The sequence below is a fragment of the Aedes albopictus genome, chromosome 1 (assembly GCF_035046485.1).
Source record: "Aedes albopictus strain Foshan chromosome 1, AalbF5, whole genome shotgun sequence".
In the NCBI taxonomy this organism is placed as follows: Eukaryota; Metazoa; Arthropoda; class Insecta; order Diptera; family Culicidae; genus Aedes; species Aedes albopictus.
In genome coordinates, this window is record NC_085136.1 from 148,703,346 (window position 1) to 148,907,080 (window position 203,735).

At 41.8% G+C, this 203,735-nt stretch overlaps 2 protein-coding genes across 2 annotated transcripts; one reads left to right on the forward strand and one right to left on the reverse strand.

Annotated features, from left to right (window-relative positions):
* Window positions 1-28,125: 28,125 nt before the first annotated feature.
* LOC134289632 (uncharacterized) lies at window positions 28,126-30,813 on the reverse strand. Its single transcript, XM_062855783.1, has one exon. It carries the CDS (start codon window positions 30,811-30,813, stop codon window positions 28,126-28,128), a length of 2,688 nt encoding a protein of 895 aa, XP_062711767.1.
* A 27,215-nt stretch (window positions 30,814-58,028) lies between these two features.
* LOC109421880 (protein lozenge) lies at window positions 58,029-189,135 on the forward strand. The gene is made up of 7 exons (XM_029861755.2): window positions 58,029-58,536; window positions 77,551-78,149; window positions 89,193-89,432; window positions 124,996-125,109; window positions 153,495-153,710; window positions 187,973-188,128; window positions 188,195-189,135. Exons 2-7 carry the CDS (start codon window positions 77,909-77,911, stop codon window positions 188,776-188,778), a joined length of 1,551 nt encoding a protein of 516 aa, XP_029717615.2. The 5' UTR covers window positions 58,029-58,536; window positions 77,551-77,908; the 3' UTR covers window positions 188,779-189,135.
* The last annotated feature ends 14,600 nt before the right edge of the window (window positions 189,136-203,735 follow it).

Below are 203,735 nucleotides of genomic sequence, written 5' to 3' on the forward strand. Positions count from 1 at the left end.
AGAGTTCCTGGAGGAGTTGCAGGAAGAATTCCTGGACGAATCTATTGAAGCATTCTTGGAGGAATCTCTGGAAGAATTCCTGGAAGAATCTCTGGAAAAATTCTTGGTATAATCTCTGGAAAAATTCCTGGATGAACCTCTGGAGGAATTCCTGGAGCAATCTCTGGAAGAACTTATGGAAGAATTCTTGGAGGAATCTCTGGAAGAATTCCTGGAGGAATCTCTGGAAGAATTCTTGGAGGAATCAGGCCAAACATTTCAATAGGTCCTATCTGCATTTGAGAGGCTCTCTTTGTTCACTTTCTCTTTCAATTATCGTAATGTAATGGAACACTTTCCAACTATTTTTGCAGTACATATCAAAAGACGATTGTTTTGACCATCGTTCAATGCAAGGAGACAATCATAATACAATTAAACAGCTGAGATACTAACGAAAGAGAGCAAAACCAAAGAGAGCATCTCTTCTGCAGATAGGACCTTTAGACATGTTAGGCCTGGAATCTCTGGAAGAATTCCTGGATGAATCTATTGAAGCATTCTTGGAGGAATCTCTGGAAGAAATCTTGGAGGAATCCCTGGAAGAATTCCTAGAAAAATCTCTTAAAGAATTCTTGGAATTATCCCTGGAGGAAATCCTATAAAAATGCTTGAAGGAATTCATGGATAAATCCCTGGAGGAATTCCTGGATAAATCTTTGGAGGAATTGCTGGAAAAATTCCTTGAGGAATCTATGGAAGAATTCTTGGAGGAATCTCTGGAAGAATTCCTGGAGGAATCTCTGGAAGAATTTTTGGGAGAATCCCTGGAAGAAATCCTTTAATAATCCCTGGAGGAAATTCTGAAAAAAAAATTCCTTGAATGAATTCATGGAAAAATCCCTGGAGGAATTCCTGGATAAATCTTTGGAGGAATTGCTGGAAGAATCCCTGTTGGAATTCCTGGAGGAATCTCCGGAAAAATTCTTGGAGGAATCTCTGGAAGAAATCTTGGAGGAATCCCTGGAAGAATTCCTAGAAAAACCTCTTAAAGAATTCTTGGAATTATCCCTGGAGGAAATCCTATAAAAATGCTTGAAGGAATTCATGGATAAATCCCTGGAGGAATTCCTGGAAGAATCCCTGTTGGAATTCCTGAAAGGATCTCCGGAGGAATCCCTGGGGGGAGTTCCCGGAGGAATCCCTGGAGCAGTCTGTGGAGGAATCCCTGGAGAAATCTCTGGAATAATTCCTGGAGGAATCTCCAGAAGAAATCCAGGACGATTCTCCAGAAGAATTTCTGGAGGAATTCCTTGAAGAATCCCTGGAGAAACTCCTGGAAGAATCCCTGGAGGAATTCATGGAAGAATCCTTGGAGGATTCCTGGAGGAATTCCTGGAAGAATTTCAAGAGATATTCCTAGAGGAATCCCTGGAGAAATTCCTGGAAGAATAAATAAAAGAATTCCTGCATGAATTCCTGGAAGATTCCTTGGATAAAATCCTGGAAGAACCCCTGGAGGAATCCCTGTAGTAGTCTCTGGAGGAATCCATGGAAGAATCTCTGGAGGAATCTCAGGAATAATTTCTGGATTAGTCCCTAGAAGAATTCCTGGAAGAATCTTTAGAAGAATTCCTGGACAAATCTGTAGAAGAATTCCTGCAGAAATCCCTGAAGAAATTATTGGAAGAATCCCTGGAGGAATTCCTGGAAAAATCCCTGGAAAAATTAAAGAAGAATCCTTGAAGCAATTCGTGAAAGAATTCCTGAAGGAATTCATGGAAGAATCCCTGAAGGAATTCATGGAAGAATTCCTAAAGTAATTCATGGAAGATTCCCTGGAGGAATTCCTGGAAGAATCCCTGGAGAAATCCCTTTAAAAATCCCTGAAGGAATTGCTGGAAGAATTCCCGGAAGGAAATTCGGGAGGAATTCCTGGAGTTATCCCAAGAGTAATCTCTGGTGGAATTTCTGGAAGAATCTCCAAAACAATTCCTGAAGGAATCTCTGGAAGAATCCCTGGAGAATTTCCTGTAAGAATCCCTGAATAAATTCCTGGAAGAATCCCTGGAGGAATTCCAGAAAGTATCCCTGGAAGAACTGCCAGAACAATCCCTGGGGGAAATCCTGGTGGAATCCCTGATTAAATTCCTGGAGGAAATCCTGGAGGTATTCCTAGAGGAATCTTTGGCGGAATTCCTGGAAGAATTCCTGGGGGAATCTCTGGAAGAATTCCTGGAACAATCCTTGGAGAAATTCCTTTAAGTATCCTTGGAGAAATTCCTGGAGGAAATCCTTGAAGAAATTCCTGGAAGAATTCCTGGAGATATTCCTAGACGAATCCCTGGAAGAATCTCTGGAGAAATTCATGGAGGAATTCCTGGAAGAATCCCTGGAAGAATCCCTTGAGGAATTCCTGGAAGAATCCGTGGAGGAATTCCAGAAAGTAGCACTGGAAGAATTCCCGGAACAATCCGTCGAGGAATTCCTTGAAGAATCCCTGAAGAAATTCCTGGAAGAATCCCTGAAAGATTTCTGGAAGAATCTCTGGAGGATTTCCTGGAAGAATCCCTGGAGGAATTCCTTGAAGAAAGGGGTTTTTCCCTCTTCCAAATTTTTAGTTAAAAATAAATAATAATAATAATAATAATTTCTTGAAGAATCCCTGTAGGAATTCCTGGAAGATTCCCTAGAGGAATTTCTAGAAGAATCCCTGGAGGAATTCCTGGAGGAATCTCTGCAAAAATTCCTGGAAGAATCCTTGGAGAAATTCCTCGAGAAATTCCTTGAAGAATCCTTAGAGGAAATCCTGTAAAAATCCCTAAAGGAATTCATGGACAAATCCCTGGAGAAATTCCTGGAAGAATCTCTGGCGGAATTCCTGGAAAAATCCCTGGAAAAAAATCTGGAAGAATCCTTGAAGGAATTCGTGGAAGAATCCCTGAAGGAATTCATGTAACAATCCCTGAAGTAATTCTTGGAAGATTCCTTGGAGGAATTCCTGGAAGAATCCCTGGAGAAATTCCTTGAAAAATCCCTGAAGGATATACTTGAAGAATTCCCGGATGGAAATACTGGAGGAATTCCTGGAGATATTCCTAGAGAAATCTCTGGAGGAATTCCTGGAAGAATCTCCAAAAGAATTTCTGGAGAAATCTCTGGAAGATTCCCTGGAGAAACTTCTGGAAGAATCCCTGGAGGAATTCCTGGAAGAATCCCTGGAGCAATTTCAGGAAGTATCCCTGAAAGAATTCCCGGAACAATCCCTGGGGGAATTCCTGGTGGAATCCCTGATGAAATTCCTGGAGGAATTCCTGGAGATATTCCTAGAGGAATCTCTGGAGGAATTCCTGGAAGAATCCCTGAAAGTATTTCTGGAAGAATCTCTGGAGGATTTCCTGGAAGAATCCCTGGAGAAATTCCTTGAAGAATCCCTGTAGGAATTCCTTGAAAAATCCCTGGAGAAATGCCTAGAAGAATCCCTGGAAAAATTCTTGGGGGAATCTCTTAAAGAATTCCTGGAGGAATCTCTAGAAGAATTCCTGGAAGAATCCTTGGAGGAATTCCTTGAAGTTTCCTTGGAGGAAATCCTGGAAAATCCCTGAAGGAATCCATGGACAAATCCCTGGAGAAATTCCTGGAAGAATTCCTGGAGGGAATCCTGTAGAAATTTTTGGAGGAATCCTTGGAAGAATCTCTAGAGGTATCCTGGAGCAATCCCCGTGGGAATTCCCCGTGTCTCAATTATTTTTTGATGAATTTATTTCAAAGAGATTAGAAGAAGAATTAAAAAAGGAAGTCTTTGAGAAATTTTCGATAAAATTCTTGAAGAAATTATCGAGGGAGCTCCTAGAGGAATCATCAATGAAATTCCTGGTGGAATCCCTGAAGAAATTCCCTGGACAAATCCCTGGAGAAATTCCTGAAGGAATCCCTGTAGGAAATCCTAGAGGAATTCCTGGAGCAATTCCTGGAACAATCCCTGAAGGAATTCTTGGAAGAAACCCTGGATATATTCCGGAGAAATTCCTGGAGGAATCCCTAGAGGAATCCCTGGAGAAATTACCGGAGGAATTCTCGGAGGAATCCCCGTGGGAATTACCAGACGGATCCCCAGGAGAATTCCTGGAGCAATCCCCGGGGGAATTCACTATGTCTCAAGACATGTTTGACGAATTTATTTCAAAGAGATACCTGGAAGAATTAAAAAAAGGAAGTCCTTGAAAAATTTTCAATAAAATTCTTGAAGAAATTATCGAGGGAGCTGCTAGAGAAATCATCAATAAAATTCCAGGAAGAATTCCTGGAGGTTTTCCTGGAAAATCCCTGGATGAATTCGTGGAAGAATCTGTGGAGAAATTCCTGGTGGAATTCCTGGAGAAATACCTGGAGGAAATCCTGAACGAATTCCTGGAGGAATTTCTGAAGGAATTCCTGGAGGAATCTCTTGAAGAATTCCTGAAGGAATCTCGAACTAATTCTGGTGGGAGTTTTAAAAGTAAGTCCTAGAGGAGTTCCCAAAGGAACTCATCTTGTAATTTAAGGAACTCCTGATGAAGCTCCTAAAGGAATACCCAAAGAACCACCAGGAGGAATTTCCGATGGAATGTCTTGATAAATTCTCGAAGGAACGCCTGATGAAGTTCTAGAAGGAACTCCTTTAGTAAGCGCCAATATAACTCCTTCCAGAAACTCTCGAAGGAACTCCCTAAGAAATTCCAGGAGGAACTACTGAAGAAAATTCCGATGGAACTCCTGAAGGAATTCACCGGAATGATTTTCCCGAGTACCTTGAATAAACTCCGAATTCCAGAAGAAATATGTGGAGGAATTTCTAGAAGAACCTTAGGAGGAATTTCCAAAAAAAAAAACTCCTGCAGAAATTATCGATGAAACTCCCGAAAGAGTATCCGAAGGGAAACCTGGAAAAATTTTCGAAGCAATTTTTTCTGTGAGTTCTCGATAGAGGAGTTCTCCTAGAGAAATTCTCGAAGGTACTCTCGAAAAAATTCCTGTACAAATTTCCTGAAAGAACTCCCAAAAATACCTGGAGGAATTCTGGAAGGAACTCTAGAGAGGTTCACAAAAATTATAATCGAAGGATCTCCTGGAAGAATTCCCGATGAACTCCTAAAGAAATTCTCAAAGGATCACCTGAGGGAAAGTAATTTCCCAAATCAATTCGGGAAAAATAATTCCCGATAGAATACCTGGAAGAATCTCAAAGGAGCTCCCGAGGAAAATCCTGGAGGAGTTTTCGTAACATTTCCTGAAGGAATTCACGATAGAGCTCCTAGAGAAATCCCTGAAGGAATTTCGGGAGGGATTTCAGAAGAATCTCCTGGAAAAATGCCCGAAGCATCAACTGGAGGAATTCCTGAAGAAATTCCTAAAAGAATTCCGATGGAACTTAAATTTCCGAATGAAATCCTGGAGGAATTCTCGATGGAACTCCTAAGGGAATGCCCAAAAAACTCCCGGAGGAACTCTTGAAGGATCTCCAAAAGAAACTCCTTGAGGTACTCCAAAAGAAACTCCTGGAGGAATTCCCAAAAAAAACTGTTTTGAGAAAATCTTGATGATTCTCCATAATAAATTTCCAAAAGAACCCTTGGTAAAATACTCGAAGGAACACCTTATGAAATTCATGAAAGAACTCCTTTAGGAAATGCCAATGGAACCCCTCAAGGATTTTCCGATGGAACTCTTCGAGGTAATTCTGGAGGGACTCCTAAAGGTATTCCCGAAGCAATACTTTGAGAAATTCCCGAAGGAATACCTGGTGGAATTATCGATGAAACTCCTGCAAAAATTTCCGAAGAAATCCGTAGAGGAATTCTCGAAGAAACTCATGGAGGAATTCCCGATGGAACTCCTAGAGGAATCTTCGAAAGCACACAAATCAATTCTTGAAAAACTTCATTCCGAGCTTCATTCAGGATACCTGATGAAGCGCCTGAAGGAATTCCCGAAAATATATCTGGAGGAATTTCTGTAGTAACTCCTGGAGGAATTACCTATGGAACTCCTGAAAAAACTCTTGGAGGAATTCTCGATAGACTACATGAAGGAGTACCTGAAGGAAGAATTCTCGAAAGAATCCCTTTACAAACCCCATTGAAGTTCCTAAAGGGATTTTCGAAGGAATTTCTGGAGGAATTTCCAAAGGAACTCCTGGAGAAATTCCTGAAGAGATACCAGGCGAAATTGTCTTGGAAGAGCCTCAGATGAATGACCGAAAGAACTCCTGAAAGTATTGCTGAAATAACTTCAGGAGGAATTCCCGCAAGAATTGCTCAAGGAATCTCAAAGAAGAAAAAAAAAACTAGTGAAGGAAGTCCGTCAACGGAATCCATGTTAGAAGTATTTTAAAAGAAATTTCTGGTACCGGAATCTCGGAGGAATCTCCATAAAAACTTACTATAAGAATCCAAAAAAAAAGCGTTGAAGAAAAAAATACTCATAGATTCCCCGAAGGAATTCCTCTTTGACAAACCTTTAAAATAATTCTTGCTAAAGAAATGCGGAAGGGATTTTTCTGCCGGAAATCTCAACAGCAATCCCTGCTAGAGATTTTAATGAAAGAGTTCCTGTTCAGAAAAAAAGTCCTCGTGGAATATCTATTTAGATGAAGTTCCTGCCGGAGGAATGCCGAAAGAAAATCCTGTAGCAGAAATAATATTAGAGGGAATTCCTAATTGAATCCCACAAGAAATGTCTTGGTACATTCCAGAGAATTTCCTTCTGGAGGATTGCCACAAGAGAAGTCCTACTTGAGAAGTATTCCCGCTGGAGTTTTGTGGCAGGTGAAAATCGATCTGAAACTGGATATGCTGGGTCATGGTTTAAAAAACTCCCGTGCACTACCAAGAACTTGTAATACAATTTCTCACAGCATTCTAAATTGTGTCCGATGCCATTAAAATTTCACAAAATTTGCTTCATTTAAAATATTTTATGAAATTTTGAAGTTGTTCTTCAAAAAAGAAAGGTAAACATTGCTCCTCCACACTAGCTTTGATGCTGGGCGCTGCGTTGCAATGCGTCAACTTTGAAAATTTTCAAAGTTTAGAACGACTTCAGCGTTTTTAGTACAATGACGTACGTCACGCAACGCATCATTGTGAGTTGCTGCACTGAAAGCCATTGCTTCAAACCAAGCTGTCAGTTACAGCTGAAGTCGAAGTCGAAGTCGACGCAGCATTGTGGCTCCCGCTTTATAGAGTAGGCTGTGCCTGAGATTGACAGGCCTGATGATGAGAATAAACATTATTGTTGTTTGGCACTCCAAAGAGTATAGTTGCATTACTACATTGGCGACGAGGATTATCTGGATTGCATGTATAGATTCGAGGAGAAGAAGAAATTGGTCAGTAATGAACGAGCACCGTTAACCGGACACCACTCCCAGAAGCCCAGACGAGGAAAGGTTGTTAAATCATCGACAAGAGAGGAGTCATTGTGAAGTTGAGGAGAAGCAGATATTAAACTGGCGTGTGGATAAGTCGATCGTTTCCGGAGGTTTTAATTGGATTGAATATTAAGAGGTATGATGCACAACTTCGCTGTTTCCAGGTAAGATGGAATTAATGTATCAGTGCCTATTAATCCTCGAGTGTTCGCACTGTTGTATTTTGTACAACACGTTGGAAAATCTCGCTTTTGTACTCAGAATTAGCGTAGTGCTGGCGGTGATGGCCAACGGCGCGAGTGACGGAAGGTTAAAGTCTTGGTGATTTTCCGTGTTGGTGATATTGTAGATTTGCAATAAGTTAGACTATTATTTGAGTCTCGTTCTTTGTTTATTTCTCGAATATTCTTAAATTCTGTTTGAAAATGTGGATAAACACACGTAAAAAAAATGTGGTATCAATAGGATTTCCCATTGTTTCGATAAAACTGATTTTGAAAGACTATCACAGGGGTGGATGTGACAGTGTACTTAAAACTACGGTATTTTAATAAATGCTTAATAGTAAGTGGCCTACAGATCATAAAGGAATCGTAATCAAAATACAGTGAGGATTCGCTCGTTGGGTCACGACTGCGCCCCGATTAGCGAATCGTGTTCGTTCGTTGGGGCAACTGACAACTGATCAAAATGCTCTAGACACACGCACGTGACGAGAAATACGTCACGAAACACTCACATACTTGCGCAAACGGTCTGTAAACAGGAGCTGCGATGCGATGACGGTCAGACGTCAAACTCGTTTTGACATCGATTTTGACATTGACAGTGCGTTTTAGTTGGGTTTTGCCCCAACCAGCGAACATCCAACCATCGAGACAGCCCATCTAACGAGCCGTCAACGAACGAATCGGGACTGTAGTGTAGAGAAAAGACGGAATCCGATATTGCTCTAAATGCATTTCATCAATATAAGGCTGTATTCAGTGATTGGAAAATGAAGGGAAAGTTCCCTAATAACATGCAACTATTAAACAACCTATTAAAAAAAAAAAGAAAAAAAATAGGTTGATTCGACCCGCACAAGTTAAGCGGTGTGAAAATGGGAGAATAATTGCAAATTAACTTTAAAGTATGTGATTGATCTGAAACAATCGTAATGAAAATAAATTGCCATGAATATTTAAAGAAATGGTTAACTATTATCGCGTGTTTTAAAAATGTACAACTGATCATTCATCACTGAAAATGTTCAAACGAGTGCAATGTCGTTACATCCAGGAAGGCGGACAGAAGCTGATTCTAGTCCGTGCACCTGAAGAGCGCAGGGAAAGTTGATTTCCAGTCCGCAAACCAAAAACCAGGATAACGAAGGGAGCCAAAAATTCCAGCCCGTACACCTGGTATTCTTGCGTAGGGAATGTAGAATTCCAGTCCGCAGTTGAAACCCAGGATAACGAAGGGAATGGAAAATTCTAGTCCGTATACCTGGTGCTCAGGCGAAGGGAATGTAGAATTCCAGTCCGCAAATAAAACCCAGAATAACGAAGGGAACCAAGAATTCCAGTCCGTACATCTGGTACACAAGCGAAGAGAATGCCGAATTCTAGTCCGCATTGAAAGAAAAGTCAAGAGACCAGATGCGAATAACATGTATGGTTGGTCCATTTCTACTTTGCATTTTCTAATATCTTCATTTTTTGAATAGCTTTATAATGTCTTAACCTAATTCGTTGGGTGAAGCATTGATTTGTGCATTTACCAGCTCCAGTTTCCGTCGGAATATAAATGTGGTAAATTATTTCCAATTATCAAATGATAATATGATTTTGATCGAATATATAGTGATTCTCATATCGCGTTGTATAAGTAAATGTTTAAATGACATCATAACGAATTAAAAGCAACGCCTATAGTACATGACAAAAAATGTTAACAATATGCTATTTGCATCGATAACTGATCGGTACTCTATATCACTAGCGATGTAAACGCATATTTACACATTCTAAATTTATTGTGTATTTATTTGCTCTGCAACTCAAAAACATTGATGTCAATCTTACATCTGACATTTGATTTTAAAAATGTTGCGGAGAACATACGGTTGTCGGTCGCTTTGGGTTTAAACCTTAATTTTTACAACCAATTTGATGTTTATTTCAAATAATAAAACTGTGATTCTAGAAAAATACATGAAAAAAGAGTTTTGACAAATAGACCGGAACATTTTTTTTTGTGAATTATGTATTGATTATAAAAAAAAACATAATGTTACCATCGTGGTTACCATAATGCAACTTGTTCTAAAAGGTCGTTTAAAACTCGTATTTGCTATTCGTCGCAGTTCGGACGTTTTCCAGTGCTACCATGGAAAGGAAAGGGTTAAAAAAACATAGGCTGCTTGCTTTCTATTCATTTTAATTCAACATCAAGAAAAAAAGAAATGATGACGAAAGAGAGAAAATGCGAAAGATTCCATTCCGTGAGCTGGTGGAAAGGCTACAGTTCATTGCACAATGTCTCTCTCTCTTCTTGGCGTAACGTCCTCATGGGACAAAGCCTGCTTCTCAGCTTAGTGTTCTATGAGCACTTCCACAGTTATTAACTGAGAGCTTCCTCTGCCAATGACCATTTTGCATGCGTATATCGTGTGGCAGGCACGAAGATACTCTATGCCCAAGGAAGTCAAGGAAATTTCCTTTACGAAAAGATCCTGGACCGACCGGGAATCGAACCCGTCACCCTCAGCATGGTCATGCTGAATACCCGTGCGTTTACCGCCTCGGCTATATGGGCCCTAGTTCTACAATGTTAATTATTTTGATGAAAAATGATTGTCACGCAGAAGAAGCCTTGAATGGCGGTGAAGTTTGTTAAGAAACTGGAATATACATTCTAGTTAAGCGATAGCCGAGGAGATAATATATCTCAGGCCATATTATGGAACCATAGAAATTAATAGAACCATAGATAAATCCTCAACAAGAAACGATTGGAGTTTCAAGACATGTCCATGAACCTGATTGGATGTAAACATTGAATGAAGGGGATTATAAATTCTGGTCCATCCATGATAAGCGTGCGGTATATTGAAAAATGCCAGTCTACATGAAGAAATTAAAGGAAGTTTATGAAACTTCAGTCAAATTTCTTGAAAGAAACGTAGGGAACCTTACGAAAGTTCTAGTCCGCTTCTGTATCCAAATATGGGAATACTATTCCAGCCTATTTGGAGATAAATACTCAAGAACAAATGTAGAAGAATAATCTTAGTCCATTTGGCTCATATCCAGTCTACCATGAGATGCAGAAAATAGAATTCAGTCCATCTATGGTAAAGGGATACGCAAAGGAAATATAATGTTTCTGCAGTCGGCATAAAAAAGCCAAGTGTAGAGGATTCGTCCTAGTCCATTTGGGAATCCGCTCTACTACGAGATAAAGGCAGCTTGAATTCAATTTGGTTTAATGGTGAAGGGAAATGGAAGAGTTAATAAATTTTCAAATACTCAACATTATACATTTATACAAATCCAATTTAGGTACAAAAACTATCCTTACAACTTTTGATCGCAGCAGCCAATAATAAAAAAACATTTGTCAAATAACGGACTTTATTCAATGAATTAAGGTAAAAAAAAAATCTTTCGCGAAAAGGAAGAGAGACACTATCTATATATATAAAAATGAGTTTGAATTGTCTTTGAGGCAACAAAACTCACGAATGGCCGAACCGATCAGCATGACCCTTGCACGTTTCGATTCGTATTCATGGTGGCTGTGTTTATATGTATGAAAATTTACGAAAATCAACTCCAAAAGTTAGAAAATTGATAAAGTTCTGATTTTTATGAACTGGGTAGAAAATCAACATGATCGAAATCAAACCAATCTAGAGTGCGGTGCTTAAATTAGCTCAAAAGCTGTCAAACCACCACAAGATTGGCAAGACAGAGTTTGCCGGGACAGCTAGTTACAAATATCTAAGTAAAAATAAATAGCTCTATATTTGATTATAATAATTTGAAATATATTTCCAAACATATATAGATATACATGGAGACTAGTGGAGAATATTGGATGACGTTACTCGAGGACGGTATGCTGGATTACACTACTCATGGATGGCCAATTGGATCAAACAATTTCCATTGAAGATGTAAACATCAGACCATTCAAAGTTTATATTTTATATTCAAAGAAGAAGAAAACTCAAGTCACTAAGAGTAGATTTTAAGAATTTCCAACAGTTAAATATTTGCTTAAATATTGGAAAAAAGGAGAGATGTAGTATAGTGTACTAATTGAAGTTAGAGTAGGCTGTGCCTGAGATTGACAGGCCTGATGATGAGAATAAACATTATTGTTGTTTGGCACTCCAAAGAGTATAGTTGCATTACTACATTTGATCACGGCGATCCGTTTGCTGCATCTTTCTCGATTCGCTTCAGCAAAAAGGAGTGAATATGAATGGAGTGAGGTGAATATACCGATCCTTGGCGTGAGCATAAATAAAGTATACTGTACAGTACACTACTTTTCCAAATACTCGTTGATGCCGTTGGGGTTCTCTTCAATAGTATGTTGAGCACATATCCTTGACGACTGCCTCACTCATAAGCAAATGATTCACTTCATTTAGTTTCATTTACCTACACTCGATCTTCAAGGTTTTATCAATCACTGATCACTTTATAAGTTCCACAGCATTCTATTTTCACCGGAATTGGTAGATGACATCTACCACTCTAACCGATTCCTTCTAGGATGAGCTTTTACTTCCTCCAACACAACGCTACGGAAACTCCCTTTCGAGGCGAGTTTCTCTACCCAACTGCCACCGAATTCAATTGTTGTTACGGTAGCTCCTTTTTGGCCATGTAACCTTGGGACTAAGGTTGGGTAGACCATATCCTATCGATTGAGTTGATATCCTCGTCTAATTACCTTAACTTTTTTCCGCTGCCAAACCTGGCAGAATGTAGGTATTTATTTGTTTCTTTACGACCACCGGACCCGACAGATCGTATCTGCCGCTACGGTTGCTCTTTTATAAGGTGAGCATTCTTGGCGCTGGACCGATGTCAATTATTCACAGGTCCGGGTGAACGTATATGTTTGCCTGTATTTGTCGATAAAAATATGTAAACAAACCGATCAGCTGATCGCGACGTCACGTTCGCCAGAAAATTTGTTCGCAGCTTCTGGAACGTGACGTCGCCTTCGGCAACTTCGTGCGATTTCGGCTTGCCGAAGTTGACATGACACGACGACTACTTCAAAATTATCATATCACAAACACAACTTTGCCCGATGGGGCTAACCTGGTGAAATTTAGAACATTGGCGCTGGACCTAACGGATCGACGCGTCGCTTCAGCAGCTCCGGCAGCTCCCTTCGAAAGGCGAGCCTTTTGACAACTACCGGACCCAACAGTTCGAAACTGCCGCTTCGGTTGCTCCCTTCTAGGTGAGCATTATCTCGCTGGACCCAACGGATCGAATCCGTCGCTTCAGCAGCTCCCTTCGAAAGGCAAGCTTTTTACGACTACCGTACCCGACAGTTCGAAACTGCCGCTTCGGTTGCCTCCTTCTTACGGAGGCATTCTATCGCTGGACCCGATGGATCGAATCCATCGCTTCAGCATCTAGCTCCCTCTTACGGCAGCTTTTCTTTTCTTTTCGCCTGCACCGGCCAGATTTTCATCCGCCGGTGAGGCACCTTGCCCTTTTCTGTCTGACCCGATCAGATACTATCCGTCGGGATCAGACAGTATATATTTACCATTGATAATTATTATTTCAAGCTAAATTCCAATCTACTTCGATTTTCTACGCTGGGTTCTTGTTGGTCGTCGCCAATGTGGTATTTTGGGATCCTCACTTCTTGACAGGTTGACTAATAATGGCTCTTCAAACATCACGGCCTACTAGGCAGTATTATAAATCACCACAAAAATCAATGGGTAATTGTTGCATTACTGATGCCGTGTAACATCCTGTAAGTCCATTAAGCATGGTTCGGTAGAGAACTACTATCCAAAAAAAATCTAGATCATCTAAGAACTTCCGCAAGTAAAGGCCTTATGGTATACAAGTATTAAAATGAAATGTTGTTTTCGGGCAAGCGATTTTTTGGGCGAAAGAAATTCGAGCGTATGTCATTCAGGTATTTGGAATTCGGACGAATGACATTCGAGTTTTATTTCCAAAGCATCTCACTTTTTGATTATAATGAGGTACTTGAGTATTTATCTATATATATATAAATGAGTTTGAAGTTTCTTTGAGGCAACAAAACTCAAGAACGGCTGAACCGATCAGCATGACTCTTGCACGGTTCGGTTCGTATTCGTGGTGGCTGTGTTTATATGTACAAAAAGTTACAAAAATGAACTGAGAAAGTAGAAATATTAACAAATTACTGAGATTTGTGCGAACTGGGTACAAAGTCAACATGACCGCAATAAAATCAATCTAGAGTGCTGTGCTGCTCTAACCTCAACAGCAGTCAAACCACCACATCTGGCAAGACAAAGTTTGCCGGGTCAGCTAGTAATCGATAAAGCTAACTTATAAGTCAGCAACATTTCTTTTTCGTAGCGAACAAGCCCAAACATAAATTATCCAATCTCTCCTTTGGATTCTTTACCAATGCGAGAATTCAATAGTGAGTCCGAAGTTGACCAAAGTCCATAGCTATCGCAGTCGTAGTTGACAAGTGGAAGTTCTTAGAGGTCCTAAATCATCTTTGGATATTATTTCTCTACAGAACTGTGGGGTGTGAATAATGATTAGTGATATTCCTCTTGCGTGTCCTTCCCCTAGTAAGCATCGGTGACAGCAATCATCATGACGAAACAGTGAGTGAGTTGCTGCCAAAGACCAAACCAAGACCTCCATCTCCCATACATCACTTGGAAATTTCAGGGCGCATGAAGTAATAGAGTAAAAAAGTATCATACCTTCAATCATTAAATCTTTGCACCCCACTAGTCACCCGTTTTTGTTGCTAAGCGTAACTAACACGTTGTTTATATAAGTATAAACAAGAAAAATGATTGCGTTGGAAAATCTCTTTTCCTGTTATTTGCTCTATCTAAATTTTATTCTTCCATTTTAATATGCTAATTGCTTGAATATATACTGAAGCTATACAATGATGAATAGCGTACTTATCCACTTCTGATACCTCAGTTAAGAGAAACAGTGCACAGACTGACAAGGTCAAAACCTTCAGTGATATTCAGTCGTATGTAGCAAGTTCAATCCTGCACCTGGACCCGATGCCTAATTCCGTTTCTGGCTTTGTGTAGTGATTATAATATTGACGATTGCATGAATTTATAGACTCTTGTGCAGTATCATTTTTGTGAGATACAACTTGCACACTCACTAATATCAGTAGGCGTATGCTGCAAAAAGTTGACATTCAACCATCACGAGTGAGATGCATCGCAGGCAAACCCGGATTACAAAGTTTGTGCATTATTTACTTATTTGTTTTTTCTTGAAATGAAATGTATTGGAAAGCTGTGAACATCAATGATAGCTGAGAATTGTCCTTACCCCTGATGAACAATCCGTCCTATGCCAGATCGAGTTGTACACCTCGCAACGTTAGTTGTTCATTGTACCAAACGTGGGCTGTCCCGTAGAATTGTTTTAAGCACTCTCTGCGCTTGGATTTCTTCCCGTGTTGAACTTACCTGCCTCATCCATTACACCCATAATTTTTTTGTTTTTTTTTTTTGTTTTTATTTTTGTGTATTTTAACTTAGAGCTAATTCTACACTTACACCCATAATGTCCCTACTGCATCGAAGAGCCTTTTAATTGGCTGCTTACTAGCTGGTGTTCCAGGTCTCAACTGACCTTTCCTGCCGACCAACCAAAACTTCAACCTACATCACAATGTACCTATCTAAACCCAGATTGGTATCGGCTAGGGTATCGGCTCACGCAAACACCTCGGAATATGTTTTCTGTAATGTCTAATAAATTGTAACCTGCTTATGGCTAAAAATCCATAAAAAAAGTGAAAACTAGTTTTTGTTGGCTGGTTTCTACCTAGAATTCTGGAGTTCCCTCAGCTTCCTCGCAGAATTCAACATTTGGGCGAGGCGCGGTCCTTTAACAGCTCTGCAGGCAAGTTTTAGCATTTTTCGCTCAGTTCTGTTTGTTCGTCACAAAACCAAAACAATGAGAAACAAATGTGTTGTGTTGGTTACCGTGAGGTAGCGCAGGTGATCAGTGAGGTGTGCAAATAAGCACTGTGCAAAAAATATTTGCACAGTAGTCTAATTAAATTTAAAAAACTCAATACATATACAGAAGTTCCTATCACAAGCAATATGGCTATTGAAACGAGTCTCCATCAAAAAGGCGATGAAGTCCAGATTATTATAATGTAACCGGGACTTTCATAACATGATACCACCCACTTCATATCCACTATTTCCGGCTATCTTTCGTCCAATCAATTTGTTTGTGTTATCAGGACCTAATGTAAGCTAATCATTTTCAGAAAATCAAATGAATTTGTTAAGAAATAACTAGAAAATAACGGTGGGCACAAAGTGAGTGACACCATGTTATGTAACAGGTGACAAAACTGTAGTTCAGATTCGGAGTTGATGCTTAAATTTGATGTTGTAAAGATTTTTTTAATGTCGTGATAATTTTCAGTTTGCAATAAAATAACCCACTAAGCATCCCCCAACCCCAACCTTTCCCATGCTATATAATTTAGAAGCAAATTGGGACATCTCTATCATATGCTCCACCATTTCATTTTCATTTTCATTTTGCAGCATTTGATGGGGCAATGAGAGCGCAAGTCAGTCCAAAGCCGATGATAAGGAGGGGTAATGGCTGAACAGTCTTTGCTGACCACATAAACGCCATGGGATAGGAAAATGGTATTTTGGTGTGGGATTAAGGTGTTGATACAGACTTGACAATATCAATGCTATTCAGATGCAAAATAATTTTAGGGCTCAATACTGCCGTGAATCGCATATCAGTCCCATTTGCATAGGAAATCCAGCAAAGATGGGACTGATATGCGATTCACGGCAGAATAGTGAATCGCATACCTTCCAAAACCAAAACAAAACAAACAAAAATCCACAAAATACCAAGCAAGTCATAGAAATGAAAAGCGCCCGATTGTTTATTTTGTCAATTATAACAAACGGAAACTTTCGACTCGCCAGTCACCCCGGAAAAAATGTCCTTTCAGTTCTGGAAAATATATTATTCCCAATTAAGCCTTTAATCGAACTGTCCGCGTGGTCTTGTAGTACCCCTACTAGGTAAGAACCAGTCATTGCCATACATATTAAATGCTAGACATGACCCCATGGATAACATTTGCATATGTAAAAGCTTTGCTGATGTGACTTTCCTATTCTATTAGGCAATTCTCTCATCTCATGTTTGTCTTTAAAACCTCTTGTACCGACTTTTCGAACCCTCTAAGCAGAATACCCTCTTCGAATGAGTGTAATCAGTTTCGTACCTTTTAATTCCGCCCTATGTTGCTTATCCTTTGACAGATACGCGTATTTCGACTACCACTTGTAATCTTCCTCAGTGTCAGTTATCCACTGACACTGTTAACTAACACTGAGGAAGAAAACAAGTGGTAGTCGAAATACGCGTATCTGTCAAAGGATAAGCAACATAGGGCGGAATTAAAGGGTACGAAACTGTTTGGACTTTGTTGCTGCAACATTGAGGAGTGGAGCTTTGGCGGAGCCAGTCGCCTGTATTGCGAGATCCCGTATCATGCCAAGTTATTCTACTGCAGTTTGCTAAGAATGTCGGAAACGGATTATTATAGTGATAACGCTTGTAGATCCTCAGGTTTATACTCGTGGAAGTTTTTAAGAAATTATTTCTCTACAGAACTATGCTCACTGGACCTGTAGGACGCTATACCGTATCAGTAATGTGACAATAACCCTTGATAACACTTATAGATCTTCAGGTCTTTACTCTTGAAAGTTCTTGGAGGACGTAGAACATCTATGTAAATAAGTTCCTTACAGAAAAATGGTTCATGGACGTGTAGGATGTTACAACGTATTAGAAATGTAACAACAATCCATTGACTACGTTTGTAGATCTTAAGGCATTTCCTCATGGAAGTTCTTGGAGGTCCTAGATCATCGTTGAAAATTATTTCTCTACAGAATTATGCTCCTTGGACCTGTAGGACGCTACATTGTATCAGTAATGTGACAACAAACCATTGATAACGCTTGTAGATCTTCAGGTCTTTACTCTTAGAAGTTCTTGGGGACCTAGAACATCTTTGGAAATTAGTTCCTTACAGAAAAATAGTTCATGGACTTGTGGGATGTTACAACGTATCATTAAACATAAATAACAAACCATTGATTACGTATATAGATCTTAAGGCTCGTGGGAGTTTTTGGAGGACCTAGATCATCTTTGAAAAGTAGTTCTCTACAGAACCATGCTTCAAGGATCTGTAGGATGTTGTATCGTGTCGTCATGTAAGAATAATCCATTGAGTACGCTTGTAGATCTGAAGGCCTTAACTCGCGTAAGTTCATGGAAGACCTAGCATGTCTTTAGAAATGAACACTCTTCACTACAATGCTCAATGGACCTCTGGGATGTTGCATCACATCGGTAATTAAGCCTTTACTCGCAAATGTTCTTGGGTGTCCTGGAACATCTGCCTCTACACCATCTTGCTCCACGGACCTGTAGGAGACTGTTAACCTTGATCCTTCGCTTCGTCCGCCTAAACAGTCCTTAACACCTCAAAATATCCTCTGCGATCTTCCTTGGAAGCAATATGCTGCTCCCCAAAAGCCATCCCTTCCCAAGTAACATTTTTTAGTCAAATGGACTAGAAGAGGTTCTTAGAACCACCATAAAACAAAAATGAAGGGATCAGGTTTTATGACGGTTCTCAAAGCCTCTACAAGACAAATTGGTCATCAAAATGTTACTTGGGTTGTCCCATTCCCCACTAACCCTAAGATTCTTACTACTACCCCCTCCCTTCCCTTATTACCTCTAAAACAATCCTCGGATATCTAAAGGTGAGGACATTTCAAATATTTTCAGATTTCCCTTAGTTTTTTTTTTACACGGGTTCTCAAATTAGCACGGTATTTTTTTTACGGCAAAAGGTTATTGCAACCATAACAAATTGCAAATGCTCCATAGAAAATCAAAAAGCGCTCCATAAAGAATGAACATATGTTCCATGAAAATGTGCAATGTTGAATTGAAAACATTCCTTACTTTATAAAAAAATGTACCGGTAAAACATGAAATTTTCTCATTAAAAGTGAAATTTTGCACCAATAAATAATACTGAAATGCCCCAAAATAAAATACAAATGCTTCATAGAATAATGCAAATAATCCATAATAAATAAAATTGTACCCATAGAAAATTGAATATTGCTCCATAGAAAAATTAAATTGCACCATAAAAAATGAAATTGCACCATAGAAAATAGACAAATGCTCCATAAGTATTATCAAACTGCACCACATAAAATACAATTTGCTCCATAAAAAAAATTCTCAATAGCTTTAAACATTTGCACCACTAAAGCAATGCAATGTAAAGCAATTCAGCCCTGTCGAATTAAATTATGAAAATATGCTATCTATGGAAGATTTTCATTTTTTCATGGAGCAATTCATGTTTTCTATGGTGCAGTTTGATAATACTTATGGGGAATTCTTTTATTTTCTATGGTGCAATTTAATTTTTCTATGGAGCAATATTCAATTTTCTATAGGTACAATTTTAATTATTTATGGAGCATTTGCATTTTTCTATGGAGCATTTGTATTTTATTATGGATCATTTCGGTATTAACTATTGGTGCAAAATTTCATTTTTAATGAGAAAATTTTATGTTTTACCGGTACATTTTTTATAAAATATGGAACGTTTTCAATAATTTATAGGTAACATCGCACATTTTCATGGAACATATGTTCATTCTTTATGGAGCGCTTTTTGATTTTCTATGGTGCGTTTCTATTTATTTATGGGTGCAATAAATAGGCTGCCTTTTTTACACGGTTTTTCAAATTAACGGTTTTTTAAACGGTTTCGCGAATTAGCACGGTTTTTTGCTCGGTTTTTCTTTACACGGTACGTATCCCCCGTGTAAAAAAGACCTTAGGCCTCTATTCGTCAAATATATTTGACTAAAAATGACAAATATTTACTCAATTGGCTTCTTTAGCGGTGTTGAGATAATTCCATATTCTGAATCTACATGCCAAACTGGGCCGAAATCCAAATTTTAATGAATTTTGGTGCCCGGGAACCTATTTAAAAATCAATTTGAAGTTTGTATGGGAGCGATTTGATGAATCACCCCTCGTTGGATTTTGTACTGGGCGGAGCTGTCAAACAGTTGCCCAGCTGTCAAAAGATGATTTGAAAAAATCTCTTTGAAATTGATTTTAGGTATCAAAATAAAGTTCTAAAAATCTGAAAAAAAATCATAGTGGCTCAGAAATAGGTGCTCTTTCATTTAAAAATATAAAACCATTGATTTTTTGCTTAATTTAAAAACCCAATTGACAAACAATGAAATGGGTAGTACTTTACCTCTCGGCTGCATCGTTGATAGCTGCTATTACTGTTCTCCAGCAGTCCTCTAGAGGGGCAACATCGAGCTTGCATTCGCCTGGAAACGTTGCCTCGAGATGCTGCGCGTATGCTGATGCGGCGTTCAGTTGCTTCAATCGCTCTATATTGTACCATGGCGGTCGCCGGTATCGTACATTGCTGATAAAGGAATGTTTTGGGCGCAGTATGACCATCACCAGAGGTCGTACTCGCGTGGCATGATTACTTCTAAACGTTCACATCATGGATATTGTCCAACACACGCTGTTGGATGGCACTACGATGCCGAACCCGTGGTCCTTTAGTAGATTGGTGAGTGTGCAGATTACGGGTGCTCCAAATAAAGTTGAGACATCGGAATTTCCACGTACTGAGTTTCCAATCGCAAGCCCCTTTTGATCGCTGGGTCGTTGCCGTTGGTCTCAGTTGGTACAGGACTCGCAGGGCCGGAGACCAATCCCCTACTTTCCGTTGGACCATAGTGCACAGTTCAGCTTATAGTGTCCTTCCCTGGAACTCGGACGTCGATCAGCCGCCCCATAACATGGGGATCAGTCGCTGTTTTGAGCAGCTCCTCTTAGAGAACAGACGCTCAGGTTTGCAGAAGCATGTCAGTCTACGACATAAGTTCCCACTGGGATTGATTACCCGGTCTTCCTGAAGCCTAGTTTTGTGTTCAAAAGGCATCGCTCAATTAAGTTCTTGAGCGATTCCTGGCAGAAACTTTCAACATTCTTTCGCAACTGTGTACTGCGATCGAAGAAAAACGGTTTCTTGAGCGATTCAGGCAAGGAATTTCCTTGGGAATTTCTCATGCATCAAGATAGGCCGGAAAATTCCTTCTGAACTGCAAACAGCGCTTAAGGTTGGTCGCAGTTCGGTTGGTGCCAAGCGGCGGTAGAGATAGGAGTTGCTGGTGGAGGCTAGTTATCTCAATGGGATCTGTATTGCGCGAATTATCCAGCCTTTACCAAGCCAGTGATTTTTATAAATCTAAAGCCTGTATCCGCAATAATCGGGACACAGAAGTACGGCTGTAGCTCTGTAGTGAATCGGTAAAATTGGTCAAATAATTGACTGAGAACTCTTTGGTGTATGTTTATTATTTGTGCCAAATTTCATTAAAATCGATGCATTACTTTTAACTGTGGATGAAAAACAAACAGACGTGCTTTTAAGCATTTTGTACAATCATGACCAATTTTCATTCGCATAGTAGATGGTTCTTTTACGCTACGGTTCAAAGTTCTGTGACGTTAATTATGAAATTTTATTGGCAGTTATGATACTTATAGAGACACTTTCTTGCAAAATTTCATCAACTTTTATCAATTGGTTTGAAAGCTACTGATGTTGATAGAGGTGAGTAATAATGAAATTTTTTCGGGTTTTTCATATGCGATGTTTGTCTATTCATAACTTTTGAATTTCTCTGCCAATTTTCATGAAATTTTCACATAAGGTAGTTGATTATGTGTATTTTATGTCTGCAAAATTTGATGATTATTGGTATAGTACTTTCAATAGTACAATCGAAACAATAAAAGGTACTGTCTTATTGCTGTCTGAGGGGCTAAAATCACGTTCAGTCCCAATACATGTTTTGACTATAAAATTGTTGATAGTACATCGATTTTTTTTGAAATTTTGCCTATGCAACGAATGTAGATTGAGAAGTTTGTGTTCAAAATTTCAGCCATTTCCTTTGCCAAATTCAAAAGTTGCAGCTCTGGCAAGCAAAACTAGGGGCTGTACAAAGTTCAATGGCGTACATTCTACTCTTTCATTGCTACCACAAAAAGTACTGCACCGATTCACATGAAATTTTGTCGGTGAAATGAGCACATCTTAAGATGTTATTAGGCCAAATTTGAGCAATTTTAATGTATCTATTACATATTTACAGCTGTATTTCTGTGTCCCGATAATTGCGGATACAGGCTTTATATATATAAACATGAATTTTAAGTTCCTTTGAGGCAAATCGAATGTCGAAGGTTTGGTTCGAATGGAACTCTCATTTTGCAATTTACGATAGTTTACAGCAGGGGTGAGTTTTCAACCACTCTCTCCTGTTATGAAACCAAACAGCGATATAGCATTATGATAAGCATCCCAGTGCTTTCAACTGATGTAATCAAAACAAATTTTCGGCATTTCATTTCCTATTGCAAACGAACACACATATGGAAATCCCCCGAACAAAAGTTTTGCACCTGCGCTTTCAAGCTTCAACCAGAAGAAGCTTTTTCCCCTTTAGACCATGCGGTTCGTTCATCCAGCTGAAAAGAGGCGGGACTAACTGCCGAGTTCATTCTCTGGTACGGCCCCTTTTCAGGATTATGTTTTGCGTTTACCGTTCGACTCCATGCTGGCAACTGCCTAGAGAGCATGATGGATTGCTACGCATTTTCTTTGTGTACCGCAGCAGCGGAATGCAACTTGTTGCATCTTTTGTCGGTGGTTGATGCGATGTGGGTTCCACAGTTTTTAGATGTGGATTTTATTTGTAACGGATGGCGGTGATAGGTATTTATGTTTGTAGCGTTGGGGGAATGTATGTGCAGATGCTGATGTTGGAGCAGTTTGATAATGAATGAGAAAAGTTGTTATTGCGAATTGGAACTTTCATACCTAAAGCATGTTCTTCAACGTAGGCTTAGATATCTACGTCAAAAGTGGTGACTTTGTATCTGTTTATCAAAATTTTCGATGACAAACCTGAGCATCTGTTCTCCAGGAGGAGCAGCTCACAACAGCATCTGTTTCCCATGTTAGGTACGGTGGCTGATCTACGTCTGAATTCCTCCCTGCGAACCATAACGGAAATTCAACAACAGAATAATACAAACCGAGACCAACGGCAACGACCCCAGCGAAAAGAACTTACCTTACCTTGCCGGTCAGACTAAGACCTGAGTGTCCTCTGATGTACGTAGGAGTCGTCTCCATTCTACTCGGTTCGTGGCTGTATGTCTCCAGTTCCGCACTCTAAGGGTCCGCAAATCATCCTCCACTTGATCGACCCACCTTCCACCTAGCTCGTGGTGCACCACGTCTTCTTGTAGTCGGGTTGCTATCCGACATCTTGATGACGTGACCCGCCCATTGTAGCCGTAGCCTCCCGATTTTCGCGGAGTGGACGATGGTTGGTTCTCTCAGCAGCTGATACAGTTCGTGGTTCATTCGCCTTCTCCAAGTCCCGTCTTCCATCTGCACTCCGCCGTAGATGGTACGCAACACCTTCCGTTCGAAAACTCCAAGGGCGCGCATTGGTACTCTGCACGTGCTTCGTCCCCATAGAGGACTACCGGTCTGATTAGCGTTCTGTAGATAGTTAACGGCGTATGACGGCGAACTTCGTTCGATCGTAGAGTTCTGCGGAGTCCTAAGTAAGCTCGATTTCCTGCCACAATGCGTCTCTGAATTTCTTTGTGGGCTTCGTGGTCGAGCGGCCAGCGGCGGCAGTCGTTTAGGTGTCTCCAAAGCCTGGAGCCTCCCGCTCCAGACTGGGAAAACTTTCCGTCAAACGGAAAATTCTCCACTGTTAGTAATGTTAGTAATGTTCAGTAATGTTATAGAATGTTGTACGTTTCCGCCATCGTCTAAAATTTGCTAGCTATAACATTAATATCATCAACGAAACCAAGCAGCTCAACGGACTTTGTGAAAATCGTTCCACTCGTGTTTATCGCCACCCTCCTTTTTAAACTCTCTAAAGCAATATTGAACAGCAAGCACGAAAGACCATTACCTTGCCGTAATCCTCTGCGAGATTCGAAGGGACTCGAGAGTGTGCCTGATACTCGAACTACGCACATCACTCGATCCATCGTCGCCTTGATCATTCGTATCAGTTTATCCGGGAATCCGTATTCGAGCATAATCTGCCATAGCTTCTTCTCGATCAATTGTATCATACGCGGATTTGAAATCGATGAACAAGTGATGTGTGGGCACGTTGTATTCGCGGCATTTCTGCAACACCTGGCAGATGACGAACATGTGGTCCGTTGTTGCGCGTTCAGTTTACCCATAAATCCAGCCTGATATTGCCCCACGAACTCTCTTGCAATCGGTGATAGACGGTGGCATAAAGTTTGAGAGAGTATCTTTGTAGGCAGCGCTCAGTAGTGTGATCGCTCGATAGTTCTTGCAATCCAACTTGTCGCCCTTTTTGTAGATATGGGACACTCGATTACCTTCCATCCATTTCTCCGGTAATGCTTCCTCCTCCCAAATCTTGGTAGTGACCCAGTGTAGTGCTCTCACCAGTGCTTCTCCACCGTTTTTTAGAAGCTCGCTTGGTAGTTGATCTGCTCCAGCGGCTTTGTTATTTTTCAGCCGGCCAACCTCCTCCTCAATCTCTTGGGGGTTAGGGGCCGGAAGTCTTTCGTCCTGTGCACATACTCCTTAGATCTGTTACCACACCACCTTCGGAACTTGCAACGTCGCCATTGAGGTGCTCATTGTAATGCTGCCGCCACCTCTCGACCACCTCATGCTAGCTCGTGAGAATATTCCCGTGATCATCTCGGCACATGTCGGTTTGTGGCACGAACCCTCTGCACGAGCGGTTCAGCTTCTCGTAGAACTTTCGTGTATCCTTAGCGCGGTACAGCTCTTCCATCGCTTCGCGATCTCGTTCTTCCTGCTGGCGCTTCTTCATCCGGAAGACTGAGTTCTGCCTGTTCCGCGCCTTTTTGTAACGTGCCTCATTCGCTCTCGTACGGTGTTGCAGCATTCTCGCTCATGCTGCATTCCTCTCGTTTTTCAACTGTTCACATTCGCCGTCGCTGTTGTGATTCGGAGTCGCGAAGCCTAGTGCTGTAGCCGAGGTACTACCTATGGCGGATCGGATGTCCCTCCACACGGAAAGATCGATGTACACAGAGTAAGGAGTAACTTTCACGCAGCGATCGAAAAGACAAAAGATTTCATGCAAACTTGTGGGAAAATTCACGCAAATTTGTGTAACACCGGATCAGCACATTTTTTGTGCTGATCCAGTCGTACGCAAATATGAGTGAAAAATCCTTTGTCTTTTCGCAAGTTACTCATTCGCTGTGTACTTTCGTTTTAGGGTGCAGCCATCTTCAAGTGTAGCTGCGCCAAGCTGTTCTTCCGTTGGTAGGGCCACTGCTAACTGCTGCGCGTAGTCTTGAGCCACTTCTACGTTACGCAGCAGCTCGATGTTGAGCCGCGGCGTTCGACTTCGTCGCGTGGTGATAACTGTCGAATGTTTTGAGCGCATGCATACAGCGACTAAGTAGTGATCGGAATCTATATTCGCAGTACGGTATGTGCGGACATTGGTTATATTCGAGAAGAATTTACCGTCGTTAAGAACGTGGTCGATTTGGTTTTCTGTTTGATGGTCGGGTGATCTCCAGGTGCGGGGAAGGAGGTGCTTCGGACTACCATACCACGGGAGGCTGCAAAGTTTACGCATCGCTGGCCGTTATCAATCGAGACGGCGTGCAGGCTGTTTCGCCCGATTACCGGTCTGTACATTTCCTCCCTTCCTACCTGCGCGTTCATGTCGCCGACAGCGATTTTCACGTCAGGCGGCGAACAATTAACTTATGTTTGCTCTAACTGTGCGTAGAACGCTTATTTCTCGTCATCGGGTTCCCCTTTCATGTGGGCAGTGGACGTTGATGATGCTGTAGTTGAAGAAACGGCCCTTAACTCTTAACATGCACATCCTTGCGTTGATCGGCTGCCACCCGATCACACGTTGTCGCATCTTGCCCAACACTATAAATCCTGTTCCCAGTTCATTGGTGGTGCCACAGCTTTGGTAGAAGCACAGATAACAGATGTTTATGCTAGTACAAATTTTTCGCAGAATCCTGTGTAAATGTTCAAAACGATATACGTTGGCACACTACCGCCATCTACTCAACTGTTTGCGACATTACATCTAACTTGAATGCAAGAATAGTTCAAAGTTCCAGTTTCATTCAAGATCGAATACAATCTTGAATGTAAAATTGCGTAGTGCAAGCAATCTTGAAAGCGATCACTGACTATCGATCACTGCGCCATCTCTAAATGATTGCCACATGAGTTTCAGCTGCTCGTTACATACAAAATGGCTGTTGAGCATTTTTGCCAATATAAGCATAAACGTCTGTTATCTGTGGTAGAAGGTAGCCGCTCGATGCCCGCTCAGTCCAACAAAGTTCCTGCAACGCCACGATGTCGAAGTTGCGGGGATGTAGTTCGTCGTAAATTATCCTGTCACATCCTGCGAAACCTAGTGACTTGCAATTCTATGTTCCAAGTTTCCAATCGTAGTCCTTGTTTCGTCGCGTGGGTCTTTGCCGATTGTCTTCTTCTTCATCTTCTTCTTTTTGGCGTAACGTCCTCACTGTGACTAAGTCTGCTTCTCAGCTTAGTGTTCTATGAGCACTTCCACAGTTTTTAACTGAGAGCTTCCTCTGCCAATGACCATTTTGCATGTGTATATCGTGTGGCAGGCACGAAGATACTCTATGCCCAAGGAAGTCAAGGAAATTTCCTTTACGAAAAGATCCTGGACCGACCGGGAATCGAACCCGTCACCCTCAGCATGGTCATGCTGAATACCCGTGCGTTTACCGCCTCGGCTATATGGGCCCTTTGCCGATTGTATCGAGTCGTATTTTCTCCTATGTTATTCGCAATGGGGATTTTTACGGGTGGCTTATTGGGCCTACGCCAACACTCCTGTCTCGCCGGAGGGCCATCGTGTCAGTTCTGTTTAACGTTCCAATCAACACTGGGACGACCACGCTGATGGGGCTACCACCTTGGATCTACATAGCTGGGCGTGATGCAGCGTTTCTTACTCAGCCGCTGGCGCTGGATGCCAGAACAGACGCTGTTTGAACCGCACCTCCTTGGTGAACAGACGCTCGGGTCGTACCTCCTCAATCTAGTTGAAGTCAGAAGGACAACAGTGCCCAGGCTACACTACCAGCTAAGCACACAACTCTTAGCTGGCGGTCTTTGTCATCACTTGACCCGTGGAAGCATGAGGTAGAAACTTGTGAAGCTATTTTGGACGCTCTCCTTATTGACTCACCGTTTTGCAGCCCAAGGATGCGCGTAGTTCTGCGATTTCTGGATGGCACCGGTATACCGGTTTGGGTCCATTTCTGGGTAGGGTTCCAAATAGATCGTCGCTAGGTAGAGGGTGATACCCTTCATGAGGAATCGCTCCACAAATGCCGGCTTATCGAAGCGTGTGACCAGCCATCCCCGATAGCTGTCAACTACCCTCGGCTGTGGTCATCTTCTTCTCATTAATCTCAAGAGAATCGCCCTTTGGATTTTGGTGCCGAGTTCTTTAAGCTGGGAAGGTAATTTATTATTAGTAAATAGCTCAAATGTAGCAAATGCAAGACTACTTACAAACTAGTCTCCTTGATTATAGCTATCCCAACAATCTTGACAGAAGTAGTTCAATTTATCGTCCAGATGATCTGAGGAACACGATCAAACTATGCAAATACTCATGGACGCAAACCTAGCGACATAGATACCTCTCAAATCGCGTTATCTGTGCAAAAGGCTGATTTGATCACCTAATACGCAATGCACAATCTAGTATAAGGAATTCTAATACGAATCAATTCAATCTTAGATTTACGAATTAACTGTTACTGATGCTCTTTAGATGACTTGCTAATTCACAATTATTTTCCCTCATCTTGACGTTACCCTGACGTTCGTTGCGCATCAGTAGATACGCAGGATCAATGTCAGATGGTGCGCTTCGAGTCTGATCGGGGGGTATCACAGGTCGATGCCTTGTTCAAAATATCAGGGCTGCCAGCGTTAGCAACATTCCCCGACCCGTAACGCATCTGTAACTCCGTTGCCATCTTTGTGTTACAATTACCTTGTACCTGGAGCACTGCCAACTTAGTAACTGGTCTCCGAAAAAGCCCTCCAGCGGTCTGGACCATGGCTTGACGAATGCGCCCATCGCTCCCTGGAATCACCGCTGCAACCCGACCTCTCGTCCATCCGTTGCGTAGACCTTCATCAACTATAAGAACAAGGTCGTTCACTTTGAGGCTCTCTGCTTCACTAGTCTATTTACTTCTGATGGCAATCGTCGGAAGGTATTCTCGAATCCAGCGTCGCCAGAAATGATCTACAAGTTGTCTCGCCATCTTCCAGTTCGTACGGGTAACTTTAGGCGGCTCCGCCAGAATCGTAGGAGGTTGTGCGACTCCGCTGGAGCTCAATAAGATGAAATGGTTCGGCGTCAGGGCCTCTTGGTAGACGCTTTCCAGGGGGATGGATGTTAACGGTCTAGAGTTCACAATAGACTCAGCTTCAACGATAACCGTCAACAGTGTCTCATCGTCCGGGTTCCTTTCCGTGCACAGTGAACCGAGTGCTGTCTTGACTGACCTCACGAGTCGCTCCCATGAACCACCGAAGTGTGGAGCGGATGGAGGGTTAAAGGTCCTTTTTGTGTTAGAGTTGGTAAAGGTTTCTGCCAGCTGGTGATCGATGACTACGATCTGATCGCGCAGCTCTCGACTGGCTCCCTGAAAATTTGTGCCGTTGTCTGAGCGAATCTCGAGGGGTGACCCACGGCGACCCACAAAACGGCGGACTGCCATTTTGCACGATTCCGTTGAAAGGGAATGAACGACCTCCAGGTGTACGGCTCTCACAGTCAGGCATGTAAACAAAGCCACCCACCGTTTGACGCAGCTACTTTCGAGGCGGACCTGAATAGGTCCGAAGTAATCCAGTCCAACATAAGAAAACGGACGTGCCATGGCCGCTAGGCGTGACTCTGGAAGGGGAGCCATCCTTGGTTGTACAGGAGCTGCCTTGGTGATCTTGCATGTCTGGCACTCCTTTATAACTTGCCGAACAACAGTACGAAGATTAGAAACGTGGAGTCGCTGGCGAACTTCATTGAGTACTGTCTCGTGGTTAGCATGTAGATACCGTCGGTGATGATAGTCGACTATCAGCTTGGTGAGATGATGATGACGAGCCAGGATTATCGGAAATTTGAAGTCGTACGTAACGTACGGAACTGCACCAATACGACTGTCCACTCGCATGACGCCGTGCTCGTCTAGGAACGGTGACAGTTTGTAGACCGGACTAGTCCTCTCGATGCGCTTCTTCGTGTTCCCATCTTCTTGTTTCAGTACGAGTACTTCCTCTGGATACGCAGATGCCTGCACTAAACGCCACAAGCCGTTCTCTGCATCCCGCAGTTCCTCCTGCCGCAAATATCCCGTGATCAGCTCCCGCTTCTTGCTTTTCCAATAACAGTTTGCGATATAGCGATGAACGTATGCCACCACTCTTAACAAACGTTCCCACTTGGAAAACTTGCCGATCTGGTAGACATTTTCGTCGAGGTTTTCACGGTGCACCATGCTGGGACGTAGTTCTTCATCGGTCTCCCAAGACTGCGTCGACCTTTGCTCCGGCCATTCTATTTCCGGCCTGTGAAGAAATTCAGGTCCACGGAACCAACGAGATGTTACGTCTATGCTGTGACCTTTATCCCATTTGGTAGCGTCGTCAGCTGGATTATGTTGCGTGGGAACGTATCTCCATTCAGTGGCTTCCGTCTTACTTAGAATTTCTCCCACGCGGAACGCCACGAACGGTCGGTAGTGACGATATTGCGATCGGACCCACGCCAATGTAGTTTGTGAGTCTGTCCACATTACACGGCGAGCGATCGAGAGCGTATGGTACTCCTTTACCGCCTTAGCTAGCCTTGCTCCCAGCAGAGCACCCATCAACTCCAGCCGTGGTACTGACAAAGATTTCAATGGTGCTATTTTTGCCTTGGCCATCACCAGCATAACGTGCACCTTTCCCATTATCGTAGCTCGAAAGTAAGCTGCGCAGGCGAACGCTTCTTCACTGGCATCCGTGAAAACGTGGAGCTCTACTGAGCCGACCTCTGCAGCAGTATAACCAGGAAAGTAGGATCTCTGGAGCCTCATTTGACCGACCTCCTCGAACAGTTTTATCCATCGGAACCAGCGCAAACGAATAGCTTCAGCAACCTCGTCGTCCCACTGGGTTTGATTGCGCCAGGTGTCCTGGATGATCATCCGTCCTTGGATCGTGATGTGTGATAGGATTCCCTGCGAGTCAAACAAGCTCATGACACAACGCAGGATGTTCCGCTTCGTTGGAGCAATATCATGCAGCTGTGGGTTGCTCGAAAAGGCAATGATGTCTTCTTTTGGCAACCATAAGAGGCCCAAAACTCGTTCGGCTCCGTTTTCTGAATCGATGCTGATAGCCTTTGATTGCTCTGCACTGGGTTCCCCGACCCGTTTTAGAAGAGCGTCCGAATTAGAGTGCCAGTTCCGGATGCAGAAGCCTCCGCGAGCATGAACTTCCGTAACTTCCAGCGCGACCTTGATCGCCTCTTCTTCAGTGTCGAAACTGTCGAGATAATCATCGACATAGTGCTTCTCCTTAATTGCATCTGCTGCCTCCGGGAACTCATCTTCGTTTTCCTCTGCGTTAAGGTTTTTTATGTACTGAGCTTGACAAGGGGAGCATGTGGCTCCAAAGGTACCAACGTCCATTACGAAAGTCCTGACCGGTTGCGAAGGATGCTCTCTGTAGAAGAACCGTTGGCTGTGCGCATCTTTCTGGCGTATTCTGAATTGATGAAACATCTGTTTCAGATCCCCGCACACAGCTACCGGCCGTTCTCGAAATTTGCACAGCACCGAAGCAAGAGGAGTCAGCAGATCTGGTCCCTTGAGGAGCATAGAGTTGAAAGAAACTCCTCCTACTTTCGCTGCCGCGTCCCAAACGAGCCTAATTTTGCCCGGCTTCTTCGGATTCCTTACAGCACCTAATGGCAAGTACCAAACCTTCTTAGGGTCCGTAGATTCTATTTCTTCCTTCGTCACCTCGTGGATATAGTCACTCTCCAGATACTCGCTGATCTGCCGCTGGACGCTTGTCTGTAGTCTTTCGCCATTCTTCTATCAAAACATTGTAGATGCCGCATCGCCATGGGAATACTGTTCGGAAATTCCACAAGGTCATGGCGCCATAACAGGCCAGTCTCATAGCGATTCGAAATGCGCCTCGTTGTTTTTTCCAGGATCCGCCGGGCGCGTTTATCCTCTTCCGATTCCGGCCCCTTGTCTGCCGAAACACCAATACTTTCAACCGTGAAATGTTGCTTGACGAGTTCATGAAGATCTTGATCCGCCTAGAATTCTCGTCGACACTCGCACACGTGTAGCGTGAAGTTCGTCATCCCCTCTCCTTCCGCAGTATAGCCATAGACCGACCAACCGAGTCGAGTCTTGCTGGTCAGAGGGTCGCCTAGTTGACCTTCGCGCAAGCTCAACGTTGCAGTCAGGCTGGCATTGTTTGAACCGATAAGGATGCCCGGCGTTGCTGCCTCATAGCTAGTGACCGGAAGACCGCGAAGGTGAGTATATTGCCGTGCCAACTCTCCGTATTTCAGCGTCTGTTTCGGTAGGTTGAGGCTAGAAACCGTCCTTGCATCATTTAAGGTGAACCGTTCGGTTTTGCCTTTTCCGGATATCTCCAGATGAATCCGTTGGGACTTCGGTTCCTGTCTAGTCACGTTGCTGGTCCAAGTTAGGCAAAGGGGAAGAGGTTCGCCATCATCAATGCCTAATCGTTCCGCGATCGATTGCTCGACCAGCGTCATGTCCGATCCGTCGTCCAAAAATGCAAACGTTTCTACCGTTTTCTCCTTCCACTTTAGCGTCACTGGAAGAATTCTGAATAACGTAGCCTTCTTGGTAGTGTGATGTGCGTTTAGCCCTTCTTCGGAAGTACTACCCTGATTCGCTGTATTTCGACCTTCCTTGGCTAGCCGACCATGCTTCTGAGTTCCGGGATGCAACAGTTGATAGTGGCGCTGCAGGCTGCCTTCTACGCCGCAGGCAGCTTGAACCTTGCAAGGACGCCGACCGTGTTTCCCTAGACAGGTGCGACACAAGCGATGATCTTCGATGGTCTTCCAACGGCTGTCTGCATCCCACGTTTTGAACGTTGCACAATCTTTCACCTTGTGATTACGCCTGTTACACGCCAGACACAGCACATCCTTGACCTCTAACTTCCTCGGTACATCTTCCAGGTTACTCTGCTTCGTGGTAGATTCACTGGCAGCGTGAGTGTTAAGGAAGCTTTTGTCCCTATTACGCTCGCCTCGATCCGATCGCAACTGCTTCGAATCCGTAGTGAATGTGACGTCTGAGGCTGCTGCCACTAGCATGGACATGAATCCAGCGAAGGTACGTAGATCGGCCGTAACAAACTGTTGTTTGTACAGCGCCCAGTTGAGGCGTTGCTGAGCAGGAATTTTGTCCACCAACTCTCGCAGTAAAACTGGGTTACATAGATGTGCCATTTGCCCAGTTGCTTCAATATGGTCGCACAGGTTTTGAACCGCCATGCCGAAGGTGATCAGTGTTTCCAACCTGTCCGCCTTAGGTGCCGGAGTCTCGCGAACTTTATCCAATAATGTCTGGATGATCAGTTCCGGTCTGCCGTACAACATGTACAAGGTGGACATAACTTGTGGGACGCACGCCGGAAGAAGCAAACGGCTTTTCACTGCATCAAATGCTTTGCCTTGCAGCGCCCGTTGAAGCCGAGCCAAATTTTCCACGTTGGTGTATCCGCATGCGGCCGTCGAATTGGTGTACGCGGTGAAGAACAGCGGCCAATCTTCAAGATCCCCTCGAAACGGCGGGAGGTCTTTTGGCATTACTTGCCTCGCCAACAACTGCTGCTGCGTTGGACCCACTGGGTACTGTAACGGGAGTGCTTGAGGCGAGATCATTGGATAATACCCGCCTATGGGAGATTGCGAAACGGTAGGATTCGGATGTATTCTTGGTACACTTGCGTTCCCTAACAACCCCCCGTAACCTGGTACCTGCGGAATCGATGCTGTTGGAACCGTCGGGCAGGCCGTTACTACATTAGTTAGGGTTGCATTCCCCAAACCCATTAAAGGTGCCTGGGTGCTAATCGGAAACGCACTAATCTGCCTAGAGTAATCCATCCCGGGAGGCGAGTACCCATACAAAGGAACAGATGGCATAGTAGTGTACTGACCTTCACAAAAAGAACCTGTGGGAATCTTCGACACACCACTAGGCACTCCAAGCTGCAGTGATGATAGAGACGGATCGCATACATACTGATTAGCAGGACCCGTAGTCGTCGGTGTGGAGCTGTTGAGCACTGGAGTAACGGATGCTGTCATCTGTGGCCCCGCGCTCGCTGGTGTGATAGACAGATTTTCCATCTCGCCGATCATCCTTCCCAGCCAGCTTCCTACATTGTCGACCCCGCCGACCGCAGCGGGCTGCTCGTTGAAGCTGATTGACGCCGCCCCGCTGATGACACTTTGCAAGGCGTTATTCCTGAGCTGTCCCAGTAGTGCTTTCTTCCTCTCCAGTTCCTTCCTATGGCTCTCTTCTAACTGCTGCTCCAGAAATGCTCGATGGTCTTGAACCCATTGCAGGCTCGCTCGCGCCTGTTCCGTCAGCAGAGGTTGACCGAAGTTAGTTGTAGTAGCCGTAGTCGTCATTGCAGGTACCCATCCGGAGGGCCCAGCTACGGCGGGCGGCACCAGTCCAGGTGGTACAGTCGATGATACAGTTGATAATGCCGCCGATGTGGCAAGTCCAACATTTGTGGCAAGCGACACCACAGAAGAAGTTGAAGCTACGGCCGACAGTGAGTCGGTGGTCCTTGGTGATGGGACGTTAATTATAGTAGCTGGGAATACAGGATCGCTTCCGTATAGCTCGCCGATCCTAGTGGACGATGGCAAAGCCGCACACCGAGCACACATCCAGCTTTCGTTTGCCACCGCTGATGTTACTCCTACACACTGGTAGTGATACCATTCTTGGCACATCGCACAGAACACCATATCGTCCACATTATTCGACCTCCGGCAGAGCTTGCAGTCGAACCGATCCGTTTCGGGCATCTTCACTTTTAGTGTTCGATGTAGTTTCTTAAAGCTTTGTTGGGTAGAAGTTTCGGAGTTCTCAAGAGAATCGCCCTTTGGATTTTGGTGCCGAGTTCTTTAAGCTGGGAAGGTAATTTATTATTAGTAAATAGCCCAAATGTAGCAAATGCAAGACTACTTACAAACTAGTCTCCTTGATTATAGCTATCCCAACAATCTTGACAGAAGTAGTTCAATTTATCGTCCAGATGATCTGAGGAACACGATCAAACTATGCAAATACTCATGGACGCAAACCTAGCGACATAGATACCTCTCAAATCGCGTTATCTGTGCAAAAGGCTGATTTGATCACCTAATACGCAATGCACAATCTAGTATAAGGAATTCTAATACGAATCAATTCAATCTTAGATTTACGAATTAACTGTTACTGATGCTCTTTAGATGACTTGCTAATTCACAATTATTTTCCCTCATCTTGACGTTACCCTGATGTTCGTTGCGCATCAGTAGATACGCAGGATCAATGTCAGATGGTGCGCTTCGAGTCTGATCGGGGGGTATCACAGGTCGATGCCTTGTTCAAAATATCAGGGCTGCCAGCGTTAGCAACAATGGATGTACTCTATGACGAGCTTATCATCATCGGGTGGACAGGGCATGTGGGCAGGCCACACATCGAGCGTGATCGCGACTTATAAATGTATGTCAGTAAGTATGTCAGTAAGTATATAGATAAACACCTAGATAAACACCAAACATTTGTTATAAAGCACTGTCCTTAAAGTAATGAAGTAAATGCGGATGTGACATATCACAGACATTCTGGTAGAAATTGATAAAATTTAAAAAATCCCGTACACGAGATCACACAAAAAACAACCCCACTACATTGTTCTTTTTTTCATATTCGTATATCGAGTGTGCTAGCAGGAGAAAAAAATGTATCACTTCATAAAAGGCAACGAAATGTGAAACATAAGCCGATGCTGCCTGCTAATGAAAAGGGCCTCTAATCTGCATGAAGTAAAAAAATAAAATAAAATAATGAACTACGCGCTCCGGTTTTAAAAAATGATGATGGTGACGATGATGGCGATGATGCCGGCGATAATGACGACGGCCCAGAAAGCAAAGCAAAATAAACAGCATATTTTTGACCAGATTTTTTTTCAACGACTTTGCGGTTTACCGCTACCGCTTTGTTATATGGTGGACGATCCCGCAGCAACAAAAATAATTCTTTACAACACAAAAAATCAAACCTGATGCTGTTCCGCTCTCGCACCGACTTTCCCTGTCGTTGGCCAAAGAACGAATATGATTTTTTTTCCTCTAGATCCCGGCTTACCCGCTCGTTCCCATTCGCCAAAATCTGATTTTTATGAACTTGCTCTCCAAGTTTCAGTTTCAACTTTTATGCTCTTCTATACAGCAGTGCCTTTACCCCATCCATCAGGACCAACTTTCCCATCACTTGATCCTTTCGGGAAACATTGTATGGGTGCTGTACTCAAACGTTTCTGCAAGGAGTAGAACATAAAAAGGGGAGAAGGATGGACGGCATTGGACCAGCCGGAGAAACACATAAAAGGAAGTTTCCTTTGTCACAAGGGATTCTAATTTTCCTTGTTTTAATTATTTTTAAGCAACTTTCTCAGCATGGGTTCTGTTAGTGTGTTGAGTTGATTGCGTTACGGTGAGCAAGGTGGTAATTAGTAAGAATGACACTTGGGGTCAACTCATTTAAATCAACGCAGAAACGTACAGAACAGCCCCGCCGTGTGAACCTGCTGATTGGCTAAGTGATGTCCACGCTACTACACGCTACTACTACTGGATTGCGAATTGTACGAGCCCTTCCACCTTCCATGTCCCGAATAAATAGTTTCGTTCCATAGCAGGTATTGAATCGATAACGCCGCTTTAATGTTTGTAATGCATTCCCGTTCTACTATAAACATTAATAAGAACAAAAAAAATGATAATGTACATTGGCGTAACTAGGATTTTTTCCTGGAGGGGGCCCAGGGGGGGCCTGACTTGAGATGAATTTTAAGCGGGATGGGCGCCCGATATGTGAATATGCAAATCAGTATTGTAGTTTTGAGTAATCAAAATGACTGTTTCAGATTTGTTCATAGTTTTGTAAACTATATGAGTACGAACAATTCCTCCAAGATTTTTTTGCCATAGCTTAATTCAGTGATTCCATCATGGCTTCTTCCAGAAATTCAATAAAGAATTCATCTAGGGATTCCACTAGACATTTTTTCGGGGATTTGTCTTGGGATATTTTTAGAGGTTCCTCCAGTAATTGTTCCAGTGCTTTTTTCGAAGTTTCCTTCGGGAATTTCTCCAGAGATCCTTTAAGGTATTTCTGCAGATATTCAGAGATTTCTACAGGGATATCTCCATATTTGCCTTCCAAAATTCCACTAGAGAATGCTCCAATAATTACATCCGGAATGATTCGAAGTATTTCTGCAGGAATGTATTCCAGAAATTCTTTTAGAAAATTTTACTTAGAGATTCTTAAAAAAACACTCCAAGAATTGCTTGAAAAATTTGTACAAAATACCTTTAGGGAACCTAGTTTTTTATGTGTATTTACGAGATTTTTAGCCCTAGGCTAGTTCATCTCGGGACCCACGCTTTACTTCCCTTCCGAAGGAAGAACTCACATTTTGCGAGTTTGTCGGAAGTGTGATTCGATCCCAGGTCCTCGGCGTGATAGTCAAGTGTTCTAACCATCCCACCAGGTCCGCTCCACTAGGGATTTACATTAAATATTCGAAAAATAGCGGTTTTCCGTGACTTTCTTGCAGAACTGGTCTGGCCGCACAAGTTTTTCATATATCATATTCTCAGGTTCAGCTTCTAAAATGAGCTGTAGGTGATTGAATTTAGATATGCCGAAATGAATTTTTCAGCACTGCTCAAGAGACTTCTGCAAGAGTTCTACCAAGAGTTTCTCCAGGTATTGCCCCAGGTATTTCCTCAGGATTTACTCCAGGAATTTATTCAAGTTTGGATCCAGGAATTCTTCCATGAATTCCTCCGAAAATTCTTCCAGGAATTTCTTCTCTAGGGTTTCCTCTGCACATTCCCCCAGGATTTATTTCATGGATCCCTCCAGGAATCCCACCGATGATTCCTGCAGTAATTCCTCCAGAAAATCCTCCTGGAACTCCACCAGAAATTCCTTTCTGAATCCCTCTAAAATTTCTTCAGGAATTCCTTCAGAAATTTCTCCATGGATTTCTTCCAGAATTCCTCTAGAGATTCTTCCAGGAATTCATTCAGGGATTCTCAAGATATTCATTTAGGGATTCCTCCTGCAGTTCTTCCATGAATAGTTCCACGGAATTTCCCCAAGATTTCCTATAGAGATTTGTCCAGGAATTGCTCCTGAGGTTCTCCCAGAAATTGTTTCAGGGATTCCTCCAGGTTTTTTTTGCAAGAATTCCCCCAGGGATTCTTCCAAGTAATTCTCTAGAAATTCCTCTAAGGATGCCTCCAGCAATTCCTCAAGAGGTTACTTAAGTATTACCCCAAGAATCCCTTCAGAAAGTCCTCCAGGAATTGATCCAGGAACTCCCATAGGAATTCCTCAGAAATTACTTCCGCAATTCCTTCAAGAATTCCTCCTGGAATTCCTCCACAAATTCCTCTAGAAATTTCTCTTGGATTTTCTTCAGAAATTTCTCTTGGAGTTTCTTCAGAAGTTTCTCATGGAATTTCTTCAGAAATTTCTTTTGGAATTTCTTCAGAAATTCCTCCATTAACTGCTTCCAGAATTTCTCTCGAGAGTCCTCCAGGGATTCATTCAAGAATTCTTCCAGAGATAGTTCCAAGGAATTTCCACAAAAATTCCTTTACAGATTAATCCAAGAATTCTTCCTGGGATTCCGCAAGGAATTTATCCAGAACTTCCTGCAGGAATTTGTCCAGAACTTTCCAGGCATTCCTCCTGAGGTTTCTCCAGAAATTGCTTCAGGGATTCCTCCAGGGATTTTTCAAAGAATTTTCCCAGGGATTCTTCCAAGAATTTCTCTAGAAATTTCTCTAAGGATTCCTCTAGGGATTTTTCAAGAGGTTTCTTTAGAAATGTCTCCTAGGAGTTTATCCATGGACTCATCCCGGGATTTCTCCAGCAATTCATCTAGAGATTGCTTCGGGAGTTCTTCTTAAAACTCCAAACTCCACTAGATTGCTCCCAGAATTCTTCTGAAAACTCCACCAGGAAATCATCTAGAAATATATCCAGAGATTACTCCAGGCATTAGTCCAGGAATTTCTCCAGGGTTTTTTAAGGAAATTGCCCAGGGTATCCTCCAGGGATTTCTTAAGGAATTTCTCGAGAGATTCCTCCAGGAATTTATCCAGGGGTTACTCCAGGCATTACTCCAGAAGTTCTTCCAGAGATTTCTATAGGGGTTCCTCCAGGCATTAATCCAGGATTCCTTCAGAAATTACTACCGCAATTTCTCCAACAATTTATCTAAAAAATCCTCCAGGGATTCATTTAGAAACTATCCCAAAAATTCCTTTTGGAGTTTATCCTAGAAAAATTCCAATAATTCTTCCTGGGATTCCTGAATGATTTCCTCCTGAGATATCTCTAGGAATTCCTTCAAATATTTTTTCAGGAATCCTCCAGGAAATCCTATAGGGATTCTTTTAAAAATTTCCCCACAAATTCTTTCTGGAATTTATTCAAGAATTATTCCAGGTATTCCTCCTGGCATTCTTCCAGGTTTTCATCCAGGCATTTCTCCAGGGACTCCTCCAGGAGCTCTACCACGAATTTCACCAAAAATTACCCCAGGTATTTCTTCAGGAATACTTTCGGTAATTTATTCAGGAATGGATCCAGGAATTTCTTCGGAAATTCGTACAGCAATTCCTTCAGGAATTGTTCCAGGAATTCCTCCAGAAATCCTTCCAGGGTTTCCCTCAAGAATTAATCCAGGAATTTCTTCTCCGAGGTTTCCTCTACACATTCCTCCAGGAATTATTTCATGGATTCCTCCAGAAATTCCTCCGATGATTTCTCCAGTAATTCTTCCAGAAATTCCTTCTGAAATTTCTCCTGTAAGTCCTCCAGAAATTCCTCTGGAAATTTCTCCTGGAACCGAGAAAATCGTCTGTTCGACATAATCCATGCTCTTACACATAAAATTATCCAAATTGTGCAGTGGCCCTTCGATGAGCTTCGGCCGGACGTAAGGAATCCTCCGTCAATCCTATCCATTACTCTCCTTGGGGTAAACTCTACCGCCGAACCACGATTGGACTCCATCGGCGGGAGTCCGAATTTTGGCGCTGCCCTAACAAAACGATAATAAAAAAAAACAGCATAAACAACTTTTGACAGCTCTCATCACTCGTGACAATTTTCATTCCGTTTTATTCCAATCTATTTTTTTCATCTTTTCATCATTCTCATCATCCTCCGCCATCCTAAACTCACTCTTGTCACTCTCAAATCATTCTCATCATTCTTTGCCATACACACTCATTTCAAGCCAGGAAAATTTCATCCCCGCGAGTGTCAGCCCCTCGCCTGGAACTCCATTAGAAATTCCTCTCAGAATTCCTCTAGGAATTTTTCTAGGAATTTCTCTATGAATATTTTCAGAAATTCCTCTATGAATATTTTCAGAAATTTCTCCATGGATTCCTTCCAGAATTCCTCTAGAGATTCTTCCAAGAATTCATTGAAGGATTCCTCAAAGAATTGATTAAGGGATTCCTCCTGGAATTCATCCATGAATAGTTCCATGGAATTTCCCCAAGATTTCCTATAAAGATTTGTCCAGAAATTCCTCCTGAAATTCCACCTTGAACTTGTCCGGAAGTTCCTCCAGGAATCCCTCCTAAGGTTCCTCCAGAAATTTGTTTCAGGGATTTCTCCAGGGTTCTTTCCAAGAATATCTCCAGGGGTTCCTTCAAGAATTTTTGTAGAATTTTCTCCAAGAAATTTTGCGGGAATTCTTTATGAGGTTTCTTCAGAAATACTCCAGGAATTCCTTCAGAAAGTCCTTCAGGAATTCATATAGGAATTCCTTCAGGAATTCCTCTGGGAGTTCCTCAGAAATTACTACCGCAGTGTCTCCAGGGGCTCCTCAAGAAATTCCACCAAGATTTACCGTAGGAATTCCTTCAGAAATTTGTACAGGAATTTCTTCACAAATTGATCCAGGAATCCCTCCTCCAGGAATTTCTTCGGAAATTCCTGCAGCATTCCTCCAGGAATTTCTGCAGGAAATCCTTTAGAGGTTGCTTCCGATATTCTTTCAGGAGATTCTTCAGGAAATTCTATAGGAATTTTTCCAAGGGATTCCTCCGGAAATTCTTTCAGGTTTCCTCTAGGAATAAATCCATGAATTTCAACTCCACGGATTTCTGGACGGACGGAAATCCGTCCAGGAGTTATTTCACGGGTTCTTCTAGAAATCCCACCAGGAATTCCTCCAAGAATATACCAGAAATTCCTGCAGGGATTCCTCTAAGGATTCTACCGTGAGATTCCTCCAAGAATTCCTCCTGGAATTCCTCTGGGAATTCTTCTAGAAATTTATCTTAGAATTTCATCAGAAATTTCTCTAATGCTCCAGGCATTACTCCAGGAACTTCTCCAGGGATGCCTCCTTCAGAAATTTATCCGTTAACTTTGGAGCCAAGGGCTGAAAGTCTCTTTAAAAAAGACAAATCAATCAATCAATCCATTAACTTTTCCAGGGAAACCGCCAGGAATTTGTCCAACAAATTTTCTAGGATTTCCTCCAGAAACCCATCTTGGAATTGCTGAGAAAATTTGCTTATGATTTCACAAAAAAATGTGCCTATGATGCTTCGTTCTATGATTTTTCAAAGTAGGTGGTGTCTGTGGAAAACGTTTGATTTTCACTGGAGTTTTTCGGAAAATTAGGCGACCCTGATTTTTTTCAATTTAGTTTTTCAAATATATATGATCCCTATCTAATTTCATTAACCTTCAGAAACTTCGTACCAATTTGTACGATAATAAAAAATCCCCTAATGCTCCAAGCATTAGTCCAGGAACTTTTCCAGAGATTCCGCATGGAATTTTTCCAGAAGGTTCTCCCGGATATCCTCCAGAAATACATCTAGGATCTCCTCCTGTGATTTGTTGCAGAATTCCTCTATCCAGGAATGCATCCAGAAATTCCTCCAAGGATTCATCTAAAAAATTTTATAGTAATTTCTGCAGGGATTTCTGATGCAGATTCTTCAGATTTTTTTTTCCTGAAATTCCTAGCATAATTGCTTTTCGGATTCCTCCAGGAATTCATCCAGGGATTCCTCCAGGTATACTTTCACAAATTACTCCAGGGATTCCTGCAGGTATTGCTCCGAGAATTCTTGTAATGATTTCTTCCGGAACTTCTCTCGGGATTTTTTTTTTAAATTTCTTCAGCGGTTAGTTAAAAAATTACAGTATTCCGTTCATAATGTTTTTTAGGGATTAACCCCAGGGTTTTTTTAGGATTACTTGTAGATTTTTTAAATAATTTGAAGGATTTCTAGAGGAATTCCTCCAGCGATTTGTATTGAAATTCTTTTAGATAATTTTAGAGGGACATAGAAGCCAAGAAATTCTCCAAGAAGTCATCCAGGAATTCTTTCACAATTATCTCATGAATACCAAGTCTTTTACAAGTCCAATCATGAATACCTTCAGACTTACGATTACATCTTGCAGCACCAGCTTTTAAACATATTAAAACTTCCTCAATGACCATTTGAATTTGTGCGTTGTTTGATAGACGCAAAAATACCCCTGGCCCACGAAATATAATAAATTAATAGTGACCGACTAGAAATCACCTCCAGCATGGTTTTAATGAATAAACTCGCGTTTACGCTTCAGCTACGTACATCTATTCTCACTAGGAATTCACAAACTTTTGCTGGAATTCCATTGCAGATTCAACCAGAACTTTTTCCCACATGATACTTGATTTTCATAAAGAATCACTTAACCATATTTTGCAGTAATGCTGCTAGAAAATTCAAAGATTCTTAAAGATACCCATCCAGGAATTCCTGGAAATTATCAATTAGATTTAATTTCTCAGCGATTTAAAAAAGTAGATGTACAAAGTATTGCTTTTTATATAATTCTGTTTATATAATATTTCCAAACAAAACTAACTAATTACATAGACCATTTTGGACAATGATCTTGTAAAGAGTGACAAGTTGAGAATTGTCTCCAATAACTGTAAATTCAAACACATATTATGCCAAATAAATTTCTATTACTGTACGTGCAGTTGAAACCCGGAATTTTCGACTAGCGAAGTTGGATTTTTCTCCAAATCCGTGCGTCGGACCTAAGCTGTTTGCCATACAGCGCACCACTTCCGAAGTTAGATCCGACGCACAGATTTGGAGAAAAATCCAACTTCGCTAGTCGAAAACTCCGATTTTCAACTAAATTGAGAATACACATCTATGTTTGTCACCACGACAGTGGTTTTCAGATTTTTTTCTAATTTCCATATATAAAGTCATGAAAAATTTCTGGGGGGGGGCCTGGCGGATTCTGGAGGGGGCCTGGCCCCCCTGGCCCTCCCTCTAGTTACGCCAATGATAATGTATAAGGACTGTTCATTTCATATAGAGAACAAGTTTTAGAGGCTATAAGAAGAAAACGCGTAGTTCAAATTTAAGCAGCCGTAGGAGGCGTACTGGGTGGCCATCATGAGGAGGATGAGCGGCGGGTCAATGGCCAAAGGTTCCGGGTCAACGAGCTCCATTACAACATTTCATTAGCCTGGTGATCTTCAGAGCCAACAGTCGAAGTGTTAAAAGTTGATAGCTTAGCCTAGCTTAGCTTAGATTGACTGCACATATCTATGGTCGCCACTCCGTGATTGACCCGAACCAACGACAGTTGCACATTGCATCAACTGAACACTTGACTGGGAGTGGTCAATATTCTCACTGTTGTGCAACCTTCAGGGGCTCTTTGTAACGGTGCAATAACGGTGCCGGCTGTAAAGTCGCGTATCTCGGATCTCCGAATGAATAACACGTTCGTGTACGCTCGGTGATAGTCAGAATTCAACTGCTTTATTTTGGTTTCTGTTTTCAACGTTAGTGTACATTAATAAGGTATATTATCACAAGGTTTATGTAACAAGAAGTATGCTGAAATCAAGATACATAATAATCAAGATTTATATAAAACATTATTGCACCGATACTACATTCCTCCCTTTCTTCGGTTTATTCAACATGACGTACTTCAAAATCTTTCAAATATAACGGTTTCTTAGATTCTCTTCGGGGCCTTAACTTCTTGTTATCTGATCCAGGCGTCGCGATCCACGGTGTGCTGCCTGTTCCGTGGATTTCAACATTGGTGTCACCAGAACGCGATTCATCAGTCTCCGAGTTTACAGTTGCCTCATTTCGCCTAGGTTCGCCACAGCTTAAGCTTCTTTGTTGTTCCGATCTGTCGTCTGCTGCTGTGACTAGTTTCTTCACGTGTGCCACATTCCTATGAACGGTTCTCCCCGATTGTGTCGACTGCAGTGTACAATCGGAGCCCCTGCGACCAATGACTTTATATTCTTCGGAATCGAATGTCGTCGAAAGCTTATTGTCCTTTTGAACTCGTTTCAAAACAACTGTATCACCTACAGCGAGATCATCCACCTTTGCCATTCGCCGCTCATCCGCGTACTCCGCTTCCTTCATTTTCTTCACGTGATCACGATCCTGAACCTCCTCGAGTACCGTATTTCCCTTAAGCATGAGGCCAGGTAGTTTATCCTTCAGTCTCCTTCCAAACATCAACGAAGATGGTGCCACACCTGTCGTTGAATGAGGTGTCGAGTTGTGCATCAGCACAAAATTTCTGAGTTCCCACTTCCAATCCGAGTCTGCTGTCTCTTGGCTGATTTTCAAACGCTTACCGATTGATCGATTTATCCTCTCGACCTCGCCGTTTGCCTGTGGCCAGTACGGAGTAGTTCTCCTATGTTCGATGCCAAATTTATTGCAGAATTCCAGTAGTTCACTACTTATGAACTGAGGGCCATTGTCAGTTTTGATAGACTCCGGCATTCCGAAACGGCAGAAGGTCTCGTGCAACGCCTTTATCGTCAAGCTAGCAGTAATCTGTTTCATGATGATTATTTCGGTAAATCGACTGAAATAGTCAATGACAACGAGAAGATTATGTCCAGATGGAAGAGGTCCGACGAAATCGATTGCCAGATCAGCCCAGGCTTTTTCAGGCATCTTGGTTCGACTTAATGGTTCCGGATGATCAGGAGTGGAAACCAACGTACATGCTTTGCACCGCTTTACGAATTCTTCAACCTGCTTATCTAACTGAGGCCACCAAACTTTTTGCCTCAGCCTCCTTTTCATCGCAACCATCCCTGGATGTGATTCGTGAGCGATTTCAAGTGTCTGTCTTTTTAATGATTCTGGAATAACCAATCTGTCACCCCTCAGCAATAAATTCTGTACCACACATAGCTCAGATGCAAATACTTTAAAGGCCTTAACCGATTCAGGCCAAATTCCGTTTTCCAGACTTTCAATAACTTGTTGCAAAATCTCATCTTTTAATGTTTCATCCGATACTTTTTGAACAGTAATGGCATCAGGGACGTCGGCCAGTGCCAATTGATAGATGCAACTCTCATCCTTGAAAGTGAGCTCTGTCGGTTTAGACACGGACAGTCGGGACAGAACATCCGCCAAATTGTTAGATCCTGGTTCATAAATCACGTCATAATCAAAAGTCTGCAGTCGCAGCACCCATCTCTCGATTCGCGCACATGGCTTAGTTCGTTCCTTGAACAGGAAATGCAGAGGTTTACAGTCGGTGATCAGCTTGAACTTCTTTCCCAGCAAGTAGAGTTGAAATTTTTCAACGCCCCAGACTAGAGCTAATGCTTCTCTTTCTGTTTGGAAGTATTTCCGTTCAGTGTCTGTCAATGCTTTGCTTGCGAAGGCAATGATTCTCTTCTGACCAGATTGGTCCTGTTGAAGGAGAACAGCTCCCAATCCCACCGGACTAGCATCAGTTACCACAATGCAGTGATCATCTGGGTCATAGTAGCCTAGAGATTTTGAGGTGCAAATCGCTGTTTTGATCTCCTCAAAAGCTTTCGAGTGCTCATCTTGCCAATCAAATTTTTCTCCAGTACGCAACAAACTCCGTAGAACTTCCGTTTTATCCGCCAAATAGGGAATGAATCGTCCGACATACGTAACCAAACCCAAAAAACTCCGCAGCTCTGATACGTTTACCGGTGTTCTGAATGATGCTATGGCAGCTACCTTGCTTTCCATTGGTCGTATACCCTCACTAGATAGCTCATGACCTACGAACTCAATTCGAGATGCATTGAACACACATTTTTCCTCGTTCAACAGGATGCCGTATTCTTGAATACGCTCCATTAGCCGAGCCAACCTCTCATCGTGTTCTTTTTGTGTTCGCCCCGAAACCATCACATCGTCAAGATAAACGACCACTCCTTCTAATCCAGCAACAATCGACTCCATCACTTTCTGAAATAACTCGGGAGCGCAGCTTATTCCGAACATAAGACGTTTAAATCTGTATGAAACAACAATTGTTTTTTTTTTTAATTTTATTATCGAGAAAATTGACAAAACAACATTGGAACTTGTATATTTTAATAGACGTTTTACCTGAACAGGCCCTGTTTCGCAATGAAAGTAGTGACTTCCCTTGAACGCTCAGCTATTTCCACTTGATGATACGCCTCCCTGACATCTAGCTTCGAAAAACGAATAGCTCCATTTATTCCGCCGAAGAGTTCCTCAACTATTGGCAGAGGATGAGTCTCTCGTAGAACAGCTTTATTGACTCTGCGCATATCAACACACAATCGAATCTCTCCATTATCCTTGAGAATTGGCACTATGGGGGACACCCAAGCTGATGGCTGGTCAACTTTCTCAATGATATCTCGATCCAGCAGGCTTTGAAGTTTTTCCGAAATTTTTGATTCCAAAGCAAATGGCGCACGTCTGTAAGGTTGTTGGACTGGTTTCACATTGGGATCAATAGGAATTTCCACCAATACTCCTTTGATCTTAGGAAATATTTCGCACGGTTGGACAGATCCTACGTTGTATCCAATTTTCAGCACCTTAAGCCTTTTCGCTGTCTCGTCTCCTAGGAGGCTCTGACCGCCGCACAGTGGGAAAAAACCGACCCAAAAAGGCACCTAATTATTGCGGCTGATTGCGATCTTTGAAGCCCATCTTTTCCGAATGGAAAATTGCCAAGGAATCGATTGGTGATAGTTTCATTCACCGGAATTGAGTGTAAGTGTCCATTTTGCCCCATTTTCCCCTAAAAACACTGTTTTTTCTGAATTAAATAATGGTTTCAACTGATTGCGGCTAACCAACCAATTTTTTATTGATGTAGAATTGACAGGTGCATTCTATGGAGCATACCTCGATTTGTGTCATTGAATGAAAGTGCCCATTTTGCCTCATTTTCCCCTAAGATATTATATTTCTGAATAAAAAAAATGGTTTCAACTGATTGCGGCCAACCAACCAATTTTTACCTGATGTAGAATTAATCGGCACATACTTTGCGGTGCACCTCGATATATGTCATTGACTGGAAGTGCCCATTTTGCCTCATTTTCCCCTAAAAATACTGTTTTTTCTGAATTAAAAATTAGTATCAACTGATTGCTGCATACCTACCATATTTTTCTTGATGTAGGATTGGCAGGAACATTTCATGAGGCACACCTCGATCCGTGTCATTGACTGGAAGTGCTCATTTTGCACCATTTTTCCCTAAAAACTGTTTTTCTGGATTAAAAAATAGTGTTAACTGATTGCGGCTAACCAACCATTTTCAATCTGATTTAGAATTAACCGGCGCGTACTTTGGGACGCACCTCGATCTGTGTCTTTGACTGGAAGTACCCATTTTGCCCCATTTTCCCCTAAAAATACTATTTTTCTGAATTAAAGACATGTTTCAACTGATTGCGGCTAACCAATAGATTTTTGCTTGATGTAGAATTAACCGGCGCATATTTTAGGGCACACCTCGTTCTGTGTCTTTGGGTGGTGGTGCGTATTTTGCTTCATTTTCCCCTAAACTACGGGTTTTCTGGATTTAAAAATAGTTTCAATTGATTGGAAATAAATAATATTTTTTCCTGAAATAGAATCGACCTATGCATATTATGGAATACAGCTCGCGCTATGCGTTAGTCTGAAATTGCCCGTTTTACCCCATTTTCCCCTAATTAGTTCAAACTAATTGCGGTTAACCAAGCAGGTGTATCGCGAGGTGTATCCCATAGTATGCATAGGTCGATTCTACATCAGGAAAAAAATATTGATTAGCTGCAATCAATTGAAACTATTTTAAAATCCAGAAAATCCGTAGTTTAGGGGAAAATGGAGCAAAATGGGCACTACCACCCAAAGACACAGAACGAGGTGTACCTTAAAGTATGTACCGGTTAATTCTACATCAAGTAAAAATTGATTGATTAGCCGCAATCAGTTGATGCAATTGTATAATTTAGAAAAATAGTATTTTTAGGGGAAAATAAGACAAAATGGGTACTTCCAGTCAACGACACAGATCAAGGTGTGCCCCAAAGCATGTGCCGGTTGATTCTACATCAGGTAAAAATTGGTTGGTTAGCTGAAATCAGATAAAACTATTTTTAATCCAGGAAAACTGTATTTATAGGGGAAAATGGGTCAAAATGGGCACTTCCAGTCAATGACACGGATCGAGGTGTGCCTCATGAAATGTTCCTGCTAATTCTACATCAAGAAAAATATGGTAGGTATGCAGCAATCAGTTGATACAAATTTTTAATTCAGAAAAAACAGTATTTTTAGGGGAAAATGAGGCAAAATGGGCACTTCCAGTCAATGACATATATAGAGGTGCACCGCAAAGTATGTGCCGATTAATTCTACATCAGGTAAAAATTGGTTGGTTGACCGCAATCAGTTAATACCATTTTTTTCATTCAGAAAAATAGTATCTTAGGGGAAAATGAGGCAAAATGGGCACTTTCATTCAATGACACAAATCAAGGTGTGTCCCATAGAATGCACCTGTAAATTCTACATCAAGAAAAAAATGGTTGGTTAGCCGCAATCAGTTGAAACTATTGTTTAATCCAGATAAACAGTATTTTTAGGGGAAAATGAGGCAAAATGGGCACTTCCAGTCATAGATACAGATCGAGGTATGCTCCATAGAATGCACCTGTCAATTCTACATCAATAAAAAATTGGTTGGTTAGCCGCAATAAGTTGAAACCATTATTTAATTCAGAAAAACAGTGTTTTTTAGGGGAAAATGGGGCAAAATGGACACTTACACTCAATTCCGGTGAATGAAACTATCACCAATCGATTTCTTGGCATTTTTCCATTCGGAAAAGATGGGCTTCAAAGATCGCAATCAGCCGCAATAATTAGGTGCCTTTTTGGGTCAGTTTTTTCCCACTGTGCGCCGTTTTGAGCGACGTAGAAGGTAGCCTCAACTTTGTTGTCTTCGGCTTCAATTTCCGCAGAGAACATACCAATAATGTTGAGTGGAGAAAGGGATCCATATGCTCTGAAAGAGCGGTCTACATGAGCCTTGAATGCCAGTTTAGCACCATTGGCACATAGCTTTTCCCAAGTGCGAAAATCTATTAGATTGGCTGCTGCGCCCGAGTCGATGGTCATTTTAATTCCAATTCCCCCTACCTTGAATCTGAATACGTTCTCACCCATCACGTAGCAAATCTCTTCCTCTAATTTACTATCGGTTGGCTTGCTATGGTCGCTTGTCTCGTATACTGCCTTGATACGCTTAGTGGGCGGAATAGTTTCGTTTGTGCCATCATTCGATCGCTTCGTACACCATTTAGCGAAATGCCCAATACTCCGACATTTTAGACATTGTGCGTCCTTTGCAATGCAGACAAAACTTCCTCGCAGGTGCCCTCGACGACCGCATCCAAAACAGATCCTGTTGTCAGTGGCGAGTTGACGATCACCCCCACCTTGACCAGAAAACCGTGGTTTCGATTGCGCGTTCCAATTTGTTTTGCCCTCGGGACGGAAACGAGATTGCGGATGAACGAACTGACGACGCGAATCTCCCGCGATACCAGAAGAACGATATCCGGAGGGTTGTTGTGAAATCATCCGAGAAAACCTGTTTTGAGGATTGACCTGGTTGACCGTTTCCATCTGAGTTGTCCCTTTTTCCTTTTGGCCCATCTCCTTGCATTGAAGTTCCACATCCTCCATTGTCTTACCAATCACGACAATTTCCTCCAAAGCGCGGTCCCTTTCCAAGATTTTCTTCCGTAGAGCGGATGAAAGACATTTTTCAGCTATCTGATCTATGATCATACTATCCGCCACTGGAGTCCCTTCAAGATCGAAATCACAGCGACTTGCTTGAACCCGCAGCTTCATCACGAAGTCTCCAAATCGTTCTCCAGGTTGCTGTGCGATTTGACGGAAGACATGCCTCTCATATGTGCGTCTGCGACACGGCTGAAAATGTGCTTCAAGTTTCGAAATTGCCACGTCGTAGAATGGCGGATCAGGTGCAACATGGGGAACATCATGAACACCTGGTAAATTATCAAAGATATCCTGGAGGTCGGGCCCTCCAAGATGCAGGAGTTGATTCCTCTTCTCGCGTTGACCGGTAATGCCACTTGCAGCTAAGTAATACTCCAAACTGCGCTTCCATTTTCTCCATTCAGTCGCGAGTTGAGACTGATCTGTCTTCGTATCAAACGGTTTGATTGGTCTGAAGGAATCCATCTGCTTTGGAAATATTTCAAAATGAGTGCTTGTTCAGAAGTGTTCATGTTTACTTTTGGTTTTTTTTAGTGTTTTCTTTTTATATTTTCTAAAGTGCATTTTTATGGCTCTATTGTAAAGAACAAAAATAGTTTAAACTCTCAGTTCCTAAAATCAACAACAAATAATTGACGACGATCCAAAACCAAACGAAATAAACAATTGCTACAAGATTTGTCCAAAAGTAAGTACATTGTGAACGAAAACATGAACGAAGACACTTCCAAACCTTCTATTTTTACTGAGCAACAGCAATGAAATCATATAAAAATATCACATGTCACATCATACCAAACACATATAACTACAGCCGCGTACATGTTAAAAAAAAATACCAAGTTTTACTTGATAATACTAATGCAGGTACAAACAAAACAAGCAATCTACTAACTCCATCTCTTGCCTTTCGTTTTCAAATAAGCGCAGTGCTCTACTAATTTCACTTTTCAATTTGAAACTATTCTATTTCGGTATAAATGATGTGAATCCAGTTCTCGACTCATTTCACATCAGATTAAAATACTCAACAACAACTTTGACTTCAACATTTTTTCCAACCCCACGGAGTGAATCCAGTTCACAACTCATTTCACTCCCCCTCATATGTTATCATCCTCATTCTAGATCAACCTAGTGAATTAAGTTCTCAACTCATTTCACTTGTAACGCAACTCATTTCAGCTAGAGTAAAACCTCCATAAGTCGATACTCAAGGGACCATCGTCTCCAGGAAATATCGAGTAGTGGAACAAAAATCCTTTGGGAAGCTTTTTTTTTTACCCATCATAGTAACCCAGAAATTATTTTCCAGTATCGAAAAATTTACCTCCATGAGTCGATATCGAGTTAAGGAACATCGACTCATGGAGGTTTGACTGTAAAATTGCAAACCTCGCTTCAACCAATCAATATTTGCGTTTGTTTAGCAGCAGTAAATGATATGAATCCAGTTCTCGACTCATTTCACATCAAATTATTATAATGTTCCCCATAAGCATTTCATAACCATGGCGAGTGAATCCAGTTCACAACTCATTTCACTCCCGATCATTCAGAATTAAATCAGCTGTCACCTCTATAGCAGCAATAAACATCTCAGGTCATTATCATCAATATCAACATGATTTTAAATAGATTATGTGTATTATTCCAAACAATAATTCAACATTTTAGATAACTCCAATTTCGACTCATTTCCCCTTACTAGGTCAGAAAAGTTTCTATTGTATTTTAATTAGGCTCAGTGTACCAGTTATGGCTATAGTACCTTAAATTCGCCATAGTTGAGTTTCAACCTTTAATGATGCAACTCAACAAGAAAAAAATCGTGAATAACAGATCACGTTCGCAAAAGATGGTTGCAATAATTCAAACTTCTCAAATTGCTCAAATTATGATAGAAATAAATCATTTTCCTTAACTTTTCGGCTTCCTTGCCCTATATTTCGCCATAGTGTACCAGTTATGGCCAATCCTATAAGGAATGCTTGCAAATAGTGCGAAGTGGAACCCAAATTAACAAATGTGTCCATAACTGGTACAGGCACCCTACTGCAGCTGCTGACGTTCTGCGCTACAACTATATGTATGCTGTACTATACTCACATTGAAAGTGTTGAAATAAGCATCACCTGTAGAAAATGCTTTAAAAAAACTTACCAGAGTTCACCAGGGGCAGAATCATTAGTGCATCAGACTGATGTCGGACGACACAACTTTCTAACACAAACCATGCATACCTCTTTCACAGTCGTGCAACTTTTTTCCAGCCACCACGTTTGTTGTTAACAATTGAAGAAAATCAATAAAAAAAAACTTTTATGAATTTCTCGCATGGCAAGTGATCTTCTTGTAAAACATTATCCTCTTAATCGAACACTCTTCCACGATTTTCATCCCCATGTAACAATTTCATCTTCATTTGCACATCATTCGTCTGTTAATAATCTGCTACAACACAATGCTTCACCCCATGCTTTTGTCAAATGTCGGCATCTTGTTTTACATTTACAACCACATCCAATACCCCACTCTTTCTTCTTCCTTTGCCGCATCCGTGGCCGCATCATGTGTTTTGCCGCCAGATTTTTTTCCGTAAATACATCCTTGCTTTTGTTCATCTCCAATCAACTTCACATTCCATCGAAATTCTTCCAGCACATAATCTTTCATAAACCACCACAGCACTGGCGCATCATTTTCCATTACAACCTCATTATCACATATTCTGATTCTCGATTATTCTTCCCATAACAAATAAAACCAAGCGCACTCCTGGAGCAGCACCCCTACTATGCTGTTATTCTAAATTTAGTTTTTTTTTTTCACTGGCGCTGTGCCTTTATCGCCCGCATTGAAAGATTTTCCATCTTAAATAACAATCTGCCACAAAATGCACCTTAGAAAATTTTATATTTTCACTAATTTTCCCGGCCAAATTTACCTACTGCACTTTTCAAACACTTCTCCAACCAAACAAAACCTACAATTGCTTTTTCCACTAAGATTGGATGTGAAATTGATCGCTACCGAAATTGCCACGCTCTTTGTTTTCACCTCGTCAGCCAATGTAAAGTCGCGTATCTCGGATCTCCGAATGAATAACACGTTCGTGTACGCTCGGTGATAGTCAGAATTCAACTGCTTTATTTTGGTTTCTGTTTTCAACGTTAGTGTACATTAATAAGGTATATTATCACAAGGTTTATGTAACAAGAAGTATGCTGAAATCAAGATACATAATAATCAAGATTTATATAAAACATTTGTTGCAAGGGCGTAGAAGGACAAGATCCAAATTCAATTAATTTATTCGTTGGGTTGGATAAATTATAAAATTCCTACAAATACAACTTCATTAATAGCTTGGTAAATTTCATTCATCATTATACGCTTACTTTTAGTGATCTTTCCTCGCATTAAACCTTCCGCAACAATGTCCTGCGTCGAACGGTTGTGGAACCCCTTTTAACCGTAGCACTTGGATGAACGGATGATCGACGTAATTACGTGCTATGCAAGCGACCAATCTAGATTTGCTCCTCACTGTCACCTATTTAGCCGAATTTGTAGATATTTCACCGAATACTTCAAATCACTATCTGTTTAAGCATCAGCTTTGGCTTATGCTGACAATGATTATTAACTATTTAGACTTATTGATTACTTAAACTTATCGAATTGCTGCAGTATGAACTTGTAGCACTTTGACGGTTTTGTTGATCTGTTATGCAATTTCACTTCTATTCATTAGTGGTATGTGCTTTACAAGTGTGTACTGCCAACGATTCCGGGCCAGCATTGGGTGAGATAGCCAGTGGCGTAGAACTGAGTAGGGTAGACCTTTTCTGTGTAATCGACGTAGCGTAGTTAACAACATTATTGCACCGATACTACACCGGCCACGTCCTTGCAGTCAGGTTGGAAGAATTAGTACCAACGTTTGTTATGTGAAAGTTGGCGTTTACCGAACGTCTCCACCAAAGGTTGAAGGAAGGTCTGAAAAGATTTCGTTAGGTCGGGATTCTCTCTTATAAGTGTTATGACCTTTTGATTTTATTGCCATAACCATCGCGCTATTGTTCACTTCACGCGGAAAGCAAACAATCGATAACCCGCGCCAGGTGATCGCATAATATCCAAATAATCTTGCGCACACACACGAGCACGAATACGGATTCCCGGATAAACTGATACGATTCATCAAGGCGACGATGGATTAACTTATGTACATAGTTCGAGTATCAGGGACACTCTCGAGTCCCTTCGAATCTCGCAGAGGGTTACGGCATGTTGATGGTCTTTCGTGCTTGCTGTGCAACATTGCTTTAGAGGGTGTAATTAGAAGAGGTTTATCCCCACACGAGTGGAACGATTTTCACGAAGTCCGTTCAGCTGCATGGTTTCGCTGACGATATTAACCCTAAAAGGGATACCTGGGGTCCATTTGGACCCCAGGCGCCTTTCAGAGCTCGTCTTTGATGGAACACACTCAGCGAGGTGACGAAACTGAGGCCATGAAGGTATCCCTTTTAGGGTTAATATTGTAGCTCGCAAATTTGAGACGATGCGTACATACCGTAAAATGGGGTAACTTTGACAGTTTTTCAGCGAATTTTCTTAATATTTTTCCATGCAACAGTATTTTCCCTACTTTTATATAATTTTAAAACAAGTACTGGGGTATCAGTTATCAATTGTAATTGAAAGGTTTGACGATTTTAAATATTTTGGGTGACTTTGAGTTTTCCATATGAGCGAAAATCAGATTTTCATTTTGGGGTAACTTTTTTTTGTCTAGTTCATTTATTTGGGGCTCAATCGCGTATAACGCTTTACGGAGCCGAGGATCTTACTTTGTACTTAATACATAGTATACATTATACAGAGTAATAACTTTTTAATGATATCTGTTAGTAATGGGTGGAAGCCAGGGTACTCGTGGCAGCTCGAGGTTAGAAGGTCACATTTTGAGGGATGGGCAGGGTAAGGATTGGGCCAAAGGTTTCACTGCTGCTCATCCGGGGGTGAATCGCATCTTGCTAGCGTATTCGGTGCCTTGTGGTGTTGGTACCAACTTGTTTTGGGACTTGGTCTTCCGGATGGCCAGGAGCAGCTTGGTAACACAAAGAGGACAAAACAGAGAAAAAAAATTGGAAAAGAAAACACAAGCGAATTAAACTTTTATACCAGCAGAGCGAATAAAGTCGAAAATACATCCCATGTATGTGACATCGCGGGTCCCCAACACATCTCTCACAAGAACATAGGGTTGTCTACCTCGGGCCTCAAGGGTATCCAATAGTAGTGCTCTGGAGGCGTCATTATCCGGGCATTGCCAAACTACGTGGTCGATGTCATCATAACCGGAACCGCACTTAGTACAAACATTGCTCAACGCGAGGTTAATCCTGTGTAAATGCGAGTCTAGCGAGTAATGGTTGGACATAAAGTCTTGACATCACGCGAATGAAATGGCGACTTACATCCAGACCATACCACCACACTCGCAAAGAAACATTAGGAATAATGGAATGTAACCACCGTCCCAGCTGGCCATCTCGCCAATCATTTTGCCAACTTTGAAGAGAACTCTGGCGAACAAAATGGAAAAATTCATCATGTGAAATTCTTCTATCATAGATCTCACCTTCCTGTGCGCCCACCTTTGCGAGAGAGTCTGCCTTCTCATTGCCATAAATTGAGCAATGTGAGGGGACCCATACAAAGGTAATCTTGTATGATCTTTCGACCAGTGCACCTATCTGCTCCCTTATTTTTGTAAAAAAGTAAGATGGATGTTTTACAGGTTTCATCGACCGGAGTGCCTCAATCGAACTAGGGCTATCCGAGAAGGTGAAAAAATGGTCTACGGGCATGTTTGAAATCATCCCCAAAGCGATGATTGCTGCCAGCTCAGCAACATAAACCGAACAAGGTTCCTGAAGTTTGCGGAAGGCGGTGAAATTTTCATTGAAAACACCGAAACCAGTGGATCCATTTATGCGAGACCCATCAGTGAAGAATCTCTTACAGGAATTGACATTTTGGTACTTTTCGTTAAAAATGCGAGGAATAGATATACATCGAAGTTGATCTGGTATTCCATGAATAGCTTATTTCATGGACAGTTCGTATTTAACAAAGGTACTGTCATTAGTGAAGTGTACACGGGGAGGATTATAACTTGGTAGGCTTATGTCAGATGACATGTAGAACAGATAGATTCTCATGAATTTTGATTGAGTGTTTAGACTGAGCATTTCTTCGAAGTTTTCAATGACAAGTGTGTTGCTCACTCCACACTTGATAAGTAACCTTAGCGAGAGCTCCCAGAATCGTTTGGGGTAACTTTGATAGCGGCCTGAAAAACACATCAATTCTTAAAAAATAATCACAGATTGAAATCTTAGGAATAGTGAATTTAGCTGTCAAAAATCATTATCTTTGTAAAAATATATATTTACACGGTACATCAACATATGATTGCATGCTGTTCATGGTGAGTTTTCTTTTTTGGGTATTTTTTTAATGTTTTAATTAAATTTTGATCTACATGATATTACAAGGGCATTGCATACTTTTAGGCGTTTATTGGTGCATGGAGATTCATGTCTCAATTTACAAAATTGAGTCCAGTTTATAAAAACGCACTTCGTTAAGAGATTCAAGGCCAGATTTGGAATCTACTATGATGGATCTACCGAGAATAAGAGGCCATTCATTGAAAAAATAGTTGAAACAGAGCTGTACAGCAGATTGTTTGAAGTGTTTGACAAATGACAAAAATATCAACAATTTTGATCTACATGATATTACAAGGGCATTGCATACTTTTAGGCGTTTATTGGTGCATGGAGATTCATGTCTCAATTTACAAAATTGAGTCCAGTTTATAAAAACGCACTTCGTTAAGAGATTCAAGGCCAGATTTGGAATCTACTATGATGGATCTACCGAGAATAAGAGGCCATTCATTGAAAAAATAGTTGAAACAGAGCTGTACAGCAGATTGTTTGAAGTGTTTGACAAATGACAAAAATATCAACAATTTTTTAATTTTTAGCCCAAAAAGTTAAATATAAACTCGGTTTTGATGAAAATTCGTTTAAGATGGACTTTCATATGTATAGTTTTGATCTACGTTTGCCTTTTTCTTAACTGGTTAAAGAAATCATAGTTATAAGGTAATGTATACCATGCCTGTCGCACTATCAAAGTTACCCGCATTATCAAAGATACCCCATTTTACGGTACGACTAAAAAGTGAAACCAGGCGAATCGGATTAGTCATTAATGTGTCGCAGACAAAGTACATGATGGCAACGAGCTCCAGGGAAGAATCACAGCGCGCGCCACCCCTAATTTCTATCGACGGTGATGAAATCGAGGCGGTTGAGCAGAGAAATACAGAGATGCATTATGGCAGGAAATCGAGCTTACTTTGGATTTCGCAGAACCCTACGATCGAACAAAGTTCGCCGTCACACAAAGTTAACTTATACAAAACGCTGATTAGACCGATAGTCCTTTATGGACACGAAGCATGGACTCTACGTGCAGAGGACCAACGGAAGGTGTTGCATACCATCTACGGCGAACTGCAGATGGAAGACGGGACTTGGAGAAGGCGAATGAACCACGAGCTGCTGAGAGATCCAACCATCGTCCATACCGCGAAAATCGGGAGGCTACGGTGGACGGGTCACGTCATCAGGATGTCGGATAGCAACCCGACTAAAATGGTTCTCGAGAGTCATCCGACCGGTACAAGAAGACGTGGTGCGCAGCGAGCTAGGTGGGTCGACCAAGTGGAGGACGATCTGCGGACCCTACGCAGAGTGCGGAACTGGAGACACACAGCCATGGACCGCGTGGAATGGAGACGGCTACTATGTACAGCAGAGACCACCCAGGCCTTAGTCTGATCAGTAAAGTAAGCATTGGGCGACTATGCTTTCGTGACAATTATTTCAATCGCTATAAACGCTTGTTCCAACGTCCAACATTGCAACAGACGTATCACTGTTTATCTGCGGTTAGACAATTAACTTAAGTCGGTCAACATTAGGTTAAGCTAAGCCAAGGATGCATTCAGCATGTGGGTTGTAGACTAACGGTTTAAACGTTAATGTCAGTTTAAGAAGTTTAATGCATGCTTTGCAGCCATTTTGCATAATTTCATGGAAACTCGAATGAAAACAAAAACTACAACCTTAACTGTTCAACAATTGACGAACTCGCTATACAGCCAAAGGTATTCGACTATTGGCTTTTCTCTTGATAGCCATCGACATGCTGCCAGGCAAAAAGCCTATAGCCTAATGTTAAAACTCAATAGCAGCAAAGCTCTTATGAGTCTAATTTCATTTCCCCTCAAATTCATTCATAATATGGAGTAAAGCTAAGCGCACAGATGAACATGAACAGATAAGAAAAGTTCTTCTGCAGTTCGATGCTTTTCCTTCTGAGCATAGCACTGAGAGAAAAGTACAAAGCAACCTGTGGCTGAATGAACCCTCTCCCCAATAGCACCCTCTCTTTCTGATTTCATTCTCACACACAACCAAGCGCGAAACCTCTTTCTCGTGTTGGGGGCGAGGATTTTGTGGTTGCGTACGCTTTGTGTCTTTTCCCATTCATCAGTTCTCGGTTGTTGCTGGACGAAGCGAGACACTTAGCGGCGCTGCTCAAGTTCAACAAGCCTTTCGCTGTGGCTGTCTTGCCTTGTGGTGGCTGCTCAGCTCAATAGGGAGAGAGCGCGCGTTTCGATTGATCGTGTTGTTGTTGAGTGCGGGGACGAGTGCATCTGATTTTCGCGGTTTGGTGCGCGGTTTAATGCAACCGAGGAAGTGCAGTGACGTGACGGGAAGAGTTCACAGTGATCTTCGACTTTTTTTGTGTGGAGAGCTGAATGCATCCGGACCGTGGAAGAAAAAGATTTTGAAGTGTAGTGCGGTTGTCGTGAACTTGAACTACTCCAAACTGTAACGATATCGATAGCACATGGAGATGATTCCAGCTTTAGGTTAGGGCGGGGAAACTGTGTTCAAAAATTTAAGAACATATGAGCTCAAACATTGAGTATATTGCAAATACTTTCAATAAAGTAAGTAAACGACAAACTCGCAAAATAGTGAGTTTTTCCTTCGGAAGGGAAGTCAAGCGTAGGTCCCGAGATGAACTAGTCTAGGGCTAAAAATCTCGCTAATACAGAAAAAAAAAACAAACAATTTCCAAACAGGTCTACTACCTAGTTCATTTTTTTTAGAAAGTGAATGAAAATAATAAGGAAACAAACACAACTTTCAACAACGAATGCAATGCATCGTATTATGTAACAGTATCATGCTAACGATCTTTAAAATACATGTTTTTACATTTTAAGATTTTATTTTAATCGAAAGTAAAGCGAAAATTAAACTTATATAAATCTAAATTAAATCAGATAATTGAATAAAAACATTTTGAATTTGGGAATTGATCAGCGATGTATATGAAAACTATCAAAATTCTGATTGAAGGCAACTTGCAAAATATCAAATATTTATTTTTGGAGTTTTGGTCGCATTTATGTTTTGGTGGATTTATGTGATTATGTATGGATATGCAATGACTTATGAGAAGAAACAACCAGAAAGTAAAAACACGATACACAAAATATGTTGTGTTATTTTAAATCTTAACATATGTTGTGTTATTTTAAATCTTAACATACAGGGAAAAGACAAAATGATCGGGATAGACAAAACTTTTAATTAGCTGTAACTTTTCTTAAAGTCCTTCAAAAATTCTCACATTTTCACTGATCATTGATCAGTTATTTTATTGGTGATCCAAATTTGAGTTAGATTGAGCTATTCTAAATGCAGTTATTGCGATTCATGTAAAAATATAATTAACTGAAAGCCAGTTTTGAACTGGACTTAATAAACCAAATGCATTCGTGAAACATTAATGACTAATACATTGAGCTCTAAAAATATATGACTTAACTTAAAATGTTTAGCTAGGATTCATGTTATAAATAAACCAACTTTCTTCCTTTCTTATAAATAATATTAAGCTTTGTCAAACGTTGATTACAATAATTGCTATAACTTCTGGTAGAATAGCTCGAACTTGCTCAAATTCGGACCATTAATAAACTAGTTGAACAATTATCAGCTAAAATTTGAAAATTTCTGTTACACTTTACGAAAAGTTTCAGCTAATTGAGTATTATCTGAATTTTGCCTGTCTTGATAATGTTGTCTATCCCATGTATTACGGTAGATATTCGCACGATTATGATGGCAAAGCAATTATCTCAGCTTTTGAAAAGAGAAGCTGAGGTGTCGATTGGCTGCCATGCTTCCATCATGGATGTACTCATCACATACAATTCAAATAAGTTGCTACTTCTTTGATAGATATTAGATTTCTTACCAATTTCATAACATTCACCTAGTACGCCTTAAATCGAAAATATAATACAAGATTCATATTGACGATTGCATGAATTTCTAGACTCTAGTGCAGTTTCGTTTTAGTGAGATACAATTTGCACACTCACTAATATTAGTAGGCGTGTGCATAAAAATATTAGAAATTTTACCAACACAAGAGAAACGAACTCACAGACGATGACATTCAGCGAAACCTGCCTTTGGGAAATATTCCGTGTAATGGTTCAGGCTTCATCCCGGTGAAACGGGAGTCAAAGAGTCTTTTTCCCGGGTGATATGCACTGGCAATTTACTCCAACCCGGGCTATATGATATAGCTAGGTGCCTTTTTTTGTACCAACCATCTTATTCCTGAATCCATGAGCCTTGCAGAACTACAATTATAGTTTCTTCCCAACATATCTCAACGGACTGAATCAATCCCCAGCTTCATCATGGATTTATTAGCTTTCGATCTGTAATCCATCCTTCCCTCAACTATCCCCCAACTGATTTCGGCTCTTGGAACCCCCAAATTGTTTCTATATTCTCCAGACTCATCGAGCAGGTTCACCAAAACTTTGTAGAGCCTTAGACTCACTTTTATTTAAACCATGCTACTACATACATGACCTCTATTGCGCATAATTTTCATCGGCTCTGCTGTCTTTTTGAACGTACTATGTCGATACGATGGTGATCAAAACAATTGAACTCATCAAACGTTGAGCGAAAAAATTCTAACAATGTGGAAAAACGTTGTTGTCGGGGTAACCGTGAGGAAACGCAGGTGTTCAGTGAGCTGTGCAAATAATCACTGTGCAAAAATTATTTGCACAGAAGTCTAATAAATTTTGAGAACCTCAATACTCTTCATATCCCTTTCAGGACGGCGCGCCAAAAAGTGAAATCTCCATACAAATCGCTTAACATTAGCTCTCCAGAACTCTTAGATTTCCCAACAAAACAACAATTCTTATCCCTCATTTGAAACAGCCACTCTTAATCTTTCGATTTTTAGCTTTGACTACTTAGATGAATCGAAAATAAAAAAAAAACACGACAGATAAAACTTTTTCATGTTTTACGGTTTTTGTCTACTTTTTGTTCAACTTGTGGTCAATCCCACATGCAACGTAAACAAAAGTTTTTTTTTTGCAAATATACAAGTATAATAAATAGTTCAATTACTAAAACAGTTGAAAAAAATATGCAAGCCTGTTATTATTCAACAGCACAATTGTGCAGGTTCGTCAAGAATGGGATATATATTTTTTAATTCTATTATGTTTTCAGCAAATTTTGTAGCCTTATTCTCTACAGAATCTATAGCTCATAGGTTTCCAAACTTTCGGGTGCGCGACACCCTTTTTTGCCGCAGACGTACTTTTCGCGACCCACCAAAGAAATTCCCTCATCAGTTGTCTGCTACAGTAAAATATTCTACTGTTCCTCGCGACCCACTGTTTGGAAAACCATGTCATAGCTAATTTATGTTCATTTTTAAGCATTCTGAAGCTATGCCTTATGAAAACTTTATTGAAGTATTTCATCTCCTATAAATATGCTAAAATCATGGAGCTTCTGGACTTCCGATTTATTATAATCAATATTTTTAAAATTAGGTAGCTTTGTGTAGAATATCAGAACTAAATGCTAAAGAGCGAACACGAAATTATTGCAACACCTTTAATTGTCTAAGCTATTAGGTTAGATATAGATAAATATTTGTCTTTTAATGGTTTCGGCTTGCAGTCACAGAAATAAGCGTTAGTTCTGTTGTTTCATCGCCGACGTTTCGATCAGGGCTCGAAGTTAACCAACTTGTGAAGTGCCGTGTTTGCACGGAGGTATGTCGGGATTTTGGTGGAATGGCCTCATTAACAATTTTGTACCCTTGCCAAATTAATGGGAAAATTAATTAATGGGGGTTTTCTACACTGTCCGGGATTCTTGCACTTGAAACGGATGTTTCACCGTCGAAGATAGGGAGATTTAGCAAGGGTACAATTTTTTTTTTGATCTAGTTTATTTATTTGGGGCTCAATCGCGTATAACGCTTTGCGGAGCAGAAGATCTTTTTTTGTACTTAATAGTATACATTATACATTATATTATACTTTTTCATGATATCTATTAGTAATGGGTGGAAGCCAGGGTACTCGTGACAGCTCGAGGTTAGAAGGTCACATTTTGAGGGATGGACAGGGTAAGGATTGGGCCAAAGGTTTCACTGCAGCTCATCCGGGGGTGAATCGCATCTTGCTAGCGTATTCGGTGCCTTGTGGTGTTGGTACCAACTTGTTGTGGGACTTGGTCTTCCGAATGGCCAGGAGCAGCTTGGAAAAATAGAAAACTTGAGATTTCTGCATACATTTGGGCACGTTTTCCCAGACAGAGTGCTCCCTTAGGCGTGACTGATTTTGTTCAAATTTTGAACTTAGCTTCTGGGAGTTCAAAACAACTGATTCAGGAGATGAGACTTGGTATTTATCGAAATATTTGTTTTTCATATAAATGTGGGCCACCATAATGGTTATTCACAATTTTCGAATGTTTATGCCAATATGTACGTATGAAACTTTCACAAATGTTAACTGATTATGTATATACAGTGGTAGATATTCGTTTAGCTGAGGCATATTTTTCCTATTTTTTTCGCAACTGTAATAATTTTATGTTCTTTTTTTAATTTTTGGAGGATCTTATAGGTAATTTGCATTACTCAATGGGATGAAACAATATATTATTTATGTTTTGATCGAAAAGTACAAGAAAAATTTAAAATTTGCCTAGACATTCGTTTAGCCGAATTGTACAATGTTTGGAATTCCATAATAAAATACTAACAAATTTCGAAAAAATATCCAACAAAATTTTGTATGGTGACCTGTATTATGGATCGACTTATAAAACATGGATTTGATCGTTTTCGGAAGTGTTGCCATATTGATTTTAACATGCATCTTATATAAATATGTCATAATATTGAAAATATTTCCAAATTGAGATTTAATGTAGTTATTTTTACTGGAAGTGTTTCAAAAGAATCTAATGAAAGTTTCATGACGAGTGCAGGTAGAAAATTTACGAAAAACAATAGGGGGATCCACTAAACAGCGTAAACTGATTAAACGTCGCGATCACCAAGGCAATCTTTGATTATTTCATTCGCAAAATTGTGAAACATTTCAAATAAGCGGAAAATCATGGTTTACGCAGCAATTTAATCTGTTTCGTGAATACCCCTAATGTTTTTATCAGAAAAAAAAAAAAAACGCAAACCATCAAAAAATCACGTATTTAAGTATTGTTTCGATGAAATATTATGGTTTCACTTGCATACAGGGTGGCAACGTAGAAATGATACACTCGAAAACTGATGCAAAATTCAAACAGGATTTAATTTTTCTGTAAATTCACTTTTTATAACACAACAAAGTATTAAACTTACAAAGTATTTAGTTCAATTAGAATTATTCCCCTTTGTTTTGAATTATGGCCCGCAGACGCTTCTCGAAATTATTACAAGTCGCACGCACCTCTTCGTCCAGCATTTCATCCCAAATTTTTACCAAACGGTTTTGAAGGTATCCAAAACCAAGTTCTTCGCGTCGCCCAGGTTCCCTAGCACGTATTCTCATGTACAAAAGTCCAGTGGGTTCAAATCAGGAGACGAAACCAGCTATTCCGATGAGCTGATGAAACACGGTAAATTTTGCTTGCACCACTGTTCAACAACCCTCTGCCTTATGCGTCGGTACTGAGTCCTGCTGGAAACATAAACTTTCTTTTCCAAACAGTTTCTTGGTATTGGGGAATAGGTGATCTTTGGTGACGTGTTGTAAAAAGTACTCTTTGTTGATTTTTATGCGCCTGTCGATGGACAACAATGGTAATTGGCCTTTTGTTCATATGGCGCCCCAAACCATCACCGCGGCAGCACTTCGTTATCGTTGAACCTCTCGTTTGTCGGCAGGAATTTCACGAAGACTTGCTTTATACACACGATCATTTTGTTTATTCAGAGACGCTTCCAAAGTAAAAAAATCGTCCGAAAAAAAATGTTGTGAGCGGCGTGCGTCTTGAGCAGAACTCGAGATCTGGCAACCCTGTCGGAAATATTCTTCAGAGTCAATCCGTGAATCCTTTGTTTCTTAAAAGCCCCATATCTAAGATCCAGTTTTCCCAAGCACACTTGTTTTCAATGCAATAGCATGAATGGCAACGTATGGCTCCCAAACTAGTGTATCACTTTCACGTTGCCACCCTGTAAATCACAGGGCAGCGCTTACTACTATTACGTCTTCTAATAGCTCCCAATATCTTCTACACTGTATTCTGGCTGAAATAACATACATTGGACGCCTCACATTTCGAGAAATGGCACCGAAAGTATCCAAACTTCTAGCATGTAATACTTATTTCATAATTTAGAAGATCTTTTCAAATCTGCTTTAAAATAAACAGGGTACAAAAATTCCGACACTTCTTGCAGTTCTTTCAATCAGCAGTCTTCTAACTCATTTGGTAATGCTAGTATCAAACAGGTATACTTTAAAGGCATTAGGATACGTTTTTATTTTAGCTTTTATCAATCCCATTGATTACAAAATTGTTGATAGTGCATCGACTTTTTTTTTATTTTGTTGAATCAAGAAATGCATATTGATAATTACACAGCGTAACAAAATTTAACTTTTGGTCTGTCTCAAGAGCAAACTTGTGTGTCTCCGAAGGATTTTGGGCTGCTGAATTCGAATCCGGGCTCAGATTTGCTCTAACACGTCACAATTTTGAGCTATACCTCAATTTATAGGACAAAATATGCGATTTTGGGCTTTTTTGACTGCAAGCCATTAAGCAAGGAAATATTTTTATTAAGCAATCAAAAGGTTAGTTGGTCAACTAACATCTAAATTAACGACTCATGCAAAATATTTCATTTTACCAAATCGAATTTGATAGTTTTAAGCGATTTATGTTAGGTACGATGTTCCCCATACAAGTTACCCTCCAAAAGTTGCATGCAAGTTTTCATACTAACATAAAATGCTTAAATCTATTAAATTTGATTAGGTAAAGCGAAATATTTTGCATGAGTCGTTAATTTAGATGTTAATTGACCAATTAACCTTTTGATTGCCTAAAAAAAATATTTCCATGCTTAATGGTTTGCAGTCAAAAGAGCCCAAAATCGCATATTTTGCCCTATAAATTGAGGTATAGCTCAAAATTGTGACGTGTTAGAGCAAATCTGAGCCCGGATTCGGATTCAGCAGCCCAAAATCCTTCGGAGACACATAAGTTTGCTCTTGAGACAAAAAAATGTTGCGCTGTGTTATTTGTTCAAAATTCATTCATTTCTATTGTCAATTACAAAAGTTATAGCCCTGAGAAGCTAAATTTAGTTTTGTGCAATAGTTATTTATGCAACAAGTTGCAAAATGATGATTTTTCCAGCACGAGTCGTAAATTCGATGAGTACTGAAAAAAATCGTTCATAAAAAAATTTTGTCTTTACGAAAAATGAGGTTTGAATAGGATTTCTTCTAGGTTACATACTTCTGCAGAATGAGGTATGTCTGAGTATCATAGTAAATCGACCTCATTTAACATGCAGTTCATCCTACTATTGATAACACACACGAAAATTAAAAAAAATGTATGTTGATAAATGTAATACTTTCCGGAACTTTTTTTGGTGGAAAAATAGGCCATTTTAGCGCTCTTTTTTATTTTTATTTTTTTTGCTCAGTGAAAAGTTGACGTTTTCACAACGTAGGGGGTTTAGGGACATAATGGATACCCTAAGCTAATTTGTATGTTAGGCCTGTATAATAGAGAAAACTTAACATATTATTAGCTAGCTTACAACTTTAGCTTGTTTCCTACGTATTTCAATCATTTACAGCAGGTAGAATGGCTTTATTGTGAAGAAATAATGAATTATAAACCGTGTATTTTTAGGGCTGGCAGGAAAGGTACGGGTCGAAATGGACACCCATCGGGGTATAATGGACGCCCCTGCATATTTTATGCTAGTTCTTCGATTACATCGACCAGTTAAGAAATTTGCCTACGGACATCAATACCACAGATATAATGCTCCATCTTAGACGAATTTAAATAATATCAATGTTAAATCAATAAATTTTGGACTAAAGTAATCGTTTTGATTTTTTCTAAACTCTCTCTAAAACGCCTAACCGTATGCAATGCTCGTATCCATTCGTTAATGCCAGTGATCATTTCGCCCCGAATCGACTACAACATTAAAATTGCTATTTTTAGAAAATTATGATAAAAATATCATACTTCACCCATTGCTAAATCTGCGTATACATGTAGATAAGGCAACAATTCATTTTTATGGTGTACAGTACACACTCAAAAATACGTAATAACTTATTTGCTGCTGTTTCGAAATCATAGGAATTTCGCCATATGAATAACATATTTCAATTTCAATTATATTTTGGTTATATTGGAGGAATATAAATGATACTTTTGAAAAATAGAACAATGACTTGTTCCTTTACACTTATGTATTAAAAATTTAACACAAAAGTCATTAGTTTTGGCAAAAACAGTGGTATCCATTTCGCCCCGGGTGTCCATTATGTCCTGATTTCCCCTAATGGCAAAAAATCATTTCCACACGTTCTACTGTTGTGATTGATACAACAAGAAGTACTGCCCTGGTTAACATAAAATTTTGCAGGTGAAATGAACACAACTTAAGATGTTCCCTTGCCAAATTTGAGCAATTTTAATGTGACAATTGCAGCAGTATTTCTGTGTCCCAACTATTGCGGATCCAGGCTGAATGGTTAACATTAATAAATGATTGCGATTCGTTGCGTGTGTAGGTGTATTGGTGTAAATCATGTAGATGTGTTTGAGTGAGTGAAATTGTTTTAGTATATTCAAACACCAATGTTGGGAGTGACATAGCTAAGAGTTTTTGTCACTCCATATGCCTTTTTGATTCCGGGATGGGGTACAGGCATTTACACTGTGTCCTGGCTAATAAGCCTCACAAATTATATCTCAGAAACTTCGGAATCTTCACTTTATGTGTTCACAATCGCGCACTGGTTCTTCATTATTATTATTATTATTATTATTTTTATTATTATTATTATTATTAATGTGTATTTTAACTTATAGCTAATTCTACACTTTTGTTCATTATGTCAACAACTACTTTTTCTGGAAGGCGTAGCGCCACTAGCTAAACCAAATTTCTGCCAGCCAAACAAAGCAAAAGAAACACTCGAGAGCAATATCTCTGCAACGCACGACCGTTCGCAACTACGGTCCGTTCACTTGTTCAGTGGTCAGTGGGTATCGATAAAAATTAAAATTTTCCCTTATATGGCTTCAATGCAATCTTTCATTAGTTTTCATTTGTCAGGCACTCATAACATAATCATAAGTAACAAAACAGAAAATACAACAAAAAAACTAAAAAATGCGGACGCAAGAAAAAAATTAAAGCATAAATTTTCAGAACGTCCGCGCGCGCTCACAGACTGCTGCGATCCCCTTAACCATTTATCAATAAGTTATTGAGAACAAAGTGTAACCTAGGGTGGTCAAATGCTTCTAACTTTTTTTTTATCTCGAATTTGATTTTAATCAATTTTCAAAACAATGGGAAGGGAACAAGCTTTGATATTTTTGATATCAAAAATAGTTTCTACATATAATTTTCAATTCAAGTTTGCATATTATTTTCCTACATCGAACTGTTGTCAAATAAAATCAAATCAAATCGCGACGATTAAAACAAAAATAACATAAGCAATGTTATTGAAAAATATAGCAATTTGTACACGGGTATTCAGCATGACCATGCTGAGGGTGACGGGTTCGATTCCCGGTCGGTCCAGGATCTTTTCGTAAAGGAAATTTCCTTGACTTCCTTGGGCATAGAGTATCTTCGTGCCTGCCACACGATATACACATGCAAAATGGTCATTGGCAGAGGAAGCTCTCAGTTAAAAACTGTGGAAGAGCTCATTGAACACTAAGCTGAGAAGCAGGCTTTGTCCCAGTGAGGACGTTACGCCAAGAAGAAGAAGAAGAAGCAATTTGTACAAAAGTTTCTTAAGGTCTTTTCATGAATATTCTACTGCATTTGAATCCAAAGTAAAACGCTAATTTTAATAATCGGCATTTTTTGTTAATATATTAAGACAGGATATGTGTGAAAAAAAGCATATTTATCTACCCATTCCAAAATGACAGAGCTGCAAAGTTGTTCCCATACTTTCTGGGACACCCTCAATGAAGAATATTATTCTTAGTGCATTTTTTGTTTATAAAAGTTCTCTAAATAACCTGACATATCTTCGAAGACATCCTTTCAATTAATCAGATCTTTTTCGAGTTACATTTCTTTGAAAGAAGTAAATTATATATGTATTTTCATATGCTTATTTTCGAAAGTTAGGTGACGAAAAATGATTATGTGTTGATGAAAAAGTAAAACATTCAGAAAGTCAGCTAATGAACAAAAACTTATTAAGATTTTAAAATATCGAGTCAAAAATGGCATATTTTCCCGTGTTGTGGGCTGGAAATGCTCTATAACAAACTTTAGGCTGACCTCCGCCTCTCGAAAAATTTTGGTCGGAATTCTATATTTTGAGGGGGACACAAATAAAATATTCAAGAAAATTTAAAATTTTAAGGTGAAATCAGAGTCGCCCAGAAAATGTCATAAAAAATTCGATGAGTTTCACGTTTTTTCTTAATTGTTGGCGTATTTTTTCATCAAAGGGGGCATCCATTTTGTACGTCACGCTAAAAATGGGATTTTTCAACCCCCCCCTCCCCCCTTCGTACGGGTTTTTCCTATACTGAACACATTGCTTGTAACACTTTTCAAAACCCCCCCTCCCCCCTCTAAGCGTGACGTACTTTACGGATGCCCCCAAAGCTATTTTTTATTTATTATCCCCCCCCCACTCCTTTACGAGTCAACGAGCACTGTGACGAAAAAAATGATAATGAGATTTGCTCCAACCTTATTATTAAGTAGTTATAAGGAACACAGTCAACTGACTCATTTTGTCCTTTTAGCGCGTATCCAGCGTCACTGCCGTAAGTTTGAATTTGTGTTTTAGAAAATTTGGCAACTTTACAAAAAAAATTGTTTTTTTTTTTAACCCAAATCATGAAAAATTGGGCTATATCATGTTCGAAGTTCCTTTCACCCAAAAATGACATTTTTTGAAACTTTTGATCGGGAGTGTATGTCTAGGATTCGTCTATTGAGTAGGAGCATTTTCACCAAAAATGATCATTTTTTAAATAAAAATAATTTGCATAAGCAAAAAGATATAAAAATTAAACTTAAAAGACATTATTCCAAAAAGGAATTTTGATTTTTGTTTTAAATTTTGTTATGTTATTGCGACAGTTTATTGAACTTATGAACATAGTCAATTAAAAAAAGCCATATTTTTGGTAATTGCTGAGTTGTCTTTTTTGGACATTGCTAACACATACGGTGCGGGCACCGGTTTTGGCCAGTCTAAGAGAAATCATTTTTATAAAAATAACCAATAATCCATTGAAAACTATCGATGTGTCAAATAAAAGGTTTCAATCTATATTTTAAAGGAAAAAGGCAGAAATCAAGCTAATACTTGATTTCTGTATTAAAAGTGGCACTGGCCAAAATAGATGCATTGCCGCAGTTTTGGCCACATTCTCAACTTTGGTTTCTATTTTGGTCAATCTCGTGTATTTCTTATGGCAGTAACCAAATTAGAAGCACCCTGGCCAAAATAGATATATGGGAGCTGATTTTTTTTAGGAAATGTATATATTTTTATTCCACATTTTACACATTATACATTTAATCAAAATGTATGGGGCCCATATAGCCGAGGCGGTAAACGCACGGGTATTCAGCATGACCATGCTGAGGGTGAAGGGTTCGATTCCCGGTCGGTTCAGGATCTTTTCGTAAAGGAAATTTCCTTGACTTCCTTGGGCATAGAGTATCTTCGTGCCTGCCACATGATATACGCATGCAAAATGATCATTTGCAGAGGAAGCTCTCAGTTAATAACTGTGGAAGTGCTCATAGAACACTAAGCTGAGAAGCAGGCTTTGTCCCAATGAGGACGTTACGCCAAGAAGAGAGAGAGAGTATGGTTTTACAGCTGTGATCATCATATTGTATTGGGATCTACTAGTAAAAAACAATTACGCCGATTTAGATCGCAACAGGCTCAATTCCGCACTATGGCCAAAACTCCAGGCTGGCCAAAACTGAAGCTTCTACTGAGTAACACTCGATCAAACGAAAAGTAGTCAAATGAACAGATGGCTGCCAATTCAGATGGCAGATTGCATGTGTTTAAATTATTTTGTCATATATATTGTCCATTTGTCATTCGACAAAATGTCGCACGAGCATTTTTCAGAATAAAGCAATTTCCATTATCATATTTCTGTCATGAAATGTGTTATTAGTGATTATTAATTGGCGGCTAGGCAATCTGTGAGTAACAATGTTAGCGAATATCGAACTAGACAGTCATAGGTATTATGAAATTTCCAACTGTTCTGGAATTCCATCGAAGTAACTGTAACCCGGTAACTTGAAATATTTTGCAACTTATTCTCTCGACTGCTAGTTCTACGAAACGTAGCTGGTTACCAAGAACGAAGGCAGAACTCTTCAAGTTTTTGCACCAAGTTCAGCGTGTTAACCGGTTGATACGGGTATTTGGAGTGGTGACGAAATACCTCCCCAAGACGTGTCGTCGTCGTCGTCGGTGGCGGCTGTCGTCGCTGTTGTGTCAATCGAGAGCTCGCACTCCGTCTGAGTCGGAGCTTCGCGCAGTGGATTTTTCTCTTCGCGCGTGAATGAGTAATCACCTTTAATTACGAATCATCGGACATGCCTCCAGCGCGAATCGAAGGCGTGCGCGCTCCACTAGTGCGGGGTGTTGGGGTAATGATGGAGGCGCGGGGTATCTATCCCTTGCAAATCTCGATACTTCGCCGTCGTGTCTCCATCATCACGACGACGTTGTAGCATAAATAAACAATAAACGGAGTGTGTCGCTTACTAGCTGCTGACTTATATTTTGCGATCGCATGTTTCTTTTCGATCGATGTTTACTAATCGGTACGCGTCGGGATTGATAATGGGACGTTATTTTGGGTTTTCCCTGATGGATTAAAAGGATATCGATACAATCATTGATTTGGTTTGACGCTTCAAAGTAATCGGTCTTACTTACTCCAATTGATGAGTCGGATGATTGACATAGCCAGCGATGTTGGATCTAAAGAATTGAGACAAATCATAGTATCGAAAACGCGTTGACGATGGTAAACGTATTTTCCCGTGCTACTCGCGGGACTCGTGCGGACGAGTCGTTAGGTGAGGAGCAATCAGGCGGTGCTCGCCAGGCTTCGAGATTTCGAGAGTAAAGGGCAATAATGCCGGTAGGTCGGACCCCATCCAGGCGTCCCGAAAAATCAGAAGAGCAGGAGTAAAGACGCTGCCAAAATGTGTCTGGCAAAGATACCCTTTCCCGAGGGATCGCGGTGAGGGCTCTTACAGCTGTAGGGACTATGAAGAATAAAAACCTAGATAAGATCACGGAAGCAAGAGCTCGTCACGGCACTGCGGCAACAGGGCGAGGTGCAGGTGGCCACCGCAGCCTTTTGGCTACGCAAAGGCCTAGCAGAGACACTTGTGACTTTGGTAAGCTACCTGTGTGGAGGCTTTCAAGTTCCTTGAAGAAGGAAAGCTCACGGTGGACTGGTCGATATGTCCGCTGGGCATACACGAGCCACCGGAGTCTTGTTTCAGGTGTCTTAAACCAGAAGCACTCAACCGGAGACCTGGTCTTCAATAGTGCCACAGATGACAATGTGAAGTGCAGGTAACGCAGTAGAACCTGAACCATTGTCACGTAGCCTAGCAACTATGGTGTCAGGCAGTCGCTGAGTGGGGGAATAATATCACTATCATAGTGGACGCATACCGAGTAGCCAACGGTAACGGCAACTGAGTAGCAGATGGAATTTCAACGACGAGGTATTAAGGAAGGCTTTCCGGTGTGAGCTCGGTCTAAGCGGTGACGAGCTGGTAGCGGTGTTCTCGCGTGGATGTGATGCGACCATCGAATGCGACATTGGAATGGAAAATCGCTTATTGGCTTCCTGGTGGACTCAAGCGATTGCGGACCAGCACCACACGTGCGCAGATCAGGAAGAGCGAAACGAACGGCGGGTGGTGTTCGCCGCTACTAAAATCACGCTGAAAACTGGAGATAGGGGCATCCAAAAAGGCCTGCTTTGAGGGTGTCTGTCAGAGTTCCAGTGCGAATCCGTGGGGAGATGCCTACAGGAACGTGATGGCCAAGACAAGAGGTGTAATGGCTACTGCAGAGCGCAATCGCCAGAGATGTTGAAGGGGATCAACGAGGGACTTTTTCCGTGTCATGATCCTAGTCTTGCGGGGATAGCAAAGTCCATTGGGTAAGGCCCCAGGTCTGGACCGAGTTCCTGTCGGTTACAAAGACCGCCGAGATAGCGCTTCAGTGTAAGAGAAGGGGAATTTGCTACTGTGCAGTAGTGACTCTGTAAGGAACTCCTGTAAGGAACGCGTTCAATAGCGCCAGTTGGCCGGCTATTGCCGATGCGCTCCTGCGTCTGGAGATACCCGGGTATCTGTACTCGGAAGTTACTTCCAAAATCGAGTACTTCACATAACCTCAAGAGTCCCGCAAGGTTCCATCCAGGGTCCATTGTTATGGAATGTCATGTACGACGAGGTGTTGAGGATAGAACTCCCGGTTGGGTGGAGACATTACGCCGGAAGTCTACGGTGAATCAATCAAAAAAGTGGAGTGGACTGCTGCCCACTCGATTAAGGCTGTGGATGCGTGGTTGAGATCCAGGAAACTGGAGTTGACTCACCACAAAACTGAACTGTCGGTTGTGAACAAGCGACAGTCGGAGCAGCAAGCGGTGCTTCCGACAGTATCTAAATCGTTTCGGTTTTGCGGGTTCTCTCGAATGATGATGCTTGCAAAACAATTGGGCGCGGCGTCATGCCTGATCCTGCCGCCTCTCGAGGACAAAGGGAGTGGTGAGGACCACTCGGGAAACTTACTAAGTATGTATGGTATCTTGGTTAGATTCCACCAAGCGAGCCATCGATGTTCGTTGATGCAGGATAAGCAGCTAACCTTGAGGGTGAGATGCACACTAGCCCCTCTCTGAAGAATTGTCTTCTTGGTGGTTCCGGAGAGACGTAGGGTTTGGCGATCATGGGAATGTGTTTAGTGAGTCGAGGAGAGAGTAGTCTTGGCTTTTACTTTTTTTTTGGTAGAAGACAGCCTTAATCCCACACTATCCGGACCTTCCTGTTGGGGTATCTGTTGCAATGAGAGTTTAATAGAGGTGGGGAAGAAGATACTTCGTGTGCGTGAGATCCGTGTCTGGTGCAAAACATGTCATTACTACAAGCAAAGCGAGCTCCCATAAGAACACGTGTCAAATAGTGACGTCACTATTTGTGTTTACATTTTTCTTTGCTTACTAATACATAGCCATCTCTTCTTCTTCCCCACCTGTAATATACTCTCATTGTATCTGTTGTGCAGAATTCTCTACTCCCCACGGTTAAGAGAAAAAAAAAACAAGAGGTGTAATGGCTCCTACAGAGCAGTATCCAGAGGTGCTGGAGAGGATCACCAAGGGGCTCTTTCTGCGTCATGATCCGGGTTTTATGCCTCCTTATGCAGAAGAGCTAGGGACTGGGGCTTGTGGTAAGTGAAGGGCAGGACCGGATTTACAAATGTGAGGGTCCGGGGCCACAGCGTTGTGGAGGCCCTTTATAAAAAAGATAAATTTTGCCCATATGACATGAAAAAAAAAACTATAAAATATTAATCTTTCTTGCAAATATGTTAATTAAGGTATTAATTTAGTTGTGGAAGATTATGAATCTATAGCAATAAGCAGAACTAGGAAAAATGTCAATATCCACTGAATTATTTATAACAGACCTAAAATGCTAGCGCGAAAGCAATGATAATTATATAAAGTAAACAAATCTTTTCAAGGGTGCATTCGTCGCATTGGATTCTAGATTTAGTCGAAATTTAAGCCAGATTTCATAGAGAAACTACAAAAAATTATAGCTGAAATGTTCAAGAAATTTCTAGTATTTGTAGCGTAATCGATAGTGTCGTTTTTGCGAAATCCAAAGAAAATTTATATTGGATTTCGGTTGTAATCTCTGAAGAACTTGCTGGTCGATCACCATAAATAGAGAACACTTAACAAAAACTTGTTCTAATGTGACTGTTAGGGAAGATTTTGGCGGCATATTACTCTGGTCTAGTATCAAAGAGAATATTCTAATAAAAAATGCTAAAGAAATTTTGGAGGAAGTTTATGATAAGTTCTGGAAGGAATTTTTCACTCAATCTTCAATAAAATTTTCTATTTAATTTTTTTAAAATTTTAAACAGAAACCCCAGACTAGTTTTAGCCATTTTCTCCACAAATTTCTACTCAAATTTTCTTAATTCATTTCGTCCGGAGTTCACCATGGATTTATCCTCATTTCAGTGAGCAAATCTCTCTACTCAAAAAGTTTGGACTGAAACACAATAATCTGCCTTAAATTCATGCTGGATTTCATTTAAAAAATGATCCAACAGATTTGGTGTTCTCCGATTTAAGTGAGTCGTAAGCTGTCTAAGTAAAATCAAACACAAGAGTTCCAAAAACACTTCTAAATTTGGAAAAAAAATCCTTTGATTCTTTCAAGAACTTTGTAGAAAATTCTTCAAAATGTTTTCAAAAACTGTAGACAGAAAAAAAACAAACAAATTTAGCAGGAACTTTATAACTCTGTTATGTATAGAGGCTCGGAGTTCCTATAGTATTTAGTTGAAGATTTTTTTCAAGATATCCCGTGATTTTTCTTAAGCAAATGCACAACAAAAATAAATGTTAATACATTTTTGAGGCAAATATTTACAGTCTTACTCAAAATAATCACAACCAGAGAAGATAATTTTTAGACAAAAGTGGCACAAAACAAGCAACAAAGAAAGCGCGGCGATTACTCATTTTATCCCAACTGGTAACAGATAATAAACATCTTTATCCTATTCTGTTCAAGTTGGGTTGGGACAAACTTACGTCGCATAGAGTAGAATGTCGCAACAAATGCAAGTTACGACATTGTCATTATTGTTGCGCAATGGTTGAAATTTGATTTACTGATCACAGCATATCACATAAATCTAGCCAGTAGACAGTAATTCGATGTTCTTATGACAAAATTCAAATCAAGGGAAATTTCTTGCACTTCTTTTTTTTTATCTCGCTTCACATTTTTTTCGTGAAGTGGAATTTTGTGGGGGACCCTAAAATGTGGGGGCCCGGGTCCCTGGCCCCCCCTAAATCCGACACTGGTGAAGGGTCACCGAAGAGCAACTTGCAGGGATTGAAAAATCATTTAGCGTAGGTATAGGCCCCAGGTAGGCCGCGACAGAGCGAGCGTAAACACGAGGAGCCAAAGCCGTACCCCGTCAGCGCTATTCGGCTCTCGAGAAGGAAGTAAAACGCTCATGTAGCCGGGACAAAAGAGCGTGGGCGCACTCCCTAGCCGACAAAGGCGAGAAAGCCGCTAACATCGGCAACATCCGTTCCCTATACGATGTTTCACGTCGTCTTTGTGGAACTAAGATGAATGATATGATGCCCGTGAAGGACACGTCTGGACAGTTACTGACCGACTTGGCTGACCAGTTGAAACGCTGCCTCGAGCACTTTGGAAAACTCGGCCTCGTCACCAACACCTCAGCATGATTCGCCAAGGGTTCGACGCATTTCCAGTGTCAACACCGAAGCTCCATCAATACAGGAGATAGAAACAGCCATCCGCAGCATGAAATCGAACAGGGCCCCAGGACGATTTTATATCAGCTGAAATGCTCAAAGCTGACCCCGTAGTATCCGCACAACTGCTGCATCTATTATTCTGCAACATATGGGAATCGCGACATTTTCGGCCGACTGGATGCAAGGCGTTTTATGCTCAACCCCAACCCGATTTTGGTTTCGCTTGTACTAAAGTTTGTTTGACGTTGTTTGTTTACACATTTTCCGCCAATCCAGTTCCAACCCAGGTTAATAAAGAAAAACGGCATTAGTGAAGGTGCCCAAATAGGGGGACCTAACTGAAAAACCAGTAAAACCTGGTGTGTATCAGGGTAGAACACTCAGTGGCTGCAGGTCTTCATCAGTAGATGTCTGCGGTATATAATTGGATTTCCAACGTGGAGCTATATAATATAATATAATATCATCAAAAGCCGATAGCGACGGAAATTCGGGAGCGAAAGTGGAGGTGGGTCGGGCACATTCTACCCGGGGCGGAAACAAAGTCTGCAAGCAAGCGTGAGAATGGAACCCAGCAGGACATTGCAGCAGAGGCAGACCTGAAGGCTCATGGTGGCGCAGCCTCAATAAGGAAATAAAGCAAGTCGACAGAAATTTGACCTGGTCACAGGTCAAGGCAATGGCTGACAATCGCCCAGGATGGAGATCTTGCAATGCGGCCCTCTGCACCACCATGGGTGCTCAGGACTGAAACATCACATAGGCCACAGGTCTAGACGGAGTTCTGAACTTGGTATTTAAAGAAGCTATTGCTGAGGCTGTCGGAATGCTAAGATCAGCAAAGCTGAAACGCCAGGACGAGGGAGTCTTTCCAGAGCTTTTTATGTGGCTGAGCCTGGTACTATTGCCAAAGGCAAGGAACCACTGGAGACCCGTCGACATTTCCGACGGGTTCTTTTTGCCATTTTGCTTGACACAGTGGGGGAGGTTCTGGAGAGCATCATCCTCAACAAACTGTTGAGGCTCTCCGAGGGTGAAGATGGGTTTCGAGTAACCAATTTGCATTCTGGAAGGGAAGATCAACCGTACACATTACAAGAGTTCGGGAATCAAAACATCATGATTTAAACAACTATATTTAGTTAAGAATTCACGTATTCAAAGGTGAAGAAGTACATATATTCATGTCATTCAAATAATATTTCCTAACTCACAAAGTGTGGCATACAGTGATTCACATGAATGGGTTCAGTCTATACAACAAATGTGAAATTCATATTTTCATATATGACTCAACTGCAGCGAAATCTGTCATCAAACTGCATTGTTGGTGAAATAATTAATATGTATTTTCTACAAAATACTTGTATTATACCAAATCAATGGTTATTGCACATTAGTAGGGCTTAGCCTTCGACCTAAACCCATTTACCCACAAACAAAGTCATCTGGTTGGCCAGTGACGTGGGCAATAATATTAGTTTACTGTATACTTTGTGGGTTTTGCTACACACATCATGCCTCTCGCACTCCCCTGTTTGCTTCCATAAACCAGGTTGGCAAACAGTCAGTCCGGACCGGAAACAGTTTACTGGAGGTTCTCCCCAAACATGCATAGCTCGGTTTCACACCACCCTTCTGCGGTGGCGGTCTCTCATCCACCCACATAAATAAAAACATCAACTCTAAACAAATAATATCGATTAGAGAGGTAGTAAAATAGACAGTGTCTACATCCTCTAAACCGGCAGTAATTAATAACTTATAACCCTTTTTTCTGGTTTCAGATCCCGGGTGAAATTGGCCTAGCGGTTGATAGGTTACGATTCGGTGGCACACGTAATTGATTCGACGGTGAAGAACTGGTACGCGGCGAACCCGTCAGTGACTAATATCATCCAATCGAATGTGCAAATATCTCGTGCTAAGAAGTGCGCTGAAGGTTGAGGAAGAGAAAACGAGTGAATAGTTATTATTCTGCGCGGTTATTATTATTCGCTTTGGCCGATTCGCGCCAAGTCTCCTGTGAGTGAGTAATAAGCTTTATTGTCTCGCTGCTTCGGTGTGATCGCTAAGTGCTTGTGCTTTGTTACGCGAGTGTGAATCAAAAAAGCCTTCAAAATTGCCCCGAAAACGTCATTCCGAATGCATTTGCCCAGCGGTGGACCGACGGCCACTATTCCCCCGAGCAGCAACAACGAGGCCAACGCGACGCCGACGGCTACCATCGAGTGGGATATCTACAAGGACGAAGAAATGTTGGAACCGCCCGCCGGTGGCAACAACAATGCAGAAAACAGCTCGCCCAGTCCCGGGGGATCCGGCGACTTGTGGTGGATCGAGCGGATGGTCATAGAAGCGCAGCAGGAGTATCCTGGTGAATTGGGTGAGTTTTTGTTTGGAAGCTGTTTATAAACTACGTCGATAATATTTCGGCCATCTCAGACATACCCCGCCTCCCCGTAGACTTTCGTCCATACGAAAATTTTGAAATTTGTATGGGACGTAGACTTTGGCCAGACCCCCCTCCTCCAAAAAAGTCTACGTGGTTTATGAATGGTGCATTACAGAGGGAGCAATTATTAGGAGAGATCGGGGTAGTAACGCCACCTTAGGGATTACTAGATTTTCCCTGATTCATCGTTAATTTAATACCTACATAACATCGTTTGCGTTGTGATATGTATTCTTATTCAGGAATGATTGTGCCATACCATCCCACCAGTGCATTTTGAACCATGTTCCCCTACTCGGAACAACTGTCAGTAATTGTGCTCGCGAATGACACATTCAACAAAACTAACTCGCCGAATGCAGTTAACGAACGTTTGACGGTTTGACTCTCTTCTAGATGTTACTTATGTCATTTCAAGTCAAACGAATCAACAAACTACAGTAGAACAACAACAGCGCTGTAACTTTTAAGTACCATCTTCTGAGACGATGATGACAACGGTGTATCGAGAAGTTAATTTGGAAAATGTAGTTCGTTTTCCTTGTGACTGGTTTGCGTATATCAGTCACCAGAATGAACATGAGACAAGGAACGAGCCGTTGAAGTTATGCAGGCCAAGAACATGAAACATGATATTCTCTTTGAAGCCGTCGTGAAAGAAAAAAAAATGCAGCTGAAAAAATCGAAGCGACTATGGATAGTCTGTTGGAACAGTTGTTTTTTATGCTGGCAACCCGTTCATTCATAACACGAAGTGTTGTGTGCTATGGAGGTGGTGACTTTTCGGGAGCATCGATATCTGCTGCTTGGGAGCTGTGATTGAAAGAAAGTTGATAACCTTTTGTAGGGCTTCCGTTGTCCGGCGGGTATCGGAATGCGTCGAGCTTGATGCATTTTTTTTTCTGTGTCATCTAAGAGATGTATCAAGTTTGGGTTTCATTTCATGCTCATCCGGTCGTATGTGACTGTGACCGATGCTACGGCAAATGATGTATTCTGACAGGCTGAGGGAATTCTTTGGAGAAGAATGAGGAAGGCAGTTTTTAAAATTTGGAGGATTCATCCTTTTGAGATTTCTTCAGGAGTTCTTTCTGCAGGATTTTTGTCTGAGATTGGTCAGGAGTTCCTTCAAGGATTCCTAAATGAGTTCCTCAACAAGTTCCTTCTGGGACTCCTTAAGTGTTTTCTCCGTTCTTCTGAGATTCCTTGAGCTCTTTCTGGGATTTCTCCAGAGGTTCCTTTCAGGACTCATCCAAGAGTTCCTTGACGGGAAGCCCGAGCAGAAGGAAATAACAACTCCATAATAAAATGCATTATTTTGGCAAAATAACTGAGCAATGGAATCAGTTATTTTCATGTTATTAACATAATATATTATGTTATAAACTTGTCTGTCATAAGCGGCAAAACAACAAAAAAATTTTCCTGGAAGACCAATTTAATAACATGTTTTGTTGGTTCCAATAACAACTTAATAATAATGAATATAAAAATATTTCAATAACAAATTTTGAACTTTGGATGTTATCGATAATAATTAAAAAACAAAATAAGTTATGATTATAATACACATGAAATATAATAATGTACCTTATGTTTAATTTAAGTATGGTAAATGCCACGAGGGAGATAGAGTGCCCCCTCTCTTCACTATAATCAACCCAATTTTGTTGAATTTCCCCAGAAGACTAGTCTGAAGTTTATGGTATTTTTCTAATAAACCTTTCAATAAACTCTTCCTGGAATTTTACCTACTGGTCGAAAACATCTTGTAAAATGGCTCGTTGGCGTTATTGGAATCGTGAAATCATGTTCTTTTGGATACAGGTCGCTTAACTCCGCTGATCAATGTTGACTCTACTATCTATAACACTAAAACATTAAGCTGAGAAGCTGGTATGCTATCAGTTAGGATGTAAGGCCAGAGAGAAGAGGAAGGTGAACAGATGGGAGATTATGCATAAGCTCCCTATCACGGAATGCTGGAAACAATGTAAATCTTATGATGTAGATTTGATTTCAAAACTTGTTATCGTTGTGGTATTGATGATTTAATATTTATGCACACTCTATAGTTCAATAATACTAAATTTGTTTTACAACAAAACATATTATTTAAATGTTATTTAATAAACGTATACCAATACCGTGCTCATAACAAAATAAGCATGCCCAACAAAAGATGTTATGGAGAAGTTATGCCTTGATAAGATAATGATAACAAACCAAGATGTAAAAACAGGTTATGTTATTTCGTAGTTATTAATTTGATATTCTCCTCTGCTCGGGAGTGGCTTCGTGTGGCTTTTCGTGACCGTGTGTCTAGTGTCACCAATCATTTAGTCGCATCGTGCTGAGGGGCATGTGTTCAATTCCCACAGCATTTGTCAGGAACAGTTTTCGGCTATGCCACTGGGCGTAGCATGCTAATCCGTTGTATAGTCTCGTGCTTCCTTCAAAGAGCGAATACATCACTGGAAGCATTAAACGTGTATGTTTTTTTATGAAAAGTAATTTCTGGAGATATTCCGGAACTCGTAGAAGAATCCTGAAATTTTTGGAGTAATCTCAGGAAGAGTTTTTGAAGTAATTTTTTAAAGAATCTCGGTGAGAACGAAATTTTGAAGGAATCTCAGAGCGAAGATTGGAGAAATTTCGGAAGGAATCTCTCGATACGGGGCTTCAGGGGAGCTTCGGAGGCATTTCAGGAAGTTTCAGAGGATTTTCAGAGGTGAGCACATTTTCGTTAATCCGTGTACCGTTAATTACCGGCGTTAAATATGTTTTACCAATTTAAATTTTAAGTAAAATGTTTGAAAATTCGATCGACGTTAACGCAGTTAAATCTGGCGCTCGTTAAATCAATCGTTAGTTTTTTTTTTTTAACGAGGTCTTATAATAGTTTTATTTCATTATTGTACTTCATGACAATGAAAAAAGTATGTCTAATCAAGAATTAATCTGGGCTAACAGTACAAAAAAAAAAGAATTTCAGAATTGTTGTTGTAAGACTGAAGGCGAAGGAGGTTAAGAACACCAGTATCTTCATATCCCCACATTCAGATTAAAAAAAACTAAATTTTAAAATAAGATTTGAGAATTTTTTTTACCGAATATATTTATACGTTAACCCTTTGAAGCCGGAATTTTTCCAAGCGTTATTCTGGAGTTTTTTCTACGTTTTTCTGTAGTTTTGGTATTCAATAGTATAAACACGGTAGAGTATTATGCGGAATATTTTTTTCTGGACATCCTAGGTCATCCAAACTATTCTTGAGTTTTGATCCTTAAGTCTATGGGTGTAACAGTAGCTACTTTCATTATACAAAGCTACGATTTGTAATCTATCATGTCCAGTAAGTCCTCTGAAAATTCAATAGACAGTATCAGATCAGTCGAGATATCCTAGGTCATCGAAACTGTTCTTGAGTTTAGATCCTAAAGTCTACGGGTGTAACGGTAACAGCTTTCATTATACATCATGTCCAGCAAGTCTTTTGAAAGATAAATAGACAATATCAAATCAGTTGGGATATCTTAGGTCATCCAAACTGTCCTTGAATTTAGATCCTTAAGTCTATGGGTGTAACGGTAACTGCTTTCATTATATAAAGCTACGATTTGTAATCTATCATGTCCAGTAAGTCTTCTGAAAGTTCAATGGACAGCATCAGATCAGTCGAGATATCATAGGTCATCCAAACTGTTCTTGAGTTTAGATCCTAAAGTCTGCGGGTTTAACGGTAACTTCTTCTTTCATTACACAAAGCTACAATTTGTAATCTATCATGTCCAGTAAGTCTTCTGTAAGTTCAATAGACAGTATCAGATCAGTAGGAATATCCTAGGTCATCCAAACTGTTCTTGAATTTAGATCCTAAAGTCTGCGGGTGTAACGGTAACTTCTTTCATTATACAAAGCTACGATTTGTAATCTATCATGTCCAGTCAGTATGCTGAAAGTTCAATAACCAGTATCAGATCAGTCGAAATATCCTAGGTCATCCAAACTGATCTTGAGTTTAGATCCTAAAGTCTGCGGTGTAACGGTAACTTCTTTCTTTACACAAAGCTATGATTTGTAATCTATCATGTCCAGTAAATCTTATGAATGTTCAATAGACAATATCAGATCAGTCGGGATATCCTAGGTCATCCAAACTGTTCATGAGTTTAGATCCTAAAGTCTATGGGTGTAACGGTAACTGCTTTCATTATACAAAGCTGCGATTTGTAATCTATTATGTCCAGCAAGTCTTCTGAAAGGTAAATAGACAATATCAGATCAGTAGGAATATCCTAGGTCATCCAAACTGTTCTTGAGTTTAGATCCTAAAGTCTGCGGGTGTAACGGTAACTTCTTTCATTATACAAAGCTACGACTTGTAATCTATCATATCCAGTCAGTATTCTGAAAGTTCAATAGACAGTATCAGATCAGTCGAGATATCCTAGGTCATCCAAACTGTTCTGCCCATGATCGAATAGTTGACGTAACCACCATTGACAACGTCAGTATTCACTAGCTAATATCTATCACATGTACATAATTGTTACCAGTTTTATTCAATAGAGCACAAGATCTAATCACTAGCTATATGTCAAAGTGAAAAAAAAGTTTTAAACTTCTCATTTATCATTGTTGAAAACTACAATGGCACTTACGTCCACTATGCGAATATAGCCAGCATTCTTGGGTTTACATCCTAAGGTCTGTGGGTGTAACGGTAACTTCTTTCATTTTACAAAGCTACGATTTGCAATCTATCATGTCCAGTAAGATTCCTGAAAGGTAAATGGACAATATCAGATCAGTAGAGATATCCTAGGTTATCCAAACCATACTTGAGTTTAGATCCTTAAGTCTGCGGGTGTAACGGTAACTTTTTCATTAAAAGCTACGGTTTGTAAACTATCATGTCCAGCAAGTCTTCTGAAAGTTACAGTGGGTGTTTTTATCAACTAACCTTCATAACAGTAAGGAGCCCATAATATCCCAAAAATATATAACAACGCGCATTGTTTCTCTAACTGCTTTGGTAAGTACAGTGGATTTTGTAACACCTTAACGTAGTGGCAAAAGCTATTATCACAAGTGTAGACCTGAAGCTATGGCCTCCGGAGTAGTGATGTTGATCTGGAATATCTCAAAACTATCTTGAAATGACTCATGACATGGGGATTACAGATTATAGTCTAAAGTTCATTGTGAGAATAACTACTGTTACTATCAAGAGCTAAACTTCAGGATAGTTTGCACGACCCTCAATATCCCAAAGGTTCATAATAATATATAGAAGACTTCAGGTTGGTCCAGTCACCGCTATTGATTATAAAACGTTACTCAGTATGTCAGACATAGCTGATATTATGAGTGTGGACCTGAAGCTCTGAACTCACAGATAGTTTGGCTGACCTGGGAGGAACATTCTCATAGTGTCTCTAAATGACATTTGAGATTTCAAGAGCTTCACGGATCTCAGCAGATTATTACTTACCTTACCGGTCAGGCTAAGGCCGGGGTGGCCTCTGCTGTACATAGTAGCCGCCTCCATTCCACTCGGTCCATGGCTGTTTGTCTCCAGTTCCGCACTCTGCGTAGGGTCCGCAGATCGTCCTCCACTTGGTTGACCCACCTAGCTCGCTGCGCTCCACGTCTTCTTGTACCGGTCGGATGACTCTCGAGAACCATTTTAGTCGGGTTGCTATCCGACATCCTGATGACGTGACCCGCCCACCGTAGCCTCCCGATTTTTGCGGTATGGACGATGGTTGGTTCTCTCAGCAGCTGATGCAGCTCGTGGTTCATTCGCCTTCTCCAAGTCCCGTCTTCCATCTGCACTCCGCCGTAGATGGTACGCAACACCTTCCGTTCGAAAACTCCAAGGGCGCGTTGGTCATCTGCACGTAGGGGCCATGTTTCGTGCCCATAGAGGACGACCGGTCTAATCAGCGTTTTGTAGATGGTTAACTTCGTGTTACGGCGAACTTTATTCGATCGTAGAGTTCTGCGGAGTCCAAAGTAGGCACGATTTCCTGCCACAATGCGCCTCTGAATTTCTCTGCTGGTGTCGTTGTCGTCGGTCACCAGTGAGCCCAAGTACACGAATTCTTCAATCGCCTCGATTTCATCACCGTCGATATGAATTCGGGGTGGCGGGCGCGGTGATTCCTCCCTGGAGCCCTTTACCATCATGTACTTTGTCTTCGACACATTAATGACTAATCCGATTCGCCTGGCTTCCCTCTTTACTCGGATGTACGTTTCCGCCATCGTCTCAAATTTACGAGCAATAATATCAATATCATCGGCGAAACCAAGCAGCTGAGCGGACTTCGTGAAAATCGTCCCACTCGTGTTTATTCCCGCTCTTCTTATTACACCCTCCAAAGCAATGTTGACCAGCAAGCACGAAAGACCATCACCTTGCCGTAACCCTCTGCGAGATTCGAAGGGACTCGAGAGTGTCCCTGATACTCGAACTACGCACATCACTCGATCCATCGTCGCCTTGATCAACCGTATCAGTTTATCCGGGAATCCGTATTCGTGCATAATCTGCCATAGCTGATCTCGATCGATTGTATCATACGCCGATTTGAAATCGATGAACAAGTGATGTGTGGGCACGTTGTATTCGCGGCATTTCTGCAACACCTGGCGGATGGCGAACATCTGGTCCGTTGTAGCGCGTTCACCTATGAATCCAGCCTGATATTGCCCCACGAACTCTCTTGCAATCGGTGATAGACGGCGGCATAAAATTTGGGAGAGTATCTTGTAGGCAGCGCTCAGTAGTGTGATCGCGCGGTAGTTTCCGCAATCCAACTTGTCGCCCTTTTTGTAGATGGGACACACGATACCTTCCTTCCATTCCTCCGGTAATACTTCCTCCTCCCAAATCTTGGTAATGACCCAGTGTAGTGCTCTCACCAGTGCTTCTCCACCGTATTTTAGAAGCTCGCTTGGTAGTTGATCTGCTCCAGCGGCTTTGTTGTTTTTCAACCGGCCAACCTCCTCCTCAATCTCTTGAAGGTCAGGGGCCGGAAGTCTTTCGTCCTGTGCACATACTCCTAGATCGGTTACCACGCCACCTTCGGTACTTGCAACGTCGCCATTGAGGTGCTCATCGTAATGCTGCCGCCACCTCTCGACCACCTCACGCTCGCTCGTGAGAATATTCCCGTGATTATCTCGGCACATGTCGGCTTGTGGCACAAAGCCTCTGCGCGAGCGGATCAGCTTCTCGTATAACTTTCGTGTGTCCTTAGCGCGGTACAGCTCTTCCATCGCTTCGCGATCTCGTTCTTCCTGCTGGCGCTTCTTCATCCGGAAGACTGAGATCTGCCTGTTCCGCGCCTGTTTGTAACGTGCCTCATTCGCTCTCGTACGGTGTTGCAGCATTCTCGCCCATGCTGCATTCTTCTCGTTTTTCAACTGTTCACATTCGCCGTCGTACCAGTCGTGTCTGTGATTCGGAGTCGCGAAGCCTAGTGCTGTAGCCGAGGTACTACCTATGGCGGATCGGATGTCCCTCCAGCCATCTTCAAGTGTAGCTGCGCCAAGCTGCTCTTCCGTTGGTAGGGCCACTGCTAACTGCTGCGCGTAGTCTTGAGCCACTTCTACGTTACGAAGTTGCTCGATGTTGAGCCGCGGCGTTCGACTTCGACGCGTGGTGATAACTGTCGAAAGTTTTGAGCGCATGCATACAGCGACTAAGTAGTGATCCGAATCTATATTCGCACTGCGGTATGTGCGGACGTTGGTTATATCCGAGAAGAATTTACCGTCGATTAGAACGTGGTCGATTTGGTTTTCTGTTTGGTGGTCGGGTGATCTCCAGGTGGCTTTGTGGATATCTTTGCGGGGAAAGAAGGTGCTTCGGACTACCATACCACGGGAGGCTGCAAAGTTTACGCATCGCTGGCCGTTATCATTCGATACGGCGTGCAGGCTGTTTCGCCCGATTACCGGTCTGTACATTTCCTCCCTTCCTACCTGCGCGTTCATGTCGCCGACAACGATTTTCACGTCACGCGGCGAGCAACCATCGTATGTTTGCTCTAACTGCGCGTAGAACGCTTCTTTCTCGTCATCGGGTCTCCCTTCGTGTGGGCAGTGGACGTTGATGATGCTGTAGTTGAAGAAACGGCCCTTAACTCTCAACATGCACATTCTTGCGTTGATCGGCTGCCACCCGATCACACGTTGTCGCATCTTGCCCAACACTATAAATCCTGTTCCCAGTTCATTGGTGGTGCCACAGCTTTGGTAGAAGGTAGCCGCTCGATGCCCGCTTTTCCACACTTTCTGTCCAGTCCAACAAAGTTCCTGCAACGCCACGATGTCGAAGTTGCGGGGATGTAGTTCGTCGTAGATTATCCTGTCACATCCTGTGAAACCTAGTGACTTGCAATTCCATGTTCCAAGTTTCCAATCGTAGTCCTTATTTCGTCGCGTGGGTCTTTGCCGATTGTATCGAGTCGTATTTTCTCCTATGTTATTCGCAATGGGGATTTTTACGGGTGGCTTATTGGGCCTACGCCAACACTCCTGTCTCGCCGGAGGGCCATCGTGCCAGTTCTGTTTAACGTCCCAACCAACACTGGGACGACCTCTGATCTCAGCAGATTATGCTATGCTATTATTCATGGTGAAAACAAATGAAGTTTTTCTTAAAAATTTGACGGACTTCATTATAGAACAGTTTTGACGAACCTGAATGTCACAAAGGGTTATAATAAAAAAGTAGACTTCAGATTGGTCCAGTAATCACGGATAAATATGCAACGTTACTCAGTATAACAGATATGGTTGTTGTTACGAGTGTAGACCTGAAGTCTTGAACTCCAATGTAGTTTTGCTGACCTGGAATATCCCTGTAGTGTCTCTGAATGACATTTAAGATTTCAAGAGCTCCGCGGACCCCAGCAGATTAAACAATACTATTATATATGGTGAAAACACTTAAAGTTGTTCTTGTGGATTTGAAGGACTTTATTATAGAACAGTTTGGACGACCCTAGATGTCCCAAAGGTCTAAGATAAACTAGTAGACTTCAGATTGTTCCAGTAACTGCAGTTGATTATGCAGCGTTTTTCAGTATAACAGATATGGATACTGTTACGAGTGTAGACCTGAAGTCCTGAACTTCAAGGTAGTTTGGCTGATCTTGAATATCCCTATAGTGTCTATAAATGACATAGTAGATGTCAAGAGCTTCACGGATCCCAGTAGGTTATGCAATGCTATGTTATGCGAAAATACCTAAAACTATTCATGTAGATTTGAAGGACTTCACTATAGGACAGTTTGGATCACCTAGAACATCCCAGAATATAAAATACATTTTGATATTCTTGATAAAGGCTAAATGGATACATATACACGAGACCCACATCCAAATTCAGCTTTTTGAGCAACTGGTGAGTCAACTATTTCGTTTTTGCAATTTCGTCTTCGAGGGAGTTTTTCACTAGAATAATGCGTTTATTTTTTTAACTATTGGTAAAAATTATCAATCTGCCTAAAAGTGATATAGAAAATTTACTCTTTGAATTTTTCAAGATATAAGGTTGATTTCTTCACAAGAATTGTAGAAAATGTTGTTTTGAATATTTTTGTCGAAGACGCAAAGTTCGTAATTTCATTGTTTTTAAAATAAGGTACGTTTTTTTAAACCAGCGACCCCTTTAAGTACAACTATTTCATTTTTAAAACCACCGAAATGAGATGTTCTGCAAAATTATACAGTTTACTATTAAAAATTGAAAAAGTTGCCGAGACGTAACATATCTTAAAAAGTATCGGAATTACGAACTTTGCGTCTTCGACAATGTTATTCAGAACAACATTTTCTACAAGTCTCGTGAAGACATCAAATTCATATCTTGAAAAATTCAAAAAGTAATTTTTTTATATCACTTTTAGGGGGATTGGTTATTTTCGAAGACGCCATGACTCTAAACAGCACGATTAAATCAGCAACTGAGCAATATAGTAGTTGGTTTCTTTGAGTTCAACATGAGAAATTCTCAAAATATAATTTCGTAAAACAATGTTTCTCGAGAATGGCTTGACAGATCTTTATGAGTTTTCAATGGTAGCTGCACAACCCCTAAAGCTCCGTGGTACACCTTTCCATTTTTTGATATCGTGCATTCAGCCGAAATGGCGATCGAAAAACCTCGAAATTTTTCGATATTTCATAATTTTAAACCAATGCCTGAGAAAAGGGGCTCTCAGGGGGGGGGGGGGGGGGGGGTGGGGGTTCTGAAACTTCAGATTTATGAGTTTGTAGTCGGGAGCAATCCGAAAAGGTGAAATTTAGAGCTGAGAAAAAAATGTGGAACCGCGCTCGTAATATCGCCCGATCGAAAAGTGTTATCCGGTTATCCAAACTTCCAATATTTCAAGATCACTAAACGAAAGAATAAAGAAAATTCATTGGAAACTGTATGTTATCGGTTCGAACGAGAATAAAAAAATCCAACTGCACGGGATTTTTTCCTACTTTGGGTAATCTCTAGACGCTAGATGGCAACAAGCGGGAAACCTTACACAATTTATCGTTTCTTGCGATACTAAGCCCCAGCAGGTAGTGTTCATTTTCCCCACTCTTGTACCCTCGCCATGCGCACTCGTTTTCTTGCATGAATAAACTGCCGGCTGCTGCTGACTAGTTGCGACTGCGAGACGTCTGACTGGTAACTGGTAAGACACAAACTTGAATGAAACGTAGACGCTAATGCAAATCGTTCCATTTTGCTGGCGCAATCCAAAGCTCCAACTATGGATTCATAATAGCGGGAAATGTAATGAGATGAAACTAATTACACTCTACGTCGATATCGCATTACATGGCAGTTAGCTGTCGACGGGATCACTCCACCAATTCAACAAGCCAATAATGTATGTCATCTGAGAATTGCCTCAACTCTGACGGTTGCTCTCTTCTCTTGTACGATTTCAGTGCGAACCGGTAGTCCGTATTTTCTGTGCTCCGCCCTGCCCAACCACTGGCGATCCAACAAGACGCTACCGAGCGCCTTCAAGGTAGTCTCGCTGGGCGACGTCTGCGACGGGACGATGGTGACCATCCGGGCCGGCAACGACGAAAACTTCTGCGGTGAACTGCGGAACTGCACAGCTGTGATGAGGAACCAAGTGGCGAAATTCAACGATCTCAGATTCGTGGGCCGAAGCGGGCGAGGTGAGTTTTAGGCTAATGTAACACTTAAGTCTCAATTTGCGCATCAATCGGGAAGAACGGAAATTGAATTTGGGCTTTGAAGAAACAAACATCAGCAATACATCAATGTTGAAACTATGCTAAGTTTTACAGCGTTATTTAAAGCCCATTTAACTAAATTGGGACAAGTATTTTTTTTTTAATGTTTCTAAAATTCCTTACTTAAAAATTTTAGGTTTATGTTGCACAAACTATTACATCCGTGCCTGATGGGCAATGTAACCCCGATGGGATATCTTACCACATATATTAGCAGTTTTGTAGTGGATACCCTGTGAACTGTCATTTCCATTACCTCTTCCTATGGTTTATGTCCATATGTTCCAATCGTGAAACTCGGTCAAACGGCAACAGTAGTTCAAATAACTATTAACCGTTGGCACGAGTCAGAGTGGAGTCGAATATTTTCGCCCCGAAGGACGATAATTATACCCAACTTCTGATTGACCGCATTCGCCAACCACACGGCGACGACGACGACGATGACGACGATGACGACAGCGTCGCACACGAGTCATCCTTAAGAACTGCTCATATGCGACGGCGACGGTGTCTTCTGCGGTCGTTCCGTGGCTTAAGGCATGCCACCGGTCGTTTGCCGGCGTCGTCGTCGGCAGTATGTTCCTCAGACACGCAATCACTATTATCAGACACAGGGCCGACACCTTCCGCCGCCGCAGTTGGGTCTCGTGCCAATGTTTGGTATGCGTAGGAACTTCCATCTGTAGGATAACGAAAACTGATGTTTTCTGCGAGTAAAAACAATACTCTCGATAAGAAATAATAACATGTTCAAGAAATTGCAGTCAATTATTTGCTTGCCTTCAAGGAGCACTTGAAGCCTGAAATGATGTTTCGAAAATGGACATTTGGTAGAATCGTTTGCCACGTGACGCCGTTTATGAAACTGGACTTTAATCGAACATTAACAGATGTTAAATCGTGGAAAGAATAGCACTCGATGTTAAACTTTACAAAATTGAGAATGATTCTTACTACGACGCTTGCTGTACCTTCTGAACGTTGGCTCACCAAGAAACAACAATATAAAAAACTAAAGGGTAAACTAAACGTCAAGTTAGTTATTATTTTGTTTCAATTCATCAAGACTGCGTAACCATTATTAGTAATTTGATAAAAAATAAATGACGGTGATTAATGCAAACAATGAAAATGTTGGATTGGGTCATCACCAAGAAATTTAGAGACGATTATAATCTTTAGCATTAACATTGTGCTCAGCGCACACTCAGCGTTGATGATGACAAATACGCATTTTTCGCCCAACTCTAAAACGAGTAAGCATGCAGCTCAAACCATGACATATAGATCATCATATGAGAACTAAACGCTAAGACCGACGATCGGAAAGCTCGGTATCATATTAGCTGACGAAGGAGAACGACTCTCTGATTCGTTATCTTTACGAAAACAGCCATTCGTTGCACCTCTTTCCAACGCAGCCTGCCTTATCGTTACGCCTGGAGACCATCGAACAAACGGAATAACAAATCGACCACACGATATTTCTTCGATATTTACCGATGCCACCGTTGCACATACTTCGACTCTAACCATCAACCAAAAGAGAGAAGAACTGTCCGCTATCGAGGTGGCTGTGCAGCAGCTTGTCAAGATCATCGACTTTGCGTTCACGAATTCCAACATAAGCATGGACCTGAAAACGGCCCTGTTGCGACTTTGTAAGTCGATGGACGATGCCAAGCAGGATCACGTGAGACTCGTGAAGACTGCAGCAGCAGCGGAACCGGCGAAAGTAAAGGTTACGAAGCTTATCACGAAGTCTACCCAAACGAAGGTCTTCGCTTTCGCAGGAAGTCCAAAACGTATGGCGGATGTGACTGCTCGCGCTAAGCACTCGCAGAAGCGGGTGAGGCTGTCGTCAGATGAGGAACTGTCTGGCGGTGCCTGCAAGGCTAGGAAAATACTAACCCAGAATACCGGCAAGTCGGACCCCAGCCAGCTGTCCCGGAAAGCTGTGAAGGGTGAGCCTGAAAAAGCTGGCCTGACCCGGAAGGAAGGGAACAGGGGGTTGTTAGGCCCTCAGCAACCACAGAGTAGGGTGAACCAACCCTCCTTGGTCGAAAGTCGAGCGGAAGAGGAAGAAGAAAAAGCCGCAGCTCAAGGATGTCAGGGACGTGATACCAAGAAGGAGTAAAATGTAGGAGCCAGGCGCAAGAAAGGCGCGTCGTCATCAAAACCGAACCGTGTAAGTACTCGAACGTCTTGAAGGCGATGCGAAGCGACGCCACGCTCGTGGATCTGGAAGCCGTCGTGCGCAGTACCAGACGTACTACTCGTACGAGCGAGATGCACCTGGAGCTGAAGCGTGAACGCCGCCTACAAAACATTGGTGGAAGATGTCCTTGGCAAAGGGGAATAGAGGCGACACGGAAGGTGGAAAACGTAGACGAGGGCACCGAAGCGGAAGAGCTTGTCACGCCACTGAACAATTCACAATGCAGGTAACGCAGCTGAACCCGAACCAGTGTGACGCGGCTCAGCAACTGCTTTGTCAGGTGTTTTCTCAGTGGGGGACGGATATCGCCATCATAGCGGACCCATACCGAGTGCCCGTCGGCAACGGCAATAGGGTCGCGAATGGGTCCAGATAAATGGCGGCGATATGGACGACGGGTAAATACCCCGTCCTGGATATGGTGTCTACTACCTATGAGGGATTCGTGGTCGCCAAAGGAAACTGGCTCTTCTTCTGTAGCTGTTTTGCGCCGGGCTGTATGACAACTGTGATAACAGGGTGAAGGCCGGTGGTAATAGCGGGTGACTCTTGTGCCTGGGCCGTAGAATGGGGAAGTCGTTTCACAATCCAGCGGGGTCAGATCCTGCTTGAGACACTGGCTATACTAGATGTCGATCTGGCTAATGTCGGTATCAAGAGTACCTTTAGTTTTAGTCGGAACGGTGCTGAGTCGATTATTGACGTTACTTTTCGTAGTCCTGGCCTAACAAGTAGTTCGAAATGGAGAGTAGATGATGGCTACACTCACAGCGAATACCTGGCGGTACGCTACAGAATCGACTACAACAACAGAAGGCAGCGGGTAGAGGATGCGGCGGCTAGGCCATGGCCAAGCACTTGCAGATGGAATACTTCGCCGAAGAGGTATTTAGAAAGGCGCTCCGCCGTGAGCGAAGCCTACTTGGTTTAGACGACGACGAGCTGGTAGCGGAGCTCTCGCGTGCGTGCGATGCGACCATGCCTAGGCGAGTCCACCCTAGAAATAAGAGATTACCGGCGTACTGGTGGACACAAGCGATTGCGGACCTGCGCCGCGTCCGCCTACGGGCTAGACGATGGATGTAGTGGGCATAATTTGTGGAAGAGCGAAACGAATGGCCTGCTTTGAGGATCTCTGTCAGAGTGCCAACGTGAATGCCTACAGGATCGTGATGGCCAAGACAAGAGGTGTAATGGGTCATACAGAGCATTCTCCAGAGATGTTGAAGGGGATCATCGATGGGCTTTTTCCGCGTCATGATCCTAGTTCTTGGCCTCCTTCCGTAGGACAGCCAGGCACTAGGGCTGGCGATGAGGAGAGAGTCATCGATGTTGAACTTGCAGGGATAACAAAGTCCATTAGCGTAGGTAAGGCCTCAGGTCCTGGCCTTAAAAGTAGCTATTGAAGAGGCTCCCGAGATGTTCATGTTTGCTGTGCAGATATGCCTGGACGAGGGAGTTTTCCCAGAAGTATTGAAGAGGCAGAGCGCAAAGGCGGGGAAATCACCCGGAGACCCGTCGCGTCGGCACATAGACCAATATGCTTGTTCGGCGGGGAAGGTGCTCAAAAAGATCATCCTCAACAGATTGTAGAGGTACACTGAGGGTGCAAATGGTCTCTCGAGCTTCCGAAAGGGGAGGTCGACCATCGATGCTATCCTGTCGATTACAAAGACCGTCGAGATAGCGTTCCAGCCATTGGCGGAGACAAAGGGGGGCAAGAGGGGGCACTTGACCCCCCTTACTATAAATTTCTGTTTAAATACGCCAAAAAATGTTTCAGAAAAATTAACAAAATAAATTGAATTAATTTGGTGCCAGCAAATTTCACTAGATACGCCAAAAAATGTTTCAGAAAAATTAACAAAATAAATTGAATTAATTTGGCGCCAGCAAATTTCACTAGATACGCCAAAAAATGTTTCAGAAAAATTAACAAAATAAATTGAATTAATTTGGTGCCAGCAAATTTCACTAGATACGCCAAAAAATGTTTCAGAAAAATTAACAAAATAAATTGAATTAATTTGGCACCAGCAAATTTCATTAGATACGCCAAAAAATGTTTCAGAAAAATTAATAAAATGGATAGAATCACTTGGGCGTCTGAAAGTTGAACTAGATTTGCCAAAGTAGTTTTTTTCAACTTAAAGAAAATATTTGATTTTGGGTCGGCCCAGCCTAAGAGAAGGGGGATTCACTACTGTGCAGTAGTGACTGGATGCAAGGAACGCGGCCGTCTATTGCCAATGTGCTCCTGCGTCTGAGTATAGCCGGGTACCTGTACAAGCTTCTCGGAAATTACATCCAGAATCGAGTACTAGTTTACGACACAGAGGTGGGTCGGAATGGCTTTCACACAACCTCAGGAGTCCGGTGTTAAGGAATGCCATGTACGATGAGGTGTTGAGGTTAGAGTTCCAGGTGGGAGTGAAGATCGTCGGGTTTGCTGACGACATTACGTTGGAAGTGTACGGTGAATGAATCGAAGAAGTGGAGTTGAATACTGCCCACTCGATCGCTGTTGTGGAGGCTCACCACAAAACTTAAGTGGTGGTTGTGAACAATCAAGAGTCGGAGCGGTGATCAGTGTAGGCGATTGCACTATCACTTCGAAGCGCTCCGTCAAACAGGTGTGATGATTGACGATAAGCTTACCTTCGGTAAGCCACGTTGATTACGTCTGTAAAAGAGCCTCCAAAGCTATAGTGGTACTGTCCCGGATGATGTCCAATAGATCTGTGGTGGACGCTTGTAAACTTAAGCTTCTGGCTAGTGTCGCTACGTCCAAGCTGGAAAGATAGTGTTGCTACGTGGTAAGCTGGAAAGTACTTACAGGCTGATGTGCCTAAGCGGCCTAAGGGATGCAAGCGTACCGTACCGTATCACACGACACGTTCTGCGTCATCACTGGTATGGTGCTAATTGGTATATTTATCAGGAAAGAATGCAGTCTTGCGAAATGCGTGTGCCTCTTACGCAGAATTACAAGGATGGCTTCCATGGTCAAATGGACAGCGCGCGTGGGTCAGTTCCACCAAAGGAAGGTGGACCCACAGGTTGATTCCGATCGGTAGTTGATTCCAACCCCTCGAGGGTAGATGAGCAGATTAGTTTCAATGCCGTCTTGGAGCTACAGAGGAGGTGGCGCGTGGATGGAGAATGGCTAGTTTAGATGCGGTACAAGAGGTGGTCCAGGGGTTTGGACTCGGCTTTGTACCGGTGCCCTGTGGTCGAAATTGACCCTTACTGCGATTAAATGGCCGCGGAGAGGAAGTCCTTTACTCTCGTGGCATCGGTCTACTGGGTTGGAACCGAGCCCGCGGTTGGAAAGGGGTCCCCGGAAAAGGCCGGGGCAGGTGGAGACCCTACTGTCAGCCAACTTCTGGTGCAGCTGATAGCGCCTGAATGGTAGTGATACCCTTGTCTTCAGCAGGTCAGATCTGGCATCAGTTTTTGATGTCCGCAAAATAGTTGGGCGCGGGCGTGGGGCTGACCATGCCCGCCTTCCGAGGACAAAGGGAGTGAAGAGGACCACTCGGGAAACTGGGTAAGTGCAGCATGTTACCGTGATGTGCTTTCCAAAGCAAGTCATCGATGTTCGTTGCAGCAGGCTACGCAACTAACCTTGAGGGTGCAATGTGCACTAGCTCCTCTCTGAATCAATGCCTTCTTGGTGGTTCCGGAGAGACGAAAGGTTCTGGTTTGTTTAGTGGGTCGAAGAGAGAGTAGTCCTGGCTATTACTTTTGTTGTAGAAGACGGCCTTAACCCCACACTTACCGGACCTTCCTGTTCAGGTGTCTGTTGAGCAGACTTCCCCCTATGGTTTAGAAGAAAAAAACACTACTCTCCAACCCCACCAACCAGCCCAGCCAACACAAGATCGCATAGGCTGTTAAATACAATGCTGGAAGTGCAAGCGATATGCGTACACTTCACACGCGATCAAATGGAAGCATATATGCAAATGGTCTTCATATTAGCATTCTATTCTACATAACATACAGCCAACATGAAGTGGCTGGGAAGAGATATCGACATGCAGAACATCGCGATGGGGAGAGTCGATTGTTTATAGTTCCTTCTGACTGACATGTAAAGCCAGAAAGAAAAATGTAAAAGAATCACACACGAAACTTAAACTTTCATCTAATATGAGATGCCTTTACTAAGAATAGAAGATCTTGCTATTATGAATAAAGAAAAAAAAACACCTTTGCTGATCTTTTGCTTACCACGATCCACGTGACTCGCAGCGGTCATCATCATCAGCAGCAGGGCTGATGTTCGTGTTTACCCAAACGAACCATGCGGCCTGCGGCAATAACGATTATCCTTTGATGGGTTGCTCTGAACAAATCACATTTGGTGCAATTTTTCTTCCCTCTGTGTACGGGCTCTTTTAATTTATGTTATTTTAATAAACCATGACCCTATCCATCTGTCTTGGCGTGAACTTGAAAGAAGCTGTGAAGCTTATTAGCTTGGGTACCCTTTAAGTGTGGAATAACTTGATGGCGAGATGGCTCTTTTGACTTGATATCATCATCATCCACGGACTGAAGCGAGTCGAGGCTGGCATTTCAATACGTGAAATTAACATCTGTGTTATGCAAAGGGCCTATGTTCATCGTAGAAATTTGAAAAATAAGGAAAATCGTACAGGAATGCTTTTTGTTATTAAGACAGAGTTTCCCTAATAATGACTAATTCACCCTTTAATTCACAACGTGAGTTTTAATTGACCTGGATAATGTTCATCTAAAATGTTCAGCACCACCATCTACAATGCTAAAATGGATAGCACCTCAGCGAGTGTAAGAACATTTTTCTTTCAAGCATCTCATCTCCTTTTTGAAGAGCTCCATCTTCATCTCTAGGGCGAGCCAACTTTCATAATTGAAGACAGCCGCATGCTTTCGCTTCGGCTGATTCAAAAGAGGTAGGTAGGACTGGCTTTTGTTGGGACTGTGGGATTATTAATGGCACGTGTCGGAGCTATTTATTGAAACAAATCTGCCAATCTGGTTGTTCTTCAAAGAGGATGATTTTCAAAGTATATTCAATCCGTTAAGAAAACTACACTAGTGTAACTATTGTCATGTGGTATTTGAAGAAAGTTTATGTAGATCTGTATAATCTCGTACACTTGAAAGCATTCTTATCGAAATCGTAGTGAAATTCTGTTGACGATCAAACATTATTTGCTAATTAGTGAACATCACCATCACACATTGCACTGGAACCTCTTTTTATAAAGTCTGCCTGGGGTAATTGAATTGTTTCCTACTTATCTTACCGGTCAGACTGAGTCTGAGTGACCTCTGCTGTACATAGTAGTCGTCTCCATTCTACTCGGTCCATACCTGTTTCTCCATTTCTATCTTCTTCTTCTTCATGGCTCTACGTCCCCACTGCCTCGTTTCAGCTTAGTATTCTTTGAGCATTTCCACAGTTATTAAGGGCGGACGGGACGGTCGAGGAAATATCCGCCATTGCTCTGTTGCTACTAAGATGGTAATCTCAGATTCTACTTCATATAATGGAACAAAAATCTATCATTGTGTATTCTCACTTGCAGTGCATATGCTGATTGTTTTTCAGCCTCATCTGTGCGATAGAAATCGAGATTACCATCTTCAAAATCGCGAGGCAAATTGTTAGAAAGAGAGGGAAGATAGGAAAAATAACACAGCGTCCCGATTCACCTTAATTGAAGTGCTTTCTTTGCCTGCTATTACATGAATTTGTATATTGCGAGGCAAGGACAATGATACACTATGCCCAGGGAGTCGAGAAAATTTTCCCGACTGGAACGGGAATCTAACCCGCCGTCTCCGGATTGGCGATCCATAGCCTTAACCACTAGGCTAAATGGAGATCCCAAGTCTCCAGGCTAGTTCATCTCGGGACCCACGCTTTACTTTCCTTCCGAAAAAGGAACTCGCATTTTGTAAGTTTGTCGGGAGTGGGATTCGATCCCAGGCCCTCGGTGTGATAGTCAAGTGTTCTAACCATCACACCAGATCCGCTCCTCAATAATAATAATAACTCTGGCATCAGGAGGGGGATATTTTTAAGCGATACCTTTAGTTCACTATGGTGTTGCCTTGCGATGAACCCCCTCAGCAGGACACTCAACCAATGCAACTAAGTAAAAAGAAAATCGCGTTAAGTACTGTTCCTTTGTATTCCACTAAGAATTTGCATCCTTTGACAGATACGTATTTCGACCTCAACTGTAAGGTCATCTTCAGTGTCTTGTACTTGACTCGACTTACAAGACACTGAAAACGACCTTACAGTTGAGGTCGAAATACGTATCTGTCAAAAGATGCAAATTCTTAGTGGAATTCAAAGGAACAGTACTTAACGCGATTTTCTTTTTACTTACAGATATTCCCCTAACAAGCCCAGGTTAATCATCATCAATGCAACTACCCGAGTAGGTGGAAAAATCTGATGAATAGCATACTTAGTTGTTATTGATTGAATTACTGAAGAGCGAAAACTGATATTGGTTTGATTGATATAAGAGGTAAAAAATCAGAAATAATAGCAAAATCTTATATGGTGAACTACTCAATAATAGCTCGTTAAGATATTACAAGATCAAAACAATAGCAGACCAGATTTGTCATTTTTTTCTAGAAAAAAATAAATAAAAAAGTCAGCATCCAGCATCGAACCTACGACCTTAGGATTCACAGACGGCGATGCTTACCACTCAACTGTGGCTCACTGTTGTAAATAACATGGGAATAATAGCATGCGGTTTCCACAGCTCAGAAAGGGGCACATGGTATTTCACTAACATTGAGCCATCTTTATGGGTGTACATATGTGTTCCATTTCGTGCAGAAGAGCTAAACTTGTTCTTATGTTGTAATTTTCAGCTATTTCGACAAGAACAAAAACTGATATCATAGCACTTTGAGCTATTCGTGCGATACATACATACATACATTTATTTGTTCCACATCATTAAGACAAGACATAATCAACAATAGTACGCCACAATACTCGGTTTGTGGCTGCCGCTCTCCATCCTCGGTCACGCCCAATGCTCGCCAAGTCACGCTCCACCTGGTCCGCCCATCGTGCTATCTGCGCTCCACGCCTTCTTGTGCCAACCGGATCCGTTGCAAACACCAGCTTTGCAGGGTTGTTGTCCGGCATTCTTGCAACATGCCCTGCCCACCGTATCCTTCCGGCTTTGGCCACCTTCTGGATGCTGGGTTCGCCGTAAAGTGCAGCGAGCTCGTGGTTCATCCTTCTCCGCCACACACCGTTCTCCTGCACACCGCCGAGGATCGTTCTTAGCACGCGTCGCTCGAAAACTCCGAGTGCTTGTAGGTCCTCCTCGAGCATGGTCCATGTCTCGTGCCCGTAGAGGATTACCGGTCTTATTAACGTTTTGTACATGGTGCATTTGGTGCGTGGGTGAATCTTTTTCGACCGCAGTTTCTTCTGGAGCCCGTAGTAGGCCCGACTTCCGCTGATGATGCGCCTCCGAATTTCACGGCTCACGTTGTTGTCAGCCGTCAGTAAGGATCCGAGGTAGACGAATTCCTCCACCACCTCGAAAGTATCCCCGTCTATCGTAACATTACTACCCAGACGGATCCGGTCGTGTTCGGTTCCGCCTACCAGCATGTACTTTGTTTTTGAGGCATTCACCACCAGTCCGACCTTTGCTGCTTCGCGTTTCAGGCGGGTGTACAGTTCTGCCACCGTTCCAAATGTTCTAGCGATAATGTCCATGTCGTCCGCAAAGCACACAAATTGACCGGATTTTGTGAAAATCGTTCCCCGGCTGTTGAGCCCGGCTCGTCGCATCACACCTTCCAGCGCGATGTTGAAGAGTAGACATGAGAGTCCGTCACCTTGTCGCAGTCCCCGGCGAGATACGAATGAACTGGATAGTTCACCCGAAACCCTTACGCAGTTTTGCACACCGTCCATCGTTGCTTTAATCAGTCTAGTCAGCTTCCCAGGAAAGCCGTTTTCGTCCATGATTCTCCATAGCTCTGCGCGGTCGATACTATCGTATGCCGCTTTGAAGTCGATGAACAGGTGATGCGTTGGGACCTGGTATTCACGGCATTTCTGGAGGATTTGCCGTACGGTAAAGATCTGGTCCGTTGTCGACCGGCCGTCGATGAAGCCGGCTTGATAACTTCCCACGAACTCATTTGTTTTAGGTGACAGACGACGGAAGATGATCTGGGATAGCACTTTGTAGGCAACATTCAAAATAGTGATCGCCCTGAAGTTCTCACATTCCAAATGGTCGCCTTTCTTGTGAATGGGGCAGATTACCCCTTCCTTCCACTCCTCCGGTAGCTGTTCGGTTTCCCAGATCCTGACTATCAGCCGATGCAGACAGGTGGCCAACTTTTCTGGGCCCATCTTGATGAGTTCAGCTGCGATACCATCCTTACCAGCTGCTTTGTTGGTTTTGAGCTGGTGAATGGCATCCTTAACTTCCCTCAGCGTGGGAGTTGGTTCATTTCCGTCCTCCGCTGCCCCGGCGTCGTCGTTCCTTCCGTTGCCGTGGGCTCCCGTGCCTACGTTCTCCACGCCGTTCAGGTGCTGATCGAAGTGCTGCTTCCACCTTTCGATCACCTCACGTCCATCCGTCAAGAGGCCTCCGTCTTTATCCCTGCATATTTCGGCTCGCGGCACGAAGCCGTTGCGGGATGCGTTGAGTTTCTGATAGAACTTCCGTGTTTCTTGGGAACGGCACAGCAGTTCCATTTCTTCACACTCCGCTTCTTCCAGGCGGCGCTTTTTCTCCCGAAAGAGGCGGGTCTGCTGTTTCCGCTTCTGTTTGTAACGTTCCACGTTCTGTCGAGTCCCTTGCTGCAGCATTACCGCCCTCGCTGCGTTCTTCTCCTCCAAAACCGTTCTGCACTCTTCGTCGAACCATTCGTTCCGTCGATTCCGTTCCACGTACCCGATGGTGCTCTCGGCGGCGTCGTTGATGGCTGCTTTCACTTTACTCCAGCAGTCCTCTAGAGGGGCCTCATAGAGCTCGCCCTCGTCTGGCAACGCGGCTTCGAGATTCTGCGCGTATGCTGAGGCGACATCCGGTTGCTTCAGTCGCTTTAGGTTGTACCGTGGCGGTCGCCGGTACCGTACATTGTTGATGACGGAGAGTTTTGGGCGCAGTTTGACCATCACCAGATAGTGGTCGGAGTCGATATTGGCGCCACGATAGGTCCTGACGTCGATAATGTCGGAGAAGTGCCGTCCGTCAATCAGAACGTGGTCGATTTGAGATTCCGTCTGCTGTGGTGATCTCCAGGTGTAACGATAAGGGAGGCTGTGTTGGAAAAAGGTGCTACGTATGGCCATATTTTTGGAGGCGGCGAAATCAATGAGTCGTAGGCCGTTTTCGTTCGTTTGCTGGTGGGCGCTAAACTTACCAATCGTCGGTCTGAATTCCTCCTCCTGGCCTACCTGAGCGTTCAAATCTCCTATGATGATCTTGACGTCGTGGCTTGGGCAGCGGTTGTACTCGCGTTCGAGCTGCGCGTAAAATGCGTCCTTGTCATCATCAGTACTTCCGGAGTGTGGGCTGTGCACGTTTATTATGCTGAAGTTGAAGAATCGGCCCTTGATCCTCAACCTGCACATTCTTTCGTCGATCGGCCACCAACCGATCACGCGCCTCTGCATATCACCCATCACGATGAAAGCTGTTCCCAGCTCGCGTGTGTTGCCGCAGCTCTGGTAGATGGTATGATTACCTCTAAACGTTCGCACCATGGATCCTGTCCAACACACCTCCTGCAGCGCTACGATGCCGAACCCGCGGTCCTTCAGTAGATCGGCGAGTATGCGGGTGCTCCCAATGAAGTTGAGAGATCGGCAGTTCCACGTACCGAGTTTCCAATCGCAAGTCCTTTTTGTTCGCTGGGGTCGTTGCCGTTGGTCTCGGTTCGTAATATTCTGTTGCTGATTTTCCGTTACAATGTTTTTTTACGGCTGGCTCGTAGGGCCTGACACCAACCCCCTACTTTCCGGAGGACCATAGTGCACAGTTGAGCTTAGAGTCCTTCCCTGGCACTCGGACGTAGATCAGCCGCCCCTAACATGGGGATCAGACGCTGTTGTGAGCCGCTCCTCCTGGAGAACAGACGCTCAGGTTTGCCGAAGCAAACCCCCCCTTCCCTGTCAGCCTACGACCAAAGGTCCCACCGGGGTTGGTTACCCGATCTTCCCTAAGGTTGCTCATAGTTTCCGGCCGGTACCGCGTGGAGGTAGGGATAGGAGTTGCTGGGCAGAGGCTAGTGGATCACAATGGGATCTGAATTGCGCAGCATACCCAGCCTTTATCGTGCGATATTCATTAGATTTTTGAATAACACATCAAAATCACATCGAGCTTTAACAGCAAAACATGTTCGATTTGAGATATGATTTAGATATTCTCGTCTGCCCGGGTATGGCTACTAACTGAAAAGTGGAGGAAGGAGTACAACAATAACCCACTCTTTCTTTATGGACGACCTGAAGCTGTTTGCGGAATCAGTACAAAGGCTGCATCAACTGTTACAGCTTGTGACGGTGTTCAGCAACGACATCCGGATGGAGTTAAGTTTGGAGTTGGTAAACATCGGTCAGTCCATCTTCGCTGGGGTCAAGTAGTGGACACCAACTGTTTCCGCGTCAACAAACAAGAGGATATTCGGAATATGGTTGAAGGCCAAACGTACAAATACCTCGGCTTCCTGTAACTCAGAGGTATTCGCCACACAGCGATCAAGAAGGAACTGCAGGACAAGTTCTTGCATCGTGTCTACTGTGTTCTGAGGAGCTTTCTGTCAGCTGGCAACAAGGTGAAGGCGATCAACACGTTTGCTGCGCCCCTGTTGACCTACAGCTTTGCAGTGGTAAACTAATAGATGAATGAGAAATTAGATCGCTAATGGTGCTGTTGCCAATAAATTAATTAAATTTATTTCATACCTTAGATGTGTTTATCCATTGTTTTGATATACGTTTGTAGTAGTTAATGGTTTGTTTTGGTCATAAAAATTGATTTGACACTTCTAGTACTGGTACTAACGCTGTTAGGTCGTGGCAAACTAGATGTTGGTCACACGAACAGCCACGACATTGACATTCTGGTTGTTATTTTTCTAATGGTAAACTGGACCAAGTCTGACCTCTAGGCGTTAGAACGAGCAGTACGCAAGCACCGCATGCGCCATCCAAAGTCGTCCATCGAGAGAGTCACCCTGCCACGCACAGTAGGAGGAAGAGGCGCGCAATAGAGGAAGATCCAGCAGTTGCGGGCATATTTCGTGGAAAGCAAGAACCGTCATGAAATGTACCGCACTGTATGTGAAGCTGACCACGGTTACAGCGCAGAATGATTACCAGCTGAACTGCAACATCAAGACCGTTGACGAGATGATCGTAGCTTGAAAGCAGAAAGAGTTGCATGAGACGCACCCCCATCTACTGGAGCTCGAGCACATCAATAAGGCGGCGTCGAACGCTCTGCTGGTGCGGGGTGACCTCTTCTCGGAAACATAAGGTTTCATGGTAGCCATCCAGGACCGGGTAATTGCGACGAAGAACTATCGGCGGTACATATTGCACGAAGACGTGGAGGACCGCTGTAGGAAGTGAAATTCAGTTGGTGAAACGATCGAGCATGTCGTTGAAGGCTGTTCAGTGTTAGCTGGATCAGCCTACCTCGATCGTTACAACGAAGTTGCCAGGATTGTGCACCAACAGCTTGCTTTAAAGCACAACTTAGTTGACAGATTTGTACCCGACGACAAGTATCAACCTGATCCATTTCTGCAAAATAGTTGCATAAGGCTGCACTGGGATCGCGAGATCATTACGGACGTCCTCATTCATGCCAACCGGCCAGACATTGTGGTTTACGACAAAAGGATGAAGCGGGTAACCCTCATCGACAGCGCTGTACCGTTAGTCCATAATGCCGAATCATCGTTCCCTGGCAAGATAACCAAGTACCACGACCTAGCGGAGGAGCTGAAGCAGATGTGGCACCTGGAGGACGTCCGTATAGTTCCGGTTGTCCTCTCTGCAACCGGAGTTGTCCCTAAATTTCTCCTAAGGTCCCTAGACGGGCTACAATTGATGAAGGACCTGAACAGCATCCTTGAAGCGGAGATTCTTTGAACCTGTAGTATAGTTAGGCGGTTCCTGAATTATCACAACTGACAGACATCCAAAGCATACTCATTAGGATATAAGCAAACCTAATCTTCTTTGGCATTCCTATTGCCCGGGGTAGGTTAAAGTTTCCAGCAAGTTTTGCTGAGATGTGCCAAATCTTTACAATAATAATAATAATAAATGACGTAAAATCTCCAGGCCGTTTTTTCGTCATCCCTCATCATTACACGTTGCGTTATCCGTTCATAATTGTAAGTCAGAACAACATACCAAATGTAAACACAATTTAGTAACCGTCAGTCTGATGCAACCAATCGTCCAGCAGCATCATGTCATATCCAGATTGTTCATTATTATTTCTCGTTAATTTGACATAAAATTTCCCGCGCGTGCCGTGCTCACCCATTTGCTTGTCAATCTCCCGCGATGTCGTTAACATTGTGATTCATATTTGCTAAACCGTGCGCTGACCTAACATCACGGAATACAGTTGATCGCATGACAAATTTGCTTAAATCCATGTTTGGACGAGTAACCATCGTTTCAATTGGCATACAACAATCTAATCGTTTCATATTTGAGTTAGTTAATAAAGTGATTACATCAATACAGTTGACTTCATTACTGGACACGTTTTCCACCCCTCATGAACGGGGAATTATGGAGGAAGGGTTGGTGTCAGTCGGGTTCGGCTCGACGACGATCCACTTCAATACCTACATCTAGTGTCTACATGGCACTTACCCACCAGCAGCTCACCACCGTCCACGTCATCCCTCCTTCAGCGAGCACCGAAGCTGTGGGTGGGCAGGGCATTTTCTCTTTCTACTGCGGACGCCAGAATGCAAAGCCGACCGACCAACATTGTATTTATACTGCTGCTGGTCGTTTTAACTGAAACCATAATCTTGTTGAAGTTACCCTCTTTAAACTTCCGCCGCACCCTGATCGGCTGCGGGGTGCGCCATTATTAAATGGCTTTAAATTTACCGTGAACTGATGCAACCAAGCGGCTTTGCGTACCCCGCACGGACCAGAAGTTAATTAACAGACATCATTCCTCTGTTTTTCGTTGTCCGTTTTTTTTCGTCCCGTGAATCTGTGTCACTTTCAAACTCCATCGGCTGTCCTGCCGTTTGTCGGAAAAGAAATTTTATTGCCCTGTTATGCGTGCTACCATCAGCATATCCGTTCTGGACAGTGATGTCCTTCAACAGCGACGGCGACAAGTTCCAGCTTTCATTTCATTGTCCGCCGCCCTGGCAAGCGAAAGATGATAACCGCCACCGACGGCAGCAGTTCGATTCGCATACACTGAAGTTTTTTTTTACGACGGTAATGGTCCCGCGTAAAAAAAAACCGCGTAAAAAAAAACCGCGTTATTTCAAGACCCGTCGTAAAAAAAAACCGCGTTATTTCAAGACCCGTCGTAAAAAAAAACCGCGTTATTTCAAAAAACGTCGTAAAAAAGTCAAGTCACGTTAGATGTGGTGCTGACTATTTTACGCGTGTTTTTGAAAAAACGCGGATTTTTTTTACGACGGTTTTTGAAATAACGCGGTTTTTTTTTACGACGGGTCTTGAAATAACGCGGTTTTTTTTTAGGACGGACCGCGTAAAAAAAACCGCGTAAAAAAAAACCGCGTAAAAAAAAACCGCGTAAAAAAAAACTTCAGTGTATTTACCTACGGCGATTCACTGTCGTGAATGCTACATGTGGGCCAGCTAGCCAGCAGCCAGCGGCTCGTCAGCGCGGTTTGGCACGAGCGAGCCGCGGGATGTGATCTCTGCTGGTGACATTCGGATGAACAAGGTAATCAACGAGAGAGATATGATTGCACCCCGCTACGTTCGAAGGGAAATTTGAATGCTCAACTGTAGTGCTGTTTCGTTACATGCTGTAGGGGATGGTGCATTAATGCATTTCGTGCATTGAAGTGGATTATTTTTCCATATTATATTCCATATATTCCAGAGTACATCGATGGCAAACATCTTGCCTGTATCTAGTATTTTTAAACTTTTGCTCTTATTTAATAAATGAGATTACGTTGCATTTACCGGTACACTGATGACCAGTTTCTTCTAAATAAATAAATTTGAAGGGTTGTTGACCAGCATTCTTGCATCTTGCCTAGTCCTGCGTATCCTTCCGACTTTGGTCACCTTCTGAATGCTGTTCGCCGTAGAGTGCATGCGACACTGCCTTAAGGTGAAACATCAAGTAATTTTATTGCAATTTTGCATACAAACTTTAGAAGCACAAATCTGACGAAGAAAGCATCGAACCACTTGTTTATTTTCACATTTTTTATACTTTTTTAAATGATTTTCGTGACTTTTTCTGCATATAAACACAGCCACCATGAATACGAATCGAGCCGTGCAAGAGTTATGCTGATCGGTTCATCCGTTCGTGAGTTTTGTTGCCTCAAAGGAACTTCAAACTCATTTTTATATATATAGATAGATAGATAGATAGATAGATAGATAGATAGATGGATAGATAGATAGATAGATAGATAGATAGATAGATAGATTAGAAGTTTCTTCAGTAAAATCTTCAGAAAATTTCATAAGATTTCTCTGTGTAATCTCTTGGAATTCATATAGAACTACTTTAAGTTTTTTTTTTTTCTAAGGGCTGCTTTTGTGATTTCTTCAAGAATATTTATGGGGTAATCTCATACAATTCCGCTTAGTTACCTGTTGGAGTTCCTTGAGAAACTTTTGTTTGGATATTAAAGACTTCCTGACGCCTGGGACTTCTCAAGGAGATCCTTTCGATATTTATTTGGAAGCTCCTTCTGGGAATCAACCAGGTATCCCTTTCCCGTCCTGGAGCTTCTGCGTAGATTCCTTTAGATTTTTTATCAAAACGGGAATTTTTAAAGTGTTTATTGTGTATTTCACCCAAGAGACTCTCTTAAAATTTCTTTTTACTTCTAAGATTAACCCAGATATTTATTCTGAAATAACTTATGGAGTTACTCCCAGAAGTTTCTCGGAAAGTTTTCCTGGTACTGCAACATTCTCTTTTGATAAGTGTAGAATTAGCATTTAAGTTAAAATACACGTTAATAAAACCTAAAAAAAAATCTCTTTTGAGATTTCAGCAAAGTATTTTTGGGTTTCTTACAAGAGCTCATTCAGGAATTTCTTGCTGTGAGCGTTCAAAACTGGTGATACTTCAGGAGTTTCTCCAAGAAATTTCCAGGAATTTCTACTTCGAGGAGTTCTTTCTCCCTCCAGAAGTTTTTTATGGGAATCTTTTGGAAATTTATTTTGAAAATCTTTCAAGCATTCCTTGTGGGAATCCGTGAGAAGTTCCCAGAGTTAGGGGAGTCTGGGGAGACTTTATCGCTTTTTTTTAAATTTACCTGAAACTTGAGGAAAAAACACAAAACTAGATCCGATTTCCGCACAAAATGGCAGGTAAACATCTATTGCAAGTTAATACACAACAGAAGGCCTTTACATTATTGTCAATGTTTTCAAAATTGTGTTTTTATGGGGGCATGTCTTATGATGTATTTTTCAAAAATGGGTGACACTTGATCCCCCTTTGAGCACATGGTTTATTTGAAGGGAAAATAATACCAGAGTCTTCCTATTCATTTTCTTCTCGAGTTTTCTTGTATTTTTGATGAATATGGAGTGTTTGAAATTGTAAGATTTCCTTCAATTTTAAGGATATGCCGTATTTTCAAAATGGGGAGACTTGATCCCCCTTTTCTTGATTTGTACTAAAGTTATAATTATCTGACACATTTTATCGTTGAATAGACTACAATTCCAAGTAAATAGAGGCTTCCGAATAGAATTTTATTTTTCACATGTATAATGTGTGTGCAATCCCCGAGGGATCAAATCTCCCCATGTCACTGTTGTGTATACTAAGCTGAATTAATTAAAATATGTTAACAAAAGCCTCATTTGGATAAATAAGTTTGAAAGTATTTTAATTAAACTATGTGCTGTGAAATTTTTACACGATTTGGTTCAATTTTCACAAAGTTATTGAGATTTTTCGGAATCGCCTAAAAGATTTCTGAGGGACTGAAAACAAACCATCAGCCGTTACAAAATAATGCAATGTACAATCGAAATCACTTGTTGCCAAAACATAGTCGTTTGTCCAGGAGTAGTTATGGAAAAATTATGCTAGAAGAAAAATGATTTTGATTCCGAGCAAATATGGGGGGAATAAGTCTCCCCAGGGATCAAGTCTCCTCAGTCTCCCCTATATATTGTAATTTTTCAGGATTTTTTCTAAGAAGCCTCCAGGAGTTCCTCCTGGAAATCTTGATATGATATCCTCCAGGATTTTCTTCTGGGCAGTTCCAGGATTGATTGATTGATTTGTCTTTATTTCAGAGACTGAAGGGCTGAAGGCTGGTTCGTCACTCGTTCCAGGAGATATCCCTAGATTAAATACTTGGATTTATCTCCAGAAAGGAATCCTAGACAAAGTTCTTGTAAGGATCCCTAAATGAATACTTATCTAAAATGGATACCTTAATGAATCCTAGAAACACCTTAAAAATAATCCATGGAGCAATATCGAGGCATCCTGAGAACGCATTCGTTAAGGAATGAAATTGCTGGAGGAAACCCCCTCCCAAGCAAGCACACCACATGTCATATAAGTGTTGCGGCAGCGCAAGTTTTGGTTGTATATAAGTTAATTTGACGTTATTTTAGCATTTTGTTAGAATTACGCCCAATTAACATTTATACAACCAAAACTTGCGCTGCCGAAACTCTCATATGACATTTGTGTTACTTGCAATCATGGAGTTTCTGGAAAAATCCACAGCAGTAATTCCTGAAGGATCTCAAACATGGTTCTCCTGGAGTAATCAACATATAGAGCTCATGTTATAATCCCCGAATCGGGTTTCTGGAAGAATCCCTTAAATTAATTCCACAAGGTTAAGGAGTTTCAGGAGGTATACTCATCAGAAATTCCTGGAGAATCCTTCAGCAGTATGAGTGAATTGTGTATTGTTTGGCACAGAAATGACAAAAAATATATCTATCGTGGAAAGGGTGCAATCGTCCGATGAGATGGAACTGGGTGAGATCAATCCGATTAATTTTGTGTACACCTTGTTATTTTTTTCTGTGTGTGAAAGCAAGTATCCTGATTTATTTTTTCTCTTTTCGGATGTGATAACGAGTTCGGTTGATGCTCTTAAAGTCAAGCAGCTGATCTGTAGTGTCAGGGCTGCAATTTTTCGACAGGCCTTTATGATAGCGATATTTTGCTGTTATCATTTTCTCCGTTTTGGTTTTCCTGTCATTGTTGTTTTCCGATCAGCAACACGGGAGCGAAATGAAATAGGAACTCACACTCGCACGCAGCGTGTTAAAAATAAGAGCTGATAGGGCTAAATTTTCATTCAATTTTCTGTAGTTGAGTGTTTTCACCCGTGGTAGCGTATAGGGCACTCATTCTCACAAGCCACCGCTTGAGAGGAATGGCCTGTCAGCATGAGTAGTGTGTGGATGATTGGGGATTGACCTTGTTGGGCCACTCACGAATGGAGCTCCCGGATTCTGTCAGTTCTCACATCGAGGAACTGAAAGCGACCGCCGCAGTAATTCATTTTCGGCTGAAAAATGAATAGTTATTTCTGCAGAGATTGCTTTAGAAAATTTTGAAAGGATTCGTTCGGGTATTATAGCCCGCATCGAACTAGCCCGGACTAAAAATCTCGTTAATGAAGATAAAAAAAAATCAGGGATTCATGTTGGAATTCCTTCAAAGATTTCTACCGTCTTTTAGTAAAGGATCCATTTAGAAAAAGACAATTACACCGTCTTCGACCTTGCGGCCTCTGTAGACTGAACATTACTAATATACAACAACTAACAACGCATAGAATAGCCAGTGGCCCAATGCAGACTTTTTCGTTTGACGAAAAATTATCCCCTACTGGAGCGGGAATCGAACCCACACTTCGTGGCTCACAAGACACCTTAACGTCTGACGCTTGGCCACGAATTCCACAAAAGATTCATGCCCAAGTAACCAGCAAGTATTTAAAATTACATTCAGGCATTATAATAGCCTTTAAGACAATGCTTTTAATGCTAATTAGCGGTATATCTGCCTTAAGTGCTATTCAACAGCAGGTTTTGCAAAATAATGGGCTGTCTTAGTGCTACCCCTTCAGGAATGTCGTTCCAAAATGTAAAAGAAGCGTAACGCCTCGTCGTCGAGCAAAACAAAACAAAAGTTGATTAACGCCTGTTCCTCTTGCTCTCTCAGTGTTACCGCTGCCTTGTGCTTGCAGACTTCAGCTTGTGGTATACGTTTTGCTTGTTTTAGTAGTAATTAGGATTTGAACTTGTGATGCAGAGATTACTAATTAAAGTTACGCTGCTGCTCCACGCAGCAAGACACGATATAGCTGTTGCGACGGTGTGCGCTGTTTTTTTTCCATTAAATATAAAGAATTACTGGTATGCGACTTCAATTCCAAGCCTCAAAACAAATTGTTTCAAAAGAGATATTTTCGTTTGAAGGAAGCATTTTCATTCCCTCCTCGATCTATATCATATACCTCTTCCCTTTTCCGATATATAACTAATGAATTGCCTAAGGATCCACTTATTCGGTGCACTTTTGAACGGTAATTTTTGGAGACGAGCTTGGTGGTCTAGTGGCTACCGCTTCTGCTTCATATGCAGAAGGTACTGGATTCAATCCCTGGCTTGTCCCTTTCCTCCAATTTTGTATCTTTCTATCTACTTTCTCTCTCACTCTCTCTCTCCTACATATACATCTCATGTATATTCGTATGTTCTTAGCGATCGCTAGAACCAGAAACGGAGTGAAAAAAAAGCCGTTTCCTTTCCTTCCAACTTTCATCACAGCACAGTGTCAATCATATAACGCCTACAAGTTATGCAACCAAGCGGACTGTGCCGCTTCACAGTAATCTTCACACAATCTATCGCTTTACGCCTGGCATCCTTGCACCAATGCATGATCCATGTGCCAAAAATAAACATTTCCCCCCAACACACCAACATCCGCATGACCTTGTGCAGGCGCAGAGGATTCAACGGCCTGATGTGGGCAAGCGATTGCAATCATCACTTCCCTCCCCTTCCCCATTGACCTGAAATCTGACGCAGCAGGCGCCATTGTCGCCTAAAAATACAAGACCACCAACGCCCACACACTGAAGATGCCTGTTAGTCCCAAGCAGCTATCTGATTGGTTCCTTGTGTGAGTGCAGCGCAGCTGATCTGGCGATACTGGAGTAGTAAATGCGGGCTAAAAACAAGCTAAAAAAAGCCCTTCTGAACGGTTATTTTGGATGGCCATGTTATTCAATTCAAAACAGCTACAGTAATGTTTCCTACAGGGGAGGGAAAAAACGAATAAGCAACTCAGATGTCCAAATATGTCAACAAAGGTCTACACCATGCAAAAGAGATAGCATGATCTGTCGAATGCATAACATATCTCCCATACTCTTTGCTCATAGCGTTTATAGAGCATTTAAAAGGCATTTTCATTGCTTCCGAGCGAAAACATCTCAGGCAGTCGAAATGCTAATAAAAAGACGACAGCTTTTGAGCAACACAGCTTAGGCTAATTCTAGGCAGCCATGCATTCGAACTGCAGCAAGCTTTTTAAATGCTGAAGACGATCTGTTGTACGGCTTTTTCAAATACTTCGTGGTTACCTGGGTGGGATTACTCCATGCATTCCTCTTTTTATTCTTTTAAAGATTTCTGCCAAAGTATACTCAGAGAATCCTAATGGAAAGCTTTTGTGTATGCGTCCCGAGATTCCTGCTGGTAATCCTTAAGGTTGAAGGATTCGTCATTGACATAATCGTCATCATTGAAAGTACAAAAGCAGTTTTCTCGTTCAAAACAGAAATTTTTGCAATGAAAATGTGTTCAATGTACTCCATTCTCCACCCGCAATACAGTGAATATATTTTCACTGCGAAAATTTATGTTTTGAACGAGAAAACTGCTTGTGTATTATCGATGATGACGAATATATCAATGACGAATCCTTCAACCTTAAAGAACTCTTCCAGGGATTTCTTCAGTAATTCCTACCGGAATTTCTTGTGTGATTCTTTCATGGATTCCTGACGAGCTTCCAGCCGAGATTCCTCTCAGAATCCCACCAGATATACACAGCAAAAAAAAAATATGAAAGTTAAACAGCACATAAATTGAAATTTGCGGCAGAAAAATGCAAATCACTAACATTTGACGTCAGCCGATCAGCTCGCTGCTGGTCTGACGGCTTGTTTACAATGTTAAAGCATATTCGCTTTAAGGACAAACGTCATGGAATCCCGCTTCAACAGTGCATCAGAACTTCAGACGCACAAATCTCAAGAAGCAAACTTCAAACGACAGTGCATTTTATTATTCTTGCTCACTTGTAATAAGCTTTAAATAAAAAGATCAGGTGCGCTGGTTTTGTTTACGAAGAGATTTGTGCGCTCAAAATCGTGAGTAGGTGCCGAAGTCGGCCATTGTGGTGGCCATTTTGGGATTCTAACAAGTCTGTCCTTAAATTTACATGCATCTGCTATAAACCATGCCAGCCACTCTCCATCATCAGCCAAACGAACGGCTGCTCGTAGCTGTGGCGGTTTTCCCGTTGTCTCTCTCAATACTCTCTGCAGCAGCGGGGGCATTGCGGAAATGCGTGCATTATGGTAGAAGAAGTTTAACTTTGACTGTCTTCTGTTAAACAAGCTGAGATAGCCGAGAGAGCTACTCACACTCAAAGGATCTGAGTTCAATTCTCGCTCGGAGTTAAATTTTTCTTTATATTTTCTAACAGATATGTGCAATGTTATTTTAAGATCGCACAAAAATTTCCGTCATGTATGACGGGGTCCTTTTGTTACATTCGATCCGTCATAATTTTACAGAGGAATTCCACGGAGTCATGTCAGTCGATCCTGAGCGACAATTTCAAAAATATCTGAAACTTTGCACAGTTTTTCAATTTCATCTAAATCGTCATTTTTCGATATCAAACCTTCATATTCACTCACGACTAACTTTTCAGAAGGGTGTATGCTAAAACAGCTCAAAAATATTCTAAAAGCTGTACAGCAAAAACGGATTTTTCGATTGTTATGAATTTTTTAGCAAAGTTAGATAACTAAATGATGATTCCTTAGAAAATATACACTGTAAAAAATTTATTTTTTTACTTAAAAAAAATATGATTTTTGTCACAAAAACTCAAATATCTCAAAACCCTATCTTTTTACCAACGTTAATTTTTTAGGGGAAATGGCCCTTTATATCAGCTATCTACCATAAAATTTTGGTGATGGTAAACTGATAAACAAAAAAGTTATGACATTTCAAACATTTCACAATTTTTACATTTAGTAACAAAAAAAAATTTTTTTCTGTGTAAATTATTTTGAGAATTATTTTTTGATGCTGATTTTATTGTAAAGGCTACCGCCTGAATTAAACAAGTTGTTTTCATGATACTTTTATTTGATTATTCATAATTTCTATAGTATCTATTTGAAACTTAGACGCGATCCAGTGTTTTGATCAAAAATATTGAGAGTGTCATACTTTTTATTGTACGTGACTGGTGAAAAAATCCCTTGATAGTGTTGAAAAGCTGTTGATTATAAGAAAAATGGAATTAAACTTATTTTTAAGACAAAAGCTGTATAATAAAAGTTTTATATACGCGTATACGTCTAGTTTATCTTCAAAAAAATACCTCTTAGAGAACAGACTTTATGATCGGAAGAATGCGAGTAACTTCAACAACAACAAATGCATGAGAGTTACCTACCACGTGAAAATCCATCGCCCAGTTCACACTACCCCCACCTGGTGGAAATGTTTCACGAAATACTGCGATGTGCAATATCGTCATCAGAAGGCGCTAGTGTGAAACGTCAAACGCAAAGAAAAATGATGGGCACTCTTCTGGTCATGAAAGCCACAACCAAGATTCAAAATGATCGTTAAAGGCGTGGTCAATGAAAATTTCGTCAGTGTTACGTTTGTTTGTCTGTATACATACCATGACAATGCTCACGAAAAAGCAAAAAAAAAAATACTACCGCTATGGATATTAAATAGTAATTTTTTTCTTCAGCCAAGCAAACAACACCAAACTAGTCAGTTAAAACTAATAAGTGATTTTGTTTATTATAATCTAACGAACAACATGAACAGTCGCTTTCTCAAAGGTCTTCAACTCAACTCTCTCTTGTAGACCGTTTGATGAAAAAAAAATGATCAAAGGAGTTACGAAATCTCACCGAAAGCACCATAGATAATCTGAAAGAGACTGGTTATGCCCAAATTGAATCCAAATTTACGCATTTGCACGTCCTGCCGTCTAGACTTTGACAAACGAGCCATCTGTATATCATCGGTAAAGCAGGGCGTAGGAAGTTCGAAAACGACAACAACTGAGAAATTGCCAGAAGTGCTAAGTGCAGAGAGTCATGTCACCGTACCATCAGCGACATCAGTTTAAACAATTAATCACGCCCCTTTTCAAAAATGCTTTGATATATACAGTATCGGACAATAAAAATGCACCAAAGCCGTTTTTACATACAAACTAGTCAACTTTGGATTGCTATATCTCAGTTATATCTAATCCGATTGTTTTCATTTTTCTGTGACGAACTACAAAGCATTTCAATTTTCAAAAACTATTGAAAAAGTTCAGTGATAACTATTGTTACAAAAGTTACAGATAGGTTGAATTTTGACAATAAAAATGCACCAAGACAAAAAATTGTGTAGCTTAAAATGCTGAAGTCAGATAGCAATGGTGTCTTCAGCAAATTTATTGGTCATCACACAAGATACATATTTGCCGAAGACACCATAGTGATTTGACTTCAGTATTTATGGCTACATATTTTTTTGTCTTGGTGCATTTTTATTGTCAAAATTCAACCTATCTGTAACTTTTGTATCAATAGTTATCACTGAAATTTTTCAATAGTTTTTGAAAATTGAAATGTTTTGTAGTTCGTCACAGAAAAATGGAAACAATCGTTTGAGACATAACTGAGATATGGCAATTCAAAGTTGACTAGTTTGTATGGGAAAACGGCTTTGGTGCATTTTTATTGTCCGATACTGTACTTCAACATCTATACCCATTTCAATATTTTTAACGTTGCAAAACACGCTTTCAACATTCATTTTGAAGAAGAGGGAAAACACTTGTCCTCAAATGTAACAGCAAATAATGAATAAACGACTAATGCGCGGAGGGCGTGATAAAATCGGAACATTACTGTACATATAATATACATAATACATAATAAAAACAGCTTGTTTTACTCACGCAAGGCCATTAACAATAAAATCAGCATCAAACTGCGATTTCCGGCCGAAATAAAGGCAGGAACAAATCTCATTTTCTTCTTTTGTCACAGCGCTCGTTGACTCGTTAAGGGGGAGGATGATAAATAATAAATGTATTCGATGGAAAAATATCCAAACAATTAGGCAACATAGATAAACTCATCGGATTTATTAAGAAAGTTTCTGTGGAACTCGAATTACACCTTAAATTTGTTGATTTTCTTGAACATTTTATTTGTGCCCCCCTCAAAATGTTGAATTCCGACCAAAATTTTCCGAGGGGGCGGTGACATAAGAGAAAATCGAAATTTGTATTAGCCTAATTTACACTAAAAAAAATTATTACTAAATGTGAAAATTGTGAAATGTTTGAATTGTCATAACATTTTTGTTTATTAGTTTATCATCACCAAATTTTTATGGTAGATTGCTAATACAATGGACCGTTTTCCCTAAAAAAAATGCGTTGGTAAAAAGATAGGGTTTTGAAATATTTGAGTTTTTGTGACAAAAATGATATTTTTTAATGTTAAAAAAGATTTTTTTTCACAGTGTATATTTTCTTAGGAATCACCATTTAGTTATCTAACTTTGCTGAACAATAAAATCAGCATCAAACTGCGATTTCTGACCGAAATAATTTACACAGAAAACAAATATTTACCAAATGTGAAAATTGTGAAATGTTTGAAATGTTATAACTTTTTTGTTTATTAGTTTACCATCACCAAATTTTTATGGTAGATTGCTAATACAATGGACCGTCTTCCCTAAAAAAATTGCGTTGGTAAAAAGATAGGGTTTTGAGATATTTGAGTTTTTGTGACAAAAATGATATTTTTAATGTTAAAAAAGATGTTTTTTTCACAGTGTATATTTTCATAGGAATCACCATTTAGTTATCTAACTTTGCTGAAAAATTCATAGCAATCGAACGAACCATTTTGGCTGTACAGATTTTTGAATATTATTGAACCATTTTCACATACACCCTTTCGAAAAGTTAGTCGTGATTCAAAATAAAAATTTGATATTGAAAAATGGCGATTTAGATGGAACTGAAAAACTGTGCAAAGTTTCAGTTCAATAGAAAATCATGAATTAAAAAATTTCCTTAATTTTGATGCTGTTGCTTGGAATCGCTCTACAGGTTTTTTTTTCGAACTGTGTGCCTTACAGAATTCTTCTAGCAAATCCTCACGGAATTCCTTCAAGGATTTCCGTTGTAATTACTTTAGAAAATCTTGAAAGGATTTTTATAAGTTTTCTACTCGGCATTCATTCGGGAACTCCTGATACAATTTCTTCAAAGATCTCTTCCGGGATTTCTTAAAGGATTTCTGTAGGGTTCCTGATAGAATTTCTTCAGGGATTCCTCTTGGTTCGATTTTCAGGGATTTCTACAGGGAATCATCCTCCAGCGTAAGTTAGAGCTAACGAGAGTGGAAGAGTGAGAGAAAAATAGAGAAACAGAGAGAATTAGGCTTTTTGGTGCACCTAGATATCTCTAGTTAACCACGATGTCATCTGACAGTCGTTTTCTTATTCTTTTTGAGAAGTTATCGTACTTTTCACTTCTTATTGATGCAATGTGTCGATACGGATCAGAATATAACGGTAGTAGAAGCTGCGCTGAAATAGAGTTTGAAAAAAAAATATAAGAGGTTGAGGACCCACATTTAAGATCTTTTTTGGAACTACACCATAGGCTCCCAGTTTTTTTTTTTTGTAAAATCATTTTTAATTTATTGTCAATTTTCAATAACAAATATTAATGAGTACTAATGAATGTTAAAATTGTGGGGTACCTTGGGCGTAACGGGTTAACGAACAATTTGTTCTTGTCTTTTGAAATGACCTAAAATTATGGTGGCATCAATATCACCGTTAAGTTCAGAGACGTCATCAGTTAGAAGGCATTTAGATTCTGCATGGTCTAAAGCTGCCACAGCTACTCACGATTTCTGTTGTGTGCATGAAATTGAAAGAATTTAACGTTGTAATTTCCACTTTTCTTGGTTAGCCTAAGCCATAATCAAAAAATCACACACATTTTGAGAAGTTCAGGCCTTTAGAGGGATCACTATACGTAGCCTTGGGATACGGAATTTTGAGACAGTCTTTTGTTTTCCAATGAAGGTCTTTTGGCTATTTAATTTTTTTGCAATATAAGGGACACCCTAATATTCAACCCTCTTCACACTGTGACGATTTAAGCACCGTGTGTTTTGTTACCTTTTTTGTCTTTATTAGCGAAATTTTTAACCCGGGACTAGTTCATCTCGGGGCCCACGTTCTTCTGCTCTTCCGAAGAAAGAACTCACTTTTTGTGAATATGTCGGGAGTAGGATTCGATCCAAGGTCCTCTGCATGATAATCACGTACTTCAGCTAATAGCTTCATTTTAGGTAGGATAAGGATCGAGTTCAGTTCTACACCATCAGGCGACGAAGATAGTCAAGTTCAAATGGTTTCGTAGCTTGCAGGAATAGAAGCACCCGTCTAGCGGATTGGGAGTCGTCGGTTCGATTGCTACCGGAGCACGTGTATTTCTTTTCCCAATTTAGAAATTTAAGTGTTTCTGTTACATGAATGTCAAAGTGTTTTAAACATTTAACAAAAGCTGAATTTAAAAGCTTCTAGAAGCATGCATGAAAAGTTGAATTTAACTTATACCCTTAGGTGCCGGCCAGAGTGGGCGCGTCACGCGGCGCGACGCGGAAATTTGCACGCAGAGGAAATAACAATCAATAATAAGAAGCTGTCAAATCGTATGGGAAATCCGCGTCGCGTCGCGTGACGCGTCCACTCTGGCCGTACCCTTAGCTTGCGGTGCAAATACATAAGTAGAAAACTTGGTCGTGCCCATTCAACAGCAAGGACAGGAGTAGCTTATATTATTACCGATTGCAAATTTTTACATTTGGTTATCTTGATAAACCTAAGACTTTATTTTGTGGTATAATATTCCATGTAATCTTTATTTTCGCTGACACATCGCCCAAAAAATGATTAAAAACAATGAGAAAAGGGTTGAGCAGCACTGATGTGTAGTGCTGCCGAGTGCCGACTCATTTCAGTAAATTTGTTTCAGAAAACACAAATTGCCGCACAAGCAACAGATACCCATCCGACAAGCTTTAAGTTGAGACATCTTGTGGTTTGAGCTAATAGTTTTCACTCTTTCTGTTCCGATTACCAGCGACACTTTCTTCGTCCCAGGCATACAGCTCAGCTTGCATTTAAACGATAAATTACAAATGCTGAGTTCATCTGTGTCTTTTCGATGGTCAACATTTTCTTCGAGGCATCTTTTGCCGAAGACTTTCAGCCGCAGTTAGGGTGTTATTGGACGAAGCTATCCTGCAGTTTGTCAGCAAGTGGTTCAATCTCTGCATCAGTTGCCGCATTGCCTATCTAGGAAGTGAAAATACAATTCTATATTCAATTAAAGAAGCTTAGAAATATATGGACACTTGCTGCTTTGCAGCCATGGGAATCTCTTCTACGTTATTCAAAAAATACATTCGAAACTGATTGCAATCGAGGTATTGGAGATGCTTTTCTATAAGTATTAAATTTGAATAAAACACAAAACGTTTCAAATGTATCCGTATGGCGTTTAACAGAGGTACTTAATTTGCAGGTTTACAGCTGCGGTTCCATTTTCAATGCAGAAGGCATCATGTTGCCGTTGAAGCCAACACGCCCGGCTAGTTATATTGTTGTAGGCGGTTCCTCTAAAACCGCTAAACGTTGGTTACGTGTTGCTCTACGGCACAGGGGAATATATTTCATTGTTGTAAATAACGGCCATTAATTATTTTTGCCCATTCCTTCGAAAGCATATCTCTATACAGCATCGGCCTGGGACAAATGAAGAGTGATGGAGGTTCTCTCTCTGATCGGGATTCAGCGGCTTGGAGGTAAAGGATCAAACCTTCAGTGCACGAAAATGGATTGCCTCCAGATGGGTTTCGAGAACAAAGCGCGCGCGCATGGACTCTAAAGATCCGACGGAATGGAAAAAGTGTAGCAAAGTGTGAGCGGATTATGACGTCGTAAAAATGATTTAAGCTGTGATTTAAAAATATTAAAGTAGCATTAACACTTCATTTTAATGCTTTGAAGAATCGCGTTGAGTAATTTACGGACGCTCACCTTGGTAATCGATTACGTTTGCGCTATGCGCAACTGCCTTCGGAAGCTCGTCGGACGCGATCCGACCATTTCGTCTGGTAGAAAAAAAAACTCGTTAAATTTCGTCATTAATTACTGCTCCTTGTTCCTTGAAACCGCTGCCGACTGCGGCGCGCGCACACTCACTTTCAGCTGAACCTCCCTCGGCATAACCTCAAAACCCGAAATTTTATAATTTATAGGTGCAAATCAAAGTTTGCGGCGAGCAAATGTTTGGCCCAGTTCAACTACCACAACACCGCAGAGCAGCGACGGCAGGTCGTCACCACCGTAAAACCCGCACTAGAGGTACGCAACAGCCTGGAAGTTGTCAGAGCTGTATTCCGGCCCTCGGTCATACATTTGGGAAGAATCGCTGAAAATCAATTAGCTATGAAACCAAACCGAAGTGTTTGGTTTTCTCGATGTGGTTAATCTCTCCCGAAAGGCTGCCGCCCATGATGCGGACGGAGGATGAGGGTAGCTCTGGCCGTCGGAGAGTCTACCCCCTTCTTCGGGGACCGACGGCAAATGTCGGTTAGTGGGAACTTAAGTCTGACTCCATTTTAGGTTTTTTTTTGGTCGAACACGCATCACCGGAACCACCACCACAGAAACGGAAAGTGAACAAGAGACATCTAAATGGTTTGCGGTGAAATTTTATGAACTCTGCATTTCCCAAAAATGTATATCAATGATGTGGCAAATGCAGTTTGGAGGTGACAAAGGGGTTTCATGTGTGTTGTGGCTAGAATCGGTGCATTATGAATCATTGATTATGATGGGTCGTAATTTGTTTCTTTGGAAATTCTCACTCGATAAAAACAATAACTTTCTTTTTGCTCATTACGATTCTCTACCTTCGTCATCAGTGTTCTCTGAAAAAAACTCAGTTTGCCTCGTATTCGATCGAACACAAACCACCAGTAGGAGTCGTCTCAATTGTAATCGGTTCATAGCTGTGCGTCTCCAGTTCCGCACTTTGCGAAGGGTCCGCAAATAGTCCTGCACTTGATCGGCCCACCTACCTTGCTGCTCAGCACGTCTTCTTTGTACCGGTTGAATGGCTCTCGAGAACCATTTTAATTTGGTTGTTGTCCGACATTCTGATGACGTGACCCGACCACTGCAGCCTCCCGATTTTCACGATGTGGACGATGGTTGGTTCTCTCAGCAGCTGATGCAGCTCGTGGTGCATTCGCCCCTCCAAGTCCATCTGCACTCCGCCGTAGATGGTACGCAACATCTTCCATTCGAAAACTCCAAAGGCGCGTTGGTCCTCTGCACGTAGGATCCATGCTTCGTGCTCATAGAGGACTACCGGTCGAATCAGCGTTTTGTAGATAGTTAACTTCGTGTGACGGCGAACTTCGTTCGATCGTAGGATTCTGCGGAGTCCAAAGTAAGCTCGATTTCCTGCCACAATTAGTCTCTGAATTTCTCTGCTGGTATCTTTGTTGGCGGGCACCAGTGAGCCCAAGTACACAAATTCTTTAACCGCCTCAATTTCTTCACCGTCGATGGAAATTCGGATTCGGCAGGCGCGGTGATGCCTTCCTGGAGCACTTTGTCATCATGTACTTTGTCTTCGACACATTAATGACTAATTCGATTCGCCTGGCTTCACTCTTTCTTTAGTCGAATGTACGTTTCCGCCATCGTCTCAAATTTACGAGCTATAATATCAATGTCATCAGCGAAAACAAACAGCTGAACGGACTTCGTGAAAATCGTCCCACTCGAGTTTATCCCCGCTCTCCTTATTACACCCTCTAAATCAATGTTGAACAGCAAGCACGAAAGACCATCACCTTGCCGTAACCCTCTGCGAGATTCGAAGGGACTCGAGAGTGTCCCTGATACTCGAACTACGCACATCACTTGATCCATCGTCGCCTTGATCAATCGTATCAGTTTATCCGAGAATCCGTATTCGTGCATAATCTGCCATAACTGTTCTCGATCGATTGCATCATACGCCGATTTGAAATCGATGAACAAGTGATGTGTGGGCACGTTGTATTCGCGGAATTTCTGCAACACCTGGTGGATGGAGAACATCTGTCCGTTGTAGCGCGTTCACCCATAAATCAAGCCTGATATTGCCCCACGAACTCTCTTGCAATCGGTGACAGACGGCGGCATAAAATTTGGGAAAGTACCTTGTAGGCAGCGCTCAGTAGTGTCATCGCGCGATAGTTCCCGCAATCCAACTTGTCGTTCTTTTTGTAGATGGGACACACGATACCTTCCATCCATTCCTCCGGTAATACTTCCTCCTCCCAAATCTTGGTAATGACCCAGTGTAGTGCTCTCCACCGTATTTTAGAAGCTCGCTTGGTAGTTGATCTGCCCCAGCGGCTTTGTTGTTTTTCAACCGGCCAACCTCCTCCTCAATCTCTTGAAGTCTTTCGTACTGTGCACATACTCCTAAATCTGTTACCACGCCACCTTCGGTACTTGCAACGTCGACATTGAGGTGCTCATCGTAATGCTGCCGCCACCTGTCGACCACCTCACGCTCGCTCGTAAGAATATTCCCGTAATTATTTCGGCACATGTCGGCTTGTGGCATGAAGCCTCTGCGCGAGCGGTTCAGCTTCTCGTAGAACTTTCGTGTGTCCTTAGCGCGGTACAGCTCTTCCACCGCTTCGCGATCTCGTTCTTCCTGCTGGCGCTTCTTCTTCCGGAAGACTGAGTTCTGCCTGTTCCGCGCCTGTTTGTAACGCGCCTCATTCGCTCTCGTACGGTGTTGCAGCATTCTCGCCCATGCTGCATTCGTTTCGTTTCTCAACTATTCATATTCGCCGTCGTACCAGTCGTGTCTGTGATTCGGAGTCGCAAAGCCTAGTGCTGTAGCCGAGGTACTACCTATGGCGGATCGGATGTCCTTCCAGCCATCTTCAAGTGTAGCTGCGCCAAGCTACTCTTCCGTTGGTAGGGCCACTGCTAACTGCTGCGTGTGGTCTTGAGATACTTCAATGTTTCGCAGCCGCTCGATGTTGAGCCGCGACGTTCGACTTCGACGCGTGCTGATAACCGTCGAAAGTTTTGAGCGCATACATACAGCGACTAAGTAGTGATCCGAACCTATGTTCGCACTACGGTATGTGCGGACATTGGTTATATCCGAGAAGAATTTACCGTCGATTAGAACGTGGTCGATTTGGTTTTCTGTTTGATGGTCGGGTGATCTCCAGGTGGCTTTGTGGATATCTTTGCGGGGGAAGAAGGTGCTTCGGACTACCATACCACGGGAGGATGCAAAGTTTACGCATCGCTGGCCGTTATTATTCGATACGGCGTGTAGGCTGTTTTGCCCGATTACCACTCTGTAAATTTCCTCCCTTCCTACCTGCGCGTTCATGTCGTTGACAACGATTTTCTTGTCACGCGGTGAGCAACCATCGTATGTTTGCTCTAACTGCGCGTAGAACGCTTCTTTCTCGTCATCGGGTCTCCCTTCGTGTGGGCAGTGGACGTTAATGATGATGTAGTTGAAGAAACGGCCCTTAACTCTCAACATGCACATCCTTGCGTTGATCGGCTGCCACCCGATCACACGTTGTCGCATCATGCCCAACACTATAAATCCTGTTCCCAGTTCATTGGTGGTGCCACAGCTTTGGTAGAAAGTAGCCGCTCGATGCCCGCTTTTCCACACTTTCTGTCCGGTCCAACAAAGTTCGTGCAACGGCACGATGTCGAATTTGCGGGGATGTAGTTCGTCGTAAATTATCCTGTCACATCCTGCGAAACCTAGTGACTTGCAATGTAGTCCTTATTTCGTCGCGTTGGTCTTTGCCGATTGTATCGAGTCGTATTTTCTCCTATGTTAATCGCAATGGGGATTTTTACGGTTGGCTTATTGGGCCTCGCCAACACTCCTGTCTCGCCGGAGGGCCATCGTGCCAGTTCTGTTTAACGTCCCAACCAACACTGGGACGACCACGCTGATGGGGCTACCACCTTGGGTCCTTGGATCTAGCTGGGCGTTGGGCAGCATTTCTTACTCAGCCGCCGGATGCCAGAACAAACGTTGTTTGAGCCGCACCTCCTTGGTGAACAGACGCTCGGGTCGTACCTCCTCAATTAAGCTGAAGCCAAAAGGACAACAGTACCCAGGCTGCACTGCCAGCTAAGCACGCAACTCTTAGCTGGCGGTCTTTGTCATCGTTTGACCCGTGGAAGCATGAGGTAGGAACTTGTGAGGACCAGAGCTATGTTGGACGCTCTCCTTATCGACTCACCGTTTTGCAGCCCAATCCTAATCGATATGGTTCATGTTAATTATAATTTGCTTAACGGTACACGGTGTCAGAATATCGATTATTATCCAACTTTCATGTGTTTCGGATTTTCGCAGAAAATCAGCATTATGGCTGAATTTAATATTGGATAGAATAATAAAATATTCCATCGAGAATTTTTTTTTATTTATCTAAGCTTTTGGTTATTTTCCATACTAAAATTTATTAAATACTGTTTTTATCCTAAATACGTCCCGTACATGGGAACATTTTCGCCGATTGTTTGTCACACTTTCCAGATAACCACCTCCCCTTCCCTCTGAGCGTGACGTACTTAATGGATGCACCCCATATCGCCCAAACATTAATCATTGCCAAAGAAAAAATGAGGTCCCTACATGAAAGTTCGATAAAAATCGAATTTTAACACCGTGCGGTACGATATCATGGTACCCTGTTAGCATTAGCATTGAGCGAGTCGCACAAATTCGTAGGTGGTACAGTCCTAGACCGCTGTTCTGAGGGTTGCCTCCTTCCCGTCCGAACCAAAGTACAAAGATTTGAGACTAATCTCTGACTCTTGGACAAGACTAATGCAATCCTCCAATGGTCGAGCACTGTCCTGGCCACGTGCTTGCGACTGCTGAGGGATGGGAAAGGATGGTTAGTTTTGGACACCTATGAAAAATGTAGACAACTCTACGATCTCTCAGGCCTAAGTGTTACGGGAATTTGGGTGTTGTTAGTGGAAGGGTAAACTCCAAAGGATACGCTTGGTCAACGATCCGGCACACCATTGTTAGACTGCTTCGAATCAGTTGTCTGCCCAATTCATCCTGGTTTCCTCGTCATTTTGATGGCATTTGGTTGAATTACTAGATTCTTCGGTTGATAATCTGAAATATAAAATAACATCGTACGTCAAATAAGCTACATATTAGTGATACGCTCGCCACAGTTACAAAGTTTTCAATATTATTTATAGCATACGATAAATTTACCTGAATCCAGCTGAAATAAAATGTTAATTAGCAGTACATTGAAACAAAAATACTACAAAACACAAAAACAGTGCATCAAACTTTGATCTTGGAATATTTATAAAAACAGTAAATATCAAGATCAAAATTTGATTTGGTAGATCTTACACCGCAACGCACCATTTTAAGTTGATCTACCCACGTCACGGGGTAGTACGATATCTTGATACCTAGTATAGATAAAAACATTTAACACCCTCATTTTCTGATATTCAAAACGATTCATTGGTACCAATATCTCTATTTATTTTCACAGGGAAAAGCTTCACACTTTCTATCACAATCTCCACCACCCCGCCTCAAGTGACAACCTACGCCAAAGCAATCAAGGTGACCGTTGATGGACCAAGAGAGCCTCGTTCGAAAACCAGTGAGTATGAGTATGGAAGTAAATCATTTTTTTTTCATTACTATCGTAAATACTGTCTCCATGTCAATATTATTTTTGTATTATATAGCACCCGAAATCGTTCATATCTGTTTAAAGGAATGATACTGACTTGCTATCTCTCGTGGCCCAGCTAGTCCAGCCGATTTTGGCTCGCCTTCCGCTATCACGCTTTTCCCACACCCTTCACATAGTCAGCGTCAATCTCTACGCTCGAGAAACAGAATTAAATTTCCATAATTAGTATCCCTCTCTATGATATGTGCATATGACAAGCCCCGGGGCGTACTGTTGATGTTGCCGCTGCTATAAGGCGGCGGCTTTTTTTGCAAGCCCAGCAGTGATAAGGGCCGGCGGCTTTCTTTGCCATGACCGAGTGAAGGAGTCTTTATCGCAACACTTACGGCTTAAAGTTAATTGAATGTCAGGATTTGACACTTTCCACGGGGGATTAATTAGGATACATGTTTTGCTGTTGCCGCCATAACTAGAAGATTTTCTTCGATTCTACATGTTGATGCTGAGCTGCTAAAGGACGAAACATACCATGTCGTTGCTCGTCGACTTCGTTATCCGCTCAGTTAGCGTTGCAGCTGTTTTAAATACACCAGCATAATGACGGGTCCTGAATTTTCCCTTCGTCGCCGTCGTCGTGCGTAAGGATAATTTTTATTCGTAGAAAATGTTTTTGTTATTTGCCGACCGACAGCCTACACGCGGAACAGCAGTATGACTTTGACCCGAGCGTTTTAAGAAAGAAAACCGCAACGTCAAAATTTACTTTCGATTACGAGTACAAAAAGTACGGCTCACGCCCAAAAAGGGAACTTTGATGGAAAAGTCGTCTTTGGTGTTCGGGAAGCGATGTGATGCTCCTTTGTACTGTGACGAGTGCTGTTGGCAGAAATTAGAGTGAAGTTCATCCTAACCGCAAAGTTGTAACATATGGTGTCGTATGATCGTTATGTGACGTATCTTTTGATGAATTTATTGTGTTCAGTTCGTTGGCCTGGAAGTTACAATAGTGATGAACGGTTACATAATAGCAATATTAATGGATATAATTTAACTGAATTTCCATTTTGAACATTTTTTTGGTTAAATGTACGACCTATTCTAATTGTCTACATGCGTATCATAAAATGTTCCAGAAGCCTGATGTTTGTGTCGGTGTCCGGTATCGGATGGAATAAAAAGCGGTACAAGCAAGCGAGAGCAGCCAAGAAAAGATTTAACCACGAAAACAGATGAGGAAAATGCCACAACACAGTGAAGAACAGAATGATATGCAGAAATTTTACGAAACTGTTAATGACGTTCAGATAAAGACAGCGCCCGAGTGCGTTCCTCCCGCCATCTGCTGTGATCGAGAATTTAACTTGCTGACAGATATACTAGCTGTCAGGTTGAGAGATCACCTCGAGAATTTGTTCAATGGAGAGTATTGTCGTAGAAGAGACTAGCCCTAAGGCTTCATGCCTGCTAGCTTTTACCGTGTTTTGGCCACCCTTAGGCACTGCTCGAGCCAATTGTCAAGATGTTTGACATCGTCTTCGACAATGCCATGATCGCCATACTTGCCCTTCGGCAGGCGTATTCCACGTGACTATAGAAGTTCAGCTTGTCATCAATCATGACACCCATCTGCGACAGACAGATCGCTTGGAGCTGATCGGGCCCACCGCCCGCCAGACTTGAGATTATTCATCACCACCACCTTCGTTTTATGGTGTGTGACTTTCAGCTGTGCGTGCACCAAATTCACCGCTGTCAGCTATAGCTATTCTATTCTATTCTATTCACCGCCTCAATACGCCGCGTGATCGTGCGCCACGTTCCATACTTGACTGACCCCCTGAGGTACCCCCGCGGTGATGTTGAAGCTCATATTTTGCCGTGACGGAACAATCTGTTCTGATAGTAGCTCTCTACCAACCGACATAGGCTTTCCGGGACTCCTGGATGGTGTATGGTGGCACACTCGATGGTAGACCAGCTGACGCTGTTGAACGCATTCTTCACGTCCAGCGTGACGAACGCGCAATAGCGGATTTTCCTTCGCTTCTTTTGGAGCGCTATCTAGGCCGTTGTTGTTACGGTCCTAATAGCGTTTATGGTCGATCGACCCTTCCGGAAGCCGGTTTGGTTATCCGAGATTCCAGAGTTATTTGGACCATAAGCCTCGACAGAATGTTCCGTTCCAACAGTTTCCCGGCGGTGTCCAGAAGGCAGATAGGTCTGTGTGCCGACGGGTCGCCAGGTGGCTTCCCGGATTTGGGCAGTAGAACCAATCTTTGCCTTTTCCACCTCTCCGGAAATTCGCCTCTGTCTAGGCACATCTGTTCAGCCATTCTGAACTACTTTTGGCTATTGCGATGAGCTCGTCGGTCGTCACCGGGGCAACTCACTTTGGCCGGTTTGGCCTTAGGGGACGGGGGCCCATGTTCCATGATCTTCGGCAGCATCTCGGGCGTTCTGGTGGTGCTGACGCGCCTTTAGTTTTGGTCATGACTATTCTGTAGGCATCACCTCAAGGGGTCGTATTGGCTGCCTGGCAGAGATTTTTGAAGTACGCCCGCCTATGTACCCTAGTCTCTTTGTTCAGTGCCAGTGAAGGATTCACTTCGCTCCATTCTGTCCTATCGCTGGATAGTTCATCGGTGTTACCCTCCAGAAGCAATAGGACACGATCGGTGACCAGGTGGACATTGTACGTGTATCCATCGTCGACCCTCTAGTTCGAGGTAGGGGTTAAACCCGGGCTCCAGAAAGTTCCATTCTCTCTCGCCTACGTTCGCGACATCTTAAGTTTCCTTGAATAAAGAAGTACAACATTTGGCGACGAGAAGTAACGAATCCAACGCTGGATGAAGAACTGTCGAATCAAGAATCAGGATGGCGAAATCTGGAGAAGCCCAGTTCCACGACCTCTACCAACAAATCCTGGATCAGAATCGGCAGATGGCGAAAAGAAAACGCTCGGATGATGTAGATGATGGAACGTTTCAGCATGCACGTTTCCATCGGCCCACGGAGAATCCGGAATTCATCATGGAGTCCCTGGCCTCCAACAACCGGGAGTTCGTGTATGAGCCGGAGAATGGTCTCGTTTTCGACCGTTGGTACCGCAAGTACGAAGACCTCTTCCTGGAGGACGGCGCGAAATAGGTCGATGCTGCGAAAGTTCGATTGTTGCTGCGGAGCCTTAGTGTGCTTGTCCACGACAAGTACATCAATTTTGTGCTGCCAAGTCAACCCCGTGAGTACACATTCGAGGTGACGATGAAGAAACTGAAGGAGCTTTTCGGCGTATGGATCTCGTTGTTTAGCAACCGCTACATACACACCCAAAATCGATTGAGAGTTTCAGCAAAATTTTGCTGAATTTTTCTGAGCTGAAGGTTTCAGCAAAAATTTGTTGAAAATCAGAAAAAAATATGATATGATATGTTCAGTAAACTCTACTGATCACCAGTAACGTTTTGCTGAAATTCAGCAAACTTTGCTGAAAGTTCAGCTAAAAAAATTGCTGGAACCTTTAGCTCAGCAAAATTAAGCAAAATATTGCTGAAAGCGTTTGGTGTGTATGTTTCCAGTTGGCCAAGAACGGCGCCGGTGATTTCCTGACGTACGCTGGCACGATCAACAGGCGCTGCGAAGATTTCGACCTCAACAAGCACACGGCGGATCAGTTCTAGAGCCTGATTTTCATCTGCGGGTTACGATCTTACATGGACGCCGACATCCGGACGAGACTTCATTCCAAGTTCAAGATAAATGTGGAAGGCGAATGCACTCTGGAACCACTCATCACCGAGTGCCAACGCCTACAAAACCTCAAACACGACCCTGCCTTGGTTGAACAGAATAATAGGTGAGTGCAATCAAGCAGCGCAAACTCCCACCTGATCTGGATCCATGGACAGGATGAAGACGAAAGCTGATTACCCCAAGACGCTCTGCTGGCAGAGAGGTGAAATGGTGGAATCAGGTGATTCACTTCGTCTACTTGGTGAACTTCGATCGACAGTTAGGCTAGGATATGTCGCTAAAACAGCAACGTTCAACGTGACCAACAGCCCAATCAACCTGTTCGGTCTGTACTGGATCGAGCTACTCGATCTAATGAACACCCTGTTATCAACAATTTGCAACCAGGTTTGCTGCTCTAACCAGGTTTGCTGCTCTGTTCAACGGTACAAAGCAGCGTTTCCTGATGTGTTCAAACCCGGCCTCGGACACTGCAAGAAGATTATCTCAAGCTTCGAGCCAGACCCGTTTTCAAGCTGAAAATACCAGTTCCGTCCACGTCCATGGAGAAGATTGAAGTTGAACTGGACTGCCTCCAGTCTCTGGGCATCATCACGCCTGTAGAATACTCGCCGTGGGATACTCCAATTGTCACAGTGAAGAAACCCGGAGGCAAAGTGCGAATCTGCGCCGACTACTCGACCAAACTGAACGCTGCATTAAAGTCCAACCACTACCCGCTGCCTGTCCCGGACATTTTCAGTAAGCTGAACGGTTGCTGATGCTTACCTTCAATTAGAAGTTGACGACGACTCGAAGCAACTCCTCAAAATCAACACGTACCTGGGTCTCTATCGTTTCAACCGGCTCGCTCCTGGTGTAAAATCCGCTCCAAGGGGTTGTTGGCTATGCTGTTCTGGTGTTCAGCAAAACTAAAGAAAATCACTACAAGGGTATGTTTAGTTGGCGATTCAGGCATCAAATTGATTGAAAACGATGATTAAATTTTCATTCAATGTTTCGCTTCGTATGGAAGCTTCTTCAGGGACTCTAAAAGTGTAGTTTATTTACTGTTTGTTGTCATTTACTGTACTGTTGTCATAAGTGCTTAATTTCTTACCAATTTGTATCGTTTTTTTGTCTAATCGGATTTGTTAAACGTTGAAATGTCAATATTGCTAGAGTCTGTTGTGGATATTTTACAAAGATTATGGTGTGATTTGTGTGAAATATTTTTAAAGTGTACTTACAATTTGTTTTGGGGGTGGTAGCATTACGGAAAGCACTAATTTAGCAGGGTCAACTTTGGATGAATTATCTAGTTTGGAAGTGTGTCAATAATATTATGGTCTATGGTCTGTTTGTGTTAGGTCTATTGGTGTGATTTGTTTTGGTTCTATTTAGAGCATTTTTAAATGTGTGTAGTATTCCTGCATAGGTTGCGTGTAGATTTTCTGTGTCCGATCGTCTGTTTACTGTTTTCTCAGTGTTGTATATGTGACAACTCTCTAGGAATTGGAGGTTGGTTGATTTGTGTGTCTTGTCTACTATTACTACTTCATCTAACTTAAACGAGTGTTCCATTGCTGCTGTGTGGTTAACTAATGCTGTCTTCTCTCTGATTTCTGCTATTGCTCCGTCCCTGTTGTTGTTGCCATAGCTGTTCTCGATCGATTGTATCGTACGCCGAAATCGATGAACAAGTGATGTGTGGGCACGTTGTATTCGCGGCATTTCTGCAACACCTGGCGGATGGCGAACATCTGGTCCGTTGTAGCGCGTTCACCCATAAATCAAGCCTGATATTGCCCCACGAACTCTTTTGCAATCGATGATAGACGGCGGCATAAACTTTGAGAGGTATCTTGTAGGCAGCGCTCAGTAGTGTGATCGCGCGGTAGTTCCCGCAATCCAACTTGTCGCCCTTTTTGTAGCTGGGACACACGATACCTTCCATCCATTCCTCCGGTAATACTTCCTCCTCCCAAATCTTGGTAATGACCCAGTGTAGTGCTCTCACCAGTGCTTTTCCACCGTATTTTAGAAGATCGCTTGGTAGTTGATCTGCTCCAGCGGCTTTTTTGTTTTTCAACCGGCCAACCTCCTCCTCAATCTCTTGGAGGTCAGGGGCCGGAAATCTTTCGTCCTGTGCATATAATCCTAGATCTGTTACCAGCGATCGTTCCTTGGTGCTGTAAATTTCCATGGTAAGTTTGTCCAGGAGATGCACCAACAGCGGCAGCCACTAGGTGTTAAAGAAAGATGCTACGTTTACGCGGTCCCCTGAGTGCCAGAAGTCATTCGAGCGGTTCAAGGATGTTCTACAGTCGGATCTGCTACTCACGCACTACGATCCGGCATTGGAAATCATCGTTGCGGCCGACGCGTCGCAAACTGGAATAGGTGCGTACCTTCTACATAAGCTACCTGACGGCTCGCCCAAAGCTATCGCCCATGCATGCCGCTCTCTCACCCCGCAGAGGCAAATTATGGACAGATCGAACAGGAAGGTTTTGCGTTGGTGTTCGCCGTGTCAAAATTCCATCACATACGAACATCTCCGAAACGCTCCAGACTTTCCTCCAGGTATACAGGACATCTTCCATTTGTTTGTGTCCTAAACGGCAGGGCACCTTCGCAGCAGATGTTTGGTTGGAACATCAAGACAGTTCTGGATCTCCTACAGTGTAGGACCTACACCACGATCAACCGAAGCCCGTTGTCCGCAGTTATTGCCAGGACGAGCAGTTCAATCGCAAGCTGGGTCTGGTCGACGTAATTTCAAGAAAGATGATGAGGTCTACGCCGTGTCAACCACAATGTGCTCTTGGACGACTGGCACGGACGAAAGAAGCTCATCCGAAGCCACTCCAACCAACTCAAAATTCCGTTCCAGTGAAGATGCATGTCTTCATGTCGATCTATGTCTTTGATTGGCATATGGAAGCATGCGGTAGGAACATATGAAGACTAGAGCTGTGTTTGACGCTCTGGGTTGACAACTCACCATTTTGCATCACGAAATTAGTGCTACTGGATAAGTAATTCAAAAATATAAAAACAGGATACTACAATATTTGTTTATCTAAGCACAAAAACAATAGGGGTCATTCCATATGAAGTGACCGAGAAAATGTGAAAACTTGCAACCGACCATCACGGATTTGAACCAAATTTGGTTGAAACATTTGTTTAGATGGAAAAAGAAAAAATCCAAATTTTGGTGCCGATCGGATCACCCCTCGGCCCGTGGCAGCACCCCTCGTTTTGGCCGATATGAAAATTATCCTCTCTTTCTTTCATTTTTATCATTGAAACGATTGCACCTACACATTTTCGACCTTCGGCTTTTTTAAAGGAAATCGTTCAGGGAATCCAGAAAAAATATTAATTTTTTGGTACAGTGTTGCCAGATATCATATTTTTTAATTTTAAAACTAAAAATCGATTTTTCTCAAAATACGTATATTTTGATTTTAAAAATTTTGATTCCATCGTGTTTATCAGACGTTTTTCTATCGAAAAAGCTTAACTCCCCAAAGTAATTTGCATCGTTCCTGAGATATAGCGTTTTTAAGAAAAAAATATTCATTTTTTTCATATAAAGTATCATATAAAATCAGGTGCAGTTTATGAATTTCGGAAAAAAATTGTTCGGTGCCATACAAAGACGTTTTGTGTTGATTTCAACAATATCAAGTATAAAAAGGATTAAAAAAATGTTACAGTGTTGCCAGTTCATCAATTATGAGTCTATCGTAATGGACAAGCATAACCTGTTGAACTAAAAAAAATGTATCTGAGATTGAGATCATCAATTCTAAACAAATTTCATATATTTTAACATTATCTGAACAGAAGTGCTGCCAAATATGTAATATTTATTGTAGAAATCTTAATTTTACTAGAACACTAGTATGAAATCTAATTAACAAGCCAAAAGTTTTTTTTTTATTTAGGTTTAGTACATTTGGCAACATCGACGTAAAATATATTCAGGAAAACATTTGATGAGTGTATTTATAAGCAACAGTGCTGAAAATGTAATTTCGATATAACTACATTCAATGACTCACAGCTAATTTCAGAAGCTGAACCTGAAAATATGGAATATGATAAAATATAAAGTATGATATCCTTTGGAATTAGATAATATTAGATACTACGCATCGTCGCGCAACTGGTAGCTCAGACTTCAGTATTTTTATTTTATATTCGAAGGTCCAACTCCTTATAAAAATCCCTGTAAAAATATCTTTTGATTGATTTTTACGGCAGTGTTGCCAAGTATGCTAGTAATTAGCGGAAACGCAAACAATAGGTGCGGGTATTGCGTTTACTCTTACTGGATTGCCGAATAATAGATCATGTCTTTTATTGTCCCAGGCAGAGAAGTGAAGAACAGTGTTGGGTATTGTGTTGTCTATTGATGTGATTGCATATGGTATGACTTTTTGTTTGTTCTTCGTGGCGAAATGGATTAGTGGCGTTTGCTCCCTAGAGCCTACTTTTCTTAGGCTTTTTTTGCATGGAAAAGAGATCGGTTGTACGCGAATGTTAATTCCGATAAATCAAATCGATTGTTCGATCAATTATAGATGACTCCCAGATCGACAATGTATAGTATCATATTAAGGATCGGTATATTCGCCTCACTCCATTCATATTCACTCCTTTTTGCTGAATCGAATCGAGAAAGATGCAGCAAACGGATTGTCATGATCAAGCACGTAACCCCATCACCAGTGGAAAGCCATGCGCAAGTTGCTTGACATGGATATTCGTTGCCGTTCGTCGCAGTTTTGATCGCAAGCGAATGAATGAATGGCGAATGGTGAAGAATGCTGGTGAGTGATCGAAGTGGCTGCTGTCGTCGCTGATAAGCAAACACACAAACTAAAGCGACAATCGTTCGCTGCGATTAATCATGGAGTAGCAATTATGAATTGTGTTGCCATCTATGCTAATACTCATGCAGTGTTGCCAAATGTGCTCGTTATGTATAAAAATAGAAATCATTTGTTTTTATTTGGTGTTATCTATTTCCGAAAGCTTTTGTGTAAATTAGATGTTTACAATAAAAATGGCATGTGTGGCAACACTTCCATCTACAACATCGTTGAAATGAATAAAATGACAATTGAAATGAATTTCACAATAGATACATTTTATATTTTAACAATTTATCCTCATCTTTTCCAATAAACCAATTTTTTTATTGCTAACTATCAAACTAACAATAACTGTCAATTATCGGGTCATTTTGTCAGATAGGACCATAAACAAGAAAACACAGATAAACAGACGTAACATTGGAAAAAATTGCAGTGCGCACATCATTTTTCTAAGCGTTAGACGTTTCACCTAGTGTGAACTAGGCGATGGATTTTCGCGAAAATTTTTCTAGGTGTTACGTCTGTTTGTCTGTGAAGAAAATGTCAACAGCAGGGTCGTTAGAGAAGATGTGTATTGTTTTTATCCTGTTCACACATTTTGCAACACACATGGTGCGCATTTTCAGAATAACCTGTACATTGTCAAACACTTGAAGGTTAGGTTTCAAGGTATAATAAAAAAGGTAAACTGGCAATACTGTTACAATTTTTTAATCCTTTTTATACTCGATATTGTTCAAATCAGCACAAAACGTGATTATATGGCATCGAACAATGTTTTTCTTACGAAATTTATAAACTGCACCTGATTTTATATGATACTTTAAATGAAAAAAATGAATATTTTTTCTTAAAAACGCTATATCTCAGGAACGACGCAAATTACTTTGGGGAGTTAAGCTTTTTCGATAGAAAAACGTCTGATAAACACGATGGAATCAAAATTTTTAAAATCAAAATATACGTATTTTGAGAAAAATCGATTTTTAGTTTTAAAATTAAAAAATATGATATCTGGCAACACTGTACCAAAAAAATAATATTTTTTCTGGATTCCCTGAACGATTTCCTTTAAAAAAGCCGAAGGTCGAAAATGTGTAGGTGCAATCGTTTCAATGATAAAAATAAAAGAAAGAGAGGATAATTTTCATATCGGCCAAAACGAGGGGTGCTGCCACGGGCCGAGGGGTGATCCGATCGGCACCAAAATTTGGATTTTTTCTTTTTCCATCTAAACAAATGTTTCAGCCAAATTTGGTTCAAATCCGTGATGGTCGGTTGCAAGCGGTCGGTCACTTGGCGTGGAATGACCCATAGTTCAATAACTAAAGACGAATTGTCATCCATCATCGTCTCTTTCCGGAAAGCTTCTGATTCAAGTGTTGATGGGTAACATCATTGAATCAATGCTAACAGCATCCCATCTTTGGAATGAGTCAGGGGGTTATTTCGGTTAAATATGCAACCATTTAATTTTCTCCATGAGGCATCCAGTAGTTTTCAGAACGAAATCATCGTTGGCTTTTCCAAACGTACCAATAATGTTTGTATTCCCTAGTGTGATACTTGCAGAATACTTCTGCTCTCTCCGAGCACCAACTGAGCCATGGGGTTTCAGGTAAGATAAAAATTGGAAAACTGAGCCTAACTACTTTTGACTTCTGTGGACTGTTACCCCCACAAATGCGCATTCCGAACTGGTGAGCCTTTTAATGGAACGTCATGGCAGGGGACACTGGCTCTGATCCGGAAAGGCTCGTTAAATTCTAAAACCGGAGATGGACCGCTCGTGCTGCATGCTGCACATACCCCAAAAGCTGCCGTCCGGCTGCCACGAACGACATCAGCTGGTATAAATAATTTGAAAACGAAAATCTGCCACTCTTTCGGGCTAATAACAACCCTTTCGGAATCGGGATGCATACGGCAGCAACAACGTAATGGCACCTAATGCAGGCATCGTCCTTTTTCCCCGATGGAGAGGATGTTCATGTGCATTTCCAAACATTGACTGTGCCAGGGCAAGCAACTATCGGAACAAGAGCCTTCCGTTCCGTCGTTGTGGCCGATAGACAAAAGGATAACAACACAGTTGTAGACAGAAAATGAAAGGGCAATTACATAATTCTTTCCCCTGGTCCACTGCGCCAGCGTTTGTCTCCGAAAGGTGAAAGAGCAGCGGACTTGCACAAAAACATACCAGCGAAGTAAAAATAAATGCTTCACATTTAGTTTGGCGCTGACTTGCAACCGGACATTAGCTATTCCGTGGTTGTTGAAGGGATCGTCGTCATGGACCAGTAATGGGTGTCTGTATTAGAACGTTTCCCGAAAATGACACAAATATGTACGAAAATGCTAATACTGTGAGATAATCTTTTTAATACAAAAAACGAGTTACATCGAGTATTAATTCTTTGCAGAACTCTATACATATCATATTGCAACGACTATCATATACCATTCATATTCATATCTTATCCTATTTTCACCTAGCTTCACAAAGCACCAGTCGGCATGGCAGTCAGCATACAGAATATATACTATCAGCCGCCGCAAACCAGTAAACGAAAGATGCTTATCGCCTTTCCCACAAGTCGTGGGCAAATTCATTAACCGCTGCTACTCGCTCTTGGGTCACAGACTTTCGTTAAACCACAGTGTCAAGCGATAGGGCACGGGACCAGTTACCGGCCGAGTAATAAAGTTATCTGTACTCTAAAATAATGACATCAATCAGCACAGTAAAAAAATGTATATGTAATTCGTTACATTATTAAAGTCAACAAGTGTAACGAATGTAAGAACAGGAACAATGAAAAATAATTATCAGTTAAGTACTACGAAAACGGGTGCCCCACCCTAGGTTCCGTATTTTGATCATATTCTTATCTTTGCGACACTTTTTTCGTCGTTCGTTGCCGTGGAATAACATGTTCGATCGGGCTGAGAGAGAGTGAGCAAATGCTGCGAATGATAACGCGCTCTACGCTTAGTTACGATACTGTGAACACTGCGCGAGACAGTTTTCCCACGGCGCTGCAAATGAAGCTGGAATCTGGAGAATGCAAATTTCATTATCAGCTGATCGATATGTGTGTGGTGATGGTGTAGTATGTATGTCGGATTATGAACACATTTCTTTTTGTGGAAGGTCATGCGTTGCCCCTATATGGAAACAGATTTGGATGCATTTTTTAATTAAGTATTGTAGTGTTTTGGGCTTTAGCTCAACGAAACCTTCTCGGTTTAAGTGGCGATGAGCTGGTAGCGGTGCTTTCGTGAGCGTGCGATGCAACAATGCCCAGGAATGGGAGACCATCGGCTTACTGATGGACTCAAGCGATTGCGGACCTGCGCCGCGTCTGCCTACGGATTAGGCGGCGAATACAGCGAGCACGAACTGAGGATGAGCGAAGCGAACGGCAGGTGTTCACCGCTGTCTAAGTCGCGTTGAAGACGGAGATAAGGGCAAGCAAAAAGGCCTGCTATGAGAGGCTGCGAAACGGTGAGTCGAGAAGGAGAGCGTCCAACATAGCTCTGATTCTCACAAGTTCCTATATTATGCTTCCGCGACTGATCAAACGAGTACAAATAATACCAGCTAAGAGTTGTGTGCTTATGGTAAGTTTCCAGTTCCCAAGAAGAGCGCTCAAGTAAAATTCCTCCTTTTTCCGTCAGTAATTTTGACATTTGTTTAACCGACAGCATTTTTACGAAACGATGCTGTAAGAAGGATGTGAAGAAAAGGGCACTGCATACGGCGGTTGCTAGATAAATTGTTCGTTGTTCGTGTGGCGTTTCGTGACCTTGTTGTTTACGATTTGGACTTAGAGAAATTTTGTTCGTTTCCCCAGGAAGTGTGATTGAAATTTAAATTTAATTTTTGCGCGCGTATGGGGAAAATCCAGATAGTGAGATTTCAACGCCACGGTGTCAAAATCTCGATTTTTATCGAACTTTCATGTACCTCGGATTTTTCTTCGGAAATTGTTAGTATTTATATATATTTATATATTATTTATTTATTTATTATTTATTTATTTATATATTCATAATCTAAAGACGAGAAAATATTATATCGGTGAAAATTTTCCCATACATTTTGTATGGGACGTTTTTTGGTTAAAATCAGTATTTAATTAATTTTAGTATGGAAAATAGCCAAAAACTTAGATAAATCAAAATTTCCCCGATGGAATATTTTAAAACTTTTCAATTATAAAGTATAGCCAAAATGCTGACTTTCTGTCCGAGGTACATGGAAGTTCGATAATAATCGAAATTTTGACACCGTGCAACGGAGTTCCAAGGGAAATGCTAATGAGAGACGCTGGGATTCTGAGGGAACTTTTAATGGGTGTGTGAAGAATTAGCCTAAGCTAAAATTCACAAATAAAAAGAAATTAAAAAAACTTTTAATGGTATTACAGCGAGAGTTGGATACTAATTATAAATTCTGCAATATTGGAGTTCGAACTACGGTGGGAGGAATTCGGCTGGGACTCTGACGGTTACCTTGTGGAGTTTTAGATGAAATACGAGGTAGGACAAAGCTTCACGGGGAATTTAATGAAGAACCACGAAAGATTCTTTGTGATGAATCTTTTGGCATTCCGTACGATGGTTTTTCTTTGGGGTTTCACAGAAAGTCCTCTTGAATTTCTTCCAGATGTTCCACCGAAAAATCCACCTGAAGTTCGCAGGGGATTCTTATAAAATGTCTCTGAGATTTTCATTAGAAGTTCTACAAAAAATCCCTCCGTGAGTTTCTTCTAATTCAGGATTTATTTATTTTGTTTTTTTTTTTATTTTGGGATCTTCTAGGAGTTCCTTCAGGGTTTTCTCCAGAGGTGTTTTCTAAGATTCTACCAGGAGTTTTTTCGAACTATTCTACAATAATTTCATCCGGGATTTCTTAAGTATTTTTTATCCGGGGTTCACTCAGATATTTATTCGGAGATTGCCGCAGGAATTCCTTCCGGGATCATTTCAGGAATTCCTTCTAGGATTTTTATAGGAATTCATTCTTAGATTCGTCCTGGAGTTCTTTCAGTGATTCTTCCAGAATTTCTTTCTAAGATACAACTTTTTGAGATTCATCTAGGTTTTCTCTGGACGTTTCTCATGTGAATCCTCAAAGAATTCCTTTTGTAATTCCTCTAGCTTCTTCTGGGATTCCTCCAGGAACTCCTTCTAGGTTTCCTCTAGGAGTAAATTCATGGGCTCCTCTCACGGTTTCTTCTGGTATTTTTCCAGGATTTTCTTCTAAGATTACACCAGGAGTGGCATCAGGAACCTCTCCAGAAATTTTACCCGGGGTATCTTCCGGGAATTTTCAAAAGTTCTTTCCGGAATTTCTTCAGAACTTCCAGACTCCTGGAAAATAAGTCAAGGTTCTTCCAGGAGTTCCTTCTAAGATTTGTCCAATAATTTATCCAGGATATCCTTCCGGGATTCCTCCAAGAAATTCTACTGGGATTCCTTGCAGATTACATAATTTGGAATTCATTCTGGAAGTTTCTTAAATTTTGCTCATGGAAATACTCCAGAAGTTTTTTTTGATTCTTCATGGAAGTACTCCAAGACGTGCTCTTGAGTTCCTTATAAAATTCCTCCAACAGCTTCTTAAGGAATATCTCCAGCAGTTTTGCAGGGAATATCTACATGAGCGATTTCAGAGATTCTTTCAATAGTTTCTTCCCAGATAAAAATCTGAAGACATTCCAAAAGGTTCTGGAGAAATCATAAAAAAAACTCGTGAAAGAATCCCTGAAAGAACTTCTAGAATAATTTCATATGAATCTTCTGGAGGAATCTCGGAAGGAATTTCTAGAGAATTCCATGAAGGAACCTCTGAAGGAATCCCGTATGGAGTTACAGGAGTAATCCTGGAGAGAACTCCTGGAAGTTCTGAACAAATCCTAAACAAATTGCTGGAATAATATCTGAGGGAACTCCCTTAGGTATCCCAGAAAGAACTCCTGGAGCAATCCTGAATTAATTTCGAGAGAGATCTAGGATGGAATTTCTGGAGGAATCCCAAGCAGAAATTCTGAGGGAATTCCAGAGCAATTCTCGTAGGGATCTCGGAACGAATTATTGGAATTCAGAAAGATTAACTAATGGACTAATTTTTTACCAGGAATAGTGTATTACGTAAAGCTAATACTATACAAATTTCATCAAAATCGGTTGAATATTGGTGGAGATATCGTTGAAACAAGAATTTTGCCATTTGAGAAGTTTCTTCAACGTTATAGCTCTAGATTCAAAAATACTGAACCTATTTCAATCAAAACTGTTCTGTATGTAAAGTATACATGTAGAAATATTGTGTAAAAATTTCATTCAATTTGATCTAGCCGTAATAAAGTTATAGCCGTATATGTGGCACAAAGTCACAATAATCAAAAATGTTTTTTTTTTTGTATCGTGACATTCACACAGTTATAACTTGAAAAGTTTTCAAGCAATTTGGCTAAGAACAGTTTTTATAATGGTTTTACAGTTTCAAATGCTAATAAAAATCGGAACAGTCATGACAGTTGTACAAACAAAATAGTACACACGGAATAAAATGGTTAAAATGTAGCTAAAATATGTCTTGAAGCGATTTGAGTTTTGAATACTAGAAAAACGTATTGAACCGATTTTAGGATTTTTTTTACCAGTTTATTGATACTCTGTTATGAACTTCGAGTCAAATTTTCAGACGTCTTGACGAGTTACATCAAAATTATAGCCTTTACAATTTTTAAAACGGATGAAAAAATTTGCTAAAATCTTATTTTATGATATTAACAATATCTGCGCCAATAAATACCAAACTGAATTTGTTGTCATTGTTATGGTATTAGCTACACATTATGTATTATTCCTTATCAAAAAAAATATTTGATTTTGTGAACGCAATCAAAAGCTATACATTATTTTCTGTGTCCAAATTTCATCGAATACAGTCTTTACTTCTCATGGTTCTAGTGCACCATAGAACATTTTATTCAACAAACGAAATGAAATGATTATGATGCAACAGTTTTTAGAATCATTGTCTCCTCATCAGCTAAACTCAAATGCTATTTATTTTTTTCAATAGTCGAACTATTTATAAACAATCCAGTTTTGGGGTGTCTTTATAAATTTTTAAACTACGTAACGGCAAATTATTCAACCTCAAAAATTCAATCTCGTGTTCAGATGCAGCCATGCTGAGGGACGACGGAGCACGCATTATAGAGCGACACGGCTAAATACTAATGCACACTGTGAACACGCAGGCGCGAAAGAAGAAACACAAAGAAAGAGAAATGTCCCTTTTACTCACGGAATAATACATCGACATATTATTCCGTACGGAAAATCAACAACATGACTGACAGCATCGCATGACAGTGCCATCTGTTGGCAAATCTTTCTGGCTGTGAATTACTAATCAACTGCGAACGCCTAAGTAATTTTGATTGCAAAAGTTTTACGTGAGCATTACTTGTCCTATCCTTTTACACCGTACTTATCAGGTGGAAACCAGCCATTAGCTGGTAGTGCAGCCTGGACACTGTTGCCCTTATGGCTTCAGCTAAATTCAGGAGGTACGTCCCGAGCGTCTGTTCACCAAGGAGGTGCGGCTCAAACAGCGTCTGATCTGGCATCCAGCGGCTGAGTATGAAATGCTGTATTGCGTCAGCTATACCTATGGAGGAGCCCCTTCAACGTGATGTAGGTAGCTTGCTGAAAACCTCCGAACATCCACAAAAGCAATAGTATAATAAACGGATTGATTCAACGGCAACAGACCCAGCAACGAATTAAATAAAACGATTGGAAAGTCGGATCTTGGAACGTGAGAACTTTGAATGAACCCGCACGTATTGGCCTCCTGGCTCGTGAACTGCAGAATGTCAGCGTTAATGTGGCAGCTATCCAGAAGATACAGTGGCCCAAAACCGGAGAACGAGAATTCCGAGCGGCGGATCCCATAGCCAAAAGGCAGAACGTGGAAACGAATCCACCGCAGTAAAAAAACCGCAACACGGTGAGAGTGTGCTTCCTGAAGCGCAGGAAAGTATGGACAGGAGCGATATGCGGAGGTTTTGTGCAACTGTCAATGGTGCGTGGCATAAGATTGCGCCAGAGCCCGCCAAGTTCAATGACCGGGAAGGAAATTAGCTGACAGACAAAACAATGGTGGCACCATGTGGAAGGAATACTTCGAAGATTTGTTGAATGGTAGCACTGAAGAAGCACCCAGGAACAGAATTACCAAAATGGATGACGGTCAAGCAGTGGAACCACCAACACTGGATGAGGTCAAGAAGGCATTTAAGGAGCTGAAAAACAACAAGGCTGCTGGGAAGGACGATATCACGGTCGAACTTCTTAAGCACGAAAGTGAGCAGCTACATTAATCAATCCACCAGATTATTGTAAAGATTTGGGAGGATAAAGAATTGCCTAAAAGCTGGTTGGATGGCCTCATATGCCCAATCTACAAGAAAGGGCATAGACTAGAGTGTGCCAATGACAGAGGGATTGCCCTTTTAAACTCGGCATATAAGATACTGTCGCGTGTCCTGTTCAACATACTGAGACCTTCGTCGACGACTACCAGGCTGGGTTTCGCGAGGGCCAATCAACGACGGATCAAATGTTCAACCTGCGGGTGATCCAGGAATATAACTTGCAGACTCACCATCTGTTCATTGATTTTTAAGTAGCGTTCGATTCAGTGAAAGGAATTGAGCTTTGGCAGATAATGTCAGAAAATGGTTTCCCGGCGAAACTAATTAGGTTGATATGCGCAACGCTGGATGGATCAAAATCAAGTATTCGGATCGCAGGCGAAGTATTTACCTCATTTGTGACCTTGACTGGATTGAAGCAGGGTGATGTTCTTTCAAATTTGCTGTTCAACATTGCACTCGAAGGAACGATTGGCGTGCAGAGAAATGGTACTATCATCACACGGTCACGCATGCTCCTCGGTTTTGCAGACAATATTGGTCTCAACTATCGTAGGGCAGTGGAGGAAGCTTATGATTTTCTGAAGAGAGAGACAGCTAGGATAGGCTTGACGATAAACTCTACAAAGACGAAGTACATGATAGCGAGTAGAAACAGAGGCAGGCCTAGCGGTATTATACTGCTGGGATAGTGATTAATGGGGATGTGTTTGAAGTTGTTGGAGAATTTGTTTATCTTAGAACACTTGTGATATGTGACAATGACGTTTTCCTTGAAGTGAAAAAGCGTATGGCAGCTGCGAATCGATCTTTTGCGTAACCAGCTTAGGTCCAGTAACTTGCAAACGCAAACGAAATCGATCTATATAAGACGCTGCTTCGCCCGGTTGCCCTCTACGGTCACGAGGCGTGAACGTTCAAGGAGGTAGACCGAAAAGCTTTCGGAGGTTTTGAGTGCAAAGTGCAGCGGACAATTCTCGGTGAGAAACAAGAAAATGGAGTGCGACGCAGACGCATGAATCACGAGTTGTAGATGCCAATGTTGTGAAACTTATAAAATACGGCAGACCTCAGTGGGTTGAATACGTAGTGCGAATGTCGGAAGAAAGAATAGTGAAAACAATATTCAGCAGGGAACCAGGTAAAGGTCGGTGACTTCGTGGGCGGCCAAGAACGCGCTGACAGCACGCGGTTGAAAAAGATCGGCGATCCCTACACGTTTGGGAAATCTGGAGGAACATCTCCCAAGAGTGACGAAGATGGTGCTGTACAATACGTTTGACATTCATTGGAGTAAAGGTATATATGAGGGTATCTGTCAGAGTACCAATGCGAATCCATGAGGTGATGAATACAGGATCGTGATGGCCAAGACGAAAGGTGTAATGGCTCTTACGGAGCAGTCTCCAGAGATGTTGGAGGGGATTATCGAGGGGCTTTTTCAGCGTCATGCAGAAAGTAGCTATTGCAGAGGCTCCCGGGATGTTCAGGATATATCAGGACAAGGAAGTTTTCCCAGAGGTTTGACGGTGGAAGCTTAAGATGGCTTTTATTAGGCGAAGCATGTTCTAACATCAGTGAGGACGCACCACCTTTGGCATCGCAAGGTGACCGAGCATCATGTGCGCTGCACACGAACTGTTCAAGCGGAGTTTGCCTAGGCGTGGCGGGGGTTCAGCAGTGGGCTCTGCTGGGCCTCTTCAGAAATACCACACATCCGGAAGCATCAACTCTGTTCAAGCGAACCGGCACCGCTTCCAAAGTGCCATAGCCTAGTCAGGGGTGCCTCGGGCACATCAGGAGCAATGTCAGTAAGCTCCTGATTACGGTATACTGGCGCGCGATGATACTGGTCAATGAGATGGTACACTCTAAGATGACCGCGGAGTAGAGGAGTGCTGGTGGTGACGGCATTCTATCCTCTTAGTAGGGCAGGGTGACACTGACCTGAAACGACGGATGGGCTAATGTCGGAGCCGCCTTCCGTCCCATAAAACCTTGGCAAGGCCTTAGAGTACGTTCCCGATCTGTATCCAGCTTAGGAAACTAACTGGGTGGAGGTAGGTTCAGTTGAAGTATCCTGATTTGCGCTGATCCTGGCTCTGAGCTCAGGTCCCATAAGGGGGGGTGGCCTCCCTGCTTGCATAGATAACCACCGGGATCCTTGGGCGACTACTTCAGTGGCAGTGAGGGATAGCGGCTCTAAGGGGGACCCTTACAGAAGAGATGGATACGTATTTAATTAGGGAGTCAGAGAATGTGGAGGGTGAGGTGATCAACCCGTTCGCGAAAAGCGGACTGGTCAGATCACCAACGCGTCGAGGGTGGAATCCCCGCAAGTGTCAGAGTATGGCACTCTGAGGGTCGGGTCGGCAATAGAGGACACGCAGATGAGTGGAGCAGAGCTCACGCGTGCGCTGACCCGCAATAGGGATGGACTTCCGAAGCTGGTGGTGGTCTCCGAACAGCTCGACGAGCTGATCGGATACACCAGTGGGCGGAACAACATCAGCAAAGACCTTAAAAAAGGTCTGCTGAGGCTCCGCGATTCGGTCGCCCAGGCCCGGAGGGAGTACGATCTCCTGTTCGATCGTAACACGACTAGTGCGGGTAGAGAAGAGAGGTCCACGCAAACGGACCGCTCCTCTACAGAGAGTGTGAGTAAGGTGCAGCCAGGTGGGGCTGCAGAGAGAGGAAAAATCTCGGCCCAAACCAAACGGCCGAGATCGATGGATGAGGAGCGGCCGGTGAGTGGCAAGCGCCCACGTAGTGCGAGCAACGCCAAGCCGGTCGCGAAACGGGCTCGGGGCAAAGAGCCGAAACCCCGAGGCGAGGCTGCTAAGAGCGGTAGCAGTGACCAACCGGTCCAAGGGAGGGTGAACCCTTGGATTACGGTTGGCAAGAGAGGGCGTGTAGAAAAAGAGAAGGTTTTGAGCAAAACCAAGGCGAAGCCGGCGCGTAAGCGTACGAAAGGCGACGCACTGGTTCTCACAACAGAGGGCAACAGGTACGCAGATGTGCTGCGGGCTATGAGGAGTGAGGATCATCTCTCGGGACTAGGCGCGGATGTTAAAAGCATCCGGCGCACTAGGACTGGAGAGATGATGTTAGAGCTTAAGAAGAATGCCGTTAACAAGGGCTCTTCTTACACGGCTCTAGCACAAGAGGTGCTTGGTGACAAGGTACGGGGGAGGGCTCTGACGCCGGAGATGACTATCCAGTGCAAGAACTTGGATGAGATCACCACCGCGGAGGAGCTCTCTGCTGTTCTTAAACAGCAGTGCAATGTGGACGCGCCAAGCGCATCGATCCACATCAGGCGAGGCCCAGCAGGCACGCAGATCGCAACGATCAAGCTTCCAGTCGGGGAAGCGAAGAAAGCGACTGCTAAGGGCATGGTTGAAGTCGGGTGGTCGGAGTACCCGCTTAGTGTATGTGAGCCGCCGGAAGTGTGCTTCAGGTGTTTCGGACGAGGCCACAAGTCGTGGGCATGCAAAGGCCCTGATAGGAGCAAACTCTGCAGAAGATGCGGAGTAGAAGGCCACTTCGTCAGGGAGTGTAAATCGGCGCCAAAGTGTCTGATTTGCACGACGAACAAGGGCCATGTGACGGGTGGGCCTAAGTGCCCAAGCATAAGTGGACGTAACGGCCGAAAATGACGCAAGTCACACAGTTGAACCTGAATCACTGTGAAGCCGCGCAGCAGCTGTTGTAGCAATCCGCCTCGGAGTCGAGTATAGACATCGCGCTTCTTTCGGACCCGTACCGCATCCCCCCCAATAACGGGAACTGGGTTGCGGATAAGGCCAAGATAGCGGCGATCTGTACGACCGGTCGGTACCCGGTCCAGGAGATAATCTCCACGACGTGCGAGGGCTTCGCGATTTCGAAGATCGGCGGAGTCTACTACTGCAGCTGCTATGCCCCACCTAGGTGGCCGATAGGTCAGTTCTCGTCCATGCTAGATTCGCTGTCAAGCGCTCTAGCTGGACTGAGCCCCTTGGTCATCGGTGGGGACTTTAACGCGTGGGCGGTCGAGTGGGGCAGTCGCTCTACGAACGAGAGAGGTTGGGCTCTACTCGAAGCTATGGCGGGATTGAACGTTGAGATCGCGAATGTCGGCCATGTAAGCACTTTTAGCAGATACGGTGCGGAGTCCATCATTGATGTGACCTTCTGGAGCCCAGGGCTTAACCCTAGCTCAGACTGGAGAGTTGATAACGGGTACACGCATAGTGATCACCTGGCGATTCGATACAGTATCGAACAGGGCGGTAGACGGCAGCAGTCGAGGATAACCGACACTCACCGAGGATGGCTAACCTCGAGTTTCGATAAGCCGGCATTTGTGGAGCGGCTGCTCATGGAGCAGAATACAGACTACTTGTCTAGCGACGGTCTAGTTGGTACCTTGAGACGAGCGTGTGATGAGGCAATGCCGAGGCGATCCATACCCAGGAATGGACGAAGACCGGTGTACTGGTGGTGTCAAGAAATCGCGGAGCTCCGTGCATCTTGCCACAGGGCAAGGAGAAGGATGCAGAGAGCCCGGACCGATGAGTCGAGAGCGGAGCGAGAGGTGGCATACAGGGCGGCAAAGTTGGCACTGAACAAAGAGATCAAGGCGCGTAAGCGGGTGTGCTTCAACGATCGTTGTCAGACGGCCAACACAACCCCCTGGGGAGATGCATACCGCGTAGTCATGTGCAAAACGAAAGGCACATCTGCACCACCGGAACGCTCTCCCGCGATGCTGCAGAGGATTGTGGAAACGTTGTTCCCGCACCACGAGGTGAGACCATCGGCACCCACACCGCAAGACCATTCTGGTCCGAGTGAGGTTCCCCCAGTGACGAATGATGAGTTAGCCGCAATTGCGAAATCACTTAAGCTGAACAAGGCCCCGGGCCCGCATGGCATTCCGACGGTGGCTATTAAAGTGGCCATCGAAGCTAGCCCTGACATGGTCAGATCGGCTATGCAGAGATGCTTGGATAGAGGCGAGTTTCCGGAGAGGTGGAAAAGGCAAAAATTGGTTCTACTGCCCAAGCACGGGAAGCCACCAGGCGACCCGTCGGCTTATAGACCAATTTGCCTTTTAGACACGGCCGGGAAACTACTAGAGCGGATCATTCTGTCAAGGTTATTGGTCTATACCGAGAGGTCGGACAACGCGGGGCTATCAGACAGCCAGTACGGGTTTCGCAAAGGTAGATCGACAGTGGATGCCATTAGGTCGGTCACTGGATTGGCCGAAATTGCGCTGCAGAAAAAGAGAAGAGGCATACGGTACTGCGCGATCGTAACGCTAGACGTTAGAAACGCCTTCAATAGTGTAAGCTGGGCCGCCATAGAGAGCGCCATAACTCGCTTAGGTGTCCCGGCTGGCCTAAGGCGTATTCTGGGTAGTTACTTCCAGAACAGGGTGCTGATTTACGACACCGAAGAAGGCCAAAAACAGTACAATGTCACTGCGGGGGTACCGCAAGGATCCATCTTGGGTCCGGTACTGTGGAACGCGGCATACGATGGAGTACTGAGGCTAGCACTACCACCGGGAGTAAAGTTGGTTGGCTTCGCTGACGACATTACCCTGGTGGTATACGGTGAGTCGCTCGAAGAGGTGGAATTGACGGCAGCGCATGCGATTGACATAGTGGAGGGCTGGATGAGGTCGAGGCAACTGACACTCGCACACCACAAGACGGAGGTGGTGGTGGTGAACAACCGCCAGTCTGCGCAGCAGGCAGTGGTCACCACGGGCGGGTGCTCGATCGAGTCCTGTCGCTCACTGAAGCTTCTTGGAGTCATGGTCGATGACAAGTTGAGCTTCAGTAGTCATGTCGAGTATGCTTGTAAGAGGGCGAGTGTAGCGGTTATGGCATTGTCTAGGATGATGTCAAACAGTTCGGCAGTTGTCTCGAGTAAGCGGAAGCTGCTCGCGTCAGTAGCGGTGTCCATTCTACGGTATGGCGCCGCCGCATGGTCGAGCGCGCTCAAGCTGCAGAGGACTAGAGAGTGTACATAGGCTGATGTGCCTCAGGGTGGCCAGTGCATACCGGACTGTCTCGAAAGACGCGGTATGCGTGCTAGCGGGCATGATGCCGATAGCATTGGTGTTGGTCGAGGATGTTGAGTGCTACGATGAAAGAGGTACGAGAGGTGCGCGACGAAACGCCAGAACTTCGTCTATGGTGAAATGGCAAAGAGTCTGGGACTCTTCAACAAAGGGTAGGTGGACACACAGGCTCATACCGAGCGTGTCCCGGTGGACGTGTAGGCCCCATGGCGAAGTGAACTTCCACCTGACACAATTCCTGTCGGGCCATGGGTGCTTTAGGTGGTACTTGCACAGGTTCGGGCATGCAAACTCACCCTCATGCCCGGAGTGTGCAAACAGGGCGGAAACGGCGGAACATGTGCTCTTCGAGTGCCCGCGTTTTGCGGAGCAGAGGTCGAGCATGTTAGAGGTATGCGGCAGGGATACTACTCCCGATAACATTATAGAGAGGATGTATACGGGGTTGGACGAGTGGAATGCCGAGTCGACCACGGTATCCACAATCATGCTCCACCTCCAGAGGAAATGGCGGGCCGAACAACAGTTAGTCGAGTTGGCCCCCTAGAGATATGCCGTATGTGATGGCTGACAGATGATAGCGAGAGTGCGAAAGCCCAATCCCCCCCCTCCTCTACGAAGTAATCCCTAACGGGCGTGCCGCGGAGCAAGGTCAGGTAGTGCAGAATGTGGTTTTCCTACGGTGTTGCTAACCAACAGGTTTCCTCATTCTATAAAAAAAGAGGTTTGGCAGCGGCTGAGACTGGTTCTATTGGCAAAGGAAGGTACTCGAAGATGTTCGAAAAGATCATCCTCAGCAGAATGTTAAAGCTCACCGATGGTGTAAACGGTCTCTCGAGCAACCAGTTCGGCTTCTGGCCTATCTAGTCGGTTATAAAGACAGGCGAGATAGCGCTACAGCGTTAGAGGAGGGGGATTCACTACTGTGCAATAGTGAAGTCTGTCTGGATGTGAGGAATGCGTTCAATAGCGCCTGAACGTTGCTCGACTATTGCCGATGCGCTCTTGCGTCTGGGGATACCCGTGTATCTGTACAATTTTTTTGGAAGTTACTTCCAGAATCGAGTACTAGTTTACGACACAGAGGTTCCATCCTGAGTCCGGTGTTATAGAATGTCATGTACAACGAAGAACCTCTACAAGGTTAGAGTTCCCGATGAGAGTGGAGATTGTCGGCTTTGTTGACGACATTACACTCCCCAGTCAAACAGTGATCGTATTAGATGTTGCATAAAACGTTAAAGAAGAGGCGCTATGCGTACCTTTTACATGCGCCTGAATGGAGGCATGCACGTATATGGCCTCCACTTTATCATCTTATGCAACATCTTTTACGATTACTGGTTGTCTAGGTCGAAGTCTACGGTGAGTCGATCGAAGAAGTGGAGTTGACTACCACCAACTTGATCAAGATTGTGGAGGCGTGGATGAGCTTGGGCTGGAGGCGTGGGACAGTTCCACCAAAGGAAGATGGACCCACAGGTTGAACCCGAGGGTAGATAGTTGGGTTTGCAGGCGCAATGGGGAAGTAACATTCCAACTGACCCAGGTCTTTTCGGGCCATGGTTGCTTCCGACAGTATCTACATCGTTTCGGCCATGCGGATTCTTCCGAATGTCCGAATTGTAATTGTTTAGAGGAAACAGTGGATAACGTTTTATTCGTGTGCCCGCGTTTCCACACAATGCGTGACCGCATACTTACCGCATGCGGGGAGAACATAGCTCCGGACAACCTTGTTCAGAGAATGTGTAGGGATGAGTTTGGTTGGAATGCATTCCAACGGCTATCAACCGCATCTTCTTTGACCTACAGAAAAGTTGCCGCGTGGACTCGGACAATGGCTAGTTCAGATGCTATGCAATAGGTGGTCCAAGGGTTCGGAGTTGGTACCGTAGGTCATACCGGTGCCCTGTAGTAGAAGACATCCTGGTAGCGTTGCTGTCGTGGCCTCAGTCTACTGGGTTGGATCCGAGCCCACGGTTGGAAAGGGGTCATCGGCAAGATCGGGGTAGGTGCAGGCCCCATGTCGACAAGTCCTTCTGTGTGCTGGCTGATAGGACCTTACAAGCGGGAAGGTAAAATCGCGTATCAGTTCTTGATGCTTGCTGTGCAGTTGAATGCAGGTGAGATGTCAATCCTGCCTGCCTTCCGAGGACATATCGAGTGGTAAGGACCTCTCGGGAAACTGGCTATGCGCCAGCATGTTACCTTAGTGGACTCCCCGCAGCTAACCTTGAAGGTGCGATCCCAAGTAACAATTTAAATTCCTTTTAGATTTGTTTATTTTTATGGAAGCTTTATCATAGCATGAAGAATTCATGTAGCATTTATAGTTGTTTTTATCAAGAGAAAATAATCTCCGTTCGTATGCGGTTTTTAAGTTTTCTTCAAGTTAATTTTGAAAACTTCGCATAAAACAACTTGATTCCCTAAGGCATTTGATCTTATTATGAGTTTTAAGACGTATTTGAAGTTACTTTCAACACATAACATCAACAAACTTTATTAAAAGTTTATGCTTCGTTTATTCAAGTACAATTCATCTGAGTTATTCTCCTTTAAAAACTTCTTAAAGCTTTCAATTCTTGAGCTAGAGCCACTAGTCTGGAACAAGAACTAAGGGGAGTAATAAAATCTTATTAATTCAAATAATAAATTATGCAATAAATTGGCTTATTTATGCAAACATTTTTGCTCACTGTTAATTTTTCCGTTTTGGTGCTCAAAAGTAATCATATCGACGAAATATTCATTTTATAGCCAATCAAAAATGCGAGTAGCTTGCTGAAGTCGTCCAACCTTCAGCCAGTTACTCACACAGGCCACAGCAGCTTGAATCGAAACTAAAATGGGTACTTACTGTGACTCTTCTCGTGCGTATGCTAAATAGTGTAATATGTACTAGTAAGTTTTAGAAATGCACTTATTAAATAGACGAAATTATAATAGAATAGGCAGTTCCGGAAGCAAAATGTACAGAAACAACTTTCTAGCTCCAAAAAGGTAAACAAACAATTGTCAAAGGCTGTTACTCTTGAATAAAACGAATAAGTTTCATTTAAGACGAACAAATCTGCCTTAAGATCATCACTAGTAAAAACAATCTTCAATAAATGCTGTAGAGTTCATGCAAGGTGACTTGGTTCCATCATTGTTTTGAGGTGGTTTGGATTAAAGGTAATAACAATTGATGGCGGCTGCATGAGTTTTGTTCGCCTGGAACGGCAGCCATGTTTAGAAAGAATTGAAAAAGTGGCGTAGCCTTTTGTTTTTACAGGAAATTTATGTCTTCGTATATTAATGAATGATATTATTTTTGAGGCGCTTTGTTATTTTCGTATGTTTTGGGTGGCATATCAACGACAAAGTGGGTATGGTACGGAAAATTTTGATTCCCTGTCATCAATGATCTGTCAGGCAATTTTGATGCATTAGCCATTTCAATTTGATGAAAATTAATTCGCAGTTCAATTAACATTTCATCCATGAAACAAAACTAGTTCGCATCTGCATAATGCTGAGGTAAAAGATTTCATTTATCATGCACTATTAGCATTTTTGAGAAATACAGCTAAAAGATCAACATGCTTCAAGCTATTCTTGTTAAAGTTTTATGAAGTTCTTATAACCAATCATCAGTGTTAGTACATAAATACAACTAGTTTCAAGGCAGTCTTCAAAACCAGTCTTGAAGATCTTTTGAAGAGTGGGCCAGATTAGTCTTATGGATAGTGTATACCTATTTTATCTCGAATTTGCAGAACAAAGAGCTTTATAGCTAAGTTTTATTATTCAATCTTAGAAATTACTTCAGGATTGCCACAAAAGTATAATTGTTACTTGGGGTGCACTAGCCCCTCTCTGAAGCAATGCCTTCTTGGTTGTTTCCGGAGGGACGAATGGTTTGGCGACCTTGAGAATATTATTTAGTGGGTCGAGGAAACAGTAGTCCTGGCTTCTGTTTTAGTTGTAGAAGAAGGTCTCTATTTATGTGGACTTTTTTGTTCAGGTGTCTGTAGAGTAAATTGCTTGGAAGAGAAAAAAGCACGCTGTTGAAGAAGATCTATCTTTAAAGTTTCGAAAAAAATAAAAGCGCATCGCCTAAGACCGACGAGCATGGAGCTCTACTATACTCTCGAAGATGGAGTCAAGCTGCGCTGTAGCCTTCAAGGTATCAAGTTAGGTATAATGGATAAAAAACAAATATTGCATCTCTTCATAGTACTTATATTTATTTTCTGTGTAGCCAAGTTTTCATGGAAACATATTCGTCATTGTAGGCCGACAAATACCTATAACAGCCTTTCCAACCACGTGCAAAACATTCGGCAAATCCTAGATCGAACCGGTTAACAAATGTGGCTGGTCAGCCTCAAAACGGCGGAAAAGCGCCAACCCAAACATTGCCTGTGACCGACCGCAGTGATGTTGATTCGCGGAAAGTCTGGTTGCGGGCAAACATCCTGACTGGCGGCGAAAAGCCGACAGCATTCAGGAAAAATCACCATTTCCGTTCCATTTCACGTCTCGCATAGTCGTTGTCGGTCGTCGGTTGGCCAGGTTTGGGTGAAGACCAACGACGGCCAACGCGACCGACGGTGACCTATGCACGCAGCGCAGGATACCTACAACGAACGATGCACCGAGAGGAATCCGTCGCGTGTGACAGTGGTTAATGTATCGCGGAACAGAGTCAATGACGTGCTTCCCGCTTCCAACGAAGGGTGGCACCATCACACAACTTTTGGGTCATGAATGGATGAACTTGGGCTACCTGGCGGATGGATGGTGATTAATTTTTCAATGAATAGGTTCAACGGTAGCGTGAGGCTTGCCTCGGGTGGAACGACGTAAAGCATGTCTGCTAATAGCCTAATCAATATGTCAAAACAGTTCGCCCAGTCAATCACATATGGTATTCTAAGCGCAGCAGCACCTCTGTGTGTACCTGCGGCGTCTTTTGAGGGATAAAAAATGAAACAAAAAGGATCAAAAGTAATCGTAAACAGTTCCGCTTTCTTCCGTTCGCACCGCTTCTTAATTGATTTCAAGGGTGCTATTATGATAGGGTAATTATCACACTCTTCTTGACGTGCCATTTTTTTGATCGACTTTTTCCTTATGGAATTCTATCAATACTGAAAATTATAACCGTTCCCGTCTCTCGTTTCCTTGCAGATACTCCTCAACTGCGACCTCCACCTTTACATCGGTTTCTGGAACAGCCGGCATTCAGCCACTTTCCGGCTCGGTTCAACTCCAGCTCCGGCAAGTCCTCCATCAATACCTACAGTGCAAGTACAAACCATCACCATAATAGCAACAGTGGCAGTTCCAGTCTGAACACCAGTGTCGAGTCCTCCAGTGATTACAAACCGAACCTTACCCTCCCAGGTTAGTGCGCTTTTACATCGTTCAGCGTTCGTCATCATCATACTTCACGTTGTACTTACCTTGCTTATTGCACACGCCGAAATCGAACGGCATCGGCAAAGACAAAATTGAAATTTCGATTCGATTCGGACTGCCGTGCTGCTGTCTGGTAACGGCACCGAATTGCATCTGCATTTCCGCTAATATGACCCCACAATTATGTGTACGAAATTGATTACCTCCACGTAATTCACAAGTTTGACCGTTCGCAGCCAATCCCGGCAGGAACTCTCAAGAAGCTACTCCAGATCAGTAGCGGTAGTTGTTTTTGAATCATTTCAATGTGAACAGTAAGAAAAGTTATGCTCTGCTTGAACTTTCCCGATGCTTGTCGAGCTATGTCTACTTTTTTTTTTATCTGTATTAACGAGATTTTTAGCCCTTGGCTAGTTCATCTCGGGACCCACGCTTTACTTCCCTTCCGAAGGAAGAACTCACATTTTGCGAGTTTGTTGGGAGTGGGATTCGATCCCAGATCTACTTAGAATAATTGAAAAATTTGTATGAATAACGGAACTCGTCATTTCAGGATCTACTAGTTTGAAGGAAAGCAAGTTTCAGCTGAACTAAAAAAAATGAAAGAGAGAAAATCCCATGCATCCTTGTGGGAATCAGTTTTAGCGTGCAGCACAAATTGGTTTTTGCCGTAATTTTGCATTCCGAATTTCGACGCCGCGCCAGTCGGCCGAATGCATTCCTCCTCTTCCAGATTGCGTTTTCTCCTTCATCTCTTCTCCCAACTACATTACACACATTCGTGTAGCAAGAGTAGTGTGACCTCAACCACCGTTTGCTACCTGTTGGGTTGCGGTCTGCAGATCTTCGGTCAATCAGCAATCATTATCGGATAACCTTGGTTTCACAGTTTTGCCCATCCGTCTCGGGGAATAAAATTAACTATGAGGTGATAAAAGAATTCGTGCCCCATGGTAATGGGCTTACGCGAACTGGTGCGGTAATAGTGATCACTCAAAACTGATTTGGAGAGTAGGTCATCGTTTGAAGATTAAAATTTTGTGACTTCAGTCTATTCGAATTTACTATTTTTTTTTTCAATTGTAATAACTTGTATTTTTAATTGTTTGCTGAATTGTTCCCGAGGTAGTTTGATCTTCTCCTTCTCATTATTCTTGGAAGATATTGGTACTCAGATTACTTAACTAGTGAAGGCACAGCTAATGGCCTGTATATAAACAACGTAGATTCTGAGGGAGGATGGGGATGTCTGGCCACGCTCCATATAAATTTTGAAAATTGTGTATGAGCAAAGGTCTTCGAGGGAGAGGCTAAAGGATAAGCATATGGAGAACGCCTCATCACTCATCAGTAATATCTTGAGGTTCGGTTCCAGATACATCTAGCTTCTTGGAAAATCCTGACTTGGCGTTTCTTCATGACTTCCTCACGATACACGAATAATGCAAAAAATGACATAATAATATAAGAAGATCCTGAATTGTGATCGGTTGGAAGTTCTTATACTCCAACTTGTCACCTTTCTAGTCGAGTAATTGACCTTTCCTCCCACTCCTCCGGTAGCTGTTCGGTCTCCCAGATCCGGAATATTAGCCGGTGCGACAGGTGGCCAACTTGAGCCCATTTTGATTAGTTCCGCTCTGATACCATTCTTACCTGATGACTTATTCTTGAGCTGGATAGCATCATTTACATTCCTCAACGTGGGAGTTGGCTTGTTGTTGCCGCCCACATTATTGAGGTGTTCGTCAAAATTTTGCTTCCACCGTCAAGATGCTACCGTTCTTATTTCTGCACCTTTCGTCTCGTGACACGAAGGCTGTGCGGAATGCCTTGAGCTTCTGGTAGAATTTCTGCGTTTCTTGTAAACGACACTCCATGTCCATTTGTTATTCCACGTTTTGCCGAGTCTCGTGCTGCAGTATGATCGCCCTCGCTGTGTTTTTTTCTTCTAAAATCTCTCTGCACTCATCGTTGAATCAATGTTTCCTCCAGCTTCGTTTCACATACCCATCGTTGGTCTCAGTTGCGTTAATAATGTCTGCTTTCATCGTACTCCAGCAGTCTTTGAGAGGGGCTGCATCGGCCCTCGTCCGGCATCGCTGTCTCGATATTCTGCGGGTATGAGTTGGTGAGATCCGATTGCTTCATTCGCTCCAGAATAAACCGAGGTAGCCACCGGTATCGTATGTTGCGAACGCGAGTGAGAATTTGTTTAATAACTTTTTCCCCGATTGTCGAAATAAGTTCTGGTCTTCGGCAACATTCATCATTGAGATCTGAAGAATTCAATTTGGCTTTGACCCTATGACTTCATCCATGTGGCAATGCTCTACAGCGCGGAGAACCTTTTTCGGAAATTCTCCTTAATAATTCCTACATAAACCTATTTTGCTCTTGAGCCACCATTAAAACGCCACCGAAATGGCTGAAAATTTGACAGGACACACCAAGGATTGTATCGAACATATGGGAGCTTTGAATTTTTGACATGTTAAAAGTCTGAACTGCCCTAATGTAGCACTGCCCTAACATTGAAAGCATTTAACCAAAATGGCTTTCACTGACAACAGTTCAACACAACAACTTTATTCTGTTGCATTTTTTTTTAAATCGAGACAGTGTTGCCAGTTTTCCTGTCGAAAGAGTGCACACAGATTTTAAAGTGTTAAAAAGTGATCAAAATTTTGAAAAAACTTTTTTTTTGTTTGATTTGTTTATAAAAGTACTGAACCAATTACAGTAGTTTTTGTTAGTTATAATTTGGGAAAAAAATAAATATCTTGCGTTGCGGTCAACCAATTTTCAATCTTTTTGCATGAAAAGAAAGCTGGTTATAATATGCTCCGATTATCTGAACATATTTTTTGCATCATATTAACTGGATTCGAGATATTGGTGATTCTATAAGCCAAACTACTTAAATTTTAGCAAAATTTCCAAAAAAATAATGAAGATTTGTATTTTTTTAGTAAAATAAAATCAATTGAAACACTTTTTCTAAAAGTGCATTTTCGTGTTCCAAACTCTTCTATAGAGAAGTCCTTAAAATCTACAAGAATATTTTTTTGTATTTTCGCCACAAATAATAGAATAGCATAACCTACTGGGATCCGTGTAGCTCTTGACATCTACAATGTCATTTATGGACACAATAGGGATATTCCAGGCAGGGTTGTTAAAAGTCATCGGAGCTGAAGCATAATCACTGACGACAACGGGTAATAAACACCGTTCAAACATCGTCAATCAGTTTACCGGTTGCGACGACCGTCGTTTCTCTTTATTGGCATTTTCGTTGAGTTGCTTGCACCGAACAGGGCAGTGAACGAATAATCAGCCTCACGGGAATGGCTGATCAGAAAAAAATATGCAAAAATATTCAAAACACGCCTTCATTCGGAATCTAACTAAAAACCTTCGGATTGGGATCACAACAAGCATACCTACAGAGTTAATTCAACAGCTCTGAAGGACCGAGACTAAATCGTCAATAATAGCTTGACGGGTTCGCCTTTCGCCTGCAGTCGGATGCCATGTGACGATTACATGTTCGTTTTCCGTCTTTGCAAAAGGAGACAAAAGAGAATGACGAAAACTATAGCTCACTGTTTTATTTTCGGTTCATCCTCGTCGTGGTTTGTTTGTCGGTTGCTGATGATGATGCAAGTGACGGAGTTTTATTTGCTGACGAACTTTTTCAGTTTTTCGTCGTTGGTCGTTGATGAAACAGATGGTTACCAACCCTGATTCCAGGTCAGCCAAACCACCTTAGAGTTCAGAACTTCAGGTCTACATTCGTAACAGTGACCATATTTTTATACTCAGTAACGTTGCATAATCAACCGCAGCTACTGGAGAAATCTTAAGTCTACTACCGTATTATGAACCTTTCGGTCATTCAGGGTCGTCCAAAATGTTCTACAATGTAGTCCTTCAAATCTACAAGAAAAATTCCAGGTCAGCCAAACTACCTTGGAGTTAAGGACTTCAGGTCTGCACTCGTAACAGTAGCTGTATCTGTTATCCTAAGTAACGTTGCATAATCAATCGCAGCTACTGGAGCAACCTGAAGTATATTAGCTTATTATAGACCTGCGACATTCAGGCACAGAGAACAGACGAACATGCTCGAACAAAATTGCTTAAAAATCTTGTGTAAAGAAAAAACAAGCTCAGTAGCGACATCGACGGTGACTTTCCCACTCAAAAACTTGTTTCGACACCATGATGGCGCTTTCTAAAGAAATATTTCACCAGCGCACCTTTAAATTTTCCTACTCAGATTCGGAGCTGTATTTGCCTAAATAACAACATGTTTATGATTATTTTACTAATCCGGCAACAAAATTTGAGCAACCCATTGATAATTAGCTTAATTATTTTCAATAAGAAACAAGTTGAACAAGAATCCAATTTTTGTTTTCCAAGTAAAACCACCACATTCTCTCGGTGGAACTATACTAGGGTGCACACTTGGTGACACTAGCGCCAAAAGGTAAAACAACGGCAAATTTGTACCCCGATTCGAAATGTGACAGCGCCGCGTAATGGCCACATTCCCAGTTATTTCAAAACAACCGTTGCAATGCTTTACACAATAGCACTACATGAGCTTGGACGTCTGTTCTCTGTGTCTTCAAGAAAAACTTTATGTGTTTTCGCCATAAATAATAGTATTGCATAATCTGCTGGGATCCGCGAAGCTCTTCGAACCACAAATGTCATTTAGAGACACTACAGGGATATTCCAGATCAGCCAAACTACCTTCGAGTTCAGGGCTTCATATCTACACTCGTAACAGTATCCATATCTGTTATACTGAGTAACGCTGCATAATCAACCGCAGTTACTGGAGCAATCTGAAGTCTACTTTTCATTATAAACCTTTGGGATATTAAGGGTCGTCCAAACTGTTCTATAATGAAGTCCTTCGAATCTACAAGAATAACTTAATGTGTAAACTATCTTTGAATACAGAACTTCAGCTCTACACTCGTAACATCAGCTATATCTGACATACTGAGTTACGTTTCACAATCAATCGCGGTGTTTGGACCAATCTGAAGTCCACTATATATTATTATGAACCTTTGGAACATTAAGGGTCGTCCAAACTATCCTGCAGTTTAGGTCTTGATAGTAACAGTAGTTATTCTCACAATGAACTTTAAACTGTAATCTGTAATCCTCCTGGCATATCATGAGTCATTTCAAGATAGTTTTGAAATAATCGAGATCAACAGCACTACTCCGGAGACCATAGCTTCAGGTCTGCACTTGTGATAATAGCTTTTGCCACTACATTAAATAGTGTTACATTATCCACTATACTTACCAAAGCAGTTGGAGGAACAATCAGCGTTGTTATAATTTTTTGGGATATTATGGGCATCCATACTGTTATGAAGCTTAGTTGATAAAAACAACCACTATAACTTTCAGAAGACTTACTGGACATGATAGATTACAAATCGTAGCTTTGTATAATGAAAGAAGTTACCGTTACACACGTCGCGTTCAGTTCATTCCTGTGTGGAATGGGCTTTTTCTTTTTTTCCTCCCCTGTTGGGGAAATTAAGCCATTGCGTCTAATAGGCTGAACTTTTGTGGCATGTCCCGTTTTGATATTCGCATCTAGCCAGCTAATTACCATGTGTCAGGTAATCAGCTACTGCCACGACGCGTCGTCTCCCAGTCAGGTGCAATGGAATTGATAAACTCCAAGACCTTCCCAGGTTTTGCAGACCAGATCTCACTGGGTTGCAAGCAACCAATATTTAGAAATCTTTGCCTGCGCGTGTATAAAGCACCACAACTGCAAAGCAGATGTTCCGAGGTTTCACGTTCCGTATTACAGAAACGACAGATATCACTCTGAATATGGCCAATATTTTTCAAGTGATATCTGCTCGGGCAGTGTCCAGTTACTAGGCCAGTGTATGTACATAGAGCTCTCTTGTTAAGCTCTAAGAGCTTTTTGGTTTTATAAGCATTTGGTGTTATAAATCGTTTTGACTGATTGCAATTTTTGACATCCATCCAATTGGGTATCACCCTCTGCTCAGCCCAGCGTTTCAGATCCATTTTAATTGTACAGTTTGATATACCACAGAATGGTTCTGGGCCAGCAAACTGTAAATTGGAACCACTTTTAGCAAGCTCGTCTGCCATTTCATTCCCTTCAATGCCACAGTGACCTGGAACCCAGTATAAGTTTACTGAATTCCCTTGGCACAGCCTGCGCAGTGAAAGAATGCATTCCCAGACAAGCTTTGAAGTAGGTACATTTGTAAGCGCACAATGCTTTTAGTGCAGCTTGACTATCTGAGAAAATACAAATATTTGCATATCTGTATTTTCTCTCAAGGCAGATATTTGCGCATTTCAAAATAGCAAGAATCTCTGCTTGAAACACCGTAGGATAGTGTCCCATCGCCACTGAAATTTGTATTCCAGGGCCGTAGATTCCTGCTCCCGTTTTTATTCCAACTTTTGAGCCATCTGTAAAGAATTTGATTGACCCTTGACGAACAGTGGGACCTCCGACTTCCCAATCTGCACGAGTTGTTTCGTGCAGCTTGTAAGGAACATCATGGTTCTCCACAGGTTTCATCCAGTCTTTAATCATTTTCATTACTGGCCTATTTTGGAAGTATTGTGAAATGATCAGGTGACCTACAAGATCACCTGGCATAAACTTTTCAACTCGTTCAAGTCTCAGCAATTCCTTTTCTGCTTCTAATTGCACGTACTCATGCAAAGGTAGCAGATTGAGAATCGCATCTAAAGCTTTTGATGGTGTGCTTCGCATCGCTCCTGTAACAGCAATGGACGCTAGACGTTGAATTTTCGCAAGCTTTGATTGCGTGGTAACCTCTTGTGTTTTTGGTCACCAGACAAACGAAGCATACGTCACTTTTGGGCGGATTATGGCAGTATAAATCCACATTATCATTTTTGGTTTCAAGCCCCACTTCCTGCCAATAGTTTTGGAGCATAACCAGAACGCACTTGTTGCCTTACCGATCACGGACTCAATTTGAGCATTCCAATTCAGTTAAGCATCCAGTATCAAACCTAAGTATTTGACTCCATCACTAGGATGAATTTGTATCCCTCCAAGCCGAAAAGCTTTTAGGTTGATCTTCCTTCTCCTAGTGAAAGGGACAATTACGACTTTTGACGGGTTGATGCTAAGGCCCTCCTTAATACACCATGAATGTGTATAGTTTAGAGCCCTTTGCATTCTCTCCGAAACAGTTTTGTCATACTTTCCTCTCACTATTATGACTATATCGTCTGCAAAGCCCACAACTTCGAAACTTTCTTCCTTCAAGCTTCTTAGAAGATCGTCTACAACCAAGGACCACATTAGTGGTGAGAGGACTCCTCCTTGAGGGCAACCTTTCGTTGCCCTTACTGTTATAGAAGAACTTCCCAGCTCAGAGGTGATTTCTCTTTTTGCAAGCACAGTATAAATCCAATGTATGATACATTGGTCGAAGTTTTTGTTCACCATGGCACGCTTCATAGATGAATAGGAGGAATTATCAAATGCTCCTTCTATGTCTAAAAAGGCGCATAGAGCTATTTCTTTTGCTGAAAACGTTTTTTCCACCTTTGTTACTAGCGAATGAAGTGCCGTAGCCGTTGACTTACCAGATTGATAAGCAAACTGGAAGTCAGATAGGGGATGCTCTTTTATGTAAGAAGAATTGATAAAATCCTTCAAAACCTTTTCCATAGTCTTCAACAAAACTGAAGAACGACTAATTGGCCTGTATGCTTTGGGATGCGTCTTGTCTCGCTTCCCCTTTTTTGGTATAAAGATAACTTTTACAAGTCTCCATTTTGATGGAACGTAATTCAATCTTAAACTAGCCTTGAACATCTCAATTAGTGGTGGAACCAACACCGCTTCTCCATTTTGAATCAGTGCTGGAAATATTCCATCAACTCCTGCAGATTTAAAAGGCTGAAAAGATCTAATTGCATTTTCCACCCTGGCCTTCGTGAAGATTTCATCAGCTAGATCTGAGGCGGTGTTTATTTTACTAGTTGACTCCGATGAGTTTATACTAGGACATCCTTCACCTTCCAGAGATATAGTATCATTGGAATCCACACTTAGAACCGAACCTGGAAAATGGGTTTCCATCATTAAATCCAAAGTTTCACGAGGAGTTTTGGTAAAAGCTCCATCGGCACCCTTCAGGTTTCCCAATTCATTTGAATGATCTTTTGCCAGCGTTTTCTGTAGTCTTGCAACTACAAGAGTGCTGTTTATGTTTTCACATGTCAGCCTCTAAGATTTTCTTTTCGATTTTCGTATTTCGTTGTTGTAATCAGTCAGGGCTTTCCTGTACTGAGTCCAATCTCCCGTTTGTTTCGCTCTATTGAACATTTTACGAGAAAATTTTCTAAGGCGATCCAGTTTAAAGTTCCACCATTTCACGTCTCTAGTAGAAGACGATTGTATGGTGGGACAACTTCCGTTAAAGGAATTGATGATACTTTCATTTACCCTTTGAGAAAATGATTCTAACTTTTGGGTTGAATCAATAGTTTTTCCCATTGTAAATGAATGCGTATTTGACAATTCTACATATTGATCCCAGTTTGTCCTCCTGGGATTTCTAAATGCGGTTCTAGAATAATCTCCACCACTCCAATTGAAGATTATGTGTTTATGATCAGATAGAGAAATCTCATCTGACACGTGCCAGTTTGTGATCTTGTCAAAGATTGCAGCATTGCACCGTGTTAGATCCAAGACCTCTTGTCTGATTACATTTGAGAAAGTAGGTTTATCACCATTATTGCAAATGTCTATATTGTTGGAAGACAGATACTCTAATAATGACTCACCTCGACTGTTAATATCAGTACTACCCCAAACCGTGTGATGCGCATTGGCGTCACAGCCAATGATAAACGATTTGTTGTTTTCTTTACAGAATTGAACAAATGATGCGATCTCAGGAGGAGGTACCTCAGGAACATCACCAGGAAAGTAAGCTGAAGCCACAGCGATCTCAGTTTTACCCCTAGTGGTTGGTACCTCTACCATGACCGCAACAATGTCCTTTCTGATAAACTCTGTAATAGGATAGCATTTTAATGTTTTGCGTACTAAGACAGCGGTTCTGGGTAAATCTTGTTGCTCATCATAAAATAGTTTACTATTTTGTGTCAGACCTCCAAGAATCTTTCGTTTATTGGACCATGGCTCTTGAATAAGCGCCACTTCCAGTCCTTCTTTTTTAAACCTTCGACTCAACACAGCAGAAGCACCTTTTGCGTGATGAAGGTTTACCTGTACGAACTTAATTACTGCTATAAAAAAATAAAATTTCATTTACACACTTAAATTAAGCCTCGGAATTGAGACGTAAGAAAAGTGGCGATTATCCCGGAGACAAATAAGGTCCACTGCGTCATTGCTCCGTTTAACACAGTAAGGGCAACATACTGTGGAGGGTGCCCTGGTACTCCACAGGCTCTGTTCACGGTTAAGTTTTTATAAGATCCCCCTAACCATTCATTCTTAGGCACGGCACGCTTAACACCATGAATTAGGGGTCGCTTGTTTGGTGGACTTTTACCACCGGATTAGACAATCCGTAGTGATATTCTTAGCCAGTTGAGGGAACTGCTACCGCCACTACACGGCTATCTAGGCTGATCGGAAATTGAAATTAATATTGATGGTCAACTTCTTTAGAGCCCGAACAGCCGGTAAATGGGCTTAAAGCTTCTGCTCCCTAATGGGGTGGAGACGCGCGACAGGATTTCTTTTATTAAACATGTTTATTCATATAGAAAAGTGGTCGGTTGTGCACGAAAGTTAGTGTTTATTGATCCATTGTCAGATTACATCACCAACCAGAGGTGACTCCTAGACCTGACAATGTGTCCTACCTTACTAACAAAAATTCCTTCCCAAGACAATCGTGGAGACACTGGGATTCCCGGTCTCTATAACAACGGTTGTTTTACTAAGATTCCCTTCCCTCCTCGATGACCGTAAGGACGTGGCCAGCGCCGTTATTGACATTACTTGTGAGTTCTCGAGCTGTGCACATTGAGAATAGTAAGCTAGTCCCAAGCCCTATTCATTGGTTTCTTGTGCAATTTCGATTGCTTTGGTCAATCACGGAGTAGCAACTACGAATTGTGCGGTCATCTATTCTCATGCTCATGCTCATGAAAGAAGTTACCGTTACACACACAGACTTTAGGATCTAAACTCAAGAACAGTTTGGATGACCAAGGATATCCCGACTGATCTGATATTGTCTATGAACCTTTCAGAAGACTTACTGGGCATGATAGATTACAAATCATAGCTTTGTATAATGAAGGAAGTTACCGTTACACCCGTAGACTTTAGGATCTAAACTCAATAACAGTTTGGATGACCTAGGATATCGCGACTTATCTGATACTGTCTTTTGAACTTTCAGAAGACTTTTTTTTAATGACCTCCACTCACCCCCGCACCAGAAAGCTCGCGTGGAGCCCCTTCGTAGTGGACACAACTAATAATTAACACTTATGTGGCCGGCAGGGTACCCGGGTACCTTTTTCAATTTCAAATCTCGATATTTTAATGGTTGTTGAGAGTAGGATGTTGGAACTCTGTTAGATCTTAGAACTCGTGAATATACATCTATTAATGGGGTTGTCCGAATTTTAAAGTGAGGAGGGGCAGGGGGAAGGGCTCCTGCATTTTTTTTATTACGTGGAAGGCCGGCAGGGTACCCGGGTACCCACGAAACTAAAATGATCATATCTCCGTCAATTTTTCATAGATTTTGAAAATTTTTAGCTCATTCAACTCAGAAACTCATCATCTATCGGGAAAATATTTGGTTAGACCGATCTAATCACCGTGGTTTTCGGAAAATCCATATTTTTGGGATGTCCTTATACCATATTGAAACCCACATTGTTAAGGCTAGGATATCTTGAGGACAGACTTGTTAGAATCCCAAAATGGCCGCCACAATGGCCGATTCGGCACCTACTCACGATTTTGAGCGCACAAATCTCTTCGTAAACAAAACCAGTGCACTTGATCTTCTGATTTTAAGCTTATTACAAGTGAGCAAGAACAGAATAATAAAATTCACTGCTGTTTGAAGCTTGCTTCTTGAGATTTGTGCGTCTGAAGTTCCTATACATTGTTGAAGCGGGATTTCAAGACGTTTGTCCTTAATGTGTTTATGGTCAACCATGGCCCCACGAGAAGCGTGTTCCGAAATCACAGTTTCAAAGTCAACACGTTTTATGATTCCAGGCTAGTCAGATACAATATGCCAAAGCAATTTTACGATGCTTGGTACCGAAATTGTTACTAACCTACCGAAAATCTCGTATATTGTATTGTATAAAAACATGGATCCGTAAATCCGGATTTTCCGGTACCCATGGTGATCGGACCGGTCCAACCAAATACGATCTCGATAGATAATGAGTTTCTGAGTTGAATGAGGCAGAAACTTTTAAAATCGGTGGAAAAATCGCTGAGATATGATCATTTCCATTTCGTGGGTACCCGGGTACCCTGCCGGCCTTCTACGGGTGTTTTTTTGCTGGCCACACTACGGTTAATAAACAAACGGAAACGCGGAGTTTTAAACTACAAGAAAATTAAATGTGAATTCCCAGTGGAACATTTGTTCCTTTAAAGGGATTCACGAACAAAATAAAAAAAATAATCTAATACATATACTAAGTGATAACAAGAGGCTGCAAATAATTAATAGCTAAACTAAAATATAATACATACAGGAAAAAAAAACAACTTCAAGACAAAAAAAAACCTGCATAACAAATGGTTGAAACGTTTAAAGAAAATAAATACACAAATTCCTCCGCATATACAACTTGCTTTTGAATAGAATGTTACACGATATTGCTTTTGGTTCAGTGGGAACTGCATTAAACTTCATTGGACCGTAATAAGTGATACGCGTTTGACCTAGATTTGTATTTGCACTACTTCTCAAAAGTTCATTGGCTCGTCTAGTATTTTGAAAATTAACTCTAGTTGAGAAAACAAGGTTATGATGAAATTTCCTATTATTCAGTACGCTGTGCACAAAAATAAGTGTTTGACAGTCTCGTAGTCCCAAAATAGTGATGATGCTATGGTACTGAGAATTATAAAGCAAGACAGTTGGAAATAAATGTGGCAAATTGAAAATTATTTTTAAAGACCTGTTCTGTATGGATTGCATTTTTTTTAGTTTTGATTTGGCAGCATGGCCCCATACTATTATTAAATATTGCAATATGGAATGGATACAAGCATAATAAAAACGCAGCAATGCTTCATTTGGCACAAAAGAGCGTACCCTTTTCATTAGACCACATAAGGGCAATATTTTATTTGATACATGTTGTATATGAATATCCCATGTTAGGCAGGAATCAAGATAAAGCCCCAAGCCCCAAGACTTACTTAGATTATAAGACGTGGCATTACATAATGAAAGAAGTTACCGTTACACCCTTAGACTTTAGGACCTAAACTCAAGAACAGTTTGGATGACCTAGGATATCCCGACTGATCTGATACTAATGATAGCAAAATAGTTAAAAATAGCGTGTTTTAATTTGTTTATGTCAATTATCTTTGAAACATGCGTAATAAATTAAAATTCTTTCTTCGGCAAAGTTGTGACCTCTGTTCCACTCTACAATTCGTTCTTTGACGCCGAACTTATATCTCTTATCGTTTTCTTGCAATTTTGATTTAAATGTGCGGCACAGTGCGCATAAAAGTGCTTACCACGACGATTGCAAATTCATGATCTGAAATGCGACGTTTAAATTGAAATTGCAAGAAAACGATAAAAGATAGAAGTTTGATGTCAAAGAACGAATTGTAGAGTGGAACAGGGGTCACAACTTTGTCGAAGAAAGAATTTTAATTTATTACGCATGTTTCAAAGATAATTAACATAAACAAATTAAAACACGCTATTTTTAGCTATTTTGCTCTAGAAAACTAAGTTATTTAACTAAACCAATCGATTCAAAGATGCCATTTGATAGAAAATTCAATAATCTTTCGAATATGGGCAAAACAACTGCGATAAGTTTGAACATTTCAAAGTTATAGCCAGTTAAGGCAGTAAGACACATGGGGAGTTCAATAACTACGTAACGGTTGAGATTTGACCATATGCGTTGAACAATTTTTTTCACCATTCATGGTCCTCTATCACCCTTTAAAAAGTTTGCACTCATGAACCTAACACCCTGTATTAGAATTAAAAAAATAAATCCATCTTTAAACATTATATACTGTTTTTATAACTGCTCTACTTCAATATTTTAGGGGACCAAGCTCCCATCTTCATAATAAAAAAAATGAAGCGTCGTATAATTTGTTTCTTATTTTTTTATTTTTCTTTAGAAGTGAGCACGTATGACATCAATAAGTACGGAAATAATCGGTACCGTAATCGCTTTAGTTTTAAAAAGGATAAAATTGAGCGTATTCCCCATGACAAATTTTGGTCGTTGATAGCAGTTTACGGTTTTCGTTTTAATTTGTAAACTAGTGTTTTTTGGTCCTAGGGTAATTGTTCCCATCGTTGTGGTAGTACCTAATGTTGCGGTAATGGCAATTGAGCAGTTTTTCGACTGAAATGTTACAAAAAGGTATTTTTAATAGATGTATTGTGCTTAAATTATGAGATTGCACCATTTGTTTGCTTAAGATTTGCCCAAAAACCTATTTAAAAAAAATATTTTCCTTAATATGTTTGCTGCTGGTTTCCTATTGTTGCGGTAGTGTTCCTAATGTTGCGGTATCCCATATGATTTCAATGGGATACCGCAACATTAGGAACAAATACCGCAACATTAGGAACAAATACCGCAACAATAGGAACACAATAGGGGGATTCACTTAACAGCGTAAACTGCTTATTGAAGTTTATTCTAATTAAACGTCGCGATCACCAAGGCAATCTTTGATTATTTCATTCGCAATTTCATGAAACATTTCAAATAACAGAAAATCATGGCTTACGCAGCAATTTAAACTGTTTAGTGAATCTCCTTAATGTTCTTTTAGATAAAAACGAATAAAATGCTCATAACAACCTCAAAGTGGCAATATTTCGTTATTTTCCCGTAGATAAAGGATAGATTTTATTATTTTCAATTCAGTCCATGTAAAAAGTTTGCTTGGGACGACATAATTGCTTAGCATGAACCCAGTGCTTAACTCCTCCATGATCGGATCAATTACCCTATCCTTTTGAGAATTATTTAAAAAGGTAAAATTTGCTAGGGGTCATCCATAAAGTTCGTTACGCTTAACCTTTCAGGACGTGCGCCATCAAGCATCCGAAACTACACCGCGCTCGCGCTGTATACGAAGAGCGAGGTTTTTTGGCAGTGTTGTACTTTTTACAACAGCGCGCGCGCTGAAGGGTGGAGTTCACGGAAGTTTGACGAGCAATGCAAAACAACCCGTACAAAGGGGGTAGGGAGGTCAAAAATTCCCAATTTTAGCGTGGTGTACTTGATGGATGCTCCCCTATTATACATCTGTAACTATGCCTCTACGCGATATGGAAGTCTAAAGTGTCCGGCACTTTGCATACATTTGCGTCAAATCTGACAGTTTTCAAATGAGTTTACTAAACTCAGTTTAGTGTTATCAATTCGACCTTAACCGAATTTAAAATTTATATCTTGGGAGCAACCAGTTCAATGGCAGTTAAAGCCCTTTCAATTTTATTTCCACATGCACCACTAAACAGAACACAACATGAATGACGTTTGTGTAAAATTCCGTCTCACTGATACCTCACAGCCATAATAGAATGGTACTTGTTTAATTTTAAATACAGGATAAAATCGGATAATCACCCTTGTACGAATTCCTGATGATGGCACTTTTGTCAGCTTCCGCACTGCATTCGTACGAGCAATCATCCCGTGTTGTTGGCTACCCGTTTATACTTGCATATACTTCAGTCTACCAACACGACAGATAGAAAAGACTTCATCAGGATGCCAATTACACTGCACTGGGAAGTGAAACGAGACTAGCTGCAACAGGGTCAGAATCCGAGATAGAACGGTCAAATAAAAGAGTAGCATGCACCATTGCACTTGTGGGCCTATATCGTGCATTGCAGTTGCATCGAGCATCAAGCACAATATCCCCAGGATTGAATGTTAGAAATATAATTTTCGATTACCATTATAAATCGTGTCTCTCGTTGGAAAGAGCTCTGTGGATGCTGGAAGCTAATCTTCGGGGAGCGTTGTCAGCAGAAGCCTTCAATTTATTTTAGGAAACCAGTTGGAAATTGAAAATGTGATTTCGGTTGATGGAAAGCGATTATTGCCTATCACAAATTGTCATTAGTAAATGCAAAGCTTTCCCAGCTCGGCACTCATATTTCTATCAGAACAGAAAGCCAGTTTGCTCACGCAAAACAGTCTGAGTTCGTATGCTATATGGGTGGAAGAATCCCCTCAGTTTATAATTTGGGACATCATAATTTTTGTAACACGTTTCGGCTGTATCGTCAGTTATCCGTTAAATTGGTCAGTAATTTAATTTTTATCGCGACATTTATCGCTGGTGATATACCAACCAAGCTATTGTTGTCGTACGTGTTCATAAACTAAAGCGTTAAGGGCAAAATGGGGATGTGCTATTTAAACGGGAACCAAGGTTATTTTTTCTCCTTTTACTGTCGTCAAACGGCCTGGGTGGTTGAATTGAGATGCAACGTAGCAATATTTGTTGAAAAATAGTTAACATCCTTGATTAAACCATATAGTACAAGTAATATGCATCACCAATAATACATGATAACTTCAATAATGTATTATAATCATAAACATCGTTTTCATAAAATCACCTTATCTTTATATGCATTATACCTACCTAAGAACACAAATATTTTTCTCCGTGTTTAGATACAATGAAATGAACGCAGTGCGAGGTACTGGCAACATATTAAGTATATCTTAAAATTTCACTCATTTACAACACAACCGAACAAGTGGAAAATTTTCCATTTCGCAAAATAACTCTAATAACACACATGAACAACCATTGCACTGCTTCTGGTTCTCTCAGTCCAGCCATATTCGTGCCGTATGAAAATCTCACATCCCATTCTTCAGCTTCTACCGTGACTTACCGACACCGAAGGCTCCAACGATATCGTACCGCCACCAGTTAGTTCAGTAGCTGGTAGCTGCATGCAAGATATTGAAACCCATTGACAGCACGCAAACATGACCGTTCCTTTGACCCCGCAGGTCATTCGTTATGTGTAGAGCTGTTGCCGAACGGCGCACTGCATACAGAATTGCTTCTGAATGAATCTTGGACCACGAGCACGAAGAACGGCTTCGAATAGGGCCAGCAGAAACCATCTGTTGCAAAATATATATAATTAAGGGTGCGTGGTGCACAAGCCTGAAACCGATCACCGGACTCTTTCGGAAATCGATTCTTCAGTGTGCACTGTGTGTTGCATTTCTTTTTCTGAATTAAGATTGGCTTCATGCTTTTGCAGTACGACCTTATATAGCAATGTGTGTTTTCTCTAGAAAGCATTTATTGGTAAGTTTTAAAACTGTTTATTCAGATCTGTTTTATACCTTTTTTACATTGTACAAGTATTTTGATTGCAGTTTTAACTAGCTTTAAATATGTTAATTTTATATAAAATCAAAAATAAATTTTAAATTTTAAATTTTATATAAAATCAAAAATAATTTCGAAAGCTTTTTGTAATTTCATAAGAGAAATGGCTCAAGTCCAGATGGGAAATAATTACACAGAAAACAGAATCGCCTTCATTGTACAGCGAAAAAAATAAGGTATAAAACGCAAAGAAATAAAAAAAATGAATCGTATGCAGGGCTGTCATGACAAAATCAGAGCTGGCATCCTATTTTTAGCATCTTCTATACTGGTACGCCTAATTAAAAACTATTGTGGAATAACCCCTCCGATTATTTTTTTTTTTACGATTTATTCTGTGATTATCGTGGAAAGTGTATTCTTGCAGGAATTCTTGTTAGCATTAGCATTAGCATTAGCATTAGCATTAAGCAAGTCGCACAAATTCGTAGGTGGTACAGCCCTGGATCGCTGTTATGAGGGTTGCATCCTTCCTGTCCGAACCAAAGCACAAAGATTTGGGACTAATCTCTGACTCTTAGACAAGATTGACGCAATCCTCCAACGTTCGAGTGCTGTCCTGGCCACGTCCTTGCGACAGCTGAGGGAAGGGAAAGGAAGATTAGTTGGACACCTATGAAAGTATATAGAGACCTCTACATTCTTTCAGGCCTAGGCGTCACGGGAATTTGGGTGTTAGTGGAAGGGTAAAATTCAAAGGAAACGTTTGGTCTACGTTCAGGTGCACAAACTATTTTTGGTTGATTCCTAGTTCCTTTCCCAATTTGATCCTTGTTGGGTGTTCGAATTCAAATCTGAAATAGAAAAGGAAAATTATAGATTTACCTGAATCCTCCTATATGAAATGGTAGATTTACCTGAATCCTCCTGAAATAAAACCTTTATAAGTAGTAAACAATAAAACAGAACGCAAAAATAGAGCAAATTATATCAAATATTGATCCTGCTAAGACTAAAAATGTTTCTCTCTGGAAACAGCCAGATCGAAATTTATGTTTGAAATGTATCCTTGTTGACGGTTACACTCATAAATCGAAGAATCCGCGGAACCACGTGCTCCATCTTTCAATGCACGGAGTCAAATATTTGACAAGGAATGACCAAAGACAAAGTATCTGTTTGACACTAATGAACAATTGGTCGAGTCAAGCCAGATATTTGAGCATTGGTTGACGAACATTACACACGGGATGGTACGGCACATATTTGATCCGAAACTTGCCGGTTTCTTTTAAATGAATTCTCTTCACACAGTTTCACACGATGGACCCATCCATTGACGAACAGTACCAACCCTATCCGAGAGCTCTGACACCAGATCAGAACCGCCTCCATTCGGAATTGGAAAATTCTGAGTGAATACGGTCTTGCTTCGGTGTCGGAGCCCCCGGGTCGGGTGAATGCCGTTCATCGATGGACAAAACAGGGCAAGTCCAGACCGTCTGAACGCAAAGAACTGTACATACATAAAAAAGATAATAAGCCACGCTAGAACGCACTATGATCCAAAGGAGCTCCCCCGAACTGCTGTTAGCAATTCCATCAACCCACGCACCCACAGCAAATATGAGTTAAAAACAGCAAAACTATAACACCAAGTATTTAAGCCTTTAACTGGAATTCGCTCACCGGAAAATGTATCAATGGAATCGCCTGATTACTGCCTTCCTTGCTGCCTTCTCAATGTCGGTCATCCAAGGGGCTGTCCATAAACCACGTGGTCATGAGGGGGGGGGGGGGAGTACGGCCAATGACCATTTTGTATGGACGAATAAAAAAATTTGTATGGACTGATGACCACGCGGGGGGGGGTTGAGAAGTCCCAAAAAAATGACCACGTGGTTTATGGACAGCCCCCAATTAGATTCCGTGTCGAAGCGATCGGCACTGCTGCTTGCTCCATCGATGCTTTCCCCCATCTTCACCAACTCACACTCTTGCAGCACTGCCATCTTCCCACCCATTTTACCCCTCTTCAGATAAGAACTGCACCAGCCGAATCTAAAATATTCAGACGAGATCCCTTATAACAATCTGATAAATTGCGGAAGGTCATATCCAGCGAACTCCATGAATCACTCGCGTTCTGCTTCCGGATGGCGTAGCACCAGTCAAACTTTTCCTTCCGAATCACACAAAACGGGAACGAGAAAAAAACATGACAAGTAAAGCAAGATGCGTGCGGTCGCGGGGAAGCCTACTTCGATTCAAAATCTATTCTTGCAGGAATTCTTGTTCAGCAAAAAATCAGCAAGAATTCTTGTGAAGATTCCTCTAAGAATTATTTTAAAATGTTTTTCTTCTCATTACAATTTTCTGAATGAAATCCTCCGGGATAATAGCGGAGTAGTATCGGAATTTCCACCAGGAGCTCGTTGGGATTTCCTCAATAATTATTTTAGAAACTTCTCGAGAAATTATTTTAAAAATTTTTCAAGGGGTCTCTCCAGGAATTTTTCCTTCTTCAAAAGAAGATTTTTTTCACAGAGTTTTGGAGATTCCTTCAGAGATGCTTTCAGAAATTTATCTAGGATTTTTCCTCAATAATTCATAATTTGTTCCAAGAACTCTTTCAGAAATTATTGTTGGAATTTCTCCTGCTTTATTCCTTCATGTATCACTCCATAAATTTATGAATTTTCGCAAGTGTTTATTAAGATTTCTTTTACTTGAAAACTCTCATGAGATTCTTCTAGAAGTTCTTGTAGGAGTTTCTCGACAAGTTTCTCCAGATATCTCGGAAATGTTATCGATGATGTTTCAGGAAGAATTCATCCAAAGAACCTCAGCAACTCCTGCAGAAACAAGTATGGAATCTATTCCTTCGCATTTTTCAAAGAACTTTTCAAGAAATTGTTCTATGATTACACAGCGAAACAAAATTTAGTTTTTGGTTTATCTCAAAAGCAAACTTATGTGTCCCTGACAGATTTTGGGTCGCTGAATCCGAATCCGGGTTCAGATTTGCTCCAGCATGTCACAATTTTAAGCGATACCTCACTTTATAGGGTAAAATGCGTGATTTTGGGCTTTTTTGACTACAATTGGCTTAAGCCATCAAGCATGAGATGTTTAAAGCAAAAGTGTTTAATAGGTCAATTACTATCTACCTAAATTAACGATTTATGCCAAATATTTCGTTTTACCAAATCAAATTTCATAGTAATAAGCGAATGATTTTCTTTGGTATTTTTTTGAAAACTATTTCGCAATCCCTTTGAAATTTTGTTCCACAACTTTTTGGAAATTTCTCAGCAGTAATATATATACAGAAATTGATTTAAGTTATAATATTTGAAAATAACTACTGCATTACCGTGTGCTTCAGCCATTTATGGGTAGTTACTGCTTCAGCGTATCTGCTAGTACAGGTATATTGACACTTTCCGGTGTCAACCAGAGTGTGCATTGTGAAAGTGATAGAAATTACTCGTGTGGATATTACATAATTATTTACTGCGTGATATAGCACTTTGTAGGCGGCATTCAAAATGATAACCGCTCTGAAATTCTCACATTTTGAATGGCCGCCTTTCTTACATACATACATACATTTATTAGTTCAACATCACATTTAAGACAAGACATAATCAACAACAGTACGCCACAATACTCGGTTTGTGGCTGCCGCTCTCCATCCTCGGTCGCGCCCAATGCTTGCCAGGTCACGTTTCACCTGGTCCGCCATCATGCTCTCTGCGCTCCACGCTTTCTTGTGCCAACCGGATCAGTTGCAAACACCAGCTTTGCAGGGTTATTGTCTGGCATTCTTGCAACATGCCCTGCCCACCGTATCCTTCCGGCTTTGGCCACCTTCTGGATGCTGGGTTCGCCGTAAAGTGCAGCGAGCTCGTGGTTCATCCGTCACCGCCACACACCGTTCTCCTGCACACCACCGAAGATCGTCCTTAGCACGCGTCGCTCAAAAACTCCGAGTGCTTGCAGGTCCTCCTCGAGCATGGTCCATGTCTCGTGCCCGTAGAGGGCCACCGGTCTTATTAGCGGTTCCGCCTACCAGCATGTACTTTGTTTTTGAGGCACTCACCACCAGTCCGACCTTTGCTGCTTCGCGTTTCAGGCGGGTGTACAGCTCTGCCACCGTTTCAAATGTTCTGGTAATAATGTCCATGTCGTCCGCAAAACACACAAATTGACCGGATTTTGTGAAAATCGTTCCCCGGCTGTTGAGCCCGGCACGTCGCATCGCACTTTCCAGAGCGATGTTGAAGAGTAGGCATGAGAGTCCATCACCTTGTCTCAGTCCCCGGCGAAATTCGAATGAACTGGATGGTTCACCCGATACCCTTACACACTTAGAAAAAATGACGGATTACGGTAAAATTTTACCGTAATCTCAACAGCTGAACGTACGGTAAAAAGTTCGGTGATTTTTCAAACCACCGAACGTACTGCGAATCTCAGGAAAATGCATCTGTCAAAATTACCGGAACGTTCGGTACTTTTTACAAATTTACCGTAAAAATCGCAGAACGTTCGGTATGTTTGTTTACAAATGAATTCTCAATATCACTGAACGTACGGTAAATTTTACAAATTTACGGCGATTTTATGCGAGCACAAAAAACAATATTTTCATAAAAAACGTCGATGATGGGATTGAATACATGACCTTCTGATCAGGAACCACACTTGCTGCCACTGTACAAGAGAGTCTTGCTTGGAGATGATGCGCAAATTGTAATAGAACTGATGCTCGAAGCTGCCTGCGTGGCTGTCAATCTCATTTTACAGTAGTACGGTGAAATAGTCCCATCACCGATCTGTTCGGTAAAATATTCACAGGTCTCCTGTAAATTTGTCTGATTTCACCGGTTCTTCTGTGATTTCTTAGATTTCACCGATTTTCTCCTGCAATTTCATCGATTTCGCCGTAATACTGTAATTTGCTTGTTTACAGACAAGTTTCGGTGATTTTTTTTTCACCGAATACTGTAATTTATTCTAAGTGTGTACGCAGTTTTGCACACCGTCCATCGTTGCTTTAATCAGTCTAGTCAGCCTCCCAGGAAAGCCGTTTTCGTCCATGATTCTCCATAGCTCTGCGCAGTCGATACTGTCGTATGCCGCTTTGAAGTCGATGAACAGGTCATGCGTTGGGACCTGGGATTCACGGCATTTCTGGAGGATTTGCCGTACGGTAAAGATCTGGTCCGTTGTCGACCGGCCGTTGACGAAGCCGGCTTGATAACTTCCCACAAACTCATTCGTTTTAGGTGACAGACGGCGTAAGATGATCTGGGATAGCACTTTGTAGGCAGCATTTAAAATAGTTATTGCCCTGAAGTTCTCACATTCCAAATGGTCGCCTTTCTTGTGAATGGGGCAGATTACCCCTTCCTTCCACTCCTCCAGTAGCTGTTCGGTTTCCCAGATCCTGACTATAAGCCGATGCAGATAGGTGGCCAACATTTCTGGGCCCATCTTGATGAGTTCAGCTGCGATACCATCCTTACCAGCTGCTTCGTTGGTTTTGAGCTGGTGAATGGCATCCTTAACTTCCTTCAGCGTGGGAGTTGGTTCATTTTCGTTCTCCGCTGCACTGACGTCGTCGTTTCCTCCGTTGCCGTGGGCTCCCGTGCCTACGTTCTCCACGCCATTCAGGTGCTGATTGAAGTGCTGCTTCCACCTTTCGATCACCTCATGTCCATCCGTCAAGAGGCCTCCGTCTTTATCCCTGCATATTTCGGCTCGCGGCACGAAGCCGTTGCGGGATACGTTGAGCTTCTGATAGAACTTTCGTGTTTCTTGGGAACGGCACAGCAGTTCCACTTATTCACACTCCGCTTCTTCCAGGTTGCGCTTTTTCTCCCGAAAGAGGCGGGTCTGCTGTTTCCGCTTCTGTTTATAACGTTCCACGTTCTGTCGAGTCCCTTGCTGCAGCATTATCGCCCTCGCTGCGTTCTTCTTCTCCAAAAGCGTTCTTCACTCTTCGTCGAACCATTCGTTCCGTCGATTCCGTTCCACTTACCCGATGGTGCTCTCGGCTGCGTCGTTGGTGGCTGCTTCCACTGTACTCCAGCAGTCCTCTAAAGGGGCCTCATCGAGCTCGCCCTCTTCTGGCAAAGCGGCCTCGAGATTCTGCGCGTATGCTGAGGCGACATCCGGTTGTTTCAGTCGCTCTAGGTCAGTGATCCTCAGCCTAATTGTCTTTGCGGGCCAAAATTGAATTTTGAAAAGAGATTGCGGGCCGCAAGTCATTCAAGAGTTTACTTTTAAAAATTTTCAAGATTCAACACACAATTAATTTGTTTGATTTTTTGATAATATTGAACAAAAGCAAAAAAGTAATCAGGAGATTTTATTTCACTATAAGAAAAATCATTAAATTCATAGGAAATTGAAAACAGGATTATCAGCACCGCAATATTTAAGTTTTGTATTTCTTGGTATTAATAATATTGAGCAAATGGAGTTTCTTACTGTAGCTTAGGGATTTACTGAAAAGTATTTCCAACCCTTTATTTAAAAAAACCTTAGAACTATGAGATTTTTTGGGACTTTTCGTGGATATTGAGAAATTTCAGAATGATTTGTAGGAATTTCAGGGTTTTCGGAAGAAATTCCGAAAAACTGCCTGGAGATAATTTTTGGAAATCCATGATGATTTTTCAAAAGTTTTTCTTTATAGGACGCTAATGAAGAAAAACTAACAGACATGATTTTCTGCAAGTGTGCAAGTTTTTGTAGCCGATTTGAATAAACATTTAAGAGGAATTCCCAAAAGTATTGCTAGGGGAATGAAGAGCATCTTGCCCAATCCCTGAAGTTTTTAGCGAAATTCCGAAAGTTTGGGTCCACTTCCTTTTAAAAGAAATTGTAAAGCAAATATTCTGTTTTTTTGATAGTTTCTTGGTGCAAGTGCTGAATGTAAAGTATATCGAATATAAAGAATATCGAATATAAGGATTTTTTCGCCGATAAAAACAAAATATTTTCAATTTCATTTTTGTTAAATCAATCAAATTATCAATGCCGAGTTCTGCCACCCAAAATCTATGGCAGAGAACCTATGGAATTTAGCCTAAACTCCTTATTTGAGCGAAATACACCATTCCTAACAACAGTTTCGAATATGGTTTTGAATATTTTCGGAACAAAATTCGAAAAGTAGCCCTTTACAGCCCGTGAAACTTTTGAAAATTCTCACTTCTTTAGACAAACTCTCCATGTTATTGGCAAAATATTTATTCTCATGAAAGTTTTAAAATACAGGGAAATTTCTGATTTTCATTATGGAATCTATGAGTGGGCCATTTTTTAATACATTTCAAAATCGGTTCGAAGGCCGCACAAAACCTGGTCGAGGGCCACATGCGGCCCGCGGGCCGCAGTTTGGTGACCACTGCTCTAGGTTGTACCGTGGCATTTGCCGGTACCGTACATTGTTGATGACGGAGAGTTTTGGGCGCAGTTTGATCATCACCAGATAGTGGACGGAGTCGATGTTGGCGCCACGATCGATCCTGACGCCTTTCTTATGAATGGAGCAGATTACCCCTTCCTTCCACTCCACCGATAGCTGTTCCATTTCCCGTGCCTATGTTCTCCACCCGAAGTAATGTTTCCACCTTTCGACAACCTCACGGCAGAGATCCCCGTCCTTATATTTCGCATATTTCGCCTCGCGGGATGGAGCGAGCTTCTGGAAGAACTTTCGTGTTTCTTGAAACGGCCATTTCCTAGCATTCCGCTTCTTCTACTCTGCGGTTTTTCTCCCTAAAGAGACGGATTTGCTGTTTCCGCTTCTGTTTGTATCGTTCCATACATGCTGCAGCATTATCACTAGCACTGTATTCTTTTCCTCCCAAATTATTCTGCACTTCTCGTCGAACTATTCGTTCCATCGAGTCAGTTCCACTTAACCGATGGTGCCCTCGGCTGCATCGTTAATGACATTCTGAAGTTGTCAGTGTTTAACATAATAGTAACTATTCTAAGCTATCATGGAAATATACTATGCTAAGATTTTAAAATTACTGAGTGAAATCAATTTTACGATACTTGATGCTGTATCTGGAATATTTGAAACAATCTTACAACTTTATAAGACAATTTATTATTCTACAAGGATTGACTTCTTAAGAAGTTGTAAGAAAGTGTGGTGCATTTTTCTCTGACTTTCAAAACACGAACTCATTTTGCCTGTTCTGTTTGGAACTTATATTCAATGAAAATCTTCTGAATGAAACGAAAGAGTGTATTACTGCATTTCAAAACATGCTCCTCCAAAGCAGGTGCCCTCAACATTAATTTCCAACCGCCTCAGCATCTGGCTTGCACCGTGATACCGTAGAAGGGTGATGTGAATTATGATTCTGAACGCGTTACCTGCGTGCAGTATGTTTCCTTTTTTTTTGTGTGTGCCGTTGATCGATGGAATGGCTCATTATTTTCGTAAAAAATAAGGAGCGCAAAAAGGAAGTCGTTTATGTACTGTGTAATTTCGAACGGGTACGGGAGGATACCTTCGGAGCAGCGGATCGTGATTGTTTGTTTTTGGAGATCCATACCAGGTATGCATCTTACCGAGTTGGAAAGATGTTCCCAACATTAAATTCTCATCAAATAGTTTTGCCTTTCGAATTGGGAGAGCCGGAGGGTGGCCAGGTTACCGGGAAAACATCAGACGAGTGGCAATCACGCCAAACTGTCGATGATAAATGAAAGTATTTCCGAAATCCATTAGCGTAAGGAATATCGAAGCACCGTGGAATCCTTCTCTTGTAATGATGAAACGGCGGATGGCTTGTAAGCGGTGGTAGAGTGTACGTGAACAACAATTTAATTTGATTTAGTTAATTAATCTCTCAGTCTATCAAGGTAGGATCTAGAATATAGTAACCGTTAGATTTTCTCCTTTTTCAAAATCAAACGATGCGAAATTTGGAAGTTGTCGCATGTCATGGCAACACATGCGACATTTCTGGTTTTTGCTTTTTCGGCCTCGTTTGAGTGAGGGTGAGGAAGCGTAAAAACTTTGCTGAGAAATGGCGGAGTAGGGTGTGGAATCTTTTGGACAGAATTTCCTAGTTGGGGCAATTTTCACTATAACTGAGTAAACTTTATATGCATCGATTTAATCAACAGATAATATAAAAATGTTACCGTGTACAAATAAATAACAAATAAGTTAGTTTTCATTTCTGCAACAATTGGATTTTTAAATTTTGAAAAATGTATTGATTTGTTGATTTTGTTCAAAAGACACCTTTTTCTGAGCTACTATGATTTTTCTCAGATTTTTAGAACTTTATTGTGATAACTAAAGTCTATTTCAAAAAGATTTTCTTTAATCACCTTTTGACTGCCTAGCTGTTTGACTGTTTGACAGATCCGCCCAGTACAAACTGCGACGAGGGGTGATTCGACAAAACGCTTCTAATGGATTTTTAAATAGGTTCCCGGGCGCCAAAATTCATTAAAATTTGGGTTTCGGCTCAGTTAGGCGTGCAGATTCAGAATATCGAATTATCTCAACACCGTTAAAGAAGCCAAGTGGCGATTTACCTAAGGGGCCGTTCATAAACCACGTAGAATTTTTGGGGAGAGTGTCTGGCCAAAGTCTACGCTCCATACAAATCTCAAAATTTTTGAATGAACAAACGTCTACGAGGGGGAAGGGGGATATGGGTTCAAGTCGGCCATTGTGGCAGCCATATTTGCACCCTCTGATATTTCTCCTTAAATCTAACGGTCCCTGTTTGTGATACGTGATTTTATTGATTAACACAAATAAGTAAGACCTAGGAAAAGCAATACGAACGAGTTTCTAGTCTTGTGATGAAAGGCTTCATTCGCTTAATTTCAAAAAAATATTGAAAAATCATCGAAAAAACCTGTTATATCATGGATTGAATTACTTTTCTTGTCTTTATTAATGCTTGTAGTGCATTAGCGATACATTACAAGTATTCAATCGGCCAGGTCAGCTGCAACGTTAGAGAATATAGTAAATGTCACTCCAAGGTCCCTTACTTCCAGGGACAAAAACAGGTATTTCCTCCGTGTCCTGGCTCTTGTTTCTAGTTTTAAGTACCTTCACTTGCTCCAAGAAAAAAGCAATACGGACGGTTTTATAAATAATCGAAAGATGTAAAACAAGAAGTATGTTAATATGCACAGTAAAAGCTGAGAAAAATCGAGCAGATAATATGATACATCGTCAACCGCAAAAGTGATTATTTATTTCCGTTCTCGCCTTTGCTCGATATAACTTGACTCACTCTATCTCGCTGACCAGAGCCTCCGATACGGTTCCAGCCTGAAAAAGACTAATTTAATTTTACGCCACCACTGACTGCGACTAGCCAGCACCTTTGTTTCACCACGGCTTGGCGGCTGATCGATCCCGTATACACTTGTAATAACTTATTCGTGATTGATCGGATCCGTTGCTTCTCGAGAAGAAGGCAATATTCGATTACATCCCACCGACCGTTGTTGTTGATTCGTTTGCCTATGCCGATGATGATGCCTCGCGCAATTGTCCCACCATCGAACCACCGAACGGTGCATGGGTACCATAGTCGCGGGAAATCGTTGAATGAAATAGTTTTTCTCCTTTTTCATTCATCATATTCGATCCCATTCCAACACCGTGGAAGGGTCAGATTCATTCATAAAAGTTTGATGTGATAGGTATTCAAGCGACCGGCGACGGCGATACTAATTTCATTTGGAATTTCTTATTTCGCGCTTGACCGGCGTTGGACGTAACGCGCCACCGCCACCGAACCGAGGATGGTAGGGCGCTTGTAACCGATGCTGTCTAGCAATCCGTTGATTGGATATCGTGTTGACCAAGCCGATTACACATCGCGGATTACGATATCGAGTTTTACCCAAGACAGCAGGTTCATCCGGAGAGGAGCGATGCCGAGCGATGCATCACGCATCATGACGTATTATCATAGCCTTTGACGTATATACTGTAGTTCTAATTAAGCTTAGCCATGCTCTTGGACAACAGTCTTCTCATTGAATAGCAATTATATTGTTTTTTATTGCGTAGATCGCAGTGGAAAGTTGTACGTGCACATGATCACATCTGATCACGTGCATCTGGTCACATAGCTCACTACAATATTAATGGAATGCCTTATTTTTAAACCTTTTATTTGTATTTCCTTCAGATACCACAGTAATTACCTGAATCCACCGGACAACAGTTTTTCCGGGAAGCTTATACTTATGACACACATGTGATACAAGAATCACTGTACAATTGTCCTTGAAATGAGTTCCACACTGATAATTCTCTCCGTTCAAGATAGCCTCTTTAGAATTTTCTTGACACTGTGTACCGTTGTACAGGAATCACACTCGTATCACATGTCTGTCTGGGGTATTACCAGACTGATAAGAGCAATGCTGGACTGTATGCAAAACAGCGTAAGGATTTCGGGTGAACTATCGAGTTCATTCGATTCTCGAGAAGTACTGCAACAAGGTGATGGACTCTGATGCAGACTCTGATCGTTGGGGAAGGTGTTATGTGACGTGCCGGGCTCAACAGCCGGAATACGATCTTCGCGAAATCTGGCCAATTTGTCTGTTTTGCGGATGACATGGATAATTTTGCTAGATCATTTGGAACGGTGGCAGAACTGTACACCCGCGTGAAACGTGAAGCAGTAGACCGGCCCACATTTGTATGGCGAGAAAGAAAAGTTGGAAAAATTCACGGGGCACCCTCTAGAATCGTGCCTTTGGATGAGAAGAACAATCTGTGAAAGATTCAGCTCAATCGGTTTAAAACTGAGCTGGCGCAAATGAGTTGAAGGTTTGTATGGGATCTTCAGTCCAAATATATGGGAAATTAGATGACCTAAAGTCTCTCACTCGGTACGCCGGTTCAGAAAGTTTGATTAAGTTCAAAATTGAAAGAATGGTAGTTGATACCCTAAGGAACAACTTTGTAGAAGACCATATCATGATAAAACTTAATTTAGTTTCGGTTTCAGCTAACGAAAGCAGGATGAGGACATCTTCCCCGGTTTACTCTCGGTTGTTACATGCAGCACGTGTTTGTCGGTCGAAGCTTGTGCGCAACATCATAGGCAGCTATGTAATTCTTCATTGTATCGATACCTGCCCACGTGCGTGAGCAATTAAAATGAAGGACAACATAGCCGCCTATGATGTTGAGCGCAACTTTCGAACAGCAAACACGTGCTGCATGTTACAACCGAGAGTAAACAGGGAAAGATGTCCTCATCCTGCTTTCGTTAGCTGAAACCGAAACTAAATTAAGTTTTATCATGATATGGTCCTCTACAAAGTTGTTCCTTAGGGTATCAACTACCATTCTTTCAATTACACAAGTTTACAAAATAAAACGAAAGTCGTGAACTTCTGTCAACGACCAAAATTTTTGAAGCACAATTCAGTGCTGATTTCGAAACCGACCTTCAAAAAATTTAAAGTAGAACAGTTTTTGAGATTTAGCTCAATATCGAGTTTTGCAACTTTTCAAAATATGTAATTTACTAAAATTCAAATATATTGCGTTTTGTTCAACCAATTTTAAATCTTTTTCCATAAATTAAAAGCTGAATACAATACCATTCGGTCATCTGAATACAGGTTTTGCGTCAGATTGATGAAATTCAAGATATTGGCGAGTTTTAGGGACGATCTTCTTAAATTTTAGCAAAATTCCCTAATTTTTTTGAAGAAATGTATTTTTTTCAATAAGAAAAAACCAACTTAAAATTCTTTCTCGATGTTTATTTGACATATCATGTGTAGGCGAGTTACAGTAAAAAAATCAGCTCAATCGGAGCATTGATTACGGAGAATGAGGTGTGTGAAGTGAGCGACGTTACTTAAAAATAGAACAAAAATCGATTTCAAATCATCAACCTTGTATGGAAAGTCGAAAAATTTTCCGCTCTACTGTAATTTTTTTCCTTCGCGTTTTCGAACTCAGGGCATGATTCTACACCAAAAATGATCATCAGCTTACCGAGTTCAAAAATGCTGTAAACTAGCTCATAATTATGAGCTAAATCAAACTTTCTGAACCGGCATACTGAGTGAGAGACTGTAGGTCATCAAATTTCCCATATATTTGGACTGAAGATCCCATACACACCTTCAACTCATTTGCGCCAGCTCAGTTTTCAACCGAATGAGCTGAAATTTTCACAGATTACTCTTCTCATCCAAAGGCACGATTCTAGAGGGTGCCCCGTGGAATTTTTCGACATTTTTGTGTTTGGGCCAGTCTAGTGAAGCAGCAAATGTTGGACTGGTGGTGAATGCGGCTAAAACAAAGTACATACTAGTAGGTGAGACAGTGCGAGACAGGACAAGCCTTGCTCTGATAAAAATATACAATAAAATAGCCATAAACTTCCATAGAATAATGATAAAGTTGATTGTTCTACAACAAATCATATTGTGTACGTATTTTCCTGCTGAAAATTATGTATTGGAACTACAATATGTGCACAATAAAATGAATGGCACTAGAGATTTCAATAATAAAATCACCATAAATTGAATGGTAGTTGACTTGAATTTGCTCCAGAAAATTTGGATTTTTTTATGGTAAAGATACATAATACCCATTTTCTATTGTAAAAGTGACATTTACAATACATGCTATGGTGGAAAACCATAGGGTCTGTTGTTACTCTATCGTTTTAAACAATTGAAATCATGGTAACTACCATTCATTTCAGTGTGTTGTAGCAATACATTCTGTTGTATCTCTATGATATTTTTTATCAGGGTGGCAGCAATGTTATGGTAGACGGAGATACTTTCGAGGTGGTGGAAAAATTCGTCTACCTCAGTTTATTGCTAACGGCTGACAATAACAAGAATCGTGAAATAAGAAGGCGCATCATCAGTCATGCCTACTACAAGGTGCAGAAGAAACAGCGGCCAAAAAATATCCACCCCCGCACTAAATGTACCATGTTAACTAGCTTACTTACCGATCAGGTTAAGGCCTGGGTGGCCTCTGCTGTACATAGTAGTCGTCTCCATTCTACTCGATCCATATGGCTGAATGTCTCCAGTTCCGCTCTCTGCGAATGGTCTGCAGATCGTCCTCCACTTGATCGACCCACCTAGCTCGCTGCGCACTACGTCTTTTTGTACCGGTCGGATGACTCTCGAGAACCATTTTAGTCGGGTTGCTATCCGGCATCCTGATGACGTAACCCTTCAAATCCAGTCTTTCATCCGCCGTAGATGGTACGCAACATCTCCCGTCGAAAACTCCAAGGGCGCGTTGGTTCTCTACACGTAGCGTCCATGCTTCTTGTCCGTAGAGGACTACCGGTCCAATTAGCGTTTTGTACATAGTTAACTTCGTGCGACGGCGAACTTTGTTCACTCGTGGAGTCCTGCGGAGGCCAAAGTAAGATCGATTTCCTGCCACAATGCGTCTCTGAATTTCTCTGCTGGTGTCGTTGTCGGCGATCACCAGTGAACCCAAGTGCACGAATGTTTTAATCATCAGCGAAATCATGCAGCAGAACGGACTTCGTGAAAATCGTTCCACACGTGTTTATCCAAGTGTTTATCCCCAATTCCCCACTCTGTTTATTACACCCTCTTCTAAAGCAATGTTAAACAGCAAGCACGAAAAATCATCACCTTGCCGTAGCCCTCTGCGAGATTCGAAGGGACTCGAGAGTACACACATCACTCGATCCGTCGTCGGCTTGATCAATCGTATCAGTTTATCCGGGGATCTGTATTCGTGCATAATCTGCCATAGCTGGTCTTGATCGATTGTATCATACGCCGATTTAAAATCGATGAACAAGTGATGTGTGGGCACGTTGTATTCGTGGCATTTCTGCAACACCTGGCGGATGGCGAACATCGTTGTAGCGCGTTCACGCATTAATCCAACCTGATGTTGCCCCACGAGCTCTCTTGCAATCGGTGGTATACGGCGGTATACAATTTGAAAGAGTATCTTGTAGGCAGCGCTCAGTAATGTGATCGCGCGATAGTTCTTGCAATCCAACTTGTCGCCCTTTTTGTAGATGGGACACATGATACATTCCACCCACTCCTCCGGTAATACTTCCTCCTCCCAGATCTTGGTAATGACCCAGTGTAGTGCTCTCACCAGTGCTTCTCCACCGTGTTTTAGTAACTCGCTTGGTAATTGATCTGCTCCAGCGGCTTTGTTGTTTTCAACCGGCTAGTCTCTCTTGGAGGTTAGGGGCTGGAAATCTTTCGTCCTGCGCACGTACTCCTAGATATGTTACCACGCCACCTTCGGTGCTTGCAACGTCGCCATTGAGGTGCTCATCGTAATACTGTAACGTGCCTCATTTGCTCTCGTACGGTGTTGCAGCATTCTCGCCCATACTGCATTTTTCTCGTTTTTTTTCAACTGTTCACATTCCCCATCGTACCAGTCGTTTCTGTGATTCGGAGTCGCGAAGCCTAGTGCCGAGGGACTACCTATGGCGGATCGGATGTCCATCCAGCCATCTTCAAGTGTAGCTGCGCCAAGCTGCTCTTCCGTTGGTAGGGCCACTGCTAGCTGCTGCGCGTAGTCTTGAGCCACTTCACGTTACGCAGCTGCTCGATGTTAAGCCGCGGCGTTCGACTACGACGCGTGGTGATAACTGTCGAAAGTTTTGAGCGCATGCATACAGCGATGTACAGCATGCATATAGTGATCAGAATCTATATTCGCACTGCGGTATGTGCGGACATTAGTTATTGGTTATCCGAGAAGAATTTACCGTCGATTAGAACGTGGTCGATTTGATTTTCTGTTTGTTGGTCGGGTGATCTCCAGGTGGCTTTGTGGATATCTTTGCGGGGGAAGAAGGTGCTTCGGACGACCATACCTCGGGAAGCTGCAAAGTTTACGCATCGCTGGCCGTTATCATTCGATACGGCGTGCAGGCTGTTTCGCCCGATCACCGGTCTGTACACACTTAGAAAAAATCACCGACTTCGGTAATATTTTACCGAAGTCTCAACCGTTCAGTTTTTAACCGGAAAAATTCGGTGACGTTTACCGAATTTCGTTAAAGTTTGACAGATAAACGATAATATTTCACCGAAATTTGGTAATTTTTACAGGAATTCGGTAAAAAACCATTACCGAACGCTCAGCAGTTGAGATTTCGGTAAAAATTACCGAACGCGACTAGCTGTGTACATTTCCTCCCTTCCTACCTGCGCATTTATGTAGCTGACAACGATTTTCACATCACACGGCGAGCAACCATCGTATGTTTGTTCTAACTGCGCATAGAACGCTTCTTTCTCGTCATCGGGTCTCCCTTTGTGTGGGCAGTGGACGTTGATGATGCTCTAGTTTAAGAAACGTCCTTCTGTCTCACCGGAGGGCCATCGTGCCAGTTCTGTTCAACCTCAACGTCCCAACCTACACTAGGACGACCACGCTGATGGGGCTACGATCTTGGATCTAGCTGGGCAGCATTTCTTACTCAGCCACTGGATGTCAGAACAGACGCTATTTGAGCCGCATCTCCTTGGTGAACAGACGCTCGGGACGTACCTCCTCAATCTAGCTAAAGTCAGAAGGACAACAGTGCCCAGGCTGCGCTACCAGCTAAGCACACAACTCTTGGCTGGCGGTCTTTGTCATCTCTTGACCCGTGGAAGCATGAGGAAGGAACTTGTGAGGACCAGAGCTCTGTTGGAAACTCCCCTTATCGACTCACCATTTTGCAGCCCAAAAAAGATTCAGATTCAGCATCATTGTATTTAGTTTGTTCAATATTTTTTTCAATCTTAGAATGTTCTGTCCTTGGTTGATCAAATTCACCTCGAATTATAAGTTTTAGAATTTGGCCTTTAGAACGTTTTTTTTTACAATATGTATGAATTTATTGTAAGAATTTCGTTTACGGAACATGATACAGGGCCACTTAGTTCATGAATTAAAAACATATGTTTGAAATCATATGCACTGTATCTGATTTCATTGAAAAGGATAGAGGAAAAGTGATCAACTTCCCCCCAGATTACGGTACAATATTAATGGAGCGCCTTTCTTTTCGTAACCTTCATTTGCATCTTCTTCAGGTATTACATTCATTACCTAAATCTATGTGATATCTATCATGCACTTTCATCTTAATTTTCTAAATTAGATCAGGGTCTACAGTAGCTGAAAAAAAAACATCCATATCGTGCAGAGTTTTGGTGACGAGAAAGCAGAGCCAGATACAATTGGCAAAAATCTTAGAGTGTCTCATACTACCCGCCTCCCCTACCATGCTTGTAACAATTTAATGAAGTGAAGAACTTTTTTAAACAAAAAAAAAGTGTTTATGCGATAGAGGAAAAAACATTAAATTTAGTTTGACGGTTTTGTTTTTCTCTACGCATACGCGACAAGTGATTCATAGCATCATGGTCAGTGGCAAATTTAAAGCCAGACCTACTTTACAAAATAATAATTTATCTTTCAAAATTTTCTTTCTTTTGAAATTGCCGCCTTAGTCATAATACTGCAGCAACACACAAGCTAACCAACACACTTTATCTTTGTCTTTCCAGATTATAGCAACCCGACTGATTGGCCAAATGGACTTAATTCCTCTTCAACGAGCGCATATGTGAGCAACTATTCACCAATTCAAACGACTCCTCCCTCGTACGGTGGCTACGACCCTTGCCCGATGGCGGAACATCCCAATTATAATCTTCCTGCAGGTAAGCAACGTCGTCTTCACATACGGTATAGTCATGCTCAACTCTCACTAATCTATCTCGTCGCAGTTCTTCCAGATACCGCACAAACCTACCAGGATTATTATAGCATTCCACCGGCGTCCGGTTCCACGCCACACCAAGCCATGTCCCACGGATACGTATCAAAAACGACGGATCTGGATGCGTCCTACAGTTCCTACAGCCAATGGTCTAACGGCTATGGAAGCTACCCGTACAACACACCCTGCCCACCGCCATTGCCACCTCCCCAGCCGCAGTACCCTTCCACCGCACCCGCCATGGTTCTCTGTCCGCAAATGTTCAGCACCGTGAATCAAAATCAAATTCACGTGCACCTACACGGGACGGGCAGCGAAAAGCTCGAGCAATACCTGGGATCCGACAATGGATTTAGCATAAACTCGATCTCGTCCGGTGGCCTGAGACCCCCAGTGCCGGGGATTGAAATCGGCATCGGGACTCACGAGAGCAGTATAGTCAGCAACGATGGCAGCCATCAAGCGCAGCAGCAGCAGCAGCCGCAACAGCAATCGCAACAACATTCAACAGTGGAAGTCAGCGAACAACCAGTGGACAGCCGAGAAGAATCGGTGACCGGTGATCCAAGTAGCGTTTGGCGACCGTACTGATGTTACGAGTTTTAAAAGCGCGTCGGATCACCCGATAGTGCTTTGGAGGAACACGCTGGGCGCAAAACAGAGGCACACGTAGACAAACCAATCGCTCAAATTTTTCGATTGTAGAAATCGTACTCTCTTTATCTTATAGTAGCTAATTTAGATTAATTGATGTTTAGTGTAAAAAATGCATAAAGCTAGTAGAAATATGTTTATACAAATTGTAGAATATGTTTTAGTTGTCGGAAATGTTATGTTCGGCACAAATCCAGACACAAATAGGATTTTCAAAATTCATTTCTGCAAAATATTAACTTATATAGAATAATGATTTCCTTAATGTTTAATGGAAATAAAGAAAATATTGAACAGAACAACTTATTTTATACGAAATTTTAATCTTTTGATATGGTATTTTATTATATACATTCAGCATTACAAGTTAAGTAGGTACTTACTCAAATCTGCATAAAAGGTGAAACTTGCCAGCTGTTCGGACTCGTATGAAGCTATTGTGTAGCTTACACTACACGAGGCTTACACATTGCGCGGGTTGTTTAAACTACAGACCGCCGGATCCGGAACAGCAACGACCAGTCTTTGCAGGCTTGGCATCAGTTATGTTGCTGTCTATTCAGTCTTCTGGAAGAATCAAAACAACTATATGTTTTCTTGATCCGACGTTTCGGTCCTTGTTGGACCTTTTCAAGGATTTGAAAGTGTTTGTTTGAACTTTTAACCGTCATTTGTGTTTAGTTTTCTCGGAATCCGGCCATACAAGCCAGCCGTCAAAAACCGTTGCTATGGAAAATCATCCACACAATAATACGAACCGAGACAAACGGCAACGTCCCCAGCAAACAAGAAGGACTTGCGATTGGAAACTTTGTATGTGGAACTGCCGATCCCTCAATATTGTCGGGCCGCCACCAAACCGGACGTCGCACAATCAAGTTGCGACGCGACCCAACTCGCGACGTTTTTGAATCATGTCAAAAGTAGTGCGCATCCTTCCCGTTGCTGTCAGCAACACAGCGCAAACAGTTGCGACACTTGCGAACCAAGAAAATGGCATTTTTTGATTGAATGGCTGTCTTGGTTCCAACCGGATAGACAATATAATTGGGAGCACCCGCATACTCGCCGATCTACTGATAAACCGCAGGTTCGGTACCGTTGCGCTGCAGGAGGTGTGTTGGACAGGATCCAGCAGAATTCAGCATAATCAATGAGCACAGCCCTCACAGATAAATTTTATGGATTATTTATAACGCGTTTACGACCGCTGCTCAAGCCATGACACCATGATCATCATGAGAGACCTAAACGCTCAGGTTGGCCAGAAGAAGGAATTTAGACTGACGACTAGAAAGTTCATGCGCCCACCAACTAACGAACGAAAACGGCCTACAAGTCATAGATTTCGCCAGAATCATGGACATGCGTAGCATCGTTTTCCAACACAATCATACTTATCGTAACACCTGCAGATCACCACAGCGAGCTGGATCGCAAATCGACCACGTTCTGATTGATGAATGGCACTTCCCCGACATTATCGACATCAGGACCAGTCGTTTGCTAACATCGACTCCGTCCACTTCCCGGTAATGATTGAACTGCGCCCAAAACTTTCCGTTATCAACCATGTACGGTACCGGTGACCCCCGCTGTACAATCTAGAGCGACTGAGCATTAACGTGGGTAATCGGAACCGTTTTCTCAGATCAAAGCTTTTTTTGGTTCCGTTTCGGGTCTTGAGTATCTGTGCAAAATTTGAGCTCCATCGGTTGCGTCTACATTTGCGCATTGCAATTGAAATTTGTATGGGTTTTTGTATGGGAAAACTTCCTTTTCGCATTTTTTTCATAAGTTGAAAAAGTTTGTCTGAAACTCTTTAACCAATACTGTACAATGATAGCTTAGGATGTTCTGAAAAACTTTGTCGAAGACCGCTTGTGAAAATAGTTATAATCAACGAACCGCATGCATATATTTATGTTTTAACATGTAAAGGAATAACAATAGCAACAAAATCATGCTGTTTCGGCAAGCAATGCCAACGCTATAACTTTTTCATAAGGCGCCGTCCACAAATTACGTAACGCTACAGGGGGAGGGGGGGAGTATGGCCAAGCGTTACGGCCCATACAAAAATTTTCGTGTTTTCATACAAAAAAGCGTTACGGAGGGGGGAGGGGGGGGGGGTCTAAAAATGTCGATTTTAGCGTTACGTAATAAATGGATGCTGCCTAAGCATCAGATGACTTCGTGGTCTTCGACAAAGTTTTTCAGGGCACCCTAGGCACCCTGTCATGAGAGAAATGCAAAAAAGTGTGTTTTCCCATGTAAAATCCCATACAAACTTCAAACGCGATGCGCAAAACGTAGACATAACCGATCGTGCTCAAATTTTGCACACTTATTTGGGTCCTGAAATGGGATCAAAAAAGCTTTGATCTGAGGGGACGCCATTGAATTTTTCATTTTTCCATATAAACGATGACCCACTCTACTGAGCATATGCCTCAGCTTACGCGCATAATGTCGAGGCAGCGTTTCCGGACGCGGGCGAGCTCGATGCGACGGGCGGTAAGTGCTGAACCCAGCAGCAGGGATGGGAACACTCACTTGCAACGAGTTACACTCACCTGTTTTTTTCTCAGCCCAGAAGCGTGCAATCAGAAAACGATGTATGGACGACTTTTGCCTTGTGGTTTTATCTAAAAGTTTGCCGAATAGAGTAGGGGTCGAGCACGCATACCAAAGTCGTAACAGAGCTGTGAAAGCGACTCTCCACGAGGTGAGTGTAATTTACATTCACCTTGAGGAGAGTTGCCTTCGCAGCTCTGTCACGACTTCGGTATGCGTGTGCGACCCCTACTCTATTCGGCAAACTTTTAGATAAAACGACAAGGCAAAAGTCGTCCATACATTGTTTTTTGATTGCACGCTTCTGAACTGAGAAAATAACAAGTGAGTGCAACTCTTTGCAAGTGAGTGTTCCCATCCTTGCCAAGTAGAACGTGAAACGTTACAAATGTGGATATCATGTAACTTACTGGAGCAATCTGTTCCCTACCATCTTAACAAACTACAATAGAATCACTTGGCAAAATACGGGACCTCACAATGAAGACGACTTACTCTGCCAAAGCTCCACTCCTCATGAGGCAACATCACACTGACAATCTCGTCATGATATTTGCTGTCACTGATGCTTGCTAGAAGAATGACATGCAACGGGAATGTCCCCAACCTTTGTTCACACCCCATAACAAACAAGAGTAGACACTTCAAGAATTCCAGCCAGATCTTTGTCTGCGATTCGTGCAGACATTTTTATGAGATTCCTTCAGAAATTTATCTACGGATTTTTCCTGGAATCCCTCCATAAATTTCACAAGCATTTTTTTCCTTGGAATTACTTGCAGAGCTCCTTCAGAAGTCTCTCATGATTGTTTTTTTTTTCTTGTTACTTCTTCCGGTATTCTTCCAAGGCATTCGTCCTTTAGATATAACTCTTCGAACTTTTGTCCAACTATTCAACCAGAAAATTTTCAAGACTCTCTTCTAGGAGTTTCCATTTTCGGGTTTTTTAACCCGTTTGTTCTCATCTGAGAAATAAAAGTTCAAAAAATCGCCAACAGCCCATTTCTCAACAGAATTTAACCAAATTTTGAATACAAACTCAAACAACACCATAGTTTTGGAAATATACGGGATCAAAATTATCTTAGATTTCTGGACGGAGTAAGGCCGGTGAGTCACTGTGTCAAGTCGGGTAAAAATAAGGCCAAGTACGATTTGCACCACTATAACCTTCTTATTAACGAAATATTTTAATGGGAGTTCACATATTCCGTTTCCTTATGATAGTTGAAGTTGGTTCGATTTTGAGATTCTGCGATAGGTCTCCTCTCCAGAAACTTATACTACATCGAACAGGAATAAGTAAATTTCTCGACTAGATTCCCAAGTACCCGGGATGACCATGACTGAAGTCGAGAAATTTATTTATTCCTGTTCTATGTAGTATTTGTTTCTGGAACAAATCGTTGTTTTCCGCGTGCAAATAGCTCTAATTAAAGTCCATCTACGGTTTTCTGAAGTCAAGGCATGACTTCGCTTGGGCCATCAAATTTTCCTAAGAATAGTTGTGAGGGGCCTTCGCAGCTGTCACAACAGCTAAAAGATCAACATGCCTCAAGCTAGATTTATGAAGTTCTTATAATCAATCATCAGTGCAAGTACATAAATACAACTAGTTTCAAGGTAGTCTAAGAAAGCAGCCTTGGAGATCTCCTGAAGAGTGGGCCAGATTACCCAGGTAACCAATAAGCATTTAAATAAGCAATATTCCAGTTTCAAAACCGCTGCCCTAAATAAGCAATGCTGCTTAACATCTGACAGCTGTTGCGTAGCATTTAAAATGCTCGATGTATTTTGGTTAATTAGCATCTGAACTGCTACTTTAATGCCACAGAATTGTTGGGAGCGACGAATGATGCTAAAAGTACAACACAACAACACGATAACAACGTTCTAATTTATGAGTCACGGCTATAGGACCGGCAACATTCGGGTATCTTTTTAGTCATAGGAAGCATACGAAGGTAATTAATGAAAGTAAAGGGGCATTTTGTGAATAAATTTCCTTTGATCCGTTTCCCATGTTGATTATCAGCACATGCCGGAGCACGGGGTTAAACGAAACAACTGCTGGTGTTGAGCCTCAAATAGATAAAAAAATCAACGAACATTAGGGGCTGTCCATAAACCACGTGGTCATTTTTTTGGGACTTTCCAAACCACCGCCCCCCCCCCCGCGTGATCATTAGTCCATACACATTTTTTTATTTGTCTATACATAATGGTCATTGGCCGATCCCCCCCCCCCCATGACCACGTGGTTTATGGACAGCCCCTTATCTGATCATCTATAGCTCATACTGTAGCACGGTTCTGTTACATCATCAACCCGAGGGTGGAGGGATCGAATCCCGGTTTCGCAGAAATTAGCAAAAAAAAAAACTAACAACCTTCCATAACGTGCCCCAAGCATCAAAAGATGCACAAGAGAGCGAGAGAAGAAAAATGAGAAGAGAATGGGAGGAGAATAGGTATTAAGCGGGGAAAATGAGCAGGGCGAAAATTTTTGTTTTTATTTTTGATAATCGGAGGGACAGGAAGGTTAAGCATTTAATCAGCCGTATATCGGGCCAAAACCTGCATTTAAGTAGCACTTATGGCGCATATACGGCAGATTATCATTAAATAACCTGCTGTAAAGGCGCATATATTGCTAAATAAATGCCACTTTAACTGCTTATTGGTTACCTGGGTTGTCTTATGGATATTTTATGCCTATTTTATCTCGGATTTGCAGTACAAAGAGCTTTATTGCCAAGTTTTATTATTCTATCTTAGAAATTACTTCAGGATTGCCACAAAAGTATAATTGTTACTTGGGATATGAAACAGTCTATGACACATTCTACGGACCCCGTATCATCAATGACAATTTTTCAAAGTTAAGTTATGACATATTTGACATTTTTATCACATTCTACATTACTTTTGCCATCCAAAAATGTATTCGATATGATATTAGTATGACAATAAATATAAATTGAACGCCGATTAAGATTAACATTAAAATCGTGATTTTAAGTCATTTAGGCACACTTTTCATCCAAACTGTCGTATTTTAAACAGCAACACACTGATTTTGCAAAAGTCTTCTATCATTTGTAGATAAATGTATGTAGATTTTTTAGCATAAAAAGATTTTTAATCGGAAGACTTTACAACTCTGAAATATGGCTGATCATAGTATGGGTTTTTATTGCGTTGTAACGTCACGAAAAATCAACATTTTCAAACTTTATTCAAATACGGAAAACGTTACAAATATGAAATTTTGTATGCTCTTTGTACTCGAAAAGATCTTTCAAATGAGACTAAAAGAAAGAAAATCGGTTCACGGAAGCCTGAGTTTCACCTGGTTGAAGTTTGCGTTGTAACGTCACGAAAAAAAGTTCTGTGGAAAAGACCAAATCTTTCTGGCTTGGACGGCTTCTGAATTGAACAAACGTAGTTCTATATTCAAAACAGTTTCGTTCTCGTTGTGTATGAGCTCTTTTTCAAGATATCGTTTATAAATTGCGTACCATTGTCCGTTCATAAACTACGTAGACTTTTAAAGGACGGGGGAGATGGTGTTTGGCCAAAATCTACGATGTTTTTTTAATCGTTATCAAATACCACTCAAACCGAACATTTCTGTGATATCAGTAGCCAACAGACGAAACACTGATGAAATTACAAAGTTATTAAGTTGGTCAAAGTCTTTACAGTTGATGGATAGTTGGATTTAAAGTTCCACCAACAGGCGGCGCTAGAGAACATACAAATTTTAAATTTCATACATCTCAGGATCCCTATAGAAATACGATTTCTTCGGCAAAGTTGTTTGGTAAGTAAAGGACTTGCAGTTGATTTACCAATAGATGCGAGCTATTGCCACTATATGACGTTAGTTTCCATTTTGCAAAAGCAGTAAAGGAATTAGAATTTCTTGAAAAGTATTCTACATGCTGCAACTTTTTTCACTTTGGACACATTGTATTCAAATCAAATAGTAATCAAAGATCAAAATGTAATTCTTAACTTTCAAAACTTAATTTGATTTGATTCACTTATTCCTAAGATATAAGAGTTAATAGAACAACAGTCAAAAATATGATTCTTCTTAAAGCGTTAATAAAACTGGCATGCTTTTGAAAATTTGCAACTACCACCCAAGGGGCTAGACACGTATTAGCATAATGAGTGTATTAGAAGTATACTAGTATATTAGCGGTATATTAATGTATTAATGTATATTATTGTATATTAATGTTTTACCATCAAAGTAATCGCACTGGCTGAAATCAAGGCTGTGACAGATGAATCAAAAAACAAACATTGTTAATCGAAAAAATCGGCCGCAGTGTTTGCTACGATGCACTAATATATTTTAGTATACTATAATATACTAAGCCAGGAATTATACGTGTCTGGCCCCTTGCTACCACCACTGTGTGGCATAAATTAATACCATACGGCTATTCAACTGAAAGTCCTTGATCTACCAAACAACTTTAATGAAGCAACCATCTTTCACGATCCTGAGATAAGTAAAACTAAAAATGTGTATGCCCTCTAGCGCCTCCTAGTGGAAGGATTTGAAATCATACGGCCCATCAATTGAAAGTTCTTGACCTAACTATTTACCTAACTATTGACCTAACTATTTAGAGAGTTTATGTCGAGGACACCAACTGTCTAAATAGTTAGGATCTTGAAATATATGGAATGGATATTACGTCAGTGTTACATCTATTTTTGATATAACGAGAATCACCGACAAACAGACGTAACACCTACGAAATTGTAACTCTTATATCTCAGGACTCTAATTACTTAGACTTTAGACTTTTAGTGTTGATGTCTTTGAAAAGTTTTTTATCTTGTCAAGAATTTTCAGTTTAAAAGCCGTTCGGTTCAAGTTTCTAACTGACTAGTGGTAGTTGAAATTTTGAAAAATCATGCACTTTATATTTAAAAAATATTAAACATGTTGTAACTTTTTATAAAGTGTCCAAAAATTTTGCCAAAAAATAGTTTCTCAATTAGTCAAAATTTGTTGAAAACTTTTTGGGAAATTCTAATCGTTTGTAAACTATTGTAAACTTTTAATTAGCGTCACCCAGTGTGTCAGAATCCCACATCCAATAGTAAATCAGCTGTAAGTTTTTGACTTATAAAACAACTTTGCCAAAGACACTAACTCTCTAAGCAATTATGACTCTGACATATATAGGATGGTTTTTTTTGTCAGAATTAGGTCTATTTGTCTCTGGAGTCACAGAAATTGATGCCCCTAAGTGGTATGCAGATCCTCAGGTATGTCTTTGGTTCAAAAACTGCTCGCACATGCATAAATTATTGAAAAAAATGTTTAATTCGACGGCATGATTAGCTTTATGCTGCAAAATCTAAATATCTGGCGGTGCCATGTAATGAATATCAACAGTTTAGTCTTTGGGACAAAATTAGATGAATATGGGTGGTACTAGGCCGAAGATGGGTACCATTAACCTTCATGAAGGAGTTTTCATACTGCTGATAGCAATAACTTAGCCCTCCGAGCCATTTATCACAAAACGGATTTTCAATAGAATAAAGTCCCCCTTAAAGCAGTGAAGATAATGCAATGATGTATTCACAAATTTGGGTAAATTTGGTTGATTATTCTGATTCTAACATGATGTGCATTTTCGTGATGTTACAACGCGAGCAGAACCCTGTTTGAAACTGAACGGGCGTTGTAACGTCACGAAATGTAAAAGTCGATTATCCAAAAACAAATCCGAAATTTAAATGTTTTATTCCATTGAATTGAAGAACAAACCAATAAATTTCAATGGTGGAAAAAAAATTCAGAATATCATAAAAAGCCGAGCAGATTTTTTGAGCTGTTGGTAGCGCGTTAGAGAGGGTCGGATTCTAGCGCGTTGTAACGTCACGCTACAAATACGCATTTTGAACACGTTTATCTAATGAAAACTAAATGTTCAATAGGTCAAATATATCAGAAATTTTACAAGGAATCCGAATATGAAAAAATATTTTAAGGTTTACGCTCGTTTTTATGAGTTATAGTGGAAAATCTGACTAGGAATGCGTCAAAACGTTGTAACGTCACGGTAGAATGTGTCCTATGTAGATAAAAATATCTCTTCAAAGGAATTTCTGAAGAAATCTCAGTAGGATTTTCTATAAAAACAGGGTTGTGTAGTGAATACGAGGCGAATAGTAAATGAGTAAAATCGAATCGCCTTTATTGAGTTTACATTGAGGGTCTGTACCAATTGGTGAACTGAAATTAATTTTTACTTAAACTTGACAGTTCTGCTAATGAAATAATTATCAAACTGTCAAGTTTAAGGTAATATTAATTTAAATTCTCCAACTGGAACAGACCCTGAGTGTGCATTGATGACAGATGCTGAAATGAACTAGAAGAAAGAAAAAAAAGCGAACGGATCGACAGAAATTTCGATTCAGTGATATCACTAGTGTTACGAAGAACGGTCGACGTTGAATTTGAATTAAGTTTAGAGTACTGTTCTTGTAAATATTGGAGAATAAAATTCGAATACGACTGGGTATAAGATCCTGACACAGACAAACAGACGTAACACTCTGATGATTCACTTGGCGCTCGCATCGTTTTTGTTCGAGTTTGACATTTGCCCACTACCAGTTCGCAAAACTCTGTCCTTTTAGCATTGAGCGAATGTTTCCGTGGCTATGATTAGAATCGAAAAATGTTCGAAGTGTTACGTCTGTTTGTCTGTCATTCTACCCTCTTGAGTTCTCTAAATTTTATCTCGTGAAGCGGACCTGGTGTGATGGTTAGAACACAAGACTATCACGCCGAAGACCTGGGATCGAATCCCACTCCCGACATACTCACAAAATGTGGGTTCTTCCTTCGGAAGGGAAGTGAAGCGTGGGTCCCGAGATGAACTAGCCTGGGGCAGAGAAGAGAAGAGCATCTCCACCAGGATGCGATGACGTCACGTTTTTGATTCCCGCATCTTTAACCAATGTATAGGGAACTCAAATGCATTGTCAATGGGAAACCCAATTGATGTTGGCTGCAAACAATCCTATTGGGTGGGAATGGGCCTTTTCATGTGACAGATCCGTGCATGCATTTGTTTACAAAGCTTGAACAACAGCTGCTAACAAGAACGTGTCATCTTCATAGAAGAACTGTCAAACGCCCGAACAATCAGCTGATTTAAGACGTCAAATGAAAAGGCCCATTACGAAAAATTGACTCGATTTATTTTGTTTCTGCGCATTTCGTTTCGATCGTGTATAAACGTCAAAACAACTGCATGGCTCAAAGCCAATTGATTACTTTCAGGTATAATCAAAATTAATTAATACATGACGTCATATCGATGATTTATTCTCTTATTTTTCGAAATTTTGTTTCATTGAGTGCATTTCAATTGTTGTTTTGATCACTATGGTCCACTGCACGAATTTATGCTGGCCTGATTACTCTCACAGAAAATTTGACATTTGAGCGGTGCCGACACCTCTCAAACGTCAAATTTCGTGTGAGAGTAAGCAGGCCAGTATAAATTCGTGCAGTAATCCATTGCAATAATATGGTAGACGCACCAAAGATGTGTTTTGCAATTGCAGGCTATTATAAAGCATAATAATGTTCTTTAACATTTTTTCTTAATTATCAGAATGATATCGCAGTAAGCCATGCGCGTGGGCGGCTGCTTCAAAATTTTCTGTCACGTGTTTTTTGCCTCCGCGTTGTTTTTAATTAGCCGGTCGAATCATTAATAGTGGTGCTATGCCATCCGGACCAAGATCCGGGCTCATTTTAAATGAAAAGTGTTAGCAGTGTGAAAAGTGTTAGCAGTGTGATTCGTGGTGACGATACCAGTTGCCAGTTTGTTGGTGTGTCGTGGTTACCCGTGTGCAGCCGGGCAGTTTTAGTGTCGTTCGGAAAATTATCTAGAAGAAAAATCCGCGTGTTTTATAAAAAGATAAATTTGTTATAAAATTAGTGAAGTTAGGAAGTACACTCACCCCTCATATGGTCTGGCGATGACCGATGATGTTTCCATCGTGAAAGCAGTGCCGCAGCGTATTCATGATACAAAGAATTACACTAAAACCTCTTTTTATGCATGTTTTTTTAATGCACTTTTAATTTATGCACCTTTTTTTATGCCCTGCATAAAAAGAGGGAGAGCTACTCAGAACCAATATTGTGCATAAGAATATTTAATAATGCCAGGAACTATTGCAACGGCGACCGGGGGGTGTTTACAGATGAGAGCAAAGGAAGGTTACAGGTTCGTTTTTGGGTGTTTCCGAAGGTCTCATGTGCGTTACATGGGCTCCGAGTGGGTCCTCAGGGGATTTCGGAGTCATTTCAGGAGTCTCAGAGCATTGTAGGCTGGTTTCAAAGCCGTTATGGAGGCGTTTTTAGGGGTTTTGGTTTAGAAGGACATTTCAAGATGTTCCAGATCATTTTCGGCGTGATTCAGAGGCGTTACGGAAGCGTTACGGAGGAGTTTTTGGGGTGATCGGAGCCTCTCAGGTGCGTTACATGGGGTCCGAGGGGGTTTAAGGGGAATTCCGGAGGCATTTTAAGACGTTTCAGAGCATTTTCGGCGGGATGCAGAGGCGTTACTTATGCGTTACGGAAGAGTTTTCGGGGTGTTCGGAGCTTCTCAGGTGCGTTACATGGGGTCCGAGGGGGTTTAAGGGGGGTTTTGGAGGCATTTCAAAATGTTTCAGACCATTTTCGGCGTGATTTAGAGGCGTTACGGAAGCGTTACGGATGAGTTTTCAGGGTGTTCGGAGCCTCTCAGGTGCGTTACATGGGGTCTGAGGGGGTTTAAGGGGGATTTTGGTGGCATTTAAAGACGTTTCAGAGCATTTTCGGCGGGATGCAGAGGCGTTACTTAAGCGTTACGAGGAGTTTTCGTGGGGTTCGGAGCCTCTCAGGTGCGTTACATAGGGTCCGAGGGGCTTAAGGGGAATTTCGGAGGCATTTCAAGACGTTTCAGAGCATTTTCGGCGGGATGCAGAGGCGTTACTTAAGCGTTACGAGGAGTTTTCGTGGGGTTCGGAGCCTCTCAGGTGCGTTACATGGGGTCCGAGGGGGTTTAAGGGGGATTTCGGAGGTATTTCAATACGTTTCATAGCATTTTCGGTGGGATGCAGAAGCGTTACTTAAGCGTTACGAGGAGTTTTCGTAGGGTTCGGAGCATCTCAGGTGCGTTACATGGGGTCCGAGGGGGTTTAAGGGGGATTTTGGAGGCATTTCAAGACGTTTCAGAGCATTTTCGGCGGGATGCAGAGGCGTTACTTAAGCGTTACGAGGAGTTTTCGTGGGGTTCGGAGCCTCTCAGGTGCGTTACATGGGGTCCGAGGAGGTTAAGGGGGATTTCGGAGGCATTTCAAGACGTTTCAGAGCATTTTCGGGGGATTCAGAGGCGTTACGGTAGCGTTACGGAGAAGTTCTATGGGGTTTCGAAGCCTCTCAGGTGCGTTACATGGGGTCGCCGGGGGGTTCAAGGGGGATTTTTGAGGCATTTCAGGAAGTTTTAGAACAGACTCTGAAATACCTTAAATCGCCCCTCAAACCTCATGCAACGCCCTTTAAAGTCTCCTGAGATCCCATGAATTGCCCCTAAAGCCCCTTGGAACGCCCCTGAAACCCACTTAATACTATTGAAATACCCCAGAATTCTCCGTAATCTCATGAAAACACCAAAAAATCTTGACAGAACACCCTTGTAAGGCTCCTCAAACCCCCCGAAACAACCCCTTAAAACGCCCCTGAAGCCCCTTGGAACCCCCTTTTTGGGCTCTCTGGGAACATTCTGAAAACCCCCTTAGCCCCACCTCATCTGCCCAGGAGCAAGATCTGTTCTCGCAAACTAGATTTTCTAATTGAAGCCCAAACTTAATTTATGCATAAATTTCCCTCTTTTTATGCACATTTTTAATTTATGCACATTTTTAATTTATGCAGTCCCAGCCATGTGCATAAAAAGAGGTTCCAGTGTATACAAAACTGGAATCGACGTTGTTTTCTACAAACGCTACTCCACAAATGGGTGAGACCTTTCCAATATATGTATATTATATGACATTCAATATGAAACATTTACAATTATTTCAACCATATAACCTTTGCAAAATCTGGAGCGTTTGGTACGGTATGTCTACGCATCCTTCCTCCCCTGTAGATTCAAGAATTGCTTCGACGAAAAGACAGTTGTCCAAAACTCGAGGTACTTCGAAGAATCTTCTTTACGGCAAATACAACGCAGTAGGCCTAGCCGCTTTAACGCTTGTGTCATTCTTTATTACACCAACAAAGCTAGCCATGCAAATGTATGACAATTCACAGGTCATTTTGACAGACCACACACTTGCACGAAAAAGACGGATAACATATTCTACTTTATCGATCTTGTTGCCGTTCTTTTCATGCTAATTATACATCTGTCAAAATGACCTGAGATTTGTCAGTCATTTTGAGGTTAGGTTCGTTGGTGTAATGAAGAATATCTTTGAAATGCTGCAAGTCTCAATATTGACAATAAAAGTAATTGGGCATAATCTAACCCGTTTACTTTCCAGGATGCTTTCTCGAACTGGCTGCATTTGTATTAGATTAGATTAGATTAGATTAGATTAGATTTTTTCTTAATTATCATAATGATATTATACATATTCCCACCACTATTGTATCGCGTACCCTATTTACAGTTTTAAAAGATAAGCTACTTTGACTGTGTCCCTGTAATACACTTCAGTTAAGGGGAAGATATGACGAAGCCACAACTCAAATTTTCAAGAGCAAAAATCTGAAGAACCGAATATTGTATTACGCTGAAAAGTTATTCGATTAGTCACCACCAGTGGGTAACCAATCGATCAACTTTTCAGCGCAATCCGACATACCTACGGTTCTTCTGATTTGTGCTCTTGAAAATTTGAGCTGTGGCTTCGTCAAATCTTCACCTTTATCTTTTTGCGAATCAGTTTTTGAGCTAGTGTACCTGCCTGCGAAATACTTTGCTCTTTGGTGTCAACACGGTTGAAATTTTCCGTGTAAAAAGTGTGATTTCAACCGCTAGGTGTCGCGACCACCAGCATGAAATCTTTATAAATTTCTGACTCCGGAGATGACCTTCCCTTCTCTGTCTAGGGTTAAAAATCTCGTTAATACAGATAACAAAAAAATATCTCATGGAACCTAATGCAAGCCTACCCATATACGGGAACGGGAGAACAAAAGTTGTTTACAAAGTTCTTACAAATTTGGATTGGTCACTACCGCCACTCAAACATGCCCACCTGCGCGCCATCTACTGTTGGTACTAATCTGTTCTTATTTGTAAAACTCTTTTGTTAAATTGTTTATAAACATCAACAGTAGCACAAACTTCAGTGTTTTGCTTTTCATTTTGATGCTTATGATCAGTGTTTTCGATAAATATCGAAAATTGTTGAGTCATATTGTTCAATTATCCTCACATTTAAGCAAAATAATCACCCAGGGAGTTTTCTATTTCCAGCCGATTTCCAAACAAAGCAACAACAAAAACAAACGAGAGTAGAGGCCAATATTTCAAATTGGTAAAAACAGAAAACTGATTTTTTTTTTTCGGAATGCAATTTTTTAAACTATTGCGCATTTCCCTCCCCACTGGACCCCTTTCGCAGTTAGTGTAAAAGCAGGATCGTGAATTAATCTGCGATTTTGAATCGAATCGATTTGGTGTCTTCTGCGCACTTATTCAGTACCTTGTAATGCATAAGTGCGCAGAAGACACCGACACGATTCGATGCAAAATCGCAGTTTATGCACAATCCCGCACATATACTAACTGCGAAAGGAGTGGGGTGGGAAATGTGCAATAATATGTTGAATATGTTGGGGCCTTCAGTCAGCCTAGTGGTTATGGCTATGAATCGTCAATCCGGAGACGGCGGGTTTGATTCTCGTTGCAGTCGGGAAAATTTTCGCGACTCTCTGGGCATAGTGCATCATTGTACTTGCCTCACAATACACAAATTCATGCAAAGGCAGGCAAAGAAGGCCCTTCAATGAATAACTGTGGAAGTGCTCAAAGAACACTAAGTTGAAGCGAGGCAGGCCAAGTTCCAGTGGAAACGTTGAGCCATAAAGAAGAAGAAAAAAATGTTGAATATTACATCCATTACGTTGAAACACATACTATCTTGCTTTTAGCATGGTAAAACGGTATTGAAATCAATTTTGCACACGGAATTTGAAATTGTCTTGTTTGGCAGTTACGTCTTTCTACTATTTGTTCTGAAACAGGCTAGAGGGT

What these genes read in the sequence shown, in the direction of transcription:
- LOC134289632 (XM_062855783.1), bottom strand. Translation starts at nt 30,813, where the DNA reads ATGCTCCTCAAGGGACCAGATCTGCTGACTCCTCTTGCTTCGGTGCTG.
- LOC109421880 (XM_029861755.2), top strand. Translation starts at nt 77,909, where the DNA reads ATGCATTTGCCCAGCGGTGGACCGACGGCCACTATTCCCCCGAGCAGC. An exon ending in AGAGCCTCGTTCGAAAACCA is followed by an intron (nt 125,110 to 153,494) that starts GTGAGTATGAGT and finishes GTTTCCTTGCAG; the next exon opens with ATACTCCTCAACTGCGACCT. An exon ending in CAATTATAATCTTCCTGCAG is followed by an intron (nt 188,129 to 188,194) that starts GTAAGCAACGTC and finishes ATCTCGTCGCAG; the next exon opens with TTCTTCCAGATACCGCACAA.